We start from the raw sequence: 288,358 nt of genomic DNA, 5'->3' as shown, positions 1-288,358 counted from the left end.
GACTATTTACTGTTTATCCTAAGAACGTGTGTGTGACAGTTTTCGTAGCTTGGCTGTATACAACGATGAGATTTCTTTCTGTCTTTGAAAACTCGTAGATTGCTTGGGATGTGATGATTTTATGGTTTGATGCTTTCTCAATAATAGAATTGTTTTCTTTCTTTCTTACATTTATGGATATGTTTTCTGGATTGGCAAAAGATTTTGTTTTCAATTATATTTTGCCAACACACCTTTGTATGTATGGGCCAAGAAACACTTGGGCATTTATATTTATAGAGAGAGAAAGGTATGGCAAGTGGCAAAGAAGTTCTTGAGTTCTTCTTTACTCATGTGTTGATAATTTATTTTTTTCTCTACACAAAAATAGTAATCACAAAATCTGACTAATATAGGATGTAGATAGGCAGTGTTGGCAGAAAACTAAATCCATAAAAATCACTTTTTCCCTCTATGACAATGAGGATTTGGGAACCACTGCATCATATCTTTCCTAAGTAATACTGACCTTCAGTTACTAACCCTACAGTTTGATTGTTATTAAAATGAGGATAACAATGGCTTCTTCGCTGGGTTTCTATGCTTACAATACTTTTTGATGTAATATGTTAGCTTAGTTTCACTGATGTCGTGTTGTGTTGTGAATTTGCTTTTGTTGCCATTATTCTTTAGGTTTCAGTCTTGATAATCTGTGTTTATTTGGATTTCACTGAATTTCTTGGTTCCGCTCAGGACATTTGCTTACAATTTGATTGTGACTAGACTAGGTAACACTCAAACTGTTGATTTAAAAAATGAATAAATAAAAAGGAATTTAAATGATGTAAAAAGAAATCTCTATATTAATATCTAGACCGTCTAAGAAACTACTTCAAATAAACAAAAAGAAAGCACTAAACCCATTAGGAAAGGAACAAAAAAATGTAAAAGTCTATTTACAGAAAAAGAAACCCCAATGGCCAAAACTACATAAAAAGACAGTTCACTGTTAACTAGAAAAGTGCAAACGATGGCCACAGTGATGCAGCTTCAGACAAGCTGGCAAACATCACATAAACATCAAGGGTTGAATATTATGTGACAAAATAATTGTACAAATTCCTCTTCGTGGGAGTGAAAACAAAAGTGCCAACTCTAGAAAACTGTTGTAATGGTTAAGTTAATATATTAAAAACACTTAGAAGAGTGCCTAGCATATACCAACGACTGCAATAAGTCTTAAAAAATTTATTTATTTTAATAAGTATTTATAACATATACACACACTCAACAATACTGTATGTTTCTAAATATCCATATATTTCCACGATGACAGATGAAAGTGGGAGTCTATTAAGGTTGGTATTTCTGTGAAAAAAGATAAAAGCAGGGAAATAAATGAAATAAAACATAAGAGAACATTTGTAAAGGCTGATGATATTATACTTGCTCTATGACTAGAAGACATGACGAACTGAACTATCTACAGTTGAGATCCTGACAGAACTAATCTGCTATTTTAACTTCAAAACTTCAATAGGCTTTTTCAGGATAACCTGGCACAGTTAGCTGGAATAAAATTTTTGCATAAATTGTTAACAGCAAAATTCATATTTGATTATGTTATCTAGGGAATGATGTCTCAAAACCTTGTAGGAAATCATGAAAATTCAGTGTTCCTTGATCTCACCACAAAAACATATCTGTGAGAAATTTCTGATTGTAAAATAAATTATTTTTCTGGTTTATAGAAAGGGAAAGGGAAATTGAAGTTGCCCTGCTAGAATGTAAGCTTCTATTTTTTAACAGCTTCAACTCTAGCACCTATAAACATGCCTGGTACCTGGGGGCTTAATTATTATTTTTTAAGTTGATGAACAGAGATACTATAAGCAGAGATATTCACCCTTCTTTTGCTGGTGGATCTTGTCTGAATATTTAAGAGCATATCCTCTCCTAAGGATCCAATGCCATTAGTTCATGAATAAGAAAAGTAATCATAGTGCTTGATGGTCTGTGTCTCTTCATGCCTGTGCTGAGCTGCCCAAGTAATGAAGCCTGACAGATGCGAATTCCTTCTGCCTGCAGGCCAATAAAAATGACCCTGGTGGCATATTAAAAGCCTTTAGATGCAATGGATAGGGGCTGTATTCTGAGTTTTTTTGTTTGTGTGCTTTAATCCCATTATCCAAAATGGATACATAGAGGTCCCAGTCCTGAATCGAGTTGCTCCTCATTTCCTGCTGTCCGCCAAGTGTGCAGAGGCAGGGAGATAGGAGTTCTGGTAAGGAGTTTTGAGTATGTGCTCATTTCATCCTGAACGTGTTGTAAGCTGCAGCAATCTGTTAAACCCTCGTCGGCCTCTCCTCCAGGGTTGGGAGGACTTCACGGTGACCCCAGTGGGACTGGGTCTCACCGTCCCTCCGTTTTTAGTTAGAGCCTTCTGCCTTAGGTGCCACCTTCCGGGCCACGCCCGTCGGTCTGTGTTTAGTGAATGGGAATCGGAGCGAACCTTTATTCCACATCTGTGGATGCAGCGTTCCGGGTCCTGGTCCTGCCAGTTTCTCAAACTTTCATCGTATAAATAAATTCCCAGGCCACTCCCCTTTTCTTGCCTGCCCGATCCCCATACTAATTTGTGATGGGGCATCTGCATACTGACAGGATACATTCTCTGTGTAAACACGTTGGCTAAAGTTTCCTTCCCAACTAGCAAAGATTAGCAAGCCTAGAACATATTCCAAGGAATAAGTTTGTGTCTTGATTTGTAACTATAATAAATAAGCTGCTTTTTTCCCCCAAATAAGCGTGATCGCTGTCCTGAGTATTTGGAGCAGATAAAACTTCAGAGCTTCTTGTCGTTAAGAGCTTCTTATCATTAAGAGCTTCTTGTCATTAAAAGCTTCTTCAGAAATACATAATAATAAAAATGTTATTTTGTACTGTATAAAATGTCAACATTAACAATCTCTTTATATCCTTACTCTTCCTATGCAATTACTGAATATAAAAAATGGTTTTGAATTCCTTCACTGTGTAAATCTGACTTAGTAATTAAATTTATCACATGTAATATATTAAATTTAATCTGTATCCCTATGTACCATTTAATAATTATGCAATAATAGCAATAATAAAAACAAATTCACAGTAACAATAGTAATAGGTTTTTTTTTATTTTTTATTTCAGCAGGGGGTACAAATGTTTAGATTATATATATTGCCTTTGCCCCACCCGAATCAGAGCTTCAAGCATGTCCATCCCCCAGACAGTGTGCACCGCACCCATTAGATATACCCATCCCCTCTTCCCCCCCATCTGCCCAACACCTGATGAATATTACTACTATATGTGCACATAAGTGTTGATCAGTTAAGACCAATTTGATGGTGAGTACATGTGTTGCTTGTTTTTCCATTCTGATACTTCAGTTAGTAGAATGGGCTCCAGCTCTATCCAGGATAATACAAGAGGTGCTAGATCACCATTGTTTTTTGTGGCTGAGTAGAACTCCATGGTATACATACACCACATTTTGTTAATCCACTCATGTACTGATGGGCACTTGGGTTGTTTCCACATCTTTGCAATTGCGAATTGTGCTGCTATAAACATTCAAGTGCAAGTGTCTTTTTTAATAGAATGTCTTTTATTCCTTTGGGCAGATGCCCAATAATGGGATTGTTGGATCAAATGGTAGTTGTACTTGTAGCTCTTTGCGGTATCTCCATATTGCTTTCCACAGAGCTTGTACTAGTGTGCAGTCCGACCAGCAGTGTATGAGTGCTCCTATCTCTCCGCATCCATGGCAACATTTATTGTTTTGGGACTTTTTGATAAAAGCCATTCTCACTGGAGATCAGTGATACCTCATTGTGGTTTTGATTTGCATTTCCCTGATGATTAGTGATGTTGAGCAGTTTTCCATATGTTTTTTGGCCACTAGTCTATCTTTCCTTGAAAAGATTCTGTTCATGTCCTTTGCCTACTTTTTGATCTGGTTGTTTTTTTTTTTTTTCTTGCTGATTTTCCTGAGTTCTATATAGATTCTATATAGTTATTAGCCCTTTATCGTATATGTAGCATGAGAATATTTTCTCCCATTCTGTAGGTTCTCTGTTTGCTCTCATGATAGTTTCCTTGGCTGTGCAGAAGCTTTTTAATTTGATCAGGTCCCATTTATTTATTTTTGTTGTTGTGGTGATTGCCTTTGGGGTCTTCTCAATACCTTCAGTGTCTTTGCCCCTCTGTTTCCTTATTGCCTACCAGGCTTAATGATCTCAGATATCCTTTATGCAAAGGGCATTTGTCCTCATGTGCCCAGTCCCTTTTCTCAGAAAGAACCCTCTCTCTCCTTCCTTATATCCCACAGGGCTAGATATCTGGGGTGGCCAAAGTGAGAGCTCACCAATCAGAGAGAAATGGTTTTGAGGCAGAAAGAGCTCTGGAAGTATATATGAAAAGGCTCCAATTTTTGACCTTATTTTACTCCTTTTTTACTTTCAGAGCATAGCTCTTATATTCTTAACTATACAATGGGGCTGGTGATACATTTTGGTTGTCTCTGAGCATTGTGAAGATTAAATAAAGTAAGGTCTCCTAAAGCGCCTTGTAAATATTAAAATACACACAAACAAAGTGGATATAATAGTTCAGATAAGCTCACCCAGGTTAGCAGAAGGAAGGAAGTAAAGACTCCCTAAAAACCTCCCATCATTATAAAGAGGTGTATGAGTACTTTACAGAGGCTTTCCAAAGACAATGTCTCTCATCTGTTGCAGAATCACTGAATCCAGAGGAATGGCATTGCAGCCGGGCTGGGGGAGGTGATCTTTTGAGTTGAAGAGGGGCTATATTTGTGATTTATTGGAAAATTGTGATAGACTAGGTATAGAAATATACCATTTACCTGCATTATCTCCAATTTTTATTTAGAAAATGATGCAAAGTAGAGATGGTCATAGTAGTCGTCAATTTCGTTTATCATATATTTCCAGTTCTCCAGAGATTGTTGTTCTACCATTTGTGTAGTGAGTGGCAACGTTTGAATGGTGGCTCTTCTGTCAGCATGGGTTTCTGAGCAGCTATGATGAGCAGGGCTCCTAGGCAATGGAAATGAGAAACAGTTGTTGCTCAAAGTTTCGAATTATTCGGTGGCACTGGTCTGTCCTTACTAGTACAATATTTATACTCACTTTACAAATGATAATAGTGAGTATCAGATAAAGTATTTTACTTGTTAAAGTCTATGCAGCTTTTATGGAATAGTTGCTGGCTACAGACCTAGCTACATATAATTCCAAAGGCTGATCTCTATTTGCTATGATGCTAGATCCCACGGTGGGATTGAAGGTTGGAAGCCAACCTGAATTGATCTATGATGGCAATTTTATGTCCCTCCTCAGGAGAGTTCTTACTCGGAGATGATACTTGACAAGGGTAAGGACATTACTCAGAAAAGTCTTAGGGAGAAGAGACAATCTACAATAAGAAAAAGGACAAATAGATTCGAAGACAAAGTAATTATTCATCTGTGAAATGAAACTAATAAATATTAGCCAGTTGACCTCCCTTTTTACAAGACCAAAATTCATTAATTTGTGTAATGCCATAAGGATTGCTGTATTCCAGGAAGCCTTCTGTGGAAGACAACAATAAGTACCTCACACAACGAGAAATAACTTACAGGAAGGAAAGTTTCTGTCCTTGGGAAACCTAAGTTTTAAGAGGATTCAGAATTGATACAATGAATATAGAAACGCTTTATAAATTCTGAAATGTAATAATTGCATAACATAAATAATACACTAAAGATAAAGGGATTGTTGTGAAAATGTTTCTAAGAAAAGATATTAATAACAGGAATACTTAGGGAAGAAAGAGAATAATGAGGAAAAGAATTAAATAACGTTAATTGAATGTGTACTATGTACCATAAAAAATACTTGGAACCTTGCTATGAGGTAAATACTAGTATTCTCCGGTTTTCTAGCTAGAACACTGATATTTTAATAGGAAAATCCATGCTATATAGCCATACAGTTACTACAAGGTAAAAAGCATGGGATACCTCTGTACAAGGCACTGAAATGTATTGGTTTTGACTCACTTTTAACTATTCATATCATTATATTTTTATTACTATGCCATTTAAATAATATTTTGTAGTACACTATTTAGAGGAGTAAGACCGTGTGATTTCTCTAGTGAGTTCATTGTTTCTCATAGGCATTTAATTAATAATAAACCATAATGAGTTATTTCCTGCTGTGACTGTATAGAAACATCAGATATTATAAAGTAAAAAACTTCATAATCTTTTTGTCCATTATGTTTTACATCTAAAATAGTAAGAAATATTTAAAATATAAACATTGTATTTCTATAGACTATGAGGAATTAAGCAATTAATTAAACATTAACTGAGTGTGCATATAAATACTTTATGAACAATTATTTCCTTAGATGTATATGTCTGTGCAGAATCTTATGTAATGGGATTACTGCATTAACAGCCTTATTCAGCTCTGTCTAATGTCCCACGTTTTTAGCTGGGTTTAGAGCACTTGTGCCTAAATGTATCAGTACTTCAAAAATTAAAATATACCCAAAAAAGCTCTTCATGTTATCTCCAAAATATTACATAAACGTCTTCCAGGTAACTGAAAGACCAGGAAAAATCATAAAGAAAGGAGAATTGGTCTTGGCCATGAGCAATTGGGACTTACTCTTGCTGAGGCCTTTTGAGGAATGTGTAGGATGTCTCCCATGATTTCCCACCTGAGATACCATAGGAAGAACTATTGATTCAGTATTTCCCTTTCTACATTGGTTGGAAGTTTACTTAGACGTTTTTTACGACCAGAACTTGGAGGCTGCACCTGTGTGCCTGCTACTTGGGCTCCCGTCTCCCATGCCACTGTGTGGGAAAAGCTCCAGAACAGAAAGCGAATGGTGGAAGTCGAAACTTTGAGGTGAGGAACTGTCACCTTGAAGGGATTCTGAAACTGTATATAAGTATTCCCTGCGCCTAGGACTGGAATAAGAGATGCGGCCTTGAGTATACGAAGTGAGCCTTAAGAGGTGTAGGTGTACCAGGGAAATTGTTGAAGAGGCAAGATATTTAGAATTCCAGAGTTGGAAATAAACTGAGCATATTCAAAAAAAAAAACAAAATAGAAGACCAGTGAACCTAGAGAAGAAGCAGAGGGAGATGAAGGTAGAATATCACGAGACAAGAAGTATAGTCATGTTACATAGTTCTGCATTCTGTTCTCAAAGCAGTAGTGCTTAGAATGTGCCCAACAAGGGATGTTTTTCTGGATCATGATCTTATGTTTTCAGTATTAATTGTTGAATACATAATTTTCTGTATGTTTCCCAATTCAGAGTTTCTAAATTAAAGAATTTGACTACAAAGATTATTTTTTCCACATAAAGAATATCATCCTGGATTGTGAGCTATTCAAAACAATAGCTTCCCCTGGACCAGGAAGTCATTTCTGTTTCCCAGTATCTGTATTTGGGGGAGTCCAGGAGGTGGCAGGTGCAGTTGACGTCCCTAAAGTAGGTGGTGTAGGAGATTTCTATATTCTTTCTACCCACTGGATATTAGAGAAATGTGTTCCGAAACATTCTTACCCAGTCTGCTATGGAATGCAGAGAAGCACGTGCACTCACCAATAATTTGTTCTCTCCATGTCTGTAGACAAAGAGGATTTGAATGGTCTAACATTGAAGATGAAGAGAAGGAAAAATCAAAGCTATGTAATTTAGAAATTAAGTAATAAGCTTTATGGGTCACTGAACCTTTCATTCAGAAACCTTGCTGAATCCTGTATGTGGAGGCCATGGTAACACCCAACCCAGATCTTCCGTGGGAAGGGTAGTTGACCTATAACCCTAGTTGCTGCCCCTCTGAATCTACCAAAATGTTTGTGCTAAGGACACACAAGTTGTACTCAGCCAATGACTGAGCATGGTGAGGACCGAGGTTCAGGGACATTCCTAAGAGACCCAGCACTTCTCTAACAGGTAAATTCATGGGAGGACTCCCTGCTGGCCTTGCCAAACTGTTTTTGGAGCTGGGCTGCAGTTCCAGAATCCTCCTACCCAATTCTTTCTCTATTTCCTACACAGGTGTTAGATACCCGTCATAGTCTGAGGCTCTTCCTGTTTTCTCTGGCCCTTTTTTCTTTATCCTTCTCGGGCATTACCCATAATAAACCTCTTGCATATCTATTCACATGTTGTCTATTCTTTTTTGGAGAACGCAACCACCACAACACACATCTTCCCATGCACCTCACCGCCGCACGTGCATCAAGGAAGAAATTCCTTTGTAGGATGTGCTTCTAGTATTTCCTTCAAAGAGATCCCATTAAAAATATGGATAATATTTTCCTATAGTTTGGAATCCAGTAACAGAAATGAAAAAATATTTGACCCTCTGTTGAGATGAGTTCAACTGCATTTAAAATTGTCTGATGGTTCCTAATTTTGAAAGTTGGTTCTTAAGACTCCAAGTGTTTCTGCTCAAATTCTTAGTGCTAATAGACATCATGCTGTGTCTGGAAGAAGTTCATGAAACAGAAATAAGTAACAGATGGTTTTGCAGGTATTGGAAGGACTTTTGATTCAGATTTTCAAAATAAGACTCAAATTTTTGGACTGTATCCAACTGTGCTGGAACTGGTAAATGGGAACTGGAGTGATATATTTGATTTGATTGAGTATAGTGGATGTACAGTGCTCTGTTTTGGCTCTAACTGAGCCTTTTTCTTGGTTTCTATAAAAGTATTAGGTGTAATACATGCCAGATATTACTGTTAGTAGAAATATAGTCAGTTTCACCAAACAAAACAAACATTTTAAAACTTGAAAGTAGTTAGTATACCCTTGGGTAAATGTCTATTAAAATTCACTGCTGAATATTTAGTGAAGATATTTTATATTCAGAAGAATTGAAAATTAGAAGTAATCAGTGAACAAGCTGATAGAGGCAAAAAAAAAAAAAAAAAATTCTGCATCCAAGATTGTTTCTTTGTTTTTGGTGGCTTGTGACAACTAAAAAAGCCATTGTCAAAGAAATCATATTTATATTTCAATTAATTTTTTTTAAGAGATAAGGTTTCACTCTGTCACTTAGGCTGGAGTGCAGTGGTATGATCATAGCTCACTGTAACCTCAAACTCCTGGGCTCAAGCCATCCTTCTGAGTAGCACCACACCTGGCTGATTTTTTTTTTTTTTTTAATTTTATTTTTTGCATAGGTGGGATCTTGCTATGTTGCCCAGGCTGGTCTTGAACTCCTGGCCATCCTGGAGCAATCCTAATGCCTCAGCCTACCTAAGTACTTGGATTATAGGCATGAGATACTGCACCTGGCCAGATTCCAATTTACTTAAATAGGAATTAAACAATGGTGATATTCCTCAAGTATTTTGTGATTTTTTATACACATGTGAATTATTTCCATTTTCACAGTTTATTAGAAAACCCAAAGCATGCTGAAAAGTGCTTGTTATTTTTATGACTTCTTAAAGCATTATTTCATTAATAGCTATTCTCATTAATCCTAAGGGCAATTTGGCTTCAATTTATTACTTTGTTAATGTACTTTTGAAATGATGGTAAGTTTGTTTGTGGCATTTCAGTGATTTGGAAATAAAATATTGTTCTAAAATAATATCATTTAGAAAAATCCATTATGTTTATATTACTATTTCACATTGACAAGCACCATTCCTGGTAGTTCTGTGACTGACTTGTTAATGTATTTTGTTTTTTAAAGAGGTAACCACATCTCTTACTTTTCTCCATATCAAATAAAAGAAGGATGTCAACATACATATACTCTCTCTTTTTCTCTCACTCTCGCTCACTCTCTCTCTCTCTCACACACACACACACACACACACTGATTTGAGGCAAATATCAAATGAAAGATTATGTGGTTTAGAGAAAGGAAAATGGTTATAGTTCTTGCTACCAGCCTAATCTAAATTCACAATTTACTCGCCATTTACCAACAACATGACCTGAACAGATAACTCCAGTACTAAAATCTTCAATATATAGTTTTAAAATAGCTACTTCACAGGGAGACTACTGGAAATACAAAAAAAAAAAAAAAAAAGTGTGTCAAGCGTTGTCACTATTTAAGCTCATGTTACAAAGATTTTCTTCCTGATGTGATTCCATTTCCTACTTTCACCCCCATCTCCAGCCAGGAATTTTTCAAACAGCAGAATTCTATTAAAACAGTTCACATGCTTTTCAAGCCAGCTGTGAAAAAATAACACTGCCTGAAATTTTCTAATGGGAAAGAAAATTAAAGAAAAAGACTGTGTAAGCTTACGTATTCAATTTGAAATTAATTTTTATAAATTGCAAAGATCATTTATTGAAAGCCCCTTAGTACATATTCTTTCATTACATTGCTTGATTTGAAATTTCTTCAATAATGGTAAAATTGCCTAAAAGAAATATTGAATAAATCACTTTTTAACTGTTATTTTCCTTGAAATATTAAAAGCATATTTATATATGAGCACATTTATTACCATAATATTGTTTCTAAGTGCTTGAGCTAACAATATTCTTTCAAATGGTCACATGTGTGATACGTCATACTAAATATTCAGCCTGTGGAAATGCACATCTAGCAACCAGAAAATGGTCTCTGAAGCTGCATCTTTGTGATCTCTGTGAGGTATTGCTGATCACACTCTTGGATCGTCATTTCAGAAGATCACGGTGATATGTAGCTAGCAATATTCTCTGTCAGGCATGGAAGTCTGTTTGCTGAATTTTATTTGCTTGAGTTTTCTATAAGAATACGTTGCTTATCCACATTAATGCAACAGGGCTATAGTTTTCTTGGTTTTTCTTTTTCTCATATTTTAAAAGAAATTTTCTGTTAAAGTCCAATTGAGTGGTTTTAAAAATGTGTTTCTATTCTGTTTGTTGAAATCCTGCAATCATTCACTGTTCAGTTTCTCTGGCTTCCGTGCCTTTCCCCTGGCTTCACACTGCTGCTACTGCAGATAATTCTCTCCTGTCAATCTTGGATGTTCCACATTGCCTCGTTACCGCTGGGTAATCGTACAAAGTATTCGCAGATGCGTCAAGTCTTTCTCTGACGTTTTATCTTCCTTACCTTTCCAACTTTGGTTACGTGAGTTATCTTTATTTTGGCTTGGTTTGGGAGTGGTTTTTCTATTTTACTTTTTTAATGGCTTACCTGTTAATAGAGATAGAAAAACCAAAGTATTTGTCCCACTTTCTTACACAATGCCTCAGCACGACACTTGTGACACGAGATGTGTGGGAGTGTTTTCCCACACCCCCCAGACAATTCTCCAGCAGACATGAACTGAGGGTCTCTAATTAAATTCAATGCTGACGTTAGCTACCTGGATATATCACTAGGTTCCATCGGTCAAGGGTCCAGTCGCACAAGACTCCCCCACACTTCTGACACCCGTCTCAAGTGGTAGGTTGTTACCTATCCTGACCTCCTGGCCATAAATCGGGGATTGGACTATCCCCTCCTTGGGTTTGATTAATTTGCTGGGGAGACTCACAGAACTCAGGGAAACACTTTCCTTACACTTAGTGGTTTATTAATAAAGGATATAATAAAACATACAGATGAACAAACAAATGAAGAGGTACACAGGGCAAGATCTAGAGGTGTCCCAAGGACAGGAGCTTCTATACCTGCTGAGTTGGAGTGTGACACCCTCCCAGCCCTCGATGTGTTCACCAATCTGGAAGCTCCCTGAGCCCCATAGTTCAGGGATTTACGGCGGCTTCATCGGGTAGGCACGATTGATTATTAACTCCATTCCCAGCCCCTCTTCCCTTTCTGGAAAATGGAAGGGGGGGCTAAAAGCTGCAGCTTATAATCATGTCCTAGTCTTCCTGATGATGCGTCCTCACACAGGAGCCCAGCGAGAATCTCCTCATTAGTAGAGAAGATGCTCTTGTCACCCACAAATTCCAAGAGATTTCGGAGCTCTGTATCAAATCCTCCGAGCACTCGGGAAACCACAAAGGTCTTGGAGTTCTGTGTCGGGATCCAGTGCAAAGACGAAATACTCAAACAAAAGACCCTCCTGGTCCCCCATCTCTCAGAAAATTCAAGGGTTTTAGGAGCTCTGTTCCAGGGACTGGGGCAGAGACCAATATGCGTATGTTTTATTTCTCCCCTGTGTTTATTAATCCAACTCATATTTGGTTTATAAATTTATAATTTTCTGTCCTTATTATTTTTCTCATTCTGGCTTTTCTTGTATTCATTTTATTTGATTAAATTGTTACTCATTTTCTTTCTTTCTAGTTGATGACAGCACTAAATATTTATTTGCCTGATGAAATATGTTTCCTTCTATACTTTTTAAAAATTTTCTTACATTTGTTTTATATCTATAGGTATATATGTATGTGTTATATTTTAATCAGGGTATAATTTTTAGTTCTCTCTGGAACCATTATTTCAATTACTCGTTCAAGTAATGGTTATAAATTTTCTTCTTATGTGGTAGCTATTTTGGACCCTGGCTTTATTTATGAAGTCAACATAGAGCACAGACGTCTGTGTGTGTGTGTGTGTGTGTGTGTGTGTATAAAAATATGTGTGTATATTCATAAAAGTGACTGCCTATATTAAAGTATTCTCAAGTGAATGAATGGGCTCAAAGTGTCGGACAAAGAGAACAGAATAATTGTTGGGGGCTGCACATTTATAGGGAGTCAGAGGTTACCTCCTTTAGAGCACAGTTGGGCTTAGATCTAAAGTGTAAGAAAGAGCCAGCAACAGAAATTACAGGGGAAAGAACAGTCTAGGCGGAAACAACAGCTTCTGCCAAGATCCCTAGCTGTGAACATCTTAGGGTCTTTGAAGTAGCACTAAAGCTTGTAGATGCTGACAAGGCCAGGTATGGCGAGGCTTTCTAGGAAATAAGTAACTTGCTATAAACAAACACAAAATATGACTTAAGCTACCGTGTGAACAATTGATTGCAGTGAACAAGAGCAGAAGTGGAAAAACCAGAGTATTGAGACAATTTATAAATTCAGAAGAATATAACAAAGGTGGTCTTCCCTAGGTTGGAGGAGTAGAGCTAGAGAGAAATGAATTGTGAAGGTAGAAACAACAGATACGTGGTTTGCATGCATGTGTTTTCCCAGAATCTTCAAAGAAATGTTCATTTCAGTGCCTTTAGTTAGGATACATACTTTACAGTTTGCTACCAGATCCACCAATCTGCCAGTCTTGGCTAGGCTACTCCAGAAATTATATTGATAGATTTAAGTAACCTATTTGGCCTAGAAGGCGTTCAAATTAAAGGATATATCCATGCACTTATGAAGCTGTCATTTATTCAGCATAATTGTAGGGACATAATATAAATATATAGGTTATAGCATTACTATTACTCAAGAAACCTGGGATCCATCACTCTGCGTTCCTCAACTTGCAAAGAGAAGAAGTTGTGGCAGTTACTATTGCCGTTTAACGCGGTACTCCAAGCGTACTGCAGGAAACGGTCCCATTACTTAGGCTCAGTTTCCGTAGGTCAAGAATTCAGATACGGCACAGGGAGATGATTTGTTCCACCACGTCCAGGGCTTCTACAGGGAACATCAGAAGGCTAGAAGTGATTCAGTACCTGAGAGTGGGAATTTTCTGAGGTCACCTTTAATCGCATGTTGAGCAGTTGATTCTACTTCTCAACTGCGACCTTTTCTGGGCTAGTGGCTAGAAAACCTACACATTTCTTCCCCATGTGGTCTCTCTGTGTAGACTGTTGGGGGCTTCCTCACAGCATGCTGGCGAGGTTGCAGGACCAGTGCCCCAAGAGAATCAGCCAAAAGTTGTGTTACCTTTTATGAATCTAACATCGGAATGCTCATAACATTACTTCCACAAGAGTTACAGTCCTACCCAGATTATAAAGAAATAACATAGATCTGACCTTTCAATGGGAAGAAGGTCAAAGTCACCTAGTAAAAACACATGCGTTGGGAAATACTATTGCAACCATTTCTGGAGAACACAGTCTTCCATGCATCTAGTTTAGCAAATAATGGAATTCTGGAAGTACGATAGGACCGATATCTTTCAAAGAGCCAGAAACATCTTTACCTCATTGAATATGTCATTTTAGTTTAAATGTTATTTTAATTTTCATCTTGATAGTTTAAGGAGTGCAGGTCATGGTTGAAAACCACACCATTTAAAGGCCATTAAGAAGCATACGTTTTCTAGAACAGTAGAAGAAACATTTCAGCTTCTTATTAGCTTTTCCTATGATGAATCACAAAATGAATCAGCCTTACACTAGGAAGTCAGCATGGCTCAATAAACTAATCAATGAACTAAGGCTTGAGCATATGGTAAACACCCTCTACTCCCCTCCAAGATATTTTAAGCCTCATCAAAATAGTCCAAACCAGATGTATGTTCAATTTTTTCATGGCAACAGTAAAATCTATACTGGAAATGATCTTTTAAAATCCTCTGAAAGTTCTTGCAATATATTCACATCCATTCTTGAATGTCTGCTTTCCTAAATATTAAACTAATCAATCTGAATATATTGGAACAAGCTCTGGACAAACTGAAAAACTGTAATACCATTGGCTCTTCATGATATTCATTGGCAAAGGTTAAGAGAATGATAAAAATATTGGATTATGATCCAAATGCAGATTGATATTAATGCACTCTTCTATCCTGGGCTTAACATAATAGGATATAAAAGGAAAGGTTATGAGAGGCATATTCAACTAGGTGTGCCTGCCTGCTAATAATAGTTGGCTTTAGGCAAGTCACCTTGCTGAATGTTTTCCTCCATTTGCTTCCTTTAATGTTCATACAAAGGCTGTGCAGTGTCTTAAACCACTAGGTTTTGTTGTTGTTGTTCTTTTTTCAATCCATCAAGACAAGAAATCCTGGGATAAGCAGTCTAAGGCGTACAAGGAAGCCCAGTGGTGGATCTATATTCTTTTTGTACATTCGCTTTTGTACCTCCAGGTCTGTGTCTGCAACCCAGAGCGGAAGAAGGGGCAGGTCAAAAGCTGACAGCTCTAAGCATTTATTTCATAAGTCAGCCTAGTATGTTCTTTAAGAAAAAAAGAAAAGCTTAATGAAAAGACCACCTAAGCATTTTCTTATATCTCATTAACAAGAACTGAATCATAGGGTTACCCTTAAATTGTAAGAAGGTTTGGGAAGACAAATGCTTTTTCTTCTTTTGTCTCTGTGGTAGAGAATGGCTGGAGGGCATGTCTTTGTTAGCACTGGCTTCACCGGTGTGTCTGCTGCACATCCTGTGTGGTCAGGGTCATTATTGCCTCCGCGTTTTACAGCTGAGGTGAGCACGGGCTTGCGAAGCTTAAGCCATTTCCCCAGCGCCATATGGTCGGTAACTAAGGGAGCTGGGCCAGAAACTGGGCTTCCAAATTCAGTCTCTTTTCAACTGCTACACCAGCGCTGCTTCCTATTACTGTCTAGAATTCAAAAGTCATTACTCTGAGAAATCTCCCTTTCATGAGCCTTTCACCTCACATAAGTATCAGAGGGGGATGCTAACAATTTTGAAGCACTTGCAAAGTGACATAAACTTAACTTTGTTTCCATAAAAGTTATCTTTATTAAATCATCTGTAATATATACTGGCCCCAATTTCTAGATTAAAAAAAAAAAAAACAAGGCTTAGAATTTTAAGTAATTTTTTCTATGGTCACACAAAATAAGGGGAGAGTTAGGATTTTATTCTAATTCTGCATGATTTCAAAGTTGCTTTTCTTTTTTACTACATAACAAGGCTTGGAAGTTGTGTTACTATAATGACTGTTCCTGATTCCATTCATCTATATCCAGTCTGCAAAGGAGTTATCTATCTATCTAACATATATACCAATTATAGTAAAAACACTAAAGTCATCATATTAACCATTTTTAAACATACAGTTCAGTCGCATTAACTATATTCACATTGTTGTGCAACATACCTCTAGAACTTTTTCATCTTGAAAACAGAAAGTCTATATTCCTTGTTGTACAACTCCCCATTTTCTCGTTTCCCCAGTTTCTGGTAACCACCATTCTACTTCCTGTTCTGTGTGTTAACTACTTTAGATACCTATATAAGTGCAATCGTGCAGTATTTGTCTTTTTGTGACTGGTTTACTTCGCTTAGCATAGCAAGGTTCATGTGTGTCATAGGATTTCTTTCTTTTTGAAGGCTGAGTAATATTCCATTGTATGCATCCACCACATTTTCTTTATCCTTTCATCTCGTGATGGGCATTTGGGTTGCTTCCACCTCTTGGATATTGTGAATAATGCTGCAGCAAATATCACATGCAAATATTCATGCTTTCAATTCTTTTGGATATAGAAGGGATTACTGTATTATTGTGGAGGTAATTTTAATTACTAAAAGAATTGAAAACATTTACGCTATACATTCCATTTAGAGATTGCCTATTTTTTTCCCTCTTCATCCTTGAAGCTTGTGCTAGGATATTTAACCGGTAGCCTTTGATTTTCCAGTTACATGGATTAAAGTAAATAATCTCGTGTCTCCAATTTGTCAGACCCGTAATTAAATCTTCTGTCTTTAATCCCGTACTGGACACGCGTGTTCTGCCGACCCTTTGCTCCAGTGCCAGTTAATGCTTCAGGGCGTGGGCCGAGTGTGCAGAGCCAGGGCTTGTGGAGAGGCGGTTTGCTGGTGCTCACCTGAGCCGTCCCTCAGGCTGGCGGGTTCAGTCCTCACTCTGTCTGTGTCCTGGGGCAACTATCTCAGCCACATTTTGCCTCAGCTTCCTCCTAAGTAAATTGCAGATAGTAATAGTAGCTACTTCTCATGGATGTCGTAAGGATTAAACTAGTTATTATGAATAAAGTTATTAGCACAATGCCAGTACCTACTGTGTAGTGGCTGTTACCACTTTGTCTTACTGTCATATTATCCCCCATTCATTTTTCATTATCAAAAGCTATTCTCACAAGTCCTCGTGGAAAAGCATGTCTCCTATCCCCACTCCAGTTATTTCAGTGTCGCCTTCAATCTCCTGCACTGCAGTTACTTGTCAAAGGGGGCTACATGAGAGTTGAGCTAACCGAGGTGTGCTCATGTAGCAAATGTTCCATCGCAGGGCTAGTCGATAGTATCAATGCATTTTGATCCGTACTTGATTATGTTTTTGTAAGTAATTCAGGGCACATGGTAAAAACTCAGTATATATTGTCTTACTCCAATTTGTAATAAGTAATGATTGTTCTCTTACTTGGTGGGGAGGGGGATGGGAGTCGTGTGTGTTCCTCTGTAGAAAAAAGCAAACATACACCAAGTGAGAAATAAATTGTATCAGATTTAAGCTGAAATGCATGGTCATCTTACTCTAGAGCTTTCCATAAACTGTCTCATGCAATGCACCAAACTTTCCATTTTAGTGTCAAGACACAAGCAAAAATGAGAAGGGACTCAGCATTTATCTTCTGCAATATGTATCAGGTATAGGACAGTGTTCACTGAAGTAAGAATACAGGTGGAGCAAAAGGTGCCCCTTCAGGAACTGATCTGCCTGCATTGTTTGACCCAGCATCTATATACATAAAACAAGCTTGCAGATAAGTCATGCAATTTAAAATGATTTTTACAATTTCATGTGAAATTAGTTCTTTCCCTTAAGACTTCATTTTATATAGAGACAAGAAAATTACAGTGTAGCGATCAATTCATATTCCTTTACATAAGTGCTTAAACACAATGTGTGTAGTTTGCTACACTCTCCATTGGTGAGCACTGGCCAAGAGGTGTTCATAAAGTCTGAGAGGGCGGGTGGTGATCATGGGTAATGGCTACTGTCAAGAATTTAAGAATTTAGGGACCCATAGAGTCCTTTGCCAAGGTAAATACAGTTTTAAAGGAGGTTTTTGTATCAAATACTGCAGAATGCTCAAATACTAATACATTCAAAAATAATGAATACTAACTTTGAGACATTGAAGAAAGGAGGAGGAAAAAAATCATTAAAATAAAAATCATTACAGACTTCTTATACTCCAGAATGTTCTCTTGCTTCCCACCACACCATTGTTTCAATTAAAGTTATTAGGTTAACTCTTAATAATCTTTTATGTTTGTCAATCTTGTACATCTCAATTTAGCTTTTGATCAGCTAAGCCTGGATTAAGTTCACCTATATGCCTCTCAATTTATTAAAAAATAGTGCATATCAGATTGTTCGTATTTTTCTGCTTATTATTTATTTTCTCATTTGATTCTAAACTATTCCAAGTCAGAAAGTATGTCACATTCATTGCTGTAATCTCAGCAAGAAAACAAGAGCCAGAAACACCCCAATCTTGTCTTGGCCCAGCTTTTCTTTCTCCGATCAAAGTATTAAAAAAAAAAAAAAAATGAAGGAGATGTACAATGTTGACAAAGAGAAAACATATTAAGGGGAATTTTGGCAACAAAAGTCAATTTAAAAAATCTAGTAAATTTGCTTTTGGCCCTTAGAACAAACATACCTAGAAATTTACTGCACTAATGCGGCAAAGATTTTATTTGCCAGTATCGGAGACAGCGGAGCTAGAGGGACAAAGACCAATCTTCTCTGACGCACGGGTCAGGCTGCCCACGGTTACTGGCCCTGCACCGTGAGGAGAGAGCTCAGCGTGGCCAGGGGCTGCCGCTGCCCTTGGTTTTCAGGTAGGAAGAAAGCAAATATGTGGCCACAACGTAAGTTAACGTTAATCAATTCTGAATCTCAACAATATCTTCAAACAACACTGAGTATTTCCATATTGCCCTGCAAATCTTCTCTTCACCCTTCGGCTCTCTGCTCTGTGACCCGGAAAACTGACCTGTGAGCATGAGATCAACCCGCCCTCCACTCCGGCCTCCCGCTGGAGGGTGCCAGTGGGGCCCTGGCAGAAGAGCAGAGTAAGGAAGGACAGTGCTGTCACTGGGATGTCGGCTCCACGGTCCCCTCGGCAGGACTACCCCAGGCTGCCTGTGTGCTTTAAGGGAGGAAGGCCGCACTTTCTGGGTGTCCATTTGCCCACAGCTGCTACTCTGTAGCTTTCTGCAACTGCTCCCTCCCCTTGGGTCCTTTGTCCTCAGCTCCTCCTGCAGTAATTAGTTTCAGGGTTCTGGAAGATCCTTGGGGGGGTTTTCCTTACTCTTTCCTGGACTTTTGTACAGTGTGCCCTCCTCAAATTCCAGGACTTCGGCCAGGTGCGGTGGCTCACACCTGTAATCCTAGCACTCCTGGAGGCTGAGGCAGAAAGATCACTTGAGGGCAGGGGTTCAAGACCAGCCTGAGTAAGGGTGAGACCCATCTCTAATAAAAACATAAGGATTAGCTGGGTGTGGTGGTACACACCTGTAGTCCCAGCTACTCGGGAGGCTGAGGCAGGAGTTTGAGGTTGCTGTGAGCTACGATGATGCCACTGCACTCTAGCCCAGGCAACAGAGAGAGACCCTGTCTCAAACAAACAAACAAACAGGCCAGGTGCGGTGGCTCACGCCTGTAATCCTAGCACTCTGGGAGGCCGAGGTGGGTGGATCGTTTGAGCTCAGGAGTTCTAGCCCAGCCTGAGCAAGAGCGAGACCCCCATCTCTACTAAAAATAGAAAGAAATTATATGGACAGCTAAAAATATATATGGAAAAAATTAGCCGGGCATGGTGGCGCATGCCTGTAGTCCCAGCTACTCGGGAGGCTGAGGCAGGAGGATCCCTTGAGCTCAGGAGTTTGAGGTTGCTGTGAGCTAGGCTGACGCCACGGCACTCACTCTAGCCCGGGCAACAGATTGAGACTCTGTCTCAAAAAAAAAAAAAAAAAACCAAACAAAAAAACCCCCAGGATTTAAGCATCCCATTCTTCTGCTGGGGCCATGACTGAAACCCATGCTAACAGCACCTTTCTCATTCATCCTTAAAGAGACAACACCAAGGAAGACGGGGGAGGGATTATGCATGCAGTATAAATGGTTTGAGTTTTTTTGTAACATGCCTTAAGACCTGGGGTTTATGTTGTAAACACAGAATTTATAAGCGGAACGCCTGAGCTTGACATGTGTCATGTTGTGTAGGTCACCCAAGCTCTCTGCTCTCTGGCTTCTTGTCCGTCAGATGGATTGTTTCGTATGGGTCCCTCCTGTTCCATAGGATTTGACAATGGCCAGCTGAGATCATGAACAGAGAAATGGTTGTACAGTAAAACACTATGCGAATATTTGTCAGTAATGCTGATGTAAGGAGAGATTTGGAAAGTTTCAACTTTTTTATTATTATGATAGTAATCTTGTCAAAAGACAAGCCAGTAAGAATTGAAATTTTAGCATGATGATTCAAAGGTATGCAGTTAAAAATAAAATCTATAGTATGACTGTAAGAAAATTTTAGTAGTGACTTGAATTAACATTCAGACATTTGATTTGTGGTAAATGTTGACTATATCATGACTAAATGTACCTACTTTATAGCACTATAATATCTTAAACTCTCATTTTATTCAGAATAAATATTTTGCTAGAATTTCTAGCAAAATGCTTGCTGTGACTATTTTAAATATAAAATTTAATAATTGAAATGCACATATTTAAATGCAGAGGGGAAGAACATGAGTAATGTGCTAGATGGATTAAATATTTATTCCAATGAAATTATTCATGACGGGCTGCTTGAGTTTTAGTGCTGCAAAAAATGTCGTTAAAAGCAAGATTTTATATTGACACAAACAATTTTAATGAGAAAACATACTTTCTGCTGCCTCGAGGGGAAATCATTAAAATGACTTTAATATTTGCATTTATCACTTTTCTTTTACTTAACTCATCTTGTGTCAATTTTAGCGGTAACAACAACCTTCTCTCCATATTAGCCTACTTTATCTACTTGAAATAATATTGAAATAATTATAAAGAAGGATATGTTTTCATTAATGAACGAGATTTATTATAATTTTTCACAGATTCTAAAAACGAGGGCATAGCTTTGATTAATATCTCTTTGAGGGAAGTTAAGAGTATGAAGTACAGTGGAAAGCAATTAATTGCATTACTTCATATAAAACTTCTCTTCAACCAAGGCCTCTTCCTTTTAAAGTTAAAATTCAAACAAAAAAAGGATTAAGCAAATGCATTCTTAAAATGTGATTCTTTTTAATTAGCACAGTCAAGTTCTTCAAAAACAGGAATTGGGAAACTTTTTTCTGTAAAGTGCCAGAGAATAAATAGGCTTCGCAGGCCCTTTGATTTATTTCTGTTGCACCTGCTCACCTGTCATTACGGCCAACACGCAGCCGTGGACGATATGTAAATGAGCAAGGTGGCTGGGTCCCAGTAACCACTGCTGTGACCGCGGTTTGCCAACCCATTTTGTAAAAAGTCAGTTCTCTTTATTCTGATGGGATATCAGGAGTATTTTTTGAAACATGTTTGGTATATGTTTAAAATGTTTCCGCTGAAATAAAATCCGCTTTGGAAACAACCAGTAAGGGATAAGAAAGACGATGCTATTATGCTATTACTGAATCATACAGTGTTTATGCAATTTAAACAGTGGAGTGGGCTGTTTTTTAGGTCTTTGCTTGTGTTTTGTGAAGGAAATATGCTCTAGTGTTGAAATAAGAATAATCACTTTGCAGTCAGAGTAGTTCTGTGTAATTAAAAGATAAGGGTCTTTACAGCTAAAGGTACCTAAATTTAATTTTAAGTTACAGGTATACGAGCTTTGGGAATGTGTCTACTATATGTGGCCTCAGTTTTCCCCTCTGTTAGATAGAACCCTTTGCTTTAAAGACTAAATTATTAATATATAAGTCATTTCAAGTTCCAGGCACATAGCAGGTACTTAAGAAACTGTAATTCCTCCCCCACCACCTTCTCCAACTTCTTGAGAAAACGGTATATTTGATAGTTTGGGCCTGAAAAAGGATCACAGACTTCATTTGTTTAATGCTGTGCTGTGGTGACAGGGAAAGAGAGAACTAGGAGGGAGAAGCAGAAGCTGCCACCTTTCCTGGGTTTCTGGCTTTTAATCTTCCTCCAGTAACTGTTTCTTCAAGCGGAACAGGACTGTTCCGTAACGTGGGATATTTGGAATGTTCTGAGCATTAATCCTAAGTGATATGCACGGCTGTCACTGACATGCCTGGGGAAGGTATCTGGCAGTTCAGATTACGGTAAAATCACAAACTGTTAGAATCAACCAGAAATCCACAGTCTTAAGCAGCAAAAATCACGCACAAACACTAATTATATTTACCTTACTGTTAATAGCTAAATTCCTTTTCAAAACTCTATCAAGGAGAAACTCTTACATTAACTTTCTTCATTGGAAAAGTGTGAAATAATGTGGGTCAGAAACTCACTTTAATGCTAAAGACATGATCATATGCACCAAAATGGTAAAGGGATGTATCTGTATGAAAATGATCAAAAAAGACACATTTTAAGGGAATGTAACTCTTTATTTCATAACAAGTTACTGGGTTTATTTTGTACACAGGTCATGAAAGTACAGAACACTTGGAAAGGTTGAGATACTGTGGCGCACAGTTGCAAATGCTCCCGCAATGGTGCGGCTGAAGCCGTTACACTCACAAGCCATAGAACTTAGTTATGCGAGTAACTATGTACACTTAGTGGATGCAAATAACTGTTATTACAGTGAATCATCGAGACCCAAAGTATTCCCATCCAGGTAAATCATGTCTTAAAAGTCCATTAATTAGCCCTTTTTGCTTAATCGCATTCCAGCCATCATAGTCTTTACTATTCACAGATTCGAAGGGTCCAGGTACATTCATCGTCCAACAATAAAAATTCTCTTACTTATTCTGAGATGAATATTCCAAAAATTGTTTGATCAGAAATCAATTTTCTGGATTTGTTTGATCCTATAATGTACTATTTATATTCACAGTTCTCTTACTCTCCTTGTCTATATATATATTTTTTTTTCACTCCTCAGTCAGAAAGCTAGAAGACTCTATTTGATTCAGAGAAAGCTCTTTTAATGAGAAACAGATTTTTTGAAAAAAAATAATAGACTACCTTATGATTTACACTTCAGAGGTTATTCTTTTTCTTTATCTCTTATGTGGGAAAAACAAAACAATGGGAAAAAATAACCATTTAATGAAAATACAACAGCAAATAACATTGTAATACATTCAGAACTAGTGTTGTAGCTTCTAGTCACACAGAAACAAGCATTATTCGATACAAGACGGCTCCTGCCCGACACACCGTGTCTTTCGGGTATATTGCTTGATAATCAAAGCTTAATGTCTGCCAGCTTGCTTTCTTACTCAGGGCTCTCGTTCCTCCCTCTCTACTAAAGACTTGTCTCATCCTCATCCGAGTATTGATCTTCAGCCTCTATCGCCTCCTATATTTATAGTAGCTTCCTAACTGGCTTTTCTTACTGCAAATATCACACATCAGTAAGATGAAACTTCTGCAGTTTTATTAATGGCTGTATTGTACTCAAGTATTTCTGTGAATGCTTCATGAATTTATAACATCACCTAGCATCCCGGATTTCCTATTCTTGACTCTTGGTCTATCTCTCTAACGTCACCTTTGATTGTCTCTATATGAACCGTAACCTCCAATTAAAGTGGAATTTTTATTCCTGCCCGTGCTTCTGTTTATTAAAGCTGTCTACCCAAGTGAAAATTGTGATCTGTTTCCTCCACCTATGGAATCCTCAAGCTCCCATCTCTGAACACACATCCTCCACGAACTCTTCCCAGAGTCATCCTCCCTCTCTTAAATTTTATAATTAAGCCTTGTATCTGACTCAATTACACATTCCGGAAGAGTTCATCTGTACATTCCCTCTTGTATCCAGAATAGTACTTTGTACATAGAACATGCTGCATAAATATTTGAATTAAGTCACCTCATTTCCAAGGTGCAATCACAAAAGGGCAGAACTGACCCTCCAATAACTAGAGCAGTGCGGCCAATGGTGTTTGCAAACTGCATTTGGAATGTCTTTGATACAACTTGGTAATGGCTTTAGTAACTGTACAGAGGCTCGCCAAGGTCTCCTTAGCAGTAAAAAACATCAAAGAATGATCAACACAAATATAATACCAAGTATGTCTGGGCTCATACGGTATAATGAGAGCTGAATAAAATTGATGATGTAAAGAAAAACCTCTTGGTTAGAAATTATTTTCAAAGTGTTTCTAGTGAGATAAATGCTAAGTCATTGTGTCACTTCAAGCCTAGTGTTAAGACTGGTGTTAACACCAATGAAATAATTTCGAGTGCAGTATCTTGTTACAGGAAATTTTGCAAGATCAAAAATAGGCACTGGCATAGAACTTGGACAATTTTATGTGTGTATTTACTCATTTGTCATGTTTATTACTGGTAATTAATTTCAATTTTACCAAAAAATTTTCTTATCTAAAGCTCTTTTGTATAATCAAAGTACAGTATGTATTTTGTCACAACATACTGACTTGGAACGCGATTCATATTTACCAATATGGGCCCCTTGGTGTGCGAGTACTGTCAGCCCTTCTTCCTGATGCTGAATCACTGGCAACAATGCAGCCCTCAATTTTATTCCTGTTCTCAAGGAAGAATATAGTCCATTTCATGATGATATATTAATGCCAGCATGTGGGAACACAAATGAAAAAAAAATGATTGCCTCTATATTTACATACATTTACTGTCTTTTGATCTGAAGTTGATGAGTTTCGAAAACTCTTAATGAAATCTGTCTTTAACTTAAAATGCATCCAACAAATTGTCTAACTCTTACATCAAAACTTTATGTTTAGTTAGATTTACCGGAGAAATTTTCCCCTTCCTTACTGAATTCTCAGGTAATCTATGCACTTTTTTCTTTTGCTTGGAAATCACTTGGCATTATAGAAATTAATTTCAAGTGAGCCTAATTTGGTCCATGCAATTCAAGGATAAATACAACATTACCATAAATCCAAGAGAATAAAATTATGTTCATCACATTTCCCATTCTCAGAACTTCTAGATCCTGATCAGATATTTAGAGAAGGAGTCGATGTATAAATTAACATTTTTTCAACTGCTCCTAAATCCTTCTGCTCTAGTTATCCTTCCCATCCTTTATAGCCACTTTTTTGGTCTGTTAGTGTTAAAAACATTTAAAGCATCCAGGAAATTCAAGTCCCAGTGAATCCAATAAATTAAAATATAATTCACCTGGAGAAAGGGGAAGATTTTTTTTTTTTTTTTTTTTTTTTATTCCTCAAGATGTTAAAACTAATACTTGAAAGAAGAGAGGAGCTGGTATCACACTACCTCCCCTTTGAAAATAAGCTCTATTCGATTTCTTGAAAAAGGAGGCTAGGTACATTTTTACCTTTTCGTTCTTATTTTTAGAAATAAGATTTCTACACCTCTCTTTCTGATCTGCATATTTAAATAAAACTGCTCAAAATACCACTTGCTTTGAAAGCCAAGTGCTTGCTTTAATGGTATATACAAGGCATGTATATAGAAAAACATCTTTCATATTTTTCTCAAGTTTATTTCCACTTGTAAATATTGTTAACATTTAAAGCCAAGTTAATGAAACACGAATGATAACACCAAGGCTATTTATATCAAGCATTTTTAAGTACTTTTTTTTAAGTCATGCTCAGTTACACTTGAAAGCATCCCCAGATCAAAACTGCCCTGTGATAAAGAGCAGGACATAGCTTGAAACATGGAAATAGCCATGCCACGTTTTAGCGATCTTTTATTCTTCATGAGTATTTTATTTTTAATTTTCCTCTAAAGGAATGTTCACCTTGAGAATATCCATCGATACTCAATATTATAAAAATGCATGAATAACCTGAAAATGAATATATACATGGCCAAAGTTTAATTTGGCTCTCCATTCAATAAAAAGCAGTGTCGGTGGATATTGGGCATTATTGTTCAATTCATGTTTATTTTCAGAAGTTTATAGACAAAGCAAAAAAAAAATCAGATTTGGCAACACACAGTAAACTATATGTAAATCACAACAAAAAAGCCCTATATCTTCCAAAAGCAGAAATAATAACCACGTCGGAGCCTCACTCAGGTGTTCGCTAACTATGTGAGATAATTATCCCATTAAAACTAGAATATCAAATGCACAGGTGAGAGCTTCCTTCTCCAACCTCAAGATAGGCCTTGATCCTAAAATTCTTCATCATGATAATTGCTCTTGGCAATGGAAATCATTTTGAAAGGTTATCGTCAAGCCGATCTTGGTGATTCTCCAAAAATTAGGTTATGAATATGGAGTGCCTATAAACAACTGATATGTCAAACTACTTACAGGATTATAATGACCGAAGGCTACATTTAACTTCCTGCTTAACAAAAAAAGACATTTTAAAAACGATTAAGTGATAGGCTTTATCTACAGTGAGACTTTATTTGGACTTTACTCCTGTCTCTCAGAATTTAGAGAGCTCCCACGCTTATGTTCATTAAAGATGCCTCTAAAAACTCCACCATTAACGTACTTTTCGAGGCTTCTCCCATTTTCTAGAGAAAAAGAATATTCTAATGATTTATGGTGTAGTTGTTAAATGGACTGAGCTGAGCACAGTGAGTGGCTCCTGCCTGTAGTCTCAGCTTCTCAGGCGGCTGAAGCGGGAGGATTGCTTGTGGCCAGGAGTCCAAGGTCACAAGGGAGTTGTGATCACGCCTGAGCAGCAGAGTTGAGACTCTGTGTCTTTAAAAAAAAAAAAAAAAAAAAAAAAGAAAGAAAGAAAGAAAAAAAAAAAGAAAGAAAATTGGCCGGACTTGTTGGCACGCATTGATGGTCCCAGCTACCCGGGAGACCAAGGGTGGTGGATCCCTTATGCCCAGGAGTTTGAGGCTGCAGGGAGCTACGGTCGTGCCACTGAAATCCAACCTGGGCAACAGAGGAAGACTTCATCTCTAAAGAAATGAATAACTAAAAAAAAAATTACCAATAAAAACTGACTAGGTTTATAACTTTGAAGCTGGAGGAGGCAATATGTGACACAGGCCTAAAACCGTTTCCCAAATATGACTGGCCTAAAATATGTTAACAGTACATATTTAAGACCATATTCTCAATATGACCTGCCATTCAGTTTGGTAGTTAATAATTCTTTCACTACATGAGATTTAAGGACTGTAACAATCTTGTAGAACATGAGGAAAAAAATAATAATTTATCTCTGCATTTAATTTGTGTTCATAAATTTTAACACTTCAGTGTTAACCTCTTCATATTTTATAAATGCTCTGGGCAGAGAATAAAATGGTTAAATGTAACATGTTTCCTGTTTTTTTTTTTTTCAACCAGGTTTTTTTTTTTTTTAAAAAAAAAAGACTTTGGTGTTTTCCATCAAGTTTTGCAAATCACCAAAGTAAACGTAACTAGAGTTCTATTTAATAGTCAAAATGGACTCGATTAAAAGACAGGTCAAATTGGCCTTTTCATGTCTTCTATAATTCATAATTTAAAAATAAATCAATTTCTTCTTGGGAGTAAAACATCTTGAAAATAAAACCAAGAAAATCATGGTATTACGTTTTTAACTATTTCAAATGGGGCATACAGATAAAAAGCAAGAAAAAAAAAATCAAATTAACAATCTTTTCTAGGTAAAAAATTACTACATAAATATTGAACATTATTTTCACATTACAAATAATGATAGACTATGTTTAAATAAAATATATGTTAAAATTATCCCATCTTTAAAATATGAATCATAAAAATTACAAATTCAAAATTATAAGATGTAAGTAAACTAAAGAAAATTAAAGTAAAAATATATAATCATATTTTAATGTACTGGATTTTGTACCTAATCAGTTTCATGTAAATTAATCTAAAAGCTAATTTATTTACCTATGAAGGACTTAAAATAATTGCAATACTATTCACATTTGAACCATTGGTTTCTCTGCATTGTAAATTTAAACTTCATCTTACTGAAGTACAAAAGATTAGATTGGATTTAGTCAGACTTACGATTTTTGCCTATGAAGTGGAAATTATAAGTAAAGATAGCCAACCCAATAAACCAGATTGAACAGGGCAAAAGCTGTTGGAAAAAATATTCTGGAATAAGAGTCAATTTTGGCAATACGTATGTGTATCCTTCCTTCCCTCCAAGCTCCTGTTCTGCAGTCTTCAAAGCAGCAGAAGAAGCTGGCACAATCTTTGCCCTCCAGACACTGGTACCCATAATCATCTTCGCCTTGTGGCCCGGAAATGCTATTCATTGGAATCAGAGTGGATCCAGGGTGGAGACCAGAGGATGTCTGAATAGAATAATAAGTGAGTTTTTGAGACAAAAAAGTAGCATAAAGAAAGATCAGTTTTCCCCCTCAAGGCGAACTCTAGAAGACTCATAGGCAATAAAAATAATTTCAGTTTCCAAAAATCAAGTATTTATAACTCTAACATGATTATAGATTATAATTTGTAACAACACTTTTTACATTCCAAAAATTATACAGAAAATAAATTCCTCTGAAAAATATATTTTATGCCTTTAGAAAGTGTATCCACCAAAATACATCAACCAGTAATCTAATTCTAAAATGAGAATGAATAGTATATTTCTATGATATTTTTACATTAAAAGATTTAAAACGCTATAAATATATTTGTTTGCTATTATGGTATTTATTTTAGTAAAAAGCAGAATAAACAGCAAACAACATTTTTATAATGTAAACGTTTTGAGAAGCTATGAATGGAGAAAAAGTATATAGGGTTTGTAATAGTGGATAAGTGCAAGGCATCCTATTTGGGAGAGAGGACATGCAGGACTTAAAAACTCAGGTTTGGGAACAATTAGTGTTCAATTTTCCACTCATTTTGCCCATGCTGCTATCTTTGGAGCTGCAATTATATTAGCACTTAATTTTGTGACAGCTGTGAAGAGTATATGCCATAACTTACATAAAATGATCAGTGTACCATTTTGCCCAATAACAATAGCTACTATTATTATCAGGATTATTTGGAACACATGTCAAATTAACATTTTTGATACTAGCTTCTGAATAATACTTAAGTAATAAGAACAATTTTTGAAGTAAATCAGGCAGAGGCAGAATACCATGGAACACTGAGGCAAGCACTGTGGAGTCAAACAATCTAGGGCTGAATTTCTAGCTCTGCGTGGCAGAGCAGAGTAAGAATAAGGTTGAACAGGAAATGGGACTGCTCTTTTTGCCTCTGTGTCTTCTGCTGTACAAAATTGCAATAACAGCACTGTAGATCTTTCTGAAGATTAAATTAGATGATGCACATGAAGTGCTAAGCAAAATATTTGAAATACAGCACATATTGAGCTGCCAAAAGGTAATATTTATTGTCGTTGGTACAACTGTTACTGCTGATTGCTGATCAGGACCTATCACAATTGATTATAAAATACATGCTTAAAATAAACACACAATAATTATAGCAACAAGAATGAAAACCTGGAAATTATAAAAACTGTTACTCAAAAATTGATGAATGCTTGAATAAAATGGCAAGTAAAACAGGAATGAAGGTTGCAGTGTTTTGTAATTCTTGAGCCTTCAGAACTTCTGCATATTTCAAGGTTATCTTAAGATGCGAATCTTACAACTTGTTATAATCAGTGGTTTCATTGTCTAAATACTAAATACAATGCTGAGTTTATAAAATACTATTTTAAGCTGATCTTAAATTCTTTCTAACGTAAATGTTTATGAAATATTTTCATCTTAAATTTTGAAATAAATCTCAAAGCCATGAAAATTAAATATTTCATGGAAAATACTTTAAAAATTGAACATAAGAAATAAGAATTTCTTAAAATTCAAACCTATTTTCAAACTCATTTCTAAAAAGAAACAGAATCTAAGTCACTAAATATTAAAAATTTAGATACAGAAAGAAGCAAATCACATTTAGTGATGAATTTGAAAAAAGAAAAAAGCATCATGCAGGTCACAGTATTTATATTAGAGACAACATGTGCAGCTTGAAGATAAGGAGCAATGCCCTAAACACAAATTCTTGACTACACTTGCCTCGCTATATCCTAAAAAGCAGAGGCAGTATATTATTAAATGTTAATGACAGTTCTTTTGAGGTTGACACTTGGGGATAGTTGACTAGACTCCTAAATTTTAATAGAGCCCTAAAATTATGTTAAAAAATGAGACAAATTGGCATTCATTTCCTTGTCACTTCATACTTAAATAGCATATGTTCTTATGCTAAACAGAATGAAAAATGATTAAGATAAAAGTTTGTTGCCAATTTTGAGATTATCTTTTAGAAAACACATTCCGTAGGTCACTCAGCATTGCCACAAATAGAAATATCATGTGTTTGTCAGAGGATATCAATTGTGCATGAGAGGGATGATTAAATATTAAAGTGCACAAAATGGTGAAAAACTGCAACTAGTTCATTTTAAAACATGGACTAATCTCTAGTGATCGACACCATGGAGAGCTTCTACTGCAATGACACTTTAAATTGACAATTTTCCAGTTTCTTGCTTCTTCCACCTCCTCAGCCCAAAAAACAAATTCTTAAGTCAAAAAGAACTATGCTTCAACAAATGATGAAAGTAAACAGAAATGGACTCCATACATGCTGAGAAAAATGGCCAAAAATTTGACACAATATCAATGAAATAAAATGTTGTTGGTACATGGATTTCTGACCTGGAAAACATTGAAAAATTAATCAGAAAAAACATACATCCCAAATGTTATTTATCTAAAGTGCAACTACACTCCCCATCTGATAATTTCTGAAGTGTAGACTTTGTGGTCCCTCCCCGCAAAGGCAAACATGGAAAAAATAAAAATAAATCACTTAAAGCGATATAAAAAGAAAAAACACAGGACAGTCACAATAGGACAGTCTTCTACTCTAAACGAAATAGTTTTGAGAATATACCTTTTTTATCATTTGAAAAAACACTACGAATGTAGCTGAACTTGTGAAAAATCCATCCCCTCCTCACTATTAAAGATACATCCTTGTCTATTTCTATATTAAATACAATTTATATATTAGTAATATAGCTAATACATAAAATATATTTTAAGCACCAAGATATACTAATGTCACAAATATTAAGTGGTAAATCATCATTTATGTGTACATTATATTTATACAGGTATGCACTTATCTAATTACTGTTTATATGATATCATTAAAGTTATTAAATATTAGTAATATGAATAGCAAATATTAGGGGATTTTATTATTACAAAATACAGACTAAAAATCACTAATTTCCCATTTAAAATGTTGCATCTAAGAATGCCAATCTACGCACTGTTGTTTTCCACCCCTGCTTTAAAAAATCCCGTTTTAAGTATCAGTTGGGATGGTCAAAAATCATAAATTCCAAATTAGTGTTAAAAACAGAAAGGAGGTGGATCTTGGTGATGAGAAATTATCGATCTGCATGTTAGAATTTGTGATAAATTTCTGGAGTGCAAAGAGCAGATGGAGATAGGCTTAACGGATAAAACAGACCAAACGAAAGACACATCTCAGAAAGGCTCAGGAAATAAAAACATGAGGGTGGAAGCTGCTCTTCTTATCAAAGCTCCAGAGATACTCGCTCTAAGGTAGAAAGAATGGGGGCAATAAATAAGATGGAAAACATGGTTTTAGTTAAACCATCTCCAGATCAGCTTCACTTCTATGAACTACAGCTCATCTGCAGAGAAAAAAAAGATGCCGACAGGTTGGTGTTTGCTTATAAGTAGAACTCTGTAACTTCTAAAAAAAAAAAATAGTAATAACCTCCCCCCACCCCAGAGAAGATTAGGGCAATCAATGTTGGTATTAGAATGTCCTAGTACTGCATCATTATAACCCCATATTTATCATTTACAATGTACGTCATGCCAGGTGCCATGCCTCCCAAGCACCCATGTGACAGTGAAATCTGACAGTTGCAAACTGGATAGTTACACGCCAAGCTTGCAGGACCTATCGGAGAGCAATCATCAACAACTTTTGAGGTAAGTCAACAATATGAAAGAAAAAAGTGAAGATGAACAACTGTAATAATTCAGGAAACCCAAGAGAACATTATTCCTTCTAATGAGTCCACTCAGAAATGCTTTGGAGATAATGCATCCATTTAAGGAAAAATCAGAACTAAAATTGAAAAAAGTTACAAAATTAAGACTTCTTGGACATTCAAAAGGTTATTGTAAATTTTTAAGAAGCAAAAAGTTTTAAAATAAAATCTTCAGGAAATTTCTCAGGAAAAATGCTTTGATGGAAAATATCATAAAAAGAAAATCTGGAATATATGGCTAACTTAGGAAGTCTGAAATCCAACTAGCAATAGTTTGAGAGAAGAAAATAAAACTCAATTGGAACAAAGAACTAAGAAAATTCTCAGAAATAAAAGATGGGAATATTAAGTAATGAGGACATGAATGAAGTTGAAAAACAGAAAATGTGCTGATCCTTAAGAAATTTTTTGCACCATGAGAAGAAACATGATAATGTATTTCAGGTAGGAAAAGAAAAAAGCTTATTTGCAAAAAATGATACTTATATTGGCATTAGAGTTAATTATAATAATGAATTCAGAAGTAGAGATTTAAGTGCATTATTTAAAGTTTTAAAATTATCCAATATATTAATATTAATAAGATAAAATATTGGGGGAGACAGTAGGAAGGAAACAATAGGAGAGCTATTTTTTCTATCTCTTACAGCAAACACTTACTTATAGATACCTTGAGATTTGGTACTCTAAGAATTAGAAGTACAATGAAAAGAATCATACAGGAAAGTAAAAACAGAAATAGTTACAATATGGTTAATATTGAGATTTCAGACTAATGGTGCTAGGTGGAGAATTTTATTCATTTACACAATTAGGGATTTTTCTATTTGCTCATTTGTTTTAACCATACACCTATATTACTATTAAAATTAGGGGTTTTTTTAAATGAATTTTACTCAATGATTACTTTCATCCTTTTCAGCTGCCAGTGTCAGAACTGGTATTATTAAATAGTTTATCTATTGAAAACATCCCCTTATCCACTGACTTTACAATTATTTAAGTAACCTTCTTGCTGTATGTCTAATTTTACCAACGTCATATAATCCCTTCTGGGAGCTTTGCCAAATATCATTACAAAAAAATCTTTATAATTTGTGAAACTGTGGATTGATACAGCTTTTCATTATTTTAGTACTCTGCAAGGTAGAGAAATGTTTATTCAATAGATAGGCACCGACTGAAACATCTTTTCTTTGCAGAGAAGGGACTGTGGGTGGGAGCTGGGGACAAGAAAACCTCCTACACATTATCTTCATCTAATACCTTCGTTCCAGCCTCTGTAATACTTTTTGAAATATTTCAATAGTTTCTGAAATTTTCTCTGTCTCTTTTGCCATTCAAGTATATACTTTATGCTACTTATAATTATCTTTCAAAAACATAGATAAAAATGTATGTACTATTCTGCTTAAAAATGTGCATGACTTGCTGGTGCTAACAAGACAAAGTCTGAATTCTTAGCGTGGCACTCGAGACTTCACCCACCCTGATTATAAACGACTTTTTAATTCTCAACATGGGTTATTTTCTTCCCTAATGTTCCTGTTTCCTAGACCAACTCTGTAGAATAGAATTCTGTGGTGACAGAAATGTTCCATATCTGTGCTCCCAATATGGTAGCCATTAGTCACGGGGGGGGGGTATTGGGCACTTGAAATGTGACTAGTGCTACTAAAATACAGAATTTTACATTTTGTTTAATTTTAATTTTTAATCCAACCTACTCATATGTGGCTAGTGTCTGCTATATTGGACAACACGGCTTGGGACATATACTGGTCTACTTTTATTCTCGTTATAAATTTCAACTCAACTGACATGATATCATCTGTCTTAATGTTCTTCCTAATTTGTTGTCTTGAAAACTGCAACTTATTCTTCAAAGAATTACTATAGTGATGCCATACGTTCTCTGAAATCTTCTCTGCCAAACTTCCTTTAGAAGAATCAGTTTGTGTTTCATGAATGATTTACACTTGAAAGGAAATGTCCCCACGCCACCGTGACCCATACTGACATAGCTGCTTTTCAACACCATGTGCCTGTTAAATCAACGTTTCCCAGACCATGTTACCTCGCGTCTCAAGAATGACTCAGATGCCAGGTATAGGCCACAAAGATCTGGCTTAGTTGTATCCATCTATTTCAACAAGAACAGATCCATCAAAAATATAGTTTGTTTTCATAAAATATGACATATCTTATTACTAGTTGTTGTAAAACATTTCTGCTTCTGAGAAAGTATGAGAAATCATTCATCTAATTGTTAATTCCTTCACAGACTCTTTGTTTACTTTTGATTTTTATCTTGGACAGTTATTTATATTGTACTTTATTATCTATATGTTTGCATTTGTTAGATATTTTTTCACAACTAGATTTAAAGATTCCTGCAAGAAGAGCACACATTACACCTCTTTTTATCTCCAAAGTGCCTTATACATAGTTGGTGAAATAAATGTCTATCATTTTACATTTTGACTAAATCAAAATCCTAAAAATAAGTAAGTTCTATACTCAAATGGCTATACTAGGTCCCTAATGTAGGCATTATGTAGTTTTCTAAGATTTTTTGATAGCCTATGGGGTGACTATTCAAGTTTCAACATGAACTACTCTTTAGTTAGCAGTGCTGGTTTACTACTGTTGCCTTTCTGTGACCTTTACCTGTTCCATGAAGGGTCTTGATTGCGTTGTTCAACACAGTAAGCCTAACTTCTTAGGTTTTCTTGAAAATAAATGTTGGCACAAATACACATGCATCATATATTTATGAGTGGTAATAAAAAAAAACATAGGAATATGGACCAAGACCAAAAGTCATTGACCTGTACGATAAAAAAGAAAGAGAAAAATATAGAAATAAAGGAGGAGGGAAAGACAGAAGAAAGGATGGGAAGGAGGGAGGAATGGAAAGAATGATATACAAAAGAAAGACATACTGAAAAAAAGATTGAAAAAAGAAGAAAGAAAGAAAGCCCAATATTTCATGTGTGAAGTATTAATAGAAATCATCTTTATTAATTTATGTTTTCTTAAAAGGTTAGTTGAAGCTAAAAACCTATGTTGTTTAGCTCTTCCCAAAACAAATAAATCAGGGTATTCTGAGAGTCCCAGGTAAGCAGTCACAGAGATGTCAAGAAAGGGACTTTAGTTTTGCTTAATAACGGACATGTTGACCTTTCAGTGACTCTAGCCAAGGTCTTAGGTCCTGGCCTGAGCATTACCATAAATAAATTAGAAGAAAAAAAATAAAAATGATAAATTTCGAAGTACTCAGATTTTTGAGCCTATTAAAGAAAATGGGGAGATAGAAGAAAGGAGAAAGAAGAGGGGTGATAAAATCATGAACAATGAAAACAGGTATAATGGCAAAATGCTACACGTTCTCTAGGTCTAGGCTGTACATTGGACTGTGCTGGCTTAGAACAGAAGAAAAATGTGAATTCCACAAAGTCCTTAAGTGGAGGATTTAGCAAGCAGAGCTGTCTGTTCCTCATAAAAGTACATTCTGATTTACCTGATTAGCAAGACCATATGGCTGAACACTGAACCATGCAGGGAGTCAGATTTGATTACCGATCCTAGTTTTTCACTCAAAATGTCATTTAATACTGAAAGAGCTCATAAAGCACGTAATTGAACACAGAAAAAAGACTGTGGAACTTTATTTTAGATAGCTGTAAAGAAAATATTTTGGGCACCCAGCTAGTCAATTGCAGTATGTCAATTTAACTGTTGCTATTTGTCATTTAGTGCTGCAAAGCTATCCTTTAGTTTTTATTCTTTATTTTTCCATCGTTAGTATTTAGTATCTTGGACTTGATGTGGAATTTTAAAGACTTACCATATAGATTTTTTTTACTAACTATCCTAGAACAGTGCCTAGAATATACAGGTTCTCAAATATTTGATGAATGAATAATTTGAATGATATCATAATTTTAAAGTTTTCACTCTGGTAACTCAGCTCTCCTGAGTAAGTGTGTTTTCCAAACCTGTGCTTGAGTGTGTGTGATCTGTAGTCAAACTGATGAGCTTCAGTCCTACAATTGCTACCTTTCGGCTGTGTGTCCTTCAGAGAATCCATGTAAGGTTGAACATTGCCTGGCTTTTATGTTAGTTATTTTTAATCCTAAACATTTCCAACCAAAATTTCTAGAAGTAAAAATTTCAAAGTAGTAATTCAACATAGCTATCTATGATGAGTAAATGATGAAATGGAAAATCCAGAGAGGATGCTTGTCTTCGATAATAGGAAAGTAGTAGAAAACCTTCATCTCTCTTTCTCTAAAATTTTAGCAATGGCTATTACAGTTGACACCATTGCCCTCTGTCCATTCTGGGGCCATAAAATATCCTTTGGAGAAGCTTAAATTATGTCAAGTTGAAAGGATCACAGACTAGTTCTACAAGGCAAGTCCTCAACTTTGTACTGCCAGCAATGTGCTCTGCTTTCTTGGAATATGGTGGAAATCTAAAAGCAAAATATGTCCGAGTTTGACTCTTGGAATATATCATGAAAAGTAAAATATCATTTCAAAGTATATCAAAGTTTTATAAATGAATGAATGAAAAAATGGAGAGAGGAAAAATTAAATCATCAAATCCTAGAACTTCCAAAGTTAGTTAATATGGAAAACTCCATGCCTCGTTTTTTTTTTTTTTTGTGTGTGTGTGTGTGTATACATATACATATATACATACATACACAATAGTAGGCTTGCAAGCTTCCTACCCATGCAGAGCTGTTTTATATGGTTCTCATTTATTTGAGCATTTAGAAACAAATATTCTTTGAGAACATTTACTGAAATCAGTGATGAAGTGTCCTTTTGTTAATTTTAGAGAAAGAAATGTCTACTTTTTTTTTATTTTATTCATGCAGTATAAACGAAGAGTTAGAAGCTTGAGCTCTGGGATTAAAAAAAAAAAAAAGACTCGGGTCTGAGTCTTGGATTCTTCACTGACTAAGGCTGTCCTTGTGCAAATCACTGAACTTGGACTGACGGGGTAAAGGAAATCATGCATATAACATGCTGGGTGCCTGGAACCCTCGATAAGTATTAGATACTACTTTCAGATTGCCATAATTGCTATTATAAAAAATTATTTTTAATCACTCCACACTTAAGTATATTAAAATCAGTAGACTCAGTTTTAATATGTAAACTTGATGTGATATAAGTTAAGGTAGACATATGGTTGCGAAAGGAGAGAATAAAAGATTACAAATACACAAAAACCAAAATAACTTTATGTCTGTGACTTTCAAACACAGCTGATACCAACATTAACAAGAGATGTTTATCACTAAAAATAAGTTAATTTTTCTGGCCACTCATTATAAATCCAAATGCTAACATAAAAATAGAATGAAAGAGAAATCTTAATGTTTTTGGTAGAAAGAATGACCGCTTGCGGAAGAATTCAGAGCATAACAAACCATTCTTTACCCAGGCTGTGCAACAGGGCAGCAGTCCTCAACCTTATTGGCACCAGGGACAGGTTTCATGGAGGACAGTTCTTCCACGGATGGGGGAGGGGGCGGTAGGGGGAGGGGAAGTAGGCGGAGCTCAGGTGGTGACACACCGCAGACAATTGGGGACTGCAGCAATAGGGGATATTAGGGGATATAAATACACTTTTCTTGGTGGGCAATGTTAGGTACTCTAGCTTCACTTTAATTTTGTTTATCTTTTCTTGTGCCTAAAGCACCCTTATTTCTCTAAAAAAACAAAATACATGAATATTCAAAACAGTATCTCTTAATTGAGGTTTATGAAATAAAGATTTTTTTTTTTAACGTACCGAGGCCTTGCTTTTTAGCTTTCTGTCTCTAGTAGTCTTTCCTTTTTGGTTGCTGGTAAAATAATGCAGGGTTCCATACTCCATCAAGGCTGCAAAAACAAAAATGAAACACACAGAGACAAAGAGATCCATCGCAGTCACGTAGGAAACCTTCGGCAAGGACTTCCTGGCAATTGTACTCAGGGTTGTCATCGTCAGAACTGTAGTGATACCTGCGCAGAGAGGGAAAAAATAGGAGATGAAAAATAACAGACCACTTTTATTCTTCCATCTGATTTGCGATATTGTGTGTGGAAATAAACAGTGCAAACAAAAGGACATGATTACTAGTGATTTACAGAATTACTAGTAACCATAGCTACATTACGCCCAATGTGCTCTTTGTGTCTGTGAATTTTAATTATTTAAATTACTGTGGGCTGCAGATTGACTCCCAATACCCATCTTTCCCTTCCTCCACTGCAATAGAATGTTCAGTTTTTAGGCGGCATGTGGCTGCCCGGAAGAACAACTTTGTCACCATCTCTGTAGCTGTGGGTGGCCACAGGTTAAAATCTAGCCACAGGGAGCTAAGTCAAGAATGTTCCAGAGATGGCGTTAGAGACCCTTTCCACCTCCTCACTGCTTCCTGCTGGAATACAATGGCCAGCACACCGGCCACCTTCCTGGACCATCAGATGGTCTTGGGAATTAAATCAGCCACAACACACGGAAAGCTAGAAGGAGCCGGACTCCCCCTTACTGATGTGTGTCATATCACCTTGAAACACCTGTCCCTGGACTTTCATGGGAGAAACAGATAGTTCTCTATCTCACGGAAGCACCAGTGATTTGAGGTTTCCTACCATACATACACTGTTAAAATTAATCAGAGCTAATTCAGCATTTCCTTACATGTTAACTTGAATTAAACTTATTTTTAATCTCAAAATTTAAGTAAAGAATACAGATATATTTATGTTAAGGAAATCTATAAAAGCATAGAGTAAATTTTTTTATTTTTAACAATTCAGCATATAAAACTGAAATGTCCCCCAGCGCCCTATCCCTGTGTGTGTATCTTTGAGGATGTTTATCTCCGTTTATCCATTGGCTTTCTTGTGGTTCTCAGCACTCTTCGTGTTAGGTCCCCTAACTCTCACATGCACAGGCTGTATCTCTTCTTACCTAAACAGCCACAATTCTGATTCTTTACCCTACCAAATATGACCCCAGGGGTGGAATGGTTTACTTTCTTAAAAGTACTAAATATAATGCTAAATGCTTCTTCACTTGGCCAATATTTATAGAGTAGCAAGATCTGTGATGGAGAAGTCATTAGGAAGGGGTTGTAGCAAGAATCTTTGGTATGATGAAGGCAATAACTACTTCTTTCCCTCTTGACTTCGTTGAGATTTGCCCTAACAATTTCTCTCTCATGCTCGTGTTTTTACTTCATTTTCATCATCTCTTAGGACTGAAAAAAAAAAAAAAATCAAAGATGACACAAATGTGACAGATTTGGAATCATGGAGGCAAATTTAAGTTCCATCTTTGACTCTTCAATCTATTAGCTCTGTGTTCTTGAGGAACTTAAGATCTCTGTGCCTCTCATCTAAAAAACGGGCACAGTAATATCTTGCTTGGTACTTAAATGTGTACAAAGGAGACTTCATTTACTTGTTCTTAAAGTGGATACTTAGGTTACTGATTTCAAGTTTTCTTCCTCTCTTATATTAGCATTTAAAGCTATAATTTCCCTTCTAAGCAATGCTTTAGCTGCATTCACAAATATTTATATTTTAAGTTCTCATTAAAATTCAGTTTGAAATAGTTTCTAATTTCCCTTCGATTCTTATTTTACCCAAGGGTTATCTAAAAGGCCATTTTTTAAAGATTTCCAAATATGTGAGGACATTATTATGTTAATTTTATTAGCTTTTAATTTACTTCCATTTTGGTGAAAAAAAAAATACTTTAAAAAATTTTAGTCTTTTGAATTTTATTCAGATCTTGGTTAAGGTTCCATTATGCACTTGAAAATATCATGTCTTAGGAAGTGAGGTAGAGTGTTCTATAAATATCAGTCAGGTCAAGTAGTTGATAATTTCATTCAGATTCTCTACATCCTAAGTGATTTTTTCATGTAGTTCAGTGAAAGAGAGGGGTGTTTAAATATCCAATTATGATTGCAGATTTGTCTATGTCTCCTATTCTGACAGTTTTTACTTCAATTATTTTGAAATCAAAACTATATTTAAAAGTCTTTGTTTATGATAAGGGCTGAATAATTTCCATGAATGTAAGCTTCCCCTTTCCCTCAATTTCCATACTCTTTTCTTTGAAGCGGGGGAAAAATCATTAAATCACGATGTTCTCATAGTCAGACGAGGAGGATTTCCAAAGCTATTCATGGCTTCCACAATTAAGTCCCATCCCTACTTAAAAAATCTCAAAGCCAAGATGTGGTTTGATTTTATTATCAATGATTGCATTAATTTACTTTATTAAATATTATTACTTTCTTTTATAAGATAAGGAAAACTATAGCAGGACTTAGCTTTCAGACATTTACTTCTTTAATACGGTAATTATAACCACCATATTAGCTTGAGAAGAACACAATGGATTTTCTATTAAAATATCTCTGAGTCCATGAGAATAAGAAAACAGTTGGGATATATTGCTATTTGCTCCATGGCTTCCCCTGCTCAAGAGTCTACAATCGTCTCCCATCAGATCTGATATAACATCCAAAATCCTTAAAATGACCCACAAAGACTTGCGTGATCTATCTGCTGGCCACCTCTCCAATCTCATCTATGACTATTCAGTCAGCTCCAACCACAGCTGTCCTCTCTGCAAACCTCCAGCATGACATGGCGGGAGGATCCCGCTGGAAACCTTGTGGCTCTCCCTGCCAGGACTACTTTTCCACCAAATATCCATCAGGCCCTCTCCACAGTTCATTAGATCACTGCTCAAATGCCACCTCCTGAGAGATCAATCTCAACTTTGTAAGCTTTCTATATAAAATAGCAAAGATCATAGCACCCGCTTTCCCTGTCAGTCTCTAAACATTGATTTTGCTTTCTTATAATAGCCTTTATCACTGACTAAAATATTATTGCATGCTTTTATATTTGTACATTACCTGCTTTCCCCAGTAAAATGTAAACACCATGAACATAAACATTTTATAACTTTTATTCACTGTTAATACTGCAGTGCCAACAACACTGCTTGTTCTATAGAAAATATTTGATAAACGTTTGTTAATTACAGTGTTGAATTGTCCTTCGATGATGTGTATGTATTGGTATGTACCTATGTATGTATACACCTAATCTTAAGTCTCCAACTTCACAGGGCCCACAATAATAAAAAATATTTTTCAATTTAGATCTGGGTATAATTATCTTTATAATTGATATGCTAATATTGAAAAAATAAGAATTCATGCAAAAACACAATTTCATAATTACCTTTTCTCTTTCAGGACACCCTAGCATATAACTTTATACAAACCCAGTGGTATAAATAATCTGTTCAAATTCTCTTTAGGAAAAATATGGGAATAAAGACAAAAATACAATGTTTAAGTCATACTCATAGTAGCATAGAAATAATGTAAAATCATTTATACGCCTTGGAACATAATTTGAAATAATTAAAGGAAACAGATCTCAGGCATGAGTGGATTTTGCCCACTGGTTCTGTCAGCACCTCTGTTTAGACTCCCAGTGGAACTGCATTTCCAAGTGTAGAACTAGGTGCCTCAAGCCTTGTCATTGCCAATTTTCTGTGATCTGTATTTTACTATATTTATTAAATGGAATTTTTATTCACCGGCTATCATAGAAACCCCATGAAACCTCTTGATGGTTAAACATAGAAATGATTTCAACTTTGTTTTTTTAAGACATAATTTATCAGCAGTGCAATTCATGTCTTACACTGATTTGGGGAATGAATTGATTGATTAACAAGAATTGGGTATCAGTATATGAATGCAGTTTATCATTTTCTTTTAAACACATGTAGAGCAAATTAGACTCTTATTTTCTTAAGTGATTTTTTTATTGTACTAGATTGATACAGGAAGAAAGCAAAAGTTTATTTTATGAAGTTTGAATTACAAATTACTCTATTAATGAATGTTATTGTATAGGCAACTCTCAAACATTCACAGAATAATTATGCATTTTATATGTTACAGAAGCCAGGGAGCTTCTTGTTTCTTTTAGCTACTTACCCTTTGCAACAGTCGACTGTTCATTAGCAACATGATAAGGGCAGGGTATTTCAAATCCATCCCAACATACATCAGCAAATAAATGCTAGTTATTAGTGATTCAGATAAAATATAAAATCTTGATGAAAAGTGATTGAAAATATTGACCAAAATAAAATTTAGGTACTCTGTATGATTTTCATGTATTCTTACTGTGTAGCTACACTTCCCTTGACCTCCATTAGCAGGAAAAATAAGTAATTTTCTGAAATTTCAAGTTCATCACAATCATCACAATTCTATTTCCTATGTGTTCTTCATATATTCCTTTCAACATGGCATTGCACTAGAATTTCTATCAATTTTTTGCCTGATTGTAATCTAGAGTAAATATATTCTAATATATACCTATATACTTTTATCACATAAAAATGTTTTTAAAAATCCTATGATGCTAAAACATAATATTGCGTGTCCTACCCAGTGATGTTCTTGCAGGTACTGCATCTTTATTGATCCAAAAAGACACCCAAGAAAGAACAACTGTCAGGATGCAAGGAATGTAGGTCTGAATAGTGAAATATCCCATGCGTCTGCTCAGGTCAAAAAAAATTGTCATGATAACATAATCCCCTGGAAGAAAAAGAAATCTTTTATTTTGGCTCTAAAATATATAAAAGTATAGCTTCTAATCCATATATTTTAATGCAAATGTCATTTAATACTAGTATCATTCACTGATTTGAGTTTTCTCCTTACCAGAGATCGTGTGAGAGATTTCAGTTGAGTTCCTTAAACCTACAAATGCAAACTGATACAACCTCCAGTATTTCGGATCAGCCACTTCTACAGAGGGCTTTTTCCACTTATACTCAATTTCATTTTTAGGGTATCCATCTAGAGAAAAATTAAAATAAAAAATATATAGAATAGCAGTATTTAAATCTGTTACTGTTGCAATATGAACATCTAAAGACAAACTCTTGAAACTTCTTCCTCCTTTTTTATAAGATATGCTCAGTATAGAAAATACTTCATAAAATATATATGTATAGTTTGGATAATAATATAGTGATCAAATAATAATAACCCTTGTAATCCTCTTAAATCAAGAAATGGAACCTTGCTAGTTTTCATGTGTTTACCTAACAAAATATTCCCCCTGACATCTAGAGGTTAGGCTCTCCTGATTTCTGTGATAATTCTTCCCTTGTTTTTTAATCATGGATTTTTTAATATTAGTCTTTGAAAAATATAGCTTAGCTTGAGTTATTTTTGAATTATATTTGACTGTTGCCATACTTAATGCATTATTTTACATATTTAATATCATATCGTGATAGTCATCAATGTTGTATGTAGCTAGATTGTTGCATTGTAAAAATGGCCCCAAAATTTATCTATGTTACTGTTGCAGACAATTGTAATGTTTCCTGTTGGCTATTTACTTACATTGCTTCTAAGAACATTGTTAGTGGTGCTTTCCGAAACATATATATGCAAATGCTTCTCTAGGATGTATACACAGGTGTGGGATAGCCAGGTCGTGGGTTACATATGATTTCAACTGTATGAGATATTGCCAGTCTTTTTCCCATGGGGAGTTTACTGACATATTCTCTCCCCAGCCAGAGCATGAAAGCTCACATGAATCCATATTCTGATTAACCTGGATATATGGGCAGTCTTCTTCATTTTTACTTGTCCACGAAGTATATTTTATTTCACATGCTCATGGTTACTAACAAAACCTAGCATTTTTAAAATAAGTTTATTAGATTCTTGGGCTTCTTTTTTAGGGAATTGCTTGTTCAATTGGCCATTATTTTATTGGACTTTCTCTTCTTTTTTCTGTTTTTTTTTTTTTTGTTTGTTTGTTTGTTTGTTTTGTTTTTGACAGGGGGATGAATTCTTCATATATTCTGGACAATAGTCCTTTGTTATTTATGTGGAAAATGTTTTCGTCTATTCTATGGTGTCTAGAATGGAGGTGTCTTCTTTCAAAAAGAATATTTTTGTTTCTGCCTCATCTCAGGGAAGCCCTGGAGGGCTTTTTGGACTAACCGAGTGCAGGAAATGTGGGCTGTGAATCTATTTGAGGGTGGACTTGTGATTAGATCCTCTCTAGAACAGTTATTTCACTATGGAATGCTGATTTCAGAGGCAGCTTTTTTTTTTTTTCTTTTTAACCGTTAGTGGCTCTCTGTGTGTGTGTGTGTGTGTGTGTGTGTGTGTGTGTGTGTATCTTCATGTGACCCTAATGGTCCAGCCCTTTGTATACCAGATGTATGTAGATACTATGTTCTATTAGACTTCCATCCCACAGGGCTGCCAAAACCAGAGCTCAGAGTTACCATGTTTTGCCAATGTCCTCAGGTTGCAAACCTATATTTCTGGTTTCAACTTTTCACTTGGATTTTGCTTCCTGAAAATTTCTTCCTACTTTTGATCACTTACATGTTTTTGAGAAGATTTTAATAATTTAAAATGTTAAGTGTTTTTAACAGAAAGGTTGGTCTACCATATTAAAGATGCAGAACTCATTAATCAATTTAAAAGATACTATGCATCTGCAGGCATATTATGGCCTAGTCTGAACCTGAGATGGAGACATATGACTCTTCCTTTCATTTGAACACTGAGAGGCAAAAATGAAATAAAATTAATATTACTACAGAAATAATATGATGGTTTCCTTGGAAAAAAAATAGTAGGTTTTATATTCAAATTATTTAGTTCTAACCACTTCTTTGTGTTTCGTTATTTTTTTTAATTAAAATAAACTTTTTTCTACATTGGCTTTTCTGACTCATAAAAATCTTCTAAAAAATTTGCTATTTATATAGTAAATATTTTTAACCCAGCCAATTTTCACACATATTTTAAAATCCAGTGTGATAAAGTTAAATCTTGCTTCCAGAAAGATTAATTTTAATTTGAATCATCTTTTTATTCATGGATGTGTAAAAACATTTGAATACACACCTATCTTCAGTATTCCTTTGTTTAATCAAAAATAAGAAAAGGGCATTGGAATAAAACTAAAAGTTGTAAATAATGATTTAATAAAATATATACATCCAGTACACATTGTCATTTTTTAGTTTAAAAGCAAGAAACAAATACGTTATTTGTGATTATTTTATCTAAGAGAGTTTAATATAACCCCAACTCTGAAAATTACATTTTGTCTCATTTTATTTTATATTTTTCCATAAACAGGGTCTGAGGCTAAAATTCTATGACATTCTCAAATATTTTTTCTCACTTACAGCTTGAAAATTCCAGTGGACAGGAATGTTCATCCATAGGAAAGTTATGAAGCTGAAGGTAACATTCTGCATTAATTGTCAATCTATTTAGATGGAAAAATAAGTATTAAATAGACATAATTTTAAGCATTTAAAATTCCTTGACTAATTATGAGACATGATCTTGGCTTACAATAGAAAACTGGTTATTAGAATATTATAATAATTCTAAGTTCTCAAAGTATTAAGTGGTAATATTATTACATTCATCAATGAGTATGAAAACCCTAACATTTTTCCTCTCCAGCAAACTGAGTCTGCTCTGTATACAATTCAATGTGACCCCTGCATTTGCCTTTAAAAATTCATACTTCAGTATCTCAACAAATACATACATGCACACAAAAATGCACACATGCACCAAAATAACAGATTACACAGGGTTAAATTTGCTGGCTTTTTTCTTTTACTTAATTACAAACGTCTTTCCATTAAGGATAATTCTTAATAAGTAGATACATTCAAGGCAATAAATTAAATAAACTTGACCCTTATATGTCAACCCTCATTTAATCCTCTCTTAGGGATGGTTTACCACACCATTAAAAGTCAGAGCATTATAATTTTATAGCAAAATGAGCTCCTAGAGAAAATCTCAGTCTGTCATTTGCAGCACAGGTTAAGAAAACGTAATGTTCATGCCATAACCACTTCTGCTTCAAAGGAGGAAAACCAAAGAGTTTTTCTTCTTTGCTTTTAGTCCTTTTCACATCATAACTCTAGAGCATAAAAAAGTATTGTCAAAATATTTCCCCATTTAGATTTCAGCACATGAAAGGAGCTCCACATTTCTTACCTTGTAACTTTGAAAAAGGAAAATTTAGGAGCAGATCAAATGTTAGTATGGGAAATACATTAGAGCAACTACAAATTTTCAAAACAAGATTACCTTAGGGTGTACAGAACTCGTCCATCATTCCAAATGCGAAGTAGACGATTAGGAGTTGTTATCCAGTGGGCATCAGATTTTCTTGAGTTTCTGAAGAAAGTGTCAGGAATCCAAATTTTTCCAACCATATTGCTGTTAAGCATAAGCACTTTCATGGTACTATTGAATTTTAAACGACTGTCAAACCAGGTTTGGGCAAAAATTATATCTATTGTGTATTCCTAAAAGATAAGAAGAATCATGACATATTGGTAGAGCCATTATTTGAGATGTTTTCCTCAGAAGTTTGAATTTTTATATTATAAAACTCTTGCAAGTAAATAGCATTTAAACTCAGTCTTTTTGGAGAAAAAATTATGACATTATCTTAACCTTTCTTTTTAATTGTTTACATGAGTCATGTAAAATGAAATAAAAGATTTCCAGTAATTATTGATGCCCAGGGTAGCTTTATTCATGTTAAATATTTTTGGGGAAATTTTATTCAAGATCTTGTAATGTGCAAGATACAGCCATTAAATATAAAAGCTAAGTACCGTAATGTTAACAATTATATTAATTCTAGTGATATTTACCTGGTGCTTAAGTCACAAAGAATCATAAATAAGTACAAAATCAAGATACAAATAACCACCAAATTATCGAAAAGCCCTTACATTGTCCATTGTCTGAAAAGTAATTTTAAAATTTAGATCCACGGTTTTTGAGCAATCACAAACCAACTTATTAAGTAATTACTTATTAAGTAATTGAACACCATGCTAAGAGTTTTGCATGCTTCATGTCACTAAGTCCTTACTACAACCCTGTGAAATATGTACTACTATACTAATTAATCTTAAACAACATTTATTAAGAGAAAGGGAAAATAATTCTCCCCACGCCACAGAGCTAATAAGCAGCTGATATGGAAACTGAGCCACTATAAGCTAAATCTTAAGTCCACATCGGTAACAAATGCATAGAATTGTGGTCATAGTGAAGTACTGATGGGTTCCAAGATTGGAGCAAAGTCTTTGTCCTTATCGACAAGTGACAGTAAATAAGAAATTGCAGGACTATGATAAAACTATTAGGAGTAGGTAATGGTAATGAGGTATTATCTACCTTTGTATCCTGACAAAATTTTTTACCATATTGTAAACATTAAAATTTATTTAATAATATTAATGAACAGAAAGGCAGCAGTAATCAAGCCATGCAGGAGACGAAGTGAAAAGAGGTGTGTGTGTATAACTTTGATTTTAAAGAGGATGTAAAGTAATTTGAAAAATAAGAGGTATTATATGAGCTACTTGCAGCGGGAGAGATTGGTTGCTAGCTCTTGATGCAATATTAGCAGTTGGCCAATTTACCTGAAGGGAAATACTTAACATAAGAAGTACATGTATTATTGGGAGTTTGACTAATGAACGAAAAATTGAAAACAAATGCCAGGGAGATCAATAAGTAAACAGAATAGGAGTCAACTTAATAAGGAAGTTGTATCAAATCCTAGGCTATTCATAATTATAATTTGCTTAACTGGAATATAGAGATAAATTGAGTGGGAAACCTCATTTTATCTATGTAAGATGAGCAATGTTGCAATTTTCTAAAAGCACATACCTATTATTATTTAAAATCCAAGAGGGGCCCAGATATTATGCAATTGAGTATAAAAATGTACATTTATAAAGGGATTAAATATATACATATATAAAATTAGCAATGATTTCTCCATGTAACGATGTAATGTGTGATCTTCAATAATATGCCCATATATTTAGCATCTGTTGTTTCTCAGTCATTGTTTTGCATAGATCTGAAGACATGAGATCCTTGTGTACAAACATACTTGCATTGTGACCCTCTCTTTACGTAGTCTTGATTGCCGTGCTAGAGTAACTTAGAAAGAGAGACAATTAAAATTTTGTGTTTTTTTTGCAATTGTGAGCTGGCATAGGGTCAAACTGTGCTGTGGAATACAGGCTGAAAGTACTTTTGCAATTATATAAGCCTTATAAATTCCATAGCCACAACCTTGGTGATACACTATTTGTAGCTCAAGCTGAGTCATAACACAAAACACATCCTATAATACTTAATGAAGCATATTTATGCTGTAGATGTTCATGTTATAGAGTAGTATTAATGGAATCGTACATATATATGGGCATGCATTCAGGGAAGCCGATGGATTCTTACATACAATATTACTTGTGTACCTCTTCCTTGAGCCTTGCGGAAAATTAGTGGACAGTTTCGCTGAAGTTATCTTTAATGCCCATTCTGGGCTCTTGTTTCTCAGGCCGTGTGTGTGTGTGTGTGTGTGTGTGTGTGTATATTTTGGAATCAATTATGATTTATCCAAGCAGCTTCTTTACCTGACACAAATGATTAACCATTAAGAGTCTAACAGTGTAAATTATGCTAATGACATGGTTTCTGATTTTAATAACATATGCAAATAGAAAAAAGGTTCATACTCATTCTATGGTAGACCCTGGAAAAAGTATTTAGTCAGAATTATGTTACACTTTTGCATGGAATCAAACAGCAGAAACTGCTTAAGATGCCAGCCGGGATTATGCCTTGGCAAATATCCAACGGTGGTTGAGAGAGGGAATCTCGCGCTACTTGCTAGGTACACTTAGCTGCAATATTCGTAGGTAACAGGGCATTAAAAGTGGCACTTGAGAACTAATTTGTCTAGGGATGGAATTTCACAAGCAGTAGGAAAGCCTGCTTAGCAGTTGGCAGGATCTTATTTAAAATACCTGATTCTAAATTGCTAATCGCTGTTGGGAGGGTTATGATTTCCAAGGGGTCAAACTTTCCTAAGCAGATAATCTTGGGGTAATGTGAAAAGTTTTCTACTCACAATTGTTTTCTCAATCTAAGATCAAGAAGAGAAAGATATAAGGCATATGTCTTGATAATCCATCCTCCCAAACCCTTTGTAGAGTCTAATACTCTCAAGCCCTCTGAAATTGCTAATTCTTAATAAATGCCTCACTGAGATAAGAAAGTCATTAAAGTCTGTGCCATTTTATGTGTAATCAAAAAATCCAATTTTGTTTATATATTTGGATTAGTGTAATTTCCAGAAAATGGTCAAACTGTGTTCTTGTACTTGATGTCCCTATTGCAGGTCATAATTATCTGCATAATAAATAAGCAAAGAAAACAGGAAATGGAACTTCCATTCACTTAGAACAATACAATAGCTTCTAGAATAAACGTTATGAGATAAAGAACACTGCATTTAACATTTGTGATCCAATGTGCATTATGAAATTTACCGTATCTTCTTGCAAGTTAGCTGAAAAATCAGCATTGATAAATAAATGTAACGAAGTGAGTCATTCTGATTTCTAACTTAATCAAATCAGATTATAACTGATGAAAGCGTGTAGTGTGGTTTTATCACTATATTGTCAGCTTTGCAACTCTGTAGTGCATCTCACATTTTAAGGTACCAGTCAATTCCATATTACCGTCTTTCTAGCAATGGGAAAAACTTCACACAAAATTCAAAACCTGTCTGAGCAATTAGGTTAGGTGGATAATTTCATGATGAAATATGGTTGATTCTGATCTGCTCTTCCCACCTTGGCATTGAACTCTCCCCAAACTGTCTAATCACGTGGCCAACACAGAATGGTGGACCTAATCATTATTAGCAATAAATCACATACTAGAGCTATAGACATACAGAGAAAAAGTGTAAGTGTAACTAATCCACAGCACAAATAGCTTTAGTGGTAAATGTTCATAGGTATTTGTTCCACTTTTCTTAATTATTGTAAAAGCATCAACTTCTTGATACTATCACTGTAGGGTAAGTAAAAACTTGGTGTTATTCTATTTTTCAAATGGAAAAAGAAATAGGGAATAAAGAGGTTATGCCAACTGCTTAAATCATTGAAGTCATCCAGAAATACATTGAGATTCAAAAAATAGACATGAATCCTAGATTCAGCCACTAAGTCTTTGTGCTCTATTTTTATGTCAGTGAATGTAGATTGCCAATACTGTGGGCATTCATCAATTTTTTAGCAAATATTTTTTCAGTGTTCTAGTTAATTTTATATTTCACTGGGTTTATGAAGATGAAAAATGGGGACTTCTTGGTAGGAAATACACAGTAAAAAATTGGAAATTAATAAAACTTAGGATAGGTATAGATGAAGTGAAATAAAAACAGTAGAGGTTGTCTTCAGCTAGGGAAAATTAAGAATGACTTCATAACATAAGTTGCATTTAACCTGAAAGTTGAAGGATTTACAAACATTCAGGTATGTTCTGGAATCAAATTAATAAATGTTGAAGAGGGAGAAAGAGGCAGTAAAATGTAGCACAAAATGGAAATATAAAAGAATGCAAGCCATAAATAATGGAAAAAAGTGGTGTATTTTCTATGTCAGGGAATGGCATTCCTCAGATACACAGGATATTCTACATCTGGAAGAGTTTTGGCCAACTATTACCTAAAATTAAAAATTTCCAATAATTGACTCTGGAACAAAGCCACATCTCTGAATTCATGCACTGCATCATGCTTAGTCATACATTTCCTACTGGGAAACATGTTTTCCATCCACATGTGTGACATTTGTCATAGATGGGTTCAATGCTAGATAGGTAAATTGCTCTGGGATCTGAATGGCAAAAGTGTTTCTGCATCTGTGATTGCGCTGTATTAAAAATATACTTCTTGCTGTTTGAATTAGGTTGTCTATCTAAGCAAGATAGAACACTATATTTGGAAATGATATATTTAGGAAGTGTCCACATGGCTCATGGTTTCATTTATTTATTTATTTTTATTTCAGGATATTATGAGGGTACAAACATTTTGGTTACATTTTATGTTTTTGCCTCACCCAAGTGAGGATTAGAAGGTGTGACTTCCCCGTCTATAATGCTCACCATGTCCGTTAGTTGTGAGTTTACCCTCCCAACCCCCCAACCCCTAGAGAATATTACTACCATGTGAGCACCATAGTGTTGATGAGTTAGTGCCAATTTGATGGCGAGTACATGTGGAGCCTATTCTTCCCATCTTCTGATACCTCACTGCGGATAATGGGCTCAAGCTCAATCCAGGCAAATATAAGAGGTGCTAGATCACTGTTGTTTCTTATAATTGAGTAGTATTCCATTGTATACGTACACCAAATTTTAATAATCCACTCATGAATTGACGGGCACTTGGGTTGTTTCCACATCCTTGCAACAGTGAATTGTGCTGCCATAAACATTCGGGTGCAGATGCTTTATTATAGAATGTCTTTTGCTCTTTTGGGTAGATGCCTAATAGTGATACTGCTGGATCAAATGGTATTTCTATTTTTAGCTCTTTGAGCTATCTCCAAATTCTTTTCCACAGAGGTTGCACCAATTTGCGGTCCCACCAGCAGAGTAAAAGTGTTCCTGTCTCTCCACATCCTCACCAGCATTTGTTGTTTTGGGATTTTGTGATAGAGGGCAATCTCACTGGGGTTAGTTGATAGCTCATTGTGGTTTTGATTTGCATTTCTCTAATGATTAGAGATGTTGAGCATTTTTTTATATGTTTGCTGGCCATTATTCTGTCGTCTTTTGAAAAGTTTCTGTTCATTTCCTTTGCCCGTTTATTGATGGGGTTGTTTGATTTTTTTTTCTTGTTGATTTAAGTTCTAGATAGATTCTTGTTATCACCCCTTTATCAGATGTGTAGAGAGCAAATATTTTCTCCCATTCTGTAGGCTGTCTATTCACTCTAATGATAGTTTCCTTGGCTGTGCAAAAGCTTTTTAATCTGATTAGATCTCATTTATTTATTTTTGTTGCTGTGGTGATCACTTTGGGGGCCTTCTTCGAAAATTCTTTTCCCAGCCCAATGTCTGAAAGGGTCTTCCCAACATCTTCTTCTAGAATTCTTAAGGTTTCATGCCTTAGGTTTAAGTCTGTTATCCATCTTGAATTGATTTTTGTGAGAGGTGAGAGGTGGGGATCCAATTTCAATCTTCTGCATGTAGCTATCCAGTTTTCCCAGCACCATTTATTGAAAAGAGATTCTTTTCCCCAGTGTATATTTTTGTCTTCTTTGTCAAAGATTAGCTTACCATATGCGGATGTTTTCATCTCCAGATTCTCAGTCCTGTTTCAAAAGTATATGTCTCTGTTGTTGTGCCAGTACCATGCTGTTTTAGTTACTATAGCCTTGTAGTACAACTTGAAGTCTGGTAGACTGATACCTCCCAGTTTGTTCTTTTTACTTAAGATCGCTTTGGCTATAAGAGGTCTTCTCTAGTTCCATACAAAGCGTAGAATGGCTCATGTTTTAACTTATTTGTATTATTGGCACTTTACAGAATTCTTACCACTGTCCATGTTCTTAGTGAAGAATTTTCTGCTAGGAGGGCATCATTTGCACTGCAGTAGGAAGCACTTGCCTCCTGTGTTAACCTCGGTAGTTTGGATCCTACTGGAAAATCAGAAAGCTGGGCACTCCTACCAGAAAATCCAAGGCTCATCACACAGTGTGCACCATTTCCATTACAGTAATTTTTCAGAATTTTAATTATAGCAAAACATCAAAAGCCAAGACATTTAAACAAGTTTTCTCTCCTTCACATTTTAATTAAACTGCAGAGTCACTGATGTTAGTTCAAATTCATTGCCAATCTAAGACACAAAACTTTAGTTCATTACTTAAAGCCTTTGCACTCACAGATATAAAAATAACACATCGAATAAGGGATAAGGCATTGTCTCTTAATTATATACATGATTTTAAATACTTTTCAGATAATCAATGAAACGAATACTGAATATATCGAAAGTGTGCATTGTAGTGAGAAGTAACGCATAGTGCTAAGAACACTGGTCAGGTGGGATGAGGAAATCATGTCATAGTTTGCTGCTGTGACTTTTACTAGACTCTAGGAACCCTTTTAATAAAGGGATTTGTTCTGTGAAGTTTGGATTAGGTCAAAGGGCCACACCTGGGGACCTGGGGGACCACATGTGGCCTTGAGGCTGCAGGCTCCCCATCCCTGTACTAGGGTACGGTGCTGACCAACTCACCCACATGCTCTCATTGGCAAAATGTGGGCACCAGGAAAGATCACCAATACAACCTTTTACAGTTCCCAGTGATCATGAGAACATTATAAAATATTAGAAATTAACTTTTTAAAATGTTCTTACCATAAACAGGGAAAAAGGCTAAGGGGGAACATGGTGTCTCCCAATGACTCTGCCTCATAAAAATACTTTTGATCTATAGGTATCTTGGTTAATTTCATTTAATCTTACCTAATTCCTACTAATCTATAGGTGAAAATGGCTTAAAGTAGGAGCTCCCAAAGCTGGTTCATTAGAATTCTCTGATGAGCATCTTCAACATTCCAGTTCCAGGACCCTATTCCAGATGACTAAATCATAGTCCCCTGGTGATATGCATGAGAGTTTGGGTTTTTCTTTTAAAGAAAAAAAAATGCCTTTTTTTCTTATATATAATTTGGGGTTATGAAGGTTTGAAGGACTTTGGCTTAAGACTCCAGTCCTTCTTCAAAGTTTTTGTATCTACTAGGCCTGTGAGAAAAAATAAATAAAAGAAGTGGGAAAGAAGGGGGAAGGAGGGAAGGGAAGTAGGCTGGTTCTTGTTATACAAAGCAATTGACATCTATTTGCAGAATTTTAGGGCATTTAAATATATTTTGAAATTAATATGTATAGATGAGAACATTTTTCCAGCATTCTTCAAATTGAATTATGTAGGCTACCATCTTCTTTTCACTCTCCTCTCCTAAATAAATTTTATATTAAGAAATAAAACAATCAAAGAGGTTGCCTAATAACTTTGAATTCAGCACTGAAACCCCTTAGTAATTACCATATAACCTGAGTAATTCAATTTTAAACAAAGTGGTAAAAAATGAGGGCTCATAGGGTATGTTTGAATCAACTATAGCACTTGACAAATAAAATAGTGGCTTGGAGAACCTAGATGAAGGGAAAGGTAAAACCAAGTTTTAACTTCACGTATGCAAGTCATGGGCTGAAACAAACTAGGCCATCATTCCATCAGAACCTTCTTCCTCAATCCTAGCCTGAGGCCAGAATTACCAAGTAGTACAGTTCCTTTCTACATCATTCTATATCCTACTAATCCATGAAAGACTCAAAATTGTAACTAATGCACGACTCTCTTCCTTGAAGCATCTTATTAGAAAATAATTCAAAATAGACACCTCAAAAATTTGACCAAGATCTATCAGAAGTTTCAGGTGTGTGTACACCCATATCCTAAAGAAATAATTCTGGGTGGCTAAAAGGATTTAATGATCACTTTACTTTTAATCACAGCAAACTAGAAACATTCTAAATGTTAAATAATGCATTACGAAATGTGTTATGGTACAAATATGCCCCTTAATATTATGCAACATTTAAAGATTTTTTTAAGGTAATTAAGTAAAATGACATTCATAACAAGTAGAAAGACAATGTTAAAAAGTATGTATAATATAATAGCATTTGGTAAAAATATGTACATAAAGTAATAGTAATAACATTGGTGTCCACTGGATATGTTAAGAGATTTTATTTTTTTCTTTTACCTAAATTGAATGTCTAATTTTCCCACATTGAATGTGTATTTCTTTTATACTAAGAAAACCACTATTTTTATAAAAAAATAATTTAGAAAAACTAGCATTAGGATCACCATTTAAAATATAAATATGTATAGATTCATGCACTGCATCATTCCTGGCTCATTCCCTTTTTTTAATGGTCTAATTTGCATTGTTTTAGCCATCGTCCCAGGTAGGTTTTATGCTTCTCTGAAGGAAGAGGCTATATCTTTTCTAATTTATCATTTCTAATAATGCACTAACTGTCATATAGGTGGTAAGTAAATAGAAGAAAAACAAACAAAAAAAATCCATGAAATAAAAGCATGTCTGTTTAAATCAAGAAATAAAATTATTTTGATAATTTTGGAGATTCAAAGGTTAATTTAATTTCATAATGAGAAATTTAACTTCATATTTAAGTGGCAAATGAGCACACTGGATCAAAGAAGCATAGAGATGAAAATAACTCTCATTTATCTCTATTTTTAAATTTCATTTCTACTAGTGTTGAATCAGAAAATAAAATTTATATTTTAAATAAGATCTGGGAAAAGAAGTAAATTTTATACTATATAGTGACAAAAAAGTTAATACAATATGCAGAAATAAAAAAAAATTAAAACCATGGTGACAATCTTTAAAATATTGTACACATCAAGAAAATAAACTTAAGTTTTTAAAAAATATAAATGCATTTCTTCAAGTACTACAAATAATATCCACAAAGACCAAAACCTTTCTCTTCCCCTCTGTTAGCACATGCAGGTCAGTATTTGTGTAGGAAAAACAATACCTCGTTGCCAAGATTTTGCTGTTTTGTAATTCCTCAAGTTAATATACTTGGCAAGAAATGACTGTTTCCAGTTAATATGGTACAAGTAATAAACAGGGTTTCTTTGATATGTATAAGCTATGCCTAAGGTTTATCTGCTTAAATCTAAAAGCAGCGATAACAGAGAGGGAGGCACGGGGGGAAGGAGAAAGTAAGAGAGAGATCAACCTACATAACATGAGAACCAGTCTCACGGGGTGGGATGGAGAAACATATTCCTTGCAATGGAAGAAATACACGAGGAGACGTTTCTCTGTGAGCCCAGTGTTCTCAATAATTTGCAATGCCCAAATACAGGTCACGTGTCTGCAGAGTTTACTATCAAAATGAGTCTGATAAGATAAAGTTAAAAAAGACTTGGAAGTCAGTCTCATCATTCCAAATAGCCTATTTAACCACGTCCCGTCCCCACCTCCCACATGAAGGTTTGAAAACTGGACATTTCAGTCAATTGAGTGGAAAAGAAAGTTAGGACTGAGAAAAATCTCCTATTTCCATTCAATAATAATGTTTATGACTTTTGTAGCTCCGCATATACTATTCTTTAAAAAGATTTTTATTTTAAATTTTATTGGGGGCAATCGGATTTTCTTTTTCTGTCAAAAGGTTTCTGAAAAGAGTCTTCTTACTAAATCTTTCTATACAGGCCAGAAAGAAAGCACATGGTCGTTTGCTAAATGTACTTAATTCTATTTGTGTACTGGCCCCTGTCGTCCTCCCCAGCAGGTGTTTTGAAGTATAGCCCAGCGGGTCTCCTGGATGCTTTTTAAATCATCCTCCTCATAGTTGGTGCACTTGGTCCTCAGCCTTTTCTCCACTACCAAGACCAAATCATAATTGCAAGCAGGAAGATCTATCCAGTTTCAGAATATTCTAGAACTGTGTGACACATCACTCTTGCAATTAGAATGATATAAATTAAGTTCTGCAGATGGGAACTGGGATCTCATTCTTGAGCTGTTTTTATAAGTTGTTTCTTGTCCTCTACTTTCAAAGTTTCCATATTTTTAATCTCTTAATAGCAGATTATATAAGGGGTTACAAGTCCCTACAAGTAAACCATGTCCAAATTACAACTGGAATTTCAGTGGTAGCTACTGTTGTACTTACTAATCTTGTGCGGTAGCCCCCTGTTAACTACCTATAATACCATCTTGAATATCCTAGAACTCTCACTAGTCTTGACTTGGATTTGGAGAATTGCTGTAAGCCTTGAACCTTGTACTTGCTAGTCAGAGGGTAGCTGCTACCATGAGATATTTACTCAAAAAAGCAAAAAGCACAAAATCTCACGCCAATCTGAAAAGTTGAGGTTAAAATCATTTTAAGTCCAATAACCTCTATTAATATTTTCTTGCCTTCAGTTCTGATTACATATTTTTGTTCTGCATATATTAAAGGTCATTTTAATCAGAGCATGCATAAAATGGAGCAGCCTCTCCGAGTTACTCTGTTTTTTCCCAATCTTCATTAGAGCTTCCGTTATTTATTTTGACGGTAAATTCTCAAAAACTATAGGAAAAAATACAAGTTGATTAATTCATTCATTCATTTAACGTGCGATTATTGAATGCCCTACTTTTGGTAGGGACATCAAGATGGAAACTATCTAACTCTAAGAAAAAAAGGAAAGAAGAACATCATATTGTAAAATGATACTATTAGCTATTATCAGTAATCTTATAGAGATGTTATTTTATGTAGCTAAGCTTAAAAAGAAACAAATAGTTTGCAGCAAAACAAACTTTGCCCAACTTAAAAACATTAAAAAGTTTAACCAATACATTAGTTTTGTTCCTTACGAATACTTTAAATTATGTGAGTACTTAAGGGGGTAACTATGCTCTTCCTGGCTTAATTACACGTTTGCTGGCTTGATTACACTCACATTCAAAGCAATTTTGTTCATTTTATGAAAAGTGAATTCTAATTTTTCTGCATTGTTTAGTTAAAATAGTCCTCTCTGTAACCTGTTGCTTAGTGATTCCTAGCGCGACGATGCTTCTCTTTAATAAACACTATCAAGTGTTCCATAGAGATCTTGTTTTTGTTTTCTCACATGTTTTAGTATCACTAGTTTCAGTAGCAATTGACTGTATTTAGTATTTTTTAAGCTATTACGGTCCAAGGCTATGAGTGTGTAATTTGCCCCAGTGGGAAAACTAATCTTTAATACCATGAATCTTTTATACAGGAAGATAATCACAGAAGCCTCTTGGTAGCCATTCTTGCCAAAGTGCTTCTGGAATAATACAGCCTTGAATCCTTTTTTCTCCTTATTTTAATGAACACATTTTAAACTTAATGAATTCATGCAAATTGAAAACAAAATCCCCAAACAAAAAACATACAATTTAGGAAAATGCAGATTTTTCCATATGCTCAAAAATAGGCTTATTTTCTCTAGCCATTGGTAACTTATAAACTAAACATTATAATATTCTCCTAAAGAGAAAACTTAACATTTTTGCAATGTATTACATTATGAAATCTCATATTTGCATAAGGTTAAAAATTTAACCTTATTATACATATATACACATATATAAAATGTTTTCTCTTTACACAAATCAACTGGTTGTATAGGAACTAGTTTGGGGCAGAGCTAATACTGAAATAAACTTGTTTAAACTTTCTCTTTCCTTGGTTTCTGTGGCACTGATTTGTCATTAGTTCCTTGCCAACCTTGATCTTTCAAGTCCTTAAATACATGTGCTCCCTATGGTCTGATGGTCATTCTTTTTTCTTGTCTCTTCACTTTAAGGCTGTGTTTCCTTCCTCATGGAGTTTTAGCTAATTCCTGGCAAAAATTTGGCTCCAGCCTTGACTCTACCCCAAGTGTGAGCCCCTAACGTGACACTAACACCTAAATCACTCCGCTGGGACCCCCCCCCCACCATCCTCTCAAATTCGGTTTATCCACAGCTGATTCGTATTTGTTGCATTAGGGTGACAAACATGTCAGGTGTGGTGTGGCTGAAATTCTGTGGCTGCCGTGAGCGGTGCAGACGCTGTGACAGTTAGTGACAATCATACGAATATCACACTGAATAGGAGAAGAACTCAGTGTGGTGAGTGTGGCTGAGATACCCGAGGAATACGTAGGCACAGGCAATTGTTAGGCATATTGGGAAGGTTTTCTAGATATAAAATGGTAAAGCCTGTCATAAAGAGACGCTTTGACTGCTAAAATATTGAATAAATGAAGTGAGGAAGAATTTCAGGAAAGTGTTTGAGAATATTATCTTCGGATGTCTCATGAGCTGAATTGTGTTATCCCAAAATTCATATGTTGAGGCCCTGACCCCAGTACCTCAGAATGCATCTGTATTTGAAGACAGGCCTTTTACAGCGGTGATTAGATCAAAATGAAGCCTTTCGGGTGGGCCCTAATGCAATAGGACTTGTCATAAAAAGAGAAAATTTGGGTGCACAAAGAGACACGGGGGGGGGGGGGCACAGGCTCAGGGCAAAACCAGGTGAGGAAACAATGAGGCCATCTGTGAGTCCACGAGAGAGGGCTGAGAAAAGCCGAACCAGTCAGCACCTTGACCATGGACTTCCAGCCTCTAGAATTGTAAAAAATAGATTTTTGTTGTTTAAGCCCCTCAGTCTGTGGTGCTTTGTTATTGTAAGCCTGGCCACCAATGCAAAAGTGTTGTTAATTAAGTCCTTCAAATAGTAATAAAACACTCTGTATTCTACGTATAAAAAGGTAAAGTATGAGTACCACGCTTTATCATTTTTCATCCTAAATGGCCCTCTCTTGACATTTCCTTACATTCTCTCTCCTTCCCTTATTTCTGTTATTTTCCTCCTCTACCTTCGCTTCCCCCGTGCTCTTATCTCATCCTCTTTAAGTCAAGTTTCTCAAAAAGCAGTTCATAACATTAAATCTGCATTCCCATTCACTCCTGGCACCCCGAAACCAGTACACGATGGCGTGGCTGTCCCTGCAGGGCCCATATATGTCTTCGGGGCTGTATGGCAACAAGCTCAGATATGAGACCAGTTCTGAGGCTGGAGCGCTGATGTACAGTCCAGCCGTCACCCCTTCCCTGCCTTCACCATTCCACTGAGTTCCATGTAACATACGTAACCTACACCACCCAACTGCCAAAGCCAGTGGTCCCAATTTAATCCCTTTCTTCTTGGATCCTCATATACAATTGTAATTCGTTATTATTCCTCCTCCTTCATCTTACTGCTCTCTCAGATGGTGTGATATCATCTTCCCCTGGTTCTTCTACCCCTCGGACTTTCCTGAGAATGACCCTTGCCTGCATTTCTCTTTCTTTCACCTCTGTTTTATATACATTGATTTCCTTCTGTCCCCTGATCCTCAGACCTGTGATCTTCTTAATTTGAATTTTCCTTTGGATCATCTCACACATTCTTGGTATCTTAAGCTATATTATATGCTGCTGTCTCCCTTCGCTTCCTGATCTACGTCTGTATCCAGTCCTAACATCTTCCCTGAACGGCAGGGAAGATGTTCCCTGCTGGACAGCTCCTCCTGAATGCTCTGTTAGCGTTGGGGGCACGTATGTCTACACTGCATTACCTGACTTAGATAACGATTCCACCATCTTCCAAGTCTCTTCATCCCTTTACCTTGGAGTCAGCCTACACATGATCAAAGAATCGCCAAATTGTGAAAAATCACCTGCCCAGACTAATGCAACAGCCTCTTAATTGGTCTCTGTAACCCTGAACTTGGACTCTTACATCTATCTTCTATACAGTCTTCTATACTCTATACTGTTCTATATTGTAAAGTGTGACATACTGAAAATATAAATCTGCCTGTGACACTCCCCTGATAAAAAGTCTTTAGTCATTTCTCGTATCGGACGGGATACAATTCATGCAATAGATAATACTATTCATAAGCTTCCTATTGTGGTGGCATACAAAGCCGTCCTCGGTAAGGCCCTGAGTCATGGCTTTGGCCTCAATTCCTCACCTGGCACTATCTGTTCCAGTGACATCTAATTGCTGGGAGTTTTCCTGATCTTATCAGGCTGTTGAATTCTTCTCTGACGGTGCACGCTGCTTTCTCAGCCAGTAAGTCCCTTTTCTTCTCTGACTACTTTGCCCTCAGGCTTCTGATTTTTTCCTTCTGGATTTCTTCAGGGACTCATTCCTGATGGATCAGATGATAATTTCTATGCCCTCACATGGTCCTACCAGACACAGTGCATTGGAACAACAGGTTAAAAAATCTTAGATACAGGGATATTGTAGCTCCGGTTCCCAACACGTGGCACTTAGTCATAGCACGGGTTGATCTGAATTCGTTCAGAATTAGCGATCAAAAAATATTCACATGCTTGTTTCCTTATGGTGGTATAGACTCAAGATCTCTATGCCATATAACTATTTTTAATATTCTGTACTCACCATATTGATGGGATCCACCGGTCCAATGCTGTTTACATAAACATCAGTTTCAATTACCGTGGGCCTCACTGCAAAATACCAACACAAAGAATGGTCAAACATATAATCAGAGGTTGTTTTAAATAAATTTTAGTTTTACATAAATCTTAATAACTAATGACATTTTAGCATTGCCATCCTAAAACATTCTTCATTAGGAAGTGCAGAAACATGGCCCATCACAAAAATACAAACTCCTTTCAGTTTTTAAATCAATGTTTTTAATGAAAAAAATTCCAGTGTACAGCCTAAAAATATTTAAAATGTCTAAATCATCCACTAAAATTAAGGAAGTTAATTCAGTAAAAAATATTTGCTAGATAATTTGTTCTGAAGTAGTCGCAGATTTTAGGATTGGAGTGGATTTTAGGTAGTATGTACTTCTATTTAATGCCTATCAGTAGTACACTGGTAAATGTTTAATGACCTTGTTCTGAGAGAGGGGGGGTAAACCCCTGATTTGTTGCTTTTGTTGATTTCTATGTTGTAAATACTCCCACAATGGCTGATTTAAAGATACCAATGTGAAATCATTGAATGCAGAGGCTATATATAATATTAGTATGTATTATATTATATGTTACTTAGAGGCTATTATGAGCCAGTATGAGCCAGTTTCAGCACATCCTGGGATCTGAAGTATAATCATGAATATTAAAGGACACAATGTATGTTAAGAAACTACCTCCAGGTCTGACTCATACGAGGAGCTTAATGCGTATCTGCTCATACCTCCTTCCTTCCTCCCTTGCTAACGATACGCCTTTAGGTTGTTCATAGTTGGATCCAGTGTGAGGCATATTTTCACCTAATTCCCTCAGAGTATACCGCACGGACATCACTGTAGACCTTACCAGTTGTGTTTTGTATGTAACCATTAGTGTTTTTCCAGTTAATTTTTAAGTGACACATAACAATAGTTTTGTCCTATTAAAATGTGTATCACTGGTAAGCCTTTCGATGTATACCAAATAATATAATGAGTGAGTATCTACAGGAGTGCCATATCTGATCATGATTCAGGTTTTTGAGACTCATCAGGTATTTCTGGCTTTCTTTAATGAGATTTACCCTAATAATGATAATGTATATTCATATGTTTTTCTGTTTTCTATAAAACATACTTTCAGTTTCTTTTACTCCACCCATCACTAGTACCAAATACGATGTAAAAGATTAATTTGGTGACTCAGCAAATACTTACTGAGGAATGTGCGTAAAGGATGCTGAAGGTAGACAAGAAGGAGAAACATGTTCCTAGAAGAAAATCTGCCTTAGTTCTCACAGAGAATTAAACAGAGATAAAGCGTATGAGATAAAGCAGCAAACTTGTCTTGTAGACGGGAAGTTGCTCTGGTGTTGTGGCATGGTTTTAGTCATATTTGCTCAGTTCTCCTTTCCACATTTCACCTGTTTTCCCTTCCTGACATAGTATTTATCACTCTTACAATTCCGATGCTGTGATCCACCTGTCAGATGTAACCTCCTCCTATAATACACAGCCAGGTCTGAGCATGTAGCCAGCCTCAGTTTCCCCGCATTGGCATTTTTCAGTCTGGCAGAGCCCTCGAGCTATCAAACTTCAAAGAAAAACTTAAGGTATTTTTCAAAACGGTGTCTATATAACTTCAAGACAATATTTTTTATCCCTTGCAATTAGAAAAAGTCAACACTTGGGAAAACATACATTTACATAGTTTGTTTTTCCTCATGAAAAATTTTATTACATGACATACATATTTTATTAACTAGAAAAATAAATGAGATTTGTTAGAAATAGTTTCAGTATGCAAAACTGTATGTTTCTATACCTCTACAATACTTGAAAATGTAATTGTCTGCTAGCCAGTAATTAGGTATTTTAAATAAAAGTAGGGCATATGACGTACAGAAGCTTTTACAATTTAACTTAGGCTGATGCCTTCTGAGATGAGTTGCTTTAACTGTCATTTATTCCTGTCTAGCCAATAAATATGATATAATTAAGCTAATTATGGCTAAATTTACATAATGATTTTATGAAAGCCAATTAACAAGACAATAGATTTATTAGTCCTACTTGTAAGTATATTTATTACCAGTTATAAGCAATTATAACTGATATAAGCAATGTACCACTCTTATATAATTAGATTTATTTTTTCAGTTAAACTGATAGATCAACCAACACTGCATACCTGCTTTGATTTCATAATATTCAAAGATGAACACTGTCTCCCCTGAGAAAGAAATGATTCCTGGGGACAGTTTTATTCACAGAACATGGTTCCCACATTTACAGTGTAGAAGGTTTCAGATATAAGTGAGCTACCCTGGTTTCCTGATATCAACATTTCTTGGCTGATTATGAGATGGACTTTTGTACGTTATAAAAAATGTTAACTCTGGCATGAGGGCATGAGTCACACAGCACTGGAGACACTGAGGTATTTCATGATCGACATAAAGCAAGGGTGGGATTAAAAAAGAATGATATTAGTAAATCCAATGTACAACATTGCCAATGATAAAGAGAATACTCAGTAATTGTTATATATTTGAAAACTATGCATCTTTTCTGAGTTATTCTGTACCCCATTTTGTAACTTTGGGCCATTTGTATTTCATCTTGTCTTTGAGTCTGCAGCCCCAAAGCACAAGGAAGAATAAACCTGAAAGTGAACTGAAGTATTTCAGATAAATTTTGAAACTCCAGCTAGTGATTATATGCTTCAAAGTGTATAGTTAAGAGGAAAACAACTGAAATCTGTAATTGCTCCTTAGTAATGACTCATTGCCCTGTTCATATTAGTATAAACAATTCTTGTGGGTAAAATTACTTAAAATACAGGCTTCTTGGAAACTGAGTAAGTAGTCTTTATTAACACTGTGATTTTGCCAGCCCAGACTTTGTTCAATTGCAGGATTTTAGCAATGTTTAAAAAAAAAAAAAAGGAAAACATACTTTAATTCAAAATTGGAAAACTAAAGCTGAAAGGAAATTGTCATTCCAGGCTCGTTAAATAAGTCTTGAAAGTGGGCACAGACGATGTTTAATTCATCAGTACACAAGGGGAACAAAGATCTCTTTCTTGCAACAGTGTAACAATAGGTAGGAGAACCATGTACTGCCACAACAAATTACATCTTTTGTACGTGGACTGCAGGTAGAGATGACACCGGATTATTTTTGCAGGGCTTCTCCCTGTGCTGTGATTCTAAGCACTTTGCTGTAAGTAGCTCACCAGAATATAAGTAGATAAACTCCCAGTGGGAGTCAGGATAGAGAGAGAATAGAGGTCCGGGCCAAATAAAGGACACCCAGAGAACAGACACAGGATGAAACATGTACAAATTTAAAAAGAAGAAAGCAGTGAGATCAATATGGTTTCCATGTTCAGTTTCCAGGTAGCGAAGGCAAGAAGAACCAATCCTAGGGGCGGGAAATTGATTTATTAATCAGAAAATATATACTAAAATGGATTTTTAAAATATTTTCTTTATAATTTATCTTAACCATACTTTCTTGGACACCTTATTTCAATTTCTATAAGATACCTTTAGTAGATTATGTAGCTTTTTGGTCACTTTTTATATTAAAATTAATGTAGGTCAACTAAGAACTCTAGCTCTGAAGAGTAAGTTCTACAGACTTTTCTTATTGTCCCAGAATAGGCATTAAAAAAAAAAAAAAGTTCCACTGATCCAGATATTGCAGTTATCACACACAGGCTTTGTTTTTCTTTATGCTGTATGCATTTTATTTCCAGTTAAAAATTTCATGCAACCAAATATATTATTGTTTACAAGAGGTATAGGTATAATTCCTGGAAAGAAAGCAGCCACCTAGTGTAAGCACTCTTATTAGACACCGATTGCCTTCGGATTCTCTTCTGGTCCTTACCCATATACAGATCTATTTTGACCAAGTTGTGGTCAAAATTCTATAAGCCTTTTAAAAAAGTTTTTTCAAGGAATTATCTATCTGCAAATAATTCAAGTACCAACTGTTTCACTCAACTGATACATTCAAGAGCTATATTAGTCAATAATTCTCTGTCTTGTACTATCCTAGTCTAATTTAGTTATCAGGATTATGCTGGTTTTGTAAAACGAGTTGGGAACTCTTTCTTCTGTATTTTCTGAAAGAGTTTATGTAAGATTTATATTATTTCCTTCTGACGTATTTGGTAGAATTCACCAGTGAAGCAAAAAAAAAAAAAAAACAAACCAGTAATGATTATTTCTGAACTGGATCCTCATTCTGTAAATACATCATTGAGACAATGGGAAATTGGGGCTGAGTATTCAATGGTGATAGTATATAAATATCATCTTTATGGCTTGGATGGTTGTATTGTGCTTATGTAAGGTTGAAATAATAAAAGTATATTTGCTGAGCAAAGCAAAATTAAAATAGAAGTTAATAACAAAAAAAAAAAAATCTTGGAAAATACCAAAATATTTAGAAATTTAGTTACATTTAGGTATAACCCATGAATCAGGAAAAAATCATAAGGAGATTATTTTTTTCAAAATATATATGAATCAGCACTCTGGGAGGCCGAGGTGGGCGGATCGTTTGAGCTCAGGAGTTCGAGACCAGCCTGAGCTGAGCAAGAGCGAGACCCCATCTCTACTAAAAATAGAAAGAAATTATATGGACAGCTAAAAATATATAGAAAAAATTAGCCGGGCATGGTGGTGCATGCCTGTAATCCCAGCTACTCGGGAGGCTGAGACAGGAGGATCGCTTGAGCTCAGGAGTTTGAGGTTGCTGTGAGCTAGGCTGACGCCACGGCACTCACTCTAGCCTGGGCAACAGAGTGAGACTCTGTCTCAAAAAAAAACAAAAAAAAAATATATATGAATGAAAACAAAGTTAAAAGTTAGTAAAATCGACAAAAATAGAAGAAAATCTTGGTCTGATTAACAGAAAGCCTGTATTTGTTAAAGAGGTTGAATTTATAATTAAACATCTTCCACAAAAGAAAAGTCCAGGCCCATATCACACACAGACTTGGAAATAACTATGATTGAGGGGTTCCTAGTTTCCTAGATGAGACAGCATAATAGGTCCTCAACTCAAATAGACATCAAGTTTGGGTCCAGATACTACTTCTAAGGCCTTAAGTCACAAGGAAATGTCAGGCACCACTCCACAATCATCCTTCTCAGATTACCTGCAGACAGATGGATACCTGGATGCATATGGACAAAAAGATGCACACGGACAAATAGGTTCTCACGACTAGGCTGTCTAATACTATAGCTAGTAGATACATATGACTGTTTAAATAGAAATGAATTGCATTTAAATAAAATATATTTTCTTAGCCACACTAACCACATTTCAAGTACAGAAAAGCCACATGTGGCTCGTGGTTACAAAAAATGGACAATGCAGAACAACATTTCCATCACTGCAGAAAGTTCTACTGAACAATGTTTAGCAGGAGTTCTCAACGAGAATGACAGTGCCCTGTAGATGATGTTGCAAATTTCCTATTTGGATTGGGATCGTTAGTAAAAATATTAACAAGATTTTGGATGGCCATTCATGTGTGTTAAAAATAGGTGTGTTATAATCTGAGCTTAGAAGATAACTGTTTTTACACATAAACACAAAATATTTTTGTGTTTTTCAAGATTTTTTTCAGAAATACCTTGTATAAAACAGAGGAAGATGGTATTTATTTTGTTCTGAGATTTACCAAGAGTTGTTCACTGTTTGAGCTCACCACACCACCAGTGACAGTGCTGCTCACAGTATTGGGGTCACTGATACTACACCCCCGTATCACTCTCCCCATGTGGCTTTCCCATATATGGTGATTCTATATGTAAATTCAACCATCTGGCAGCTTTATCATTTCTTCCAGCATAGCTATGCCTGGGCCCTTCTATGTGGAATGCAAAATACTTTATTATAAATTACTTTATCCCCCCTTACGTTATAGTTAGGGACGTATATATGTATATATTCCCATACATATGTATGAATAAATACGTATTCCCAGGAATGGTTCTTCTTAGGAGAATGGAAGTTTTGCCTCTCCTCTCTACGTAAATTACCTCCTTAGGGGCAGACTTGCTCCTTCTCCTATACGTGAGTAGGGGAAAAGAGAGGCGTGGTGGGATTCAAAGGAATAAAAGCTAGTGGAAGATCTGCACACCTACCCTTCAGCACATCTAGGATATTTTATTTCTTGTGGTTATAAAGTATACGAAAGGAAAATAATTGCGCTGGGAGAATCTCATCAGTTTCTTGACCTCTGAGGCCTGTGCAGCAGGGCACAGAACTTCAAACAGATCGCTGATGAAAAGAGCTGGTGGCAGACATAGAAAAGCACCCAGATTCCCCACGTCGGGGAAGTGCGCAGCACAGAATGCCTACGAACAGCAACACACACCACTCAGACCCTCCCGTCCATGAGAGTCAGTATTTACATGTCTACCCCTGAAAGTCCACCTAAGGCCAGTTGGTGTTACCCCAAAAGGAAGTAACAACTAAAGGATTAAACTGCACCCAGTTAAACACATGGACCGTTCTTCGTATCCTCCCCATGTCTCCATCACTAGTAAACCTAGAAGAACTAAAGGCATGAAATAAAAGAACAGGCCACACTACACCTTCCTTATTCCCACCTCCACACACTTGTCTGCCCTGCCTGCCCCTTCAGAGAAGGATAGCTTTAAATCTGTTTAAACATTAAATTTTTGGACTGCATTGACCTATTTAAGTATCTGAAACTATTTGGAAAGTCATAGAATCTACCTTAAACGTTATTAAGAAACAGGAAAGGAATATTCAGCATAAAGTAGTAAAAGCTTTACTAGATAAACAAAACTTTTAATAATTCCCCATTAAGTTTAGAAGACCTCAATACGTTGGTTATACAAGTTGCCATAGCACAACCAAAGAGAAAAGGTGTTAACACAAATTTTGGAGAGAGAAACATGCCTACAAATATCACTTCAACAATCAAGTCATTTATTATGTATATTCTGGTACACAGAAAAAAATGCTACTATGCATGGTACAATCATCAATGTATCTAGGACGTTAATCCAGTGTATTGATCTGATAATGTCACAAGTGTGTATAAAATTTGACCCTTCATACCTTGATCTGAAATAAAGGGACTTAAAATATAAAATTCATGGAGCAGAGTGGCTGTCAAAACACCTACACATGGAATAAAAAAAAATACATTCACTGGGTTCTCTTCCACAAATACTCATTCAGTAAGTATTAAGTGAGCCCTATTTATGTTTCACACATTCTTTTAGCAATTAGGGATATGGTGAATTCTACTTTTAGGAAACTTACATTATAGAAATAAAACAGACACTTAAATAATGGTGAAGCATGAAGAGTAAGTGGAAGGACAGACTTCTTTTTTGTGTGTTGATTAATTGGTATCAAAATACCCATCTCAATCAAACAACTATCAAACTTGTGTTTTAGAACCACACACTGATGGTTGAAGGAATGAGAGCAATTAAGACAGCTGAGATTTGATGCAACAATTTCCTAGAAAGAAGGAAAATAAAATGATGTGAGCTCTATTCTTTGGCCACTTCCTCCCCCTGGTAGATTTGCTGTTTCATTGTACAGCACTAGCGACTGAACAGACACAGTGGCTCAGAGCTTGCGGCTGTCTCTTTGGGCCACAGAGACAAAACATGGAGCTAAGGGCTGTCAGGACAGCTAAGACGTCCCTAGAATAAAGGAAACCACGAGGAATTTAATTGGACATTGCACATGCCACTTCCCCTGAAGGCATTTGCTAATTACTAAATTGTACATGTGGCGATATGACGCTGACAAACTGAATATAAACAGCTGCTAAACATCTAAAATAACATGGAGAGAGTTTAGCTATTTTAGGGCTGTCTGGGTCACCAAGGAGAGAAGTTCCTGGTATGAATCTCAGGCTGTCAGTTGAGACATCTCAAATTGCTATGTCTTAGCAAAAAGGAAATTTTCACAAAGGGAATTATACCAGTTTTGAACAAAATAAGTGATTTTCCTTTATTCAACCCGATAGCAAAAAAAAAAAAAAAAATCTTCTCTGAAAGAAAATACCATCATGTAGAAATCTCCATTGTTTTTCATGCATCCTACTGGCATTCAATAAAAAATGAGCACATTTCATAAAACAGAATCCAAATCACCCTAAACCAAGAAATAAAATGGAACAGAAAATTTGAAAAAGTCACACAAGTGATCAAGATATTGTGGTTATCAGATGAAGACTTAAAATAACTATCATTAATGTATGTAAGAAAATTAAGAGAAGGCAAATATGATAAAATACCTGAAACATTTAAAAAGTCATGTGCAAATACTACAAGTGAGAACTACTGAACCAGAAAAGAGATCAGTAATAAAGAACAGATTGAAACACAAAGAGAAATGAAGAAAGTTATAGGAAAGAGCGTAAGACACAACATGGTGAAGAGGCCAAACATATCTGCAATTGGAGTTACAGAGAAATTGAGACAGAACAAAATGTTTGAAAGAATATAGGCCAAAGAATTTTCCAAAAGCAAGTAAAGATTCCAACACACAGATTCAAGAATTCCTGTGGACCCCCAAAATAAATACCAAACAAAACAAAACAAAACAAATCTAGGGACATTACAATGAAACTGCAGAAAATCGAAGATAAAAGATATCTTAAAGTCAGCCAGATTGAAAACATATTTTACCCTCAAAGTAGCAACATTAATGTAGAAATGTGACTCTCACATATTCTTTGTAGGCATGAAAAATGATGAAGGGAATTTGTCAGTCAATACAGAGAAAACTACATATGTGCTTATATTTGACCCAACGATCCAACATCCAGGAATTTACCATGAATTACACCTTCAACAATATGAATATATATGTGCACACAATCGTTCATTGCAGCATTGTTGGTATTTGCAAAGTATCAGAATCAACCATACATAGAATAATGGTTACATAAATTATGGTCTAACCCAACAATTGATTGCTATGCACATGTGTAAAAAAAAGAACAAGGAAGATCTAAGTGAAAAACAGTAAAATGCAAAAAGAATACAGTAAACTACATTTCATGTAAGTTCAATGGTGTAAGAAAATACGCCTGTATCTTTATCTTCTCATTTGTTCAAATAACTACACTAATGATTAAACAGAAACCAGTAACTTTGGTTAGCTCATTATGGGAATAGGAACAAAGTGGAAGGTATGTTCCAGAAGAGACCTCCCACTGTTTATGCATCTGCTTATAATTCTGACTCTAAAAGTCATAATGTCTCACACACACCAAAAACAAATGATTAAAAACAGTCAGAATGTGGGATGAGCTCAGAATGGTATATAGCCAGTAACATTTGAAAGCAACTACGTTACAAATGAATAATATAATCACACCACAGGGAATGGGGATGAAAATATCTAATGTAAATAAATTACAGTGTTCTCATTTGACACTGTAAAGCTAAAGACAAAAATAATTTAACATGAATATTTTATTCTAGTTAATTTGTTTTCATAGATATGTGATATAGATATATATTAAATTCTAAAACTATATTATGTATTTATTAGAATTGAGCAAATAAGAAAATATACTGTATATAAGAGTCAAGTGCTCCATTTTTTAAAAAATGAGTTACCAATGAGGGAAGGGTAAAGGCTAGAATGAACCGTGTGGTGTTGGGATGGGAAGCAGAGCTGTCAGTACAAACTTGGGGTATATGATACGTGTACGAAGGGATAGATACAGAAATATAGGTGCCTGTGAATGTGTGCACAGAGCATTTATTTTCTACTGTCCACTGAGGGTCAAGAAGCAATGATACTCAATATAATGAACATATCTAGCACAAAGAAAGAAACTGAGTCTCCTTGGAGAAATGGTAAATTCCATTGCTGGGTCGAGATGAGTCTGGAATATTTGCTAGAAAGCAAAAACATGTTCAGAAAATGATAAGGCTATGTGAATGGCCATAGAAGCCAAATTATAGGAGGTACAAGTGGCCAAATCTTTTACAGTTAGTGACAAAATAAATAATGAAGGCAATGGACTATAAACTATAAAACAGAAGTCTGAGTCTACAGTGATGTAAATAAATAAGTGATTAGATAAATAAATAGAGGAGAAAGCATAGCTCTTCCTTGTGGTAGAATGACAATAAGTATGTGTGGAAGAAATGGCAACATTGAGTCACCATGTGGCAAACAGCACAGTAATAAATGTCACAGGAAGAATCACTGATGGATGCTAGAGTAACGGACAAGAGTGTGCTGAGAAATAGTTGCACAGTCTCACAGTATCTCCCTACAACATATTTGTTAATGAAAAAGGGAAAAAAAATAACTTTAACAGTGAAAATTCCTGGAAGAAACCACATTTAACCATGCGATCAAAGTTAACATCAGGAATAAGATACCTAAGGTGTACCTCCTGCCATAATACACTTAGAGGGTACAGTATCACTTCTATGATGTTCTTAGCAAAAGTGTATGACCTCACCCTAATAGTGAAAACACCAGAAAAACTCAAATTCTGGGCTACTCAGCTGGCCAGTATTCTATAAAGTAGATGAAAGAAACAGAAAAACTAAGAAACTCTTATCAGATTGCAGAATAAGGAGACATGAGAACAAAATGTAATGTGTGACCCTGGCTGGTTTTTTGAACCAGGAAAAGGACATTAGGAAGGCACCTGGCAAAATTAGAAAAAGGTCTGTGGTTTAGTTAATAATATTATATCAGTATTATTTTCTTGATTTCTTTCTTTCTTTCTTGATTTCTTTATTATTTTGTTGATGATCTATGGCTATGTAAAATGTTAACATTAAGGTTGAAAGGTTCGTGGGAATTTAATGTGCAGATACTATTTTAATATGTCTAACTTTATTTTGAAATGAGATGATTACAAAATCAGCAAATTAAATGCAGGGAAATAGATGAATATAATAAACTAAATATTATAAAACAATTTTAAGATAATTGTTCAACAGAGAAAATTAACAAAGCCAAAATTTGATTCTATGACAATATTAATAAAATTGAAAAAGATCTTTGAGATTAATTTGTAAATGAAGGAACAGATTACCAATATAAATTATGACAAAGAGAAAAAAATAAGATCCTAAAAACATTAAAAATATCACAAAAGTTATCACAAAACAATTCAACAGTCGTAAATTTGAAAATTTGGATTAAATTCTTTGCAAAGTTTAACTTAGCAAAACTGCCAAAAGAAGAATAGAAAGTGTGTGTAAACTTACTTCTATTTAAAATATTGAAATGTTAGAAATTTTTTTTTTTTTTTTTGAGAAAGCAAATTATAAGCCAGCATTACTTCACCAAAGAATTCATCTACTGTTTAGGAAATAAATAGCATTCATCTTGGGTAAATTCTTTTAGAGATGAAAAAAGGGGGGAAACATAATTTATTTTTATATGCTGGTGTAACTTTGATTCTAAAACTGAAAAAGATATTACAGAAAGTGAAATAGCTAGACAATATCCTTGATGAATATAGATACAATATTTCAAAACAAAGTATTACCAAATTTATTCTACTTGATACTTTTAAAGGTCACTATATCAAAACTAAGTGGCATTTATTACATAAATATAAATTTGATTTGTTTTAAAAATTATTCAAAATTACATATAGGATAAATGATAATAAAGGGCAAAATATGATCAATATAATTGTTTTAATAGATATACAGAAAGTGAAACACTAGGGGGATAGAAGGAATCTTAGCAAAATGAAAGGAGAAGGTAACCAAAAGAGTATCTTAAAAAAAGGTCTGCAGTAGACATCATACCTACTAATGAAATACCTACCGATGTCAGTAAGAAACTGAGACTATTCAACATTGTATTCAGGTCTTAGCCAGTGCAATATGGCATGAAAGAAGGATGATTTTGAAAATAAACATTAAAATATTATTTGTGAAAATAGTCATAAATCTAATTGAATCTATTAATGACAAGAAATAATTAAGAGTTACAATCAAATTTAGCAAGTCTTCTGAGAACAGAGTAAAGGTACAAAAAATCTATTGCATTTCTACATACTGGTAATACAAAATTAGAAAATAACTTTGGTAAAAAGATCTTTCTACAGTCACATCAAAAACTCCAAATATATAGAATTAAATCCAACAAAACATATGCCACATTTATTCATGGAAAACATTAATAAAAAATAAGCATATAAGTGCAGGAATCTATGATGTTCATGAATTTGATATGGTAAAAATTCAGTATGGTAAAGTTTGAATTTCCCTATACTGACATTAGATTAATGAAAATCTTTGCTAATATATGATTATTTGTTTTAAAGACTCGGGGGAGAAAACTTACAACTTAATTCTGTCATAAAATTTATACATAAATGCAAAAGACCCAGAATAACAATCTTGAAGGGAACAAAGTTGATTAACTACACTGACTATACTACGAAGACTTATAATTCTACATTAATTAAAACAGCATGACATTTGTACAAAATTAGAACTCCTACTTACTTTTCAAAAATTAGCTCTTTTATGAAACATCTTTCAGCCTTTCAGGCAGTTTTATCATAACTCTTTGTCACCTTTTGTTGTGACAGTTGTACAATGATTACATTAAAAACGTTTATACATCTACTTTTCTTACTTCAGACCATGAACTCCTCAAACTATGCGTGACCATTCCAACTAATCTTCAAATCCAATAGAGCCTCTGACATACATCAGACACTCAAGGAAGATGAGATAAATGATTAAACTAGCATCAGTGAAGATATTTTCCATAGTCACCAAAATCCCAGGAAGATAACTCACACTTACCTCCTATATCTGGACGAAGTTTATTGTCATAGCCTTGAAGCAATGAATTGAGAATTTGTGTAATATCTCCTTCATGTATTTTTGGAGCCAGGACCCAAGTTTTATTCACCGTTAAATCCTCATCATCTTCATCATCTGCTTTATCAACACTAGATAATTCAAAGAAAAATTTGAATGATAAAAAATTCAACCAAACTGTGTATATAGAAAAAATAGTTTGAGTACTATAATTAAGGAAGTAGTAAGATGGAAAAATCATTACAAAAATATTACATTTGTTAAGACTATCACTTTTCTCATATGAGCTGTCCTGATGTGATAATACTCAACCTTTAAGAATTCAGTGCAATAAATATAGTATACAATATTAAAGATCTATCATTAAAGTTCATACAGAGTATGCACTGAAAATGTGAATTATGTCCCCTAGATTTATGCAGTACACAACCTACACAACCATGTGTGCTGACCTTAAACTACTACAACCAAAAATAAAAATTAGAAGGTAAAATACTATAGGAAAAGATGTAATAGTAATAATTGGTCTGATAAAATGCATTTAAAATGATAATATAGAACAGAATTAAGGAAATATGAATGAAGAAAGATTGGAAGAAAAAAAGAAAATATGTTGTACACGCTCATGCTCATTCCTTTTAAGTCGGAGAACCCAGACATCTTAATCCTAGAACCTTTTCAAAAATTGATCATCAAATCATCGCTGAGTTACTCACCCTCCACATATATTTGGGGGAGGGGGAAATAACTGTAAAATTTTAGGACTGGGAATGAAATTTGAGATGTCAAATAACCCCCTGTATTTTATGAATGAGAAAACTGAAGACCACAGGAAACTAGAGAAAGCACAAACCTATTTCTTAGCAAAACTGAGAATCAAACCCAGACTGTCCACCTCGTGCTTCCTGCTAAACCTGTGTGCTTAAAAGCATAAAGATTCAGCTTACTTATGAATTATGGTAGAAACATTCGGTAATATAGATATTCACCTACAATTCATCAAAAGCAATAAATTTGTCTTTATTGCTCATATAATCCCATCTTCATTTGAATAAGATTATTCTAGACTTAACAATATACCCTATTTTAGTAAATCTCTAGTGCTCCAGTGAAAAGGGATCCAAAAAACTAAAGGCTAACATTGGTAATATTAAGTAAAACTGTAATTTACTAGATTATTTATATATATGTCAAAGATGTGCTCCCTTCCAGCAGTAAATATCCTACATTTTGTCTTACTATATTTAGTTGATCTTCTTACATTGCCCGTTCAGATCTCTTTTGCTTTGGACCTAAACATCTTGGAAATTCAACTGCATCTACTTTTATCCTTATTGGGTATTAACATGATAATTAAAATGTAATTGCAAAGAATTTGCTATCTCATTTCATCTTCACAAGAATTCTGTTAATAGGTGTAATCAACATATAATAGAGTGCATTACCATTATTCTCAATTTTTCTCTTCTTCCTATCAAGGAATTATACTTCTCACCCTCCAAACTTCTAGCTCGCTCACGTGACCTGGGACACTCCTTCCTGCTGGAGGATCACCCGTCCCTGTCCTGTTGAGCTCAGGTGTGGCCCTGTGATTGGCCATGGCTAATGGAGTGTAGGTGACATGCATCATTCTCCAGCAGAAGGTTTAGTGTCAGTGACGTTTACTGTGCCTCTCTCGTCCTGCCAGAAGACCAGCCACACTCAGCGCCTGCTCCATCACTCCACTCTCGGAGTGAAAGAATCATGGCAGGGCCACAGGTGAACTGCAATAAACGTGCAGCTTGAGTGTGGAATATTTAGCCATTGAGATTTGGCAGTAGTTGGTTACCACAGTGTGACCTAAGCTGTCCCAGCTGATAGCTTCTGCATGGTCACTTTTATTTGCATTTAGCATTTGAGAAAACAAATTGAGAGACATTAAATAATACATGCCTCAGTTTACTATTCTAAATTCTCACCAGTGCCTCCCACCTGGGCGGCCCCAGTTAAATACATACTCCTAGTAAAATCTCCATCAGAACAATTTTATCCTCGCTGTATTTAACTTTGTGAAGTATACAGTACTGAAATATTGTTATATAATTTCCTTCAAATAATTTCCTATTATTTTCTCTAAATATGTATATAAATACTGTATTGAAAATACTGAAGTGTTACGAATCCCTGCTGGTATGGCCTTCTACAAAGTTTTCTTTTCTTATTATACTTGTTGAGATATTGACAGTAACCCAAATTTTAGGTTTCCCTTCAGCTCTAAATCCTAGTTTTATAGAAAGAAACATCAGGTGGCTATAGGCAGGCCACGGCACATATAAGCAGTCGATCTTTCCTTGAAATATGATTGTAGTCAAATGGAAGTTACCAGAAAAAAATGAAAGTCTTTCCTATATTTTATGGTAGCAATATTAGGGTAATCCAAAAACCATATGCTTATAGTGATTTATTTCCCCTTTTTCCCATGTAGCACACAAGTAATATAAAAATTGACCTCAATAATATTGCAAAGCCATCTTTCCTCATTTCTGGCAATAACAGAAAGGAAATTTTTATTATAGTTAATTTTGTCTATACCTTCCCCCTAAGCTATCTAAATTGCCTTCAGAATATTCTTCAATTACTTTGAATATTATATTGGTATTATTTTGGTGATTAAAAAGAACTTGTCATAATTTTAAAAACACAGTTCTGATTGTATGCTTGATGTCCTGATGTCTTTCAGAAGCTTAAGAGATTTTTGTAATTTTTACATATTTTAAATGACTATTTGGGAAAATCAGGTATGATTTTTATAAATAGTTTTCAGAAAATTTCCAGCCTCATGCTCAAGAACTTATTTTAAATAATTTAAGTATAACTCTATCCTTATTGGAAACAATTTTAGACATCTGATTATATAATTTCACTAATTGTTTATTATAATTATTGATGTTTTTATTATTAGCAATTTCCTAATTCAGATGAACACGGCAAGGCTTAGACTACATAATTAGGAAGTATATTTGGATTGTATGTGACCAGGTGCCTCAGTCCTTGACCTCTGAGAAGGTATTATAATAATCTCAAGGAATCACATACTTTCTGATGAAAAAGTAGTGTATGTTGAGTCTCCAACTCAATGTTGTAATTCATTTATAGAGGAAATATCATGTATTAAGAATGCACTAAGTGCTGAGACTACAAAGACAAATAAAATTGTAGTCTTGATCTCAATGATTTTATTTTTTAGTGAAGAAGAAAACTATTCAAACAAATGATACAGAAAAATGACATGCATACATATGCTTATCATAGTATTATCCATGATAGCATGATTTTTAAACAATAGCAATGTGTTTAAATAAATAATGATATATTCACATAACAGAACGTACACATCCATTGAACTGCTGGTTGTGAAGAGTCTGTAAAAACATATTATGTTTATGATTTAATATTGTATGAAAAATAACATAGTTTGCTTCCATCATCACCTATTATACAATGGCTTAAAAGATTTGATGAGAAAACAGCGTAATATATACACTTAATATTCTATACTAGTCGGGCTATAGAAAATTTTTTTCTGTCTGTTAATAGCATTCTACAATCTTCCTGTTCAAATTTTATAATACATGAAAAGGAGTTAATTTGACTCATATACCGGATAGTGCTCTGAAATAAATTTCTAATCATAAAAAATAAATAATTAAATAGAGCCTTTTATGGAGAGAGAGACAGAGTGTTGTCCTCTGTGAAGAAAATTACTCTGGCAGCCTTGAAAATCTGCCACTCGGTTCTCTTGCTGGGGGAACGTTAGTCGCCTGCCAGCCCAGCTGCCATCCCTGGAGGTCGGCAGGGAGTCCACACCTGCCCCAAGCTTTCCCAGGCAGCTGCCAGGCCACACCTGAGCATGGCGGGAGGTTGGTGCAGACCCATTCCTGTCACACTAGGGGCCCCTCTGAGGGGCAACTTGCCTTGGAGGACGTCCACTGGCCTGGCCAAAACTTTCTTAGAAGGGCCCCGCACTCTGAGACTCTTTTGACCAAACTTCCTCTTTCCTCCTCTACTTCCTAGGCGTAGACATCCATTGTTTCCAGAAGCCTCTCTTCTGGCCCAGGCACGCCCCCTTCCTCCCATTCCCCTTTCCCAGGTCTCATCTCATCTTGGCATCTGCTTCTTAAAGGCTTCTGCTACTCACATCTTTCAATTGCAACCTGCAGCTATTTAGTAAAGAAAGTTTGTGAGTCACGTAGTTTATCATGGTTTGTTTGTTTTTGTCTTACTAAGCTTAAATATATTATACACATTTCTCTGATGACATAAGAAATTAATGCATGTGAAAAATGCATGTGTTACCCTTCCTTTACGTAACGAACAAGAGTTTTGAGCTAATAAATAAGAGTTAGCTTAAGTAAAGGCAAGGCATGCTATGCACACACTCATGAAGGGAATCCATCTTTATCACTAGGGAAATAATATATGCCTGTAGCAAGTCAATAAGTTAATATAAACTGTTTTTCATGCATAGCATGAACACTCATTAATGTTTTTCCAGGACAATCCTGGTTTATACCTGTTGCCCTAGAATAATTTTTAATAGCACTCTCGCTCACAAAATGACCTAGTTGGGATGATAAATTATATAGTCACCCTGGATGTAGTTCACACAAAGGTGACTGCAAATGTCCTGGTTCTGACACACAAAAGAGCTTCTTCCATCCATCTGTTAAGAAAGCAGAGATGAAACTCAGAGTAGCTTAATGAGTTGTCCTTGGAATATGACCAAACCCTGAAGGAATATTGATAGACATTTTCCCCATGGTTTGAAAAAATGGTATAATTGCAAGTGAAATGCACTGATGAGATCATTCAGATACTCGATGGGAAGAAAAAAAACAGTTGCTGCTACTTGAACTGAGTATGTATGTGGGAGAAATTCAGTGGGAAGTAAATACAGTCAATATTTCATGACTGCTACTTTCTCTTCAACACCTTTGATATAGTTAATTAATCATTATATGCTCCCAGGAAAAATTCCACCATGCTTCTTAAAAAGTAAATATCAAATGTGATTATTCACATTGTTATCGTTTGAGGTTGCCATACTCTTATTTTCTACAAGCAAGTATGGCTAATACAATTTTTATAGCAAGTTAATCAGTTAATCAATTTAAAACTCAGATAACAGGTATATATACTTGATCAAGACTTCTGAATTCTTGTCTTTTACACTTAGAAAATAAATATGTTCCGAAATCATGACTACTATTTTTGTCATTTTAGTACCCTTTAATATAATTAACTGGATCATTTTGCTGCTGTTATCATTTTAACATCAATGAACAAAATTGACTTGAGTTGTTTTGATATCCTCATTAATGTTCATTTACTTACTTGAAAAAAGCATAAGTGATTAAAATGGAACAAAAAGTATACGTACACTCTCAAAATTAGTATTTTACATATTTTATATAACAAGAACTAAATCCAAATTGTTTTTATAACTCAATTTCTATGATTAGCTACATGCAATTTCTCCAAAGCTTCTATATGCTTTAAAGTGTCAGCCCCCACATTAAATATTTCTAAGAACTCTGAAGTAAAAGCATCTTTAGAGATTGTCATGTCAAACTCATTATATACAAAATAAGAACGCTGGGATTCTGCAACTATAAGTGATTTAGTGTCTCACAGCTACTTAATGACAAAAAATTTCCATGTAATATTACAATAGTCCAAATGTACCAGTGATCATATTTGCCACATTGTATATTAGTTACTTAAATGTCTTCTAGTTAAAACATACTGAGAGGTTGCGGTAGAAAGAAGTTACTATGCAATATTTTAGAAACTCTAAAGAAGTAGATAATAATGCAATCATCAACTCTCTATGAAACCAACACCAATTTAAGAAGTAAAATCCTCTACATTCTTCTCCTTCCCCAGAGATTGTATTTGTTATAATAAATGTGATACAGTGTTATAGTAAATATAATGGCTAATGTGTTATTAATTGTTACATTTTACTATATGTATCCCCATAGGACACAAAGATACATAGAGCTACAGTACCTTGTTAGTAAGCGTAGTCACAAAATTCATTTTGCCTATTTAATGGATGAGAAATAATATCCAATTTTCATTTCATCACATTCCTGTGGTTATTAGTAAAGTAGAACACCTGTTCATATTTATTGACCATTCGATCTTCTGTAAACTACATTCTAGTTTGGATTTCAATAACTTTTTAAACAAATATAACAAGATTTTGATTAAACTTCATTTGACAAATGTCTGTTAGGTGCTTATTGTGCGCTGAGCACCCAGCCTTCCTGGATGCTGACGAGGTAAAGATGAACAACGTTGCTCCCAGAGGAAAGCTCAGAGGTAGAAGATAGAAGACTTAGTTAGATATTAGTATTAATCTTTAATGATAGTGTGTGATTTGAACGAGTCATTAAATATCTTTGAGCCACAGTTTCCTCACCAAACTTCCAGGGTTTAGATCTTTGTATGCCCTTAGGTGGCGAACACATATTAAAAGTTAGTACATTTGTAAAAGATAATTGAGGACTTCCCCCTGAAAATGGCAAAGTGGCCATGCTATTCTTACTTTCTCAGAAGTCAAGCAAAAGTAACAAAGAGAGAGAAAAACAGATTCCTGAACCCCATCTTTGATACAGAAGACTTCAGAGTTTCAAAGCACAAAACGAGTGGAAGGACCATAGATGTCTGAGAAAGCTCGCAGAATGGCCCTTTCTGAGGCTGGGGGCAAACTCTTGATACAAGGTCAAAAAACAGATGCACCGTTGGCAGATGTAAGACTTCTCTGAAACTGGCTTGTGAAAATCAAAAGAAAACGAAATAAAAGTCAATCTGCTCAGGCTGATGGGGCAATAACACAGCTATACATGCCCACAGCTGTTTTTTTGTGAAGTTGAAGCAGAGCCCTGGCACTTTGAATAGTCTTATTATAGCTGCCTGTCTTGGCTGTCTAGACCTTTAGGTGATTTGGGGACAGGTTGGGAAGTATTTAATAATTAGTACATGTAAAACAAAGGGATATACGGTGGTCCCCAACCTTTTTGGTACCAGGGACCGGTTTCATGGAAGACAATTTTTCTGTGGGCGGGGGAGGTGGAGCTGGAAGGAGGGGCTCTGGTTCCTAACAGGACTCAGATGGTATCTGGTATCGGTCCACAGCCCCTGGGTTGGGGACCATAGTTTTTAAAGGATAATTATTTACTTGAGAGAAGTTTTAAAGTTCAGAAAAATTAAATTATTACACTGAACAACATGACTCATCTGTAACTATATTGACATATCTATTAATTTGAATATTAAATATGGATTTGATCAATATTGTATCTTCAGAAACATACTCCACTTTTCTAAAATTACTTACATGTATGAAAATATATATGTATGTGTATTCTCTCCAAGTTAGTGTATGCTCCTTCATTTTTATTCATTGTATTGATCATTAAAAAGCAAAACAAAGAAACAAAATTCCTATTTCAAGCAAGGAGTTGGCCAGAATTATTTTCTTCTCTCGGCTCTAATAGCTCTTTGCTCTCCTGCCTGAAATGGCAAGTTTTATAGACACTGGTGAGGGTGCTTTCCTACTTCACTGTCATTCAACTTTGTCTAAGAACAACCCCCAGGCATGTGCCCTGTTCAGGTCTGTCTGTACCCCCAGAGACCCTTTCTTAGGTCAGGTTGTTAGAATGATGTAGACGCATGACCTGTAAGTTGAGCCGACCTTTCACTTCTGGCAGTGGAGAATTTTAACAAAGAAATGCGGGAATGGCTAGTCTGTGGTGCAGCCCAGTTAAAGGCATAGCTCGGGAAAGAAGATTCTGCTGCCAAGATCCCAGAGCTGCTCCATTCCTAGCTTTCCTGACATTTGGTTGATCAATCCTCCATTGGGTCATACCCTGTAATTAGTCATTTGTATATTTATATTGGTTTGTTTGCCTAAGTGTGGTTTTATTATTTAGAATGAAAAGAATCTTAACATAGTATAGAAGGACCTCCTTTGACAAACACAGAAAAGGGAAGATATCTGCTCATTGATTTATTTTGCATTGCTAGTAAAAAAGTGATACAAGGGAGAAGCAAATACCTCTAACCCTTCGTTAAGTGCCGTGCCCAACATCTGGTCAGGTAGCTAATGGCAAAGCTGCCGTTATGTGCTTCCAGTTCTTTAGTGAAATAACCTGTCTACCAAGAAGCAACATTTTAAATGAGCAGCTTTTGTTCCTGAAAATATAACATAGCAGGAAGAATATTACTAGTTCAAATTTAGACAATAGCTTATACCTTCAGCAGAATGAACACTTGGTTCTACTGTGTTCAACTGAACTAAGCTCAGGATGGCTAATATTTTAAGTTCAATGATTGCTAGGTATAAAGACTCTTTTTCTTTGACCTAACACCTCCTTTCCTCATGACCTATACCCTAACCTCGGAAATGGCTCTTTTTCAGTCATTGTTGTGGCAAGTGAAATAACGTAAGTGGAAGTAACTATAACGACTAATTTCCAGGTGTGTCATTAAGCTGAATGCAAAATGCATCATGGGGGAAGAAGAATCACGAGTGGTTACCTTCCTCCCAGCCCCAAATGTAACCACATTTATATCGTTATATAGATGTGATTTTACAATTGTCGTTTGATCCCCTCTGCACTCGTGAATAGGGTTTCCTTTTCACCTTTCATTAATGAGCAACTCATTATGGTTTGTCATTGATGAGTCAAATTTTAAGCTTTATGATATAGTATGAATAAATTGGTTAATGTTATATGTTCCCAAGGTAATACATTATAATAATGCCAATAATTCTTTATTTTTGTAATCTGATTGTGAATGTTACTACTTACTATTTCAAAGCAGTCATTCTAATCTTACACAAACACACACACACACATATGCTCTCCGTATTCTCACTCATTGCCTTCCTCCTTCCCTGTGTCTGTCCTTCCCTCTCTCCTTATTTCTTTGTCCTTGGAGATGTCAGAAATCCTGTCCTATTTTAATTCAGATTTTTCCGGATATACTATTAACTTATTAAGTTTTTATTAAACTACAAAGTTGCATGTTCTACAAACTTTCCAACTGAACATTTCCACTAAAGGTTTTGACCTTTAAAATATTTTATAATTATAATGAATTATTATCTTAATTGGGCTATTAGCAGAATTCTGTTCTACAAGTAGTGATATAACTCAATTGTAATAGGTGAGATCAATAATAAAAAAATATTTAAATCCATATTAGGTAAAATATTTATTGGTGTATGATACATATCTATGCTAGAGGAGCTACGACTCTAAAAAATACTGAGAAGGTAAATCAATAGATTGCTTCGCCCATTCGGAGCATTCATTAAATGTTTAAATATTTATTAGAAGTAGCATTAGAAAAATAGGAAAATTTCTTTATCAGTAAATTGGAAATACTTGGGGAAGACAGTGATAAACGCAGGATAAAAAAATACTAAGGAACATAAAATACCAGGCAAAGTTTTAGATAATAAAGGAAAATGGGTTTCTATTCTTTCATACACATTTCTTAAGCCAGAAAACAAGCGCTGTAGTCTGTTATGGTCAGGCGAACTTCTAAAATTTCCTGCTCAGTAAATGTAGTAAACTTTTGGCACATATATTCAGTTTATATATGTCACTAAATCTCCCTGTGAGGATCGATGTCTTGCTCAATCACTGCAAATGGAAAACGATTTTGTTCAGTTTATATTTACTTTGCTTAATGTTGTCCAGGTATGCATCAGGAGCTAAGGGTGAAGTTTCTGCTCTCGAGGATCTTAAAACTGGTTAAAAATGAAAGAAATTCACTCCTTCACAATGATCTTGTAAGATTAAGCTTTGCGCTAGGGTTCTGAACACTACGTTCGTCCTCACCATTATCCATGAGCATGGGATTTTTTTCTGTTTTGGTTTCTGACACATCCTCAGTGCCTAGGAGAGTGCCTGGCACAAAACGGGCACTCAACCATTATTTGTTGTATGCATAAATGAACATGTATCTTATAAGGTAGGTATTTTGAACTAATTGTGTAAGTGAAGATAACTGAGTTTCTGACAGGTTTAAATAGTTTGCCCAAGTTCTTACTACCAGTAAGTGGCATAGGTAGAATTTCTCACAGGGATTCATCAGAAAGACCTAAATTACTATAAAAGTCTCCTTTGGGCCTGATTCCATCCTTGCATTGATAATATAGTCTTTTATCACTACAACAGCCAGAATACTTTTAAAATACAGGTTATATCCTATCATTCCTGTGCTCAGAAGCCTCGATCTCAGTTGGATGGTTCCCTGTTGTACTCAGATAAGCAGTGCTCAGAAGGCTCCACAATCTGGTCTTCTATCTCCAACTCCTCTCCCTGCAGGCCCTCACTTAGCATGGCTAACCACTCCACCTGCTGCTAGTCTCTGCTCAGATATTACTTAATCATTGAAGCCTATCTGACCAACCTAGTTCAACTTATCATCTGCCCTGATCCTCAACTTCCACACCTCCTTACCCATCTCATTTCTTCCCATAGCACTCATCGACTTCTAAAATTCTATATGTAACTGATGAACAGTCTCAACCACATTAAGCTGTATTTGACTCTTTTGACAAAAAAGAGAATTTCATAAATTCCAACCTAATATCATATTTATTGCTTATTGCTTACTGTTTATTTCCCTTCTTGAGTGTCACTTCCAAAGGGCAGAAACGGTTTTGTCTCTAGTTCACAGATACATCCCAGGTTTCTAAAATAGTATCTGTCCTACGCAAGAGGTTCAATAACTATTTGTTGAGAAGATGAATGTATGTTGCCTCCCGGGTCCCCTCTGAGATTTGCTGTTCACACAAGCTACATAGTGTTCAGTAACAAACGTCAGACATTTTCATAAGCATAGCGGTCAAGTGATAAGTTCCAGGGGAAAAAAAAAAACTTAGGCCTGTTCTAAAATTTTGAGTAGATGTTATTTTAATGTCAAAGCTTATAAGAACTAGCTTTTAAAGAGTAGGCTTAAGCACTTTTTTTTAACATCTAAAATTAAAAAAGTAAATTTTGTTATTTTCTTTTCACCTTCATATTCTAGCTGCTAATTCTTTTTTATAAAAATCTTTCCAGGATTGTGCCTCTGTTAATGACTTTCATTGCACATGAAAGCTTATAGGAAAGGAAAATAAGTAAAAGAGTGAAAAATAACAGCTTTTTATATTTATACTTCAAGAGTTTTAAAGCGGTGACATGATGATCCACTCAATTCTTTGATTATTTTACTAGCATGAAGGAAAATAGAACCCGCCATTTCATGCACGTAAGGAGAAATGCTTTGGAAATCTGAGGAGGCAGAAGAGAGCCAGGCCTAGAGTATTAGATATCCCCACTGTGTGTGTCCCACTATGTGCTTCCAGTCTGTCCATTGCATAGTTCTGTGCATTGCGTTGCATTGCGTTGCATTGCGTTGCATTGCGTTGCATTCTGTCCAGTGCATTGATCACATTGCATATTAATTGACTACTTATGTATTTATTACCCTCTCTAAGCTCTAAGCAACCAGAAGACAGGACCTAAGGTAGCTATATGTGATACCAACTACCACTTATCCCAAAGTCTGACGCATAGCAAGTGCCCCTTAAAATAAAATATTCACTGAACAAATTAATGCGTGGAAAGAGTACTGGAGCTCACTGTGATGTTTTCAGGTAAGATTACAGGGAAATTCAGAAAATAAGCAACCAAAAACTATACTATAGGCCTTAATAAGAGAGAATTATGGTAGCTCACCTAATATAAAATTAATTTTAAAAACGTAGTAGCTTTCTGATACTAGGCCTAATCTTTCATAATTAAAAACAGAGGAAAAAACTGATTCCTTTCACAAAGACAACACAGTCTATGAAATGATAAAGAGGAAATATAACAGGGAAGGTATATGTCTTGTATGAAAAAAATCTAAAAAATTAAAGAACACTAGAAGACATAAAGACAAAGTAAATATTTTGGGTACAAAACAATACTGTTAATATATTATTCCCAAATACTTGATACATTTAATACACTTTTAATCAGAATCCCGTATTTTGTGTGTAACACATTAAAATCATAAGTAGAACAATCAATATGAGACCTTATAAGAAATTATTTTAAAAAAGAATTTTTCCTGCCAGAATAAAAAGAAAACAAAGTTTCTGTAATCAAAACCTTATTGTAGCAATACATAAATTGGTGAGAACAAAATTAAGCGTTCAAATTCAGATCCCAAATGTGTAGAAATTTAGTGTATGATAAACATGACTAGTCCGTTTAGAAATGAAAGAATAAATTATTCAATAAATTTCACTGAAATCCTGATTAGCCCGTTTAGAAGAAAATAAAATCACATTCCTACATTACACAGTAAATTGTATATATGAAAGATCAAAACACGATGGATAAAGTATAACATTATTAAGGAAGATACTAAAAAATGTGTTTTGGCCTTTGGAGTAAGGAGACATTTCTAGGCAACATGTAACCAAAGAAGGAAAAGAAAAAAAAGACAATGAAAAGAAAATTTAAAAGGAACTTCTGTATAGAAAGGGTACTTTAGACAAGATAGAGACAAACGATTAACTGAGAGAAAGATATTTATGAAATGACTGATATATAGGAATTCAGAGGGGGAAAAAGCCAATAAATATATAAAATCATGCTAAAATTAACTAGTAAGAAGGTAAAATAAGTTAAAATTTTTAGCTATAACATTGACAAAATGTTAAAAAAAATCCATTACATCCAGTACTGGAGATAATATCAATAAATGGCATTTTTATAACCATTGATAGAAAACAGAATTTGTTTTATGATAAGAAATTTGACAATAGTGATTAAAATATTGAAATTAAAGACTTGTACATGTATATGTACACAAAAATAATTTGTAACAGACAAAATGAAAGAGAAAATCTATTATGGGATAATTTAATAAATTATAATTCTTCTATTATAAAGAACACATCATTAAAAATAAGGTAGAATAACAATACTGATCTAGAAATATATCTCTGATATTACTTATGTCAAAAACAAGTGTTAGATCTCATTTGTATTTTAAAAAATATAGGCAAATGTACATATACGTACCTGTCTAAACTTGCAGAAAAATCTGGAAGTATAGGCTTCAAATGGCTATGTAGTTTTTGAGAATTGAAATGGAATAAGGGACTTTTACATTTACATTTTGATCATTATCATTATGGCATTAGGGAAAACATTATTCTTTTTTATTCCATACATTTCAACCACAGCAGCAACTTGGAAATAATTTTAAGGAAACAAGCAAAGGAAAATAGGTTTAAGCTATTCATCATGAAAAACTTACAATTTAAAATAGTTTATGTCTACAGAATAGCATACAAATTGGATTATATGTCAGTGATTCCACAATTGCAGATGTGGAAAATTAATTTAGGACATAAAAGTAAAATACAACATCTTCATCTGTGATCTATTTTATGTGGTTTTTTTGGTAAGGTTGAAGATATAGAACCCTTCAAAATTACATTAAAGTTAAGAAATAAATGGCAGTAAATGTTGCTTTTGGCACAGAATGCTTGCTTATTAGTTTCAAAAAGAAGTCTGGACAATTCATAAAACTATCAGAGCATAGTTTATGTAGTTAGATTAGATCTAAGAATGTAAAATTCTATTAGTTAATTCAAAAGGAACAGAATGATATAATAAATTTTTAAAAATAGTATAGTAGCATATTTGTAGAAAGAAGATAAAAACAAAATTATAATACATATTTTTTCTTAATGTCTTTGGTTATAGATTTTACACTATTATATAAATAGTTATATTAACAGTTGACTGCTCCTTAATATAACAACAAGTATTACTAATAAAACAACATCATTTGCCAATCTTTGCATTTGGGGTTTTGTTTGTTTGTTTGTTTATTTGCTATGTTTGGCAGGACAATTCTGTTCTTCAAAATAGAGTTTAGAAAACTAGGAACCATGCATCTAACGAACAGTCTTCAGGGGGATAGTGAATACCCAGAGATTATAAATATTCTATTTTTTGAAGGAAGAAAAAGAAAACGTAATTTTCATTATAGTCTATTTAAGAAATGGCCACTGAGCAGAGAATATATTAAAATGAACATCACATTCTCCATTTTTCCATTTATACCCACATAGCCTGACAGAATATAAATTAGATTTAGAAACAATACAACTCTTGGTGACACTCACACTCTCTAAGACTGATGCTTTTATGCATCAGAAAAATTCTTCAAAGCTGCTAGAATTTTTACGAAGTGGAGCCATCCTATTGAGGCTTACTATGATGTAAACATATTCCAAGTTCTTAAGAGTGGAAGAAAGAAATGGGAATTGGTACTACTGAATGCAGAAACATATCTTTTTTTCCCCTAAGTCCTGGGATCTTAAAATGAGAATAAAATATTTTCATTGACATAAGGATCCTGTTAGAGCATTCACTTCAAAAGGGAGAGAATACAAATGAGTACAGTAGAAAGAGGAAAACACTATAGTTTATTACAGTTATGAAAATTTGAAGTTATTCAAAAATAATTGCTACTAAAGAAATTCAAGAAACAAATGTACATTCGTAAGTCACCTGCACAGAGTAACAAATTCGTTTACAGAATACAGATGTCTGAGTTAACACTTAAGTTCAATCCAGCAAACACGGCTACTCGGTGCCAGGAAATATGGCTATTTTTTGGTAAAAGGTACTCCTTACTCAAGATACTATATGTGTTGGACAATTATTCTTGACAATTACACCCATCTAGGCTAACTGAAAGGGGAATGGTGTCCCTGTGTTTAAGCAATTCACATGCTATACAACCACTAGTGATTGTCCTAGAAATCTACCCAAAGATAGGCTCATTGTCTAGAACCCTTGATTCCAGCAGCCTGGAACGAAATCCCATCCTGATCACACCAATATTAAAATGTTCATATTAAGCTCACTGTATTATAACCGTAGATCTTCTGATGTGACCGTTTTAGCTATAGGTTGGAGAACAGTGTCCAGGTTAAGTTTACTTCCATATACCCGTTGCATAACTCTGTCTCTGTTACTTCCCAGTTACTTAATGTTTGTCTAAAAATAGGAGAAATGTTAAATCTCAAAAGACATTGATTGTATCTGGGAGGAAAGGAATCTGTATTCATCATTTCATTTTTAAACAAATTATTTGGCCTTTAACAGGATATTGCTATTTTAAAGCCATATGTTAAAGGGTCACCTAAAAGATGCAGGAATACAGTTTTCAAAAGGCCCACCAAACTGTGAGACCATACCTCTGGCCCAGGACAGAAATGTTACCTGTCTGTCTGTATCCTTTACTAACACTGACCTAAACTAATGCCTGTGACAGCTGAGACCATACACTATTTTCCCAGAGTTGCAATTGATGGCAGCCTCCTTGGAGTCCCCATGGTACCTCACTGAGAATTCTGACTAGCAATTAAGGCATTTTATGGTCTTTACTTGTTTACATTAATAAGCCATCTCAATACAAACTACTGGAGCTTCAGATCACTGGAAGGATGGGCTCTGATTCTCTCTCCTGTGCATCTAGTATATATGCTATAAGACATATATCCCATTTATGCTATACAAACACTATAAGAGCAAGGATTTTGTCTTTCTTACCACTATACCCAGTTCCCCGAACCCTGCTTAACACACAGTGGGCACTGAGGAAATACGTGCTGAGTGAATGCTGATGTTCAATAAATGTTTATTGAATAAGTTAATAGCTAAGGCTATTTTCTAAAGCATGGGACTTCAATTGGCTAAACCATTTTTGTACTGATACACTGAGATTGTAAGATGTTTAAAAATAGAAAAAACATAAATTTCATCTGCCTCCCTCAGAGTACAAGGACACTCTAGCAAGCTTCTGCTTGAATATGTCTAATGCTGAGGCATCCATTATCTTGTTAGAAAACTTGTGTGTTGGAAGAAAATCTGCCTTCCTGTAACTTTCACTGCTTGGTTAAGGTTTGCCTGCTATACCTACACTTAATAAATTCACCATGATTTTAGATAGCATTCTTAAAAATAAAGTAGTCATCTAATTTCTCACCAAAATATCCAAATTAAAAATCCTTGCTTTTAACTCTTAAAAATCATCCTATGGGGATTTTTTTTTTTTTTGATCACGTACTCCAGTGTGTCAGAGTTTTCCCTAAAATAATAAATCTAGCAGTGCATGTACTATTCCAGAAAGCATGTTGATAAGCACAAAGTAAATTTTTTCTACTTTCTGTGCTTCTACCAATAAACCCATGATTGCACTATTTTTTCTCTTCTATCATCTCCTGCCCACCTCCTCTCTTCTTCTTTGCTTTCCTCCTCCTTCCTTTCCTTCCTGTTGTTGCCCCCATCTATAGTCATGTTAATTGTTTAGATTTATATTGCATTTGTGATCTGAGAGATTTTGTAGCCAAGAATGCAGGCTCTGGGCTTGGTACCATGGATATAAGTCTTGGATTCAGCACTTACCAGCAGGATGACCTTTAGTAAATTCCTAAAAATCAGTGCCCCAGTATTTCCATCTGTAAAATGGGTAGAATAACAATATCTAGGCTATAGTCTCCCTTCATACTTGATTGGTAACTTTGGTTAAGTACAACCTTGTAGGCTGAATATTGTCTTGAGAATTTTGGGGACATTTTGCCCAGTTTCCTGGTATCACTGATGAGACATCTCATGGCTCTCTAATTCTCTTTTGTGAATGATGATCTATACCCTCAGCATCTTCTATCCTCAAAGATGTAGACTCCTATGTTTATCTTTAGAGTCCTTAAGATATATTTCCTTATTTTGACCAAAAGATGTTTTCCTTTGATTAATGTCATAAATCTCAGTCTTAGCAGTGAGTATTACAGTATCACTATTATAATCCCAGCATATTGTACTGTGCGTAGCACACAGTAAACATCTGATAAATATTTATCAAATAAATGAGTGATTGTTCTCTCCCAAATCCAAAAGATATTTAATAGCACACAAGGATCCAAGGGCTTCACTCTACTGCATGTAAAACCAATTTAGGGTAAATAATACTGGAATAACTATGGTTCCACAGATTATCTGTCATAATGTCTTTCTTTTTCAATAAAATTTTAAGTCCTAGATTCTTTGTATAAATACTCCTTCTTAGTCTTGAAACAATCTGGAAATGTGGATGCCATTTTCACTTTTCACAAATGAAGACTCTCTGCCTCAAAGATTTGTCTGAAATCACCCTGGTGGGAAATGGTAGAACCAAACCTAGAATTTAGATTGGATGGTAAAGCCCAGGCTTCTTGCTTGGTACCCTTGACCGTATGTGAGTTATTCTCCTGAAGCCCACTCTTCCCTCTTCCCCCGAGGCAATCATTTATCATATTTTCATTATCATTTTCCCAGTGTATCCAGAACCATTCTTCAGTTTTCTACCCTTCCTTGTCTCCCCTCTGAGTCTGTACATTCATTACTACATTCATATATTAGATTAATCTATTTAATAATTGAGTGAAATGCCAAACATTTCCTTTTGTTGCTTAGCCAAAAGTGTATTTTGTAGAAGGACATTGCTTGTTTGGATAACCTTAAAGACTCTATACACAGAGGAGTTATCAATTATGACATTTGCATTTTAGCTTCAAAGTCATTTTTTTCTCATTCCTTTGAATATTTAATTATGGATCATCATTACTTAGTTATTTTGTTCTCAAAGTTTGAATGGTTATTATCAGTATTTTATTAGAAAATTAAGCCCAAAATGTAGATACCAAAAAAAAAAAAAAATCATTCATTTGCTACCACTCCCACAAAATATATTACTGAAATTACTTGAAAATAATATATTTTAAGAAGCAAATATATTTGAATATTTTCATTTGGGCAACTGAAGAAGAAAAACAAATTATTTTCCTTGATCTCTCTTGGAATATAACTTCTTAGTATTGTAAGTTACTTTTTAGGACAACTAAAATCTCAAAGCACTTTTTAAACTCTTTTATAAACCTGATTATAATTGGATTTTTTCAACATTACAAAGAAATGTTGAAAAGATTTTAATCAACTTGTCAAGGTGCCATAGAGTGTCATGGAGAATGAAATACAAGGACCATGACTACAGCTCTTAGTTACAACGATAGGATAGGTTTTCATAGTTCAGCAATATACAAATCAATATAGTGTCTCTGCTCTACACTGATAGAAGCTAATGAGGAAACAAGGCATTGCCTCTGATTAGATATAAGAAACAATAGCTTTCAATTTGGTAAACCCCAAAATAGATGATTTTGAAGATGTATTTTAGAAACCAATATAAGGCAAAATTCTTACAAACAAAACCATCTGTGGTTGGTGTTGGAAAGGTCTCTCAAAAGAAGGGGAAAGTGGGAGGGAATATGATCATATATGGTTTATCCATGTTGATACCACTTATCTCCAACTACATATTAAAAGTATGAAAAGTTTACCGCAACGGTAGCTGCTTTAGAAAGTGAAGATATGAACTCTCCTAACTGATTCCCTAAGAGCTAATGCCTTACAGCATCAGCAGCCTGTAGGTTTATTTTTTAATATGTATTTATTAACTGGCCAGAATAACTCAGATTATTTATATTGCTATGATAGAAAAATCAGTTATCAATTTTAACTGTATAACGCCTCTCTGTTACTCATACATATGGAAAAAGGATATGGCATTTACATTTAGAATTTCCATCTTGAAAACTGCTAAGAAAAAACATGAAGTAGCCACTGATTTATTTTATGATTCAGTTCAAATCTTAGCCATATGAATGTGAAAACCTAAAGAAGTCATAAATTATCTGCTGCTGTCCTTTATTTCTTAGATGAAGCAACTGTGCTCAGAGAGGTTAAGGCCCCTTGACATGTGAGACCAGGACTCCACACTGCTCTCCCTGTCCCTGTCTGCCACGCCACACGGCTCTTCAACTCTGACAGCTTGACGAGAGTTCTGGAGCCAATTACAACAGTCATTAAAAAAAATCCTCAAAAATGAGACCTTTTTATTTAAAACAAAGCATCTCTTTGGATAGACAATATGCACTTTCAAAAAGCTTGCCTGTTTGGTTGAAGGAAACTTGCGCTTGTAATGACCAGAGAGCATACAGGTTGTTATTTCAGAAAACCCCTGGGTAAATCTGTTCTTACTTTTGTAATATCATGAAGGTACATGTTCTACCTAAATACCTTCTATAAATTTTTACAATATATTCCAAGGAATAAGCCATTATGACGCAACATGTATAAGAAGTAATTGATCTAGTTGTATGCTTGTGTCCACGCAGAACATTTAAGATTCTGAGGAAAAATGGTAAAATACCCAAAGCTGTAATAGTGAAAAAAAGTACTAAGTGTCAAAAAATTTCTACCAAGCCTGATATTACTTAGCATACTTTAATCCAATCTCTATTTTCTGAGATAAATTACAGTTGTTCTATCTGGTGGTGACGGCAATAAATATTCAGTCTAGCTTTATACTAAAATTGATAATAATTCATTTTAGCAATGATACGAGTAGTTACAAAGGCATGTTTCTATTAATATCTTCATAGTGATTGTACTTTACCGGAGTTCTAAGCAGGATTATATAATACAATAATATAATGTGAAACATACATGTATTTGGAACAAGTCACATGGTATGAATAGTGTGTGCCAGACCTTTATCCTGTCTATTTCTTAATCAACATAGAACTCTATTTACCCACTACTCTTATGCACAATCCAAGTATGATAACTTGAGCATTTTATGTTTTTTACCAGAATTTCAAAGTTGTATTGAAAGATATTACAGCCCAGTCTTGTTCCTGTTAAATTGGAGGTTTGTGATTGGTAATCTCTCTTTCTCTCTTTCTCTCTCTCAGACACACACAACCAAGCATTCATATCACTATATGTTTTTTAATTATTAGTGGACAGCCAATTAAAATAAAAAACACTCAAAGCTGGTTCAAATAAAATAAACATAGTTATTTTTGACTTAAATATTACACACTTTCAATGGTGATAGGTTTTTAGTTAGATTTATAATCTTTCTTGATGTAAAACATTGGTTTGTTGCAGAAAGTTACCCAAAAAGGGGGAGGGGAGAGGGAAAAGGCAATCTTAGTATATAGAAAAGCATTATTTATATACCATGCTTTGAAACAACAAGTTTCTGAAATAACTTTGTCTTTAAAACACAGAATCATCCAGAAAGTTCATCAGTGGCATTCATTCACTAAATTTAGTAGCAAAGTCGTTTCCATTCCCCCTCATCCCTTCCCAGTAACTGAACCCTTACCAGTTTACATACTCTGCTTGAAAGTCCAAAAACATCTGAATCTCGATGCTTCAGAAATAAGCTAATCTCTTTCTAGGAGAGTGACTAGATCTAATCAGAAAATAAAATGATGGTGAAATAGGGCACATGTGAATTAGAAAATGCAAATTACTTAGAATGATGTTTGGAAAGGAAATAAGGGGTGGATACCAAGGAATAGTTTTAAAGTCCCTGCATTTACTCACCAGTTTCCCAGATGCAGAGTCAGTAGCAAGAACATCAACCTCACCCCTCTACTTTGATTCCACAGAAGGAAGGGGGAGAAGAGAAAGGCTTTCCAAGAAGCCATCGGGATGCTTTTCTCTGTGTGTGCTGCACTAGCCAATGCTCCAAGGCAGGACTTTGCCTCCCAGCTCGGCAGCCGCCGGGCGAGTACGAGGCAGAGGGGGAAGCAGCCTCCTCCCACCAGGTAGGACGCGACTCCCGGGGACTGGAGCAGGGAGCCAATCGGGCGGACGGGATGCTGGCATACATTATCTCAAAAAGAGTCGGGCCAATCAGTGGCCCAGCGAGGCGGGGCTTCCCCTACTAGAAATTGAGCCCAGTAGGGAAAAGGGCTACGTTTTTCTAAAAGAAAAACAAACCTCTTCTCTCTGGCAGCCTGGGAGGGACGTTTGAGCGGCCTTGACGGATTCTGTCCCCAGGGAAGAGCTGCCTCCCTGCCCCGCCTTCTCTCCTAACTCTGTCTGGGGGCCTCTGTCCTCTCCCTGGGTGCTGACTCTGGCCTCCAGGGAAGACCCGTGGGAAACAGGCAATGCCTCACTGGTTTTCCCCAGGCATTTCGTGAGGATTCTGCTAATTTTTATTAATTTTCATTGTTGTTTTGAGGGTGGGATGGTGTCGCATTTGTCTGTGCAGACCCAGCACCTGGCACGGTGCCCCGCACAGATGAGCACTCAGGAGATGTTGGGGGGGGGGGGAACAACATATATATATATATATATACACACACACACACACACACACACATACACACACATACATACATATATATAACTGAATGAATGAATGAGCGGGCTACATGCTAACATGATAACCACGTCTGCTGCAAGCCCCACTCCCCCTCCCGCTGCCTTAGCGGATTTGCAGTCTCCGTCTCCCGCCAGGCACCAAAAGATGACACTAATGAATAATTCCAGGCAGGGGGAAAAAAAAAAATCTCATTTAACAAATGCAAAAACAAAAATCTGATTTTAAAGCGATCGTCTTAGCCATGGGTGGTCCTGGCTCGTTTCCCCTGCCCGAATTGCCTTTGCGTTGTTCGGCTCCAGCGTTTGGTACCCAACTTCAGAGGCTCTGCCTGGAGTTCGCAGCAGAGCCCGGCAGTTGCCATGGCAACCGGAAAGCCTCGGGCAGCTGGAACCACTGTACAGGCGGGGACGCTGGTGGCGGTGGAAGCAGCCTCTCTGCCCAGCCATCTTCTGCCTTTACGCCTGGGGTTAGGGACTTTGGCTGTCGCATTAATCACCCCCACGGCCACCTTGACTTGGCCAGATTCTGAGCTGAACTGCAGTTCACCACCTAGTTACCTGAGCCTGTTGGTCTTAGCAGCAAACAGTTCAAGCCAGAAGTAGCAGTGTGTGTGCATGGCGGTAAGGGAACTGTTGCTACACTACCTACCGAAATCACTTAAAGAAGCTGAATGTGGGTAATGAGGTTACAGATTTTTTTTTTCTTGCCCTGAATAACAAATGGTGCAATGCTAGGATTGTCTTCCCTCTCTTTGATTGATTCTCAAGCCTTTTAGTCTCTGCAAATAGGTATTGACTCTCCTAGTTTTTCCTCTCCCACTACACGTTAATTAGGGAGCATTTTTCACTTCCACAAAGCATGTTAGTCAAGGTAGCCCATACCAAAATAATTTATATAACAGTAAGTTTCATTACAGTACATTTTGAGGTGAATAAATTTAGGTAAAATGTGATGTCAATATAAACCCTAGTTTTTTCTTTTTATTTTTCTGTTTTACGGTTTCATTTAAGAATGTGCTTTGGATAGCTATTTAACTGTTTCATTGAATGCACGCACTAATTCACTGATCTGATTAGCCAGTGAACTAGGAAATAATTCACTAGAAGTATGTTGTGAATAACAACTACTTGTCTAGTTAACCCTTGCATTTTGCTAAGATTAGGTAAGGTTTTTTCATACATTAATAAGACTATGATACTTTATAGTGTTATACAAAAGTCGTTGATAGTCTTCCCATCAATAATTCTAAAGGTTTTATCTTTTTCGTATGTAACTGAAAGATGCTGAGAGCAGTTAAAAGAAATTAATGGAGAAGAAAGGTGAAGGATATATCTTTGGATACTAATAAGTCATTCATTTATTCTTGCAAAAGATTTTTAAAAATTGAAATAAAGGAAATTTTCCTACAGTTTTCAAAATCTAGGCTTTTGCCAATTTTGTGCTGAAATATTTTCCAACCTGGTTCATTCATTTATATCAAGCACTTTTATCTGACTTTATTTCTATGTCTCTTCCTTTGATATATTTTTTTTTCTTTTTGTAATCTATGGCTTCCAGGAAACTGATCCTATTCTACTGTCATAGTTAATTATAATTTCCTGCAAACTGTGTAGAAGGGACTGGAGCCCTCCAGAATCTAGAAAAAGTAATGATGGTTTTGGACATCAGCCATGTGTTGACCCTGACAGTCTGTCCCGCTTGATTTGATAAACCAGCTCTGTGTGTGCACAAAAAGATACACACTGTATGGTCTGAATAGAACAAATAAGGTACATTGTATTCATCAGACAAACCGCAGTATCTCTCAGGGGCACGCTCCGGGAAACAGATCAGGGGTCTTACAGGATTCTAGGTTAGAAGAACAGAAGTTGCTACAGTAAGGAACTGAAGAAAGCTCTGTGTCTTCCATTAGGCAGTGGTTTTCAACTGGAGGCAATGTGACCCCACAGAACCTTGGTCAATGTCTGGAGATATTTTCAGTTGTCACCACCTGGGAGGTGGAGCGAGCTACTGGTATGTAGTGGAGAGGAGCTTGAGTTGCTGCCACATATCCTAAAATGCAAAAGAAAGCCTTCCCACGGCAAAGAATTACAGAGCTCAAACTGACAGTAGTGCCAAGGCTTAGCAGCCCTGCAGTATGAGTGAAAGAGGTAATTAGATCCCATTGAAGCCGGTGATTTCCTCATATCGTCGTTGAAGTCACCATTCCCCTCCTCTTTCTTTTGATTGACTGAGCCACAATCATTATTCACTAGTCTTATATCTAGCTGTAATGACTATCAATACACAGTGCACAGCAATTTCCTTTTTTTCCTCAGAATTTGTCCAGGAATCACTTTAAAATAAAATGCTTGGGAGTACCTATTAAAAATGCAGATTTATAGACTTCACTATGAATCCGAATTTTTAGTAAGAACCTCTGGAGGTCGTCATGCATCAGAGTTGAGAATCATTGTCCTACCATCGTTTCACAAAATGACCAGTGAGACAGGAACCTGATCATCTGCGTGCAGCCCGACCCTCACAAGGCGAGGTTGCAGCATGATTCATCTGTCCATTGTTAATTCATTTATTCAATACTATTTATTAAGAAACTGACGTCAGGCACCAAGCCTGACATTAGGAATACAATGGTGAACAAAACTCACTGCTTTGTGCCTTAGTCTTTTCATCTATATAAAAGAGGATAAAAATTGTACTTAGCTTATGGACTTGTTCTAAGGGTTGAATAGATTAGTACATGAGGATCACTTGAATCGGTGCCTAGATAATAGAAATTACTCAAAAAACATGTTAGTTTTGTTGTTATCTCATTGAGGGTAGGTTTTAAATCCAATTATTCCCTCCAGCCCTTTATGTAGCACCTGGCACAGGACAGTTAATTTGGAGGATGTACAGTCTAAAAGGGAGGATTCAGGGAATTAGTGGGGACACAGATGGGCCCACCAAAACCTCAGCATTGTCCTAATATCTGGATTCTCCAGAGCAAAAAGACATTTTGATGTGTGTTTCACCTCTCCTGATACACTTTTCTTCTGATAACCAAAACCCTAAATTAAGTCAAGATATCAATTTCAAGCTCCTGAACTAGTCACTCAAAATCATACATTTTTTGTCTTGTAAATCTGTATGTGCTAGTACAAAAACTCAAAAACATCTCCCTAAATTACACTGCAAGTCAAGGAATTTTTGTTGGGCTTCAGACACATATATCCATCTAATACCAGTCAGTTAGTCAAACCACAGACCACACAGTTTTTTTTTTTTCTCTTGACAAATATATCTTTTAATCTATCACTAACTTTTTTCAGTATTCTCAGATCTTATCTCCAGTCTATCCAGTGTAAATAGATTGCAGCAAACATAGGCTTATAATTAAGTGGCCTGGGTTCAAACCCCAGCTTCTCTACGTACGAGCTGCATAAAAATAGAAAGTTCCCATACAGTTGCTGTGAAAATTAAATTCCTCAATTTATATAAAGCACTTAGAATAGTGCCTTGTACATAGTTCTCAGTTAATCTTAACAATTATTAATATTGTTATTATCGTTATCAAGTTCTTTCTGTCTCTGCAGTCAATTAATCCAAGTGGCTATTATCTCTTGCTCAGACTACTACACCTTCCATTTCCAGCTTTGCCTACCTTTCATTTATTCTTTATATAACTATCAGAATAGTCTTCTAAAAAGTGGACATCTAAAATTTCTTCTTCTTAAATCATTCAATGATTTCTTATCATAGTTAGGGCAAAATGCAATAATATTTTCATGGCCTGTGAGACCCTCTGGGTTCTGGCCTCTCCCTATGTCTTCTGCTTCACTTTTGCAACTCAACTCTCTGTGTCTCTCAATGTGTTCCAACCAGAATGACTTTCCTTTCATTTCTTCTTTGCCTGCCTCAGTTTTACTTTACTCCTTCAAAGATGATTTTCCTGTTCATGGATCTCTCCACCCCACCTTCCATCTTTCATTTGCTGTCTTTCCTTGTCCTCGTTTCAGTATCATCTTAGCTGGCACATCTGCCAAAAAAACCCTAATTCTTCAATGATTAACTCCTCTATCTAATAGCAGTCAGCACTTTTCCTTCCTGACACTTGCTGTATTTTATAATTCATTGATACATTTAATTCAAGAAATAGTAACCGAGCACCTAGGTTTTAAGCACTCTTCTATGTAGTAAAGATAGCACAATAAACAAAACAGAATTTTGTGCTCTCACGAAAAGCATTCTATTGAACTTTCTATAATATGAATTATATTTTTCATTCTTAAAAATATTTTGTTCATAATCAGTTCAATTTTTGCCTCTTTTCTAGAATGTAACTCTTTGATGGCAAAAGATTATTTTTTCCTTTTTTTTTTTTTTTTCTGAGACAGAGTCTCACTCTGTTGCTTGGGCTAGAGTGCCATGGCGTCAGCCTAGCTCACAGCAACCTCACACTCCTGGGCTCAAGCGATCCTCCTGCCTCAGCCTCCCGAGTAGCTGGGACTTCAGGCATGCACCACCACTCCTGGCTAATTTTTCCATTTTTTGTAGAGACAGGGGTCTCACTCTTGCTTAGGCTGGTCTGGAACTCCTGAGCTCAAGCAATCCTCCCACCTTGGCCTCCAAGAGTGCTAGGATTACAGGGGTGAGCTATTGTGCCCAGCTCATTTTTTCCTTTCTTTACACCATCCCCAGGGTGTTCACAGTGACAAGCATAACCACTTATTGAATGAATAAATGAAGGAAAGAACAAGGTGTAACATTTCTACGTTACTGTCTCTGTAACTCTATAACTTTGAGCATTATATTTCATTTCTGTAAGCTTCAGTCTTTTTCCTAAAAAAAGGTTAGGATATTAATATAGAATTGCAGTTGATGTAATATCATTAGATTATATAAATAAAATGCTTACCAAATAATAGGTCTCAATAAATAGCAGAGATAATTAGGAGGGTAAACTCTTGTAAGCATCATGAATCCTATAATCATATAATTAAGTTATACCTGGAAAAGGAAGGAATGCAGAGTCAGGTAACATAAATTTAAATCTTGGTTACATTAATTATTTTTATGATCTTTGGCAAATCACATCTCTCTGAGCCTAAAATTTTACAATAAAAAATGAAAATGATAATTATTCAGATCAAAATGGGTATGAAGATAAAGTAAAACAACCTTAGCATAACTCTTTATAAAGTATTAAGTGATGTAGAAATATTAGTTGTTGATATTGTTTTTACTTTTTGATGATCAGTACAAAATGGCAGCAATTAAGGCATAATAAAGAAATACAAAATATCAAGAGTTAACAATTGTTATATGATACTTATGATTTGTTAAGCGTTGAATATCTTGATTTGGATAGCTTAGCTTATTGAAATCCTAAATGATCTTGACAGGGAGTTACTGTTACTATCTCTTTATTTTACAGATGAGGAAACTGAAGAGCAGAGATGTAGTAAGTTTGCCCAGGTCACACAGCAAATAAGTGGCAGAGGGGGGATTTGAACCTTGAGAGTCAGGTTTCAGAGCTCATGTTTTGAACTGCTATGGCACAGTGTCCTTTGAGTGGCAGAGGAGCCATGATACCTGCTTTAAAGGAAATTGTTCAGGTTTCTTCCACCTTTCCCCCCCTCAGGTTAACCATCATGGTTATATCAGTGACTATAAACCAAAGCATCACTGTTGTGAAAACCTTTCATATTTCACTTTAAAGAGCCATCTCATAAAAATGTCAAAAGTGGGAAAGAGTTTTTGAAGAATGAGCCTGAAGCAGCCATGTTTCAAAAGAATATAGCCCTGTTTCAGCTATGAGACACTTACAGGAAAGAGCCCAGCACAGGAGATTTATGGTAGCCTGACATTTAATGAAAACCCTAAAGGTTTTGATGGAGCTTTATTATATCAATTACTCACCTACCTCATATAGCCTAATATATCTTATTTTAAAAATGCCTTGCTAGCAGAACTGGCGTTGAAATAGTAGCCCCCAGGGCATCTTTGAATGGGTCCTGCCCAGCACCTAACTCCCTACTCATCCAGTTTATAGCCCATGATGTGTCTACTTATGTGATTTTGACTAGCAGCTAAAGAATAATATAATCTCTTATAGCTGTTAGGGTCCAGAGAGAAAGAGGGAGAGGGAGAGAGAGAGAACTTCCTTCTGCCTTCATATTTTCTCCCTCATTTATCTCACTGTAGCTTTTGGTCCACCAAAAAACTCAGCAACTACATATAAATATCAGGAAACCATTTATAATCCTCGTTTCTCCTCTTAGCACCATGAGGAGGCACCATGTATGCCAAAAGAATTGCCAGTCTTTATTTACAAAAGCCTGGGAGCCCATATGGGAATGGGTTCTCAGCATGTTGGATCAGAGTAGAAGGATTATAATGTTGGATCAGCAAATTGTATTGAAATGGGTGGGTGCGCTAAGCAAAGAATCTGGATTCAATATATTAAATCAAGAAGGTAAGAGTGTTTCTAACAGTTTGCTCTTCTATTTAACTAAACCTTTAGTCAAAGGTAACTTGTAATAATGAAGTTGAAATGTCCTTGCCACTGTAAAGTGCTTATCCAAAGTTTTGGAAAGAAATGGATGTTAGAATGGATTGGTCCTATAAGACCTGCTAACCATCCTCAGTCTATGCCCCTGAGTTTTCCCAAGGATACTCTCTTTACCTTAATGCATTCATTAGGGAAGCTCTAACGGCCTTAAAGAACTCTGTAGTGGCTATACCTATAGGATAGGAATGACAGTAGGTTATTCTGCAATAGAATTGGATTCCTGGAATTCAATGGGGATAATGGGATCTTACATTTAATAGACATACTGAAATGCCAGAATGGCACGGCCAAATGGTAGCACTTCATGATCCAAGTTACAGTAAGCACCGGTGTAAAGGTTACTTCGATGTATAGTATTAGTAGAGCCCACACAGTGATCAGCCTAGTTAGACCTGCAGGCATTCTTGGCATTAGTGTTATGGACTGAATGTTCATGTCCCACCAAAATTTGTATGTTGAAATCTTAACCCCCAAATTTGGTGGCATTAGGAGGTGGGGATGTTGGGAGGTAATTCGATCATGAGGCTGGAGACCTCATGAGTGGGATTGGCGCCCTTGTAAGAAGAAACATGAGAGAGATTATTTCTCTTGGCCACATGAGAATATAGCCAGAAAACCACCATCTGCAAATCAGGAATAATGCCCTCAAAATACAACGAATCTGTCAGTCCCTTGATCTTGGACTTCCCAGCCCCCAGAACTCTGAGAAGTAAATTTTTATTTAAGACTCCAGAATATGTTATTCTGTTACAGCAGTCTGAACTAAGTCAGTTAGCTAACAGGTCATGCTGTCCTTAAAACTGAAGTATTGATCAGTCTACAGAGTCTTGTTGATGTGTAGAGATAGAAAAGCACCAGGTTGAATAAAGGGAGAAGTGATTTAAACTACCACAGTGAAGTCCAGATCTCTAACATGATTTTTAGTCACAAACTAGTTCCTGGACCCAGCATGTCTTAATAAAGGAGAGAGTGGGTTCCTTTAAGGAAGGATGGGGATACACAGACAAAAAATTATACTGAAAATCTACTTCCTACTCTTCCTCCAAGAAATCTTGTCACTATTTTTCAGAGTGACTGAGTATTTTAGAAAGAGAATAACCAGACACTCAGAGACTCTAATGTCCTGGAACTCACTGACAGCAATTCCTGGGCATCCAAAATGCCCCTGTGGTCCAGTGGTCACAGTAGAGGCCAATGGAGATCAGGTGATAACTGGGATTATGGTTTGACTCCATCCCACACTTGGCCTGTGTGAACTCACCATGTAACCGTTATCCTGATTATAAAATGCAAAGTTACAAGAAACACACTCAGAATCTGGAAAAATACAGACTAGTTCCTTAACCTGTGGAGAAAAAGCCAAGGGAAAACCATAAGAACTACCTTCACCCGCCAACATAACAAGCAGAACATAATACCACACGTCTGGCTCATGAAGGACGTGGAAGGTGAAGGAGGGGTGTTTCTTACCACATGTAAGAATTCTACGTTCAGTTTGAATTCTAAAATCTGCATATTAGAGAAGCTTCTCAAGATATTTTTATGTAAAGGTTATATAGATCTGCATTGGAAACCTCTAATACCAAATATGGTGGCAAAGGGCAGTCAATATATATTTTCTCAATGAATATATAAGAGAATTAATTAGGGCTTTGTTAAATTTATCACTTTTTTAGGAATGTGAAATTTTTTCCTGGAACGTATCAAGTATCTGTAGGCCAATACAATCATTCATATATTGGTGAGCCATCTCTTAGGTTTGATTACCTCTTAATGAAAGAATGGACTGGATTCATAGTCTTTGAACTCCTCTTTACACAAATAATATACATGCGTTTTTTTTTCTGGGAAGAGGTTCCTGCTTAGTCTCATTGATGTAGCAAATATTTGACTACCTGTAAAGGGTTACCTTGAAGGTTAAGAACTAACTCCCTAAGTGTTCATATAGTCATTGATTTGCATGTATTCTGGTCTTTACTTTCAACCCACAATGGATATCATTTAAATTTCAAATGTCAGTGCAATTACCACAAACCTATGTGTCTTTAGAATGAAATGATAAAGTATAATTAAGAAGCTAGGTCAAAGAGTGTCATTTTTCCACATCAATTAACACACAGAATAACTTCAGAGATTGTTTTTTTATATATATATATACAGATAATGGAATTCAAGGTAGAAACAGCTACCTTGAAATAATTTCATCAGCTCTCTCTACAGGTCAACTGACCATATGACTAGAACTTTCTCCTGACAAGCATGGTGAAGGGTCATAGTTTTGATGTCCTTGTGGTTCACATTGCTTCACTCTGTTAGATAACAACAGTCAGTGTGGACTGAAGCTAGTAAATCCACCAAACAAGGAGACTATAGATTAAATTGATCAATGTCACCCTGAAGGGGGGTTAAAAGGCATCTTTTTCAAAAATCTTTTTTTCCATTTTTAATAGGTATATTATTATTAGTGACTTATGAGGGTTCTTTACATATGAATACAATTCTTTCAATGAGTATGTGATCTGCAAATGTTTTCTCTATGTCTATATCTCATCTTTTCATTTTCTTCACATTGTCTTTTGAAGACCAAAAGACTTTATTCTGATAAAGTACAGTTATTAATTTGTTTTCCTTTTATGGTTTGTACTTTATGTGTCCTATCTAAGAACTCTTTGCCTAATCAAAGGTCTGAAAAATTTCCTCTTACGTCTTCTTCTAGAAGTTTTGTAGTTGTAGGTTTAAGTTTAGTTCTGTGGTCCCATTTGTGTGTGATGGTTAATTTTACATGTCAACTTGACAGGGACACAGGTTGATGAGATATTTGGTTAAACATAATTAAGGGTGTGTCTGTGAGGGTGTTTCTGTATGAGATTAATACTTAAATTTGTAGACTGAGAAAAACAGATTGCTCTTCCCATGTGGGTGGGCCACATCCAATTCTGAATTGAACAAAAAGGTGGAATAAGGGAGAATTTGCTCCCTCTGCTACTATATTATATGTTTATTATAATCAATAAAGATAAGAACAAAAATCATTTAAATTAAAACCATAAAGACATTAGGGAAAAATCAAGGAAGCAAAAATCTGATTCTCTGAACAGATCAATACAATTGATAATCTTCAGCAAGCCTGATCACAAACTCAAGAGAAGATTCAAATTGCCAAAATCTGGAATGAAAGAGGGAACATCTCTAGATCCTATAGACATTAAAGCAAGCATTGGCAAATGTTTTCTGTAAATGAGCCCAAAGTAAATTTTCAGTCCACATATAGTCTCTGTTGCATATTCTTGTCATTTTGTTTTTTAGAACCCTTTAAAAATGTTAAAAAATTTTACATTGTAGGGTATATAAAAATAGGCAGTGGGTAAGATCAGTCAATCCAGACTGAAAAGATAGTAAGGACAAATTATGAATAGATTTAGGCCAAGACAATGCAAAATCTCCTTGAAACATAAAAATTTCCAATGTTCATTCAGGAATAGCTGAATAATAACTGGATTGATTACGTATATATCGAAAAGATTGAATTTGTAGTTAAGAATTTTCCAACAAAAAGAACCTTGTGTCTAGATGACTTCATTAGCAAATACTAACAAACATTTAAGAGAGACACAATACCAGTTATACATGAATTCTTCCAGGAAATGGAAGAACTTGAGAATTTCCAACTCATTTCATAAGGGGAAAAAACCCGAAAAACCTACTGAACAATAACCCACAAGGACATTGTATTAGTTTCCTCTGGCTGCTATAACAAATGTCTCACAAGTCTGGAGGCCAGATGTATGAAATCAGCATGAATGGGCCTAAATTATGGTGTTGGCAGGGTTACACTCCCTCTGGAGATTTTAAGGGATAGTCCACTCATTCAATCCTGTTAAGAAGAACTTTCTAGTGAGTATGATCTCCCATTTTGTCTGGGAGTCCTCAGATATTCCATACTGACATATTAGCCTGCATTTAGCCTTTAATTATTTCTTAAACTTTTCATTGATTTTTTCTTACCCAATTGTATAATGATTTCCTTTTTCTTCTGTGCTTTGCCAAAAGTGAAATAATTCTTGTGTCTCATCTGTCCTCTTTAGAAATTATTTATTTGCCTTGTAACTGAGGGGCAATAAAGTACTGATTCGTAGATTATTCATCTCTTTTTTTGTTTTTAGGGTAAGGGTGGCCTATTTTGCAGCTTCTTACATCTTAAGCAGAAAAAAATGTCTACACGTAGTTTTTAAAAAACTGCACAATTGCTGAAAGATACGGATTAGTGTGGTTATGTACATATGAAAAGGAAATCAAAATAATACAGGCTTTATGCAACTACATTTTCAAAGTTATTTAACATAATTTTACTGTGTCATCTAAAAGTGAAGAATATCTATCAAAATTTAAATTAATAAATGCCTTTTGAAAAGGTCAAGAAAAACAAAGTTTGTATTGAACACTGAAGTAATCAAACTACATCTGAGCTCTTTTAATTCTGGGTGTCCCTCTTAAAGAGGAACATCGACAAAAATTTATGATGGTAGAGAACCATCCAAGAGACTAAAAGATCCATTTTTAAAACTGAAGTTATTTGGGAGACAGATGAGAAATCAAATTAAGTAGCAAAATACGATAGCTGTCTTTGCAAAGCTCCCCATGGAGATTAAGCTGGCACTAACAAGTAGACAAGGAAATTTTTGTTCTCTTTTAGAAATTAGTAGAATGAGAAATGTTCTTTGAGATATGTTTTGTGTTTTGGATTCTCTGTTCTTGTATTTTTCCAGACATGAGATTGTAAACAAATTACTTAGGCTCTAAGAGTTCAGAATACAGAATTTTAAAATGGAGAAAAAATATGGATTCCACATATTGGTTGATAGCTATGCAAAAGCATTCTGCAATTTAAAACATGCTTCAAATGGCACATTAAGAAATAAGTAGAAATAGAAATATTTAAAAAATTAAAAGTAAAATTTTTAGACTGTCATCATTATCCAAAATTTGAGGATACCAATAATGAAGGAATCTATCAGTTAGCATATGCCTCTTATATGCTAGGCTCATTCTTATGTACTTTATAGAAATTATCCCATCTAAAATAAATTTACAAAGTGTCTCTGCATTGTAGCAACAATACTGTTATCTTGATCCTTAGATTATTGATCTCTACCCCCACTGAAATTCAGGGACCCTTCACTATTCCTTCGTCCAATTACTCCACCTCCATAAATATAAATCTAGTATTTAATTCTCAGACCAGAAATATACTTTGTGCAGCCAGTCCCCATTATTCGAATTAAATATTAATTTATTCTCCTGCCCATTAAGATCACAGAATTAAAATGAGATCTGTGAGTCTATAAGAAAGGAGCCAAGATGGTAACTTGGTCTACTTAATGAAGACTGCAGAAAAGTAATACACAGGGTCTTGGTGACACAAGGATGTGTCGTCCAGCCCTGGTCCTCAAGGCTCCAGGCTCCACAGAAGAGTCTGGTATCATAGCCTTAGGACAGGATTTCTCTATGTATCCTACACACAACAACATCAGCACTAATCTCATAGCATTTTATTGATATAAATAAATTATTCCAAAAGCAGTTGATTTAAATAAATGTGAAAATGCTGGGCCATCCAAACATAGGTTTCTTTTCTATATGTATTCTCAAGTCTTTGTGTGTTCCGTGAATTTCCAAGAAGTGTAGTTAATATTCAGTATTAAATACAATATCTCCATTTCCATTTTGTTGTTTTATTTGTTTTGTTTCCTTAGATCATCTCACATTTAAAATTCTACAGAACATGTTTTAGGAGAGAGTTTTTATTATAACACTTCTATTATAATAAAAAATGACTTTGCTATGGCGTTTCCCAAGCATGTCTCCTTTACAGACGTGGTGGTCTGGGGACACTGGTTTAGCATCCAGGGTTTGAGTTTTTAGTCAAATATCTTTCCACTTGCAGAAGAAGGATTAGACTTCACAACTGAGAGTCTAGACTCTAGGTTGAGACATAGAAAATAAAGCTATGTTTGAAGGACTGAAAACTTCTAGAATGTTCTAAATAAAAATACATTATATATATCATATATATAAGTATATATTATACAGTATTCTAAAATATTTGTATATGCAATGTAAGTTATTAAAATTGAGAATATGTCAGTTGAAAAAATTAGCAATCGGTGTCATTAAATGGGCTATTACTTTTTAGTAGGATCTGCGTTGAGGCTTTTTGTGTAAATTTATTATTTCATTTAACCCCTAGAAGATATCTTCCAGTTTAATATTATTATATCTATTTTATAGATAGAGTAATGAGGACTCAGAGAAGTTAAATCACTTGCCCAAGGTTACACAGCTACTAAATGGCAGAGCTGATAATGAAATCTCAGACCTTCCTAATTCTAATACCCTGCTGCTTCCCACTGTACTTCAAAAGGACATAAGTAGCTGCTTAAAGCTAAGAGCATATTCCCTTAATTTAAGTAACATGATGCTAGCAAAACATCAAAGAAGGAAATTGCAAATTCAATACCAATAGTATAAAAGCATTGATTTCTTTAATCATAAAGGAAACTTGGGACTTGAATACTCCAAATAGCTAAAACTACTTTTCCCATCTAAATTTGAATATATCCTCTCAGTGATTTTTCTTTGTTGTTTCTAGTTCACTTACTGATACATGGATTCATTGAGAAGACTTTATGAGTACAGTTGAAACTCAGGGTATTAGAATTTATTAATGACAATGTCAGTCTCACAAACATCAGCTCACGTGTTTTTATTATAGCCTCTCATTAAAGAGATGATGGGCTTCCTCAAAGACAAGAAGAAATGATCAGTTTGTTATAGAGGTGAACATAATTTATCAGGTGTAGAAGTATAGGTTGAGCATCCCTAATCCAAATATCTGAAACCTAAAATGCTCCAAAATGCAAAACTTTTTGAATGCTAACATTACGTCACAGGTGGAAAATTCCCCACCTGTCTCCATGGGATGGATCATAGTCAAAACACAGTCAAAATTTTGTTTCATTCACAAAATTATTAAAAATATTGCATAAATGACCTGCAGGCTAGGTGTATAATGTATATATGAAACATAAATGAATTTCATATTTAGACTTGGGCTCCATCCCTAAGATATCTTATTATGTATTTGCAAATATTCCCAAATCCAAAAAATCCCTAAATCCAGTGTACTTCTGGTCCCAAGTATTTTGGACAAGGGATATATAACTTGTACAAGCAGTAAAAGTGACAACAAAGAAATACTGGAAAGTAAAAATCATTCATATAAGCAAATTTTGAGCCATAGTCTTTGAAGCCTTATGTGACTCTCTGGTAGTAAAATAGATGGTTGGTAATATCGCAAAGATATTTGAAGCAAACATTATGTACAACTCAAAACAGAGAAGAGTTCTGGCAGGTTACGGTATAATTTCCCAGTAGGACATAGTTTCCAGTGAAATCTGCTGCAAATTCAAATAATTTCAACTTACATTGAGCTCTACCCTGTGCATGATCTAGGTGACATTGACGAGCATGTGATTAAACAGTCATGTCCTGAGCTATTGTGATGATGATTCACCAGGGCAGAATCTGTGCAAGTGAGGGCTTCATCGTAAGTTGAGTAGAGGAAGTCTTGCTGTCAAGGGGACTTGAGTACAAGCCATCTCCAGCTACCAGACTGAAGTTGACACCTGTAGGAATACCTGGATCCAATGGAGATCCCAGGGACATAATTATTGAAGTTGGAGGCAGAGATCAATCATCACGATAGAAAAAAAATACAAAGATTTAGTAGCAAGAGCCTTGACATGAAACATAAACTCCAGGATCAATCAGAAGATGTGGAACAGAACAACATACTGAATGTCTGGGGGAAAAAAACACAGATTGAACTAGAGATTCTCTTTTTACAAAAGGATTAAATGTTATGACTTGTTACTCACTGACAAGGGACTAGAAATTGATAACAAAAGCCACTATCCTTTAGAGTTCATTATATGTGCTAATGGTGTAATAAATTCCATATAGCTTTTATAAATCAGTGTAGATTTAGTTATGCTCAGTAAATCCTTTTGTCCACTGCAAAAATGTCTGAGTTAAAACAAAAATGGAAACACTCAGGGACGGTTCCATATTTATATATGAACCATGTGGATATTTTCTGAATGTTAGAATCAAGATTCTGGTATCCCGAGTGAGCAAAACCAGGAATAAAGACACTTTCTCAAATAATTATGCCCTAATGAGCTGTAATTTTATTTGGGTATGTTGCACATCACAGTAGCACTTACCTCTGTATTCTGAAAATTTATATTTACCACATGTCTCCTAAGATTGTAGAGGGGAGAGAATTGTGTATTATTCATCATCATCATGACGCTGATGTTTAATACTATGCATAGAATACAGAAGAGACTCAATATGTTTGTTGAAATAAACTGAATTTAAGTATTAATGAATCAAGACTAACAAAAAGAAAGGCAATATGGCATGGCATAAAGAGAACCGGATCATAGAGGCAGAATCGGTCTTCAATTGTGACTTTGATAGTAATCAAAGGACATTTTCAGGCATGAGTTTCCTCATCTGAAAATGTAGAGCTTCAATTTCACCTGTTGTTTATAAATATTTCGTTTCTTTTAAATTTTTTTTTTTTTAATTATGGAGCACTGTTCTTCAAGGAAAAGTGACCACAAATCCCAATACATAAAACAGTCAAAAACAGAGCTGAACTGGATGAAGAACGGGCACAGGTTATAGAGTCTCACCTGTTTCTTCTGCTGTTTTGTTCTAATTCCATACCAGCCAAAACAACAATCTCTGCCAGATTTCCAAAGAGCATAGTTTAAGAACCAATGCTCTAATATATGATCTTTAAACAATTAGTAGCTATGAAAAATGCTCTTGCACGCGCGCGCTCTCTCTCTCTCTCTCTCTCTCTATATATATGTAAAAAATCTGAGTTCAAATAACAAAATAATCTGCATTTAGCATACTATCTCCAGGCTCTGCTGCGGGCCTGCCTGTCTTGTTATGATTGCGTATAGTTAGGCTTTTCTATATAAACTTATGTATCTCTAAGACAATTAAATTTATCAATAAGGTGTTAGGAATGAAAGTTTTTTTTCTCAACTTGTTCTTAAGCAAATTTGCCCTTGTTCTTACAACTCTGCACAACTCCTTTCAAAGCACCTTATTTTTAATGTTTAATAGTTGTAACTACTAAAGCACTATATGAAATGAGAAAGTTAATTAAATATTAAGGATTCTCTCTCAAGTGTGGTTCGTTTTGAGTTCCACATTTTACTCTTCAGTTGCTTTGAAAGGACAATTTTCTTAATCTAACTAAACTCCTGCCATACTTAAGCTCCCAGTAATGAATTTAATGAGTGCAAAGAGAAGTTGTACGGTATTTTCTATTAATTTTCTATTGTTTCTATTTCTAAATATTTTCTATTAAAAACATCTTTAGAATATTAAGAAAAATGATTTTCAAATTGCTACAGGTTTATCACTACAAAAATGGTATAGGCTGTGTTTTACTTAATTATTTTTATTATTGATATGAATATGATCATGCATATTTAGTTCCTCTCTATTAGTACCCTTTATATTAACAGCATGTTCTGATAAATATAATTCAATATATTGTTTAACTTTTATGGAAATGGAAGTTAAACATTCTTGCAAAGTTATTCCCTACTAAAGATGTAAAGTTCCTGTTATATGTCTTAAATGTACAATTTAAAGCCAGCATTGGTTTTATAGTGTACATTGTGAATAAAACAAATTACTTTGCCCGAATCAGTTTTCCTATATTTCTTCCGTGCTTATATATTTACCAAGACAACATTTGTGTAGAACATTAGACCAGACTCAGTTTTTACTTTTATGGAGTCTATGTATAGAGTAAGCAGACAGTAAAAATTTGATTACTGATAGTACTTTAAGTTTCTTGAGTGCTTAATTTGGGCCAGGTACTGTTCTAATATTTTTAAAGATGTTAAACAGGAAGGAATATAGAAACAGATTCAAAGCTAAGCCCTTGGGAATGAGTTCATAAACCTCCGTCACAATCGGGAAATTGAAGGATCAGAAAGCTACCACTGCAATCGTTGGCCCCAAATGCACATGGCCTTGCAGTAACAATCAGAAATCAGGAATCCTTCTCCAGAATTGAACTCAGAGCTGTGTCTCTAATTCTCAGTAGCAAAATAATTAATAATAAAATAAATGCTTTGCACACCTCTCATTCCATTTAGATCATGTCCAAATTCAAATTGAATAGTCATTCATCTGGTTAGCAAAGCTGAAATCAGATCTAGGATCCTAGCTTCTCCATGGGAATTGGGAAAATGTAGTTTCAGCCAATAGAAGGGGATTGGAATAGGTGTTCACGTGGGCCAAACTACTGCACCCATCGACCCCAAATACCACTTTAGTGTACTGAGATTTGAGCATTATTTTGCAAATTGAGATTATTGCAAAGATTGCATCAAGACAGAAGACCTAGAAAATCTATGTCTCCTCTAAGCCTATACACATGAATTGACACAAATGCTATTTTTGTTAAAAGAAACCCCTAATAGCCCTGGAAAACAAAAGTGAACCATATGTAGGCATGAATTGTGAAAAATTTCTGGGAGATAGTCTTTAAGATCGTAATTATGAAGAAACAAGATGGGAGAAAACTCACTACAATGCAAAATACATATAAGAGCAAGTCTGATATTCCAAAATAAGAGTAAAAAAAAACGAGTGATAAAGAGGGGCCCCTTATTCAATTCTCAGAATTATTATTTAATTAATACACCTTTCCAAAAATTAAATTTATTACAACAGCACAGATGTCTACATAGGCTTATTAGTGAGTGTGTTGGGGCCTAAAAAAGTATGTAGAACAGAACTTCTAGGGACTTATGACTCCCAAAATATGCGACAGTCAATATCCCAAGAATAAAATCCTCTTTATTTAGGGCAATTTGGAGTACATACAAACAAGTTGCCTGTACTCAGCCCATGTATTCTAAAGTGAAGCTTTCTAGATAACACTTCACTCACACAGAAAATGCAGACACCCCTCTACCAACCGCCACCTCAACTATGGGATGAGGCTTATTTGAGAAATCAGTTTATACCACTGCAGTGGAAACCTTCATTAAGTAACTATAGAAATCAGTCTGCATTTTCATTCCTTAATGTAATAAATTTGCTAGGAGTTTGAGGATAATTAATAGACCTAAAGAGAAAAGCCAAATTGAATGATCAAAATTACTAAACCCAAAGAAATAGAAATGAGTCAAAGAAAATTGAGAGTACTAGAAATTCTCAGAGCAGTATTGGAAAAATTTAATTTAGAAAAAATGATAAAACTCGGTTGTGAAAAGGGAGAAAATATGAAACAATGAACTTGTAATTTAAAAATATAAGGTACACACACTAGTCTGGATTTAGCTGAAATTAAAATTTGTTGTTTAACAGAAAAATCAGAGAAATCTTCCAAAACCTAGAAGATTAATGTGAAGGAGATTTTTTGAGACCTATTTAATGTATTTTCCATAAGGAAAAGAGCAAATAAAATGGAAGAGGAGAAATGTATGTTGCTTTTGTTTATTTTTGTTGTTGTTTTGTTTGGAGGTTTTTTTTTGTTTTGTTTTGTTTTGTTTTGGTGTATGTTTTAAGGTGATAATTTTCCTGGAACTAGTCTTTGGATTAAAAGAGTCCATAAATGCTGAGCAATAATTACTTCATGCTTCCCTTTAACTCTCGCCTTCTAACAGGCGGGCAAAATTATAGAGATTTTAAGATGAAAGAAAAAGCTTCACAAGGGAAAGCAAATAGTAACTTGAAAGAAATAAGAATAAAACTTATATCAAATTTCTTTTTTATAATACTGGAGCCTAGAAATAAAATAATGTCTTTAAATTTCTGAATGATACTTATTTCCAACTTGTAACCTCTCAAATGGAGGGTTGGTTTGCTCGGCAGGTATCAGGCCAGTAGACAGCGCCAGGTCAGTCCTATCAAGGGGGTTTTATCACTTGGCACAAGTAAGGAGCACACTGGAGATAGTTCCCAAAGCTGTGTGTCCCCGAACAAGGGAGTTGGACGAGTTTTATAGACGGAGGGTAATGAAACATGGTCTGATAGGATCTTTCAATGGAGTGGTGCCAGGAAACATACTCTAAGTGGATCCCGCCATGAGGTGACGCCAGGGCTCAATCTGATTGGACCCTGGATCCTGCCATGAGGAGTCCGCTGCTTAATTCAGTCCCCATTCCTGGGCCCAAGCATTTAGGTTCCGAGTCAGGGTGCATGCTTGGTTTATCTGGGCATGCTCAGACTACCTGCCCTTCAATCCCGGGATCCATGGCAACTGAAAAACAACTCACAACTTTGCTACACAGAAGTTGAGCCAAATTGGTCTGATGCCCTTATAAATTCAGAACTCTATTTCTAATAATATTTTTAAATTTGAAAAATAAAACAGATATTTTCAGTCAAAAAGAAAAAACAGTTTTTAATTGTTAGTTTATTGGCTTGTAGTTTGGAGAATTTTAAAAGAATTCCTGGAGAATGCAGAGCAGGATTTTAAAAAAATTATTTAAATATAGATACAGAACACAAGAAATAATGCCTATAAAATAAAGCAATGTTTAAAATCTAAATTATTTTTAGGCATAGTGAAACACATTAAACTGTCAATCACAATCTGTATTTTAAAAGAATTAAAGATTACAACATAAAATTAAGAACTGATTATTATGACTTAATATAGTTAATGGCAGGAATAAAACAATCACTCAATTTAATTATCCTTATTAAAGGTAAAAAATGCATAATCCTGATTGATATTGAAAAAGCATTCAATAAAATCTAACATGTATTTGTGATTACAAAGAAATAGCAAATTTAGATTTAAAATTAAATTTTTTAGTTAAAAAATATCTATGAAAAATATATCAAAAACTTGAAACCTAATGGTGAAATATTAGATGCACTTTTTGATTAAGGTCAAGAAGTAGATAAGAACACAATGGCAATCTGGGTATTGGGAACAGCTAAAAATGAGACCAGTGCCTGAGATCAATCTATGAAAGGTAGCTCACAGAAATTATATCCCATTTAGTCTGAAAACTAAAAATCATTTCAAAAATACATACAAATGCTAATGTTTTTAAGTTATAAAACATAATACAAATGTAAATATGTTCCATTTCTGTAAACGCACCAAAAAAAAAGTTTTCCCATCAAGGATCTGATTTACAAAAGTGAAAAAGGAGAGGAAGGGAAAAAGAAGGGAAGAGAGAGACATGTTGAGATTGTCAGAAAGTAAGTCCCAAATACAAATATTTGTGTCACAAGAGTAGCAACTTGGTGGATCAGGGGTCTCAGGGGATCAGGACGCTCAGTCTTGCTCACGCCATGAGGCTTTTAATACACACTGTTAACTACCGATATTACCATTTGTAAACACTGGAACTTCATTAAACTTTTCCCAGATACTGTTCACACAGCTATAGTGACCAGTATTTTCCATGGGTTGGATTATCTCTATATTTTTAGGGTAATTGAAAGTATTTAAAACCACATTTTCTTTTGAATTTTTTCACATCATGAACATAAACGTTAATCTTGCTGCAGCTACCGTTATATTTCAATATTTTTTAGCAATGATGAATGGAGACTATGGGAAATGTGGAGGTCTCTCACAATAATGCATGGTTTCTTCCTTTCTTAAGAGAACAGAAGACGGTGCTGTTATCAAGCAGAGTGAACTGTGTTGTTTGAGCAAACAACTTGCTGGTTGTTTTATTAGTCATTTAGGATAAGACATCATACTTGACTGGAGTTAGTATTTCAGGACAAAACTTGGTACTTGCTGGAGAACTGATTGTGGGCATGGCAAGAAAGAGCATTTATAGTTGAACAATAAGTCAGGGCAATCGAAGTTTAGGAGTTTTGTGGATTCAGTGGGCGTGGAGGAGAGATGAGCAGAGAGGCAGAGCTGGAAGTACAGAATTTAACCTGGCGTGATGTGACAAACATTCTCTCCTGGATCAAACTCTATCCAGGCTCCTCTGAGTCTCCTCCACTAGGCCTCAACCTTGGCCTCTAAAGACTTGAACAAACAGTAACATAGTTCATAACACCTGGGGGAGGAAGGCCACATCCCTAAGAGAACTCTGTCCCCCCTCAAAGTGCCTGCCTGAGAAAATTCAAGGCCTCCAAAGAAAATTTACTGTTGGTTTCAGCCAACACCGGAGGAGAAGCTAGAGCTTTTGCCTCCTGGTCTCTGGGAGTTAGGGAGCAGACACAGCTGGTGTAACTGCATTCACACTAATTACTCCTCGTAATTTTTCACATCCCTGACTCTGAGCTCCCATTTGCTCCCCTCCCTACTCCTTCATTATCCCCCTAAAATGCCCACTTGCCTCTGTACAAATTGAAGTTCAGTTCAATTCGTTCAGTTCAGTTCACTTCGCATTGGATTATTTTCCCCATTGCAATAGTTATTACTGATTAAAATCTGTCCTTACCATGTTAACTGGCACCCAGCTTTGCTCACTTTGACAGATGAAGTAAGGCAAGGCAAAGGTAAGCTTCCAAACACCAAGAGGACCAGAAGTCCAGTCCAGAGACTTTAAAGGTGTAACAGTCTCATGACTAGACACGTCTCCAAGATGGATGCCGTTTGTTCTGTCTGTCTACTGGGCGTCAAACTCTGGGCCTTTTTAGCTAATAATCACCAAGATTCTAGGGTTGAATCTTGTCCTTGGTTAAAGCCAAGAGAAAGGGAAATGATAGAATCGCCTTATAATTCCTTTCTGAAAACATTTTCTGTTGTGTTTATGTAGTGCTAAGCTTTTTGTTTTTTTAAATAAAGTAAGTTTGTTTTTGTCACCTTTCAAAAAGTCTCAAAACTAGGTCTTTCTTTGTGGTATCAAAGATTTTACAAACGTTAACTTCAAATTATTATTTGTTAAAGGTGATCTAGAAAAAAGGAGATTTGTGACTATTTCTAGAACCTACCTTTTAATTTCTAGCATTTAATCAGTTGGATAGTCTTCACATACCGAGAAAACTCTCTTTCTTCTTTCCTCTGGCCTCCCAGATTCTCAGAGAGGTTGGATAGACAGACTTTCTGCTAATAAAACATCAGGGAAATGATAACACTCACCTCTTACTTTTCCTTCTATCTTTGTTCAAGAGACTGGGAAAAACATTATCTTCCCCCAATGTGCAACTTTACCTCTCCAAACACTGGCAAAAATTTGGCTTGAAATTATATTTATGTTCCTTGAATCTTATGGATTTCCTCGTCTTTTTCTGTATTTGTTTTTGTGTCTACGTTTACAACTACATCTCTCATTGTTTTATTAGCGTGGAGGCTCAGGTTGCTGGCCAACAAATACAATCTTTCATCACTTTATCTTTGTTGTTTGTCCTGACAGAAGCAAACATTCTTCTTTTGTAACGCTATATTTCTCTCTTAAAAGATATTTTTGGTAGTTTCTTCTTCTCTTCCATCTTACAATAACATTATTACAGTGAAATGGAAGTCACCTTGCTTGGATGATGATTTATAAATGTCAAAAGCAGAAGGCTTAGCATTGGAAAGGAGACAACAATTCTCTTATTTCACTACTTTTTTCCAAAATGAGAACTTGAAAGCTAGTAAAGCTATAATTTTCAATGTTTTTTGTTTCTTTGTTTTGGTTTTTTTGAAATAGGATCTTGCTCTAGCTCTGTCATCCAAGCTGGAGTGCAGTGGCACTGTGCTATCATAGCTCACTGCAGCCTTGAACTCCTGGGCTCAAGCCACCCTCCTGCCTTAGGCTCCCAAAGAGCTAGGACTACAGATCAGCCAATTTTTCCATTTTTTTGTAGAGACAAGGTTTCACTATGTTTCTGAGACTGGTCTTAAACTCCTGGCCTCCTAAAATGCTGGGATTACAGGTGTGAGCCACTGCACTGGGCCCTTTAATGTTCTTTTTGTCAAAAAAAAAAAAAAAAGTCTATCAATTATTATAACCAAATTGATAAATACACATTAAATGACTTAACTATTTTGAGAGGATGCAAAATACAGTTATTCTCAATGAGTTTACAATTTAATTACAGAAATAACATGTGGGCATGATGCAAAAGAATTCATACTACTACCCAATGAGTAATAGATAGCAAATGAGGTTTATGGGATAAAAGTTATTTAGGGGCTTAGCGAGGAAATCAGTAACTTAATATGGAATTTAACCTGCATAAGGAAAGATAAATACCTGCTGAGATTTAGTCACAAATGACCACTTTGGTGAAATAAGGCTTGTTGGGTTGGTATTTGGACGCAGGAATACAGAAGAGATTTGAGGTTAGGCATAGAGTGTTGACTCCGGTATTTTTATGCTTGCTTTATTTTGTTTTCTTTGTACACAGTTAGAGGCAGGAGGTTTTCTACAGTAATTTAATAGCAGAATGGATAAGAGCACGGTAGCCTGGCTGCCGTGAGCCAGTTAAAGGATACTGCGCTCGTCTTCATGTGAAATGATAAAGGTCAAAGTCAAGGCGGTGGCAGGGGGAAAAGTGGCAGAAATTTGTCAGAACTCGGATATTTCCTGGATATAAATGGCAACTTTCACCACAAGGAAAAATTTTAATATTGAACTAGTTAAACCTAATTAGGTTTCATCCTTTCTTCTGTCATTTCTGTGTCGCAAGCTATTTAGAAAGTTGAAACACAAAAAAAATTGTTAATGAAAACTTTTATGAATCTAGAAAATAAGAGTATAGCAGGTAAGATGGGCATTTCTGGAAGAGTAGCAACTATATCTGATCATAGAGCCTGCCCCCCCCGAAACTCAGGGAAAAGGAGTTGAACAGCATATGTATTAGCATAACATATATCATGTATCAACTCTGACATGCCAGTCATTTTATGGTACGCACACACACACGATATTTAAGATTTATATTAAATTCTCAGTGATTGATACATACAAACCCATCTAGTATGATTAATTTATTCTAGAGGAAGTACATCACTGATAATTTAGTGCTTTATGCTTTGATTTGTTTTTAATTAAAAACCATAACTTATAAAAAGCAGGACAAAGTCATTATTAAAGCAATAATCTGGCAATTCAATTATTTAAGTTTGGCATGGCTAATAACTATTTTAGTCAAGTTGTGAATTCTTGCTTAAAACAAGCTAGTTAAGTGTCTTACCAGTTAAAAGTTAGAGACAAAAGGAAACTAATGGCTGTAGAGTGCCCACTGTGCCCCTTAACTCGGCGGTACCCAGCCTTTTTGGTGCCAGGGACCGGTTTCATGGAAGACAATTTTTTCAAGGTGAGGGGAAAGGATGGTTTTAGGATGATTCACGTGCATGACATTTATGGTGCAGTCAAGCCGTTCTGCTAATGATCTGTGTTTGCAGCCGCTCCCCAGCACTAGCATCACCGCCTCAGCTCCACCCCGGATCATCAGGTATTAGATTCTCATAAGGAGACGCAGCCTAGATCCCTCCATGCGCAGTTTACAGTAGGGTTCACGCTCCGATGAGAATCTAATGCCTCCGCTGATCTGACAGGAGGCGGAGCTTATGCAGTGATGCCAGCGATGGGGAGCGGCTGTAAATACAGATGGAGCTTCATTTGCTCACCTGCCTCTCACCTCCTGCTGTGCTACCCGGTTCCTAACAGGCCACGGACTGGTGCTGGCCTGCAGCCGGCAGGTTGGGGACTGCACCCTTTACTGAACTAGATGGTTGACATTTATTATCACATTGAATTTTCTCAACAACCATAAACATGGTCATAATTCACGAACATCAGTTATTTAACCCTTCGCACTGTAACACAATGCATCATATATATCGTTTTTTAAAAAAAGATCAAACTATCAATCATTTTTATGTGTGATCTTCCCTATGTTTTTAAATACCCATGAATACTATTTATATTAACAAACATTACTTTCAAATAATAGTGGTAAATTATACTGCAGGAACAATACCAGAATTGGACAACTGGTCTATATTTCTCATTTATGTTCCATGTACAATAAAGGTCAGCAGACGATCTCTGCTCTTTGTACTCATTTAGAGACCTGGGCTGAGAAAGACTCCATCTCCACATGTCCTCAAGGTTACTGTAGCAGGGGGAATACAGTAAGATTAACTATGAAATGGATTGTAAAACTTCCATCCAGAAGAAAACACACACTCCATTAGCCAAAGCAAGTCACACAGACACATCAGATTTGCAAGGAGAAGACCCAATGTATATGAAAAGCCTTAATGAACACCACAAATATATGTAAACAATTTCTCAACTTAACTGGAAAATGTTTGTGTATGAGAGGGAGTAAATTAATTTGCCAAACTTTTGAAAAATATCTTAAAACATTGTATTACATAGAAATTTAAATTTCTATATTGTCTGGATAGTGGTATAATACTAAACCATTTGTAATCAGTCTGAGAAATATACTTTATTTAATGGATTTACTTCTCTTCTGAAAAATCTGTATTTTCACTATTGGAAAAACAAAGATCAGTTGTATTCTTTCTTTGGCCCAGAATTTAGCAAAAGGGACCTAAAAGCAGGCACATATTACAGTGAAGTAGTTGAATTATGTATTAAGAATAAGTTCTGAAAATTATATATTGAGATATTTCAATATACCTCACTAATTCCCAAATGAACAATATTGAGATGCCTAAGTTTTACAAGAAACGCTTCTATATGACTTGATAAATGCTCACTCTCAACATGCCTGAATTTTAAATCATCATTTTTATGGGTGAATTTAACCACAGTTTATGTATTGACCTCATTTTCTCAACAACCTCTGAAGACTCGTTCCTTTCGAAGAGTAATTTTATTCAAAGTCTGTGGGGAAATGTTACAACAATCAAAATGAATACATTACTTTAAATTTTATAGCTCCTTAGCTCTCTGATTCACTGTATATATCTTTTAAGCTCTTGGACTTTTGACATCCCTAGACACAAATTCAAATAATGCGAAAAACATATTACATTGTAATTTGCGTGAAATATAAAAAGATGCCAGGTTTTTCATGGAAATGAATAAAAGCTCTGAATAAGTCATGCGGCTATAATCTTTGAGAAACAAAAATATTTTTTCTAAATCATTGGGAAAGAACCTAGCCAAATCAATTACAGTTGAGAGAAAGAGACAGAACAAGAGAATTTTGCTGTTCAAAGCATCTTACGACCTTACATTATTCTAAAAGGTTAAATATTAATTCACTTCAAGAGGATTTTATTTAATCTGCATAGTAAATATAGGATTGTTAATAAGAGGGAGAAAGAAGAAGATTTATATATATTGTGTATCTACCATCTTTTAGACATGGTGATATGATGGACAGGTAGATAAGAGGTAAGCTGATAAATGGATAAATTGATAGATACAGATGTATATGGTACACATGACGTATACACATAATTTGGTGAGGTATGTTCTAGCTCTGCTTTAATATTCTCATCTGTGAGATGAAGATAAGAACACCTGACTCTCAAATAACGTAATTATTAGAAAGGTGTAAGTTCTCTCTTCTTTTTCACTTTATCAAATGTCCCATTTTATGTTCCTTCCCTCCTTCATTCATTCAACATGGTTTTTTTGTTTGTTTGTTTTTAGCACATACCAAGTTTCAGGTACTGTAAATACACTGGGAATTCCTTATGTAATAAAACACACACAAATAAATGCCCACGTGGGACTTATATTCCAGTAACTAGATAACGCTTCAAAAGAAAAACCAATTACTTGCGAAAACATAGCTCACCGGGTACTTTGAAGGCAATCTGCAAATAAATGACCCTTCCTCTATCTCTATCGTTTCAATGAAACATGTACCCCGTTTCCCATCCCCCTTTCAGAATTTTATAGATACAACCTCATTTTAATATTGAATAATGCCCGAGCATGTAATGGAGTTATCATAAAAAAATAGAAAAGGAAAGTGTCTATATTTGTGCAGTTTTGTCCTTTTATGGCTTAATATAACCAGTTTGCAGTTGGTTATTAGTGATATCATACGGACACGGCCTCTAACGTATAAAACCCAGTCATCAAATAATTAATTATCGTTAATTAAAAGTCAAGTTTAAAGAAATCCCAGATTACAGAGCCCTCAGTAGAAGAGTCAGTCAATTAGTGTAGAGTAGAGTTTATTTTTCTCAAACACAATCTCACTTGCTCTTTGGAGTTATTGTTTACAAATGAAAACTTAATTATTATTAATTATTCTTCAGGGGATGAATAAATTGACTCTGACTCTTGTTAATCTCCTCTCCTACCCCTCCTCGTCACCAGGAAATCATCTTGCTTGTGATTCCTCAAACTCAGCCAGCAGGTTTAGACTACTGTGCCTTTACTCTCTTTGTTTAGACTGTGTTTTCACCGTAGAGCTAACAACTCGTTCTCCTTCAACCTTCAGCTCAAATGTCTTTTTTTCTCCCTTAGGAAATATCGTCAAAATCCCAAAGGTGCTTCCTCAAAGCACCCATAGCACCCTGTGATGGATTTCTCTATCAGAGCATAAATTTCTTTAAATCAAATCAACGCCAATATACATGTCTCAGTCACGACATTACAACTGACCAAGGACAGATTCTGTTTCTCATTCATTATTGCAATCCTCGCATCAAATCTGATGCCTGTATGGCCCTCAATAAATGTTAATGTGACTGTTCTGGTGCAGGGAAGTTCTCCTGAATACGTGTATGCAGACAGCCTGCAGCAAAGCATTACTGAGAACCTACCAGTTGCCAGGTACTATGTTGGGTACCAGAGCACACACTTTATAGGCAAATGTAATAGTTCAGAGGATGCTAGGACAGGGAAAACTTAGGGCACAATTGTAGCACAGAAGAGATATTTCTAAACTGGTTTTGGATTTCAGAGAAGACTTCCACAAGGGGATATCAAAGCTGAAGTCTAAAGTCAATACGGTTTGATCCTTTTTCTGAAATCCTAGAGCCAGATGTGCTCCAGAGTTCAGAAATTTTTCACATTTTAGAAAAAAGTACTATGGTGCAGATATAGGATATTTTGTAATGGATTTAGGGCAGCACTCCAATATTTAAAACATTTCTATTTCAGCAGAGAAATGCAAATATTCACTTTAATTGGTAAATAATAGAATAGTCAGTCCAGGTCAGATCTTGCTTCCAACCGAGCACAAGTCAGGTTAGGTCTGCTTTCTTGCCAAAGAAATTCCAAGAAGCTTTTTGGATTTTATAATAGGAGGCAGATGATTTTGGATCTGTAATAAGAAGAGTAAGCATTTTTTCCAGGCACCATGGCTATATATGTTTATAATTAAATTGTTATTACAACTGTATAATGGATATACTATTTTATGAGGCAGATAGTTGCACCAGGCAGAGATTGGCTGATCAGATTTTAACAAAGTCAGTGCATGGCTTTAACTACTACCCTGAAATGTCTTTCTGTAAGTTACCTAAATGCAAGGAGTTGCCAACGGCGTAGCAGCAAGGGAGAAGTGTGAAGAGGGAAGGTGGAGCAGGGCACATTCCAACTACTATACCTAGGATATGCCACGGAAGGCTTTAGAAGGCAGGTAACAGAGTTCATATTTTATGATTGCCTTGATAATAAAATAAGCAAAGGACAAAGGGCAGGTAGGAGACAAGGTGAGGAAGAAGTCTATCAACTCTACTTGGAGTATTTTAAGTGTCAGCTGCCTATGATTTATTCTAAGGGCAGTGTTCCTACACAGTTGGAGAAGTCTGTAGCTTGGTGAGGGGTGTGTGGTGGGTTTGTAGATGTGAAGCCATCAGCAAAGAGATAGTAATCAGACCATGTGGAAGAGTGATAGCCAAACAAAATACATTGTAAAAGAGAGGGAAAGAGAATAGAGAAAATAATAAAGTCTTGGGAAAACAAATAATGTAAAAGAAGATCAGAGGAAGAAGGAAATAATCTAATCTTGCCTATATATCCCAATAAAAATTTCATATAATATTATTAGACTGCAGCAGCACTTTAAAAACAATACACCATGAAAAAGAGAAGTTTGTTACTATTATAAAATATTTACTGTAGTAATACACTGAAGGAAACATAATCAACCTTTTAGAATTAAAAAAATTGATATCAAATCCTGCTATAAGAAAATACTTATTAAAAGAGGTTTAATGGTTATTTATTTGGTTTTATAATATATAAAATTCAATCTAATTTCCAGCATAATTCTTTATGGTGACATATAATACCCATGGTATTAATAAGATAACAAATCAAGAATTCTCACTATCAGAATCATTACTAATATTTTTCTGATTGCACTTTGCAGTGTCTTTTGCCTAGAGGAAAATAAATGAGAAATGAATTTGAAACAGAAAATGGCAAAAATATCATTATCAGTTTATTTAATTATATACTTAGAAAACTCAAAATACATAAAGAACAACCATTAAAAATCAATAAGATATTTCAATAATGGTTCTTGTCACAAAGTTATTTTAAAAAAATCAATAGAAATAATAAATGATTAGAAAATATAAGAAAAGAAGATATCCCATTTAAAAAACATCAAACAAGAAAGTAAAGTTCAAGACATCTACTTAAACAAATATCTAAAGATCTTTAAAAGCAAATGTACAATCTACTAAGGGACATAAAAGATAACCAAAGTAAATCTTTTATTCTTTGACAAATATGTAATATTATTATAGTATGAGTTACTCCTAAATCAATTTGTAATATTATGATTTTATTAAAATTATCAACAGCATTTTTAGTTAGGAAAATAGTGTGTTTTGGTTTTTTTTGTGGGGTTTTTTTTTTTTTTTTTTTTTGAAATATAAGTCTCTCTATATTGCTCAGACTGGTCTCAAACTTCTGAGCTGTCCTCTTGCCGCAGCTCCCCGAGTAGCTAGGACTACAGGCACATGTCACATCCCCAGCTAGAAAAATAGTACTTTTAGCTAATTTAGTTTCTGAATATATTTAGAAAACAAATATTTGAAAATATCTAAGAAAATTCTGAATAACATAAAAGAAATAAGTGGATATCATATCCCCAAGAGAGTGGATGCATGTAAAAGTTCACAGAATTAAATAGTGATTTTGTTCTGATACAGAAAACAGTAGACAGATCCATGAAATACAATTGAGATTTTGGCAAGGGAATGAACTGCTCACAGCGTTTATTATATGGTCCATGTGGCATTTCACATCAGTGGGTAAAAAATGGATTAGTCCATGAATCGCACTGGGAAAGCTAGTAAGATCTTTAAATAACATCATTTCACAACAATAACCAAAAAATTCCAGAGATGTCAAAGAATCAATGCCAAAAAGTTGCAAAGAAAAGGAAAAAGAAAGGCAGATAAGAAGGAAATAAGCTTTAAGAGCAATGTCAAAACACTGACCGCATATATGATTCCCATGCTATTAGAATGGGAAAAGCTTTACTAAACAAAACACAAACACAGAAGACAGAAAACGGTAGATAAAATTGAGTTTACCTAAAAATTTAAAATAGCCACAGAAAAACTATCATAAACAAGTTCGAATGTACACATCACACTAAGGAATCTGTCTGGAACAGGCAGAATTCTAAGAGCGTCCCCCACATTTTCACCATCTGACAAGCACAGGTTTGCACGGTCCTGTCCCCTTCAGTACAGATGAAATTTGTGACCTAGGAGAGGGTCACATAGCAGGGACTATTGGCAGCCCCTAGGAACCTGTGGTTGACCTTGACAATTTTACTTAGGAACGTGAGACTGACACTCTGGGCTACAATTAGAAATTCTTTTAAATGTTTTGCAAGGTTTATTATTGCATATGTTATTTTCTGAATGGATTTTAAGAAAGCGTAATTAGGGAGAGAAGCAAATAGCATCAGTACGTATAGACTTCCTTTCTATTCCCGAAAGGAAGATATATTAGATAAGGTAGTAACTCGACAGAAATGAGATGTTGAAGATTTTCTTTTATAATGAGGTGTTTAAATACTGATAGAAATAACATGTAAATAAAGAGTATTTGAAAATATAAGAAAACGAGGAACAGTAGCAGGGAAGCCCCAAGAGTGGAGGAAACACAGGATATGACAATAATTCAGTGCTTCATCGTTGAGCAACCTGGCGGGGTTCGCAAGACCTGGACAGGTTGGACCTGGGTGGCACGATGAACCATTGGAACACACCTTAAAATTATTTTTCAAAACTTTTTCTGAATGCTTTTTCCCCCTACAAACTTTGTCATTTACTGCTTTTCAGAAGTCATACCACTGAATTAGAAAGTGACCCAGAGAGCATGTAGACCAATGATTTCCCACCCCATGTTGGAGGCAAGCACAGCCCCAACCTGGACCCCTGATACTCACATGACAAGAAAGGTCAGAGAGCAGAGTAAAAGCATATAGTTGCGGCGAAGTGCCCAGCAGGAGAGAAGGTATTTCAAAGAGCTGTCACACTTAAAATCTAATTTTATCCTTATACATCCCTGAGGCAGTTGAGCTAGGATTTATTAATCTTATATTTCAGTGGAGTATTTGAGGTGCCAAAAAGTTAAGTGACCTATCTGGTAATTTCTGTGCATATTTTGGTGATTTCTATCTGTAACACCGCACTACAGGGCTTTAGTGTTTTTTTTTTTTTTCTGATGATGCAAACACCTTTGGATTGAGATCTTGTAAACGTACATCTCTCTTACTATTAAGCACAGTTTCGCTCACTGATCCAAAGTTTTCTGGATAGTAGTTTTCTCTGGCAGAAAGGGATTATAGGTGATTTTTACTTTCTTCTTTTTCCTTATTTTATTTTTTTTACAATAAGCATGTATTAGATTTATAATCCCAAATCTATGATTCTTACAGATTTTCAAAATTTATTTGAATGTACTTTAAAAGACTCTCTGACTAGATAGCCATGTTGGACCCACCCTTAAAAATATATAATGCAAGGAAAAATAACTACAAAGAACAATGTATTTCTAAAACCAGAGTTAACATTTAAAACAAGATGTGAAATGGCTGAGAGTATTAGTTATAAACATGAGCTCTGAAATTAGACTTTTGGGTTCACATCCCAGCTCTCTGTGGCATAATAAGACTCCATAAACATTTGCTGCTGATAGGGATAATGACAGTTGGATAAAGTAGTTAAGATGACAAACCTTCACATCAGTAAAACTTGTGTGGGAAAAATGGCCTCACCATTATTGGATGTATGGCCTTCTACAGAGTATTTAACCTCTCTAAACCTCGGTGTTCCCACGCATAAAAGAGGAATATAAAATTTGTTTACAAAGTTCATGGAACCAATAATGATTGTTATTTATCATTAATTATATTGTTGATAATTGTAAATTATCATTGCTAGCATTGATAATTACAAAGCCTAATTATTCCACGAGACAGAATGGCATTCATGAAGAATAATTTTATGCATTAGGTGATTTTCTGAAGCAGCATTGACAAAATAACTTTGGGATGTCTGAGATAGCAATGTAATTCTGTCAGGGTCAGAATAGTAAGAATGTTAGAAAAAAGGCAGTTTCCTTGATGAGCCACCATAGACAGATGGTAAGTGTTTTACATATGTATTTAGCTTTGATGAGAAGGCCTACAATCTTTTACCCAAAGGTTATTTCAGGGAAATGTGCAATTCATTGATCAATATTAGAATCATCCTGAATACTAAAAAGGACTAATATCAGCTTTTCTAACCCACTTAGCATCACCTACTGTCTCCTTCATTCAACAAATATCGACTGTGTACTTATGATATGTCAAGCATTGTTCTTAGGTCTTTAAACACATCAGCAATGCACAAGATTGACAAGTTCATATTCACTGTCAAGTGTAGAATGCAAGGAGAAGAATAAGAAACACATGTACAAATAAGACAATTTCAGGCAGTTTAAGTACCATGAAGAAAATAAAACAGAATGATTGATACAGACCAGTTAAGGGGCATAGTGATGAAAGGCAAAATGTTACATAGGCTGGTCAAGTAAGACCTACCTAATGCAGGTTCATAGGCGATAAGGTCTGAACAACAAAAGGTAATGATGCATTAAAAAGGCAGGGGAAAAAATATGGCAGGCAGAAATACCATCAGCAGTATACTGAATGAGACTGACGGTATAAATGTAAGGTTTGATGTGAAATTGGAGCAGTAAATGATGACAAATTACTTTACAGTCTTGTAGAATGGGTCGTGCTGAAAGTCAACTCACTGTCATGTCCGAGCAGCTGTGAGAGAGGTTCCCCTGTAGTCAGTGGTCCTTAGCATCTGGGGAGCTCCATGTTGGCTGTGATGCTGAGTGCTGCAGGGATGGGACCACCTCAGACCAGGTGCTGCCATATGCATTTACTTGAATCTCAGAACTTAGTTCTTCATTGATGCTATAACTGGTTTAAAGATGTCAGATGTTTTTCTTTGTTTACGCATTGTTCTAAGCAAAGTGCATTATTTTAAAATTCAATAACTAAATAAGTAGATGATGGTCCCTCTTAAGCTAACTTTGTTAGTGGGAATGCATGTATACGCGTCTCTGTTGGTGATGGCTTAAGAGACTAAAAGGAAGAAATTTCATTCAGTGCTTTTTTTTCCCTCCTCTAATGACTCCATGATCGTCAATAAATATGGTCTTTAAAATATTGTATTTTACTGCCCTCTCTCATGTTAGGGATTAAAGCTATTTTCTGTAACAACTTCTAAATCTTAAATTTGGCTCTTAAGGAAAATAGATTTCTCTGGACTGCACCAGGAATAACTAGAGGAATGCGGGTGTTGGATACCATTCTTTCTACCTTTCCTGATCCACTCAAGTGTCATTCAAAATAGGCACTAAGTATAACAGCATTAGGGGGGAAAGACTATTTATTGAAGTGTAGAGGAAAAGAAAGTAATATATGACTGATTTTTTTCCCCTCTCCACAACTTCCCGAATCTCCCAAGGCAAAAGTCTCTCAAGAAAACATCTTCCCTGAATAGGATTTTGATAGCAATAGATTGTGTGTAGGTCACTCGTTCAGAAATGTCTTAATTTCATTGGCTTGTTATATGTGGATAAGTTTTCTTACTCTAGTTATAGAAGAAGAGCAGGAGCTAATCCCCTTCTAATCCTTTACTCTTCACCATTTACACTGTAATCTGAGTTCAAGAGTGTGAGAGTGACTGGCAAAGCTATTAACTAAACTCATTTACTCCTCTTTCCATGCATACTGATAGGGTACATTTCTCAGCTCACCTTACAGATACATTTGGCAATTTGGCATATTGCTCTCCAATGGAACATAAGCAAAGGAATTATCTATCACTTTCTGAAGTGACCTACAAATACATCCTGTGTGCAACTTGCCACATGGTTGGCTCAACTGTCAGATTAACGATGGTTAACACTGCAAACCTGGAAGCCACGTATTAGAGATGGAAGAGCCATAGGTGGAAGGAGTCTGAAACCAAAATTATCTCATGGAAAGCCACTTATTGATCAAACATTCAATTTTGAACTTTATATAAACAAGGACTATTCTTGTATTTGAGCCATTTTTTATTTTACTATATATATTTTAGCAGTTGTTACTTTAAGAAAACAATAGGCTAGGTATGGTGGCTCACACCTGTAAACCCTAGCACTTTGGGAGGCTGAAGCAGGAAGATCACTTGAGGCCAGGAGTTTAAGAACAGCCTGGGCAATAGTGAGACCATCCAATAGTCTCTACAAAAAATAAAATTGAAGAAGATAGCCAGGCATCGTAGTCCCAGCTACTTGGGAGGCTAAGGAGGAGGATCACTTGAGTTCAGGAGTTCAAGGTTGCAGTGAGCTATGATAACGCCACTGCATTCTAGCCCTAGCCTGGGCAACAGAACAAGACCCTGTCTCAAAAAAAAAAAAAAAAAAAAAAAAAGAAAAGGAAAAAAGTGTTCTTTCATTCAGAAAAAGAAGATATGGAGGAGTTATCTATTTTCTGCAGCATCAAATAAAGTGACACAAACTAAATCAGGAATTCTAATAGCATCTGAAACATCTAATATTTCAGACACATGTTCCTCTAATGAGAACTTCCTTTAGGAAAAACAAATTTTCCATATAGCTTGTAAAGCCATTTTATAATTATCCGGCCATTTATTGCCAAAGAGATATAATAAGAACAGATAAAATTGGATTATCAGAATATAAAATGTAGAATAAATTTTTTAATAATATGATGGCTAAGAAAGAGAAATATGTCCACATAACTAATAAAACCACGTTTTGCTTTCAACCTACTTTTAAACTCTTGGGACTGCAATTTTACATATTTGCATAATAAGAGGAGATTAAAATATGTTCATCTCTGATTATATTCAATGAAAATTTTGCATACAATATTAAGAATTAAGCTTTGCAAGGATGCTTGTGACATTCAGTAACAGAAGGGTGTTATATGCTCCTCTAATTGGAGCTTTGAAATAAAATTTAGTCAAAATTTACAACTTATACATAGTCCTATCTAAAACTTGATATATTAAATAAAGGCAATGGAAATGACATAAGAAGTCAACTGGTAGAGTGAAGGGGGGAGGAGAAGGAGGAGAGGCAGCTTGCTTGGCCCAGAGCAGCCAAAAACCGGGAGTGACTCGGTGACACCCTTCCCCAGTACTAGGAAAGGGTGAGTGTGGGACTTACCCATTGGGGAAGCTTGAAATTCGGGCCATGGGAGATCACTGTGGCCCTCTTAAGCCCTGAATCTAACTTAGGGACCTTCTGGAAGACTGTGAGAAGGAAATGCTTCAGGGAGGGAGTGTGCCCTGGGTCCCAGACCCTTTCTGAAACCTAAGCAGCCATAGCAAAATGCCGTTTTCAATGCTAGACATTAGGAAAACTCAGGCTGTCGCTTGTGGAACTGGAGGGTGATCAGGGGGTTGGATTCCACAGCCAGGACAGAGCAGGGAGCATGACGAGGGCTGTGGTTGCCAGAGCTGGGAAACAGGCACTGCCAGGACCGAGACAAGACTCGAGCATGCTGCAAGTTGCCCTGAGGGCTTGGTCGTGAGCTGGACGGGGGCTGCAGGTGAATTGCAGGCTAGGTGTGGACCGCAGGTCTGGTTGAACAGCCGGGTCTAATGTGACAGCTCGGACTGAGGAGTGACCCCCACCACAATTGGGACAAGGGAGGGATACGCATCCCCCACTCACTGGCCAAGGACATGGTTGCTGGGGCTGACCCCTACCTTCCCCATGGCAGGGCCTCGGCGTAGCAGCATTTATTACTGACTTACTGGAAAGCATATTTCGTAAAACTCATCAGTTATTTTAACCCTATTTTTCAAATAAGATACATATATCCAGGATATTGTATTTATGTGTATTTGAAGATATCTGGGTATTTTTTAATGTAAACTGTTTTATGAAACAGAATAGACGTACAGAAAAGCAGAAATCATAAGTGTACAGCTAAATGAACTTTCACAAATTAAACACTTATGAAACCGGTAGCCAAATCAAAGAGAACATTATTAACATCTAAGAAAACTTCCTCATATTCTGCTCCAATTTATAACCCCTAAATGTAAATACTTTAAACATATGAATTAGTTTTATCAGTTTTTTAACTAATGAAATCCTACATAATCACCCATAGTGTTGGCTGTGGTTTTGTTTATTCTTGATCTGTGCATTGCTACATACGTTTCCATTGTATGACTGTACATTGTAGGACTATGCCACAATTATTTTTATCTACTCTTGAGGCATACTTGGGTATAGATCATATTAGACACTAGCTAATTGTCTCTCATGGTTAAAATATTTTTTAAAGAGTTAAAAACATACTTTATGAGTATTCTTAACAACCATGAACAACCTCATACATGATTTAATATATGCAGTGCAAACAGCTCTATCACAAATAGTGAGATGAATCTTGAAAAAATCAATATTTCGATATGTGAAAATCAGAGTTCTATTGGACAGTGTTCTATTTTAAACTTTTCACAAATAATCATAAAACTTCTCCAAGGTGTTCAACTTAAAAATCGCTTGACTGTGAATGGGCTTGTTCTGACATCTTATTCAGAGATGCTGTATTATTCACGATATGTGTAGAATTAGTTTCCGTTGCCCTGAGGGATCGTAAAGAATCCAAGATCATGCATCGTGATTAAAGAGAAATTTACAGTTAAATCCTTAAATACATGTGACAAGAAATAAAACTCCTTCTCTACATCATCCAGGCTCCTCTTTGGCTGCCTGCCAATGGTATTCAATCAGATGGAGACGTCTGACAAGATGTGTTGCCTATGAATTAGAAGGTCCGTCCATATTACAGCTCCTGAAGAAAACACAGATGTCAGTTGAGATGGTCTAAGTCTCTCAGCCTGCTGAAATTGCTTTTCCTTTGTAACTGATATCTCTGCATCCAGTCAGTTGCACACCCAAGACTCTGCTCTTATCTCCAGATGTTTGGCTGTTTGGCGCAAGCTTAGTAGAGGAACTGTTTTTCTCCTCATCACCTCTGACCCCACTTGTTTCTCCTTTTAGGCCAAATTGGGGCCATCATAGTATTTTGCGTAAACAAAAGTACATTTAACTTAAAAGGAAATAATACTCTCTATCAGTGCTGCAAACTGATTGCTTCCATTGTAATTTTAAATTGCCATTTTTTTTGCTTTGCTTCTCTACTGCATTTCTTCTTCATAATCCTTCATAGTAAAAACTTTATAGTACAGTTTATTTTATACCGTAAATATATCTGTTATTTTTTTAAAAGTTAGTTTAAGGCTTATCTTCCAAATTCAGATTGATAGACTCTTGTGAGAATGTAGTTCTCGGTAAATTTCAAAGACCCAGGAACTCATGGAAATGTTTTCAAAATATTGTGAGCAAATGTTTTCTTAAAGGAATCCATGAGCCTAAAATACTAGGATTGAATCTTTACTCTGCTATTTCTTAGCCAGATGGCCATTGGTAAATTATTTTAACTCTCTTCTTTACCTGTAAAAAGGAAATAATAATAGGATCTACTCCATAGGGTTATTGTGAGTTAATTTATGAAAGTACTAAGTCAGTGCTTGTCACATAATGAGCACCATTAATGTGTAAATTATTAATATTATAACTACTATCAAATGCTTTTGATATACAGTACATGAATATTATCTGTGAAATTCCAAACTAAAAGAAAATCAAATTAATGTGGTCTTGGACCCAGGGAAGTTTTGGCTTTTACCTCCACCCTTTAACAGCTATGAGACTTTAAAGCTATGATATTAATATAAGCCTCCTGGGCTTCAATTTCCTAATCTGTAAAATGGGCACAGTTATTCCCACCTTGAGGAGTTGTTCCAGGGATTCAATGATATAATTAGAGGTGTGTTCTAGCAGGTACACAACAAACCTCCAATGTATAGGAGTTTTCTTTATTCATTCCATTTGTTTAACACCTTAGTGTGACTTTTTTATAACCTGCAGTCACTTGACAATACGCAGTGTTCAAGGTGTCAGTAGATTAGAGGTAGAGACCAAATCAGTCATCACACCTACGCACGTCACATTTTATTCTGTACTCCTGCTCAGCAACCAACAGCAAAGCACACAATGAGGGGCCTTTAAAAGAATGAAATCTAGTGCACAAATAAAACATGACACTTTTTATTCCTAACAGTTTTTCCACCACTACAAGATTTATCTTTATATTCAGCCATAAATGTTGGATCTGTCGCTCAGATTGGCAAGATTTACAAACATGAGATTGGATCAAAATAAAATTCAAGCCGTGACTTATAATCATGGGCTTAAATTTCTGTTATATCAGAAAAATACGGTTGAATATGCCATTTAATCTTCTAATTATTTTCTTTGCTGATATTTGCAATTGTTGTAAAGTAGATGGTTTTGAAGAGAGCCAAAGAATGATCAAATTCCAAGAAACGTGTGATATTTACTTGTTCTGCAATAAGATTGATGACTTTAAAAAATACATTGCTAGAAATTTCATACCTAGAGTCACTGTAGATTACCTGTGCCTATGGAAGAGAGGAAAAGTTATTGATACTACCAACTGGTACGTGAAAGCATCATCTAATTATTCATTGTTTTGCAAGAGAAATAAGATAAATATCTACAAATATACATTTTGTGTATCAGACAAATATTAATATAATTGAAAATCAAGCACCATCGTTTTGTTTTTTAAAAATATAAAGTATTAAATTCACACCTGTATAAACATAAGCTGAGAACAAGAACATTATTTTCCCCTTTTATTATAATTTCTAAAACTGTAGCTAGAATCATTTCTTACAGCAGGAATAGATTTGGGGCTCTCGGGTTTCCAGAGCTTTTGAATGATAAGGAATCTTTACATCTCTACAACTTCTATACAACACACTGTTTCTCCTTGAAATATTTACTACTAAATACAATTGCTCTTTAGGTATCTTGAGATTGAAATTCAACTGAGGTCATAACTCAGGAACTTGAGTTTCTTAATTCTAACGTTCCAGGGATCTAAAACAATTTGTAATTTGAGACTAATGGGATTCATGTTCTAAAATTGTTCTACACCTGAGTTCCTTGGGGTTGAATCCAACATACAAATTCTGTTTTGTAACTCTCTTCCTGAGACAGGCAAAATCAGCACATTGGAATAGTGTGACTTCAGAACCGGTCTCATCCACCTCGGGGAAAAGGTCAACTCAGGGATGTTGGAAAAGAGGAATAACTTTAATGTTTTAAAAGTTTCTTATTGCCAGCAAATTGTTAGCAGAGGTAGTGACCCCCTCTCCGTCCCTTTTTGGTATTATGTGGAGGCATCCGTATTTATGTCCTTTCTGTCAATGGCAACGTTCCTCTGTATTAAATCCTAAGACTTCGCTTGTCTCTCTCACACACATCCGCCCTCACTGCTTCACAGAACACCGATTTTCTCTCTGTGCCCGGATCGTTGAGACGAGCCCGCACCACGTAAGGACCTTCGGACGCTGAGGGAAGCGTCTTAAACCCATCATCCCCCTCCTGTCTGCAGCGAAACCGTTGTCCACCTGCGCTCTGCAGGGTAGTCAGCAGTGCCCGGTACTGTCCCTCCGGTTTCTAAAGCCAGAAACACGGAAATAATCTTAGAATCTTGTTTCTTCCTTTATGATCTATATGTTTCTAATTGGTCAGTGAGTTTTGTCATTGTCATTGTTTTGTCAACCTCCTAAATAACTCTCAAATGTATTTATGCTCATATTTCCTTACCTGGTTGAAGTAACATCATTTCTTGCTGGGATCATTGCAACAATATCCCTACATTGTCTTTCTCCCCCTTTTTTTCTATTACCTTCTCTATTGTCAGGGTGATTCTAAAATGAAAAGGTGGGCATATTAGTGTCATGTATAAGCCTTTGCTATCTCCCCCTAAATACCTAGAATGATATCTGGATTTCTTACATTAGCTTATAAGACTAAGATTCGACCTTTCCTGTTATTTCAGTGTAAAATCCTATCGCTCCAGCAACATGGTCCTGCTGTGTTTCCTTTCAACTTATTTGCTTTGCATACCGTGTTTCTGAACCATCCTTTTGTTCACTGCCTAATTCTTACTCATCACTCAGTCCTTGTCTAATGGAGCCCTTTTCTGAACATTTTCCCCCAGTATCCGCCCCAAGGTCAGCGTGAATAGGGGCAGAGTAAGAAAAGTTCACCATACAGTCTTCCCTGCAGGGCTCTGACAGTGGCAAAGTGATTAAAATCATTGCCTAAAATTCCCAGTAATTTAATATAAATGAACACAATTAAAAAACTTTTTATAACTTATGTTTTGTCATAAAGGAATATTTTAATAAACAGGAGCCACCATTTTTTCAACACACCAGATAATAGTGGTCTTACCTGATTATTTACAAATATCAATAAGGCTATAGTGAGGAGAAAAATGAAAAATTACATATAAATGGATTATAGTAAAGAGATTAAACTCGAGCTATTACCACCAGATTGCCTGGGTTTACATCCCAACTTCAATATTTACTATTTTTAGAAATATGGGAAAGTAACTTAATTTGCCTGAATTTCAGTGTCCTTGTTTGAAAAGAGAGAGAAAAATAATATCACTCTCCTAGGGCTGTTATAATAAATAAATGAGTTAATATACAAAAATTTCTAACAGCATGGTCCAGTACAGAGTAATCATCCAATAAATGTTATAAATACTAGTAGTTTTGAGATGAGTAAAATCCTCTAAATGAGAGTGTTTTAGAACATTCAGTATCTTTTATAAATTAAGAAAAATGAACATCTCTGCACAAATGTTTTCTTGAGCAAAAGAGAACAATTATATGTGATCTCTAACAGAGGGCTTTTCATATTTTAAATGAAACCAGCTTTCATTGTTCTTTACCTTTTATTTCTGGAAGTAGTGAATGGCTGAAGAAAGATATATGAGAATTCTATCCAGCCTATATCTTGATCAGAATCATTCGGTCTTCAAAGTCTCCTTCTTTTTATTGTACAGAATGTATGGTATTAGATTTCAAAGACATTTTCTACCACCATAAAAATAATAACAGTACCTCTGAGAAACATTAGCTGCAGATGAAATGGTTATAAAATCAAAGGGACATTCTTATTAAATATAAAAATGATTTCCAAAAAGCCAGGCAAGCTCCAACAGCAATTTATATAAAGCCTATTCGGTTAAGCAGTGCAAATTTCAAGAGCTCAGTAGTATAATACATTGTAGCTGTTCATTTATTTACTAAGTATTTATTCTGAGCTGTAATTATGATCACCATGCACCACGTTTGGGGGATCCAACTGTAACTCCCTCTCCGGCCATCTCACCTGCTCTCGTCATTGTGGTTTCTTTCCTTTGCTCAGATAAACCCCATTTCTTGCTCAGTTTTTACCTGCTGCCTATTCCGTGAGGGATGCTTTGTCACTGTGAAGTTTCTTCTCACCCTTCCAGTCTTCTGGTCCACATGCTTTTTTTTTTTTCTTCATTTTCATTTTTTGAAATTTTAAGGTCAGTTTACTAAGTTCAATGATGAAAGCTATCAGAAGAATAGTCTCCTGAAGTTACTTTTCCTTAGGAAAACAATTAAAAAGGGAAAATCAAAACCCCCTGAGCATTCTCACAGATGCTGTGTCAGTCAAGGCTCTCTGCAGATGGGGACACTCTGCTGGTCCCTTGAGTCACGCCCTGGGCCAGCAGGGCTCCATTCCGGGTCACCCTCACCCTCCAGCTCCAAGCCATCCCTTTCCTGGAATAAAGACTCATCCACTTCCACCCTGTCTGCAGCATCCTCTAAGAACTGCGTATCAGATGTGTCAAGAGTATGAGCTGTTTCAAAGAAGTTCCCCACTTAATTTATTTTTCCCACTTGTTTCGCTTCTTTCATCCACTTTTTTTTTTTAATTACTGAGAGTTAACATCAAACTTGGCCTTCCAATTTAAGAAATTCTCAGCTATAGGAGCACCATAGAATACTTGCTTTTCAGCTTCTTCTGCATCTTTTTTGTTTGTTTTTTTTTTCTTCCTCTCTTCTAGCTTTGATCTGATCTACTTTTCACTTAGTTTTTCTTGCACAACTTTCAGTAAAGACCATCACTAGACCAAGATTTTCTTTAGGCTATAATGCTAACAGGTTTTAAAATGCCTGAGACATCATTATCTTCTGGATTTTCCTGGGAGAGTATTTCATAAAGGGGAGCTTCATCTGGGTAGTTTTCACTGTATGTGAGCTTGAAGGTAGTCTGGACAGGTTCCTCATTTCCTCCGGTCCCAGGTGTCACAGTAGTGGTGAAGCTGGGTGTATTTCCTGATAATGCTGTGAAGGGGTCAGGGTAGACAGACTCCAGGGCCTCCAGCCCATTGTGCTCCTCACTGTAATGTCATCGAGGCCTTTGCTGCTGTCCATGGGTGGCCCAGACACCCAGGCTGTGAGACCATGGCCACCCTGGGAGAGCTGGCACCTTTGGAGCAAGAACTTGAACGAGTTTTAGGAAGTAGTTTCTTCCTCCTGCATTTCTTCTAATCTATTCTCTGTCTTTTTTTCCCTTAGTGCCAATCAAATCACAATGTTAGCATTTTTTTTTTGTTAGTTTTAGTTTTTATTTCTGTATAGAGTTAAACTACAGGAAGGCAAAGGTTGACCCAATGCCTAGTATGTGCTCAATAAAAACATGTCACGTAAGTGAATTAACACAATGCGCTTTCTCACGAACACAAGGAGAGGAGCCCCTATAGGGCAAAGAAGGCTTAAGATGAATGGTTTATTTTCTGTTGTTAAAGACATCATAATGTTTGCCATCACAAGAAGCCCCAAAATTGATTAAATGATTAAATAGAGAAGAAAAGGCAGCCATAACAAAGAAATACATACACGAGTATTAATTTGATTCTTCAATGACAATTGTTTCAAAGTTTAAAAACAGCAAAAGGGCATCAAATTGACACCAGTAGATTTGACACATAAAACTTAAAATTTTTATAATTTTAAGTGGGTGTAAAACAAAAATTTAAAACAAAATGAACTGGGAAAAATAGTTAAAACACAAGGCGTAGGCAAAAGGTCAATTGTTAAGTGACAAATATGCCATGCAAATTATTAAGAACAAAATTATGTCAACAATGAACGAGAAATGGACCAGAACTACAATTCATATAAAACACCCAGCAGTAACTGAATGTTTACCACGGGCTGTGTCTGAAACCCTGCATTACACTTTACCCATATTGCTTCATGTAATTCCCTGGCAGTCATACGAGGTAGATACCATTATCAACCACCTTTTACAGAGGAGGAATCTGAGGAACAGGGAGGCTAATTAATTTACCCAGCATTATACACCTTAGCAGTGGGACTAGATTCAAACCCAGAACTTTCTGAATTAAAGAAGTTCTAAATTATTAACAACTCTGGTATATTTACAATTCCAAAAACGGGAAGTATAAAAAGGAAAAAATATATACAACTTCACAAATAACTGAAGAATGTCCCTCTTTTTTTCCCCACAAAATTTTTATTTATTACTTTCAAATTATAAGAAAAATAATTTAGCACGTGCTACTGCAAAGGTAATTTCTATATTTTAAAATCCATTTAATCGGGCAATTAAAGAATGTCCCTCTCGTCCCTTGTCACTTTGGCACGCTCCCTTGCAAACCACAGCTTGGTTAAATCCAACCCTCCACCTGCCCTGCTCCTGACCCCCTGGTGCAAATGAACACTCTTTTCCTATCAGCACACAAACACAGTGAAATTTCTCACATTTAAAAAAAGACTTCCCTTTTCTCCTAGTTATTCCATTTACTTACTCTGCTTTTGAAACAAAGCCTAAAGAATATTTATACTTTATCCAATTTATTCTTTAATCTTTCTCTCCTAAATTCACTCATCTGGCTTTGATTTTTCCACTCTTCATAAATTACTCTTGCTGCCGGGTGCGGTGGCTCACGCCTGTAATCCTAGCACTCTGGGAGGCCGAGGCGGGTGGATCATTTGAGCTCAAGAGTTCGAGACCAGCCTGAGCAAGAGTGAGACCCCGTCTCTACTAAAAATAGAAAGAAATTATATGGAGAGCTAAAAATATATACAGAAAAAATTAGCCGGGCATGGCGGCACATGCCTGTAGTCCCAGCTACTCGGGAGGCTGAGGCAGGAAGATTGTTTGAGCCCAGGAGTTTGAGGTTGCTGTGAGCTAGGCTGACACCACGGCACTCTAGCCTGGGCAACAGAGTGAGACTCTGTCTCAAAAAAAATAAAAATAAAAAAATAAAATAAAATAAATTACTCTTGCTAATGAACTTCATCTATTAGGGAGCTTTCAGTCTTCATCATATATTATAACAATCTGTAGCATTTAACAGAAATGAGCTCTGTTCATCCTTGATTAATTTTTTAGATAACACTGGTGTTCAGGATACCACACTCTTGATTTTTCTACTGCCACCAGAGTTACTTCTTTTCCTTCTCTGTTGTCTGTTTCTCTTCTCACCAGTCTCTTAAAGTTTGAGTGAGCTCAGTTTGGGAATTGTATGTGTTCTATCTAAATTCAATCCCTACAAGATCCCACCCAGTCTCATCATCTATATGGTGACAATATCCAAATTAATATTCCATTCCTAGATCTCTCCCTTGGACACTAAATCCCATATAACTTTATGCTTGATATCTCTACTTAGATATCTAATAGCTTTAAAACTCAAATATCTACAATTCAAAAACTCTTGCTACCCCGCCCTTCGTTCCCATCTCAGGTGAGAGAAACTCCCTTTTTCAGTTGCTCAAAAATTTATTTTTTCTCTCCATGTTTCATTTGGGATGGTTTCTACAGCTGTGTCTTCAAGTTAATTAAACTTTGCTTCTGTCATGTATGATCTGCCATTCATCCCATTCAATGTATTTTTCACCTCAGTCATCATAGTTTTCATTTCTAGAAGTTTGATTTGGATCCTACCTGTATCTTTTTCATTTGTACTCACCTATTTGAGCACATGTAATATAGTCATAACAACTGTTTCAATGTCATTTTCTGCTAATACTAAAATCCATGTCAGTTTTTATTGACTAATTATCCTTCCCCCTGGGGGGTGTATTTTCCTTCCTTGAGTAATAATTGATTATATGTCAAACATTGTGAATTTTACCTTAGAGAGTGCTGGATATTTTTGCATCCCTGTGAATCTTGTTGAGTTTTGTTGTGGGATGCAGTTAAGTTTCTTGGAAACAGTTTGATCCTTTCAGCCTTTGCTTCTATTAATGTTTTATTTTTGGGGGGTGGGGATGGTGAATCTTGAGCAGGGTTGAGTCTGGCTAATTATCCTCCAGTACTGAAGCAAGACCTTCCTACTCAATGCCCTGTGCGTTGTGAGTTTCTCTAGTCTGGCTCATAGGAACAGTCATTGATACCAGTCCTGTGTGAGAGATGGCCAATATTCCCTCTATCCATTTATATGGTTCTTTCCCTAGACTTGAGGAATTTCCTCACACATTTGCTCTCATGAGTAATTTTCAACACTCAAGGGAAACCCTCTATAGATCTTCATGGTTCTCTCTTTTTCTGTGCAGTTTTCTCCTTTCTGGTAGTCTGTCCTGTGAAACTGCTTGGTTTCTCTGAACTCTAAATTCCTTCTCCTTAACTCATAGAATTCTTTAGCCTCTGCTTCATTTATCTGCACTACAGTCTAGAAACTCTCAAAACTAGAGGACTCACTTCATTTGTTTCCTGCTTCTTAAGGATATCTGTCCTCTATTGCCTGATGTCTAATGCCTTCAAAAGTGCTGCCTTTGTGTTTTTTGTTTTAGTTTTTTGCAGGAAAGAAATCTTTCAGGTGTGAGGGCAAATCACATCCCTGTTATTCCAATTTGAATAGAAGCAGAGGTTACACCATATTTTGTATTAAGTGAAGATAATAAAAAGAGGGATAAATTAATAATATTTTCAAATATAGCCACTAGCATGTCTATGGGTTTCTTAACACAATATTGACTTCTCTTACATTTTTCTTCTTTAAGTATTTCACATAATTTCATCTTCATATTTAGTCTTATAATGTTTATAGCATTTAAATGTTGATAAAATATATCAAGTAAGTTTATATTCATCTGAATAAATTACAAGTGGCAAATAAAAAGCATTACATTTATTTTATTGAATACACTGATTCTATTTGCTCCTTAGGGATGGTAAGGAAATAGATTATCACTTGCAATCTGAGATACTTAGATGGAAATAGTTTGTGAGATAATTCAAATTAAATTTCATCAAGAAATGAGTCTTGTTGCCTAATCTTGATATCTAATATTTAATGTCACTTGGGTAATTTACTAAAAATCAAGCCAAATTTATTTTGTAAAATCCCAGTTAACACAGATATGGACAAGTATGAAAAAGGATGATTAACTTTCAACCAGCAACAATACTCTCATGCCTTATTTCATTTGACAGATTATTGACTTAGAAAGAAATTAAAAATGACTTCATATAATTCCCTTATTCTTATGTGTGTCTGCAAAATTACAAATGGACCAAACAATACAGACAATATAGACCATATAAGTAAATGAAAGTTAACAATCCATTTTGATTGGTGTCACAGTGGGAAGTGCACTCAAGTTGGACAAATACATTTAGACTTAGCATGTGTTTGGGTCTAAGCAAGTTACTCAAATTCCCTGGGCAGAAGTATCCTCATCTATGAAATGGCAACATTAATAAATAATAATAATAAGTAAATAATTAATACTTAATATATAATACATGATAAATAGTAAATTCACAAATTTGCTGTGAAAATTGAGGTGACACATATTGTGGTTTTACATATACATACTCACTATATATTCATTTTATATTACTAGATATTCTAATAGTTATACTGTGATCTAAAAGTACATACTACTAGTTATGGCAGCCTGAAAGTATACCTTCTCAGTCGATGTAAATTCAATTTTCCCGATGAGGAAAACATTCTTTCTGACATGAGAGGATTCAAACATCATTCTCACTGTGAATGAGCATTAATGAACACATGCTATTATTTAATAAGAAATTTTAGGCATTTCAAAGAAAAAATAAAACAGTCTTCAGAGAGACATGTTCCCACTGGCTATACATAGTCTTGAGATAATTGGAACTATTGTTGCACAAAGAATTATCCTAGAAATTAGTATAAACATGCACAATGCTAATAAAAATACAGGCATCTCTCACTACCCAAATTCATATGAACTCACCAACCCATTAGAGTTGAATATATTTTTTCATAGATTCTTTCAGAGGAAATTGTATGCCTTGTGATCTAAACTCTTACTATTTAAACTCTGTTTGATATCAGAAATAGGAATCCAAATCTATCTATATAGGAAGGAAAACCATTCAGGTGTATATGCTATATTTTTCTTTCAGATTTCATTTTTTTATTCTAAGTGTTTTGTACTGTATCATTAATAAACCTTAATAAACTATTCTAACATTTTTCTTCACATCTCCATTTAATACATTTGACCTCTTCAGTAATAGCCTGCTGACTTCAATCTTGAAAATTTTGTGCCTCTTCAAACATTTTTAAGCCACTTCACTTTGATCTTCATTTGGCCATTTTGTAAAAGATGGTCTTAACAAAAACATAAAATAATGTAGAAAGTCTGTTTCTGAAATTTTTTCATGCAAAACGGCTTATAAGATTTCAAACAGTTGCATATGTCAGAAGTAATTTTCAGAGTGGTGTTTAATGTGCAGAGGTGGTCAGGCTTGGCTGAGATGGCTACTATTAATGGGTATCTTCAGCTCTTTTGTATTTCCCAGGTGGAGCTCATTAGCATTGCTAGGTGATTTAAATTGGATAGGTTATGAGCATAATTTCAGATGTTTCAAAGTCTTGCAGATAAATGATGTTCATAAATTGTAATATATGGTTGTGGGAGTTAATTTTTAGCCAAGTGGAATTAGGATGCTTGAAACACACATACGCTTTCACCTCCCTATTATTTTCATTAAAGACAGAAGAAAACACCATGTCAGTATAGTGCTTAGGTTATGAAGAATTCTTTGAAAATTTGTTAAAGGCATGATTTAAAATGAGCTGTGGAAATCACAGGCATCCATACATAGACTTAGAAATATTGGACAGAGCCTAAAAGATATACTGCAGTCAGACCCAAAACGCATATACTCTATTTCAATAGACATTTTTACACTTTAAATGTGATAACTTACTTAGTTGGAAGTTCTAAGGAGGCTCAAGAAAAACATAAAAAGAATTCACACAAGAAGCTACAGGTAAAGCTATGTCTTGAAAGCTGAAAAGTTTTCAGTACACAGAGATAGAAGGTAGGGAAGACACCAGGAAATGGGAAACACATACAAAGTTATAAGAAGGAACGCATCCAACCAATTCCAAGGTCAGGAAAGAGTCCACTATGAATGGAAGATAAAAGTGTTTGAAGGAAAGATCAATGAAAAATGGCAATAAAATAGGTCCTATAATTTAGGATATGGTTCTCTTGTAAGGAGACTTCTATTTTTTTTTTTTTTGTTTGAATTTTATCCTTGTGGAACGATTAGTCATTAAGCAGTACCTTGACATGATTGGATTTGGATTTTAGAAAGAATCTCTGGTGGAGAAGTGGAAGGGCGATAGGAATGGAAAGAGACGAGGAGAGGAGTTTGTTTAATAGGCAAAGGGAAGGAGATGGGCACCTAAGGGGGAAGGCAGCGGCATTAAGGGGTAAAGAAAAATGGAAAGGTTCAGGGATCCTTCAGATAAAACCCAATTTTTTTTTCAACTGGACACAGTATTTGTTCTTGACAAGAACTGACGAGGAATTGAATGTGAAAGTGAAAAAGAATAGGGACAACGGTACCTGCCACCTTTCCCTGAGCACTGGCGCAGGTGTGGGCTCCCAGGTGATTGGTGGCTAAGGTGCCTCTCTGGGCGGGTCGTTCTGCTGCCCACGTGTTTTGATGGTGGTGAGTATGCGAATTTGCACACACGTGGCAACATTAATACACATGTCTCCACAAGGACTTTCAGATGCCATTTGCTTGGAAAGAGTTTCTGAACAGAAAATGAAATGGAACTGAACAAAACAAAACAATGAAAGTAATTGGGCAGATAAAGTGAATACAAAAAACACTTCACATTATCCGAGGAACCCTGGCAGTCAATCCCGAGTTGCCTGGGAAAAATCCATTTTGTTAAATTCAGACATTAACTGGGAATACGGAGTCCTTTGATGTATGTTATTTTTGCCCAAACTCCAGCACTAGTAATTATAAACGAAAATTATTTCTCAAACACTCATCTAGATGTGAAATGCTGGAGACTGGTCATGTAACTTACACAGACCACATTTTACAGAGATTAAAAAGGTACAAGACTTTAGAAAGGAACCAACAGCCTTCTGGAATGTTTCTCCTTAGTGAGTTCTGCCTTATCAACGAGCATTTACTGTGCCCGACTTGAAGATGGGCACTTTGGGATAGATTTGTAAATAAGGAGCCTAATATCAAAGTTGATTGATCTGAAATAAGGATGCCAGAGCAATTATTGTCACTGTCTTCACAAAACCACAGATCAGTTCCTTATGGTCTTCATCTATCGCAGGGGCTCGAAAATAAAGGAAATGAGGGTGCTACAAAGTTATGCAAATCCCCTTTGAGAAGAAATGTTTAAAGGCTGAGTCATTCACCCCTAGGGAACCAGAAATGTCCTTATCTTATTAGTCATTTCTTTATACGCAATTGTGTCTCTGCAACTTAAAAATAATTCTTACTGTGTACTGGAAATTTCTCTCTCATTATACTGTGAGATGATATTAATGATTATAAAACAGAACATGACATCATCATACTTGCTTTTGTTCCCAGGTTTCCTTGACCTCCATATATCTATGCAATTAAGTTATGGGTCTAGTAAAAAGCTATTTCTAAGAGGAAAACATTTTAATAAAATCACTATATTTAAAACAGCTTCCAATCATACAGATAAATGAGTTTGTCCCATTGAAGATCAATGTATCTACTTGACCCTTATATACTATGCTATCAAACTTTTATTAAAAAGGAAAATGAAATGAAGATTATATCTTACTCAGGACTTGGAAAAAATCAATAACATTCAGGATATTTCCCATATCAAAACTATTTAAAAAGAATCTAGTACAATTCGTGAGAATTATAAGTTGTGATTGGGTTTTAACTTGAAGTGTTTATCTAGGTGTTTCAATGTATCACACCAGGCATTTTTTCTCCTGCCTCAAGTACATATTACTAGGCTTTAGATATTCACTTTAGAAGCAATCACAAAGAATATAAATGAGCAGAAATACTGTCATACATGTATACAAGATTTTTTTTTTATTTCAGGATATTATGGGTATACAAGATTTTATACCTTTAGGAGGTAATGAGTTAGTGGTGACCAATGATAAAGCTGATGTTCAGGTCCCTTGCTTTGCCTCTCCCTGGTGGTGACACCAACCAAGTCACTTAACTATCCTGTACCTCAGGCTTCTCAGTGGTAAAGTGGACATACTATTTGTACATGCCTCGTATTTTGTGTGATGACTAAATGAGTGGATCCATGTAAAATTCTTTGCGGAGCGTCTGCCAAAGTAAATGTAGCTCAATAAATGTTAGCCATTTTTGGATAAGAATTGAACTGTAAAAAGAAGAGAAAATGAAATAACTTGAAAAGAAAACAAAGGGATGCATCTAGATACTGGTATGAGAAGACTGAGATGAGCGTGAGGACCTAGATATCACAAGGACCCAGATATCACGAGGACCCGGAAGCAGAGGGAGAAGCTGATTCAGAGCCAAATTGTTCCAGACGTTCATTTCCGAATCGGAAACTGTGAACAGCAAACCACTTGGTGCTCAAAGAAACTGGCCAAGGCCAGGCTGCCTGCAGGAGCTCTGCCAGTGAGAACTCGGAAGCCTCTTTTCCATCAGCCACAGCTGCCAGAGGGCGTCAGAAGTGATCCCCCCGTTGGTTGATGTTCTGAGACCTGCTGAGTCCTTAGTCAACGTGCTGGTCTCCCAGGCCAGAGCTACTCACTGTGGTTCGTTCCCCTTCTCTCTCATATTACTGTCTGTGTGTGGAATATTTTTCCATGATGGTTGGTGTGCAAATGCCTCACACTGAACCATGAATTTGTAAGCGTTTCATTGGCCATTCAGGCATTTAATTTGCCACTGAGTCATCGTGAATCCTCCTGGAACCTCCTCACCCATCAGAGTTGGCACAGCTAGGCTGATGCAAACCTGACACAAGATACAGACCCACTAGGAGAGATTCTGCATTTAATGTGACACTCAGGGACTTACAAAGAGATCTAACAGTTTGTTGGTGGGCTGAAACATGGATTAAAGATGCCCTGCTGTGAGTGAATTGGAAATGTCTGATCTCCCTTGGTTTAATGTAGAAAAGAGGACTCAAAAGCTTCGGGAGATTTGGAATGTTAGAGAGGATTTGTCATTTAAGACCTACTCCCATACACTAGGTAGGTCCAGAGGATACACCTTTCATCACTACTTTGAAAACTAAATTTGTAAGTGAAACTCCATCATCCCTGAAAATCTCAGTGATTTCTCTTCTCTATAGGCCAGACCTTATGGTGGGAAACACAGACAACTGGAAAGCATAAATGCAACAGGAGTAGCTGAATCCAAGGGTGGCGAGGACCAAGTAGCAAAGTGGATGGAGTTACCATAATGAACAGCAGAGCCAAAGCTGCAATCAGAATGGTCTGACTCCTGTAGACCTCTGGTGATGGCTAGTTAAATCATGGTGCTCCTATAAGTAAAATATCTAGGATACCAATAAATTCGTATTTGTTCTCTATAAGCAGGAAAGTTCCAAGTCGTGAGAACAAAAGTCCAACTGGAATCATGAAAAATACAAGGTCATGGCCCTTTGAGTCCCCTTGAGTTCCCAGACTTAAGCCAGTTAATAGACACAGAACTCCTGGAATGAGGTAGAGTCTGGGTCCCCTGAGGAAGAACCGTGGTACACTACTGCAAATTTAGACTGTTAATATTGCTCCCAGCCTACCCCAAAGGGACCTAAATCATTTTGTCAGAGTCACTGCATTGGGGAAAAGAAAACAGTCTGTCCAGGGATTGCTGGACACTGGCTCCAAAGTGACATTGAGTCCAGGAGAGCCTCCAGCCAGAGTAGGGGCCAATAAAGGTCAGATGAACAATGGAGTTGTAGCTCAGGACCATTTGACACCGAGCCGACCTTGTGATCATTCCCGCAGGTCCAGAAGGCATCATTGGAACAGACGAACTTAGTGAAAGAATATTCACATTGGTTCCCTGACCTGTGGCGTTGGAGCTATCATGGTAAGAAAGGCCAAATGGAAGACATTAGAACTGCCTTTACCTAAAGAAATAGTGAATCAAAAGCAATGCTACATTCCTGCAGGAACTGCGGATATTAGTGCCACCATCAAGAACTCAAAAGACGTGTAGGGGTCGTGATCCGCACCACATCCTCACTCAGCTCTCTTATGGCCTCTGAAGAATGCAGATGAATGTCGGAGCATGACAGTGGGTCATTCTAAGCTTAGCCAAGTGGTGACTCCAATTGCAGCTGCTGTACCAGATGTGATTTTACTGATTGAGGAAGTTAACACATCCCCAGGTACCTGGCACGTAGCTATTGATCTGGAAAATGGTATTTTTTCCTCCATCCTTGTCAATAAAATCCACCAGGAGCAGTTTGCCTTCAGGTAGAAAGGCACCTTCACTGTCCGGCTTCAAGGGTATATCAACTCTTCAGCCATACGCCATAATGTAATCCATAAAGACCTTGATTGGCTTTCCCTTCCACAAGATATCCTGCAGGTCTACTACACCGGCTGCGGTATGCTGTGGGCCTATTTGGATTTGGGAGGCAACGTATTCCTTATTTGGATGCATCACTTCAGCCAGTTTACTAAGTAACCTGAAAAGCTACTGGTTTTGAGGGGGCTGAGAACGCGTGAAGGCTGTGCAGCAGTTTCAGGCTGCCATGGAAACAGATCTGCAATTCGAGCCCTACGATCCCGCAGAGGTAATGGTGTTAGAAATGGCTGTGGCAGGTCGAGATGCCACTTGGACTCTGTGGCCCCCATAGGTGAGTAACAGCGTAGGCCTTTAGGTTTTTGGAGCAAGGCCCTGCCATCATCTCCAGATAACGACTTACCTTTTGAGAGACAGATCTGTGCCTGCTACTGGGTCTTAGTAGAAACTTGAGCACGGGCCATTAGTTTACCACGTGACCTGAGTTGCCTTTTGTGGACTGGCTGTTTACCTGACCCACCAAGCCATAAATTCAGACATACTCCACCTCAAACACTCCATCATTGAATGAAAGTGGTAGATGTATGATCAGGCCTGAGCTGGCCCTGAAAGCGCAAGTAAGTTACATAAAGAAGCGGCACATACACCACGGTCCCCATTCCTGCTACGCTGCCTCTCGCGCTCAGCCTCGTAAAGAATTCCTGCAATCAGTTGGCAGAGGCAGAGAAGACTTAGGCCTGGTTTGCAGAAGGTTCTGCACAGTATGCAGTCCCCACCAGAGAGTAGAGAGCTGCCATGCTATAGCCCCTCCCGGGCACATCCCAGGTGGTGATGAGAAATCATCCCAATGTGTAGAAATTCAGGCAGTGGATTTGGGATGGTTTATGTGTCGACTTGACTGGGTGAAAGGATGCTGAGCTAATTGGTGACTGGGTGTGTCTGTGAGGGTGGTTCTGGACGATATTAGCATCTGAATCAGTAGACTGAGCAAGGAAGATCTGCTCTCACCAATTTGTGGGCCTCATCTAACACCATAAATGCCTGAATAGAACAAAAGGGCAGAGGAGGGGTGAATTCTCTTTCCTTGAGCTGGGACATCCATCTTATCCTACTCTCAGACATCAGAGCCCCTGGACCACAGGCTTTGACTAGAGGTGACACCATCAGCTCCTCTGGTTCTCAGGCCTTCAGAGTCTGACTGAATGACGTCATGGGCATGCCTGGTTCTCCAGCTGGCCCATTGCCCGCTGCATATCCTGGGCTTCCCTAATCCCATGAGCCAGCACCAATTCCCATAATGAATCTCCTCTCACACACACACACACACACACACACACACACACACAAAGACACAGAATACTTATATCCTATTTGCTCTGTTTCTTTTTATTGGTCTTTTTTCTCACTCTACCAATTCAAATGCTAAGCTCTTCCAGAAATACCCCCACAGACACACCCAGAAATAATGTTTTACCAGCTATCTGGGCATCCCTTAGCTCGGTCAAGGTGACACACCAACAGTCAGGACATTTATCTTTATTATTTGGTTATGGTTTTCAACTATTCTTTGTTTCTTTTATCCTTCTCAGTTTCAGCTCTTATTTTTGCTACTGAGGCACTCATCTCTCTGTCCATTTGGCTTGGCCGTAAATGCCACTCTGTCTCTACCACGTGATTCTACCTTCCCAACCCAGTCGCAGAAGCCTACATAGTGCAAATAGAAGAAACATTTTAGCTGCTCTTTTGCTTTCTGGCCTCAGTCTACCAAAGAGATAATAGCTTGCAGAAGATTGTCCTCATCATCTTAGAAGGAGGCCATTGGTAATTTACACATGCAGCGTGTAAAGTAAAACCTTCCTGAAGAATAATAGTGGAATAACTGTCACAATATAATAAAACAGACACATCATAGTATCAAAGAGAATAGTTTAAAAAGACCAAAGAGATGACAGCATAAATATTAGGGAAAATGCGTGGCTATTAAGTTTAGACACTAATTGGAAGCTTAATTATACTTACGCAGTGATGATCATATCAACATTGAACAGTCAAACTTTAATTAAAGAACTGTGTTAAAAATCCTGCTTTTATTATGAAGTGTGAAAAAAAGAAATGTACAAGTTGTGGTCTTTGACTGTGAAAAACTTAGTTTACTCATAGACCAGAAAATACCCACACAGAAATCATAGAGTATATGATAATGAATATAAACTGTACTGAGAAAATAAAAACAGGAGATGACTACATTGTAGTTAATCAGCGGAGTAAGATATGACCTGTGGAAAAATGGATGTCTGACTTCTGTCTTCCTAATACAGTGATATTAGAGAAAGATTTGGCATGCTTTCCTCCAAAAGGATTCTCAGAATTCCACCTGTGACTTTCGTAAATATTTCCATATCCACTATACGATTTAGAATGAAGACATTGTTAGCAGATCAGTGGCGGTTCCTTCTGTTAGTCGCGGACTCAAAGTAATCAAACTATGAAACTGACATGTATGATCAGGCCAACCATGATGCTAATCCGTAACAACAAAGAACTACTATGGAGGCAAAAAAATCCACATGTTCAGCACATCATCTCAATGTGGTCAGACCTTCATGAGAAGGGAAATCTTAATGAGTCTGCAAAGCGTGTAAATAATCAGAACAAAGGAATATGATGAATTGAATATTAATCTAAGTTAGACCTACTTTGCCTGATGCAGTCAGCTGATAATAGGGATGTACTTACTGCCAATATTCAGAAACAAGGACATTCTGATGTGTTTTTTTAAGTCTTTCTCTTTCTGGGTAGAGCTTGGATGGGTACTGCAGATGTTTCCAAGGATCTACTTTTGTTAGGCTTCTGTGGTTGACCAACAATATTTCCAATTTAAATTTTCTATTTTGAAATGTCAAAACTTGCAATCCAGTTGTATTCTAGTCCATCAGATTTGGAAGATATTTTATCTCTTCAATATCACTTTAAAACTTCTTTTTTTTGACTTTAGGATTTAACTCTCAGCAAATTTATTTCTTTGATTTCTAGTATCTTGAGAGGTTCATGTGTATATTTAACTGAGCCCCTAAGCTTTTAATATACGTACAAGATCCTGGGCCTAAAATACATTATTGTCAATCATTTGATTAGTAAAATGCCTTTCAACTGAGATGTTCAATGTGCCGTATGCAAGTTTGCTAGGTAATTCTCAGAGAAGCCTAAGAATCATAATTGGAATCAATAAAAAGTAGACACACATGCAGCTGTGATCTGCTTGCTCGGAATCTCAGCAAGACAAATGTCATTTTTCTCGACTTTCATTCTGCGATTGTTACACCATAAATAACTCCTTTCTACATTAGCTTTAAACATGTATACTCACTCATCCCATTATTCTTAACCTGCATGAACATCCGGATTCATTACAAAAACAGAATTTTTTTTTTTTTCCTACAGACAATGAGATGAAAGAATAATTTAAAACATTCACAATGGTGTTTGAGTGAGATGGCAGATAGGAAAGATGTGGGTGCTTTTTTTCTTTTCCGGGGGCTACTTGTTTTCCAGTGGGCAGCGTGCTGTGTCCTCCTTAATGAAGCCGGAGTGTTCCGTGTCGCTTGCCCTGTCATCTTCTGGACAGAGTGAGCTGCGGTCTGTGCCCAGAGAGAACTGCACACTCCATTATCTTTTCAATAGGCCTAAAAATAATTTGTTTGAATTTTTTTTTCTCTCTGTCACTTTTAAAAGTGTTTGCAAAAGTAATTGTTACAGATTTCCTCTAATTATAATTTCAGAGTTGCCTCACATTCATATTCTGCTATATTTCAACGGGAAACTGAGCTTGAAGTTTACAGATCACCTGTCTTGCATGGCTGTTTCTCTCCCAAGAGTTGGCCCTTCTTCATTCATCGACATTTTGGTTCGCAACACGCGTTCAATTATTCCCTTGTCATTCTCATGAGAGCTCTGCACAACACATCTTTTGAGGAACAGATTGTACCATGCCCTTAATTTCTCTCTTCACTACCCACAAAATCATCACATAAGGGTGCTGTGAATTTATCTAGTACAGCATTTCATTGCTGATGTCTTTTAGCTTGGGGAATACTACAATTCTGGAGCATTTTTCTGCTGCATTGGCCCAGAGTACATTTTTGAAGTATTTCATCTTTCACTTCCCTAAGAAGTTCTGTAGTTTCAAGAGTCTCACACAGAGATTCAATTGGGGTCACGATACAGATAATTGATATTTTTTTAAAACTGGATAGCCCAGACTTTTCAATCAACTCTTTAGTTTAGATCTATCGAACTGCTAATGTACAAAACCAATTTGAAATATTATTGATTCTTGACGTTATCATACATTATATCACTCATCAAATAGAGTCTGCTTTTCTTATTTTTAATTTCCTAGCCTTTCCACAAGATGGCAGACGATAGTTCATGTCCCTACCTTAAAGAATTGATCTCGAATCATTCTCTTATTCATACCAGTTTACATTCATGACCTCAAAAGGTAGCTCTAAACCCACGTAGCTACATGAGGAGGAGCAGGATGGCATCTCGAAATGAGTAGAACTCTGAGCGAAATACTTTGCTGCTTTATAGCCACTTGATTTTCAAAAAACTACCTGTTAAGTATAATTGTGATTTTTTAAAATTGTGGTTTATTTAGAAGAGATTTTATTTCTACATTAGGAATCAGTGCATTATGAAGAACTGGGTGGAATGGTCCTCCCCATCTATCCCACGAGACCCTGAGTACACTTTCCTGTTCTGTGGGAGCCAGAAGGGGAACATGCTCATTTTTCAGATTCCCATGTGTCTAGAGTTCTGAATTTGATTTAGATGCAACCAAACAGATACATTCTCACAAGATTTGAAAAGCGGAATCCAAGAGAAGGAAGGGCATCTCCAGCTTCTGCTGTTTATCTTAGTGAAACACAGTCTAGGAAATGGGAGGGTATGAGCAGAGGTTCCACTCCTCCAGCTCCAAGGGACTGGAAAGGAAGGACATGGACCTACGGATACATTTTGTTTATTTGGATTATGGCTGATATGGTACTCGTGTGCGTCTTGGTGCAATACACAGTTACCTGGTAATGGCTGATTGTGGAGGTGATGTTAGTCTGGCACCTGGGTCCCCCGATATAAAATAGGTATTGGCTCCTTTGGTAGTCATTTCACAGCACATCTTTGAGAAACTTTTCTAACTTAGATCTTCACTCCATACATTGTCAATGAGTCTGTGTACAATTCATATCCTATAGGATATCCATTCTTGCTTAAAGTGGAGTGGATTATTTTAGTCTGCATATCAATCCTGAATGATAAAATAATAGATAACAAGAGTGTTTGAAATTAATAGTTTCTTAAGGAAATGAGAATTTGGAGTTAAGTGACCTGGTTCAGTTCTAAGTTGGCAGTGTTTTCGCTAGCCATTGGTAAAACCATCTGCCTCAACTTGTTCAATTTGTTTCATCCAGCATTTAATTAAGGATATTATCAACAGGATCTTTATAAACATTGTACCCATTTATAAGAAGATAGGCTATGGGTAGTGTATGACATGCAATAGTAAAAAGGTTACTTGAATTACCAATTGTTAATATATGAAGTTGACTGAAGTCATAGACTAGAGATTTATGGTCTATGTTTAAATCCAAGTTCTACCATATACTAGCTGTGTAACCTTTGGCAAATTATTTAACTTATCTGCCTCAATTTCCTTATCTGTGTAATAGTACTAACTTAATAGCTTTGTTAATTGTTAATGAAGATAAAATGAATTCATATATTTAAAGTGCCTAGAAAGATGCCAGGCCTGGAGTGCTTTCTTTGTTATTTATCAATATGACCAGTTATTGTTGTCGTGGTTGTTACTTGCCAAGAATTGCAGGTCTGAGATTTTACCCTACGTGCAAGCCTGCAAGTCAGCCAGCCACAGTTTTCCAGATACTGGCAGAAGACATAAGTCTCCTGGGTCAGAGACAAAAGGCTGTTTATGATTCATTACGATAGCAATAGCCAAAATATTATCACGTTTGCACCCATATTCTGAGTCCCAATTCCTACAGGACAACAAAAAAGATTCAGCAGACACCTGAACACACAATGAATTATATTACAGGACAGAAACCTCAAGGTTAGGGAACCTAAAGCTTTTGTAATGGGTAGTATGCTTGCCTGGCCTTTGCTCCGGACAGAGACGATATCTTTATCATACTAGACTACAAATCACCAGACTTTGCAGCTCTCTTTATCTTCCAGAGCTGTTTGCTATATAAATATATTTGAAAAGATAGTCGGGAACACAGGCAGCCAGTGGGTTTGCTGACAAGATGTGCAGAAATGTGATACTCATGGAGAATTGTTTGCACAGTGATCTGCCCCTTGTTTCTAAACCATCTTGGCTTGTGGTGAATTTTTGTATGAATATATGCCACTTTAATGATTCCTTTGCTAAATCGGACTGACAGAGGCTGAGATTATAGTTGTTCAATTTGTTTCATACAGTGTTTAATTAAGGCTATTATCAACAGGATCTCTATAAACATTATGTACATTTATAAAATACAAAACTATGTAAAAATGCAGTACCTGAACAAGAGTCAAAGCATTCAAATTTAAATGAATTGATTTTGATTTTAGTTTTGAAGTAATTAGAATTATCACTCATAATTGTAGAAGAAAACGTATAGGAATGGGAAAGGTATTCACCTTTTATGAGCTGGCTGAAGTAAATTATAAGAATTTCAGATCATGGAGTTTCTGCCTGGAGTGATTTTTCACAAAGTTTTACCATATATGTAAATATTTTATATTCAAATCAATTATTTTCAAAGCAAGAGAAATATAGAACCACTGTGGAATTTAACGGTCAGACCATGGATTTAAAATTCAAATTGAATATATGGTTTTAGGCAAGTTATTTAGCCTTGCTCAAGAGGAATTATCCAGAATGCAGACCGAAGGCATGAGGACATAAAGGAGAGGTTAAAGGACATGGAGGACTGAGTGGGAAGATCTAACATATATGAAATTGGCACTCTAGGAAGAGAGGGTAGAGAGGACAGGGAAAAGGCATGATGACTTTTAAATGTGGATATACTTTCATTTTTCCATTTACCTGGCATTTCGTGTGTATTTTACTTTAGTAAAACACTAGGTGCAAGGTCAGTTCAAAACTCATATACTTCAATTATTTCTTAACATCTTTTAATTATTCTGTCTCTTAAGACATGATTTAGAAAGATTTATTGATTCATGGAAGAAACGTTATGATCTCAAGCTATAAATGGAATAAGATGTTCCAAAGGAGTGAATTTCCCAGGTAACTGAAACTCGAACAATTAAGCTCCAAAACATTCACTATTATTGATAGAGGAAAGTAAATTTTTTTTTCTTAAAAATGTCCATTTCCCTGATCTCTTACACCAAGACAGTTGGATATTATTCCACATTTTCTCAAGGGGCAATGGAGGGATTGGATGCTATTTCACAACTTGTATCTGGTTTTCTATTTTTCTAATTTTCTATCTGCATCTGAAAACCTCCCAGAGTTAATGATCATGAGTCTGAGGATATAAACCCTTTCAAATGGGCAGTGGACCCATCTTCACAGTATACTGTTGGCTTTGCCAGCAGTTTTCTTGGCTTTACATTTTAAAGATTAGGCAAAACTTCTATTCACAGAAAGCCCTTTGAAACCTCAGTTTCTCCCTTGTGAATCTTTCACAGCAGAGGTGACAGGAATACTTCCATTTATAGCATGCTTTCATTTAAATGATTTTGATAAAGCCTGGACTATAAATTGGTATCGGGGAAACTACTTGAAAGCTATTGATGTATTTAGCATTTTGCTGGCTGTAATTTCACTCAGATGTGAATTTGGAGCTGTTAATACTCACCTTACTATTTAAATTGATCATATTTCTTCCCCCAGACAAATATCAGCAAAAACATATTACTCTAAGTAATTTTTAAAATATTTTTACTAAAAGCACAGGTTGAAGAGGAAAATTATAATTTATCTACATATCTCTACATAGACACATTTTTAGTAACTAATTACAGGTCTACGGGGTAACAGAGTAAGATGGCAATTTTAATTATTAATAATTGATTATAATAAAATTCCAAGAATGAGTACTTCACTACATAAGATTTGAAAATGTCAAGATTTTCAATGAAAATTGAAAAATAAATTTACTATATTATGTGAAAACTGACAAAATAGTCACTTTGAATTTATGACTAAACTAAAAACTATAGATTAGTGAGCAGAGGTCTCCAGAAAAGAAAAGGAGATTAGAAAGAGCCCATGAATAGGTTTATGAAATGAAAACATATATAAACATAGCTGTACAGTAAAATTATTTAGGGAGCTTTTTAAAAAGTTCTCATAACCGCTTCTCACTAAAGATTCTGATTTACCCAATTTTTCTTTTTAAACTTCTCAGGTGATTTTAAAATGTGGCTAGTGTTGACTAACATTGTATGAGAAACAGTGTTGATAAAAATTTCTTTGTTTTCATACCTTTTGGGCATTTAAAAACATTTTATCTCAGTAATGTTAGCAATAACAGCAATAATCAAAAGGGGAACTCTTTTAAATAATATTGGATTCTATCAAGAAAATAGGTTCAATAAGAAAACTGCGAGATTTGGGGGTTTACAGGTAGAATGATGAACTTGAGTCTATCTAAAGAAAGAAAAATCTTATTTATTTTATTTAATAGTTTCACGTAAATGTGACACTTTTTATAATAGAAGCTAGCCAATTTTCTGGGTGAACTTATATTTTCCATAGCATCACTTTCTTACAGTGCTGAAGAGATCAACATTAGCAATTCATGATTCCCTGAAAAATTTCAGGGTGGCTTTATACTTTTCTGTCACCCTATAACTTTTTATTTTAAAAAGAAGTTTAAGAAACTAACAATTTAATACCAGTATTACAAAATATCATGTTATATCCCAATATAAAAAAGCCACATTCACAATAAATTCAATTCTTATAAGCAAAGATGTTATGATTAAAATACAAAAAAACCACAATTTTCAGGTCAAACATATTTAAATTAATTTTAATAAGTACAAAAAGATCATGTTTAGCATTAATTTGCATGTGACTATTAGAAATTTTTTAAACAGCAAGCATAATGACACATTCAATAAAGGTCAAATTTTTTTTACATATGTGAAAACTAGTGGCTTTTCCCAATTACAACAAGGTCACAAGTTACAAATATTATTAGATCTTTAATTATTTTATTAAACCAGAAAAGCTCCCTATAAGTATACTGTCACCCAGAAAATTTCAAATTTCACATAATGTGAATATTCAGTTTAGTGTTGGAGCTTCATCATGTAACCTCTGTGCATGTAATTTTATTATTAATTTGTAATGAGGGGAAAATATTTCACTCCTTTTTGGGGTTTTTTTGTTTGTTTGTTTCTAATTTAGCAACAAATATAAATATGAAGCTTTTTAAAGTTTCCATGCACACCACCTCTAGCATTTCAGGAAAGGTCATATTCCCGAGTTTAAAGCACACCAAAACCTGAATTTGTATCTGCTCAGGAAAATCTTGAAAATGAATAGCATACCAACAACCTTAAAATCAAGTGCACAGACATCTAAGATCAAGAAGCAATCAAGAACTTATTCATGGATGGAAAGTTTAATTCTTGAAAATTGTGGCTCAATAGTTTGGTTTCATTTATATCTTTTTGATCATACATTAAACTTCTTTACACATTATGCTAGATTTAAAGCACAAGCAAATGCTTCAACTCCTGTGTTGAATATATAAAAAATAAATAAATCATGAACAAATCTATAACGCATTATTTCTAAAGTAAGTCTGCATCTAACTTCTTAGTTTTACTTTTGCCATAGCAGTTGTTTTTTACAAATAAACTTTGTTGGAAGTACTCATATTTATCCAATAATATAGGCTGACATTTGGCATGTTATGGTTAAAGTCTTCTAAAAAGAAGCATGAAAACCTGAAATTTCCACACCAACTAAGCCAATTCAACACTTACAGTCCAAACAATGGCATTTATTTGGGATCAATTTAAGCTTCCTTCTATAAATAGTCATTTACAACAAAGTGTTGATGAAATCAATACATAATCTTTGAAGTCCAATGGGTTTAAATGTTATGAAACCAATAATATGACAAGTAAAAACAAAAACACTCCAACCACTAACAAAACTGTCAAAGCAAGAAAAAAAAATAGGATAAAATATGGAAGGAAGTGCTTATTTTTGTGTACTTAACTTTAATCATTTTTTAAAATATGTGATCATTACTTTTGAACCAAAAAAGAAAAATGCAATGTATTCCAAGAAACCGAATTGTAACTAATGTTAGTGAATAGCTAGCATCACAAAAATGGAAACTCAGTTGCCACACAATACAGTTTGTTGGTTTCTTGTTTAGTGTTTGGTTTTCTTGGGTGGAGGAGCAGAAAGTGACTTTCTTTTTGGATGGATGTTCCCAAAAAGTAAGGTATAAATATAAATTTGAACTACAGCAAAGAAAAATACAGCTTGTTTCTTAAATTTTATTTTCCTGAAAATATATGTTAGATTGATGTGTTGGTGTACTATATAGAAATTCTAGACTTCCAGAACTTCAACAATCACACAGTGATTACGGTTGTTGTGAGGATTAAATGAGGTAATATATGTAAAGGGCTTAGAACATTGACTAGCATGTGATGATCACTCCATAAGGATATATTCAGAATCATTTCAATTTAAAAAGTAAGGCGTGAAACTAACCATTAATGATAATTTGGTACCTGCAAATGATCAACCAGATACTTAACTTTAAAGAAAGCTTTCACAAGCCTCTATTGAGACACGTGGAATTCAAACATTTTTCTGTTCTAAAGTAGAATTGCTTAAAAAATCGACTAGAAACACATTGGAAAAGTGCTTATGCCAATTTAGGAAGGATATTTCAAACCATGTGTATGACTCAAGCCTAATTCTAATTAATAAGTGTGTTATGGATTTATTAAAAAAGCTACTGACTAACTGCTAGTTCAATAAGAGCTACATTTGTGATTGGCTCCAATAATAAAACAAATTGTTTAGATTTCATAAAGTTACTTGAATTTCTCAAAATGTTCTTTCATACATACCTGGTAATTATACACATACACATATAACACACACATACACACACCTCAGACACATAAAAGTTCTTTGGGAATATTACTATAAACTGAAACATAAAACTGTTAACTGTTCTTCCCTACTCAGCAATATTAGCTAATGTTATGTATTAAATGCAACATAGAGTGGTTTGAGGTGGGGTATATAATTTCCTATATAAAAAGATGTCTTATATAAACAAACAGAAATAGAATATTTCAGCTAAACAAGATGGAGGACATAGTGGTCTAAATATAGTAATAATTTTAACAAAAAACAAATTTGGATGATATGTAATTCTTGCAAGAATTAGATTTTGAATAATTTGTTATTACCTTCTCAAACGCCTTTCACATGAACTTTATTTCAGTGTTTTAGTTATGGTGTTTACTATGATAGAATCATGACTCTTAAAATATTTGTGTACAGACAAATGTATTTATAATTTATCCACTTTCTTAGGAGTTAAAGGGAAAATACTTCACTTGGTTTAACGACCAACAGCCTCACTTTTCCCGTGGGTTCTTCTCTTCGATATTTCTTTCCCTATTTTTCTCTTTGAATTTGATGAAAATATGAGCTCTTAAATACTAATAGAAATGTTAATATCTTTAATATAAATGTTAATAGCAAAAATGATGGATATTAAATAATTTTATTAAATACTTTCATTTTTAAAGCATGAATTCAATAGAGAAAAATAAAATTTGTCTTGTCTACACTGTTAGAACTAGTTTTCGTACAGTGTCCATGTTTCCCAAGCGTGCAGATGTCAAAAATAACTACACCCTTACCCAGTTTAAATTTCATGCTTCTGTACACGTTGGATTAATAAAAAGGAAACACAGGGTCCCCACGGGACCTCAATTAAAAGGAAAACAAATGGCACTACAGAGCAGCAATGGGTCAGGTGGTGATTTCCTCGAAATTCTGAATCTTTCTATATGAAAAATAAATTATCAATCACCTCAAAAATATGCAGGGGGATATAGGAGTGCCAGGGAACTAATCACAGAAATAAGCTATTTAGTAAACCTATCAATATGGCCTCAGATTGCAAATCAAGTCATAAACAGCTCCGTTTCACAGACAGGTGTCTTAGGGGCTAAAGTATGGAATTCATGGAACAAATTCTTAATAGATGCTGAAGAACTGTGACAGTGCAGAAGTGACTGGAGCTACTTCCCTTCGCCCAGCATTGCAATGAGGACAGGCCAGGTCAAAGTGCAGTGTCTACAGGGCTTTGGTGCTCTCCTAGAATCCATGAGGATGTCACAACAGAGTTTGTTCCCTCCACCAGGAATACAAAAAGTGCCACGTAAATGCAAATATATATATTTGGTACATACTTATATATAGTATATTTGTATATGCCAAATATCTTTACTAAATATATTTACCAAAATATATTTACTGAAGAAAAATATGAGTAAAACCATAGCTTTTGTGTTATTTTTAAAATAAACTATGAACTCTTTAAGAAAAACATTTAGAACCATGGCTCGAAGGGGGTCACTTATCCAAACCTGAGATAAATTCGAAATAGTGAGATCCCTGAACAGATTCCTAAACATTAAGATTGGCACTTAAAAAATCATCGAAGTTTTAAAGAAGTTCCTAAATGGTTATATTTGTTCCATTTCTATGATCAAACAAAGAGAGAAACATGAATAGCAGAATAGAGCAAAACAGCCACCAACTTCGCATACTAGTAGTATCAGCTCATTAAACAACTCTCAGTACTAAATTAATGTGTTTCATTTAGTTTTTTAAGTCATAAGAATGAGATGCACTTTAATTTTCAACTAAATTCAGTGGCTATGATATGAGTGATAATACCAACTTCAGGGCATAGAACATAGTAGGAGGTAAAAAATATTCTTTGAATAAATATTAGTTGAATCAGAGTAGGAGCTATATAATCATGAGATGATATCTCTATATATGTACATATATTTACATTTTTTACATACCATAACTCTTTATGTCATTGTACAACTGTGTAAAATAGGTGTCATTTTATGGGCCAAAAGACCAATGTTAATCTATAAAAATTTGTTTCCTGAAAAGTTAGCCTTATGGTGATAAATTCATCTCCTTTTTATTTGTTTTTAAACTGGTTAAGGGGAGAATAATTGTAAAGACTCTGGCTCTATAATTTAAAATCTTTTTTCCATGATGTGTCTTCATTCTCTCCACAAGAACAAATGCTTCTTTTGATTTATTTAAACTTTAAAATAATAAGAAATGTGTGAAAAGTACACCAAAGTTAGAGAAGTAACAGAGAATTCTGATCCCCATTATCTGAAAATCTAAACTGTCAGAATGTCATTAGCCTCAAATAAGAATAGAAATTAAAAATGAGAATAACAATAATGATAATAAGTTTTCTGGTCAGTCTGCCATAAATGCTAATAAAACTGGTGCCGCCATTTTAATTGCAGCCCTTTGCCCCAAGTACAGAGGAGCCTTTCTGCTGTAGTACAGAAACTATTTACAACTACTTTTACATATGTACATACTTACAAATTTATAATTTATAGTCAGACAATAAGGGGGCAATGCAGACCTTCCAAGGAAAATATTCTCAAAGTGTCTAATAATGCATACCATACAAAGCATTTGTATTGCTTGCCTTCAAAAATTGCACACTTCCCCAAACAGCATAGAAGAGCTACATTATATTTAAAGAAAATAGCACACCTTCTGTTTCAATGTATGAATAAAGTGCACATTTTAAAACTATTTAGATTGACAAATAAGGTGTTATTGGAAGGGAATTAAAGAAATACATTTATTGGCTGATGTAACAATTTTATTTTATTTTTATTAAGGATTAGGGATTACCTTTTGTGAGGGACTTTTTAATGTCAAGGCTGTCTTCACGGCAAATTCTGTTAATAAGATGCATTTGTGACCTTGGTATTATACAATCATGCAAAGCACACAATAGAATCACACTAAAACAAAGAAGATGAAAAATAAATTAGATGAGGCAAAAGAATAGCAATTTTTGCTGAGATTTTGCTTGTTTCCATAAGATACTCCTTTTATTGATTTTTGAACATACCTATTTATGCACTATACTCAAATACTGTACAAAACTGCAAGAAATGTCACTATTTGACTACTTACGTTTCTACAAAAACACCATCGTAAAGGTGCATCTATTAGTAAAAGTCAACTAATAACTGCTAATGTACATGTCAATCAAAAGTATTTTAGGTTTGCCAAAAACTTTGAATCTAGGCATGATACCCAATTGTTAAATTTTATTAGCATATTTTAGGGGCATAAAGAGTACTTTTAAATATTTAAAGAAAAATGTGAATTGTACCCATTAATAATTAGTGATTATATAAAATTAAAAATTGTAGTTTTTAATTTAGCTACGTGTGTGTGTGTGTGTGTGTGTGTGTGTGTTGTTTATGTTTGTGTATGTGAAATAATCCACAATCTGTTGGTGATGTTCTAAAGCTGCAGTTTAAAAATGTTCAACCCTTACCAAAACCTCTTCTGGTATACAAAGCTGTTGTAAATTTGAGTCAGCAAAATTTAAAGTTGCAATTTACAAAAGCAGATTTACATTAATTCTTTTCTGAAAGAGCTGCTTTCAAGACAGAAAAATGTGCCAGTTAACTGCCCTTTGCTTTATAATTAGTGGCTTCTGAGTCCTAATGAAAAGAAGCCTTAAGGCAGAATTTGCAGTAAACAGGAAAGAAGAGAATCATATAAGTGCTCATCTGTAGTCTGGGACGGGACACCTATGAATTCTCGTCAGTGGGAGTTTTTTTTGGCACAATTTTCTAATCCAATACGAATGTGGTTCCGCAGCAGCCAAACTGGATGCATTTTCCAGTCTCCAGCACCAAGAAAATTTAGCTGATCAATTTCAATACCATACATACCTGGAAAGAGTAAGACACATTTATTGTCTTTTTTTTTTTTTTCCTTTTAGACATAAGGTAGTTTCCAATGATTGAAATAAATTGTAGGATTTCAATTATTATGTTCAAATAAACTCTGAAGCTAAAGATGTAATGACCGTGACATTCCAGTAGTTATTAAAATGTAGGCATCATTAACATCCTGTCGGGGTGACTCATAATTATTTGAGCTTGTCATGCTGTAATATGTACATGGCTATAGACACTATACAGAGTAATTAAAAGCTGATTTCAAATCTCTAGTTTTTCTTCTTGTGGGTGGCGAGCCTCCAATGACACCAGCAGAGATTCTGAGCACTTATGGACGGAACCGATGGTGCAGAGGTGAGGTTCTGCTATTCAGAAGGATCATCTATGAATGACGATGTTATCTTTCATCATAATTAATAGAAAATACTCCTATTTCAGACCTAAACCAAAAGGGTCCATAATGGGTTGTATAGGATCCCCAGTTTCATCGCTATTAGAAGAATAGGAAAAAAAAAATCAGGTCATATTAAATGCGCTTTAAACCAGGTCCTAGGGCACATCTTTTAGAAAGGCAATGGCTCCTTTGGCATGGAGTGCTCTCTGCTGCAGTTCCATGAGTTAGCAAATGCTGTCTCCATTGGGGGTCTACTGGTAAGCTATATCACTATATACATGCTGTACATGTTGGTTCTCAAATTAGCAGTTATTAGTCAGACTGTACATAGCAAAACAAACCAAATTTAATGTTGCTATACATCCCAAAGATAATCTGTACCTAGATTCAAGGACTAACCCCTAATACAGGTTCCCTGTTTAAATATGTAGCCCAGTAAACTAAATTAAATGTGCCAAACAAAACTGGGAAAACTATTCTAGACATTCTGTCAATTTTGCTAACACTGTTGAAGGTCTTCTTGGCTTCGGCTGGCTTGTTTTCCGGTTTCTTGTTCGGTTCTGGCGTGGTTGCACTCTTGGAGATGGTCGAGAGAACTGGATCTTTTGAAAGATTCGGGGCATAATTTGCAACAGCCACTGCGTAAGCATTGTTCTGTATCGTGACAGAGGCTTTCTCTTTTTTCTATTGAAAAACATACAAGAATTAACAGAGTGTGGGTTGAGCCGACTACTTCACATGTTCCAAATTCCAGTTCAAATTCTGAAGAAAGGTATCCTGATACACATCATTATCCATCAGAAAAAAAGGAATTTAGGAAAATAAATCAAGGCATTTATTAAATCCCAAAACCACTAGGAAACCCCCCAAGCAAAACCAATGTTATCATTTTCCTGGGAAATCATTTTTTATTGTTTACATGGAAAATAATAGAAAAAGACAACTTCAACAGTGTAACTTTTTTCCGCGTATGAGTCACTCAAATATTTGTTGAATGAATGAGTGAATAAGTAAAATTTAGAACTATTTTCGTAAGAGAAATGATCATCTACAATGAATGATCTCAAACGTCTAACTTGGTAACAGGATTCCTTCCCATCTGATGTTAAAATCATACAGCAGTGTTTTACTCAGATGGTGGGAAATTATAACCTTCTGTAGATGGCAGTGTAACAGTTATTAAAACATAGAAAAAGAATGAAATACAAACTCTCGGATTTTTGCCCAGCTCATCCGCAAACTGTTCCAGGTTACAAGGTCCAGGTGAGTTATTACAAACTCTCCCCTGGGTCACTATTATCTCCTGCCTGACCAAGCACTACTCCTTTGTGCTCTCTCTGCTTCACCTGACCTCTTCCAATCATTAGCCACAGAGATCTTTTAAAGACATAAATTGGATCATGGCACTCCTATGCTTAAATCTCTTAAACCACTATTTCATGGAACTTAGGCTGAAAAAAACGTTTCTTACCATGGCTTCTTTCCCTTGCTCAGTACACACTGGCCCACTGAAATAACTTCAGTTTTCAAAATACTTCTTTGCTTTGGTGCCATGCTTTTGGCCACGATAGTTTCCCAGACCAGAATGCCTTCTTCCCATCCCATTTTTCACATGACCAATTCTCTTTCTTATTTTGACCTTGGTTTAAATGTTACTTCTTCAGAATAGGCCTTCCCTAACTATCTAATATCTTTCTCCCTATATACACTCTTTCATAGCACCCACATTTGTTTCCATCATGGCATTTTTCAAAATGCATAAATCTTATTTTAGTTGTGATTATTTGACTTTTTCATTCAATGAAGATTCATGCTGCTTCTATCTTGTTCTTCTTTGCAACCTTAGCACTTAGCATGAAGCCTTCCACAAGGTGGGCATGCAATATGTAGCTGATTTAATGAAACCTAAAAATAGAAATAGTATTTCTCTACATTTCTATACTAATATAAAGATATTACTAACGATCTGAATACAAAGAAAATTGAGCCAGCAATGCATTATCCAAAATAGTGAGTAACAGATTTAGAGGACAAATTGGCCAAGAATAGAATGGTGGAGTATCAGTTATTTTAACTAAGAAATCTCAAAATGTTCAAATAATATAAGAAAGGAGTTCTGAAAGCCCAGGAGGGTCTGAAAACAGGCCTGGATTGCCCATCCTTCGTTGGCGTGGGTTTCTCCTTCTCTTTCCCCTGCTGACAAGGTATTCTTAGAGATCTAGCTTGAGTACAAAAGAGAGATGAGAGATTACCATTTTTAACTTGATAAAAGCTATCAAGCAGCTCTCCGTCTGTAATGATGCATGTAGTTCCCATGTTACAAATGAAGGATAATCTGCAAGTGGATAACTGATAAGGAAATAATAGCTAACACCTTTTGAGCACTAGAATGTGTCAGGTTGAGTGTTAAGCCTAGGGTGTCACCTCTGACAAACCTCACTACTGGATAGGAAGTACGTTTCATTATTAACACCACTGTATAGGTTTAGAAATGAAAGCTAAAACAGTTTTGGGACTTGACCAGGGTCTCCAGTCTACTAAATGGCTGAAAAAGCATACAAACAGGTGTGTGCGACTTCTAAGTCTCTTCTTTTAAACAGAGTGCTATATGCCCTTCTGTCTGAGGAAGCTGTTTAAAAGTTGGGAGGACTATTTCTCTAAGTATTTCTGATGAGGTTTGTATCATGAAGTCAATGTTCAAAAAGGGCTCTTTAACTCATAATGTATATAACATATACTGTTTATATTATTATTTCAACCAAATCTAAACAGACATTATAGAAAATAACAAATTGCCCATATAGGCTGGGTGCAGTGGCTCATACCTGTAATCCCAGTCTTTTGGAGGCCAAGGTGGGAGGATCCCCTGAGCCCAGGAGTTCAAGACCAACATAGGCAATATAGTGAAACCCTCTTCCCCCAGTAAAAAAATTAAAAACATAGCTGGACATGGTGGCACGTGCCTGTAGTCCCAGCTACTCAGGAGGCTGAGGGTGGGAGGATTGCTTGAGCCCAGGAGTTCAAGCTTACAGTGAACTGATCATGCCATTGCACTCCAGCCTGGGTACCCTGCCTCTCTTAAAAAAAAAAAAAAAAAAAAAAAAAAGTGCTTATAAAGAATCTGGGCCTTAGGAAAGTTCCTTAACATCTCCCTGCTTCAGCTTCTAGTTTGACAAAAGGGCAAAAATGATACCAAAGCCGTATAAACTGTTGTGATAAACAAGTGAACTAATGTATATTCTACATTAGTATGGAAAACATATATTCTCCTAAAGGAGCGGAATGACAATCGTAACTATTACAAGCTAGACACTAATTACTGGTGTACAAGATGTATAGGTAATATTCATTGTGTTTTAGAAGAAGAAGACATAAACATAGTGTGGGAGAACTCAAGGAAGGTTTTGTGGAAGTGGGACATTTAGGGTGGATCGGGAATTCAGTTATAAGATTTAGACACATGGGAAAGAAACATGAAATGTAAACGTCTTTGTTGCAATAGGAGTCTACAGATAGAAACTTTGTACTAATTCTAACCAACACCCTCTTGCCCCCACTTTGAATACCCTTTAGTTGCACATCTATGCACGAGTAATACAGGCACAAAATGTTTAACAAACTCTAGAGCCGAGGAACTAACCAATCAGAACAGACAGACCAATCAAAATGGACCAATCAGAATGAACATTGGCTACAAGTAACCAGAAGGGTTGTAGCAGAGTGTAGCAGCCAATTGTCAGCTCTGCATATTTGTTATGTTGGCATTTTTTTGTTTCATCCTAAAACTGTGGACTCTATAAAAAGCAGCACTAAAAATCATTCCAATGTATGTTTGTAAGTTCTATTGACTTTGGCATAAAGGATGAAATTCATCTTATTTGCTTTTCATTGTTTAAAGTATGCCCTCAATCTCTGAGTATAACTGTAATCTTCAGTTAACAAGGTAATAGTTCTGGCTTCCAAGTGCTCCCTTGGAATTTGGAGACTTTACCATTTTGAGGACCATTAGTAAGCAAATTACAATAGCCCTTAAGTTCTGTTTTCAGTCCAGAACTCAGTGGCTGGCGTCTGTAATTTCTTACCACTTCACTGACGGGAGCCTGGCATCCCTTCGGTGCTACCTTTTCTGAATTCCCCCCACAGCACAGCAGAGCTTTTCTGGATCAGGCTCTTACAAAGTCTTGTTTCAAAGGGGAAAATAACTCCCCTCAGTCCATTTGAAAATAGTTACCACAAATCTGGTAAAGTAAACTGTTCCTCTTTGTTTAAAATTAAAATCATGCCTATAGAGAAAAAAGACTGTTGAATTCATAGCAGACTAACAATTCTAAAATCTTTTAGAGTCTACAGATTAAGTTCACATAATATATTTGTTATTAATGTTCTTTCTAAGATATAGATCTGCTAGTGATAGTACCAAAGAATATCTGCACTGTAAACCATCACCAGGAAATGGTACCTTGTCCTACTCACTACCAATCTCAATTAAAAAGAACTATTAATATGTTGAGAGAAATGGTATTACTGAAACCTCTTTTGAATATCATGCAGGCCTTGGATCAAGCCAGACCATACGTAGGCTGAATATTTGGGCCACATGCATTTGACCCCTCCACACCAATTTTCCCTTATTTAGCGTAACTCTCGGCTTACATTCAGACCTTTGAAGAGAAATAGTCCAATGCAACCTAATTCAAAATAGTACTCACTGCACAAGGGATTTTTTTAAAATGCTCCTATCCATATAATTTTTGTTTCTTTTGAGAACTAGAAAAGGCCTGATAGTTCTTACTACCTAATTTAATACAGTGTAATCTAATTTTGTATTTCTACTGTAAGGCAGTTACATAGGCCACTTCACATCATTTGAAGAATAAGGCCAGATACAGCCAGAAATATACACAAATACAGACTGGGTTTCTGGAGTAAACAATAAAATAGGAATGTTAGAAGTTCAGAACGGATTTAATTGGAAAGAGAATAGGGGAAATGAAGGCAAGGTGACACTGATATTTTGTATTAATTTTAAGCAACTCTTACCACTTTTGATACCTACACATGGATGACTGATACAGTATCTCTCCAGAATTCCTAACCACTGTGTTTCACTGGACTTCTCAACCTACACGTCTCACAGGTCACTGAAACATAAAATATCCAGGAATGTACTCTGCTTCCATGCATTCTCACTTCCTGCCAGAATCCGAACACTCTCCTGTACTCTCTAACCTGTAAATGTTACCACGATTCAGCCAGGAAGTGTTAATTAACCCCACCTTGGTCCCCAGGTGAGACACACTTTACCTCCTTCCCACCCCCAGGCTAACACTGACTGTGCTCTGAGTCACACTTACTGGGACGTCACATTCCCCTGCCTGCACTTAATAGCCCTCCCCTCCCCTCTGCAACACCCTGCTGCTTGCCCTCTATGATGACACAGGTATGTATTTTTTTCACTTTCTCTCTCTCTTTTTTTCCCTTTCACTTAGCTGTAAGATCCTTGAAGGCACAGACTGTTGCTTCAGAGCTCCTAGCACAGTTCCTGGCTCAGAGCAGGCTCAAAAGCATTTGCTTAATGGTAAAATGAATTACATGTACTAGAATGATTACCATGATAAAAACTGCATATGTAACACACACAGTATAAAAGAATATGTTTTACAGACTATAATCAATACGTTAATAGATTGATAGAAACAGAGTTTAATAGCTTATTCTACAATTCTATTATGTAATTATCCTGAAAGTCTTCAATTTCATCATCTGCAGGAGTGGAAGACTGGGACCTAGTGAAATAGGTTCCACTAAAAGACAATGCCTGGGGAAGTTGTTCTACTTGTGTCTGAGACCCATAAAAGGGGATGTGACATAAACAAAATCAATAAATAATATATTTTATATAATATCTAGGGGAAAGAAGACTAAACTATGCTGTTATGTAGTTTGTTGACAGTTCATTTGTCACCGGAGTGGAATGAAAAGAGAATATAACCACATTCACTGATTTTCTACTTTTTAAATGATGTTTTATAGGCTTCAGAGTATCTTGAGTTTATTGCTGGATTAGAGTCTCTGGATAGAGCTTTAAAATGTCAAGCCTGGAAAACTCCTGATGATAGACATCCCAATGTCTTACACCATAGTGTCAAAACCATCTTGGCTCCTTTGAGTGGTAGTGAAAATAATTTGCTAGCAACTTGAGCAAATGTTCTAGCTAACATAGAGACACCTGTGAGTCAGTGAGCTGGCATATGAGCGAAAGTAACAATCACGTGGTTTCAGAGTTAGAAGGAATCTCAGGGATGCTCCTTACAATGAGGAAAGGGGTGTTGTATTAAACACTAAATATAACAGCCTTCAGAGAAAAACTCTGGTCTGCAAAGTGAAAATCTCTGCTTTTTCTAACATACCATGTTGCCTTTTTACAGTTACTGGGGCTACTAGAAAGCCCCATTACTTGTAAAATAACAACATGCTCCCTGGTCAGATAATGCTACTGTTAACTATCTGCTAACCATCCTAAGAAAAGTGATACTTACAGAAGATCGTCTGAAGGTTAAACAGTCCATCCAGTTCTCTAAGTACGCTAAAGTCTTTTCTCGGATTAAATTGGGCCATGAGAAAGCTATATACTTGGACCATATTAGCTTAGCTCCTTGAAGAATTGCTTTCACTGAGTTGTATGTTAATGTAATGCCTTCAGCTTTTATTGAAGGGGACTACAAGAAACATCAATATGAAATTCATTATTGCTTTTATTGGGGAAAATTTGACGTTACTTGCTATATAGTACCCAGCTTTCCCTGATATAAAACCCACAAGATATTTTGTTTTTGATAAAAGCGATTTCAGTGTAAGGAAAAGCTTTTCTCTGAGGAAATGTTTATTTCCATTTTTTAATTAAAGAAAAATAATTCTCCCCTCCCCCAATGTGTTGTTTCAGTCACCAAGATGCTCAGAATTGGAAACTCAACTACCGCTGCGGACTGCAGCTAACATGCCGGCCCAGAGGTGGTCATATTTGACTCTATTTTCCTACTTTTATTTCTATTTTATTCAATGATAATTTAAGTACATTCATTCTTTGATAAACTGCCTGAAATTCTTTTGGAACAAGGCAGGATGTTAAAAATGTAAGTGAGCAAATAAATACACTGGAAATGTGATGTTTTCTATGAATTAAATAGCATGACTCACAAAACGATGGCACAGTCTATAACAATTTGGATGTTATGTTGTTATATCTGTGTTTTAAGTAATTTATTATCTAGTGTTTTCTATGCTTTCCTTAGAGCCAGTGTAGACTCACTGACTCAGAATTAGAAACAGAAACAGTCTCAAGGAAATAAAGTCAATATATATTTTTTGAACTTAATAAGCTATGTGCCAGATGCTGTGCTAGGTAGCAGCAGATGAAAGGATGATCCTCTCAGATCTTGTAACCTAGTGTTAGAAACGGATTTATTTACCAAAAAACTCCCACTATAATGAGATAGTGTAAAAGAAATCTATGCCAAGTGGTATGGAAATGCAACTTGGAGAGGGGTAGTCAATTACATTAGTCTGAGAAGTTTTGAGATTAAGTAAAATTAGATAGATTTTAAGGAGTAAATAAGAGTTTGTCAGTTAGGGCAGGAAGATAAGGTATTATTACAAGAGGGGGCAGCAGGTCTAACGTTCTGGAGCCATGAAAAGGCACAGTGCTTGGGGAAATTACTGTGGCCTGTGATAGTTAAAGGAAGAATATGAGCATGAACTTTAGGTCTATCTTTAATCCTGGGCTCGCCACTTATTAGATGTGCAATCTTGACCACCTAACTTTACTTGAGCAATTCTCCTTTCTACAATAAAGATATTCCCAGGCACAGAAAAATAAATTCATAATAAATGACAAAAAAATCTTCCTTATGATCACGTAAACAAGCGCATGAGAAAACTCTATATTTGGATCGTATTTTAGCTTAGATTTTTCAGGAACTGCCTTTAACAATTCATCAAAGAATTGAAGAGTTAGATGATATGATCTATGTTTTAGCAAGATAGCCCTGGTAGTAACGCAAAAGATGGGTGAGAGGAAGACACAATTAAGGATAGAGAGCAGGGAATAAACTACAAATAATGACAGAAGGTGAAGAACACGGTCTAAGGCGTGTAGGAAGGAGTATGAACAAGGTTTTATGACTGATTAGATGTTCAGAGATACTTCCAAGTTGTTGTCATGTGAGATTAGCTTGTGTCATTACCTGAAGTATCGATTTCTAGTGAATAACGAGGCCTGGGCAGCAGGAAGATATAAAATCAATTTAGAAGCTGTGTTTCATTTGTTGCTTCTTTCATTTTTTTAAAATAAGGGATACGCAGAGATTGAGATGTCATATTCAGGTAGAAATATCTAGAGAATAGGCTGTACGTATGACATTGGAAGTTAAAAGAAATATGTGAGGTATAGTTACCCATAATGACCCTGGATAGTACAATAAAGGCATGGGTGGTGGACTTTGATTTGGTAATACCTCATTAATTCATACCATATTTATTGAGCACCTAATATATTCAAAGCACTGTGCAAAGGGCCAGGAGTAAGTGGTTTATTAAAATAAGCATGGTCATTGTTATCATCATCAGCAAAGGAGTTGAGGCAAAACTATGCCAACAGAAACGAGAATAAGGGCACTAATGCAAAAGAGCCGGGTACTATACGTACTTAGAATGGGAACTTCCTCATTTCTGCAGAGGGGCAAGCGTTCAGAAATTTCCTGGGGCGTTGATATTTGTGCTGAGGATGAATAGGGAGTATCTGGTTGTGGATGGTAAATGGGGAGAGAGTGTGCTTAGTGCGGCACATATTTCTGCAAACATTGCCAGTAAAACCCTTAAAGTGAGAATCTCGCAGTGAATAAACAGTAAAAACAAGAACAGCATAAATGAAAGCCAAATTGACTGTTTTGGGGGGATAAACAAGAACAGATGCCAGGGAGGCTGGGTCCACCCTGAACTCTGGCAGAGAATCTCAAGGCACAGAATGAATAGTGGCAGCTGCCAGGATGTGAGGGAAGAAAGCTGATATTCTGAGGCTTGTTCTAAGGAGGAAAAGAGGAGAAAAAGTTGTAGAGTTGGGCCTGAAATAGGATTCTGGAGCATAACAGTAGGAAGGTTCAATGGGGATCCTGTGAGAAAAATGGAAAATTATTATCAAATCCTAAAATATGGAAGTTACTGATGCCCTTCAGTTACAAGGCAGTAAATGGAAAGGAAGTCAGATTGTAGTGAGTTAAGAATTGAATTAAAAGTGGTAACATCGTAAGCAATGTTTTAAGAAGCCTGAATGGAGAAAAGAGGGTGGCATTTGAGAATGGGGGAAGGCAGTGGCATAGGATTTAGAAAGAGTTTTGTTTTGCCTTCATGCCAAATTAGGTATACTAAGCATCTTCATAAGCAGAAAGGAAGCAGGTAGTTGAAAAAGATGGCTTTGAAGAAATAAGAAAGTAATAACTAATAAAACAAGGTTGAGAAAGCAACAAGAAGTACAGAGATCAAAAGCTGGAGTGGAAACATTTGTCTTGGGTAAGAGGAGGAAGACTGTGTATGAAGGAAGGTTCCCAAAGAGCCTCATGTTGTATCTAGAGACACTTTTTGTATAAGGAAGGGCGTAAAAATTTGGAGTTGGATCATTTGATCCAGCACAGCATTTACAGAAGAAGGCTTTGTTGCCCAATTTCACACGGCACAGTTGTATAAAGTCCTGCCCATGATCACAGAGCAAGGTAGGCTTTGTCTTCTAACATACAGCTCAAAAGTAGCTTGAATATAAATGAATGGATTTATTTACATATTTGCAAAAACTAACTTTAAATATCATCAGAGCACAATCTACGTGTTAACTGTAGCTTGTGCAAAATACACATGTAAATATATTAAATATATATTTCTTTTTTTTTTCAAACATAATATTGATATGTATGAGTAATTATTCTTATGGGGCAAAGTAGCACTTGCTATTTTATAAATTTTTAAGAACTTTTCATATGCTCTTTGGAGTGACGGATAATTTAACTGCATTTACTCATGTGTACTAATGTCGAAAGCAAAGGACTTCCTCCAGGCTGGTTAGTCAGAATGGATATTAAAATGGCCTCTGGACAAAAACTCTGTATTTGAAGAATATTATTATTTTCCACTTACAAATTAAATCTAAGAAATACTAAAGCAGAAGTAGGCTACACTGAAATATCTATTAGGTATTCTAGACAGGCTACTTTTAGGCACTATACTTGATTTCCTTTAGTTCTAAGAACATTTTAGTTCTTAATTTAAAGGTAGGCTCATGAAACACTTTCAAAATTCATTTGAATTATGAAATTCGGTGGAGTACCCATTGATGAATTCACCACTGTAAAGTTTTGAAAACCTTTCCCTGAAGGCAAAGAGGTCCTCTCATTGGCATCACATTGTCAGATTTAAGATCAGAAACTGATTTATTCTTTTATTCAGCAAATATTTCTGAAGTGCCTAGGAAGGGCCAGGCACTGCAAATTGAAGAACAAGAAATGTGTGTGGTGTAATGTTCTCTTCAACTAAGCCACTTGAACTAAGATAACATAAACAATGTCAGTTGTTTTCATGAAAATTAGGTTGAAACATAGCACTTTCGAAACAAGTTTATCTTGGCTATGTGTGATTCAACATAGGGGCAGATTTAAATCCAGTATTCATCAGTAGTAGGTTATTGCTTTTAGAATGCATTATCCAGAATTTATGTTTTGCATTTATAGGTATTTCTATTTTCCAAGTTCAAGGATTGAGACAGTCTATCATTCCATATGCCAAATCACGACGTCAATTTTATTGGCACTCACTAACATTAAAAATAGTATATCAATAAAATGCCTATACAGGAATTTATATCACATGACATTTAATTTTTGTGACATACTTACAAGGACTAACATTTTATCTTTAAAAATTATTAGTATAAAAGTGCATGGGCAATCAAATAGCTTTAAAAAAAGTAATTGTCTAGATACAATGAAAAAGCAGTTTACTATGTGGGCAATAAAAACATAAATCAACATTGAAATGTAATGGAAATGCTGAAATAGTCTAGAAGTTAAGCATAGAAAAGTGATCAGATTTTTTCAAAATATTTGTTGGCTTTGTTATTAATAGTAGGCAAAACATAACTTATAAAGTGAAATAAAGCTTCAGCCTTCTTAAAACTTCTTTGGTTTACAAAATTGAGAAAAAAGAGTAAATTTTAAACTATAATGTTCACTGCTTGTATGTTTAAACTGCAATATGATCATAAAAATGAAAAAATCGTATTTAAGTAAATGAAAAAGAAATCAAATCAGCAATTATGTTAATCTAAATTTAATGGAAGAAGGATTTAGGTGGATATAATGTTAAAAGAAATCCTCCAAACACAACTTTTCACTATTACTAAGAATACTTTATATCTCCTTATGGTATATCCAAAGCCTCCTCTTAAGGCAGATAAATAATAATCTATAGAATATGAAAGGAAACAGCTATTATATCAATGCACAAAACTCCCACTAGTTTCAGGACTTGAAGCCCAAAAATGGACACCAATAATCTCAAAAAAAAAAAAAAAAAAAAAAATCTTTAAAAACAAATAACTTTTTCCTTTCAGACTGTATGAGCAATTTAAAATTCCTAGGCATTTCAGCACCAACACATTTATTCTATACAAATTAGAGAGAGAAAAACACTACCTAAGCTTTTATAATCAAGCAACAGAAATGGGGATAGGTGAGGAGTACTCAGCCCACTGACAGAGCCTAGAATTATTCTACAGCAGGTAAAGTTAATACCCACTTTCTTTTCCCAGTGTCTTTATTATAATGCAGTGTGGTGTCTAAGAACATGAACTTAGATGGACAGATCTGGGTTCAAGTATACTTACTAGCTAGCTGTGTGCACTGGGCAAGTAAATAACTTTACTAAGCTTCAGCCTCTTCATCAGTGAAAAGTGAGACTTAAGAAGAGCCTGTAGCTGTAAGGATGCTACAAGATTATAGGAGAAAGTCTATGCAAAAACCTTAGCACAGTGCCTGACACATAGAGCTCAACAGATGCTAGGGAGTGGTTCTAACAGAAGTATTACTACTATAGGCACTCCTAAAGGATTTCAGGCAAGAACACTTAAAGAGAAATCGATATGATTTGAATTCGTATATAGATATTAAAAATATGTATGTACGAATGTTCTGAATGACAGTTTCAGAATATGTCTGTTACAAGCTGAATTTATTAGGGGATTCTTTTAATTAGGATGAGAAGGAAGTTCTCACTTACCTTGTCATTTACTACACTCTTCCCATCCCAAGCCCATCCTCTTTTGGTGAAGTAATTAACAGTTGCAAATTCAATTAGGGCGGAGAACACAAACGCATAACAAACGGCAATGAACCAGTCCATGGCAGTTGCATAAGCCACTTTAGGAAGAGAATTCCGAGCACTGATGCTTAGAGTTGTCATGGTAAGAACAGTTGTCACTCCTGCAAAAGAACCAAAAACATCAATAAAAGTACTAGCAGGACAGCATGGGAAGTAGTTTTTCTTTCTTTTTTCCCCCTAAAACACTGCTTTCAGTACTGCTTTTATCCACTCCAAAAAAAAAAAAAAAAAATTATTGGAAGACAGTGCAAAGTTAATTATCTTAAATGGTTATTATATTTCTTAAAGTAATGAGTCTGAAAATACTTTCAATTTTCATTTTTGTTCTGTACAAATCACTTTTCCTCTCTAAGTACTGTTGAGGTTAAAAAGACTGGAGATACTGAAGTAGAATTACCTACGAGGAAAAGCAGGCACTTCAAATTGACCCGTTGCCAATTAACATTAATTCAAAAAAAAAAAAAAACTGTAAAAGCTTCATATTAATTTGTTCAAGATTTATTTGAATCAGGCCAAGCTATGGGCCAATCACTCACACCAGTGATCACAATGCAAATGTGATTAAGAAATTCTTGGTTCAAGCAGGGCTACAAGTTACCAAATTAATTCTGGATAGCTTACCAGTATGAAGACCTCATTTCTTTCATGGCATAGCTTAGAATCTATAGAAAATAAAACAAGGCACTAAAAACAAAACTTTGTAAAATATAAATTACTCCCTATAAAGAATATCTGATAACTTTGTTGGTTTAAAAAATAATCTTGTTCCTTTTAATGCATGGCTTTGCTGTCAATAGTAAGGGAAGTCACAATAGTTAAAAAAAAAAAAAAAAAAGAAGATGAGTTGAGCCATCAGTACTGAAAATAGCTAAAGCCGTGTGTTTTATCAGAGATCCACAAGAAATTTAATTATTTACATAGGTGATACATTAAAATAAAAAATGTGACAGAAATGTTCATTCCTATTTTGAAGTATTTATTTTTTACTTTCCTTTAGGATAAAGCAGCTTTTTTTCCTCATTTACAGCAGAGTTAGTAATTCAAAATATCAGTAATTCAATTTAATCATGAGTGGCTCTAGGATTATGATGGTAGTAGTAGGAATCATGGGTAAAGCATAAATTTAGTTCACCTGCTGCTGAGTCATTATTAAAAACCACATTTACAGAAATACATTGTACATGCATGCATCAAACTGAAAGGTTTTAGGCTGATATTTTCTTTTGAGACTTTTGCACATAAGAATAAATAGAATATAAAACATACACACATGTACATGCATACACATGTGTGTATATGTACACACAATATAAGAAATTAAAATAAATCAATATATGAAAATACATTTAAATTCACAAGCAGTCAAGGAAATACCAACAGCAAAAATGAGATGCATTTTAAAAACAATATTATCATCAAAATGTTAGCAAAACTTTAAATGATTGATGCATTCCTGGTGTTGAGGAGGATGTAGGGAGGGGCAAGAGTTTTCTTCTTTACAGAAATTACAAATCGATGTCAAAGCTAAGAAACTGTTGGCCTAACCCAAGGTCATGAATATTTAGGCCTATGTTTTCTTCTGATTTTTATGGTTTTGTTTCTTACACTTAGGTCTTTGGTCCATTTCAATTAATTTTGTGTATCGTGTGAGGGGGATGTCCAAATTCATTCTTTCGCATGTGGGTAGCCAGTTATCCTAGCACCATTTGTTGAAAACACTTTTGTTTCCCCATTAAATGATCTTGGAAACTTTGTTGAAAAGCAATTGATCAATTTAAAAAAAAAAAAATTTCTCTGAGGTTAGTGAGAAATTTTATGCATTTTTTTATGCTTGATTTTAGAAATTGAGTCTTCTCTCATTTTTCCTTAGTCATTCCAGCTAAAGACAAATCAATTGTGTTGCTTTTTCCCAAAACCAATTTATGGTTGGGTGTTGATTTTTTTGTATTGTTATTTCTATTTGTTATTCCTTTTATCCCTGCTATAATGTTTATTGCTTTCTTTTTCTTCTTACTTTGAGTTCAGTTTGCTCTTATTTTTCTCCTTTTCAAGGAGGAAGTCTAGGTTATTGATTTGAGATCTTTTTTCTCTTTTAAACATAGGTTTTTAGAGATCTCAATTTCTCCCTAAGGTACTTAGAGATACAAATTTCTAAGAACTGCTTTTGTTGTATTCCATAAGTTGTGGTATGTTGTGTTTTTGTTTTGAAGCATCTTAAAGTACTGTCTAATATCCCTTGTGATTTCTTCATGGAGTCAATGGTTATTTAGAAGTTTCTTGTTTAATTTCTATATATTTGTAAATTTTCCAGATTTCTCCTGTTACAGCTTTCTAATTTTATTCCATTGTTTCTGAGCATATACTTTGTAATATTTCAATCTTTAAATTTATTGAGACTTGTTTTATGGCCTAGTGCACTGTCTTCCAGAAGAACGTTCCGTGTACACCTCAGAAATCTGTGCAATCTGCTCTTGCTGGTGGAGAACGTTAGGTCTCGTCGACTAATACTCTGCTCCAGTCTTCCATTTCCTTGCTGGCCTTTTGTCTAGTTCTATTATTGAAAGTTGGACAGTGAATTCCCCAACTAACATTTTTTGACTGTTAATTTCTCTCGTCACAGTTTTCAGTTTATGTTTCATATATTTTAAGAATCTTTTGTTAGGTGGATCTAGCCAATCTAGCTCTCTTGGGTTACTGTTTGCACAGAACATGTTTTTCCATCATTTTACTTTCAACTTATCTGTGGATTTTAATCTAAAGTAGGTTTCTTATGGACAGTACGTAGTTGGGTCATGTTTTTTTCTTGGGGGAGGGTGTTTTATCCATTCTGCCAATCTCTGCATTTTAACTGATGGGTTTAATTCATTCACAGATTATTAATATGTAATTATTGGTAAGAGAGGACTTCTGCCATTTTGCTAATTCTTTTTTATATACTGATATTTTTGTTCCTCGATTCTGCCATTACTTTATTTTGTGTTAAATAGGTATTTTAGAATATACCCTTTCAATTCCCTTTTTGTACTATATATATTTGAGTTATTTTCTTAATGTTTGCCTTGGGTATTAAAATGTATAATAATCTACTTAGGATTAATGGCAACAAAATATCAATAGTATATAAAAATGTTGCTGTTTTACAGCTCTATTGCTCCTACTTTATGCTATTATATCACAAATTACATCTTTATACAGTGTGTGCCTATCAATATAGATGTATAATTATTGCTTTATGAAGTTGTCTTTCCAATCAAAGAGAAAAAAAGAAATGAAAACAAAAGTGTCCATTATATTCAGTTCCTTATTTCTTCCTATGGGCTTATGATCCAGCATCCTTTTATTTCAGACTGAGGATGCTCTTTAGCATTTCTTGTAAGGCAGTTTTGCTAATGACAAAACTTACTCAGGTTTTCTTTCTCTGAAAATATTTGATTTCTACTTAAATTTTGAAGGATAGTTTTGATGGATATAGAATTCTTGGGTGCGACTCGTTTTCTTTTGACACTTTGAATATGACATCCCACGACTTTTGTCCTCCACGGTTTTTAATGATGTGTTAGGTGCTGATCACACTGGAAACCTCTTTCATGTGAGACACCACTTAACTTGAAACTTTTGCTTGTTTTAAGATTCTCTGTCTTTGGCTTTCCACTGTTTGATTATCATGTGTCTAGCTGTGACTTCTTAAGAGTTTATTTTATTTCCAGTTCATTGAGCTTTTGGATGTATTTAACTGATTTTTTTTTCATTAAATTTGAAAGTTTTGGCTATGTGGCAACTATGGAAATCAAATTCTGGCCCCTTTCCAGGGTTTGTTGTCATTGCCAATGTACTTGTTGTTTGTTTAGTGACTTTGGTTAACTAATTATATAAAGACTATTATTTTTAATCAGTTTGGGGCCAATGAAATCTCTGTTTTGTTAGTTTAGTGGTCACTTGATGATTAGACAAAGTTTTCCTTAAATACCTAGAACCAAAAAAAAAAAAAAAAAAAAAACCTCCCAGTCTTAGCAAGTGGCTCTGTGACTAGGGTGGGCAATGTCTTCAATACTCTGCTGAGCAGTTGGCAACTCTGCCTTGGTGTTCACTTCCTGCTTGTGCAGCTGCCCAAGGTCAACTAGTGGTAAGAGGTCAGAGGTCTTTTCTGAGCATGCACATAACCCAACCTATACCTGTGACCTTCTAGCTTCTAAGGAATTTGTCAGTGCTTTTCAAAGCACTTACACAAAATCCATTCTCCCGTCTTTCTTCCCAGGCTTTTTGGCTGGTCCACTCTTTACCCTCAATGAAGTTATCCATTGCCTTAGGCAGGAGGCACTGAAACATCTGCCTGTGAATGCTGTCCGTGGATGCTGGCTTTGGCAACATGCAGACAAGACTATTGAAATGGTCTTCCAGGGAGCTATCGTACTGATCAAGCAATGATAATTCTTTTTGAATGAGCTCCACTTTCTCTCCTCTGGTACAAGGAATGTGGGCTGCTTTTTCAGGGCTACCACTTTTCTAGGATTAGGGGACGAGACGAGGATAAATTACACTACCACAAAGCTTATTGTTCTTGACAAGAGTCGCCATTTCTCTTGAATAAGTGCACCCAGGGTTGCTGCAAACCTTTGTTTATTCCCAAAGTTCTGAAAAAGTTGATTCTAACCATTTTTGCCTGTTTTTAAAATGACTGTGAAGGGGGTAGATTTCAGAATTCCATATTCCACCATTTTTGTGGATGTCACCTCTCCTAACATTTTGAATGCCTGTACCCTGAGAGTCAGCAATTTCACTTCTGGATGAAGCAGCGCAGTATGGAATCCTGACTAATAGTGTGGCTAGGTACTCAGACGGGCTCACGGTCAGACTGCCTAGGTTTGAATCTTGACTCCACTGCTTCTTGCCTTCGTGATTTTGAGCAAGTTACTTAACTATTCTCATCACATTCCTCATCTATGAATAGAAATATAAGCTATACCTACTTTAGAAGGATGTTGTGAAGGTTGGATATACAGTTAGTAAGTGTGTAAATGTTAGCTATTTTAACTCTCTTATTTTTGTTATTACTACAGATTGAGCATTCCTAACCTGAATATCCAAAATTCCAAATACTGCAAAATCTGAAACCTTTTTGGTGCTAATACGAACATTTCAGATTTTCAGATTAAGGATGAACAACCAGTATGTATTCTGCAGTACATTCCAAAATCTGAAATCCAAAACACTTCTGCTCTCAAGCATTTTGGCTAAAAGATACTAAACCTGAACTACTATCCTCAGAAATCTATCTTACTGAAATGACAGCAAGAAAATAGAGAGACCTAAAACTATAAAACTACTAAAAGAAAACATAGAGGAAATATTACATGACATTAGTGTGGGTAATGATTTTTTAGATTGGACCTCAAAAGAACAGCTAGCAAAAGCAAAAACAAATGGGATGACATCAAAACGAAAAGATTTTTTTTAGAACAAAGAAAACAACTGGTACAGTGAAGAGACAGCCTGTGAACTGGGAGAAAATATTTGGAAGCCATATATCTGATAAGAATATATATAGATATATCAGATATATCCAAAATATATAAGAAACTCAAACAACTCTATAGAAAGAAAACAAATAATCCAATTAAAAATGGGCAAGCATCCTAAAAAGACATTTCTCAAAAGAAGACATAGAAATGGCTAACACATACATGACAAAAACACTCAATAGCACTAAGCATTGGGGAATGCAAATTAAAACCACAATAAGGTTTCACCTCATACCTGTTAGAATGGCTATTACCAGTAAGCCAAAAGATAACTGTTAGCAAGGACATAGAGAAAAAGGACCCCTTGTACACTGTTGGCTGGAAGCAAATTAGTAGAACCATTATGGAAAACACTATGGATGTTTTTCAAAAAACTAAAAATAGAATTACCATGTAATCTAGCTATCCTACTTCCCAGTATTTAACTGAAAGATTTGAAATTAGTTATGTCAAAGAGATGTCTGTATGCCCATGTTCATTTCAGCAATATTCACAATAGCCAAGTTACAGAATCAACCTAAGTGTCTATCAAGGGATGAATGGATAAAGAAAATATGGTACATATACACAATAGAATACTATTCAGCCTCAAAAAAGGAAGATACTCTGTCATTGTGACAACATGGATGGAATTGGGAATATTATGCTAAGTGAAATAAGCCAAGTACAGAAGAACAATATTATACTACATATTCTCACTTCTATGCGGAATCTAAAACAATTGAACTTACAGAAGCAGTGAGAATAATAGTTACCAGAAGCTGGAGGTGGGGGGAAATAGGGAGATGACAGTTAGGAGGAATAAATTTTGTTTTTGTTTTTGTTTTTAAGGTCAGTTGCACAGCATGGTGATGACAGCTAAGTGAGTTCTGCACATTTCTGTATCACTAAGAAGGTAAGTTTCTAGTGTTTTCATCGCAAAATGTTAAATATTAGAGGTGACATGTTAATTAGCTTACTTTAATTTTTCTACATTGTATTCAAAATCATAACACCACTTTGTACTCTGTGAATATATATAACATAATTTGTCTCACTATATAATTAAAAAAAGAAAATAGATAAATTATATGTGAGACTCTTCACATGAACACTGCTTGCAAAAGCAAGAGTGACCAATTGGCATATTCATTGATAGGGAAATAGTATGAAAAAGTGTTAAATATATATACTGCGAATACCATGCCAATATTACAAAGAATAAACTATAGCTAGATACTGAGTACAAATGTCTATAATACATTTTGCTTGAAAAAGTTTCATGAGACAATTTTAATGGAAACATACGCACCTGGATGTATATATTTATATAGGTATACCTGTATAAATTTAGTAAAAAAAAAAAAAATAGAAAAAAACACACCTACATTTACTACTGTCGGGGAGAATGTAGTATCTGACTTGAACAGATAAAACAGAAAATGGACTTGTGGCTGATTTTTTATTGTTTCAATTATTTTGCTATTTTAAAACCAAATGCAAGAAAGAAAATTAAAGTATAAAACCTGTAAGGATACAATCTAAGATGATAATATTGGCTGCTTGTGAGAATTAATATTGAGAGTATTTTATTAATTTTTCTGTTTATTTTGTTTTCCTAACATGAACCTGCTTTGTTTTCATGATAAGAAAAAAAAATACAATAATTTGGATTTAAAGAAGGTATACTTGCTGGCATCTGTCATTTCTAATTCAAGGGTGAATTCTCAACATATCCGATAGCTGCATTACTATTAAAAACATCTACAATACAATGCAAGTTCAAATGATAGCAAATCATAAATTGAATTCTGTTTCTAACTCTAACCTGATAGTTTAAAATTAGATTTAGGTCTATTCACTCAAGCCAACCAAACATCAGAGCAATTTCAATATGAATCTACTATGAGGCTATTTTTCACCATATTCAAATCTTCCTCATACCTAAATTTTTGTTTTCTTTCATCTGACTTTGGAAATTTGACAATAACATTGTTAACTTTGTAGGTCTCTTCCTCCTTCCTTCCCTCACTCCCTTCCCTTTTATCTTATCATGGGAAGAAAATAATTGTCATATGCCAGCTTTTCTGCCTCCTGGTTCAGCCCAGCCTGGTCTCGTTGCACTGTAAACAGAGAGAACTTGGCATCAAATAAAGAGGCGACACATTTACCTGGAGAGCTCACAAACCTTCCACAGGCCTGTCTTCCGGCAATGGGCATTTTCTACACCTAGTGTGGCACTCTATAAAGGAGTATTCCCTTAGCATTCTTTCAACAGACTGCTTCCTCCTTCATCACTTCTGTGCGACCTCTACGGCATTTCTTCTCTAGGAAGCTTATTTCTTCCTCAGTAGAAAATAAGGCAAGTATCTTAAAGTGCTTGTAACACTAACATTCTAGGTAATGTGTGAAATATATGTGATCATTCTCCATGCACAGACGGTATCTAAAGTATAGCTCTTTTGTATTCAGGTTTGATTTTATGTAATATTTCTATTTCAAAATGTAGGCGCCAAAACTTTATATAAGTAATTAATATTGCAACTCATGATAGCTGAGCAAATACTGTCTGAGCTAAGATATCCTGAGTGTTGGGTAAAAATATGCACTGAGAAAGAAGAAAGTCAAATCAGCGGAGAGAGTTTCAACATAGAGACCAACACTGCGGGGTCCACAGCCAGACGCCTTGAGTTCTAATCATGTGACTTTGAGAAAATCTCCTAGCGTTTTTTTGCAACAGCTTTTAAAGTGGGGATTACAAATAGTGCTTTTAAATAGTATTGTTATGGAGACCAAATGAGTCACTGCATGTTAAAGCTGTGCCTCTATCATAAAAAGATACTTCAATGCATGTGAAGGAAAAAATATCACCCCGAAAGCAAAGACAAGACAGATTTAAATCAGAAAGAAAATAAAATGAACTTCCTATAAACCTCTAGCCTATCAAATACGCATGTGAGAATGTTTGTGGCTGGAAGGTGGGGTGGAAGTTAGGAAGGAGGAGAAGTCTCAGAAACCAAACAAGCAAAAAACCTGCAATAGAACAAATGTAAAATTGTCTGATACCACCTGCTGGTTATTGCTAGAAATCGCAGAAACAAGAGATTCTGACACCAAAATTGTTGAGTATATTTTCCCCTTCAGCCTAATGGACAAAGTAATTCCCTACCCCCAAAATAAAATAACATTTACAGATACAGTCTAAAGTACAGTAGGAAAGGTTGCAATCTTAACTGAATTGTACTACATCTGAATGATAAAACCACTGAAACTTCTATGTGTTAGAGAAATTAGAATTTGAATAACATGTCTTTCTCATAAAACATAATCAACTCAAACCCTACAAATTTAAACTTGGAAGGATGCAGAAACAATTATGAGCTAGAAGAAAATGTTTAAAAGGCTAATTATAGTGTACACTACATTGTTGAGGGAATTACAAATTGTTTTGCTTACCTGAATATATCATGGATTTAATATATCCAAAACTCATAACCCTCTCCCCCAACCTTTCCTTCCTGCAGTCCTGTTCTCAGTGAAAGCCTCCATAATCTAAATGACACCATTTTCATAATCCAGGCTGAAGTTGCACAGACATAAAAAATTTTCAGTTTGGGCAATTGTACATGCTGTTTGCTCTAACGGGAATCTTTCCTTGTCACTTGTTCACCTCTTTTTCGTATAGCCAGCTCCTATTCCTTGACTTACTTTTGAATGCCTGCCAAGTGGCAGGTACTTCTACAGGCACTGGGAACTCATAAATTAAAATAGCAGAGATTGCTGCACCCTGGAGGGCATGTTCTACCAAGTCTGCAGGACAGATAGCTCAGGTTCTACAGTCTGTAGAACTTCTTCCCTGGAGAGACCTACGACCAGGTCTCGTGCCTACCTCTGTCATATCCTGTCATTTTCAGATATTTTAGTTAGTTCATACAACTGTATACCCTAATGAACTATAAGAATTAGGGCCTGTTTGTCTTCTCTCAAAAATGTAAAAGGGTGTCTAGGAGTTCATTAAATTGTTTTTAATGAATCAGTAAAAATTTCTTGAAACTACTCCCCTAATGATCTGTAATAGATAAGCATTTATTAAGATGATTTTTTTTTTAAAAAGCATTCCTTCATGTATGAAGTAGGCATGAATTTAGTCCCCACTTTGTGCTGGGCACTGTGGAGGTGTGAACGGACTGTGAGCAAAACCAGATCAGCTCTCTAAGAGGTATTTAAAAATAACAGTACAAATTAACCTCACAGCACAACAGGTCAGGGTCTACAATGACCCATAACAGGGGTAGCCAGTGAGATTGGGTAGGGCTTCCCGAAAGAAATACGGGGGAAAATTAAAGGGGTCACCAGAAAAGGAGAGATAATACTAAACTAGAAAACAGAGTGTGCAGAAGGTCAGGCATATGTCAAAGCCCAGGGCATTCTGGAGGAATCAAAAGAAGGGTGCAAAGTGAGAAGGCAGAAAATAAAGGTTTCATGGAAGAAGAGGCCAGAGTATTCAAGGAGTGTCTGGGGATAGTAAGGTTATATACCTTGATTTCATGAGCAATGGGAAACCATTATAGAGTTAATTTTAAAAATGTATAGTGATAAGGTCAGTATTTCTTATTTAAAAGATTATTTTGTCTATTATTTATCTGTAGTATTTTATTTCCTTTTCTGTTTTTTTTTTTTTTTCGAGATTCTTCTCGTCTCTGGTTACGGCAGTTTGAGTGTGATGCGATTAGGTGTGTTTCCTGTTGTTGTTCTTTGCTTTATAAATTTATCTTTCCGATGTTCTCTGAGTGTTCTGGATCTGTGGTTTGTGTCTCACATTAGTATTTGGAAAGTTGTCAGCCATTATTACCTCAAATATTTTCTCTGCTCTCTTCTCACTTTCTCCTTTTTGCAATATTGCAACTACGAGTATGTTATAGCTGTTGAAATTTTAGCATAGTTTCTGAATGTTTTGTTCTGTATTGTTGCTGTTGTTTGTTTGTGTTTTTATGCCTGAATTTCAGTGTGGGAATTTTTAATGACCTGTATAGAAGCTCACTGATTCTTTCCATATAGCTACGTTGAGTTTATTGATGAGCTCATTAAAGACACTCTCCATTTCTGTTACTATGTTTTTTATTATTTCTTAAGAGTTTCCATCTGTCTACTTACATTATTCATCTCTTCTTGCAAGTTGTGTACTTTTTCCATTCGTCTCATTAGCATATTAATGATTATAATTGATCATATTTAATATTGTCAATTCCCTGTCCAATCATTCCAACATCTGTGTCATGGTTCTTAAGTTCGCTGTGTCTTTTCTGACCATGTTTTTGTTTTTGCTTTTCCTTTTGTCATGCCTTGCAACTTTTTGTTGAGAACTGACCACGTTGATTTGCGTAGTAGGAATCTTTCATTGTAGGATCGATGTGAATCATGCTAGGAGAGTTGGGCAGTGTTTAATGTTTGCTATAATTATATTTGCTACAGGATTCAAACTTCTTTAGCATTTTTACTGTTGTCTTTCCCCTCTTGACTTTGGAAATCACTAAGTTCTCCTTTCCAAAGAGAATATATGTCTTGCAGCTCTTTCTGCCGTGAGCTACCGCTACTCCATTGGAGTCTGGTGGGTGTAGGAAAGGGGGGTTGTTTAATAATTTTCTGATTAAATCTCAGCTTTCTAGTGGGCCTGTGTCTCGAGCTATAACCTTCCCAAGTGTTTCTCAGTTCCCCTTATTCCCTTCTCTGTCTGCTGCATTCCTGCTCTATGTCCTTGAAGCCCTGACCCTGTTAACTGTGTGTTTTGTCTCCCCCAGCCCTCTTCAGTGAGACAGAAAGGCTGGAGGGGCTGGAAGGGGAGGAAGCCTTTCTACCAGCTGGAGTAAGGCTCTGGCCAGGTCTCTTCCCGGGAAGGTAGGCTTCTGTTATTGAGAAGCCTCTGGGTGTATTTCAGAATTATTACTCTTCCCTGCTCCTTCCCCTGCCATAGTCAAGATGGAATATTCTTTAGATCTTTACCTGAAAAACCTGGTAGGATTCTTGGCAGTGTAGTCCAGAAACACGTGGGGTCCCCATAAAACTGTGGCCTCCAGGAGTGTCTCATTCCCAGCCCAGTCCATACTCTATCTCCAGCCATTCATTCCAGTGCTCCTACCAGCCTACGGCTTTCAGCAGCTTCGCTTCCAGGTAAAAAGGTCTTGTGTCTCTCTGAATGTGCCTGACCATTCACAATTTGGGGTGGCAGTGTGTCACCTCTTAGGAATGCAGCAAAAGTCTTTAGTTTTCACTTTGTTCAGCTTTATCTTGTAAAGACCGGAGTGACAACTTGCAAGCTCTGCAGGTGTCAGCACTGAACCTGGAGCTCAGCGTGTTAATTTTAATACGTGATGTTATTAGTTGGCTGTCTATTTTTTTTCTCTTCTTCTGAGTTTTTGGTTGCGTTGTGGGCAGTTGAGTTTGACAGATAATAAAAAAAACTGGGTAATAGTTGATTAAGGTAATAATCAATAAAATATGGGCAATCTTTGGGAATTAAAGAATGAGCTAATATCAGCAGATGACTGATATTCAACAGCACGAATTCACAACTCTCTGAATTTGGCCAGCACGATTAAATTTGAAACACAGACGCTCTAACAGTTCACTGTGTTCCTGCTAACTGAATCTTAACAGGGGAACTTTGAAAACATATAAAAATTAATTCTAATATAATGGCAGAGGGCTGTTATAATAGCACTGTCTACATCATTTTAAAATAAATTGTTAAGGAAAATTCAAGAAGTCAACCAGCATTTAATTACTATGTACCTGATTATTCAATCGGCTTGCCTAATTCTCCCCACTTCCACTCTCAACTGAGTTGATTATACTTTTGGAAAAAAACATGACTTATAAAATTTTGCCAAATTATTATGTTTTTTTATTTCAGCATATTATGGGGGTACAAAAGTTTAGGTTATGTATATTGCCCATGCCACCCCCTCACCCACTGAGTTGGAGCTTCAGGCTTGCCCATCCCCCAGGTGGTGCATATTGTACTCATTATGTGTGTATAAGCCCATCCCCTCCTTGGCCATCTTCCCAAAACCTGATTAATGTTATTACTAAATGTGCTCTTAGGTGTTATCAGTGAAACCAATTTGATGGTGAGTACATGTGGTGCTTATTTTTCCATTCTTGGGATACTTCACTTAGTAGAATGGGTTCCAGCTCTATCCAGGAAAATATAAGAGGTGCTATGTCACCATTGTTTCTTATAGCTGAGGAGAGCTCCATGGTATCCATATACCACATTTTATTAATCCACTCGTGTATCGATGGGCACTTGGGTTGTTTCCACATCTTTGCTATTGTGAATTGTGCTGCTATAAACATTCAAGTGCAGATGTCTTTTTTATGGAATGTCTTTTTTTCCTCTGGGTAGATGTCCAGTGATGGGATTGCTGGATCCAATGGTAGGTCTACTTGTATATATTTAAGGTGTCTCCATATTGCTTTCCACAGAGGTTGCACTAGTTTGCAGTCCCACCAGCAGTGTATGAGTGTTCCTATCTCTCTGCATCCGCACCAACATTTATTGTTTTGGGACTTTTTGAGAAAAGCCATTCTCATAGGAGTTAAGTGATATCTCATTGTGGTTTTGATTTGCATTTCCCTGATTATCTTCTTTTGCAAAGTTTCTGTTCATGTCCTTTGCCCACTTTTTGAAAGGGTTGTTTGATTTTTATTGCTGATTTTCCTGAGTTCTATATAGATTCTAGTTATCAGCCCTTTATTGGATGTGTACCATGTGAAAATTTTCTCCCATTCTGTAGGTTGTCTGTTTGCTCTCATGACAGTTTCTTTGGCTGTGCAGAAGCTTTTTAATTTGATCAGGTCCCATTAATTTTTGTTGTTGCTCTGATTGCCTTTGGGGTCTTCATAAATTCTTTGCCTAGGCCAAAAGTTTTTCCATGATTTTCTTCTAGAATTCTAATAGTTTCACACCTTAGGTTTAAGTCTGTTATCCACCGTGAGTTGATTTTTATGAGAGATGAAAGGTGTGGATCCTGTTTCAGTCTTCTACATGTGGCTATCCAGTTTTCCCAGCACCATTTACTGAATAAGGATTCTCTTCCCCAGTGTATGTTTTTGTCTGCTTTGTCAAAGATTATATGGCTATATGAGGATGGTTTTATATCTGGGTTCTCAGCTCTGTTCTACAGGGCAATGTCCCTGTTCTTGTGCCAATACCAAGCTGATTTAATTACTATGGCCTTGTAGTATAGTTTGAAGTCTCGTAAATTGATACGTCCCATTTTGTTCTTATTGCCTAGGATTGCTTTTGCTAGACAGGGTCTTCTCTGGTTCCATACAAGGTGTAAAATTATTTTTTCTATATCTGTGAAATATGATGTTGGTATTTTAATAGGGATTGCATTGCATCTGTAGATCACTTTGGGTAGTATAGACATTTTAACAATGTTGACTCTGCCGACCCACGAGCATGCTATGGTTTTCCTCCTGTTTGTGTGCTCTGCAGTTTTTTTCCTCAGTGTTTCACAGTTCTGTCCAGCAGGAGCTCTCGCTCTTTCTGACCCACCCTGAGTGGGCCTATTCGCCTGTGCCAGTTTCCAGGTTAGAGTCTCCTCTTTAGTGTTCACCTCCATGGATCTGAACCTGCTAAGTGCCAGAGGCAAGTTACCTGTCTCCTAACTGCCTCCAGCAGTAGCCCAGACCAGTCCCTCCCCCGCCCAGTGCGGTCCTGGCACAGAGCTCGGGGAGTTCAAGATGCTTCCCACTAATGTCTCATCTCCACAGACCCCCACATCTCCCGCTGTGATTTTGCACCAACTTGAGGCAGATCCCTGTCTGAACGGGTGTGGAGGCTAGTGCGGAAGCAAGACGTTCTCCTGTGGGACTGATCTCACCTCACTCGCTGGCCAGGTGGGAGCAGCCCTCTCAGGCTCTACTCTCTATTGTTTGTCTCGCACTCTCCAGATTTCCCAATCTTATCTCCCATTCACCTTTTCTTTTTCCTGCTTTTTGTGTCCCACTCTGATTCTCCACCAATTCACAATGCTGTTCTTGCCGGGGAGCGATCCACTCACGTGTAGCAGACCGAGCTCTACGCCTCCCTCTCTGGGAGCAGGAATCCAGGAGGTTACCTCCACTCCACCATTTTTGTCTCTCCCATTTTACTCCTTTGTTAAAACACACTTCAAGTAGTTTCTACAGCCTTTGAATGGGAAATGAGGCTGTGCATGAACTGGACTCTATCTAACTGTGCTCACAAACACATGAATCCCACGCCTGAGATACACCAGTCAATCATTTGTTGTTCTCCATATGCTGCATGTTGCTTTTCATAATTGTGTACCCTCCGCTTAGAATATGGCCTTTTCCATTATGCTCATTTGCAAAGCTTGACTTGATTTTTTCCCTCTGGGCTTCTCTGACTTCCTCAGATATACTTGTTCCCTTCTTTTATTTTTTTCTCCTTTACTCTTAGCTTATTTTGGCTTGTTTCTCTCCAGTACCTATGATCTTTTACTTCATTCATTTATATGCATGCCTGGCTGATCCCTCCACACTCTGAGCAGCTTGTGGGCATGTGCTTGTTTTTAAAATACCGCCACCTGATCCAGATTCTGGCAAACGTAAATACTCATTATCAGCTGGTTCACTGAAGGAAAGAATTTATCTAAAAATTCTGAACAGGAACACTAGTGGACCACACTTACGTGTTAAGAATATAGAAAGCTTTATAGTGAAATAGAAGCTTAATCCCAATATAAGTATAGTTTTAAAGTTGTACAAATTAATAGTGTTTGCACACAAATCACATATTTGTAGATTATTCCAGGTAGAATAATAAAAACCATCACTTAGGAGCACTTATTACAAGCCAGGTCTTATTCTAAGAACTTTTCCATGTATTAATATGTGTAATCCGTATAACATCCATGTGAGTTAGGTATAATTATCCTCACATGCAGATGAGGAAACTGAGGCTTAATGAAGTTTAGTACCTTACTGAAGATCATACTGTTAGCAAGTAGTAGACAGGAGATACAAAGCCAGGAAACCTGACTCAAACGTCCTTTCCCTTTTACTACTAAATTATACTGCTGAATCTACAAATAGGATCGTCTTTCAAAGTCACTTATATGTCATGTATTTTTTGATATCATTAATTTAACGCTTACATTTTACTGCTGAAGCCCCTAAGATATTTATAAATATTAAAGTTACATTTTGCATTAAAGTGTTTAAATCACTTGAGAAGTGGCTCTGCATGGAGAAAAATGGGCTTTAAAGTCAGGCAAGAGTGTTGATTCTGTCTCTGCCAAAGCAACTATGTAACTTCGCTAAGTTTCAGGCCCTTCCGCCATCTGCAAAATAGAAATGATATTTTTTGGGTTGTTGGGGGGGGGAAAGTATGAGCATATATGCCAGGATATAGAGTTGCCCAACAAATGTTAAATTTTCTTCTCTCCTCTCTGTTTCTTATTCTCTCTCTCCCCCTCCCCTTTCTCTCGAAGCCTCAGTGACTTTATCTCTAAAATGGGCATTAGTATATGTATCTTATAGACTTCCAAACTGTAAATAATGTATGCAAATGCCCTATGTAAAACCTGTCAAATAGAGTGCACTACAGCTTTCCTGTTAAATCATTATGCCCCTAAGCAAATTGTGGATAGACACTAAAAGTCCAAACCAAGGATGTAAGAGTCCCATCTAGTGGTGGTTTCAGAAAAATCAAACGACGCTTAGGGATTGTATAGTTTAAATGGCTGCCTAGAAAGCCTTGGGCAATTAATTTTATTATAGTTATTCATTTCCCACCTTAAGAAAAAATTTACTGTGGCTCACATGGAAAGAGAAAGGAAAACCTTGAACCGGATTTTCCTCTATTCTTCCATTGTTCCAACAAAGCACAGAATCTCTTCAGAGTTGATTCACGTATTTCTAGTCTCATTCAACCCATCACCTTCATGACTGAACTACTCTGTTCCTAGATTTCTAAAAGGATATGATTCAGCTTCTTAATTAGGAATAATCTGATAGCCTGATTCTATCAATGCATGCAGCAGTGTCAGTATGACTCAAAATCAATCTCTTGCAAGAACAACCCATCAAATCATAATCTATCACATTTGCTAGGTGATTTCCAAGAAATCTAGCATGGTTCACATCTAATCTCAAATAAAATCAATTGTGAGCCGGAGGTTCTACATTAAGGCAAGGTTGGATCTAAAATGGTCAAAGACAGCCTAGCAGGGCCATCTCTGGACCCCCTGTACCTTTGCTCCCTTATCTAAGAAGGTCCTAGCTGGTGTGATGAGCATCACAGTTATATAAATTTTGATTTTATGAGTTTAAAGTAATATATCCAGAATAATGACAAGAAGATGATAATAATAGGAGACTATAGAGAATCCTATCCTGTATAAACTTGCCATAGTTATCAAATCTTTTTTCCATTTCAACCCTGATAAATTGCATTGCCATACAATATAGGGGGACTGTTCAGATGTTAACAGCTTTGATGATTTCTTATAACTCCTTGAGGTGATTTAACTGAGGAGATAATGTTATTTGCGATGAATAATGCATTATTAGAAATTTTTTATCACAAAAAAGTCACCCAACTGGAAATCATTTGAAAATTAATAATCTTTCTGTTCTCTTTTGAGATTTATACAACTAAGAATAAATAGGCATTCAAAACATTGCTCAAGTGAAAGTAAATATTTCACTATTTAGTGATGACCTAAACCTATATAAATAGTAAAATAATCAGAATAGAAAAGCCATTATATTCCAAATTTGTTTCAAAGCTTAAACGAAGGAAACAAAATCTATATTGTCAAAAAAATAAAATCAAGAAAAATTAACAAGGACAAAAAAAACAAAAACAAAAACACAACAACAACTCTCCACTTAAAACACATGTAATCTTTTTCATATATTCTATAAAGTTAGGAAGCTCTCTCAGATGAATTCCAAGAAAAAGTATATTCTGGAGAAATCAGTTTATTGAATGCAGTCAAAGGCAGTGATCAAATTCTTCACCTCAGATTACATGGGCATTTCTAATGACTAAGTGATCCTATTACAAATAGCATTCCTGGGTTACCCAGGTTGATTTTGGTTAAAATGCAGGATATGATAACTGGGCAGATCTGAACTTGGAAAAGCCACTTTACTGTATTAGTTGCTGCACCATAATTTAATGGTAACCACTTTTGCTGCAGAGCAAGGAATCTGACATATTTCAATAAGCAGCTGCCGACAGCTGACAGTTACCCAGAAGAGTTCAAATCTAAACGTGCACCTCAAGTTCTGATCTAGGTTTAGCGAACTTGACTCTCCAACAGAAATTATCCATGTATGAAGAAATCACCTAGGATATTTCTGACTTCAAGATCAAAAAGAAAAAAAAAATGAAAAGGATAATGTAGTTTGATGACTTAATTGTACAGTACAAAGAGCGACAGCGTCTGGGTCAGAGTTCTAAGGTACATTCCTTCTTCGGTACTGACCTGCTGCTGGAGGATGGAGTAGCCTCTCAACAGCTCTGGCTCTCAATTTGCTTGTCTGAGAAGGGGGGATGATGTTATTTTCCTAACTGGGGATTTTTTTCAGAATTAAATAATGAGTAAATTTTAAGTGTCTAACACAGCGTACGGTATATAAAAGATAATGTTATTTTTAATTTTTTCTCCTCCTTATTACTATGCCAATTTCAGCATAGGAAGTGGGAGTTACCGGTTCTCATGACTTAAATGGTCATAATTGCATTAAAGTGATATTTCCACGTCCTAATCGAAATCTAAAAATGTAAAAGAAAGTCACTAACAAAACAATAGCATATACTTTTAAGTGTCCCCCTATGTCCTTACTATAAGGAGACTGTAACTCATTTATATATGTCAAGCTCAACTAGGCCACCTATATTCCTGAAACGACTTCTCAGCCTGCCTCGAGACGGGAATAACCAAAGCTTTCTAATTTTCCTGGCCACGGCTTATTAATGTATTTTGCTTTAGCCACTTTCCAAATTGGCAGTGATCCGACGGGGCTGGGGCTGACGGCAGCCGGGAGGAGGGCGGCGGGTGGGCGGGCAGCCTGCGTCTCATTAGCATGGGCTGCCTCCTGCCAGAGTCAATTCTGGGGTGCCAGGTGCGCCTCCTGTTAGCGCCCCGTCATCCGTGCCTCGTGGAGGATGGGGATTTGGCACCAGTTCTTGCCCCGCACAGGCTGTCCGCTCATTGGTTTCAGATCCTGCTACCGCCCAGGCATTCTACTCCCGCGGCTGCTCTCTTGCTAGTTTCCAGGGAAAACCATCTATGTCTACTTCAAAGGCTGCCCCAACTCTTTAGCCTGGACAAGCTGAAGCTGTACTCATATGACTTCCTGATTTTTCCCTCTTTGCCTTGGTTTGTTTTGCGCAGCTCTTATGGAATGCCCTTTCCCATCTCTGCATGCCCCGATCCAGGGGCTGGCTGCAAATTCAGATGTTCCCAGGGACAAGGTGTAGGGGCAATAAATGGGTAACGGGGGGTTAGCAGCAGTGACTGAAAAGGGCTATGGCTAACTAGACATCCCATATCTTAAGGGGACTGTTGCTATTCAGTCCCAGTCAAGGGCTGCCAATGCAAGAATATGAACCCCTGGTTTACCCAATCACCTTTTTTTTTTTTTTACTCAATGGAAAATATTAGTGTGTGTGATCTGTATCTTCTGTCTGATCTATCTAGCTACCTATCATCATCCTTCATGTCCCACGTAACCACAGTATTCAATAGCTAGTCAGATAAAGTAAACCTAAGAAGTTGTCATATATACGATTATGGAAAGTAGCTGAAACTTTGTAGACCTGGAGATTATGAGCCCAGGCTAAAGGAATTTGAATTCAGAAGAGAAACACACAAACATGCACACACACACACACCCCCACCCACCCCACTTGGATCCATTGTACATTCTACGGTATCCTTGGTTCTCGGGAAACACGCCAACTTTGCAGTTGAATAAATACAACATTAAAGTTATATATTTACTTTAAAAGAAGATTTAAGAAACCCTTTACACATATTGTTTCATGGATGCTCTTGGCATCCCTATGGGGTCTATAGATAGCATATGTCTTACTTCCATTTACAGTGGAGAAAGTCTAGAGTTTAGAGAGGTCACACAGCTCGCTCAAGACAGAAGTGGAGTAAGAACCAGTCACAAGCTCTCTTCATTCCCAGTGCAACATTATTTCAATCATGTAGTAAGTCCTCAATAGTGTTAGTTGTTTCATTATTAAAGGAAAAACTTTATGTTCCTTAGTTCAGAACATGACTATGTCTTCATTAAACTACAATAATGTAATTTTTAAGGAACTTTCTTCCCCCAAAATGATTGGTTTCTCAAAAGTTGTAAGGTAGTATTCTTTTTTCTTCTACTGATTTCCTGACCACGTATGATACATAGCTGTGTTTTATACAACTGGTACCTGTACCCATTTCCTGCATAATTTTCCTCAATTATATGAAGAAGCATGTTTTTCACTTGCCAATGAGACCGAAAACAAGATATTTCTAACTTTAAGTCACTTGTTGGATACGCCGGTGAGGGAGCAGGAATGCTCGAGGGTAGAACTAAATATTAAGACTTAGCAGGAATTTGACAAGGAGGAGGGAGACAGGACAAAGGGAAGGTACGAACAGGAGAAAGAAGGTAGAAAGTAAAGACGATGTCAGTGAAGGTGTGGAGGCGGCAGGTATATTGATAACTTAGAATGATAATCTAATAAGTAGACACTTAATATTTGGTTTTATAATATGTACTGTATGTATGATAAAGTGAATTATCAAAACAGAAGGTGGTTTTGGGAACCCCTGGAACTTCCCAGTTAGCAAAGGAGTGATGGCAGCTCTATGGACTGGGCTCCCTATAAACTTCCCAGCTGGCTAGTCCATGGCAATGGAAAACTTTTATTTATTTCTTGCCCAATATCCATTCAACCTTTTTTTTTTGGATATAGCACTGTGATTTCTTACGGCTAACTACCTGGTGTACACTTTTGGTCTATAGAGATCTGGTCTTGCTAACTTAACTCCTGTTGAATTAATGAATGCATGTGTTTACCTATCTATGTATATATGGATGTATGAATCTACCATCTGTCTATCGATCTCTATTATCTACTGAAATACCTATCTAAAATGACTCTCCATATACTCACTGCCTCATACCCGTATCAGAGTTTTAAGCACTGAAGCTTTATGGGGTAAAATCTGGCAATGGACAATCCTTCTTCATCTCTTTTCCTTTTTAATCACAATTCTGTTTTTCCATATAGAGTCATATTGAACAAAGTCATATCAGTGTGTTAAAAATCATCCAGAAATATGTCTCTCTATATATGTACTCCAATCTTCATACATTCAAATACATAATTCACAGTAAGGTTTGACATATTTAATATTTGGACTGTTTTATGACAGTTTCTTTTTCTCCTGTTAAAGAAAATTGAATCATCTCCCTCTTCCCCTTGAAATTATCCAACTCATTATAACTGTTATGCAGGAAACCTGTGAGTCCCACGTGCTAAGTGGTTCGAGTCACTCCGATGAAACCATTTACTAATTCTAAGAATTAGAGTTCTATGAGTTTGCTATGTGGTATACTATAATCTACAACTAATAATCATTTTCTTAGACTTACGGTATGGAAATCATTCTTTTTTCTTATCCAGCATGCATCAATTCATCCTAGTAACAAATATTTATTGAGGACCTACTATGTGCCATGCATTCTTCCAGATCCATCAGTTTAATGGAAGAGATAAAAATACCTGTACTCCTGAAATTTACATTCTAGTGGGAGAGACAGAAATTAAACACAATAGATACTTTCTAGGGAATGTTGGTAGATGAGATAGGTGATGGAGAAACAGAGAAGGGCTAGGGCCAGAAGAGCCAGGACTGAGGAAACAGTATGCAATTTTAAGTCATATTGTCAGGTCAGCCTCTTTGAGAAGATGATAATTGAGTAAAGCAGAGAGGAGTGAGCCAAACAGAGAAAGCTGACAGGTGAAAACCTGGCATGATCACAGAGTAGACGAAGGTCAGGGAAGGGTGAGGGATAGGAAAAGTAGCAGAAATCACACTTGGAGGGGATGGGAGTTCATACGGCATGCGGATTTATTGATTTCTGAAGGATCTTTGGCTTTTTCTTTGAGTATATTGGAGAGCCAAGTATGGCATGATATGACTTACATTTTGAAAGGATCCCTCTGACTGACATGTTGGAAACAGGCTTCCACAAAAGTGGAGGCAAGAGTCAGTTAAGAGTCTCATTACTGGGCATCTACCCAAAGGAAAAAAAGACATTCTATAACAAAGACATCTGCACTAGAATGTTTATAGCAGCATAATTGCAAAGATGTGGAAACAACCCAAGTGCCGATCAATCCATGAGTGGATTACTAAAATGTGGTTATATGTATACCATGGAGTTCTACTCAGCCACAAAAAACAATGGTGATCTAGTACCTCTTGTATTATCTTGGATACAGCTGGAGCCCATTCTCCTAAGTGAAGTATCACAAGAATGGAAAAACAAGCACCACACGTACTCATCATCAAACTGGTATTAACTGATCAACACCTACATGCACATATAGTAGTAACATTCATGGGGTGTCAGGCAGGGGGCGAGGGGGGGTAGGCATATTCACACCTATTGGGTGTGGTGCACACCATCTGGGGGGTGGACACACTGGAAGCTCTGACTTGGGAGGGCAACGCAAATATATGTAACCTAAACATTTGTACCCCCGTAATATGCTGGAAAGAAAAAAGTCAAATTGAATTAGGGACACCTGTGGAACTAAGGCGAACAATGCTCAATCCAAACATATCCCCTTCCAAAATGTACGTAAGACAAGCAGCTAAGGTCCTTTTATATGCCTTGGACTTTGTATGCAGTAGGAAGTATGTGAACTCCCTCTACTCATTTGCCAGAAGACTATACACTAATGGATGTGTATTATCTGATTTTAGTTTTTAATAGAAAAACTGTCTATTATATGCTGACTAGTAATATTAAGACAAAATATAAATACATTATATAAACCATCCAAAATTCAAAAAATGGTTTGGCTTCAAATGTAGAGATAATTATTGGCAAATTCCTCACAATGACTTTTTATTTACAGGAAGCTCTGGAGAATGTTAAGCACGTAAAAGGACCAGAAGTCATCATTTCACGAGATAAGCTCTGTGTACAACAAAATGAGGTTTGTCTATGGTGCATGCATGGTCCACTCTCAGGAGCCTTCAAAGCATACCACCTGCAGGGTAAGTTTTCCTAAGTGCTTTCTTAGGTTGGCAACAGAGAGCAAATACCTTATCACAAAGGGACCTGTGTGTGGTTTTTGTTCAAGGATGCACCCCAAGCCTGTAGGACAGTACTGACAGATGGGTGCTTAGCAAGTATTTGTTGGTGTTGAATAAATTGGACACTCTGAGGAAGTCCAAGGAGGCTTTTATTGTCACAAGGGCAGTCCCTTTGAATTAATGTCTTTGAAAGACATCAGCCTGGCTCTACATAACCCCAAAGCAAGTGCATATACCAAAATGAACAGACAAAACCCAGTATAATGGAGCCACAGTCTCAATATTAAAAAATGCACATTCTTATTTCAACTTCTCTGCTTTCCATCTTATTTGCTCTCTTTATTTTTTTATTCTAGTCACAGCATGAAGGACCTCAAAGGTTGAGAAATTTGGCATCTGTCTCCTAGGGCCTATTACTTTGTTAAAGTCAGAGTTTGTTTTTCTTTTTACTTGGGTGGATTACCCACCACACAGAGTCTTGGACGGGGGGAGGGCGGACGATTTCTCACCAGGGAGAGAGGATGGAAACCTGACTGTGGACTTAAATAGAGAAATTTAGCGGGTGTAGAAACTTTGCTTAGGTAACTGTTGTGTATCGGACAGATGATGACGTTCACCCTCAAAAGAAAACAGAAAACAGAGAAAGATGAAGTAAAAATATCGAGTAAGCTGGGCAGCTTTCCAGCCCCATTCCAGCCAGGTTATCTGTTACTTGTCCTCCCATAAAAATATATATACACTCATATGGAATATTTATTAGTGGTTTTATACAGAATAACTGGTAGAGATAATACTGAGAATGCTTTTTCCATCTAAAAGTACTAAATTACATGAAAACATGACTTTTGCATCCTTAAACCTGTTTTGTAAACAATTCATATAAAATTCACACATTCAAATATAGTCTGTATTTTTAATTTTATACATGTTAAACCTGGCAGCCTTGATACTGACACTTTCTGTTCATTCAAAGTTCAGTATTTATTCACCTTCTTATCTCACCTCTGTACCTGTGAGAAGTATGTGAAACTGCTTTTACTGGGCTGCGATTTTTTGATTTCACTCTCTCTTCTGTGTTTTCTTGTTTGGCATTTTTATCATTTCCAAATTAGTTATCTGTAATTGTGCTCAGCTCTTTGTTAATGTTCTTTGTTCTCTTTTCCTACATGTTCTTTAATACTCTTAACACACGTTACTCTTACAGAGAGTCTTTATGATCCTGTGCGTGCCTGGGTGGGTGTGGCCTTTGGTTTGTTGTACTTACAATTGTGGAAACAGATTTGTTGATGCTTAGAATTGAGTATATTCTTATTTTCTGATATTGTTTTTTAAGTGCCAAGGAGTTCCTTTGTATTCTGCAATTTTAGTATTTTTAAGGATTCTGTCCTTTCATCTTGTATTCACCCATTTAATTTATCTGGGAGATAAGTTCTCGATTTTAAAGTTCTATTATCTAGCAGCTAATGATTGCCATATTTATCAATAGTTTCTGCTAGTAATCTGTATTTCAAATATATATTTCTGTTGGCCTACTAGACACCAAAATGATGTCAGAAAGAACTTCGAAATCCACATAACTCAAACTGCATTCATTTTTCCTGGTTTTCCTCTCCCTTTTGCTTTTATTACTGACACTGTTATCCACTTAAAGTGTTCAAGGGATAAAACTAAAATTATCCTAAATTATTCCTTTTTCTGTAGTTGCTATATATGTCCACCAAATCCATTGGTTCTCTCTCCCAAACATCCTATTCTTTTTTCCTTTGTTGCCACTGCCTTCTTTTGAAATAACCTAATCGTTTCTCATCTGGACCATTTTAGTAGCTCCTAACTTTCCTCCCTGCCTCAGGTAACTTCTAGCTTCCAATTCATCCTTTGCAAAAATGCCACGTCTTTCTAAAGTACAAACCGATCAGATTAATAATAATAATAGCTTTAGTTAGGCAAAATAAGTAAGTCCTACAGATATACCATACAGCATAGTACCTATAACTAGCAACACTGTATTGTATACTTAAAATTTGCTAAGAGGGTAGACTTTATGTAAGTATCCTTATCCCCCTCCCCCACACACACCTCCATAATAATAAAGGGGGTGAGAGGGAAGTTTGGGAGGGGACTGGCTATGTCTATGGCCTGACAGTGGTAATGGTGTCACAGGTGTACACCACTTCCCATCCTCATGGAGTTGTGTACATTAAATATCGACAGATTCTTACATGTCAATCATAAAGTAGTTGTAAAAAAAAGAATAGCTGACAATTGTATAGCATTTATTAAATGCCAGGCATTGTTCTGAGAGCTTTGCACATATAGCTCAAAATACAACAGTGGCTTCCTATAGACTAGCAAAAAGATACATTTTATTAACACGGCCTAAAAGGCCCTTCTCATTGTGAACTAAAATAAAATCTTAAGCCCCCGGCTGACTGAATGGACCCCCTCTTGGCCGAGAGGACCCCAGAAAAACCTTAAAGCTGAATTGCTGGCCATAAAGAGAGGAGAGGTCAGCCACTGCTCATAATGCCCCTCCTCCCCTTTTGGAGATATTTTTTGAAAGAATAAGGTATCAGATAATTAACAGGCCTGAGGCTATGCAAGGCAAAGTGAAATCACACCTGCAGGCCATCAATTTACTTAACAGATCTCTTGCGTTTAGGTAAACATCCAGTGGCTTATTATCTCTGACTAACAGACATCTTGACCTTAAATTAAAACACGCCAAGCCTTTAGACAAAGCTTCATTTCTTTAACCAACTACAAATCAAAGAATCTTCAAACCCACCTATTACCTGTAAGCCCCTTCTTCAAGATGTCCTGCCTTTTCAGGCCAAACCCTTGTACATGCTCCACGTATTGACTTAAGATCTTACATGTAATTCCTTTTTAAATTATTTTACAGAGTTTGGGTTTTTTTTCCCATTAACATCAGCTAGGCCTCTGACTATATTTCTGTCTGTATTTCCACGGACACAAACAGCTCCTTATCACTGAACATACCCTATTCTTCCATCCCTCAGGGTCGTTGCACGGTCTAGCCTTTTAGACTAAGATTCTTGTCCCATCTCATGGGTCTGAGCAACTTTTGCTCATCTTTCAAGTCTTATATCAAATGTTAACTCAGCTAGTTGCTCAATTAGTTCTAGAGAGGATGCACACTGTTATTTTCTGTGACGACTTGTATCTGTCTCTTTCTTGGGCTGCCATCGACTATACTATGCTAATTGAATGCAGGGACTGTATTTTATTTGTATCTGTATCTCTAGGGCCTGCTGTAATATCTGACAGAGTAGGTTCTCTGATTCAGTGACTGGTCCAAACACACAAAAGTAAGCTACTTTATTACGAAACGTATCTAAGAAGCAGTAATAAACTCCCCTGCATCGTTTTAATCAAGAAAATTATTAAATACAATAATGGAATGAATGACACACCTCTCTTTCTCCCCCCGCCCTCATTTAAAGTACTAAGATCATTTTCTTTATCTCAAAACAAAACCAAAATAAACATAGAAAGCCTGCAAATATGGTATTACCTACTCCAGATTTAAAAATTCCCCTGCCTGCTTTTGAGCAAGAAAATCAAACACACTAATGGAAGTGAATGAAGTCTTCCTCCCTCCGTCTCTGATGTAAAGTTCTAAGATCATCTTTCTTCATCTAAAAACAATAGAAAAATAAACACAGAAAACCTAGAAATACGGTAGTTATACTGTAAATTAAAACCTTTAAGAAAATTCTCCTTATACTAACACGGAGACAAGTGTTGGTGAGAAATGTCATTTAACAGAAAGAAGACAGGATGTATTTACAGAATAGTTGAGGACCGTTTATATTCCTTATTAACAAATCTGACACTATGTTACCTCTCTGGGCCTCAGTTTCCTCATCTGCAAGGTTAAAAACAATCCTCCCTGTCCACATACCATAGAATATCGGTGTGAGGATCAGGAGCGATAATGCCTTTAATGGTACATCACGAAACACAACGTGCTGGACCACGAAGTGTATTCACTCACCAAACACAGTCCTTGCAGGCACCGATTCTCTGTTGAGCCAGAATGACACTTGGGAGAGAATGACAGTCATGATGCAAGGCAGATACGTCTGAATCACAAAATATCCAATTTTTCTTTTCAAGTGAAAATGAGCTGTCATTACAGTATATTCACCTGGAAGAAAAATTTAAGCAGCTTAAGAAACTGTTACAGTCAACAGTTGGAACATTTTAGAAATAGAAGAAATTAGATACAGAACAGACCCTGATTTTTTAAAAAAGAATTTATCACATATAGCTCATGACACTTATATTACCTTTAAATGTTTCATTAGCGCGGAGCAAGTGTATTTAAAAAACATTTTTAATAGTATCAAAAAACGTGTAGTCCATGTGCCATGATATGGTACAGGCTGAATAACTCTTATCCAAAATTCTTAGGACCAAAAGTGTTTCAGATTTTGGATTTTTTTTTAGATTTTGGAATATTTGCATTATTGATTGAGCATCCCTAATTCTAAAATCTGAAATGCTACAATGAGGATTTCCTTTGAGTGCCATGTCAGCACTCAAGAAATTTCAGATTTTGGAACATTTCAGATTTTGGGATTCGAGATGCTCAACCTCTATTAGTTTTTTTATTTTCCTAGGACATTCTGCTGACCAAGGGAATTCAAGTTCATAAATACTACCTGTCTGTGGATTATTTTACTTGCTTAGGCCCCTCATTCCCGCCGGTATCAACCTCAAGCCTCTGGTTTGATTGTTCTAACTCAGAGCCCTCTGGCTCTTCAACATGCTGATCCTGGCCCCATCTCCAAGACTGGTCTTCGTGCCAGGCCTTCCCACTTTCAACCCCACCGTCATTGTTGTCTGTTCTAATTTGCTTCAGTCTCTTCTATCTTATCTTCATACCTACCACCTTTCTGCTCCCTGGAATTTAATCAGGGCCAGATAGAAGATAATTAGTCCACACAGCTGCCTTTTTTTTTTTTTTTTTTTTAGAGGAAGGTGGCCCTTAGAGAGGGAATCAGCTTTCCAAACATGCCAGTAGCAATTATCCATAAATCTAAAGTCAAATAATCATAAATTATCCAGAGTAGAGGGGAAAGAATTAGAAAACTAGGGAAATTATCACTTAGTTTGAAGGTAAATGTTGAAATTGACTGGTCTGAGAAGACACAGTATATTTCTCAAACTTCAATGCGAGTATGAATTTCCTTGGAATCTTGTTAAAATGCAAATCCTTATTTAGTAAGGGGTGGGGTCTAAAAGCCCCCAAGCACAATCCATGCTGCTGTTTCTTGGCCCTGAAGCGCAAAAGTTTTTATGCAATCTGACACATCTCCAGTGACTTTAACCCATTAATACTCTCAGGCACTATCTTTTCCCCAGACTCGTGTTACCAACCTGTACTGGATTTAATCGTCTCCTTCCCAACTGACTGGCCCAGCAGATCATATTGATTTAACCTGGAGCCGTCGGGCGCAACCTCTACCGAATCAGACGCATTGTAAGTCCAAATGTAAGTGACCTCTGAGGTTGTATATGCATCTGCAGGAAATCGGAAAAAAAAAATTTAAGCACTTTAAACTGCTGCCTCAAAAGTTGTATACTTCACAGAATCACTGTTTTCTGGAAAAATTTAATACTTAGAGATCACATTTTTAAGGCAAAAATGTGTACTTTGAATTTATTTGAACATGAGGGGTGTGAAGCAAACTAAGAAAGATGATCATGACCAGGAGAGTATTTTCATTGCAACCACTTTGTGAGGTGCATAATAAACATCTCTTTAGAGTCTGCAAAAATCACTGGGCCTTGAGAGTATTATAACATTCCCTTTAGTCTCATGGTAGCATAGGAAGATACTGTGATAAACAGGTTATGAATGCCCAAAGTCCAGTTAAACAGTTTGTTTAGAAATAGAAATCACTCACAAAATAAAAATCATAATCCAAAATTATATTGCTTTCTGGACATAAAAGTCCAGATAAAAGTATCTTATAATTAAGAGCTAAATGTCTTAGCTATCATGATACAATGCATTTCTTTAGATCCATATAGTTGTATCAAGTTGCAAATCCTTTTAAAAACCTGTTTATGTTTAAATTAATCCCTGCACACAGATATCACTAGCCTACACTTTCATAGCATACCAGTTAAATTGTGGATTGGCAGGAAGAGGCCAAACACACACAGACCAGATGTAACTCCCCAACGTACTGGCCAAGGACGCAGAACTTAGTGAAGTGACATGACTCTAGAGCTGGTGCACAGGTGGCATCAGTAGTCTTAGCCTTTCCCTGGCACCGGAATGTCCCGTCGGGCAACAGTGACTTCTCCATGCAGGCAGGGTCCCTCCCCACTTGGACAAACAGGTAATTCTTGCTGTACCATTGACATTTTGAAGAACTTCCATACACTTTTACTCATGGGAATGTTTAAAGATATTAGTCACTCCTCATTTTCTGCAAAATTCAACATCATAGTCACATTTTCAATTGAAGGAGAGAAAAGGCCTCCAGGACACTGGAAATCTCATTTCTCTGCCATCTATAATTTTTTTAGTTTTAATACCACTGTGTTATGATGGTCCTGATTCTAAACTTGACGCAAAGTCTATGATCACAAATCAGTTTCCACCCAAGCATTAGTAATAATGAGGTGAAGGTTTATGAGTTTGTGTCTTTTAATGACATACTGCATAACATTATCTGGTTTTCTGAATGTTGCTAGGAAATGTTAATATCAGCAAAATGCTGTTTTCTTTATAGATGTATTTGCTGACATCCACAAGTAAATTATATTATGTGAAACAATTTTATATTATGTGAAACAATTTTGGAAATAGGATGCTAAAAATATATTTATATATGTATATATTTTAATAGAGAAATATTCATGTTTGAATATGAATAAATTCTACTGAGGTCTCATTTTGTTATTAACTTTAATTCATTAATGATTCTACTGAGAATATTAAATAACATTACTAATGTAGATAACTAGCAACTTATTTAAATAAGTGGCTTATTTTGCTTCCCCTATGAAAACATGTCCTGGCCCTCTCTTCAATAAAATTTCAAATGGCACAGAATTTAACAGGACAAAGAGATACATCACCCATGCCACTTTGTATCAGACGGGCCTCACAATACTCTATAGCTCTGAAGCTTAATAAAGTATGAAGTTTTTTAAGTATAATTATACCATTTTTGAATTACGATGTTACTTTTAAACATAAATAACAGAAAATAAAACTCTATAAAAGTGATGACATTTTAAATAAATTAATGAGAGACTGACAGGCAGGGACTCTATCTGATTCATGTCCATACTTCTAGGACCTGGTACAGTGCCTGAAACACAGGAAAATAAATTCTCAGTTCATTCTTCTCAGATTAATAAATATATTTTAGCTATAGTATGTAATGTTGCGGAAGATGCAAATCTGGAGAAGAGCTCATCATTTACTAAAGAAAATGACTGATTCTTCATATGTCTTTTAAAAAGGCAATTACTGCATTTCATTAGTTACACAGGAAAGGTATGCAACGCATATTAGAGGCTGTCTCTGATGCACTAACACATATACACCCCAGGAGGCCATAACGCAGTTCCCCCATAAAGTCCCAAAGGACAGAAAGTCAGCTTTACAAAATTCATTATAAATTCCACCTCTAAATGAGGCTGTCTCTAGATGATTTAATTCTGTTAATCCATTTTCCAGTCCTACGCTGCATTAAACAGATGCATACTCGCTGATTCTTAGTATTTGTTAACCAAGAAAATACTCCAAAATCATTTTTAACTATTAATTTTTAGCCCCAAAGACAATTTACAATTTCCTTTTGGCGAATGAACAGATTAGCCTTAGCCTTCCATGCGGGAATTTTTAAACTAAGTTAAAACGATAAGGAAAAATATGAAGGTATGAGGCAATAGGAATGAAACAAAACATGACTAAGTTTCACATTGTATGCATAGAGAAAAGAGGCTGCTTTAAATTGAGGACAATGATACAGTTCCAGAAATTCCATCTTTTACTTTAAAGCACCCCCACTCCAAAAAAAGAGTGGGATAAATTACTAGAAGAAAAAGTCATGGATGCTTCTGTCAAGACTTTTTTGTGCCAACATTTTAAGGTTGGGCTTGGCTTGTTTGTATAAATACTCCACACTGGTGTTCATACTTTTAACATTTACACATCAAGCACCTACCACAGGCAAGAAAAGAATACACAAATTGCTTATTCAGTGGATCAGAAAATAAATGTGAAGAAAACAAAATAGCTAATAATTAAACAGAGAATGCCTAATAATAAACTTCGTGTGTTGCTCATATCACCTCCTCATACAGCAAATTATAGTCTCAATCACGTGAGATTCCACTACTCTGTAGATGCACTATAAGGGATTCTTTAAATTTTACTTAAAATATTTTCAAGGGCATTTATTTTATTTTTAGAATTGAGACATCACATCATTTATAGGTGATGCCTCAATGACAATACCTTGTCCACTAAAAATTTGTCTTTTCTTCCTGCGTCATTATTACATCTTGAATAAATCCTTTCTTTCCTATCAAGGCTGTTCGGTTTTTTCTTTAATATCACTTATGCAAGTAAGTTTCCCTCTGCTGCATCTGCTGTGGTTCTCTTAGCATCGTGTTTACTTTGTATAACATGATTACCTTGAATAATGCTGGAAGAAATGCCAGCATTGAAGTGATGGTTTACTATGACAATAAAATAAGGCTTTGTGGTTCAACAAAGAGAAGATTCTCAAAGAAAATTGAGAACTGACACCTTTTGCAAGAACAAATAAGACTGAACTTCTCATTCCATGAAACTATGATCAGGATAATTAGAGGGCTGTGCCTTTCTATTGGCCATCACACTTCCCGTTCCTTTGTTTGAGACAGTGCGAAGACGAGGCATTTCTATTCAAGAGAGAATAAAAAGTCAAAAGTCACCCAAAATGGACAGAGATGAGGGTGCCGGAAAGAGCAGAGTCTCTAAAAAGGTCAGGTGAAGGGACGCACTCACACAGGAGGGAAGCTGCTTGGCTGTGCTCACATGAATGTATTCTGAACCTGTCTGGAAAGCCCCGTGGGCCCAGGGAGCTCGTGTGACCTTCCCCCTGTTCAATTATTCCGGAAGTGTGACTGCTTCTGCTTGACACATGAGATACAACCCCAGTGACCTGGAGAATGGCCAGCGGCACACAGCCTTTTCTGCAATGTTCTGTGTACACAGAAAGTGTCTGCATGGAGCACACAGCTACATCATCTCCTTCAAATTTATTTTAAGGAATAAAAAAAAAAAATTCCTTCTATTAACGAGACAGTGAAGAGATAATTGCACACACTCTGCTTCTGTGCTTGCCATTGGCAACAGGCTGATTGCCACTTTGATCAACAATAGACTCTGTCCTTTATAATTCATTCTTAGTGGATTAAAAAAACCATATATTTTGCATTTTAAGGTTCCAGTGCTTAGAAAAGGAAGTTAGAGCCTCAACCTTCAAGGAAATCCTGGTCTAATTTTACACATGTACTAAAACATATAATGTTCTTTATTAGCAGTAAAATAAATGATAATTTAAACACCATGATTAAAATATAATGATATTTGAGAGAACCACAGCGCTAGCCAGTTAGTTCCCTGAGGGCAATGAGCATGTCTTTTACTTCCGTATCTTAAGGGGCAAGTAGTAAAAATTCCGTAATATAAGAAACTATGCAACTGAGCCATGCTGCTATCCCTGACATCATCAACACAAAACATGTATCTGCGTTCCTGTACTTACAGCTGCCAAATTTCAGAGGGCATGAATGAGCATCCATTGGGAAATCCTCCAAGTGCATTGGACATTCAGCTTGAACTGTAAGCCTAAAAGTCAAAAGGCCACTCTTTGTTTAAGTAAATTGGCAAGTCAAGAAAAATCGCTTGTCATTACTGTTAACAGAATTAATGATGAGGTAGAACCTTCATTACAGCACCCTGCTAGGCTAATTCATATCTAAATACGTTTTTGTTCTTTCACACTTAGGTGATCCTTCAGAAGACATTGACATATATAAAATCTGAGCATAAACAGCTATAATAGTTATTGAAATATAGTTTAGGCCTTTTACACTCTATTGTGTGTTAAGAAGTTATATATGCATTTTAAATGGCTGTTTTCTCATTAACCTTACTATGAAACTTGAAATATTAAGGAAAAAAACTATCATGGAAAGAATGCCATTGTCCCCATCATTTCATCAACAACCACATAACAAAATTAACATAAGAATTCAGTGTTAGCTCAGAAGAACTCCCTTGAAAAATATGAAAATTGTGAATGAGTACCACATACTGTATATATACACACAGATATAAATATAGAAATAGATATAAACGCATATATAATTTCCTAGAAATACCTTGTTGAGATTAGACTGTTAGGTAAATTATGAACACAAATTATGAATGTTAAATACATATTTTTTGGTATCTACATCATCACAATAAAGAGTAATCATAGCAAATTTGTTATACAGAAAGCTTCCAATTATTTAATATTTCATTTCATATAAAGGCAAAGTGGATAAAGAATGGAACTTACAGAAGAATCTCTTGTAATGAGCAAAGCAAATGTGGCCAACAATTTATTATGGCTTATATTCTAAAAGAGTATTTAAATAGAACCTCATGCAGTATTTTCCCAAATTCTGTATGTTCTGTGCCTACATTTTACTTAAATCTCAAATTTCCAATCATTGCCTTAATTCATAGGAATGATCAAAGTATAAAGTCAACAGGGGCGCGGCATCCGATTGTATTGCAAGATTCAGAGAGAGGCAGAACGAACACCCACACCTCCGTTTTAGGCAATGGCCATTTAGTATTGAGTCCTCAAGATATTTTTCTTTAAAGATTAGAAAAACCATTATTGCATAATTCATTAGCTTTATTGCATATTTTAATAGTATTATTGTCCCTTTTTGAATAACTTTGATAACTGAAATCCAGCACTTATCTTATGAAACAACATATCAAATATCTGGAATACATTTATCTGTCTATATATAATGCTGATGACAGTTATCCATGCTTTAAATCTTTTATTAAATATTTCAACTTTGGGTTCTACATCACTTTACCAGATTTGTGGTTTTTTTTCTTACAAGTGACTTATTTTGCATGATTAATTCATGAGCATAGTTAAAATGCAATAGTTGTTAGGATCAACACCTGGTTATTCCTTTAGATAACGTCATTAAAGTTAAATGAAATTAATGTGATAGGATAATTTTGATTTACAAAATGGGAATTTTATATGACTCAATCTGAAACATGTTTATAGTATCCAATTTACTTGTCTCATTAAATAAAGCCTATATCTCTGACTTAAAAAACTTTTTTTCTTTAGAGTAACTTCATAAGGAGTATTAAAATATTAAATTAAGTAAAATTCTGCTTTAAAACACTTAAAATTTGTGATGCAATATCTATTAGGGACATTAAAAATAAAATTTCATGCTGGTATAAACAAAATTCTAGTATTAAAACTGTACTTAATTAAAAAGTACTATGAAGAATGAATAACCAAAAACATCAATTCTTAGTAATTAAGGCAATTCTGTAGATTAAACACACAAAAATGAGACTCAAACTCATTAATATTGCTTTATATATTTTTTATACCCAAGTATTTGTAAAACATATTACGGGTAGTTTAATAATCTCTTAGGAAAATGTTCAATTGTGATAATACTTGACAGCTAGATTGGTTGTTTAATGCATGGATTTCTCAGTATATAAATGCAACACATCAAACCTAAAAACGTACCTCATTGTATACAGCAGAGTGCCGTCGTCCTGGATTCGAAGCAGCTTATTTGGCATTGTCATATTATGAGCTACTGATTTTTTCCCATTGTGAAAGAAGGTATCTGGAGTCCATATTTTACTAGCCATTAAATTGTTAAGTCGAAGGATGTTCATAGGACCTTTAAATTTTAAACGTTCATCTTTCCATCTTTGTCGAAAGAAAACATCTATTGTATATTCCTAAAATATAAAAATATAAAAATAGCATTCCTTTAGAAATATATTTAGATACAGAACACTGTAAAATTCCAATTAAAGTAATATTCTAAATACTTTAAAAGTGAGCTATAGCGAGAAAAGTAAATTTTGAATCAGGAAGATCACTCTTTTAGCTTATTGATACATGCGGTCACTTACAGTGGGATCAAGTCTGCGTATTTATACAATTAGCTCCATGTTCTTGTGAAAAGCAAAATAAATTTACTTTATCTGGCCTCTTTCCCTTTGACAAGGTCTCAGCCAAACTGCTTTACAGTTTAGAATTGCTTGGAGAGGGGATACGCTTGGGCAGGGTCTGAGGAGATTGTTTTAAAGTAGTTAATTTCAAGAAAAAATGAGCAGACAGCCTTCCTACTAGCAATAAACAAACCAACAAACAAAAATATTTTAAAGACCCCAAAAGAAAGAAGAAACAACAGTTAAACACACTGTCAGATCTGTATGTCTACATTTCTTGTTGCCAAAGAAACTGTAGAATCTATTTCTTTTTTAATCCTAAAAAAATGGTGAGATAGCATATCATTAGCAAGAATGTGTTAGGGGATGATGATTTCAATAAACTTTAAGTATCCTGATAATTTATAAAGTACTTGTATTACAACTAATTTTTGCAAATAAACTCCCTCATGTTAAAATGTATTTTTTAAATTATGTGTATAAATTTAAAGGGTACAAGTGTAGCTTTCTTACATGGATACATTGTACAGTGGTGAATTCTGGGCTTTTAGTGGATGGCGTACATTGTACTCATTAAGTAATTTTTCATTGCTCACAATCTTCCTCCCTTCACCCTTTTAGGTCTCCAATGACTATTATTCCACATTCTATGTCTATATATGTACACGTTACTTAGCTCCCACTTGTAAGTGAGAACGTGGTATTTGACTTTCTGTGGCTGGCCTCCAATTCCATTTATTTTGATGCAAAAGACACTATTCATTCTTTTTTATGGCTGAAAAGTATTGTACTGTGTGTTGGGGGGGAGTTATATATCACATTTTCTTTATCCAATCATCCTTTGCTGGATACTTAGGTTGATTCCATTTCTTTGCTACTGTGAATAATGTTGCAATAAACATGAGTACCAGTATCTTTTTCATATAACGATTTCTTTTCCTTTAGGTACATACCTGGTAGTGGGATTGAGGGATAGGAATGTTAGTTCTATTTTTAGTTATCTGAGAAATCCCCATACTCTTTTCCATAGAGGTTCTGCTATTTTATATTCCCACCAACAGTGTATAAATGTTCCCTTTTCTCTCTCTACATCCTCCCCAACATCTGCTGTTTTTTGACTTTTTAATAATAGCCATTTTGACTGGTGCAAGATGATATCTCATTGTGGTTTTAATTTGCATTTATCTGATGATTAAAAAGGTTGAGCATTTTTTCCTATGCTTGTTAGTTATTTGTATATCTTATTTTGAAAAATTTACTTTAAAATATTTGTACAGACCAGTAAGTCATTAATTCCTCTATCTTTATTCTCTAAAACTTTAGCTTGGCTAAACCTCCCTTCCTCTTTCTGTCTCTTTCTAGCTCTCTATCTCTTTATCTCTGTCTCTATCTTTCTTAAAAGAATTTATACATTTTGGATGAGATATACAATTCACAAATGTGATTAATATTTAAAATCTATTAAACGTTAAAATTTTTGTCAATATGTTTGTGTAAAACTTACATTATAAACAATTAAAATGTTCAATCACACACCTGAGACTGGAAATTCAGAAACCATCCTGTGAGCACAAAACCACAGTCACTGCATCTTTCAACATAAACTCTGCAGTAATTGGCAATTTCACTAAACTAAAATTATATTTGTATAAAAGGACAGATTAAAAATATCATATACTTATGAAATGGCAAATCATTTGTACAAATCTGAATCAAGTAAATGGTTCCCAATCATCCCTCAAAAATTGAATCAATGATGATACCAAATGTCAGCCACAGGTAATGGAGTACGAGTAGGAAATGGACAGGGGCTCTGGGCTGATAATCCTCAGGGGCAATCCCCAGAATCTAACCTACGCTCATTCTTTGTGGTGTAGTTATTTTTTTTAATGTTTAATTAATTTTATCTAAATGGAACTAAAAAAAAAAACTGGATTAAGAAATGAGTCTCTGCACTATGATAGGTTTCTATGGAAGTATTTCCACCTGGGATCCCTCAAGTCTCGGCCTAACATGAATACACATGATTTACTTTTTCAGGCAAACTGAACACATTTTAAAACTTTTTATAGAACTTCAAATGCTATTTTCCATTTCTGTAAAATGAGGTTATGTATTACCTGTTTTCAGAAGCTATTGGTATGGCAATGATTTCCTAGAGACCCACTGCATAGGAAATACTTACAGTTTACAAAAAGAAAGTTCCAGGTGATCTCGTTTAAAAATTGTTTCCAGAAACACTCTTTGTCTTGGAGCATTCAGTGTCCCAAGCATTCCCTGCGAATCTATCCAACACGGCCTGTGTCTTTTTCTCCCACCCCCACCACGCAAACTCATGTCATTCTCTAAGCAATGTTAACAATTCCCACTCGTTGCCATTCCTCAAATAGAGCAAGTTCTCCACTTGCCCCAGACCCTTGAACACCTGGCAAGAACACAGCCAGCTCTCTTTGTGTCTCTATAAAGCTCTCTGTTCCTGCAAGATCACCTATTGTTCTATCACTAGTTGGGAGACAGAGGCGCGATCATGTTATTGCTACTCGGTTTCCCAACTAGCTTACAGATCTTCAAGAAAGGGACCCTGGCTTTCATTTGTGTTTTATTTTACTTTGTTTTAAGACAGATGCCAGACAATAAAGAATATTCCAAACACCTTGAACCTATCCCTAGCAGAAATGTCATCACTCATATTATTAAAGTCCTCCCTCTTCTGTTCGTCCCTCTCAATCATGGTTCCCTACTCCCTAAGGACATAATTACCTCGAATTTGGTATTTATCACAGAGGTGAGGGGAAGCTTGCCCTTTCCCCTGAAAGTTTGCTGAAAGATCAATTCACAATTAGGGCAGATTAATAAGAGAAAGGTTTATTTACCGTGCGCATGGGGAGAATCACAGAGTGATTACCCAAATTCCCAATGAAGTGCAGATATTTTTGTATCTGTCTTTTTGGAGGGGAGAGGCAGAAATGAGGAGTACAGGTAATTCTGTTTAGGGGGTTAAAAGGTTGCTAAAGGGTTGCTAGGGAGGATGAATGGATGGGGGAAACAGATTGACTTTTAAATTAACCTGAGGGACAGGTATTATGTTTTAAATGATTTGGGCCAGGTCTGGTTGCATTCTGCAATGTATTGAGATAACAGGGAGAGAAAGGATCAACTACATAATCCATCAGAGAATACACAAACTACTACAGTGCAAATTTCATAAGAAACAAGCAACAAAAAACCCCACAAGGATGTATCAACACGCAGTTATACCCTGTGGCCTATATACAGCAGAAGTGAGACCAACTGCTGCGTGTGACCAAAGGGTTGAAGAATCCATACACTCCAAGATTTCAAAAATTCATTCCAGGAAATCTAATCCAACTTCCCCCTTTTATAGCTGGGGTCATAGAGAAGTTCAGTGAATTTCCTGTTTCCATGCTTATTAGGGGCAAAACACAAACAAGGATGCAGTTTTCAGTTAAATGTTTTTACCACCACTAAAAATCTCCATTTAAACAGTAAACTTATTAAGTGTTATTTCCATAATTTTTCCTGCAAACAAGGAAATCACTCTCTATAAACCATAACATAGCTTATTATATAAACATGATTTTCAGGACATATTAATTTAATCAAGACATCATATTCTTTACTGCCTGACAACATTAATTATAAGTCAATACTTGTAGCCAATTTCTAAAGAAATTTTATGTATTCACTAAAACACAACTAAATTGCAGGACTGTCTTGGAGTAATTTCTCATTTACTTTTATATTCGAAGTTTATTTAAAAGTATCAAAATTTATTTTATTATACTCTTTTTGCTAATAAAGGCTGGTTTCCCTGAATAAATTCCAATCAGTGGATTTCTTCTATAATGAAGAAAAATATAGTTTCTGAAACAGATATGCAGCAATTAAAGAAACAACACCTTGGAATACACAAGAATAGTTAAGCTCAAACATTTTCAGTTCGTACTCAAAGGGGGCTAGACAACAAATTTAGCTCAGTATTTGCATTGCAAAAATTGCAAAATAGTGAGAAACTTCAGAACAGATTAGCAAACCGTCAGTAAACATAATTAGTACAAAATCATAATGTCCTATTATACAAAGAACCTCTAACAAACAAATCACAGGACAACACGGCTACTGCACATTCCAACTACTATGAAGGTAAGATGTTTAGGTTTTCTCTTTGAAATAGGAGCCAGGCAAGTTTCACTAACAAAATAGAAACTGATGCCGAAGATTTATATTCTGATAGTACATTATTAAATTATATCTAATAAAAGTATTCAAAATGATTAGTAGTTTTATGTAGATATAATTTATGCCATTTAAAATTCATAAAAACCTTATATATGCAAAATTATCCCCATTTTACAGTAGGGAAATACTTCAGAAGCAATATTTGTTTTAAAAAAAAAAAAAGAGAGAGCACATGCCAAAATTTGACCTCAAATTCTGTGCTTCCAAACACCATGTTCTTTTGATTATACCATACATAAAACAATCCTTCAGGGCAGGATATGAGAGTGAAATTTTCTCCTTTTGTAGACAAATATATGCAACTCATAGATTATAGAAGGTTACAGGAAGAACTAAGTTGCAGGGTAGACATTGGAGTTTTAAGATTTCTAGAAAGGATAGTCTCTTCAATACATGGTGTTGGAAAAGCTGGATAGCCACATGCAAAATGATTATACTGGATGCTTATCTTATCGAATACCCAAAAAGCAACTCAGAACAGATTAATGACCTAAATGTAAGACCTCAAACTATAAAGCACCTAAAAGAAAACATAGCGGGAAAGCTCTTTGACATGATCTTGGCAATGATATTTTTTGGAATACCACACCAAACGCTCAGAAAACAAAAGCAAAAATAACCAAGTGGTACTATATCAAACTAAAGCAGTTCTGGACAGCAAAGAAAACAATCAATAAGATGAAAAGGCAGTCTATAGATTGGGAGAAAATACTTGCAAACCACATACCTGATAAGATAGGTATCCAAATATATCCAAAATACATAAGGAACTCACACAACTCAATAGCAAAAAACCAAATAACCTGATTAGAATTGGGCAAAGGACGAGTAGACATGTCTCAGAGAAAAAGATATAAAAATGGTCAAGTATATGAAAAAGTGTTCTAATCACTAATCATCAGGGAAATAGAAATAAAAACCAAAATAAGCTATCACCTCACACCTATTAGGATGGTTATCATGAAAAAGATAAGAGATAAAACGTGTTGGTCAGGGTGTGGAGAAGGGAATCCTTGTACACTGTTGGTGGGTATGTAAATAGGTGCAGCCGTTACAGAAAACAGTGTGGATGTTGCTCAAAAAATTAAAAACAGAACTACCGTATGACCCAGCAATCCCTCTGCTGAGTACAGAGCCAAGGGAAACGAAGTCATCACCCCATGAAGACATATCCTCTCTCATGTCACTGCAGCATTATTCACAGCAGCCGTATCTACAGAAACAACCTGAGTGTCTGTTCCGTTGTGAATAAATGGATAAAGCAATTGTGGTATACACATAAAAACGAATATTATTCAGCCTTTAAAAAGGCGGCGACCCTGACGTTTGTGAGAACATGGATGAACCTGGAGGTCATTATGCCAAGTAGAATAGGCCAGACACAGAAAGAAAAGTACTGTAATCTCTCTCCTATATGTGAAATCTGAAAAAAAGAAAGAAAATTGAACACACAGATACAGAGAGTAAAATGGTAGCAGTTACCAGGAGTGGGGCAAGAAAAGGGAGGAAACAGTGAAATGTCAACCAAAGGGTTTAGAATTGCAGACACGCAGGATGAGTAAGTCTAGAGATCTAAGGTGCAACATGAGAACTACAATTATACTATTATTGTATACTGGAAATTTAAGTGTTCTTACTGCAAGAAAAAAAAAAAAGTAACTATGCAAGATAATGGATATGTTTATTTGCTTTACCATGGTAACTATTTCATTATGTGTAAGTATACCAAAATATGATGTTGTACACCTTAAATATATACAATAAAAATTCTTCTTTCCACATTTAAAACAGACTCAAATACAAGATGAAAAGATACCAAGAATAACATATTTGAGTAATAAGAAGTAGATGTTAAAAGCATGGGCTCTAAAGTCAGGTGGATCAGGGTCCCTGACCTTGAGCAGTTTAGTTCATCTTTCTCATCATCAGTCGACTTATCTGTAAAATGGTGGTAAGAATAAAACTTATGTCCTAAGTTTTATTGGAAGGATGAGTTGCGATACTATGTGTAAGGTTCTTAGAAAACGGTTTGCACACCAAGGAAAGGAGGCTGGCATAAATCACGTTCAAAGGGTACTTCTCCCTCTCCCCCTACTCAACAAAAGGGGGGCCTGACAGGGGAGGGACACCCAGTAGTAAAGGTCAGAAAGCAGTGCCAGGGGCAGGAGCTGGGTAGGGATGCCACCAGAGAATAAGTCTCCTGTGTTTTTGGTAACTGTAATAAAGAGCTCACCGAGTAGAAAGCATAACCGTGCCCCATGAAAGAGCAAGCACTTATCTACCAACCACACAAATGCCACTGATTGCCAGGAGAGAGCGACCAATAGAACCAGGTAGTAGGAAGATGCTCGCTGCTGCTTCTCTCTCCCTTCCCCTTGCTTCAACTTTGAAAGACCAAGAAAGAGGAGAGGAAGAGTAGATCTGTCCTGTCGCCAAGGTACGTCCCTTAGCTGTGAACCAGGCTGGGGAAAGGAAAGATCATCATCTAAACGGCGTAAGAGATTCATGTTTAAATTGAACTGGGCAGGACTCTTGAAGCCACGGGATGCACTGAGGCATTGCCAAGATGTGGGGAAGGGAATTCCGAAGAATAAATGTTGCTGAACTTGGTCGGTTGAATTTCTAAAGCCCTTGGGATGAAGTCCAAACACTCACAGCCTCCAAGGACACGCACTGATCTCTTCCTCCCTACCTCTCTAGCCTTGTCTAGAGCAATCCCCACCACACAGGCGCGCGCGCACACACACACACACACACACACAACTCTATGCTGCGGCAGCAATGCCACGTGTCAGGCTCCATCTGACTGTACCAACTCACGGATCTCTGCTGGAGTCACTCTTCGCTCCCCGCTTTCTACAACGGGACAACTTTTACTCCACACTGAGAACAAGGACTATGATTACCATCTTCGATGTTGTGACACCGGCATTCAAAAACACCTGCTTGGAACATAGGAAATAGGTAATACTTAGTCCATGAGTGGAGGAGGGGAGTGGTTGGAAATTAACTGCAGTCACAAAGATTCTGAGCAGCAAGGTCTCTAACGGGACATAAGGAGAAAGGCATCAGCAGCGGCAGACAGAAGAAAAGCTCTCAGACGCCGCGTGGCAAACGGCCACTGCACATACTATCCTAACCCTTAAATTCGCAGATGTGAGGCTATCTTGTGTGTGTGTCTGCATGGGTGTGTCTATGTAACTGCATTCAACTCATCACAGCAGGCTTTTGTTCTGTGCAATTGCTGTATTTTGAAGAATGTCAACACATACCAAAAAAAAAAAAAAAAAAAGCCATGCAGTCAGTCCCCTGGTAACATAAACGGACTATGTGTTACGGTTTTATCTGGGCTCACCCCACAGCTTTTGGGGAGCAATTAGCTGTCATGTCCATCATGCTCTGGCTCTGAGTACTTTTCTAGCCTCATCTCCCCCCGAAGCCCTAAGAGTATTCCAGGCTCCCGTTATATCGAACTTTCACATTTCACTGAACTCTACAAGCTCTTTCAATCTGTGCTAGCACGTTCTTTTTCCAATTTATAGCTGGCCGACCCGTAACTGTCCTCCTCAGCTATCTTCTCTTCCCAGAAACCTTCCCAAACCCTATACGTACCACCCATATCCCCTCTGAGACCATATTAATCCATAAATACTACAACAAAAGCATGATCACACTGTTTAAAAGGAATAATTTTTCTGAGCTTTCTTCTCCTACCCTGTGAGCAACTTGAGGGCTACACTTATATACTTCAGCTCCCGACAATTTGACTGGCACAGAGCATGGACTTAGTCAATTGTATTGAAATGAACAGCCATGGCCATGCCTTCCAGCAGGGCAGCCTGTGGTAAAGAAGACAGACATGTGAAGCTTTGCATCATCCTGTGTGCAATGTCATAAAAAAGTACGACGACTGGGTGGCGGAACTGCCTCCTCGGAGTAATCTAAAAAGAAATCAGAGAAAACAGAATTTGAGCTTGGCCTTGAATAAATAAAAAAGATCTTCAGTTGGCGAAGGAGGAGGGAAGCATAACAAGAACGGGAAAAACATGTGCAAGGCCAGAGAGTTGTTAAAGATAATGACATGTTCCGAGAACAGTGAGAAGTTCAATGCCATCTTTAAAAATAACAGCCTCCCTGATAGTTATAATGCTGCACAGCCAACTGCCCTCTGTCTCGCCTCCTCTCCGCCACACTACTAAAAAATGTTGCCTCCACGCTTTCTCCACTTCCTCACCTCCCACATGCCTCCCCCCCGCTGCAATCTGGTTGCTTTTCCCACAATCAGAAAATACCTCTGTTCTTAATCTAATGACTTATTTAAACCCCTTCCTTGGCTTTCCCATAATATATGACACAGTTGTTCTCTCCCTACTTTTGCAAGACTCTCCTGCACTGGAATTCTTAAAACCACATTCTCCCGGTGTTGTGGGGAAACCCTTGGGAAAATCCCCATCATAGGATCTAAGACTTTTCCACACCTGCCAACAAGCTACATGGAGTGATAGCTCCTGGAAAATGTATGAGAGCAACACCAACGGATAAGATCTACTATTCTTAATCTAAGCATGCAACTTCTGTACGGCTCTCCCAAAGAGACAGGCCACACACTTGAAACCTAGGAAAAGAACATGCAACCTCTGTAATTTTTATTGTAAATATCGCTTCATGGTCAGAAATCATGTTTGTTATTCAGTTTATACAAATGAATGGGGAGGATGACAGGAAATTCCATTCTGTGTCCTTAGGAAAGCAAGAGAACTATGACCGGAACTACTAAGTTCTCACAACCCTCCTCCTCTAGGAAGGTAATCGATGGAGTCAAACTACTTTTATCTGCTCTCTTTTCTAGAACCGTTTCCCCACTCCCTACATGAGGTTTTGCTGTGGGCAAAACCTATGGTTTCATCTCATTACCGAATGGGCCACACCACCCCTACCCACAAAATACCGTCTTTGTAGATGCCTGTGGTGCAGATGTCTGACTGCACGTCACTCCATCTGATACGGACTAAAAGGCAGTGGTCTCTGACTTTTCCTCTAAAGGATCAAAGCACAGCTTAGGTCAGAGAAGGCAATCAGCCTTCATTTCAGCAGACATTCATGGTTGCTTCTTCTATGTATCTCCTACGATCTTTTTTTATCCTCTTTCTGTCCTTTAAATATTGGTGTTCTAGAATTTCTACGAAAGTTTGATGACCATTTCACTCTAATCTCTTTCTTTCTACAATTGTAATATGCATGTCTGTGGTTTCAACTACCATCAGACAGCACCCAAACTATCTCCCCTCTAAGTCCCTCTGCTGAGCTTCCGATCTATGTCTGCTACCTAGATGCCTCCAACTAAACAGACTCGAACTCAACATGTGCAAAACAAATATTCATTCCCCAAGCAACAAAACACACAAAATTTTCCTCCTCTGTTCTGCATCCCAGGGAATGGTACCACTATCCAACCAAGACCCTAAGCCTTCGTCCTGTACTTCTTCATCAACCCCTGCATCCCACAGATCACAAAGAACTTTCACATATTTTCAGTTCTCTCCATCTTTAGTACCACTACTGTGGGCCAATCCACAATCATCTGTTTCCTGGAATACAACAGCTTTCTAAATAGTTTTTCCTTTCTTCATCCTCTAATATAAATTATTGGGTTGCACAAAATCTGACACTGTCACATGGCCCGTGCCTTCCCCCAAGCCCCCACCAATCTAAGAATGGATTTTTGCTGCTCTTCACATAAAGTCATATATCTTAAGCTATTAAAATGCAGACTGTCATGCCCCACAAACTAGTAATTATGAGTCCACAGATTTTAGGTAGGGTCCCGGGAAACAACTGCTTTGACAAATACTTCAGGTGATTCCAATGCAGGTGTTTATAAAACAAACTTTGTGGAACATTATTATAAATTCTAGTAGGGTGCCAAAAAATATTTGATAAATGAATGAATGTTCCAAGTCTAGTTCCTAACTTTCCAAAATATCAGTAACGTTCTAGTAACCAGCTTTTTACATGCCAGCTCTGAAGGAAGTAAACATTATTAGCTTACTTTTCATCAATGGTGTTTGCCATATTTGTCACGGGTCTTCTTAGCTAGCTACATTTACAAATGACAACCTCTGATAAAAGATAACAGATTAAGTGCAGTGCCAATTCTCGACCAGATATTAAGGTCTAATAACTTTCTAAAGCTTGTTATGATGTTAACTACTGAACTATGTAATATTCCAATAGCTTCTGAAGATTGTAAGAGATAATGCACTCTGTTTTTATAGAGGGAGGAAAGTATTACCCAAAGGGACCCATATAGTCAATAAACCAAGCTCATATTGGTCAGACTGCCTGCTTCTTAGCAGCCTAATGGGAAACTCTGGATGAGAAATCTCAGGATTACTCTGAAGTTTCCATTGTTCAAGCTCTAACCCTAACACTTAGCAAGAGACGACCATTTGCACTGAGATTCTTAGTATAGGCTTTGGTGCAATAATTGGTAGCTATAACATTTATGCCTGAAGAATATACACACACAGTGAAAATGTTTACTAACATAGGAAAAGAAATCCTGTATAGAAACCAAAGAAAAAAGAAAAAAAAAAACAACAAGAGTTCGAAATTGCCAACATACATACACCTACTACAAACTGTGAATTGTCAGCTACTAGTACATTCCAAAGTTTAATTACCTTTCTTCTTACTTATGAATTTTTTAAATGTTGAAATAAAAGATTTTTAACTTAATTGCAGACACTGTAATTAGAATCTTTAATTATAATTTATATCTACAACCTTCTTTGGACAATTACACTGGCTAATCGTTACAAGATAGCAGTGTATGTATGTGTGTGTGTGTCTGTGTATGTGTGTTCTTTTGGTTCTTAATTCTTTTCGCTATGCTGCTTTCTTCTCTCAGGCTAATGTCACAACAAATCTATATCACGGGCCTGAACAGGAGAACTTAGCAGTTTAAGTTTTGCTATTGAGTATACACAATACATTAAAATAAGAGTGTATCAACTAAGCTACTAAAAATAAATTTATTCTTTACTTTTTTCCCATTAACAAATTGCTTCTGTAAGACATTAACTAGATATTTCCATATCTGCTTTGACTTATAGTTAATAAGATGGCTGTGTTTTCTTTTCCCGTAAAGATATATGTATTTTTTTCTATTTAGGATGCCACAGACAAGTTTCATTTCTTGACCTGGCCATCCATACTAAACAAAAATTAAAACTTTGCCTCATTTAATTGTCTTGCTTTCCATTAAAAGCAATATCAAGATTGAAATAATTCCTTTTGATCACCATGAAGACAAAATTGTTTCTCTTTATAAAATGTATATATGGTTTTATTTTTAATTTTTTTATTTTTATTTATTTTTGAGAGAGGGTCACACTCTGTCACCAAGACTGGAATGCAGTAGTGTGATCATAGCTCACTATAGCCTTGAACCCCTGGGCTCAAGCTATCCTCCTGCCTCAGCTTTCTGAGTAGCTAGGACTGCAGGCACATGCCACCACACCCAGCTGATGTTTTTATTTTTTTCTAGAAACAGAGTCATGCTGCATTGTCCAGGCTGGTCTCCAACTCCTCGCCTCAAGTGATCCTCCCACCTCGACCTCCCAAAGCACTGGGATTACAGGCATGAGCCACAGCACCCGGCTGTATATATGTCTTTTATTTGAGCGCCATCTTCCCTAGTAGACTTACATGTGAATAAATGTGTGTCTGTTTGTGTTACATGTATATATAGATTATTCAAATTTAATTTTCCCCATTTCATTTTTCTTCCATAGATTGAGACAAATACCAAAGAGTACTTACTGGTTGAGTTATCAAACTATTCCTGGTCCTCACACTACATCCCCCCTGCATTACACACTATCGTGTACACCAGCCGTCAGCGTATTGCCCCTCAAGTCCAAATCACCTTCCTTTCCTTTCCTTTGTGCTGCAGGAGATGGACCACGTTCCTGTGGCAGCAGCATCCTTCCAGTGAGGGCTGGATTCACTGGCCTTGAGGGGCAAGGACACTCTTCCAAGTCCTCGGTTTCTTTCTGGCCTGTGACACTGCACTTCTGGAAGCAGATGCTCTGTCTGCATTTGCAAATTCTGTATTGCTTGGACTCTTCTTTTACCTTTTTAAATTATTCTTTAACCACTTTTGACTAGTTAATAATTCTTTATATTAGATTTTCCCTGTTCAAATTACTGTTAGGGGTTCTGTCCTTTAAGTAACCTCTGATGATATAGTATGTTCCCACTTGGTGGTTTTGTGATTAATTAGACTTCCTCCACTGGTAAGGCTGAGTACAGGAGATCATCAAAGATGGAAATAAAGTAGGAAATCTGACATGACCAGAGAAATCACTGGATTTTTTTTTAGGCTGGGTGCATTAATGGAAATGTATCATTAGGGAAAATGTCTAGAGCCTTCAAGCCTTTCAAGAGCTTATGGAGAAGTTGAATATGAATTTCGTTTTTGAGAATATATCTATATTTGGGGAGTTCACTTGCTCAAGACTTCTTGGGTGTAGCTCTGGGTCATGGTCCTCAAACTTGGCTGAGAATAAACCTCTTTATTTAAAAAAAGAAAGAATATATCTATATATGGATGTGTACACACACACACAAGGACTCTGAAATATAAAAAGAAAACTAAAAAATCAAAATGAGTGTTTTGTTATTTAAATGTTGTCAACTGCAATTCCACTCAACTCAATTCAACCTATAGTCGGGAATGTGAGTGCATTTTAATGTTTATTATAATTTATGTAGGGTTCCCTAAAATAAGAAAGTATATCTTGATCTTGCTAGTTTAATTTAAGTTTTTGGGTTCAATTCACTAATGATACCAAAGTGTTTTTAGTTCAATTCAGATATGAAGGAGTTCATTTAAATTTGCTCTATTGCTAATGACTGCATGTCACACGCCAGCTATTGACTTCTAAAACACGTTAGTGATCTCAAAGAGTGGTTTGAACAAGAAGAGGTAGAGGATTAGTCTAACTCATTGTCACTGCTGGAAAATAAATGACTTCATACATTTTGCCAAAAATGTATGACCTAGATTTGTCTAAAATCCCCAAATACCAAACAAGTCTTGCTAGAAATATACGTGTTTATTTGTATGTAAGTATATATGTGCATATTTTTATTTATATTTTTAGGTAAAATCATTTTGCCAAAAAAGAATAAAAATTTCAATGCAGTAACTGTTAATACTATTCACAACATGAAAAAAATCTACATTGAAAATATACTAGGCCGGCTGTTAATACTATTCACAACATGAAAAAAATCTACATTGAAAATATACTAGGCCGGGCGAGGTGGCTCATGCCTGTAATCCTAGCACTCTGGGAGGCCGAGGTGGGCGGATCGTTTGAGCTCAGGAGTTCGAGACCAGCCTGAGCAAGACCGAGACCCCATTTCTACTAAAAAAGAGAAAGAAATTATATAGACAGCTAAAAATATATATAGAAAAAATTAGCCGGGCATGGTGGCGCATGCCTGTAGTCCCAGCTACTCGGGAGGCTGAGACAGGACGATCCCTTGAGCTCAGGAGTTTGAGGTTGCTGTGAGCTAGGCTGACGCCACAGCACTCACTCTACCCTGGGCAACGGAGTGAGACTCTGTCTCAAAGAAAAAAAAAAAAGAAAAGAAAAGAAAAGAAAATATACTAATATTTTGGGGTCCTATATCGCTTGCCTTTGTGTTTTGGCTGGTAATAGACACAAAGGTAGTCATGTAAGAGTCATCATTTACATAATATTCTGCTAGTTTTTCGATGTAGCACTTGAAAAAATTCTGACTGTATTTGATCCTACATAGAAGTTAGGTGATCATTCTTACTGTGTCTCTCTAACATTTGGGAGCATTTATTAAGACGAGCTACACTAAGACAAACAGTATTTACTAAAACGAGATTATCTTTACACCCAACCCATAACGTTGAGAATACACACTCTTGCTAAATATGTCTCTGCCATCTTTCAAGGTCCTGTCCACTTATGTTGACTGTGGAAAAAAGCAGATTAACATTTCAGGTCAAAATACAGCATAATGCAAGGGGGAAGGGAGGTTTATGTTGAAGAGTGAGACTTTTCTCGTTCCAGAATTGTACCTAAGACCCAGAGTTGAAAGGGAGAAAAAAAAAGCACCTAAATCTTCGCATTCTAATTTGAAAGCACTTTAAAGATCTGCCTGTATCAACTACCTCACCAAAGGTGACGATCAGCCTCCACCCCACGTGTTAGGGAGACAGCGGGGGATTCCGGATCTCCTGGGAACAAAAGCGGGTGTCGCTGCCACACACACCCCCACCCCACCCCCACTCACCCCCCCACCCCACCCCACCCCCACTCACCCCCCCACCCCACCCCCACTCACCCCCACCCCACCCCCCACTCACACCCCCACCCCACCCCCCACTCACACCCCCACCCCACCCCACCCCCACTCACACCCCACCCCACCCCCCACACACACCCCACCCCACCCCCACTCACACCCCCACCCCACCCCCACACACACCCCCACCCCACCCCACCCCCACTCACACCCCACACACACTCCACCCCACCCCCACACACCCCCAACTGCCAAACAGGCTTTCCAGAGGCTCACGGGAGATCCGCATGCGCAGTAAGACCCAGGTCATATGCAGCTCCCACCTGTCCAATCACAGAGTCTCTACGGTGACCTCTGAACCACAAGGGAAGTCCCAATCCGGGCACTATCAACAAGACGCAGACCCAGACCGTAACCAGGCCCTTTTTTGGGCCCTTCCAGTTGCTCTGGCTTTGCTGCGACATGGGTCTGGCTGTCATCTGTGCCGCATGCGTCACGCTTTCCAAGCCTGTACCTTGCTCTTGCCCCGTGAGCCTCTCTCCTCTCCCCCGCAAACCTCACTCTCCCGCGGGCCTAACTGTGGCGCGTCTGGTCGTTCTCTGGCCATCAGCACCGGGAACCGACATTTCAGACGCAGGCCTGACCCGCGCGGTGCCGAGACTCGATGCTCCTCTCTGGGCGAGCCCTGTCCCTTCCCACCTCCGCTCCCCTGCTGCACCCTCGCTATCTCCGCGGCCGGAAACCTGAGCACCGCGTCCAACACCCGCTTCCATACGAGAAAAGGGCTGTGAGGTCAGAGAAATGGCTGCGAGGGAAGAAAAGGATTGTTTTATGATCAAAGGGTCCTTTCGACCTCCTAATGGAAACGTGGACAAGCGCAGATAAATTGGCAGATCATGTGTACGAGAGCCAGCAAAAAGGAAATACTTTTTGTTTTGTTTGTTTATCCAGGTGGGGAATCTCCAAACTGGTACGCTTTCCCCTTAGGTTATCAGAGAAATGACATGTGGGGGACAACTGGGCAAAAAAGAGACCGTGGCATCTCTTCTGATTCTCACTGTTGGACCGTGTAAGGACGACAGATCGCTCAAGACCTACGAGGCCCTGGAGGGACAGATGCCGGAGAGGTGACTGAGAGGATGAGCCACCAACTTGGCAGAGAGGTAGCCTGGGACCAGGGACACTCCCATCAGGAGAATACAAAGGCAGGCAGGCAACAGCCGAGAGATGGGGCAGATCTGACAAGGTGTTAATGAACAAAATGTTATTTCAACAAAAGTTTCTATTACAGAGCACTACAGTTAACAGTAGAAATGGAGGACTGATTTATTAAAATTTTTATGCTTAATCAAGAAGTATCTTTGGTGATTCTAGCCCATCAGTTTCTAACACACCAAACCGATTTCTCTCTCCTATCCATCTCATTTTAAAGAAAAATAAATATTAATAACACTAGTTCCATGGAATCCAAGAGTATCAGCATTCTCATTTTCTCTGGATTGATTTATACATGTGTACTAAGTATGCAGATTATATGTACATGGATGTAGATAGTATGACAAGGCACTCACCTTGCTCAATGCCAACCAGAAATTGTTTATGTGTAACACAGACCGTGAAATCATTCAGTTGTCTATGAAACTGTACAGACTTTACTTATGGAAGTACACACTGATGCCTTAATCCTAGAAAATTGTTCTCATAATATGATTATTTATAGTTAAACAACTGATTACCACATTGTAGCTAGGTAGAAAAAGAATATAAAAGGCTAATTTGAACACTCAAGCTGGAAGTGGGCATCACAGACACAAACAGGTTAACATCCGTACCTCTTCGTATATTTGGGTATAATAAATAGATATGAGACAGATATGTAATTCTATAATACTAAAAACACTTGTTTATTCTACCCCACCACTTCCCATTATATGAAGTAAAAATACTATTTAATGAAAAACTCACCATATCTGTATCTGAGACAGGGCCAAAACTGGTCACGTAGATGTTAGTGAAGACTTCAGTAATACTGTCTGATATGAGAAAAGAGATTGAATATAGATATTATATAGTAAGAGTCACAAGAGAGAGAAGGAGTTGAGTACATGATATGGTTTGAAAGGTGTGTCATACATTAAGGAGTTTTGCATTTTACTTTCTTGTCAACTTTCACAACCAACAAAAATAGCGATACTGTTCAGTTAATTCATAGGTTCTCACCATCTTACATGCAAAATGCCTAGAAGTATTATGACATTCTTACTTGCAAACCATACTGTATTGGAACATCCTGTTCTAAGACATATTTCTCAGAATGAATAGTTTCTTAGAAACCACCTTAAGTGAACTTGTTTACGATAAATTTACCACCAGTACTAAAAATAATGTATGGTTATTGTTTGATATAATCCTAAACTGATGTTTAAATATTTCAGATGGTATTTCATCACGGTAAAGATTCAGTTTATAGATTGTAAATCAGTGTATCTTCTTCAAAAAACACAAGAATAGATTGTTAATCATTATAAATGAACATAATTTATACTAATATAAAAAGTTTTATTATTTAGTGACATAAAAATAAAATAAAATACTTTAATCACAATGAATTGCTTCTAAACAAGCTTGATTTTAAATGTACTTAAGAATGTCTAAAAAGCTAAGATTGAATTCAATTGCGCTCTAAAATTATGTAACATATTAACTGTAACTACAATTAACTGGATTGCCCTGGTGATTTAGATCTTTGATTTTAAATAAAGCCAAATGGTGATGAGGAGAAAAGCTAAAAGGATTTAAAAAGAAAAACTCTTTCAATGTTCTTGTAGGGGAAAAAATACATTATTAAGTATTAATTTCTATCATGAGCTAAATCCCTTGTCCACTGTCAAACCTGTAATTCTACACAAACAATACCATGAAATATTTTTCATCTTATACTAAACATTAATTTACATCCATTGAAGAGAGTAAATTGTATCTGGGATGTGAATCCACTAATCAGTGGTCCCCAACCTTTTTGCCACCAGGGACTGGTTTCATGGAAGACAATTTTTCCACCGAAGGGCGGGGTTGGGGAGGGGGGCGGGCAGGCCAGGAGCTCAGGCGGTGATGCCAGCGATGGGGAGGGGAAGAGGGGCTGTAATTGCAGATGGAGCTTTGCTGGCTCACCTGCCACTCACCTCCTACTGTGCACCCCCAGTTCCTAAATTTCATAAAAGACAATTATGGTGGGGGGGACGGGATGGGAGTGGGGGCATGTGCTGTGGAGCTCTGAGGCCAGGTCCCTAACAGGAGCAGACCAGGGGTTGGGGACCACAGCCCTAAGGCAGGAATAAAAACTACAAAGGACTTTGAACAAACAGAGTAGACTTTGCTTACTACAGACCAGGTACTCTTTAAAGGACTTGAAATATAATAATCTGTATGACAAACCTATGCCATAGGTTCTCTGTCATCATCCCTACATACCCATGGACAATGATGCACAGAAAGGTAAGCAAATTTAGCCCAGACCCAAAGCTAATAGAGTAAATTGAGCCAAGTGTTGGAACCCAAGTAATCTAGTTTCTAAGCTCACAGGCTAAACCAAAGCATTGCACCAGTCACTGATAAACTTGAAACTAAAAGTAGTTTCTTATTAACCTGTATTTCTATTCACCAGAATACCCTGTGCCAAAAGCATACTTAGCATTCCAAATAAAAATACTCATTCAACTTTAATTTATATACCATTTTATCCCTAAAAGTATATTTATGAAATTCTGTTATAGAAGCCATTTTAAACATAAGTATAATAGGTCATTAAGTATGAAATATCTGATTTCCTTAACTACTAAGTTTGACAGTTAATATCTCTGACATTTCACTTTGACACTTCCTTCTTTCCTGTTGTGAAGGTACATCCCTCAGTCTTTCAAACACACATTTTGGCTTGTGATTATCTTTCACATTTTTTGTGAAACCATGGCTAAGTAAAAAATTCATGTTATTTTTGCATGTGAGTTCCATCATGGAACCAATGCAGTGTAGACAGCTCAAAATATCATTGAAGTGTTTTGGAAGGATGTGGCTAATGAACTATGGTACATCCATGGTTGGAGAAGTTCCATTCCGGTGATTTTAATTTTGAAAGGGAGCCATGTGGGTGACCTGAGACCAAGATGGAAAATGATGAGCTGAAACCTGTAGTGCAAGTGAATCTATCTCAACCTACGCGTGAATTAGCAGCAAGGTTTGATGTTACTAGTCCAACAATATCGGGCCATTTGAAACAAATGGGCAAGATAAAGAAACTGGACAGGTGGGTACTGCATGAATTAAACTAGCATCAGAAAAAAAATCATCTTGAAGCTAGCCTTTCTTTGCTGTCACAACATAAAGGCGAACCATTTCTACACTGTATTGTTACATGTGATGAAAAATAGATTCTTTTTGACAATTGCAAGCACTCAGCACAATGGTTAGATAAAGTGCCAAAACACAGTCCAAAACCAAATATTCATCAAAAAAAGCTAATGGTGTCTGTTTGGTGGTCCAGCACTGGTATTATCCACTGTAGCTTCATGAAACCTGGCCAACTGATCACAGGGATGTCTACTGCAACCAATTGGACAAAATGATGAGGATGCTTACGATTAAGCAGCTAAGATTGGTCAATAGAGACAGGCTAATCCTCTTGCAAGACCACATGTCCCCAAAAACACCACTGCTCAAACCACAAAGGCTGTAATTGGAAACTCTCTGTCATCCACCATATTCACTAGACTTTGTACCAACTGACTACCACTTCTGCCAGGCTTTGGACCACTTCTTACAGGGAAAAATATTCAGTTCTCAACAAACTATGGAAAACACCTTTTGTGATTTCATCACCACTCACTCTCCACTGCTGGCATAAACAAGCTACCCTTAAGATGGCAAAACTTTGTCGAAAGTTTAGGCACACACTTTGATTAATTGTACTGCTTCTTGTTTGAGATATAATGAACTTTTGATTCAAAATCGGACATTTCATATTTAATGACTTAACATTTATGAAGGTTTTTGCAGCTACCCCTGACCCCAAAGACCTGCACGGGGTCAGCTTTCTGTGCATATAACTTGTATAGTCCCATAGGATTCTGTGTGCAGAAGAGTCTCATGCTTGGCTTAATGTTATCTTTGTGCTCTTTTAAAATTCTTAATTCTTTTTTGCACAAAGGGCCTTGTATTTTCATTTTGGATGGAGCTTTACAAATGACGTATCCAAATTCTATACACTCTTAGAAAGAAATCATGAAAATGAAACCTAAGTTTGTTTTTTTTTCCCTCTTATTCATACCAAATTAATCGTGCTATCACATTTATTCAATAAAAATTGAATAAAACTCTAGTTGTTATAGATATTAATCTAAAATGTTCCCGAGAAGAGAAAGTAAAATGTTAAGGTAGTTTTCATTCTAATAGAGGAAAGTTAAATTATTCTCCTTAGTCTAAGTAGTAAAGTTAGAGAGATGACAAAAACGTGTGACTATATTGATGCTAACGATCTGAATAACATTCACTATATGCCAAAGGGCAAACAAATGGTAAGGGAATATTAGTCAGTACCTAGTGGCTATAGAAGGATGTCAACTAAGAATGGAAAAAGAGAAAAAGTTAGCTTCAAAGTTGTAAGTAGTGAAAGAAACACCTAAAGAAGTAGAACATAGATATGCGAAGTTATCTTAAGGAAAGGAAATGGTTTCATGGACTATTAACTTCATAAACATAGCTCAAGATTGTATGCACTGGAGAGGATATTCTCCTGCTATGGAAGTTCACCAAAAGGAAAATCAGCAAGCTAAACACTGACCATAAATATTCAATAATATCTGAGCCTGGGAAAAGGGGATCCCTGGTAACGAGACATTAAGGATCTCAGTATGGATGGATGCACGGAGCTGTGAACGTCCAACATGGATTACTGAAATATTTTAGTGTGATGACTACAAACATTTGCTACATCTAACAAAACCTTCCAGGATTCTATTATCAAAATTCAATCTTGGATTATGATTTGGCTTTCAATATGAGCAGGAATGAAGGAAGGGAAAGGAATGGTGGGGAAGGGGGAAGAAAGAGAAGAGATTATATGCACACAGGCTGTTTCCAGATCTTGTGACACTGATTTGTCATAGACAGTTCATGGTATTTTCTGGTTACGTTTTGTCTTCCCATGAGGATTTTGTACAGAGTAGAATTGTGCTATTAATTCCTGTTACAATATTCTGATCCATGGGACACACGTATGTCACAGAGCAAACAGATGAACATTTATTCTGGTAGCAACCTTGGTGTTTGTGCATTTTAGGAACCTGAGACACTCTCTAAAGTCCTGATCACTTTTAGTGGACACATCAAGTTCTGTCCTCACTCAGAGCCTTCGCACTGGTTGTCACCTCTCATCTCCCATTTTTGGTTATTTGCTTCTCTGCATTTAAGTCTCGGTTTAAATGTTCTTTCTTCAGAGCAGGGGGTTCATCATTCCCCTTATCCAATGTACGTCCTCTTCTTTCATTATTTCTCTCCAATACTTTGTTTCTTTTTATAGGACTTTTTAGAATTTGCCATCATTTCCATGCCTTAATATTTTTTTCTTGTTTTTATGTTTTATGTTTGGTCTGTCTCCCCAACCAGGACTCAAGCTTCCTGAAAGACAGGGAATCATTTCTTTTCACTATTTTACCATGAGCGCTTAGTCCAATGTCTGTCACATGTTAGTTGATGTATATTTAAATAAATAAATCATTTTTCATTATGCTTTGTGTAGAACATCACTACCTTTTCCCCAAATGTTTTACTAACATTAAAAATGGCTATGCATAGCTGTTGCTACTCATAAGGAATAGACATTTGTCACTTGTGAAGGCAGAACCCAAACTCACCACTGACGAAGGCAGGTTGAAAGTCTAGGTCATGGATTCCCAGTAAAGTAGCAAAGTTAAGCAAAGGGAAAGAACATACTGAAGAAAGCACTGATTCTGTGCAAACCAAAACTGAACTGTGAAAAGGAAGCAGCTCTTAGTTGAAATATCCACCATGAATTTGCCTCACAATAATTGTTTATCAGCTACATATTTGGCTTTAGAAATACCACCAGTGTAATGGGCAAAAGTAAGGATTTTCTGTATACATTTCCACAGAGGCAAAATGCCATGAGGCTAATAACAGGTACTTTAGGAAAAATAAAGAATGCATGTGGCAAACATAGAAGAATGTATGATCCTCAAGAACAATCATCAAATTCATTATGGTGGTTACCACGTGGGAGAGAGGAAGGGGAATAGCTCGTAGATGCATACTGAGAGGCACCTAACGTGTTTCTAATCTTTTCCTTCTTTTAAAGTTGATCCTAGGCCAGGCACGGTGCCTTTAACTATAATTTCTGCACTTTGGAAGGCCAAGGCAGGAGGATCACGTGAAGCCAGGAGTTCGAGACCAGCCTGGGCTAACATAGGAGACCTCATTTCTACAAAACATAAAAACAATTAGTCCTGGGGACTTGGGAAGCTCAGGTAAGAAGAGCATTTGAGTCCAGGAGTTCAAGGCAGCAGTGAGCTATGACTGAGCCACTGCACTCCAGCCTAGGCAACAGAGCAAGACCCTTTATCAATCAATCAATAAGTAAATAATAAATGAATAAACAATTAAATAAAATTGATCATCAATTTTTACAAAATTTTAAGATTGGATGCAGGTGGTCTCTGACTAAGTCTTACTATTCTGTGTACTTTCTAAATTTTTAAAATACTTCATAGAAAAAAAAATAAATAAATGGCCCTGAAGGATATCCAAAATGAATATATAAATAATTTCAAGAACAGTTTAAATTAATTAATGAACAATTGCTATTCACTGGCTAACACAGCATACAATAACAATCAAAGCTTCTTTACAAAATCCTTTGCAAAACTATGAAAAAACAAAAATAATGCACAACTAAGCTTTAGATTCACTTAAGATAGGTATTTGAGGATTAAAAAGTGATTAAAGCAAAATGCCTGCCTGTGAAGGATTCACAGTGTAATAGAAAGGAAACATTAAAAATGTAGTGCAGTAAATGTCTGCTGTACCTGAAAGATAGTATACTGATACTCAGAGAAGCATGTTGGAGAAAGGCATCTAGGTGAGCTTCACTCTTTTGTAATTTTCGAAGGTCCTAAGCATCCTTGAAGCCAACAAGGTGCAGGGAGGATATTCCAGGTAGGGGAACTCCTTTGTGCGAAAGTCAAGACCCAAATAATTGTTTCATGAACATGGATAACAGTGTAGAGCATAGGATCAGGTTGTAGAGAAAGGCAGAGGTTGTATCAAAAAAGACCTGACGTGTCACATGATGAGAATATTGTCTCCATACACACGGCGGCAGGGGATTCACTGGAGGCCTCTGACTTGAAGAATTTCATGGCCAAGGACACGTTACTAGAAATGCCATGTTCCAATTAAGAGTGTGCAAGCCAAATCAACGGAGACAAGGCAATGTATTCAGTTGCAAGATGTTAGAGTAGTTAAGACAAAAAAAAAATATGAGATTGAGAATAGGAAAGGGTAGAAATCAAGGGAAGAATCTGCTTGTTTTTTTTGTTTGTTTGTTTGTTTGTTTTTTGAAGAGCTATTGCTGACATAGGCCCTTTTGTTTGACTATTAGAGGATCTTCAGAGCCTGCAAAGAAGCAGTTTGAGTAGAAGAGTAAAGGTATAAAACAAATAAAAATAAAGGGTTGGAAAGTAAATGGATCATGAGGACATGAAGAGAGCAAGTGGAAAAATATTCTTTTTAAAAACTAGTCAGAAAAGATTTTGATGAACTCATGAATAGTTCAAGTGTACTGGGTAATGTAACATACAATAGCAATCAAATTTTCTAAACAATTTCTAACATTTGGCAAGGGCAAAATCACGTCTTCTTGTAAATGACCGATGGACACTTGATATGCATATTCTTTGTACGGAGGAGTCTTCTTTCTCTTTCTCCCCCCCCCCCACACCACACACACCACACACACTACACACCACACATACACATTTTAAAATGTATTTTCTCAAGAAAGCTATAATAGTATAAGCAAGGTTAGAAAGGAAATCATAAAAATATTTCAGAGAATTTTTATGTGCATCACATGAAAGAAAAAATGAACTTGTAGGGGGCATCTATTGTTTGATCTAGGCAGTAAGTCTGTTGTTCTAGGAATGGAAAATTTTTCTCTAAGAAAATCCCATCTCCCCCAGTTCAGTGATGTGGAATCCAGGGAAGCTAACCAGAATTTGATTCACATTTAATGAACCAGACGAGTCTCTAAGCACACAATAATCTGTAGGAAAAAAAAAAAAAAAAAAAAAAAAAAAAACTCCTTTATCCCATACTTGCTTCTATTTTAGATTATTGCATCGGCCAATATCCAAAATTTATGGTGGAACAGTAGTGAAAATGAAATTTTACATTATTTTTTTGAAAATTCATGTTGATTAGAATATTTTCATGATAGCACTTCCCAAAGTGAGCTAACCACAATAGAGGGGAAGAAAATTCTCTGATTCTCCATGGTCCCAAGTGAGCCAATTACCTGACCCCTGTAGACATTTGAGACTGAAAATCTGGTAAAGTTACAATTTGCCACAAGCAGTGTCCTTTCTTCTCAGTTCCTATCCACAGAATTTTCCTTGGACGAATTCTCAGGCTTGAATTTTCTACGGCTAATCTCTCCATCCCTGCTTCTGACCTTTCAGTCTTACTATTTCCTTGGAGTCTAAGAGTTTAAATCGCTAGCTACTGAGAAGTGAAAAGGCTGGACCAGGTTTCTGATTTAAAAACGCTGCAAAATATATATACAGTTCCAAAATATATGTCAGGCAGTTAGGATGGGATGGAAGATTTTTTTCATAATCTACAAGGCTAATCAGGCTCATTGTTTCCTGTGGTTCATCATGGGTGGGAATATGGTTTTCAACTAACACAACTGAATATAGCAGTGAGTAAGTGAGTGAGTAAGTAGAATTGCCCTTCTGTTTTAAACTGAAACCTCTCCAAATCTCTCCTTGGCTCTATATGTTCATTTGTTTATTATCTTCACTGTGTGCTGGCTATATCTATAAATATAGGTAGACACAAGCCACATATGGCTATCTATATCGTATTTTAATTAATTAGGATTAAATGAAATTAAAAATTTAGTTTCTTAGTCACACTAGCCACATAGTATTCATAGGTGGCTATGGCTACCATACTGGATAGCACAGTTAAAGATGTCCATTGCCACAGCAATTTCCATAAGATAGTACTAGTCTATATCCTCCTATAGACGTTAATTGCCATAAAGACAAGGATTTTTGTTGGCACAGAAAAGTAAAGCCACAGCTCAGAGTAACCCGTGACACAGTGTATGTTCTTAATAAACCCTCATTGAATAAATGAAAGTTTACTCTTACTTCACAGAGTCATTTAAAGTAGACATAGCCTCTACTATAATAATGGAGCTTATTATAGCCTAATGAAGACGGATGCCATGCAAAAATCAAATAAATATGTAACTGCCGACATGATTGATATATGCTAAGAGATCTTATAACAAGAGAGCACTCCTCCTGAAAACACTTTCTTCACTTGGTCGCCAGGACTCACTTGATTTTATTCCAACCTCACTGGTTTCTTGTTCTCTGAGTCCTCCCTTCCTATCCCCATACCCTATTAACAGTGGAATGCCTAAACTTTCCGTTTTAGATCTTCTTTACTTACACTTCCTTCTTTGATGATTTATTTCATGCAGTCAAGTTCTCCTGAATTATCTATTTTCAGTCCAGAGCTTTCTTCTGAAATCCAGACTTCTACATCCAACTGCCTAGTTGGCATCTCCACTTGGCTGCCTACAAAATTTTTCAAACTCATCACCTCTCAAACAAAACTGACTTTCCTCTCCAACATCAACTGTACTTACAGCCTTCCCCACTGTTTTCGGTTGTTATTCCAACCACAAATTTGGTTTTACCCACAACTTCTCTCTTTTCAACTGTAAATACGCTCTCAAATGTATCTACAATCCAAGACTTCTCACCTCTACATTTTTAGGACTCCTAAAGCTACCTTCATCTTTCTATGGAAATACTGCTTACGCTCATCCACCCCTACAGTCTCTTCTTTTATTTAATATTAGATTTATTGAGATTGTAATTCATACAACATGAAGTACACTTTTTGAAAGTGTACAATTGAATGGTTTTTAATCTTATCACAGAATTATGCAACGTCATTACTTTCTAAATTTAAAACAATTTTATCATCATAAATAAATCCTGTATCTACTAGCAGTCATTCCCCATTCTCCTTTCTCCCAGGATTTGGCAACTACTAATTCAGGTTCTGTTTCTATGATTTGTTTATTCTGTAAATTTCATTGTAAGTGGAATCCATTCTATTCGTAGTTTGTAGAGAGTTTTTCTTATGAACAGGTGTTGGATTTTGTCACATGATTTACCTGCAGCTATTCAGAGGATCATGAAGCATTTACCCTGTATTCTGTTAATCTGGTGTTTTGTATCAACTTTTTTGTGTGTGTTTCAACAACTTTGCATTCTTGGAATAAATCTACTTGGTGTTGACATGTAAATTTTTACATGTTGCTGAATTTGATGTTTTAGTATTTTGTTGAGAATTTTTTGTCTATAATCATAAGGAATATGTGTGTATATAGATTTCTTGTGATGTCTCTGTCTGGATGTTGTATCACAGTAATACCGGTCTAATAAAATGAGTTGGGAAGTGTTCTGTCCTCTTCTATTTGTTTCAGAAGAGTTTGTGAAGGATCAGTGTTAATTCTTCTTTAAATGTTTGGTAAAACTTCATCAGTGAAGCCATCTGGGCCTGGACTTTGCTTTGTGGAAAGTGTTTTATTACTTATTCAACCTCTTCATTTATATATATCTATGCAGATTTTCTATTTCTTCTTAGTTTTGGCAGTTTGTGTCTTTCCAGGAATTTGTCCATTTATCTAGGTTATTAGTTTGTCTCATAGAAATGTTCATAGTATACATTTATTATATCAGAAAAATTAGTATTAATGGCCCTTCAATTTTAGTAATTTGAATCTTCCTCATTTTTTCTGGTCACGTTAGCTAAAGATCTGTCAATTTTGCTGGTCTTGTCACAGAACCACATTGTGGTTTATTGTTTCGTTTTTCTATTGTCTTTCTATTCTCTATTTCATTATTTTCCTCTTTAAAATTTATCATTTTATTTCTTATTTGAGATTCAGTTTGCTCTTCTCTTTACAGTGTGATAAGGTAGAAATTTAGGTTCCTGATCTGAGATTTTTTTTTTTTTGGTAGTATAGGCATTTATACTTAAAAATTTCCCTTGAAGCACGGCTGTAACTGCATCCTGTAAGTTTTGCTGTGTTACGTCTTTGTCTTCATTTTCATTCATCTCAAAGTATTTTAAAATTCCCCTTGTGGTTTCTTTTTGACTTATTATTTTTTATGAGTATCCTGTTAATTTGTAGTACATATATTTGTGAATCTCCAAAATTTCTTTTTGTCTTTGGTTTCTAATTTTAATCCTTTGTGCCTGAGGAACATACACTGTATAATGTTAATCCTCTTAAATTTATTGAGCTTGATTCCTGGTCTAACATAACCTGTCCTGGAGAAAGTTCCATGCACACTTGAGAAGAATGTGTATTCTGCTCCTATTGAATGTAGTAGCCTATTATCTGATAGGTCTACTTGATTTATAGTATTTTTCAAGTCTTCTGTTTCCTGTTGATATGCCTACTTATTCTATCCATTATTGAAAGTGGGGTACTAAAGTCTCCAAATGTTATTATTGAAACATCTATTTCTCCCTTCAATTCTTTTTTGCTATTTGTTTTTATATATTATGTCTTTTTCTTTTATATTACATATATATTTTCAAGTATATAACTTTAATTCCCTTGTTGTTTCTCTTACTATATTTTGTATTACTTTATTAATGGTTGCCCTGAGGATTACAAAACTAACAACTTAACTTAAAATGGTCTAGTTTGGATTAATATCAACTTAATGGTAAACAAAATTTGCTCCATTCATACTTCCTTCCTCATACCCCTCTATTATACAATTTTCATCATACAAATTATATCTTTATACATCTTAAATCCATCAATACTGCATAATTCTTGGTTTAGGTAGTTGTTTTTAAGTAAGATTGAAAAAAGTTACAGATAAAAATACATTTATACTGTTGTTTATATTCAGCTATATATTTATCTTTAGGGGAGCTCTTTATTCCTTTGTGTGACTCACGTTACTGTCTAGTATGTTTATTTCAACCTAACAGATTATGTTTAGTATTTCTAAGGCAAGTCTGCTAGTGACAAATTCTCTCAGTGTTTGTTTATCTGGGAGTGTCTTAATTTCTCCTTTACTATTGAAGGATAGATTTGCTGGATATAACATTGTTGGTTGACAGGCATTTGCTTTTAGCAATTTAAATACACCACACCACTGCCTTCTGCCTTACATTGCTCCTGTTCAGAAACTATTTATCTTGTTGAGGATCCCTTGTATATGATGGATAATTCCTTTGCTGCTTTCAAGATTCTCTTTTATCTTTCTGTAGTTTGACCATGATATGCCTAGATGTGGATATCTTTCAATTTATCCTTTGGTTTTGTTGAGCCTCTTGGATGTGTACACATTAATATTTATCATTAAAATTGGGAACTTACCAACCATTATTTCTTTAAACATTCTTTCTGCCACTTTATCTCTCCTTTCCTTCTGAAAATTCCATCATGTAAATATTGGTATACTTTTTGTGTCCTATACGTCTCTGAGGCTGTATTCACTTTTTTTTAAATTAGTTTTTCTTCTGTTCCTCAGAGTGGATACTCTCAATTAACCTTTTTCAGGTTTACTGATTCTTCTCACAGTTCAAATTTGCTATAGGATTAGTCTAGTAAACTTTTTATTTCAGTTATGTTTTATATCTAGAATTTCTATGTATTTTTTGAAAAATACATAATATTTTTCTCTGTCAATATTCTATTTTGGTGAGAAATTGTTTTTATACTTTTTTTTTTTCTTTAGACATCATTTCCTTTAGTTGACTGAACACATTTAGAAAAGCTTATTTAAAGTTGATGACTAGTAAGTCTGGTATCTAATTTTCCTAAAAGACAGTTTATATTGATTTATGTTTTTTTCTGTATATGGAGCATACTTTCTTGTTTCTTTGCATAAGTCAAACATTTTTGTTGAGAACTTGAAATTTTGAGTACTAAAATATGACATAACTCTAAAGATGAGAAATCTCCCTACTCTTCAAAGCGTGTGTGTGTGTGTGTGTGTGTGTATGTGTGTGCACGTGTCTACTGCTGTCTGTTGCTGTTGCTATTTTTTGTTTAGTGACTTTATAGGACTGTTTCTGCACGGCCTATATTTTTTAGTCCGTAATTCAAATTTCACCTTCCTTCCACCCCTAGTACTTTGGATCTCCCTTATTTGGCATTTAATAAGTATTAACTTATTTAAGTCTTTGCTCAAAAGTTACTTTTAAAAAAAGCCCAAACTGGATACTGTAATTCAAATTTCACCTTCCTTCCACCCCTAGTACTTTGGATTCCCCCACCCATGCACTTTCCCATGGTAATGTTAACTTTCAACATTACCTGCAGTTTTCTCACCTATCATGCACGTTGTTTAAAATGAAAACTCCAAGAGAGCAGGGATAGGTGTGTCTGTTTGGTTTACTGATATGTCTCAAGAGCAAAGAATAATTTCTGGAACATAGAAGGCTCTGAATAAATATTTGTTGGGGGAATCAACCATCTAGTCTGACTCAACCTGGGGTAGGGAGAGTTGGCTCGGAACTGGTTTTCTTGACCAAGTAACATTTCAGTGATATCAAAAAGATACATTTTAAGGGTCTTAATAAAGGGTGTAGGTTTGGGGGAGAAACACAAAGGAATATTTAGTCCTAATGAGCATAGAGAAAACTGCACATTCAAAGATCTTGAGATGAAAAATAGTTGGATCCCATAAGGAAGTGAAAAAAGTACAGTCAAGAGAACAGAGAGGGAGTAGGGAGTAGTAAAAGGCGGATGTGAGGCAACAGGCATAGCTAGATCACACACGCTTTGTGATTGTGTGATCTTGGACAAGTAGTTTCATTTGGATAAGATAGATAATATGATAGGGATAATAACTATACCTACCTCATGGGCTTGTTATGAAGATTGAATAAGTTAATTTATAAAATCACTTAGAGCAGACCCATAGAAAGTAATATAAAAATGTTTTCTATCTATTTCTGTAGCTAAGGAGGAGTTCTGGGGTGTGAATACATACTTCAGGTTTTTAGTTCCACTGAATAATAACTGAGAAAATTATTTAACCTCTATGCACCTAAATTTCTTCATCTCTAAAGCAAGAAAAATAACACAAACCACCTCACTGGGTTCCTGTGAGGATTAAGGCTTATAAGAAGTGCGTAACAATGCCAGACAATAATGTTTCATATGTTAGCTATTATTCCTGGTACTACTAAGATACAATATAATTGGAGACCGAGAAGTAGATGAATTTACCTAATATCAGATTGCAAACTAAGAAAAAAATAAAGACCCCCAGCCCCAACATTTAAAGATCTCATAAAAGAAAATGAACCAGAAAATTATGCCAGGAAGAAGAATCCACAGTAGTAGAACTAAAAGCAGAGGAGAATACACTGTTCCAAATTTGAGAGAAGTGGGAGCAGAGGAAATGGCTAGAGTGGTATTAAACAACTCTTGAGAAGTTCGACTGTGAAAGGGAAGAGGACTCTCGCAAAAGGGCAAGGCAGAGGGAAAGAGACAGTTTTTGTTTTGCGTGTTTAAGGCAGAAGACGGCAGAGCATATGGCAAGGCAGATGGGAAGGACCGAGGTTGAAAGGGAGAAGCCGAATATAAAGGAGAGAGAAAAGATCAATGACAGGAAGAGTCTTCTGCAAGCAGTCAAGACACTCACGAAAAGGGATTGGCAGTAGGCACACTGAGGGCAGAGGACGAGCAGAATATTCCTGATTATATTAGGAACGCGTAGGGAGAATGTGCAAACAAATGGAAACAGGTTTCTAGGTCTCGCAGCAGGAAAGTTGAGAAAGTTCCTGGAGAGAGATTTCTAGATGGGTGCAAAATAGCTGTGCATCATTACATTAAATAATGATTTCAAGTCAAAAGGTTGACAGTTTAAGCAATTATATTAACAAGATTTAAAATATTATGTAACCACAGAAGACCAACCTAAGCCCTGCTGTCAGCTCCTTGTCCGGATTCCCTTGACAAGCATGACTCCCCGACATGCTGTGGGGTTCTACTTGCAAGCACCTGTGATTCTCTACTTGAGGGCTTTCTTTGGCCATGCAGGGCAGAGCAGAAGGGTAGACAAGTTTAGGCTCCTGGGAGCAACCACCAACCAATGACTGATGGCAGATCGAAGAACTATAACTCAGCTTTCTCTGCCCTTAAATAGACACAACTCTAACGCAAACTCCATGTGTTCTCAGAGAACCTGAGTGGGACTAAACCCCAGCTGTCCTCAGCAGTAACCTGCTCATCAGTACACCTTGCACAGGTTTCCTTTCTTTCCCCCAGATCACTTCGCCACCCTCTCTGCCGATGCCTCCTGATACCACTTTCCAAATAAATCCGTACCTTAGAGTCTGCTGCTGGGGGGAATCAAAGTCAGATACAAACATCACCCACATGCACTAAGAAGGAAAAATGGCAATAGTTACAGACACAGGAAAGATATCAATTATATTCCCTGGCGCTAACTCTCCAGGCAATAGGCTATACCGTCTTCCCCCCTGTAATTGAGGTATTAACGGTGATGTCAATAAAGATGTGCATTTACAGCACTGTGGATGACGTCCCTTCAAGCAGATCCCGATGCAGGTAATGTTGCTCACTGAGTATCACAACTAGAAGGCAACGCACATATTTTAAGGCACGTTAGTCATTGCTGTGCTTTGCTTTCCTCTCTCAGCAACAACAAAGACATTTTGCTTCCTGGGATGATTCCCGTAACACCTACAGGTACCATTTGTCATCCATCAATTTCATTAAAGTCAACGAATACTTATGAAGTTAAGTCTATGCATATGGTACTCAGTGTTCCCTACTAAAAGTTAAAAATATTAAATTTCATCATACAAACTGTCATCATTCTCCCAGTAAGGAGTTACCGCACTTTACCCCGAATCTTACTGCCAGCCGGCACTCAACGCCTGTTTGACAAAAAGCATGACTCAAGCAATACAGTACTGCATCTGGATGGTCCACAAAGGGTCCGTAAAAGCAGGAAGAGTTGAGAACAATAATAAAACTAGCATGTATTTTGTTTTGGTTCAATCATTTTTCATTATAGTTCTTCTAAGTTTTTATCTTTGATGTAATACACTGTGACGATTTGGAACAGTGAAGTATCAATGTATGTTTAATGTATAAAATGTTCTCTCAGTGTAAGATTCCTGGTGCTTTTAAAAACCTTTGCACTTTTAATACATTTAGCTTGTGGTTGTAGTTTTGCTTGTTTACTTTGATTTTTTCCAATTTATTTAAATGCCTTGATTTTAAAAGTATAGCTCATTTGGGAATCCTGAACAAGAACGCTTTTATGTCCACTCTCAACACCTCTATTCAAAGGTAGTAGAAGATCTAGCCAGAGCAAATAGGCAAGAAAAGAAACAAAAGGCATCCAAATAGGAAATGAAGGAGTGAAATGGTCTCTGTTTGCTGAAAATATGATCTTATTTATAGAAAATCCTAAATATCCCACCAAAAACTGTTAGAACTGACAAACAAATTTAATAAAGTGGTAGATTACAAAATCAACATACAAAAACCAGTAGTATTTTCATACATTAGCAATGAATTATCTGAAAAAAAAATTAAGAAAACAATCCCATTTGCAATAGTATTAAAAAAAATAACACTTAGGAGTAAATTTAGCCAAGAAGCTAAAACTACAGCATATTGATGAAAGAAATTGAAGATGCCACAAGTAAATGAAAAGACATCCCGTCTTCATGGATTGGAAGAATTAATATTGTTAAAATGGCCATACTACTCAAAGTGATCTATGGATTCAATGCAATCCCTCTCAAAATTCCAATATCATTCTCCATAGAAATGAAAAAAAAAAATCCTAAAACTAGTATGGAACCATAAAAGACCCCCAACAGCCAACATAAGCTTCAGCAAGAAGAACAAAGCTGGAGGCATCACACTACTTGATTTCAAAATATATCACAAAACTACTGGAATCAAAACAATACGGTATTATCATTAAATACAGACACATAAACCAATGGAATAGGATACAGAGCCCAGAAATAAACTCTCACATCTAAAGTGAATTGATTTTGAATAATGGTGCCAAGAACACACAATGGGGAAAGGACAGTCTCTTAAATAAATGATGTTGGAAAACTTGGCTACCCACATGCATAAGAATGAAATTGAACCCTTATTTCACCTTTGATACAAGAATTGACTCAAAGGGATTTGTTCTGTGATATTTGGATTCAGTTGAGGGGCCACACTTGGGGATCTGGAGGGTCACACGTGGCCTTGAGGCTGCTGGTTCCCCACCCCCTGTAAGGCTGTACAATATTGGTCTGGGTAATGATTTCTTGGATATGATCCCAAAATCACAGTCAACAAAAACAAAAATAGACAAATGAAATTGCATCAAACTAAAAAATGTCCACACTGCAAAGGAAACAAAGTAATAGACTGAAGAGACAACCCACAGATTGGGAGAAAATATCTGCAAATCATATGTCAGATAAGGAGCTCAGATTCACAAGATAAAAGGAACTCAAACTACTCATTAACAAGGAAACAAACAACTCTATTAAAATATGGCAAAGGATCTGAATAGACATTTCTCAAAAGAAGATATGCAAATGGTCAACAGATATAAAAACAATGCTCAAGGTAACTAATGATCAAGGAAATTCAAATTAAAACCACAATGAGATATCACCTCACACCTGTTAAAATGGCTACTATCAAAAAGATGAAAGATAACAAGCATTGGTGAAGATGTACAGACAATGGAACCCTTGTGCACTATTGATAGGAACATAAATTAATATAGCCGTATGGAAGACAGTAAGGATTTTCCTCAAAAAACTAAAAAATATAATTACTGTGTGATCTAGCAAGTGTGCTTCTAGGTATATCCAAGGAACTGAAATCAGTATGTCAAAGAGATACCTGGACTCCCATGTTTATTGCGACACTATTCACAACAGCCAATATAAGGAAACAGCCTAAGTGCCTATCAACAGATGAATGAATTAAAAAACGCGGTATAGACACACAATGGAATACTACTCATCCTTTAAAGAGATCATACTTCTGGCATCTGCAACAACACGGATGAATCTAGAGGACATTATGCTAAGTGAAATAAGCTAGACACAGAAAGACAAATGTCACATGCTCTCCCATGTGGAATCTAAATAAGTCTATCTCACAGAATTAGGGAGTAGAATGGTGCCTACCACAGGGTGGGGACTGGGCGAGGGAGGGGGAAAGTTGGTTAAAAGGTGCAAAGTTTCAGTTAGGAACAGTAAGATCCGGTGATCTATTGGAGAGCAAGGTTGTTATAGTTAATAATAAAATGTATGATATATTTTAAAATTACTAAAAGACTGGATTTTAAAAGCTCTCACCACAATGATAAGAATATGAGGTAATGAATATGTTAATTAGGCTGATTTGCTTGTGCCACAATGTATATACATGCATTGAAACATCACATTATACCCTGTAAATATATATACAATTATTATTTGTTAATTCTTTTTAAAAAAGAATGCCTGTATGCTTATGGACAGGATACAAAATGTCCTTAAAGGAGAAACTAAAGACATCTCATTATGTTAGTCTCTGGTTTTGGGTTACAAGTGAATCTGATTTTGAAATCACTGCAAGGTCTGTCCATCTCCAACAAATTTGGGGATTGTTCTGGCTCTTAGGCTGTCACCCAGGTAGAAGATTTGGACTGCCTTCTCTCTCTATGAAATTCTTTCTTCAATTCCAAATGATTCAGCTACACACCTCCTTCCCCAAAGCACTAGTAAAGGAAATCAACCAGGCGAGGGGAGAGGGAACTAAACGCACATCGATTTGCATCCGTTCAGTGGGACCATTTGGTTCAATTAACAAATGTCTGCCAAGGGCTTACTAAGTACCACCCTGAGACATCCCCAGACTGACAGACAAGGGAGAGAATGTTTCCAAAGGGAAGGTGTATGTGGTCCCATAACCCGTTTACACTCCTCGAGGTAATGTTTTATCAAACAATCGCTGCTGCTCAGTCTGGGGCTCTGACAAGGGAAAGAGGAGTGAGGGTGTTTCTCAAGGATACCCCTTCTACAACAAGCTAGATTCTCCTGGGAAGAACAGAATCCGACCCCATTCCACGCAGTTAAAGATGACATCCAGAGTACACGGGGGACGCCAGAACTCTGAATCTGGTCTGAGCCCCAGGTATCGTAAAGCCAGTATTCCTGGGTTAGTGAGTAATTCGTAGCCTCTTAGTCACCACCCTGAAATCCCATGCTCTTCTCAAAGGAACCGACAGAACTCAGGTTATCAAATGCGTTATAAGGATTTTAAAATGCAAACTATGCTGATAAAAATTTACATCTTGTACCCAATATTCACATAAGTGAGAAAGAACTCTGACAGTCAATATACAATAGGGTTAAACTTTATCTTTTTAAGATAATAAATTATTTTATGAATCAACATAAATTGAAGATTCCTCATGCACTAAGAAATACAATTCATACATATTACTAATATTAAGGGATTGAAAAATTCTACCGTATTTATTTTATTATAAAAAGGTCCATAAGATAAAAATGCTAATGGACTTTTTATGAACCTTTCATCTCCCCCACATAATACTGCTGTCGATAATAATATTTGTTTACTTTGCAAAATAATTTTTCTGTTCTCTCTTTACCTTTTTGTACAAGGAAAGATTTTAACTGTAACAAAAGCATTAACAATGAAAATATAACCCAAATAATTTCAAATGCTTATATAGGCCATGGCTTTGAAACATCCAAAATTCTGCCTCCCTTATTTCCAGGCTTGGTAAAAGGCACCATCACTGAAGCAGCTGTCGAACTTTTAGACTCAGTCTGAACTTCTGACTCATATTCTTCACTTTAATTTTTCACCAGTTTCATTGGCTATAGTTCCTATATGTTTCTTGAATTTTCCTTTCTTCCCCATCCACGTGGGCAATGGCCTCTTTAAAGTTTTCCTGCCTCTAGTCTTGCCAACTCCTATCTCTTACTACCTCCCGTGATACCGTCCAAGTGTTCCTTTCCAACTGGAAATCTTGTGACATCTCTTCTCTGAACAAAATCTTTCTCAATGACTCTCCTTTGCTTAAAGGTCAAGTTCAAAGATCTTAGCATGATACAGAAGACCCTTCACTACGTCTCCTTTTCCATGTTCAATTCCTGATCAATGCTGCTCTGTACGGTGTCCTTAGCCATGCCCAACTCCATATCATTCTCCTTCAGTCCTTTCCTTTTTTGTACTTGAGCTTTCTTCTACATACAATGTCTTCTTGTTTAACCTTTGGTCTTAAAAAAAAAAAAAAAAATCAGCACAAATAACACTTCCTCTGTGACGTTATCCTTGCCATCCCTGAGATATTTAGTTAGCCTTTCTGTTGGTGCTTGATTTTTTTTTTTTTTTTTTACTTCTTCAAATAAAATAATCAACGCACATGGTAACTTGCAATGCCTGAGTAGTTATTAAACGGCACGTGGTCCCCATTACATTCGCCACTCCTGGCATTTTTTTCCATACGAGTAACACAGAGCACCAGATAATCAGAATGATGCAACGCAACAACCTAAGAAAAAACATTTTATCTTTCACTGCTTTCTATCATCTACAGGAGCACCTCATTTTATCGCACTTCACTTTATTTTGCTCTGCAGATACTGTGTTTTTAGCGAATTGAGGGCTTGTGGCAGCCCTGCGTCACGCGGGCCCATCGGTGCCACTTTCCAAATAGCATAAATAGCACGTGCTCGTTTCGTGTCTCTATGTTGCATTTTGGTAATTCTGACAATATTTCAGATTTTCTATTATTATTATATCTGTTATGGTCATCTGTGATCCACGATCTTTGGTGTTACTATTGTAATTGTTTTGGGGCACCACAAACCACACCCCTGTAAGACAGCGAACTTAACTGATGACTGTCCTGTGTGCTCTGACTGCTCCACCAGCCAGCTGTCCCTCCGTCTCTCTCCCTCTCCTTGCATCTCCCTATTCCCTGAGAAACGACAGTGTCGAAATTAGGTCCGTTAATAACCCTACGATGGCCTGTATGGTTCAAGTGAAAGGAAGAGTCACACCTCTCTCACTTTAAATCAAAAGCTAGAAATGATTAAGCTTAGCGAGGAAGGCAGGTCACAAACAGAGACGGACTGAAAGCTCAGCCTCGTGCACCCAACAGTTGGCCAGGTTGTGAATGCAACGGAAAATTTCTTGAAGGAAATTAAAAGTGCTACTCCAGTGAACAAACAAATGATAAGAAAGCAAAACAGCCTTGTTGCGGATATGGAGAACATTTTAGTGGTCCGGATGGAAGATCAAACCAGCCACAACATTCCTTGAAGCCAAAGCCTAATCCAAAACAAAGGCCTCACTCTTTTTAATTTTATGAAGGCTCAGAAAGGTGAGGAAGTTGAAGAAGGAAAATTTGAAGTTAGCAGAGGTTGGTTTGTGAGGTTTAAGAAAAGAATCTCTAAAACATAAAAGTACAAAGTGTAGCAGCAACTGCTGATGTAGGCGCTGCAGCAAATTATCCAGAAGAATTAGCAGAGACAGCTGATGAAGGGACTACACTAAACAACAGATTTTTGATGTAGACAAAACAGCCTTATATTGAAAGAAGGTGTCATCTAAGACTTTCACAGCCAGAGAGGAGTAAATGCCTGGCTTCAAAGCCTCAAAGACAAGCTGTCTCTCTTGTTAGGGGTTAAAGTAGCTGGTGACTTGATGTTGAATGCAATGCTCATTTACCATTCTGAAAATTTTAGGGCCCTTAAGAATTATGCTAAATCTCCTCTTCCTGTGCTCTATAAATGAAACAACAAAGCCAGGACGACAGCCCATCTGCTTACAGCATGGCTTACTGAATATTTTAAGCCCACTATTGAGACCCACTACTCAGAAATAAAGATTCCTTTCAAAATATCGCTGCTCACTGATAATGCGCCGGGTCCCCAAAGAGCTCTGATGGAGATGCACAAGGAGACGAATGTCGCCTTAATGCTGCTAACACAACATCCATTCTGCAGCCGATGGATCAAGGAGTAATTTTGGTTTTCACGTCTTATTATTACATTTAAGAAATACATTTCCTAAGGCTATAGATGCCACAGATTGTGATTCCTCTGATGGATTTGGGGAAAGTACATTGGTAACCTTCTGGAAAGGATTCACCATTCTAGATGCCATTAAGAACATTTGTAATTCACGGGAGGAGGTCAAAATATCAACATTAGCAGGAGTCTGGAAGTTGATTCCAATCCACGTAGTTGACTGTGGGGACTTCAAGACTTCAATGGAGGAAGTGACTGCAGACGTGAAAGAAACAGGAAGAAAACTAGAATCTGAAGTGGAGCCTGAACATATGACTGAATTGCTGCCATCTCATGATAAAACGTTAATGTAGAGTTTATTCTAATGGATGAGCAAAGAAAGTTGCTTCTTGAGATGCAGTCAATCTAAGCCTGCAAACATTGCTGAAATGATGACAAAGGATCTAGAATATTACACAAACTTAGCTGATAAAACAGAGGTAAGATCTGAGAGGATTAACTCCAATTTGGAAAGAAGTTCTGGGAGTAAAATGCTATCAGACGGTATTCTGTGCTATAGAGAAATCTTTTGTGAAACTACGGAGTCAATCAACGTGGCAAACTTTATTGCTGTCTTCTTTCGTGAAACTGCTGCAGCCACCCTGACCACCACTCTCATCAAGCGGCCGCATCAACACTGAAGCGAGACTCTCCACCTGCAGAAGGATCGCAACTTGCTTAAGGCTCAGAGGAGCATTAGCATTTTTGAGCAATAAAATAGTTTTATTAATGTACATTGTTGTTTTAGACATGATGCTACTGCACACTGAAGAGACCGCATTGTAATATAAACGTAACTTTTATATGCACTAGGAAACCAAGGATTCATGCAACTCACTTTATTGTGATATTCGCTTTATTGCTGTGGTCTGGAACTGAACCTGCGGTATCTCCAAGGTGTGCCTGTAGTTGTATTTTCTTAAGAAACATGGCTTTTAAATAGGAAATGCATTCTGATCTCTTTCTAGCTGAATTACATATTAAAATCAAGGATAATGCCATACAAATCCTGTCACACATATGAAATGAGTCCAAGTATTATTTCTATGCCCATGGATAATCTGGAATAAATTACATGTAGGAAAATTATTATGATGGTACATCAATCATATATGGAAGAATTTTGAAGCAAGGTCTTAGACTTAGATGCTAAGAAACATAGGTTTGAAGATCAGTGCCTTTGTTTCAAGTAGAGATCAGTTCTCACATTCAACAATCCAGCATTTTTCATCTGCCACATTCCAAAGTTAAATGTATTCAGAGCCTTGTTGGCAATATTACAAACCTTGCTATCTTTCCCTGAATCTCCTGGATCAGCCTCAAAAAGAAACTCTGTACTTATAACACAGAGCTTATTGATATTCTAATTTGATGATAGTATCACTTTCTTCTTAAAAATAAATCTAGCTTAAAGTAGTATAAAGGGAAAAAAAGAAATCTGCTGAAGTAATTAACTTTATCGCATATTGATGCTGTTTCCTGAAGGTATGTATATTGGAAAATGTTATGACTATTCTATACCTAACATGTAATTAGGAACTTTTAGAAACTTAAGTAACAACCCTTAAGAACTTGTCTTATCTGCTAAATTTCCAATGTGTGATAAAAGAAAGAATTTACCACCTCCTAAGCATTTACTATATGCATGGACTAGATTAAATTTTTATATATGTGATCCAAATTTATCTCTATGAGTATCCTATGAACTATGTATAATTATAGCCATTTCACTCCTCACCCAAATTCAACAGCTAATAAGAGATAGAGCTGCAATGAAATATTTTTCTATGGCTTCAAATCCCATACTTATAGCAGCAATAAAATACCATTCATAAACACAAGTACAAGGATTTTTCACTTAGTTAAGACTGGTAACTTGAGTCATGCCAGTATAATTAAACCATGTGTACTAACTACATACCCTACATGGGCCAGACTCATGTTATATGTTTGGGGAAATATAATAATACTGAAATAATAATAAAGAAATGTACAGTCAAATAGTTAGTGTTAGTTGTGAAAAACATAATGTCATCTAAACTTTTCATCTTATCTCATATATATGTGTATATATCATCTAAAATCTATATTATAGATCATACACACATGATATATAGATATATACATATATAGATATGATATATGATATGTATATATATCATATATATCTTAATTTTGGTGTTGAACTGCCTCATGTTTAAATCAAAATAATTATCAGTTTATCTTAAACCTGGAACTTCCAAAGGGGAAGACAGACATGGAGAAATAGATAACTGGATTTTCTTTATTTTTCCCTTTCTTCTTTCACTCCTGTTTTTCCTCCTTTAAAAAAAAATCCTATCAAGTACCTATGATATTATGTAATATAGTTAGATAAAAGAGAAATAAAGAACATAGTATGTAACCATCATAGTCTTAAAGGGGAAAGAAGTAAACAGATTAAGTCCGTAAATTGTGCATAAATAGTAAAGACATTCCAAGATGCTAAGGTGCGCTATGAATGTAAAAGATGGGAGATGGGCAAGGGGAGGCGTCATACTGAACTCAAAGCTGGGGAGTCAGAGAAGATTTCCCAGAACAAGCTTTCCCAGGCCAGCCTTGTAGCTAAAAAGCATGCTTTTTTTTAAATTAACTTTTCCTTCTGTTTTAAGATCCTCTTCCTTCTATAACTTCAACTCATTTTATTATATGGTCTCATAGTTATAGGCTTAAAAAAGGAAGAAAGAAAAAAAGAAAGAGAGAGAGAACATACAACATCAACTGTTAATACTTATGATAAACCCCTTTGATGACATTCTAGGAAATCTAGCTTTTATTTAGGGAGAAAATCCTAAGAAAATAGATAGATGCAGCATAACATTTGGACCTTGAAGTGAACACAGAAATTGGTAGAAGAAATTTAACCAGAAAGTTTCAGTAGACATGGGAGAGAAACGAAAGGATGAAAAAAGGATAATTATTAAAGTTGTTAAATAACTATTAACTATTGAAGAAATAAGTAATAGAATTCTCTGGTGGTTTTTAAAAATCGCTTCAGAGGCTATCCCTAGACATGGTCATGAAATACTCAATTTAATTTCATGCAAGTTTTCAAACTGAGCATTCTTTGCAATTCACAAAATTATTTCACTTTGTTCTAAATCTGTCCCTGAATCCTAATATGTCTATGTATTTTTCATAACGACACAATATATTTAGACATTTGCTACCAAAAAAAGTAGCGAGATAAGAAATATTTTTTTATAAACAAAATTTTCAAAATCAGAATATGTGAAAAGATATATAAATGGTTAAATAACATTCAAGACTTATATATGGAAAATTGACCTAAGAAAAATGATTACAGATCATGTTTGAAATAAAAAATTAAATTCACTATTTAAGTCTAAAGCGTATCTTTAATTTCTCAGGTATGATCATACCCCCATCTAAAATATTTTCATGTAAATATTCAAGTTGCTTTATTTTTTCTTCATTTGTGTTTAAACTTTATCCTTTTCCTTCTCTGCTCTGATACAGTTATAAACAGCTGATTTTTTTTCCCCCTGTCCTAAATTCAGTTTCCACCATTTTTTCTTTAAAAGTATTTGTTACATAAACTTGTAAAAGTTGATACATTTGGGGTTTTACCTAAAAAATAATTTGTATCTGTCCACTCCTACTTGTTCCTGCCATTCCTGGTACTCTTTTAACTTGCTGTCTCAGCTCTCCGGTCAGGTTTAAAAGGCAGCTGTGGTACAACCGCAGCTAATAGATCAAAGAGATTCACCCCAGGTTTTCCTGCACTGAACTCAAAACGTGGGACTGTCAGACTTTTGCTTTAAGGGCAGAGAATCACTACAAATGAGCCTTTGCACCTCATGTAATAAAAATACATCCAGTTTGTAATCTCAGGAGCAGTTCCAGCAAGATCAGCGTGTTCTATCTGTGCCCCGATACCCTTGGCCCAGGCTCTCCTGTTTCGAGTGGACACATTTCCCAACGCTATTTACAACTGGGGAGCCTCAACATTTTGCTTATTTTTGTGACTCACAGATTATGAAGAAAAAAACAGAAATCGTAAGTAAGCTACATCATTTATTCTTTCCTGTGGTCCTCTCAGAAATAATAATGTTTGCCTCTCCTCTCAGCGTGCAAGTGTTTATGTATCCCGTCTGTAAATGCTCACGCAAATATAAATCCAATGCAGGAATGATACACATCATTTCCTGAGAGCGTCGTGGCGGTTTCTCCTCAGCTCCCAAGGCTCTCTCCTCACCACATAAAGAGAAGAACTGAGATTTGCTTTTGCCCTTGTGAGAGAAATTTTAGACAGACCTTTTGGAGTTTTCTTCACTCAGGCAATTTTTACCCATTGTCCGTTTCCATTGACTGCAGGCTACTTGTCTCTGTGTGGCCAGAGAACAATGAGGCCACATCGCCACGGAGGCCCTTGAAAGGGGAGGCCATTTTCTGCAATCAAGAAGGCTGTGGGCGTCCATATTGATTTTGGAGAATGTCTGTAGCAAAGTGCCTGGATCAGACAATTTAATGGAAGATGAATAGAAAGGACCAGACTTTAAACCGGCTGTAAAGAAAGAGAAGCTTGTCTCTGGCAGGCCTTATTATCTCTTCATGCCTTACTGTTTCCTCTCAGCAATACGCTTGTTCCCACACCCCGGCAAGGTTCAACTATCATTCACTCAGCACAAATGTTGTGAATATCATTTTTAAAAGTTCTGTGGAGGACATAAAGAAGTACAAGTGTGTTCCCTGTTCTTTTTAAGTGTGTAAAACAAGAAGGCACAAATCACAAAACAATAATCATATTTATTATAATCCTTCCCGATGCTCAGGCCAAAACCTTGTAATTATCCTCAACTTTCCTCTTTCACACCCACATCCAATCCATCAGGAAATCTGTTGACTCTATCATCAAAATATATCCAGAATCCGATGACCTCTCAAGAAGTCCACTGACACCGCCCTGGGCCAAGCTATTAATGCCACCATCGCTCACCTGGGTAGCAGTAATGCCCTCCTGACTGGTCTCCCAGCCTCCATCTTTGTCCCTGGACAATCTACTCGCATCACTGCACGCAGAGTGGGCCTTGTGAAATGTAAGAGAATAAAATCACACCGGGGCTCTACTCAGAACTCTGTAACAATTCCTCATTTCACTCAGAAGTAAAAGCCGAAGCTCTTACAATGGCCAGCAAGGCCCTAAGTGGTCTGTCCTCTCTACTATACATCTCACTTCATCTCCTGCTAATCTCGCCCTCCTTTCTTCTGGTCACACTCCCATCTGACATCTGAGATGGCTACACCTCTCCTATCCTATAATAGAATGCTCTTTTTGTAGCCATCCATATAGCTGGCTCAATCTAACCTTCTCTAAGTCCTCATCAAAATGCCAACATCTCGGCCGGGCGCGGTGGCTCACGCCTGTAATCCTAGCACTCTGGGAGGCCGAGGTGGGCGGATCGTTTGAGCTCAGGAGTTCGAGACCAGCCTGAGCAAGAGCGAGACCCCACCTCTACTAAAAATAGAAAGAAATTATATGGACAGCTAAAAATATATATAGAAAAAGTTAGCCGGGCATGGTGGTGCATGCCTGTAGTCCCAGCTACTCGGGAGGCTGAGACAGGAGGATCCCTTGAGCTCAGGAGTTTGAGGTTGCTGTGAGCTAGGCTGACGCCACGGCACTCACTCTAGCCTGGGCAACAGAGTGAGACTCTGTCTCAAAAAAAAAAAAAAAAAAAAGCCAACATCTCACTGAGGCTAATATTAACAGCCCTATATAAACTGGGAAAAGAAAAACTCATCTTAATTTCTCCACTTCTCATTTCCCTGGTCTACTTGTATTTATTTTTATTTTCTCCATAACATTCATCACTTCCTGACATAGTATATTTTACCTCTTTACTATGTTCATTAATTATTTCCACTCCATTCACTAAGATGTAAATTCACAGGGGCAGGAATCTGTTCTATGCACCTATGTATTTCAGTGGATTAGAACAATTGCTGATATATACTCAGCACTCAAGAAATACGTATTAAATACATAAATACATTTATGAAAGAATGAATAAAAATGACTCTCTTACTGAGTGCATACTACATGCCAGTGCTTTGCTAAGTATTTTGCATACATCATTTTACCTTGTCTCATAAACCCTATGGGGTAGCTGTTACTCCTCTTCTTGGCAAATGCAGAAACCAACATTTAGAAAAGTATGTGACTTGTCCAAGGTTACACAGCAGGTAAGTAGCAGAGCCAACATCGAAACTCATATCCTACTCTAGAGCTTGGATGTTAACCACTGTGACATGTTGAAAGTATCAACTTGTTTTACTGCACATTTCTGCATAATCATGAGTCTCTAATATGTGCAGGAAAGGATTTAAGCTTTCTGGACTGAGCAGTAAGCATCAATAAATACATTGTCCCAGAGTCTAATCCTAATTTACAAAATTTTTCAAAACAAGACACTGGCTCTATAATACCTATAGAAAAAGGCATGAAAAACACAGGAACATGGGTGAATTTTAATTTTTTATCCTTTTCATTCATTTCATCATAGTCTGATTCTCAATTTGTCCCTCAGAGATTATTCCTAGGAATCGCTAAGGCCTGATCTCTGGTTGACCTCCAACCAACACAAAACCCAAGCCATTGACACACTCATCATTTCAACATTAGCCAGGTGATATTTTTTAAAAAATCACTCAAGCTGCTTGTTTGGAATCATGGAAGCCAGCCGACCAGCTGATCCCAGCTGCTCTTGAATCCAGCCATGGTCTCAAAAATGACAGCACCTAGTCCCAGCTTGCTGAGCCTTTTAACTTCCCTCACTCCCGGAGCCTCTGTCCTTGTCCGTGGTACCTCACTTCCAGCTTGAATCTGTCACCCAATTTTGCCCCATCTGTGTCCTGGCTGGCTCCACCTGTGTCATAGATTCTAAACTTCCACGAGACAAGGGAAGATCTGGATGTAATTATACACGCTAACTCCCTTTATACAAACCTCCCAGGCAGCCATGAACCGAGGAGACTCTTAATATGTGCATTCCGACAAAAATATCCCAGTCTACTCCCTTCCCAGGCACCTTCACCCACGCCAACAGTTCACTTTCTTTGTCAGTTGCCTGGTGAGTCATATCGGCGTTATAAATTTATATTAAATGCTTCAATCCTGATTTCTTGCATTTCTTTTTTGCCAACATTTTCTTAACCTGAATAGTCCTCCTCACTGCCATTGTTCACTTCTTGTGGTATAAACACAGAGGAATGTAGAAGTAGTCAACAGACTTAGCATTTCAATGCAGTAAACAATACTTGTTAGAATTAAACATCCATCATGCTTTAAAAATGCTCCAACAGATTGTGTGTCTAAATGGTGCCTTAAACAGCAGCGTCCTTTCCTTTGCACGCTCAACGAAGAGATAATATATCCTTTGGGGTCAGGCTCTGCTCCACTTTTCCCCCAGTAGATCTTTTAACTGCAAATAACTTTTCTTAAATGGATTCACAGATTTCTTTTTAAATCAAAGTTATTATTAAATTAAAGAAAACGCGAGAAGAACTGGTACATATACAAAGCATTCGCTTTAACACGTCCTGTAGGATAGCTCATTTAAATACGTAGCATTTCTGATTTTCCCTTTGCCAAAGAGCCCCAAAATAATCGGGTGTGTGCTAAGTACAGCACTACCAGCACACCCATGGAAGAAAATACATTACAGTCTAATCTGCTACATGTTTTCCAACTCGCTTTCATTTATTTGTAATTTTCTGCTTTACTTTAAAATATTACTAGGTTAATTAAAATGGCATTTCAGAAGTAAGGCTCTTTCTAAATGCACAGCTCATCAGGTTACATGTTAGGGCACTTGAAACTCTAAATAAATGTGGTTAAGACAGTTTTGTTTACATTTCTCAGTCATTATTCTCATAATGGCACCAATTTATTACCTATTCCAAGAGGCATGTAGACTCATCACTATCTTCATCCAATTTGCTGAAATGTGGTATTTCTTGCTTCATGTAAGATGCCAACATCGTATGTGGGTTAATCAAGATTAGTGGGATCAAGGCATTCAGTGTCTCTGCCCATGTTAATCTTCATCCCTCAAACTCCTAAAATTAAGTTCTTCAACCACTGCTCTATGGTGCTCTTCAGAAAACTGTAAAAATCTCAAAATCAGCTTTTTTTTTTTTTTCCCCGCTTTGCTTTTAACCTCTTCTCCCAAGATGTCTCATTTTATCCTTCTGTTCAGTCCCATTCTATGGATCTGTGAAAGCCAATCTACTAGTCGATTTTCTGATTTTCTCTACACCTCTCGTTCAATAACTTGCTTACTGCAATCTCTGCACACCCTTGCCCAGGAAGAAAAACACCACTTGCAATTTTCTGGGGCCATGGCAAACTCACTGCGCAGAAGAAAGCCACTGCTTTTCAGCTTCCCAAATTTCTAGTATCTAACAGTCTCTCTCCTTGATGTTTATCAAGCAATTACATGGTCCGTGGCAGCTGTATCAGAGTAAGCATGTCTTTGGGGAACCTCGAGTCTGCATACCAAAAGCCTCTCTGAGATTCGCACGAACCCTGAGTCTGCAGAGACTGTCACGGGACAATAAGGAACTCATCGAATGATGTCAGGATTACCATGTTCCATTTTCTGAGATGGGCAAAAATGGTAAGACATAACTGCCCTTCCGTGGAGTTCTGGTCTAGTGGCAGACGAACACTTATCCCCCCCGCCCCGGTCTCACGTTTCCATGGATTTCCATCCCATGCACGACCTACTCAGACCTCCCCTGAAGAGAGGAAAAATGACTTTTGCAACAAGATTGGGAAAGGAATTGGACATAATCAGCTTTGCCACTTTCTCTGGTTCAGGATCACCCTGCCCAGGACAGCTGTGTCCTGTCTCTTGCTTCCAGCGACGAGCACAGAAGGTCACACGTAGGCCTGTCATCTAGAGGCAGTGAATGAGAGCAACTCTTTCTGGCTGCGTTATTGGGGCTCCACACACCTGAAACAGTGATCAGGGGTATGTCTGTCCATCTGCATACCCCAATATTCCCTGGGGTGAAGTATTAAGGAGCCTGACTATGACCACAAATCTAATCCACATTCTCCAATCTAGCCTGTCAGTGATAAAACTGATATTCTGGTCCATAAGTCTGCTTTCTATGCTTAGTTTTTATCTGGGTTGGGGTTCAGGAAGAGAATCAAGGGGTCTTATTACAGGGCCCACAGACCAGGGGTCCACAACCTAAGGTGAGCTGTGTAAGTATTTCATTATATATCATAATGTAATAATTATAGAAACAAAGTGCACAATACATGTAATGTGCTTGAATCATCCCAAAACCATCCCCCTCCCTCCCTGGTCCAGGGAAAAATTGTCTACCATGAAAACTGTCCCTGGTGCCAAAAAGGTTGGGGGCTGCTGCCATAGACCCTCAACAGCTATAGAGGAAACATTGTGCATGTTTTTACCCATTATGTTGCACTTCACTGATTAGCACTGTGTAGAGAGAAAAGAACTCAATTTGAATCTAAGTTCTGTCACTTGCTACCTATATAACCTTCAGCAAGTCATTTAACCTCTTAGTGTCTCAGTTTCCTCAATCACGTATTCAAACCATATTTAATGAGCACATACAATATGCCAGGCACTGTTCTAGGATCTGGGGATACAAAGAAACAAACAGACTAAAATGTGTCTGTCTTTGTGGAGTTTTCATTCAGTGAAATTGAAATAGTCCTATGACATAGGTCAGTGTGAGGATCAAATGGCTCAGTATACGAGATGCACTTAGTGTTGCTCGGATACCGTAAGCACTGGATAGGTGACGATGATGACGATGATCTTTGCTTCACTAAGGGAGGCGATGCCAACTCTGACCACACAACCCTTGCTATTGATGCAGTTCTTTCTCTACGACTGTCTCTGAGCCTGGGGATGGCCCATGGTGCAATGACAATTCTCAGGTGAAAATATTTTACAACTTCTAATTTCTAAACTTCACTCTCAACCCTTGAACTCAGCTCCACAGGGAACACTGTTATTTAATATGCTATGCTGTGTCAGGAGGAATTATTTTCTGACTTTGAAAGCAGAGGGCATTCATTTTTGTTCCATTTGGCAATATTCATATTCTGAATAGTATATCATATTTTTAAATTGTGGTAGGCAATATTGAAAAATTATTTTTCCTTGTCTTCTTTTAGATATTAGGACACTGTTAAATAAGTAGTTATGAAGTCAAAACAAGGATACTGCCTAAGAGAGGTCCCCAACCTTTTTGGCACCTGGGACTAGTTTCAGGCGGGGATGTGAGCAAAGGGGTGGGGAGGGACTGTAACTACAGATGAAGCTCAGCTTGCGTGCCGTGAACCTCCTGTTGTGCGCCCCCACCCCCTCCCTAGGTTTCATGGAAGACAATTTTTCCATGGACAGAGGAGCGCGGAGACACGGCGGAAGTCCCCTAACAGACCTCGGACTAGTACCAGTCTGTGGCCTGGGGGTTGAGACCACAAGGCCCTAACAGAATTGGCACCTCTTTAAGAACATTCTAATTATTATCTCAATTGCAATGCATTGGATAGTAGGGATTCCAGGCTCACATGTCTGCTGGGTTGATTCTAATATAGAAATGGCTACACTAACACGCCTCCGCCCTTTGGTTGATGCATAGCCACTTTCTCCAATGCAACTAATCTAGATTTAGTCTCAAACTCAACCTCTCTGAGCAGTCTTTTATCAGAGTGTCCTTTCATCCACATGTCATGCCAGTTATGATAATCTCATGTACTAGCTTGGTTACTTGTTTGATTTTTCCATTTGGATACCGGTCTAACCATCTGGTATCAAGCCATTTATCTCAGCCACATTAATGTTCTATACATAAGGAATGATGAATTATTTTCACAGGTAGTAGATAACTTTCAAACACAGCCCATTTCTTCATCCATTCATTTGACCATCATAAACCCAAACCTGTTATTGACCAAATGTTGCCATCTGAAATTTCATCTCCATTTTCAAACAGGACATGAAAATTTGGAGAGCTTAAATCTTATAGCGTACACAGGGTCATAAAGATAAGACGTAACAGAAGCATTAACCAAGGTATTTTCTTTCTGCCCCAAAGTCTATGAAAGTACAGACACTGGTCTGTGGAAGTTTACCAGAAACTACCCAGAGATGTTGTAAAGTCTAATAAAAATCACTCACTCCAAATTTAAGGAGATTTCTTTAAATTTTTATAAGACTTAGCATTCCCTGATACTTTAGAGCTCACCTTCAAATGTGGATACTCATATTCATTATACTTAACTTTGTAGGATTCAAAAACAGTACTATCAGCCCTTTCTAAAGCTGCCAAGTATGAGATGATTGACAAATGGCATATCTTGACTCAGCAATGTGTAGCTACAACAAAATATCTACAATTGCCTGTTTCTAATATAATAAACCAAGTAATACTGGAAATACCTTTAGTGAGCTCTCTATTATTCATAATTCTATATTTTCAAAAATAATTACCTTCAACATGGAGAGACACCCTCATATAGTGATTTTTATTTTTACATTACAATGCACAATAAATTAAAACCTAAAGAATTATAAGAGCAGTGGGAACTCCACTCAGCCCTAAACAGAGGGGAAGAAGGAAGAAAACCAACTAAGCGGGGAGAAATGAAACTAAACAGAAATGCCTTCTGGCTCTTTGGGAATATGATTCAATCAAGAAATCCAAACATAATAAACCCAACATTTTTTAAAGCTCACTTAGCACCTTGATTGTGGTGACGGTATCATGGGTATATACATAAGACCAAATTCATAAAAATTTATACATCGAATACATGCATTTTTTGTATATCAGCTATACTTCAATCAAGCTGAAAAAAGAAAACAAAGACTAAAAATAAATTTTAAAACACTATTTTACAGGATAAAGATTAACTTACATTCCATTCAACAAGAAAAGCTGAATGGGAAAAAAATTGAAACCATTCGCACTTAGAACTAGAACCAGACAAGGTTGCCCACTATCTCCACTTCTATTCAACATAGTGCTGGAAGTCCTTGCTAGAGCAATTAGATAAGAGAGGGGAATGAAGGGCATCCAAATGGGGGCATAAGAGGTCAAATTATCACTCTTTGATGACGATATGATCTTATATCTAGAAAATTCCAAAGATTCTGCCATGAGACTACTGAAATTGATAAACAAATTCAGCAAAGTCTCAGGTTACAAAATCAATGTACAGAAATCAGGAGCATTCCTATATGCCAACAACAGTCAAACTGAGAAGCAAATCAGAGACTCAGTACCCTTCACAATAGCAACAAAGAAAATAAAATACCTAGGAATATATTTAACTAAGGAAGTAAAAGACCTCTACAGGGAGAACTAGGAAACACTGAGGAAGGAAATAGCAGAGGGTGTAAACAAGTGGAAAACCATACCATGCTCATGGGTCAGCAGAATCAACATTGTTAAAATGTCTCTACTACTCAAAGTGATCTACAGATTCAATGCAATCCCTATTAAAATACCAACATCATTTTTCACAGATCTAGAAAAAATAATTCTACGCTTCGTATGGAACCAGAGAAGACCCTGTATAGCAAAAGCAATCCTAAGCAAAAGGAACAAATTGGGAGGCATCAATTAATCAGACTTTAAGCTACACAACAAGGCTATAGTAACTATAACAGCATGGTATTGGCACAAGAACAGAGACATAGACCAATGGAACAGAACTGAGAACCCAGACATAAAACTATCCTCATATAGCCATCTAATCTTTGACAAAGCAGACAAAAACTGGGGAAAAGAATACTTATTCAATGAATGGTGCTGGGAAAATAGGATAGCCACATGCAGAAGATTGAAACAGGATCCGTACCTTTCACCTCTCAAAAAAATCAATTCATGGTGTATAACAGACTTGAATGTAAGGCATGCAACTCTAAGAATTCTAAAAGAAAATGTTGGAAAAACTCTTATAGACATTGGTCTAGGCAAAGAATTTATGAAGAAGACCACAAAGGCAATCATAGCAACAACAAAAATAAATAAATGGGACCTGACCAAATTAAAAAGCTTCTGCACAGCCAAGGCAACAAACTATCATGAGAGCAAACAGACAACCTACAGAATGGGAGAAAATATTCACATCCTACACAGCTGATAAAGGGCTGATAACTAGAATCTATACAGAATCAGGAAAATTAGCAAGAAAAAAAATCAAAACAACCCTAACAAAAAGTGGGGAAAGGACAGGAATAGAAATTTTTCAAAAGAAGATAGACTAATGGCCAACAAGCATATGAAAAAATGCTCAACATCTCTAATCATCAGGGAAATACAAATCAAAACCACAGTGAAAAATCACTTAACTCCAGTGAGAATGGCCTTTTTCAAGAAGTCCCAAAACAATAAATGTTGGTGTGGATGCGGAGAGATAGGAACATTCATACACAGCTGGTGGGACTGCAAACTAGTGCAACCTCTGTGGAAAGCAATATGGAGATACCTCAAAGAGCTAAAAGTAGAACTACCGTTTGATCCAGTAATCCCATTACTGGGCATCTACCCAAACGAATAAAAGACATTCTATAAAAAAGACATCTGCACTCGAATGTTTATAGCAGCACAATTCACAATTGCAAAGACGTGGAAACAACCAAGTGCCCATCAATATGAGTGGATTAATAAAATGTAGTATATGTATACCATGGAGTTCTACCCAGCCACAAAAAATAATGGTTATCTAACACCTCTTGTATTATCCTGGATAAAGCTGGAGCCCATTCTACTAAGTGAAATATCACAAGAATGGAAAAACAAGCAACACATGTACTTAGCATCAAATTGCTATTAACTGATCAACACTTAACATGTACATATAGTAATAACATTGAATGGGTGTCAGGCAGGTGTAGGGGGGAGAAGGGGATGGGTATATTCACACCTAATGGGTCTGGTGCGCCCCATCTGGGGGATGGACACACTTGAAACTCTGGCTCGGGTGGGGCAAAGGCCATGTATGTAACCTAAACATTTTACCCCCGTAATATGCTGAAATTAAAAAAATAAAAAAGAAAAAAAAAAGAAAAGTGCAATTTGGAAATAGAACCAGCTTCAAAAATACTCAGATGAAATCATGATAACAGAACCACAGAAAGCGACTAAGTAAAAGATTTGGAATTATGTCTCTAAACTTTTAATGACTGGTTGCAAGCAGCTGCCACATGGTTGCTGGTCATTATTAAGAAATAAACTTAAGTCTTAGCAGATTTACAGGCAATAAAGCAATGGTTTGCAAAAAGACAAGAGATGATAAAGTTAAACTGGCTTATTCAATTATTAAACATTTACAGGGTGATACTGATATTCTATGCGGGATGCTGTGCTAAGTGCCATGGGGATGGAACAATCAAAAACTAATAATCTACCCAGGAAACTAAGGCATGTACAATATTAACCGTAATTCAGATCTTTCCTATTTAAGTAAAAGTAAACAATTTCTACCCACTTGCCTACATCAACATCCTTTGCACCATCCTTGACTTTTCCTCCTCTCTAAGCTCATCTAGTCTAACAAGTTATATTTCCACCACCCACAAGATATATCCCAAATCATGTGTCTTATAAAAATGCATAAAGCAGCCATCAATAAGACAGATGATAAGGGAGAATAAAGAAGGCAGAGAATGAATGAATGAATGAATTTTTTCATTTAGCCAGAAAAAAAGATAAGTGGTCAGAGGCGTGTCCAGAGTTAGTGGAGACAGCTGCTAGGTAAGCACCAAAGTAGGCAGAGCTAGGAGATGCTCACGCCTGCAGAGGCAGTCTGCACGCTAAAAGATTTGGGAATCATGTACAGAGAAGGGCAGCTAAATCCTTAGGAAATGATGAGACCATTAAGAATGAAATGAGAGCAAGAGATAGCTACATGGATTGAAAGAGAAGAGGTCATCAGAGAGGAAAGAGGCATAAAAATACTAATACTAACTACAATATATGACAATGGAATGGCCTATCTGAAAATATATAATGACTTATAACTAGTTTAAAGAATAATTTTGCAATTAAAGGCTTACAGAAAAAATAGACGTTATTATATAGAATTTCTAATGTGTAATAGTTTACCCTTTTAGCTATAAAGTTAATATTCTGAGACTATTTCATAAAATATTTAATAAAGATACAAGAACATTAACCATCTTAAATGGGTTTTAAAAGACATTTAATTCAATACAGGTTAGGGTGATAAAAAGAAAATTAAACATTATGAATGTATCAGTAAAGCACTTTAAAAGTCAGTTATTTTGGAATGTAGAATTTTATTCAGATTAATGACAACGTTGAGAAATAATCGACATCCAAAAAAATAGGGGATATAATTCAACTTTTTCATAAAAATTTTAAGAGAAAATGCATTCATATATGATAGTTTGAAACTCTAACACCCACAGATAGTAATCTTGTCCCATAAAAAATAAAATAAAATTGCTTTATATTTTACCGAGGGTTCAAAAATAAGATATTCTGTAGGTTGAGTGTCACATCAATGTCATATCTTATTCTGTAGCATGTTACCATCTTCACAAAATACCTATTCCTATGTAATTAAGGAACATGTAAGACCCCAAGCCTTGGAATCAAAGAAATTTAAATTCAATTCTGAGTTATGCACTAATAATTTTGTGACCTTATGCCTATTTACTTAACTTGCATGTGCTTCAATTTTCTCATCCATTAAATGGGGCTCCTAGGCCGGGCGCGGTGGCTCACGCCTGTAATCCTAGCACTCTGGGAGGCCGAGGTGGGCGGATCCTTTGAGCTCAGGAGTTCGAGACCAGCCTGAGCAAGAGCGAGACCCCATCTCTACTAAAAATAGAAAGAATTATATGGACAGCTAAAAATATATATAGAAAAAAAAATTAGCCGGGCATGGTGGTGCATGCCTGTAGTCCCAGCTACTCGGGAGGCTGAGACAGGAGGATCGCTTGAGCTCAGGAGTCTGAGGTTGCTGTGAGCTAGGCTGACGCCACGGCACTCACTCTAGCCTAGGCAACAGAGTGAGACTCTGTCTCAAAAAAAAAATAAATAAATAAATAAATAAAAAATAAATGGGGCTCCTAAGACCTATTTTACAGTATGTTTAAATAATTAAATGAGGTGATGTTTAAACTATGCTGTACGTAGCATAATTTAAACACTGAAATAATGGTATTTTTTAAATTAGAATAACTGCATTAGTTTTCTATATTTGTATAAAAAAATATTACAAACTCAGCAATGTAAAACGATATCCATGTCTTAGCATATGGTTTTGTAGGTAGAAGTCCAGCAACGGTAGCCCCTTAAAAAGCTGAAATCAAAGTACTGGCTGGGTGTTGTGTTTCCTTCTGGAGTCTCGGGGAAGAATCAGCTTCCAAGCCCCTTCAGGCTGTTGGCCAATCCAGCCCCTTGCAGCAGCAGAACTAAGGTTCCCACTTTCCTTGCTGGCTGTCAAGTCTCAAGGCCCAGAGCCTGTCACATGGCCCCTCCAGGAACAAAGAATCTCCCCCGTGCTTCAACCAGGTGACTTCTCTGTCTCTGACCTCTAGACACTGATTTAAAGGGCTCACGTGATTCGCTTAGGCCCACCTGGACAATCTCACTTTCTCAAAGTCAACTGTGCCATATAAGAAAGCCTAATCATGGGACTGAGATCACCGTCACTGCCCCCAGAATTATACAGGGTATGTGACACATTATCTTATCGCATTTCATTAGATACCCTCTACAAAATAATTGAAAATTTAAATGGTCTACATGAAACTAATAGTTTTGCAAAATCTCAACACAGAGAAACAGTTTAGGCTTACACTACTCAGGCTTTGGAAATACATTTTCCGAGTTTTGTTTTTGCTTCCATCACGTGCAACTAGTGGCTATTCCAGAGCTTTAATTTTGGTGTTAGAAGGCAGTGCCGCATGCCTTATAGCCAACTGAAATAATGGAACCTTTGCTCATAATCATTGCTCATATGGTCCAAAATCCAATAACCATGAGGCCACTGCATTAGTCCACTTAACTATATCACATCCAAGCTTATCCTGGTGGTTCTCATTTTCTGTGCTACTGAATTTAAGGTTCAACTCAGCGACTGAACCCATCTATCATGCAACATTGTTTCTGAGAAGGATGACTCATTGTTAGCAATGCCAGAAGTCTGAAACCACTAAAGTTTAAAGAAAGATAAATGTCAAAAATGTATCTGAGGACCCCAAATAAGTAGCCATCCAAAGCACAGATGTGTCTATGTATTTACCTGTATAAAGATGCTGGATTCACATACATAATCAATTGACAAATAGTGAATTCTAGATGCTGTGCCAAGCACAAAGAACACAGCAGCAAACAAGAACAACATGATCTCTGCTCCCTGCCCAGCTAATTCCACTCTCCCTGGCTATTTGAGATTTCAGGTTTGAGATTTCAGGCTTACACTTAAAAGACTATCTGCTTAAATACCTGCCATTGGGCCCTGTCTTCACAGCCCAAATGGCTGTGCTTTTTATTCCTGGGAGCAGAGAAAGAAGACTTTGAAAATAAACCAGATTAAATTATGTGAAAAAAAGCATAACAATTAACATCACGAACACTCTATGCACGTTACACACCAAACACAGTTGTGTAATTATGTATCTTAAAACGAGATAGGACCTGTGTCACCAAGCAGTGACTACTGAAGATGAATTACACCCTGAGAAATAAGTCCTTACTCACTAAATATTTCTAATTCTTCTACTTCTGGGTAGGGTCACGTTCCCCTGCCCCCTTGAAGGTAAAACATATCTGTGCGGCTTCCTTTCAACAACGGAATGTGAGCGAAAGTGACATTGTGCAACATCAAGGCAGAAGCTTCAGGTGACAGTGTGCACCTGGCCACAAGTGTCTCCCCCGGCCACAGTGGCCCGCAGTGTTTTAGATGGTGGACGTCCGTCATCCTGAGACACTATGTGAGGATGCCATGCCGGACAGCCCACCGTCGCACACCCACCCAACCTCAGTGAGCAGCGTCAGGTCACGAGCAAGGTAAATGAGAGTGAAATAAACTGGACAGTGATTACTACAGGATTAGCCGATTGATTCCGACTAATCCACTTACTAACAAAAGTAGATCTCCGACTTTATAAAACAGTGTCAGCTCAGAACAATGGGGGACAAAAGCCCCTCTTTGAGGTGATTGAGGAAAATGCTAACTGGACTCATCTGGTGACAAACCAATCTTGCTATACACATTTATTTTTTTCATTTAACTTAGAACAGTACAATAAAGTACTATGAGAGAAAGGAATAAACCAGCATTTTTAACTAGAATCTTGAAGACAGATGACTCAGCCCAGTGACTGGACCCATACACATCAGAACCGAGAACACTGGATGAAATGCAGATTCTGGAACCAAGCTGAATCTGAATGGGTGCATGCAGATTTGTTAAATTTGCATTTAACAAGCTCTCCACTGGATTTCTTCACACCCTTCATGAGAAACCTTGGGTTAGAGCCAGAGGCTGCAAACTAATGTTCAGGTATATTTTGTTTGGGAAGCACAAGATTTTCTTAGTTTTGATTTGAATTAGAATTGGTTGGCCTTTGAAAATTAAGAAACTTCCCGTAAAAATTGAGATTTCCAACAACTTTTGAAACATAACTGGAATACCTGGCAACTCTGATTTTAAATATGTAGGCGGCAATAATCATGTAAAACTGAGACCCCTTCACACAAAGAATGCACCCTCCACTTCTTCAGTCTCCATAACTCTCAACTCATTCCTTTATTTTTCCTGCCCATGGGAAGCATTTGAGTTCGGGTCTCCTTGTTCTGGTTCCCGAATGTCATTTACACAGACTGGAAATGACCCTCTGGACACCGGGGAAAAAAGAAAGCTAGTGAAAGAATGTTGAGCCAAAGAATTACATAATCAAATCTAATTAAGAGTTGGAAATCTGGCAATATGGAAAATAGGATCAGGCTAGGTGGATACATGCCAACGTTTATTTTGGGGAGCCTAAGATTTACTGGTCAGGCTGCTAGCTTGACTGAGGGACATGGGCCGAATGAGATCCCTGGCTGAGGGCAGAAGGCACCCTTCTGTGACAGGGGAAGCCATTTCCCAGTTTAGTGAATTTCTAGCCTCGGGAATTTCTGCCTCGGGTCACCAGATGTGCCATTTTTAAAAGAGAAGATGGACATTCACATTTTTATTGCAAATGTTTTGATTTCTAAATGTTTAGCACCAGTTATTGATTTAAAAACAAGAACAGGCTGATACATCAGGTAGATACCTGTGGATTAGAGGACAGAGATTAGAATCTGGAGACTAGATAGGAGGAGAGAAAATGTGATAAATTATTCTCAGATAGAGTTTTAGTTCTGGCACCCTGACAGAAACTGATGTCATTAACCACGGAAGAGAACCACAGGATGAAAAGCAGGTTCTGGTGGCAAAATTATGAAGTTGAATTTGAGACATTTAGGTATGAGAGGACACAGTTCATCATTTGTCTATTCTTCTATGCATCAAATATCGGGATCACTATCTCTTAAAAATATTATACGTAGTACTGGGGATAGAGCAACTGACAAGGAGTCATTAATCTTCATCTTTCAAGATCTTAGATTCCAATAGGTGGATAATGGAGTTGCAAAACCATATATTAATGTTATACCAAATATGCTAATGGGTGATTTGATCCACAGAAGTATGTGTACGGGAGGGGACAGTCGTCATGTAAGGCTTCCAGAGGCTGTGACATACAAACCAAAACCTGAACAAAGGAAAATGCATTCCCAGTAGAAGCAATAGCCTGTCTAAAGGGCCACAGGCTCAGAAAGCCAGACATATTAAAAAATAAAAACTGAAATGAAGTCAGTGAATCTGGACCGTCACATACAAAATAGTGACAAGTGGTGAGAGAGGAAGCTAGAAAAGTGGACAGAGGCCAGTGGCTGCATGAGCCCCTTTAAGGGCTCTGAACTTGATCCTGAAGGTAGTCAGTGCATAGAAGGGAACCGGGCAACAACAAGCAAATTACAATCAGAAATCAGCATCAGGACTAGAGATTAAAATTTTTCAATTGGCGATCTATAGGTTAATATTCGAGGTTATGGGATTGCATGGGATTTTCCATTTTACAGTCATGACAGTAAACGCAATAACAGTTAAGACTACACAACACTGGGGTGCACCCACACTTAAGAAGAGAGAAGACAAAGAGAAACCAAAGAATAAAAACTGATGAAGAAGTGTAGAGCAATAAAAGACCAAGAAAAAGGAGTTTTAAGAGGAGGTAGATCCATGATGTCAAACAGAGCAGAGGAGGAAAAGAGCTTTGAAGAGACGTTGCCACTCACGTGTTGTATATAAAGGATGTGGAACAAGGCTTAGAAACATCAACACTGAGGAATATAATTTGATACATTTATCACTACCTCACTTGTACCAATCACTTTCTAATTCAAACTCACTCAGCTTGAAGAGAAGCTCTTCATTGGGATTTTTATTCAATAGAAGTACTTAATTTTCTACAAACTCCTGATTGCTAGGAGTCAGAAAAGCAAAGCAGCCTTTGTATTCTTCCAGGCTGGATGGACTTCAGAGGCTTAGCAGCCTCGTTCTGCTGGCTGGTACTCAGCCCTAGACTCTGTCTAGTTCTCTACAATGAAGAAAAAATTGGTTTTAGATTTCTGTTCCAAGAACCTTATTTTCTACTCTATTTGCTTTGAAACAAGCCACACACACACAAAAAATAATAATACAGGAGAAATTTTAGATGGAAGGAACATTGCAGGTCATTGGTACAGTTCCTTCGTCTCCATGTTGGGGAAATACGAGGCACAGAGATAATGATTGGCTCGTCCAAAGTTATACTTTATAAAGAGAAAGGAGTTTTTCATGTATAAACTAATGTTTTTTATACTCTTGTACTCTGCTTTGACATCACAGTCTCCTTTGATCAAATGAAAGACTCTTTCTTCTCTTAGCAAGTCTTTAAAATTAAAACACCATCAGTTCTTTACCAATTTGAGATCCCCCAAGTTTATTATTCAGTCTCCATCAGACACTCTAATATAAACCATGTATAACATTGTTTTAAAGGAAATCACCCTTTTTTTGTCTCTCCAAAGAAAAAATTCAGAACTTCTTAAATGGACCACAAAACAATTTAAAGAGAGAGCTCTGGCATTTTTCTACCTTTAAAATTTCATGTGTGGTAAAATTTTATTTATCATAATATCATATTCAGAATTAAATCAGTTTTTTATAATCAATTATTTACACAAATTTAGATAGTCCTTATGTCAGGTTTTCTTTTTGCACAACTAGTTAACAGTAATATCCAACACATTCTCATGAAGCAAAGTTCAAATACCATCACAGAACAGAACAGTTGCAATTTATTCCATATATAGAGACAGGTATGTTTTTACTCAGAGTGTCATATAACTAAAATGTAATCATGACTGTATAGAGAAACTGTATTTAATATTATGTATCATATCCAGTGAAATTAATGGCCAAACTAAAATTTACCAATAATTTTGCAAAATCATATCATAAGGAATAAATTTTTCTTAGATTATATTCTGCTAAACATAAGGTTTATCCCTACCAATTTTTAGAAACAGAAATTATCAATTCCTAAGTGTCAGAAAAAAACTTGACATAATAACAACATTTAGTGAGCACTCTTCTCCTCATTCCATTATATTCTTTATGAATGCCTCCTGGGGTTGTACAACATGGTAGCCTTAGCTGATTAATTCCTTGGATTGTAGAACATGGTAGCCTTAGCTGATTAATTCCTTGGTACTCAAAGTATAGCTCATGGATCAGCAGCATTGGCATCACCTGGAGGCTTGTTAGAAACCCATCACCTGGAGCTCCACATAGACACATTGATTCAAAGCACACATTTTATCAACCACCATACAGGTGCTTCCTATGCACATTTTGTAAACCAGGAAACTGAGGCACAGAGAGATTAAGTAACCTTTCTATTAATATTAGAGAGTTAGTAGATGAGGCAGATATTGCCAGTAGCCCACAGCAACAGATCCTCTTTCTTTCTAATAAATCTCCGATTTTATTTGGGGAAGAAATATGCCCAACTCCACAATGGACATTCATTTTCCCAGATGCCCTCCTAGCTGGAAAGAGCCGTGAGATAAAGGTGACAATTAGTCACAAGTGTGAGAAGGCTTATTTTCCTGAGGAAGGGACGATCATGCCATCCCTTCCTTTATTCTGGCCTTACACATGGATAGGATAGCTGGAGCTACAGCAGCCACTTTGGGGTCATAAGGCACCAAGCATAAAGCTAGAAGTAAACACTAAGGAAAAGGATGAAAAATAAAAATATTTTGTGTTCTTTATGCCATCAGTTAAGGACTTAGCCAATGCTAGGACCCACCTACCTCTAGACTTCTTGTTTGTGAGAAAAACTGACCCCCACTGAAGTCACTGTAGACGGATTTTTCTGTAATTTTCAGGCAAACACATCACTAACTGATGAAGCCTACCATGATATTCTTCCCTTACCTATAATTTGATTATTGTATTCCAATGCTAGGGAGTAAAGTTTCTTTTGTTTCCAACTGGCATTAAATTGGCAGTGTAAAAAGCCACTTGAGATTATTATATCCTCTCCTAATGTCTTCAGGCAAAAGTGTGTGAAGTGTCACACCACCCTCTCCAAGCAGGTGGGGGAAATTACAGAGATGACAGACCACAAAACAGTTCCCCAAAGGGAAGGGCTCTGATGAAAAGACATCTGCTTTCCGCCCCACTAACGTTCATATCCACTCACTTAGGCACGCACCTGCCCACTGCCTTCTCTGCTGATAGATTCTGCTCAACACCCCAGCTGTTCCAAGGCAGTGGCAACAGAGGCAGAAACTGCAGCTGCCCCCTGCAACTGGTGGCAGTCAGATGTCTGAGAGTGAGACGCCTCTCTTAGAAGCTGTCACCCCAAATGACAAAACCCAGCTTGGGTGTGGTAGCCACCGAAGGCGAACGGCAAAGGCGGGCAACGTCAGGGAAACAAGCACATCAGTGTGAACGTCTCCATCCAGAGTCAGCAGTTGGACCCCAGAGGAATCTCCATCATCCCCGAATTTCACAGATAATAATGGAAATCCTAAATGACCCTCCCTGCTAAAGCTATGAGTCATACCGTCAGTGTGGCGGCAGCCAAAAATACCTCCGAGAGGCCTTCAGATTACCAGGGAAGCTTAAGGGAATGAAAGTTGACAAGAATCCTCCTGCCACCGCAATGTTCTCCTCGCTGCTACACCGCTTCACCCTGTCCTTTAAGAATCCAAACATTGTTATTCTAATCTCATGGATATGTTTTAAGAATATCAAGTCAATTTTTTTTTATTTTTAATCTATTTTAAATGGTGACATACTTTTATGTGTTACTAATAATATGCTTCTATGTGTGGTTTTCTTATTGTTTATCTTTGATCCTGTAATTCTTTAATCACTAAGTCAAAAGCTACTCAAATGAAAACAGAATATTCATTTTTCATGTTCAGTTATCACGGGACTTCACTGTTCTCTTGTATTGCTCTAAAGACTGTTCCCTTAAAAGTGCTCTACCTTCACATCCGTTCTTTTATATTATCACCAATAAATGCACCCTGTTTAGTCTCCTAAGATTCTGAGGTTTCTCTTACTCTAATATCTCTTGGACAATTCCTCTGCAATTCCACCAAGCACAACCATCAGTTTCCCATTTTTTGCTTCAATGATTACCCTTACATGTCCTAGATAACTAATTAAATCTATCCTCCCTTATTCCCCCCTACCTGACCTGAACACCAGCCTTGCAATTCCATTTTCTTTTAATTAAGACTTCCTCTCTTGTGGTATCCAAAGTTTAATCTGCCTTGTAAACCTGACTGGCATTTTTAGCGTATTATTTTTTTTTTATTGAAAATTTGAACAGTTTATATAATCATGGTAACAAACAAAGAGTTTGTTCCCAATTCTCTGACTATGGCTAACTTGCTTAATTCTACTGTAACAACCTTTAAAAAATTCATTAAAATGGAAACAAATGTGGATTCTCCGACCAAAAACTCTTAGTAACTTAGCATCTATTGCTTCAGATTCCAAAATCTTCTCATAAGTAACTAAGAGTAAACAGGAAACCTTTCATTTCTTTCCAGAAGTTTCCCTTGGCATCTGTCTTCTTCCTCTAAACTGCTCCTCCAATTCAAGTTTGGAGTTCTGGTCTGTCCTGGCAAGCCATTAACACACAACATTCTAAAAGCGCCTGATCCTTTTACCTTCTTAATGGAAGCCACAAGCCTTCCCAATACTTACTAAAATGCTGTAAGGTCTCCCTATGAAATATAACCTAAATAATGAGTTCTGGAATGCTATTAGGAGACACTTATAATTTTTATCCCTTCTTCAAACTTCGTTAACCTTGAGATGTAACACTACTCCTCTACTCATAGACAAAATCCAATTGTACCACTCATTATATCATATTACTGAAATATTCATAAAGTTATTAGACTTTGCCAACCATCTCCACAATATCGTTGAAAATAGCATTATCTTATTTTTGACATATTTTTCTAAGGATACTAGCAATCTATACATATCAGAAGAAGGAAAACCTTACATGTTTTTATTAGCTATTAAATCAAAGTAATAATACCATAACTAAGCATATCCTGTAAGAATACTGAAATACCTCTACACAGAAAAAATGGTACCACACGTTCCTGGAACATTTTGCATTCACTCACCAAATAAGCTGCCAAGAATCTGAATGTTAATAAAAATATTTATTTAAAAGATGCTCTCATAAACAGAGTACTATTTGTTTTTTAATTTTATGTCAACCCATTTTTTTGTTTTTAACATGTTTTAATATTGAAATAAATAATAGGAAATATAAAGAAGATGAAATAAACTTAACTAATATATTAAGATCATACCTTTAAATTGTGCAATAGAAACACCTAATGTTAGTTACTTAAAATGTAACAACCAAGAGAGAATTTGAATGGATCTGTATCTTATGATAAATTGATATCCCTAATTTGATAAGCTTCTATGTGAAGTGTTTTCTCTATTTAAATATTAGTTTTGTTCTTATCATACCTTATTTGTAAATAAGATCTGTACCTCATGGGATGAGGGCATTTCAAGTTAAAAACAAGAAAAACATCGATTTTCAGAATTCTGTGTTGTATTCATCATTGAAAATTCTAAAGAAACTTGATACTCATCACATCACTCTTCATAAATTCTTTTTGTTTGTTTTGAGTGCGTGTCTACTTATTTTTTCATTCATCTTTTGCTCAGAACAAATTAAGGTAAGGTAGAAAATAAGTTTTCCTTAAGAAGACATCTGAGGAGCATACAGAAGTTTCCACTGGAATGAGCACTATCTTGGTCCCTCTGGGAAGCGACTCTTACCATAAACGCCCTCGACACTCCTGCCACAGACAAAGAAAGACAGGCTCTCTGGCTCTAAACTCTTCTGTAGGGTATCATAAGTTTCAGCCTGACAGTAAATATACCAGAAATCCCTCTTCCCTTTATGAGAAAAGACTTACAATTCAAAAAAAAAAAAAAAAAAAATCCAGAGTGATTATACAGAATTCTTAATTAAGGAGGGAAAGAAGAAACCAATGTCTAGAACACACAAAAGTCAGAAAGAGCCAAGCTATGGTATGATGTGAATTTATGCAAAGACTGGGTCTTGTTCTTCATAGTATTTTCAGCATTTAAAATAGCACTTGGCAAATCTTCAGCCCTTGGTAAGAAATGAATGAACTCTACTTATAGCTACAGAACTTGCCTAATTCCAGTCATATGGTCCAAGTTAAGTGATTTCTTACTTTTCTAAACTTCAGTGGCAGGTTCTTATAATGGAACATGTGTTGTACTGTTTCAAGTTATTTTGTGAAGAATAATGGACATGTCTTATCTGTCCCCAAGGAACTTCAGCCCCGGGAGGACCAACACCACACCATGTACGTCTTTATATCCCGCAGATATCTGGCACGTCACACGCCTTCGATACACATGCGTTAGGGCACAACATACTAGAATAATTTCATTTGACTATTTCCATGTTAACACGTTGAAAAGTCATGAACTGCTGGTTGGCCGATCTTTCACCACCTTCACTACTAATACAGATTTCTACACTATGATTGAGCTGTTGCAATAAAAAATAACACTGCAACGAATAGATTAGTCATGCCTATGGCCTATTTTATCCACTGTGTGTATTAAGAGGGAGAAAAAAGAAAAACATTGCACCTGAGCTGAAGTGCTAGAGGGGGAATAAAAAAAAAAAAAGATAGTGAGTGAGGCATGCTCGTGCCTGAAGGAAGCAAAATAACTATCCCTCAAAATCATGACTGAGGACAACACCTTTTTAACAGCAGTTGTTGAAAGAACAAACCGCCGTTAACCAAAAATGTTTTAAGGTTAAAACAAATCCCTAGCGTGAGTTCACTAAAATATAAGCAGTATTTTCTGGGTCGTGCACTTTGATGACGTTACCTTGAATTTTGCCTGACACTTTTAGGATGCGGGGAAAGTGCCACTATGCATCCTAGCGCTGCCGTATACTCAGTCTGCCTTCCCTGTAAAACGCTCACAAGCCACATGTCTAGTGAAAACAACAAACTGAGAAAAACTTCTCTGAAACTATCTCACTCTCACCGTTTCCGAAGGAGCCCTAGTACCATTCTGCAACCGGGCAAGCAGCACACGGCATTACTGAGGGTGTGCAGAAACACCAAGATGCGTGTTAGTCATGCCTCAAAATACTAAAAATAACCTGAAAAACTGCACACAGCATGACCATGTTTCTACTTGAACCTCGCACGCGCTGTGATGAAGCCATCAGCACACTATTTGCATGGCAGACGGAGAGAACCAGGACGGGCCCCAGACAAAATGAAAGAAACCGACTTTGCCAGCTGTGCCCACGGTCTCCAGCCTCCCTGCTGGCATGCCACTTCAGGTAGCCAGTACCTTCCTGCTTTCTCTGTTTCATGCCTCCCACAAAATAATTTTAAATAAATATGAAATGACAAAATGACTTGGTATGTCATTTACACTTTTATCAAAAGCTAGTTACACACCTGTGTGAAATCCTCCCAATTTATTTCCATTTTCTCACTTAGGAAATTATCAAATGCAGTGTGCTCCATGACCTTTAGGCAGACTCAGGTGGGCAGATCTGGTGCAGAGCATGAAAAAGGCTCTGGAATCTTCTTATGCTGAAGGCTTATTCTGAAGGTTTTCCTACTAGGAGAACTTTAGGAGACCCCAGGAGTCTGAACCAGAAGGGAAAGGGGACTAGATTCTCAGCTGCCTCATGCCTCTGCGGGAGTATCAGCCCCAACTGCAGCTACCCGAATGAGGAGGAGAATGGCAAACATCACACATTCTCAAGAAAGAGAGGCTCCAACATCTGGAGTTGACCCTGCCTCCATCTGAGACTAGAACTACGTCACAGCTCAGCTCAATCTCTTCCTTTCTACTCATCTTGTACCCTACCTTTCCTGGATCTTCCCCTTGCCTCCTCATTTCTATAGACTGAGTCTCAAACTTTTCTAGTATGTTCTCTCCCTCTTGATGTCTCCACCACCCACCTGGCCTTAAAGCTAAGTATGATGCTATCAAGCATCAGGCATATAATCTATAGTTGCAAGACCCAGAGGTTGACAGGTTAGATTGATGGACATGGCTTGAATTTTATGTCCCTAAAATCATCACCTATGTCATACGGTGAGCTGACATTCTGCAAGTATAACTTTGCTCCTATAGGTAAGTTCATTATCATGAATTGATGCCAAACTGTTATATGTCATAATAATTATGAAGGGCAATAAATATGTCTTCTTTTGTCATTGATTTTGTTTTCAGAAATTTCATACATATATAAAAGTGTGCCCACAAAATGAGACCGAATACGTAAGAAATACACAAATATCTCCTTCCTATAAAAGTGTATGATGTATACTCTAAATTTATCACTTTTTATTAGTCAAAGCTTTTATAAATTCAGAATAACATTAGGTGATAATCTTCTACTGCATTTGTAGTAGAAGTAGCATTAGGACCAACAATAATAACATCTACATGTATTAAGTTCTTACTCTTTTTGCCAGATACTGCCCAAAGGATTTAGATGTAAAAAATAACATAAAATAAACCCCCAACCAACCAGTAAGTCACATGCTTTTATCACCATTTCACAAACATGGAAACCAAAGCAAGACGAGGTTGAGTAACTTGCTAAAAGTAATGTAGTTAATATACGATGGCAACAGAATTCAACATCCAAAGCAGACACAGATTTATTTATTTATTTATTTATTTTAGACAGAGCCTCACTCTGTTGCCTGGGCTAGAGTGCCGTGGCATCAGCCTAGCTCACAGCAACCTCACACTCCTGGGCTCAAGCGATCCAACTGCCTCAGTCTCCCGAGAAGCTGGGACTACAGGCATGCGCCACCATGCCCAGCTGATTTTTCTTTATATATATATTTTTTAGTTGGCCAGATAATTTCTTTCTATTTTTAGTAGAGACAGGGTCTCGCTCTTGCTCAGGCTGGTCTCGAACTCCTGAGCTCAAACAATCCACCCCCCTCGGCCTCCTAGAGTGCTAGGATTACAGGCATGAGCCATCGCGCCCGGCCAGGCACAGATCTTAACCATTACTTTATGAAGTAATACAATGCTTTTTTGAGGTCAGACTCGCTCTGAGATTCTCAGAAAGATCAGATTTTTCTGTATTAATTTCTGCCAACCGAATAGCCTATATTTCATTTTTATAAATTTGAAAGTAATAAAATCCATGGAAACATGTTATCATACATCTCTCTACAGCCTGAAGATAAATATTCAAGAGTGAAGTTGGAAACTGACCCACAGACCCTAAGTCTATGATCAAACTATATTTTTTTTCATGGCTTTAACATAAAGCTTCTTCAAGTTTTCAGAGCATAGAACAAGCATACCAGGTGGGGAAGAGGCATAGATTCTTTCTAAACAATCTCCTTGAAACAGCTTTTCAAAATGCACTTAAGCATGGTACTCAACCTAAATTTTCCAGACTGAATTATAATTTAGATTCCAAGACTTGTCATTTCTAATAGTTGTCACCACTGAGCACTGTGGATGTTAGCTGTCATAAATATATGAGTCCTGTCTACACATTCATTTTTCCAATGACCCTATAACATTTACCCAAAAAACAAATGTTGCTCCTTTTATTCATTTAAAATTTTGAATACCTCTTATTAAATAAAAATCCATGGGTGGTACCCCAAGTTGTTAGCTCCAATGACTTAAATGAAGACAAGAGGAAAACGTCATTCAGGTATTAGTTCTAGGTAACCTGAATGGTCCTAGCAGGTAGGATTGAGGCAATCCCATCTCTAGCTTCCATGCCCACAGCGGAGTAAGAATACCAAATGCATCAGCCCTGGCAGTATTGTCTTGACTGGTTTTCAGAGAATATTACTTCCTAAGATAACATTCTCCTTGAAGAACTCTCCTCCGCTATTCCTAACAGTACTAATACCTATCAGACATACATCATACTATGCTTTCTTGAGATTTTAAACACAAAATATCTGAGTGAGATATAAATAAGTAGAATCCCTCCTCTTAGTTCACAAATGAGTAAATTGGTCACAGCTGGGACAAATGAATCACCCCCCCCCCCCCCGGCCCCAACCCACACAGAGTTAGCTCAGGGAAGAATCACAGGTGAGGGTAAGTCAGGAGCTTGAGTAATTGGTGTAGTTGCTTCAACTGACGGAGCCGCCAACCAAAACACGCTGTTGTCAACAGCGAGAGGCCAGTGTGGTAATTAATCGTTTCACTGATTGCAAAGACAGGGTAAATTCTATAGCTGATTCTGTTCGTGAAACCACACTAAAAAATTTTTAAATGGAATTAATTAATAAAATTGAAATTTACTGAAGGGATATTTAGATGAGTGCTTACTACACGCCGGGCACTGTTGCAGATGCTTACCAGCGGTAGCAGCGAACCAAGGACCAAGACAAAGCTGCCTGACCTCACAGAGCCTACATGCTAGCAAAAGAGACAAAAATAAGCAATTGACACAATGGTCACAACTAACTAACTAACTAATCTTGTCAACTAACTAACTAATCTTGTATATTAAAAGATGAGTGCTAAAGAAAAACAAAGAAAAAAACGAAGTTGAGGAAAGGGCATCAGGATTGCTGGGGGCATAGACAGGTTGGAGTATTTATTAGGTTGGTCAAAGTGGGCCTCATCGAGAAGGTGAGATCAAAGGAAATCCTAGGAAAGAGGGAAAAGCCAGGAAAAAAGGCCCCGCAGAGCTTCCTGGTGTGCTCAAAGAACAGCAAAGAAGCCAGTGACTGGAGCAGCGTTAGCAAGAAGGAGAGTCACGTGAGGTGAGGCCAAAGAAAGAACGGAGAGACAGACCATGCAGGCCTCAGAGGCCACCATGAGAAACCCAGCTTTCATTATAAATGAATGCGGCGCCAATGCAGAGCTTTGAACAGTTGAGGGCATAATCTGACTTAAATTTTTAAAGGATCTATTATTAATCCATTAAATACCTTAAAATTTTATTACTCAATATATTATATAATCTTCGCCATACACATGACTCATACTAGACTCTCCTCCTCTCAGAATAAAATACTATTACTCCCATTTTCCCAAAGAAAATATCAAGGCTGAGAATGTCTAAGTAACTTGTCTAGAGTAAGACCTAGTGAGTAGTAGAGCCAGGTGAAAAAAAAAAACAAAACAATCTTTCTTAACTCATAGCTCAAAACCAGTGCCTCTTTCCTAAATACCCATTTATATAAAAGATACCAAAAGAAAGAATAATTGAGATTAAGTAACCAGATTATCCATCAATAGAGATGTTCAGTTTGATAGATTAAAATTGAATCAAACTCATTTTCCCTTATTATTAGTTACTGGGACATAATGGTACAGGTCATTTCCCTGAACTTCCTCCTTGAAATGACACATGCACATTCAGGCTGAGAATTCTGAATGCAGAAGTAATCACAGTAATAATGTAAATTTGCAACAGTACATTCAGAAAGTTATTCCAAGTCTTCAGTTATTATCATTTATTAACTGTCTGTTAAACACCACTCACTGTGCTAAATTCATTGTTTAATATTCAGCAAAAACTCTAAGGATGGTATTAGAAATCCCATTCTCTAGATGCCAAGCATGGATCCAGAGAGGCTAAGTATTGAAGGTCACACACAACTGCTAAGTATCAGAGCTGGGATTTACCTGCATCTTCACAGTCCAAAGCTGGGTTCTCTGCACTGAGCCACCTTGCCCTCCTGCAGCAGAACACCCCACATACCACCTCAACATTCCTAACTCAAAGGTCAGCCAGATGTGAGGAGTCCCATTTTCCAGATGATTAAGTGCTCACAGAAAAGTTAATCAAGCATCAACATTTATTGATGGCCACAATATGCAAATCAATAGTAGCTGAAAGAATAGAGGATTTATGATACAATATCTTGCACCTCAGTGAGCTTACAATCTTATTACGGTAACAAGAGACACATAAAAATGTCACAGATAATACAAGATAGCACATAATACATACCAAAGGAGATACAGAGCCAACAACTTCCAAAAAAAAAATTCAACAGAGAGCAAACTGAATCAATTCAGTTAAGAAAGATCTTTACTAAAGAGGGCTAGTGTTAAGATGATCCTTACAGGAAATGTAGGGTTTTTAGTTCAGCAGAGAAGATGAGGAAAAACCATTCCAGGCAGAGGGTATCATATAGCCAAAGGCCAAGAGAACAGATGGAAATCAATTCCCAAGAGAAAATGAATAGATGCATTTGAAGTGCAGGATGAATGGGAGGTGAGGGAAAGGAGTCAATGAAGCCAGAGAATCAGAGTGTTAGGCATCAAAGGGAGAAGGGAAGGAATTGATATTTGTTGAACTGCTAGTATGTAGCACATGCTTTGTGTACGCTTTTTCTTTGTGTAATTCTTGTAACAACACTGTGAGGTGGAAAGGTAGATACATTGTAGCCATTTTCAATTATCTTGCCCAGGCACAGCTTTGTGTGTGTGGATGGAGCAGAGCTTTGCTTTAGATCTGTCTGCCTCCAAAACCCATGTTCTTTCCACTATCCCTCGGCACCACCCACCAGAGGCAGTGGAGAGCCACCAAAGTATGAGAGCAAGAGGAAAGAGTGGTATATGCAAAGGGGTATAAGACTAAAAGACAACTAATCTGACCATGAGATATTAGCACACGTTCAATATCAGAGGATTGGGGAAGACGATAAGGCAAGAAAGGCCACTTAGTATATCACATTAGCCCAAATAACAAGGTAAAGAGAATCTCTACTTTAGTGTGGGCAATGGAAAGAAAAACGTAAGAGATACTAAAAAGAAATATAAAGAGGTCAATGGCAATACCTTTAGGACTTCAGTTTTGGGACTATAAGTCCTAAAACAAGTAGTTTCTTCTACCCAATCATACACCCAGAGGGTAAATATTCCTCCTAAAAACTCAAAGGAAGAAAGTCCACAGTCTAGCTTGAATATTTTTAGATTGTTTTTGACAGCATATGATTTATTTAAAATAATAAAATCTATGGCTTAGAGATAGGATCTGCCTTAGTGCAATCTACCTCTTAAACCACTATCATTAATTATGGCAGCCTTATGCTAATTTTACTTTTCTTACACTAGTTTGGTAATAGTTTATTGCCACATATACTAACACGGACAATAATTCCTTATATTCATGCTCGTTAGACATGATTAATTACTAAGGAGATATCCTTTTTTCTTTTTTGTATATTACTAAGAGTATATTAATTGAATTCTCTCTTAGGAATACAGTGTATCATATTTGTAAACATGATTCCTCCCTGGGAATTCTCTCTTAAAATGCAAGGTACCACTCAGGGATTCAAGTCAAACTAATAGCAAATAAATGGCATACAATTTAACAAGTTGGGTCTCTCTGATTTTTTCTTACTCCTGGAAAATCCAAACCATACAACTTCCAAAGATGTATATAAAAGTGACAACCACCTATATTTTTCACAGGAATTACTTGCATAAATATTCAGGCATTTAATCAATATAAATCTTTTCAAGCAACTTAGTATTGCAATAACCAGGCTAACTATATATATATATATATATATATATATATATATATCTTTCATTATTATCAAATGTTCAAGTAATTTGTCTTAATATGGCATTAATTGTGAAAATAAACATCTTAACAATTATGAGACATACATGTGATAAATGTGATAATTAAAACGTAACCTATTAGCCCAGCCTGATTTCTTTTACTTTTCTGGATAAAAATAGATTTATTTCTCTGAGTTGAAAATTAATGTTTAAATTTGAAATCAAACTATGGCATAATCTAATAATTTAGGCCTATATCTAAAGTGTATCTCAAACATCTTTGAAAGTTTCAAGAAACGTCAAACCTGTGCTTTACTTTAGAAATATCATATACGTGTGTAAAGAAATATCATCATAGAATCCTAAAAAGTACATCTGTTAAATTGAAACTCAGATATTCTTTTATATTTTTATGTTCCTTATTTCTGCATAGACTTGTGTGAAAGCATGATGAAAGAAAGCAAAGATACTAGACAAGCATATCTGCTCAGTAATGTTAGACTTTAACATACTCTAAGTTTGAAAAAGTTGGCCATTAGAAATAAAGTAATTTAAAAACTATTCATGCAGGAAGTCTGGGCTCCATATAACTTGAGACATTCTATGAACGATATCTTAAATACATTATGTGTATATAAAACGAATCACAGATAATGTTTACTTCATATATCTTGCTCTCCATTATCTATGATTTTAAACACATATTGATGCACTCATATATAAAATATATTAAGATAGGAATATTACTCTTAACTTTTAAAGGCATTATTTTGTGAGAGTTTAAAAAAAGGAAAACTATTTTTACCTCCCAGTCCTGGTCTAAGCCGATTATCATAACCATCCAGAAGTCTGTCTAGAATTCTCGTAAAGATGGTAATGTTATTTTTAGCCTCATCTTCTTGGATGTTAGCCAGCACCAACCTAAACAGATAATTTTACAAGCTGATATATATATATATACACACACACACACACACACACACGTGTGTTTTGCAAATGCCAACATGCTCTCCTTTCTTAATTTGAATTTTAAGGCTCCATAAGGTATTAGTGTCACCCATTTTCCTCCTTTTTTTCACTTTTATAAATATCAGTATGTCTACAGAGAAGGTAAACATGTTGTTGAAAATAGATACTAAATGGTAGATTATCAGAAGTTTGATGTTAAAATTATGAGAGTTTATCACTTAGCATTCTATGTGTACTATTCATTTTTTTTCTAAAATTCATTCCTTAGAATATATTATGATTGCGGATTATCACATGCAGGCACTATTAGTAATGCTATTCTGCAGTTAGAAAAGTGCAATAATCAAATGGACTCCTGAAATAACTCTTCAGTGTTTTGAATATTAATTGGAAAATAAATTGCCTCCTTGGAGGGACATTTTTCTATCTCCCTCATAAATGTTTCTTTTTCTCTTTATGTCTTTTTCTCTTTTAAACCAGGATCGTCTCCTTACTTTGGGTATACCTCCACCCAACGGCCAAGTGCAATATAGACATCAGGGAAACTCCGCTGGCTGCGGGCCAGGCTCCACTGTAGCTGGCGGTGGAGGGGGCTCCGAAAGCGTCAGCCACACACAGCTGCAGAGCCTCAGCGAGCTAGTTCCTCCTGGCTGCTCTCCGAGGAGCAAGAAGGGGTGAAATCAAGATTACAATGCCCAGTTGCTCTCTTTTGGTGATAAATTTGTAGAAACAACAAATGGTCTTAAAATGTTATCAGAAGAGGTTTAGAAATTGTGATTTTTCTCCATTATTTCTCCATCATAAAGCCAGACACCTGATTTTGTGACATCCAGCAATTTGGTGCAGAAGCAACTGAATGTATAAAACAGAATGTCCCTTTTCACTGCCATTTTTTTTTTCTCAGAATGATTCAGAGATTTAAATTACTGGCCCCAAAAAAGAATCATTTATATAATAGAATAAAATACTGGCATAAGCATTACTGGTCAAATATAGAACAGAAAAATAGTAGAGAGAAATACGGTTAAGGACTGAGAATTTTCAATGGTTATTAACTGATCATGGATTGTTCACTCCTTTAAAATCAAAGAGTATATGTAATTACATTCTGATCAAGGTGCATTGTGCAAAATATAATTGACAGTGTCCATCTGCACTTAAATACTGTGGAGCTAGTAGCTAAAAATAATACATCAAAAATTGGGAACCAACTTCAAACAAATAGTACTTTCACAGCAGAGATAATATTAAAACAGTGGTAAAAGATAAATATTTACAAATTAAGTAAGTATACTAGTTTATACACCGTAGCCTCAAAAGTTTCTATATTGCCTACTTAAGCTAATTTTAAAACCAATCCCCAAGATATTCATAAAGTTCTACATAGAAATTTTCACTCAAAAGTGTTTCTTAATCACATTTCATATTTTCCTTCTAAAGTCAATATGTAGTTGTTAAATGAGTAGATATTTTCTGATTAAAAATAAGGCTTTATAAATAGATTTCTTCTCAATTCTAAAAAAGTATTTTCATACTTTGCCCATTACTTAAATAGAAAAATTAAAAGAGAAATAAAGGCATAATACAGACTTACTGGTTTTTTTTTTAAAAGGAATGGTTATAGGAACATTCTTATAAAACATGTATTTTAACTCCTCTAATATTTTGAAAATCATATCCTAAAGCCATTAAATAAAAGATGCCCACTGAGGATGAAAACCAGAAAAGACTGTACAACTAAAGTTATTGAAAGCAATAAAAATTAATTTCATGTTTGTACTCTATAAACACAAAGGAAAATTAGTTATATATTTGAAATAAGTATTCTTTATGACAGTAATCATTTGAGGAATAAAAGATCTCTAAATTAACAATACAAAAAGTTGATTAATAAATCAAGCTTTTGTTTTATTGTTTGTGATTTTGAAGTTGTATACTACCTCCACCTAGAGGTTTAAGACTCACACATCATTTGGGTTTTCTATGCTGACTAAAAAAAAGCCACGATCATTAGGAAGAAAAGAAAGAAAAATTAACACTCAAATCATTTAGCTGGTACTTTTCTATTTGACTTGAAGGAAAACTTAGCTTCCTTACTGAATGCTGGTATTATTATAAGTGCATATAACTTAACCATTTCAATTCCTTGTTAGAATATGCCATTGAAAAGATCTTTTCTTTAGTGAATTTTTTGTAGAGAAAATGTTTCTGTTCACTTTTTTTATTTTATCACCAAAAACAAGAGGCAGTGAACTTTTTATAGCCTCTGCTACTTCACAGTTCACTTTCCTGGTACAAACCTTTTTCCGAAAAATAATTCTTCAAAACACTCTAGATTCTCAAAAGCCAGCCCTGCACTGACAGCATTCAAGAAACACACCTTCACCCTGAATTAAGAGTCAAACACGATAAATGAACGTCTCACCTGGCTGGGTCCCACACCAAGAAAACAAGCAGCAGCAACTGCATGTTGTGGATGTTCAGTTTTGTCTTCATCGCCACTCTTTGCAAAGCCATAGGAGAAAACCAAAATACACTTAAGATTGCTCTCAGTCCCACTATCCGAAGAGCCCAAAAGAATGTCCTTACAATTGGGAATTGGATTTAAAGCTATGGAGATTACTCCAGTGGACTGAGTGTAGGGCGTGATGGCTGGAGGAGGGAATTTCTTTCTTTCTTTCTTTTTTTTTTTTTTTTTGACATCAAGGTGAGCAAGTAATCAGACTTTGCTACGCCAGGAACTTCCCCCAGCCTCATTGTCAGCAAACACTGTTTTGTGCACACATATAATAACACCGGGGACTCCAAACTGACATATGAGCTGGAGAAGAGAACGGGCTGGAGGGGGGAGTGGGAAAGGGGAGGAGAGAGAGGTACTTCACGCCACAACCCCCGCAACCAAGACCACCCCCGCAAGCACAGCAGGAAAAGCCAGGGACAGCCAACCCACTTTTCCAATTATTATTCTTTTCATCACAGTGAACCGTGATCCTCGCGTCTTCACTCCCCCTAACAAATAAAATGATAAAAAATAAAATAAGGTAACAAAATAAAGACCTCCTTCCTTGACCACCCACGGCTGCCCAAGACCACGTCTTGGAGGCAGCCAGGTTCAGATCCAGAGCTTGGAAACGACGCGTTTGACAGCCACTTGGGAGCCTGCGACCACAATAAGAGAAGGAGCCTGAGGCTCCGGATGGAACCCCAGCCAGGCAGGCAGGGGCAGTCACAGTGTGCAAAGTTGGAGACTATAAAAGAGCCAAGCTACCGTGCTGCCGAGCAGGCGGCTTGGATTTCATTGTAGTTGCAAATGGTGATGAGTATCGAAATTATTTTTCAAACGGGCTGGGGGAGGAGGTGGGAGAACCGATCCTGCTGGTCTCCAGGGAGCAGGAGTCGGGCGGGGGAGAGGCGGCATGCACGCGAGACGGAGGCGAACGGGAAGGGGTCCCCACTGGGACCACCGAGTGCGACCCTACCTGAAACAGCAAGCGGAATTCGGTGTTTTCCTCCCTTTGCCCTGATCTCGAGGAGACAGAAAACTTGGGAGAGGAGCGAGAGGGAGAGGGGGAGACTGCAGCAGCCGAGCGAGCGGGAGCGATGGGCTGCTGGAAGCCGGAGAGGAGCGCGAGGAGCCGCGGCGGCGGCGCGCGGTGTAGAAGGAGGCGAAGGCGTTCGTAGTGGCGGTGATGGGCGGAGGAGGAGGAGGAGGGAGAGGAGGGGGAGGAGGAGGAAGAGGAGGGGGAGGAGGAGGAAGAGGAAGAGGAGGAGGGGGAAGCGATGGCAGGAGCTTGGCGGGGGGAAGCAGCGTGCGGAGGCGCGACGCGCGCAGGCGGTGGCGGGCACGAGCCCTGCGCCTGGAGGAGGAGGAGGAGGAGCCTGGCCCGGGAGGAGGGCGAACGAGGCTCCCGGGAACGCAGGGACCCCCGCCCCCGCCCCTATCCCGGTAACCGACCGCCGCCCTCCCGGCTCTCGCAGCGGCGCAGCCCGGGGCGGTGTCGGGCGCCCGGTGCGCTCCCCGCGCCCACGCCGCGCCGCGCCGGAGCCCACGCGCGCTCGGGGCCGCCGCCCGCCGGCCCGCCCGGGCTCCCGAGAGGCCCCGGCCTTGCTGGGGGGCTGCGGGCGGGGGTCGGCGTGGAGTCCGGATGCGCTGTGGCTGCAAGGCCCTGGACCCCCGGGGCCGCGCCCGCGCCCGTCCCCCAGCGTGCCCGGGCTGTACGGCGACGCGGCCGCCGAGCAGAGGTAACGAGGGACCGCTCCCGCTGGAGGGCGAGGGGACTCATCACGCCGCTACTTAGTCATCGGCGCATCCACGCAGGACCCAGTGCAAAGCATGCTGCGTGGAGTCAGACAGCAGGAAGTTTCCCCGATCCCGAGCCGTCTGCATACACCGCTGCGTCCTTTGCACCCTGCAAGCAGGACACGCTTCCCGTCCGCGCTCCGAGGGCTGGAGACGCCTGGAGCAAGGCCCCGTGCAGCTGAGGCACACCTGGGGGAACCTCCCGTTTATGCTCAGCAATCCGCTCCCCCAGCCTCTTCTCCCCAAGCGCCTCCCCTAGCAGGTGCTCAAACTCAATCAACAGCTCTAAAAAGTTTGCATGACGCCGAGCAAAGAGGACGTGCCGAGCTACTATCTCTGCAACCGACGGGGCGGGAAGGGAGGAAGGGTGGAGGTTTCCCCCTTTAGGGCTTTTTGCTGGCAAAGGGACTTGTAATGCTATTCCCTTCTTACACTTTCAGCGTTGTGTGTTTGATCTGTCTCACTTCTCTTCTATTTTATCTGAGGCGATAAAATCCAAACGTGC

The 288,358-nt window shown here is 36.5% G+C and overlaps 2 protein-coding genes and 1 pseudogene across 5 annotated transcripts; all 3 read right to left on the bottom strand.

Moving 5' to 3' along the window:
- Positions 1–28,045: 28,045 nt before the first annotated feature.
- Positions 28,046–94,706, bottom strand: GABRG1 (gamma-aminobutyric acid type A receptor subunit gamma1). Its single transcript, XM_069457375.1, has 9 exons — positions 94,603–94,706; positions 74,027–74,175; positions 61,169–61,236; positions 46,322–46,542; positions 45,394–45,476; positions 42,881–43,018; positions 42,602–42,754; positions 37,909–38,120; positions 28,046–28,315 (listed from the first exon to the last, which is right to left on the bottom strand). Exons 1-9 carry the CDS (start codon positions 94,704–94,706, stop codon positions 28,046–28,048), a joined length of 1,398 nt encoding a protein of 465 aa, XP_069313476.1.
- Positions 94,707–137,070: 42,364 nt separating this feature from the next.
- Positions 137,071–152,116, bottom strand: LOC138374293 (RWD domain-containing protein 1-like; annotated as a pseudogene).
- Positions 152,117–164,075: 11,959 nt separating this feature from the next.
- On the bottom strand, positions 164,076–287,547 carry GABRA2 (gamma-aminobutyric acid type A receptor subunit alpha2). 4 transcript variants are annotated; one of them, XM_069457306.1, is made up of 10 exons: positions 285,979–286,049; positions 283,390–283,505; positions 227,819–227,886; positions 210,804–211,024; positions 208,776–208,858; positions 204,373–204,516; positions 202,985–203,137; positions 176,007–176,209; positions 173,938–173,940; positions 164,076–164,372 (listed from the first exon to the last, which is right to left on the bottom strand). In XM_069457306.1, exons 1-10 carry the CDS (start codon positions 286,047–286,049, stop codon positions 164,076–164,078), a joined length of 1,359 nt encoding a protein of 452 aa, XP_069313407.1. The 4 variants fall into 4 exon arrangements, with proteins under 4 accessions (XP_069313407.1, XP_069313406.1, XP_069313408.1 ...); XM_069457305.1 differs by lacking the exon at positions 173,938–173,940 and adding an exon at positions 170,228–170,407; XM_069457307.1 differs by lacking the exon at positions 173,938–173,940.
- Between the last annotated feature and the right edge of the window lie 811 nt (positions 287,548–288,358).

The sequence above is a fragment of the Eulemur rufifrons genome, chromosome 24 (assembly GCF_041146395.1).
Source record: "Eulemur rufifrons isolate Redbay chromosome 24, OSU_ERuf_1, whole genome shotgun sequence".
NCBI lineage: Eukaryota > Metazoa > Chordata > Mammalia > Primates > Lemuridae > Eulemur > Eulemur rufifrons.
The sequence above is the reverse complement of the archived record's forward strand: the minus strand, read 5'-3'. Positions and strand labels throughout refer to the sequence as shown.

What these genes read in the sequence shown, in the direction of transcription:
- GABRG1 (XM_069457375.1), bottom strand. Translation starts at nt 94,706, where the DNA reads ATGGCTTCTTGGAAAGCCTTTCTCTTCTCCCCCTTCCTTCTGTGGAAT. An exon ending in AATCTCTCACACGATCTCTG is followed by an intron (nt 42,755 to 42,880) that starts GTAAGGAGAAAA and finishes TTTTTCTTCCAG; the next exon opens with GGGATTATGTTATCATGACA. An exon ending in ACCTGCAAGAACATCACTGG is followed by an intron (nt 38,121 to 42,601) that starts GTAGGACACGCA and finishes CTCTCTGCGCAG; the next exon opens with GTATCACTACAGTTCTGACG.
- GABRA2 (XM_069457305.1), bottom strand. Translation starts at nt 286,049, where the DNA reads ATGAAGACAAAACTGAACATCCACAACATGCAGTTGCTGCTGCTTGTT. An exon ending in GACGATTAAATCCAGTACAG is followed by an intron (nt 203,138 to 204,372) that starts GTTGGTAACACG and finishes TTTTTCTTCCAG; the next exon opens with GTGAATATACTGTAATGACA. An exon ending in AGAGTGTAGTAAATGACAAG is followed by an intron (nt 170,408 to 176,006) that starts GTAAGTGAGAAC and finishes TGTTTCTTGTAG; the next exon opens with TCCCCTTCAATAAAAGCTGA.